The 288,358-nt window shown below is 42.7% G+C and overlaps 1 protein-coding gene across 4 annotated transcripts; it reads left to right on the forward strand.

Annotated features, from left to right (window-relative positions):
- The first annotated feature begins 95,285 nt into the window (after positions 1-95,285).
- XYLT1 (xylosyltransferase 1) lies at positions 95,286-236,885 on the forward strand. 4 transcript variants are annotated; one of them, XM_079320642.1, is made up of 12 exons: positions 95,324-95,833; positions 130,993-131,031; positions 161,138-161,663; positions 184,311-184,483; positions 185,065-185,267; positions 201,677-201,757; positions 213,638-213,854; positions 217,286-217,462; positions 219,337-219,596; positions 223,468-223,663; positions 227,958-228,291; positions 236,440-236,885. In XM_079320642.1, the coding sequence occupies exons 1-12, from the start codon at positions 95,612-95,614 to the stop codon at positions 236,760-236,762; spliced, it is 2,751 nt and encodes a 916-aa protein (XP_079176768.1). In that variant the 5' UTR covers positions 95,324-95,611; the 3' UTR covers positions 236,763-236,885. The 4 variants fall into 4 exon arrangements, with proteins under 4 accessions (XP_079176770.1, XP_079176768.1, XP_079176771.1 ...); XM_079320643.1 differs by having other exon boundaries at positions 95,488-95,833; positions 219,340-219,596; XM_079320644.1 differs by lacking the exon at positions 130,993-131,031 and having other exon boundaries at positions 95,286-95,833.
- The last annotated feature ends 51,473 nt before the right edge of the window (positions 236,886-288,358 follow it).

The raw sequence follows: 288,358 nt of genomic DNA on the forward strand, positions 1-288,358 counted from the left end.
CAAGTGTTTTGTAGTTACATGTCAGAGAATTGCTCCACTTGTCACAGAAATGCACACACCATTTCTCTTCTTCTGGACATGCCATTGCATGAAAATTAGAGAGGGAAGAAGATGAGATGAATATGTTGATCTGCAACTCTAAAGAGGAAAAAATAGTAGAATTCTGTCAATTTGTACTTCTCACTCTATTTCCTTCAGGAAGTAGCTAATCATATATGATAAAATAATTTCCTCAGTGTGGGGTTATTAACAATTTATGCAACGTCTTGGAAACTGAAGGAAAAGTAATTGCCTAACACTAACATTCATATTTTAAATGCATAGCTTCAGTTTTGCTTTTGGACCAGAGATTTTTAAGTCTGTCTTCAAATCCTAGAATGAGCAAGCAAAATTAATACTAAATCTTTAACCAAGGGACTCCCTTAGCTCTGCTCTTCCTCCAGAAAAGTTTGTGACAACCTCTATACAAAAGTCACAAAGACCATGAGAATGTGCAGGAGGTAGAAATGGAAATCAGATCCTGTCCTGAGACAGCAGAGATGGAGAGGGAGGGAAGGAGCTGCTGGAAGGAAATGTCCATATTGCACATTAATGCCTCTGCAAAAATCCCACCAGATAATTGTGAGCAATGCTGCAGGACTGGGAATCCTTATCAGAGATGAAGAGTGGTATAGATGGTTTTTGGATGGAAGAATTCCCAGTGTAATTTGTTAGCAGAATGACAATAATTGAAAGAAAAAGACCATACTGCTAGCATTTAATTATTTTAGCATTATTTAGAGCTGAGACCCAGGGCTTTCATCAGGCTGGATTGTTTTATTCTTTTTCTGCTGAGCATATCTTCTATTTAGCTTTCCACAGGGATTGTAGCATCACCAGCAGGCTGCATATCCCTGGTACAGCAGCACTGAGTTCCCACCTGCCCTGGGAGTGGCTGCTCTGAGTGCAGAGCTCTCTAATGAGCTTTGGAATAACAGAACTGGTTTGTTTCTTTGAAATGCAGCTCAGGCAGCCTGTGGCACAGAACCACTGACGTGGTCAGCAAGCTCCCAGGGCCACATGAAAACTCCTTTACACTCTTAAAGACTCAAGGGATGTGTCCTGCATATGCAGGAACAAAAAATGATGTGATTCTGGTTTTTATACATTTGGTATTTTCTTGGGGTCCTGGAAGAGGAGGTATTTCAGCATGGATTTGCAAAGGGACTTCTCACTTGTGTGAGAGCAGGAAGGTCAGCTGCAGGTCAGTCTAGGCTGTTATTATTCAGTGCTGCTCTTTCACACCTCCATTCCCACACAGAGCTGATTTTTGCTTGCAGCAGATCTTTGCATTCACAGAATTTGCTCTTAATGCAAAATGACCTGCTCTGGTCCTTGGAGACTGAGAGCCTGAGCAGGGTGTGGGGCAAGGAGTGATCAAAGAGACCTACAGGGAAGCAATGGGCAGAGAGAGGGACAGCTGGATCATTCTAAAAACAAGGCAATGCTGTCTTTGAGCTGTTGAGAGATGCACTTTAAAATCCCAGCACAGATGGAGACAGAAGCCCCTCTCATAAAGAGGAGAGGCAGGTCAGGTGGAGGACAGGCTGGGATGCCTCAGGTGCTGCTGCTGGGCAGGTGGAGCTGGTGGCACAAGGGGAAATTTGCTGGCTTGGCAGCCCAGTCATCTGTGCTCTGGTGGCAGAAAAGAGAAATGTGGGTGTAGCCAAGGAGGCTCCCTGTAGCAGCACTCCTTTGGAAGAGGAGGTTGTTCCCAAAAGGGTTTTATTTTCAAAGCATACACAGTTAGGAGGGAAAATGGATTAACTGTTAGATGGAGCAGCTGTTCCCTCCTCATGCCTTTACTGTTCTCTCTTGGGTACTGCCAAATATATGGTGGGCACCTAAGAAATCCCAGAGTTAGGTACATTTTAAAGTCACTGCAGGTGTTCCTACATGCCCTTTGGGCTGCTGTGGGCTGATTTTGGTGGCTCTTGTGTGGGACTGGGACTGAGCCCATGGCACCTGTCAAGGGCAGGGCAGCCTGTTGAAACAGAAATGGTGCAAGGAGATGAATGGAGCAGATAACAGGAAAGGAAGAGATGGAGGAGAAGCCAAAAGGAGGAATCACAATTTCTGTCAGTCTGTTCTCATGCTGTCCAGCACAGGGCACTGCTAAATGCTTTGATTTCTTGTGCTTGGTGCAGGCAGGGCACACAGGAGGCTGTCAGAGAAATGCTTCAGCTGTTGTTGCATAGTTTGTGACTCCCTCCTGCTGTAGGGAAAGTCTCCTAAATTGAGGTGCCCAGCTGGGTAATGTGTTTATCTTCAAAAATCATGTTTCCCATAGCTAATGAACTGTTCAGCTCTAAAAAATTATCATCACATTATTAGCTGAGCTGTGTTGTGAGAGCTCACCTTGTGGTATTTTTTTTTTTTTTTGACACTATCTTCAAAGGATATGTTTGGCAACAAACCAGGCTGATTAAAAACAGCAAACAGGCTGAAGCTCTTTTCCCTTTTCAGCAAGTAAATGACCAAGGCTTTTTATATAGCTTAAAAATAACTCTGTGGATGAAATTCTGTAGTACCTAATTCAGCCATATTCACCCAATAAATTTATTTATACTGTCTCTCTCTGTTTAAAGCTGGTCTTAATAAGCTGCCAAAGCCCATGTGCAGTGGTGGGTAATGTTAACTCATCACCTGGGTGAGTGGCCTGATGTCTATTAAATATTGGGGCTGTTTCTTCACATCACTTTCTGTTTTTCATCAAAGAAAGCCAAATATCTAATTGTAGAGATCATCAGCAACTGTGAGACTATTACAACATGAGACTAATATGTTTTTTGGCTTTGGGGTGTGCATGCTCTGTTGATAAAGTGTTGGCTGCTTTTGGAGTATTGTGGAAAGCAGAGAGGTGAAGCCACAGCAGGAGTCATTAATTAGAGATGAAGGTGTGAACATGCTGTAGTACACTCAGCTGAGTCTTTGGTGCACATTGATTTATACATCATTAAAACAAACTCCTCAGTTACTTGCAGGATTAGTGTGACACTGTATTTTTGTTAAAGCCAGGCACAGGGACAGAGAGCAGGTTCTGGGGTAACAATTAATTCTCCTTTTCCTGGTTTTGCTGGTCCATCTCTATTAACATCAGATTTCCTCACACATTGCTCTGTCTTTGGCATCATGTCTTTTTGTATTTTTCATCATCACATGGGTAATATGTGAAGGAGAAACTGGTCCTCCCATGACAGAGGAGATTAATTTCAGCAGCTGTTGTGGGAAAAATGCAGGACACAAAAGGAACTTAATGTGAAGGGGTTTAAACCTTGCTTTTGCTTGTAACTGACCTTGCAGTATTTGTATTTTTAGGTTATTGTTTGGGAACTTCATTTACTAACTGAGGAAAACATGTTTTTCCTGCAGGGGCCAAAGCCAAGCTCTAGGCTTTGTTCATGAAGGATCTTGGAATAATTACTGCTTAATAGCCAGAGTTAGTGCTCCTAAAGTGTAAATTGTTTTGGTATTGATCTAAGCTTACACTGTCAGCATTTTGTAGACACTGAACTTTAAGTGCTTAATTCAGCTGTATGCAACCAATATTTTTTTTAAATCTGCAAACGAAGGTGCAAATGCTTATTCTATTTTTCTGCAATAATAAAATCAATTAAACTGCTTTCCCCCAAACATAGATGACCTTTGTAAGCAACACATTTGAAATGGCAACACTTGAAAAGAAAATTACGACAGGACCTTGTGTTTATTAAGAGAAATGGAGGATTTGATAGCAGGTTAAGAGTGTAGCTGATTTCCAGGGTGGAATTCTGTGATTTTATCTGTTCCACCAGCCTTCCTGCAGTTCAGCTCATGGCTGTGTCTCTAAAGCTCACATTTACTGACAGCAATTGGTTGTTTAATCCTTATTAGCTTCTGCTCAGATGTTTCTGCTTTGCTCTTCACACGTGGCAGTTCAGCACTAGTTCCTTGAATTCAAAATCCAAAATCTCAATTATTGATGGAAGTTTGCTTTTCTCAGAGTGCAGGTGGTGACGAGTTCAGTGCCCATGGATGGGTGCATTTAATTCTGTTGCTCACCTGCAGCAGGTTTGCTGAGCCCTGAGTGTCACTGAAAATGCAAATCAGAGCTGAGGGTTCACAACCTCTCAATTGCTGTGAGTGACTGTGCTGGCTCTGCACATCGTTTATTCCTCATATCCAGAAGGGCTGATTCATGCTTTTCAAATCTTTTCTTAGACCTCATGAAGAAGGAAGTGAAACTGGTGAAGGACCAGTAAATGTAACTAAATATAAATGTGCTGTCAAACACAACTTTGGCTCTATCTTTGTTATCAGTCAAGTGTTCTCTGTAGCAACAGGTTTAGCTTTCTGAAGAATGTAATGGCAGCAGGTGTTTAGTTTTACTGATTTAAAAATCAGACATCCTCCAGTGAGTTCAGTAGAATAATTTTGGGCATGTTCATATCCATCTGACAAAGGCATACAGTTATTGACTTTGTTATTTGTCTTAATTTTTCAGAGAAACCTTCACATTTCATTAATTGGAAGAATTAGAAAATACTCTCCTTTTGAATAAGTGATTAAGAAAACATGCTTGCTTTAGAAAACCAGCTTTGAAAAACAAAATGAAACATTCAACACTGCAGTAAAATTACATCAATAAATAAAATTTTTGGTGGGGAGTTTTTGCAGTGTGGTTCTATTCACTTGGATTTCCAGATGAGGTGCTTTTAGTGATTGATTATGATCTTGCAAGACGTATTTCATTCTCAGACAAAGTTTGAGAAACAGTGTCTATTCCTGGGAATGATATTTTGTAAAATCTGTGCATTCACAGCTTTCTCTCTCCTCCCCCTGCATGGAGTTTCTAACAACCTAGAATTAAGGTGGGAGAGATGAGTAACACAGAATTGAAAATATCATCGTGGCTCTTGCATATGCAACAAGAGCTTTGGAAATGTAGCTGATAAGTTTTCTCCAGATTTGCATGTAAAAGCACTCAGCTTTGCCTCCCCACTTCCCAGTGTGGAATTAAATACATTTATCCCCATGGCAATCAGGTTCTACCTCTGCAAAAGGGATGAGAGGAGTCTGTTACTGTGTGATGTGTGGTCATTCAGCAGCTCCAACCCTTTCAGGGTTTATTTCTCTCTCTGACACGGTGATAATCCCATTTACAGCATTTAATGGGGGATCAGCACATCCCAGCACTGACCTGGGCACTGGCAATGCCCTGCTCCACCTTGCTGCTGAATTCCTGGGTGACCTTCAGCAGCTCTCCAGCCTTTCCTGGGGCTGCCAGAATCTCCCCATTACCAGGGGAATGATACTGAAATTTCTGTAATTGGATAGGAAATTCTTGCTGTAATGATGCTGTACATACCTTGCCATCTATGCTGAATTCTCCTCTTTTATTATAACCTTGCCATCTATGCTGAATTCTCCTCTTTTATTATAATGTTGCTCCCAAGGGAATATTAAGTGGCAGGGTGACATTTTCTGTAACACAAAGTTCTGGTCTAATTCCACTCCTGTAAAAGTTTATGAGCACTTTGACTTCACTGTCCTGTGAATCATTCATTGTGCTAAACTCTGTCTGCCAGCTGTTCCAGAGGAGGGTACAACACTTTTCTCTATTATTTCCTTGTCTTCTCATATTACAGAAGTGCTTTTAAATCTGAATTGGAAGAAACCAGTGGAATTCAGGGGATGATTTTTGTGTTTTCAAGTCATACATGGTTTAGGTGCTGAGTGTCTGAAAGACCATTTATTTTTTCCAAGTGATGACATAATGTTTGTCTCAAGATGATGTAAGTTCTGGCACACCTGGTTGGAAAGAAATGAAGCTGTTGACAAGATCCTACTTAAAATGGTTCTGTCAGTCCAGGGTGCTTTTCAAAATCCAGTGGTCCAAACTCAAGCCCATTTTTAATAATAAAAATAGATTGAAGAAGGGAATGTCATTTTTTATGTGCTTTTATGGCATCATTCACAATGGGATGCAGGCTGGGTTGAATTCTGCTCACGACTGCAATAGCAGTGTTTTAAATCAATAGCAATGGCATTGCTATGGTGCTCTGAGGATATAAAAAATATAATGTTCACACAGTGAAGTTATATCTTTTGGTCAACCAGAGAAGGCAGGTAAACTTTCAGGCAACTGTGGTAATTGTAAAATCATAATGTTTATAGTAAACCTTAATAATAAAAATATTCTATGTTTCTTAGCAATACAAAGTCAGAAAAGCTTTATACCAAACATAAAATAATTGCTAAACTAAAAATTGCACAGTGTTTGAATCACTGAAAAAGGCCCTAGCATTAGTAATGTATTGCTGATTTTCATGAAATACAGTTATTATAACAATAATTGTGGTTATAGGCTTAATTATAATCACTTGTACATGGACTCCAACTATGTTCATGCCAATATATTAGTCTAATCATTTAATTTTCTTTGCTAGAGAAGTCTTACCACGAAAAGCACAAAAATGTGTACAGTAATTTAATATTAAAGGATATCAAATGAACTTCAGAATAGTATTACAGCAGTTGGTTAAAAACATTTCTTCCAGCAAAGTCTGTGTCCTGTGATTTGGGACTAAAGTGCTGGTTAGTTCAGAGCACGTTGAGTTTCCCCAGATTTGTTCTTTTCTGCAGCTGAAAAGAGCTGCATGCTGTCTAGTTATGCCAGTTATTTTTAGCTGCTTGCATGCTGTTCTGCTCCTTGTGGAATATTCAGAACAGGAACTCCACTTTGCCTGTCTGTCATCTCTTAAAGACTTTCCACCAGTGAAGCTTTTTTCTGCCTTTGTACCCATTTTAAAAAGTCATCTCAGCAGCTGTGATGGGTTTTTGGGGAGGGAGGAGAGCAGGGAAAGGTGTGCTGAGCCCTGCCTGGGGCTGCTCAGGGATTAATAATGTGGGAGTTCAGAGGCAGGTGTGAGCTCTGGACACTGTTTTATAACCTCCTCCACTATTTCATTCTGCTTAGTGGTACAAAATAATAATGCTGTGAAATATCAGAGTGTGTGCAATAACGTCACTGCAGTTATTCAGGTGTTTTCATGCTCATTGCAGAAGAATTTAGTCAAGCTGCAAATTAAGAGAAAAACACTGGTTAAGAATGATTCAGGCCACTGGGCAAAATTCTGTGTCCCTCCCCAGCAGGACAGATCCCTTTGGAAATGTTTGACTTTAGACAAGCAGCCCCAAGGTGGAGCAGAAGGATTGAGGAGCTTCACTCAAATGTGCAGAACCTGCTGGAGATGAATAATCAATAATTTGCATGAGTGCAACCTGAGCACCAAGCTACAATGAAAAAAAGAATCAAAAATGTGGAAATCTCTCTTTCTGCAAGGCTGGCAGCATTTTTCCCAACCCTGCTTTGTCATTTGAGCTTTCCAGGAGAGCTCAGGCTGCTCAGGGCTCTGAGCCTGGCTCAAGCCACCAGGAGTTACTGTCTGCTCAGTTTGCTAGCTCAGTCTGCATCTTTATATAATTAAAAGTGGTTTTTAGTTTGGCCTCCAAGAGCTGAGCAAAAAAGGAAAATAAAGGATATATTTCTTGTTTCTTCCAGGAAGAAATTCCCAGGTGCTGTAGGATTTTAGATATAATTCCCTAACTGCATTAGTCATTTTTAAACATGTTGCTTTCACCATACTTCAGTTTATTTTGTGCTGTTCGTATCTTGCTTGGATACAGGCAGGGGACTGTCATACTTATTTCCATATTGCTCTCACTGCACTGAATTAAACCTTCCTGGTGTTTAGGTGACTTTCCCTTTGACATTTGATAAGAGGAAACCTAAGGTGTAAGGTGATTAATTTACTACTTTGTGCATTTTTATAGAAAGGAAATTCATAATCCCTTTTAGTTGGTTTTTTTTTTTTTTTTCCTTGACTCTGTCCATTCACTTAGAAATAACCTTGGAAAAGAAATCAGTGTTTGACTTTGCTGATGGTCCATAACTAGATCTGCACTTGTAGGAGCTGAGCTCCAACTTTGCACTAAACAAAGGGCACAAGGATTTTTGGCACCCTCAGCTCTATTGGAAATCTGAGCTGGTGCATTTGCAAGTTAAACTTTTTAAATGCTCTGTCACTGTTGTCAGCATTTCATTATTCAGTGATGAATTGGCCAAGTAGAAACATTAACTTTTCTCTGGGATGCAGATTTGCTGTTGCTATTTTTTCCTAGTTATTTTTGAGACATTTATTTTTATAAAAAATAAGCCTGAAGTGATGATGATGGAAAAACCCAGTTTCTTTCATTATTTTCTCATTTTCCCTGGATGAATTCTGCTCTGTAATGTTAATGTGAATGAAGCCATTCAAATTTTAATTCTCTAGCTTGGTTCAGCTTTTCAGGGGGACAGTTTTAACTTGACAATGTATTAATTCCTGGGGAAACCATCCAAAAAATATGCTTTGGCTGTCATTTCACCCACTCCCATCTTCCACTCTCCACTGGCAATCAGTTTTCCAATGCTACAGTGCTGTCACTGTGAACAGAAATACCATCATTTATCTAGCAGCCTTTCTTGCCTGCTGCTGTCTCAGTTGCATAATTAGACATAACTTCTTTCTTAACTTGCAAGTGCCTCCCCAAAAAGTAGATTAGAAAGAAATGGGGTGTGGGAAAGGGAGGAAATGGAAAGTATTTGACAGTGTTTGTCTGCAGTTTTTTTGTTTGGTTGGTTTTGGTTTTTTTGGTTTTTTTTTTTTTTTTTTTTTAGTTTAGTTTTTGTTTTAGTTTTTTTTTTTCCTAACAAATATAAGGAGGAGGTCCCTTGGGGTCATCAAATAGAACACTGGCTCTTTGTCTTAACTGAGAAAGTGCCTTCAAGTAAAATTAATAATATGATGGTTAATTTTACTGACAACAAAAATCTTCACTCAACTCTGGATTTACACACTTAAACATAATGCTCTCTGTAAATTAAATTAAGTTGGCATTGGCAGTGCAGTTCTCCAGTAGTAAATGGTAGCTTTAAGAATGCTGTAATAATTTCCATTAGTTTTCTCTGGTTTTGCTTTGCAATCAATAAGAATCAGTGAGGAATATGTTGTTGGAATGTAAAAAGCAAAAGTATAATTTCTTATTGATTAGTCTAACATAGCCAGACACAAAAGAAAACAGTCTTCAAATGCTAAAACAGGGAGGAGAGCAAGTTAAAGAGCACAATCTATTTATTGAATTCTACAAATCTGTGGCTTGTTTCGAAAAACATTTCCCATGAGTTTCCAGTGATTTCATTAATGAAATTCTTCCTTGATCTTCTCTGGACAGTGTTACCAAAAAGGCAGAATTCAGAATTTAGAGTGCATGGGAAAACCAGTTTGGGATGGGAGATCCCAGTCTAAACTCCAGATTGTCTCAGTAAGAGAAGAGTTAAAGGCTTGGTGACTTTGTGCAAGAAACTTCTGTACAAACTCTTCCAAAACCTTTTTCCATCAACATGTACCACCTAGGTCAATAACTCATTTGATTACTCTGTGTTGCATGCTCTGCGTTACAAAAAACCCATTTAAACTCAAGGAACTGCCTGGTCTCATCATTGTGTCTCTCCTGATTTCAGCCTTGAAGCATCACTTTGGGTCCTGGGATTTTTTCAATGCCAGGACAAAGCTGATGAGGTCTTTAAAAATGTGTACTTTGAGTATAAAGATACAAACCTGGGCAAATGTGGGGAGTTTCCTCTTCCCATTTAACAAACTTTAAAATCTCTCACTTCAGTTTTCTTTGCTGAGGGTTAAATTTTTTAATTTTGGGAATAGAGCAGTATAAAGAAGGCAGAATTGTTCCATCCTGGCTCCCCACTGCTCCTTGGTGCTGGCAAATTGTCATTTTTCACCCTCAGCCAGGGCAGTGCAGTGAGGACTAGCTTTGGGATCTTGTGTGTTTTATTTTAATACTTGTGTGTGTAAAACTCACCTGTAAAAACAGCAGACTTTAGTTGTCTGATCCAGGTTTGTGCCTGGCTTGTTTTTATTTGAGAGAGCAATCTCTGTGTGTATGGGGAGCAAAATTCAAAAGGAGTCTGAGTTCTTCTGCAGCAAACCTGAAATTCAATCTTACTAAAAGTCCTGTAGGTAGCTCAGGCTTTCTCAAACTGCTGTCACTCTGGTTTTAAGGACATCTGATGGCATTATAATTGGAAATTCTGTTCTGGAAATACATTTCATGTGGTAGTAAAGTGCTTTGATGAAGTAGTGTAAATAACAGAGTCAACACATTTGGGATAGTGCAACTCTGGAGATTTAATTTCATAGGAAAGAAATTCCTATTCAAAATGTGAATCTGAGGGGCCAGCACTTATGGTATGTGTAGAGCTTGATGTTGATAAAGTAAGATAAGGATTGTGGAATTTGATTTGGCTCCTCTTGGAGATATTCAGTGTTAAATTATCTGTGTTAAGATTGTGATCTGGTCTTGTTAGAGTGCAGTGTCTAGTTGTTTTTTTCCATTTCTTAGGGTAAAATATAGAAGCTAGAAAGAGTATTTAGAGTTTAAAGATGTTTGCCAGTGTATGTCTACAGAAATTGCTGAGAAGAAATGGTAAAAAAGCTTCTCAAACCAGCAGCTCTGGCCCCCCTCAGCCCTGCAGAAGACTCAAAGTTCAAACCTTATCAGTGTGATACAGCTTCTGCTCAGAGCTCTCATTTCAGGAGGTGCCTCTGGGAGAGTTGTGACTGAGATGTAGAATCTCTGTATTTTCTTCCTTTTTATAGAATAATTTGCCAAGTTTATTGGTTCTTCTCCAAGTATTGGCCCTGGTTTATGCATGGATTAAGGCTGTGCTGACTGACCTGCCCTGTATCTCCTCAGCTGTGACTGCAGAAATGTGGCCCTAAGGCACAAGTCCCACAAATGATCAGGGATGCCTTGTGTGTGAACTTTCAAATCCTCTCATAATTGGAATTTGTCCCTAATACTGAATGACACTGAAAACACCAGAATGTGTGAAAAAAAATCTTTGCCATTTCGAAATATCATCATCTGCTCTTTGCTGGAATATGATTTAATTCATCAAACTGCTTCATTAATCCAACAGGCTCATTCAGAGAGACATTTGATCACAAGCATTGAGTCATCATGTCATCCTAACTACTTCTGAAACCATCTGAAAATCTATTCCTGTCACAGAAGCAGTAACGAGACTGTAAATTTGAAATGAAATAGAAGGGAAGATAACAGAATCAATGATTTGTTAGTGATGATACTGAACAACTCCTTCACTCTTGATCCATTTTAAAAATCTGGAGTGGGCAGGGTGTCCAGAGCTGCCAAGGGGCCAGGGCAGAGCAGTGTGCAGGGACAATGGCACAGCCCTGCAGGGAGTGCAGCTCTTGGCACAGCTGCCTCTGCTGGAAACCCATCTGCATTTCTGCCTGCACAGCTTTGGCTCCTGCCAGAGGAGAGGGAGCAATTGCTCCTGGCTGCTGCTTTCAATGTGCTGTGCAGGCATTGGAGTGGCAAAGGCAAAGCTGGGAGGAGAGCAGCCCTCTGCTCCTTGCCCTGGCCAGGGCAGCTCTGTGCAGCCCAGCTCTGGATGAGCCCCATGCCTCTTGTGCATTGTTCTGGCACATTCTGCTCCTTCTCAGGGATGGCAGCAAACACATTTCTGAACCTCAGCCCAGTATCTGGGAAAATGGGCTGTTTAATGGGGTTTTTTTTGGGTGCAGTGACTCAGGTATGGTTGCAGATGTGGGTGAGTGGCAAATACCTGACCCAGCATTTCACCCCACCTGCCTCCTGCAATAAATGTTGTTCTTTGCAGGATGATATTGAGCTTTAGGCTGTTGCCTGAGCAGCACATTTCCTGCAGATGGGCAGCCAGGACCCATCACCTCTCTGCTCCTGGCCATTCACTGCTGAGCTGAAGTCAGGGTGTTCCCATCCTGCTGTGCCAAAGGGTGGCAGCAATTCCTGGCACAATATTCCCAGCAAATCCCTTATTTGGAGAAGGGGAAAATATCCTCAAAGATTTGCTTATGCTTCTCCAAGTTCCTGAGCTGGCTTTGGTAAATTAGATATGTGGAACTCATTGCTCTGCCTCAAAATTGAGATTACAATCACCTATTCCAAAAGGTCACTTCCAATTTCAGATGGCCTTAAGCTCCTTATGCCTTGGGCACGTGCTAATGCCACTGTTTAGCAGCCCTGTTTATATATTTTGGAAATTATTTCTGCCTAAATTTCCCCAAACAAATTTAGTTTGCTGTTTAAATGAGTCTCAGATACAGTCCCAGGGTTTGCTTTCAACAAGCAGTTGTCTGAACAAAACATAGTGCTCATAAATATTTGCTGAAAGCAAACAGCTGGGGCAAAATTCTGGGCTTTAAGTGGCTGAAATGGCTCTGAATATATTTGTTCTTTGCTTACTGTAATTATTCATCTCTTCATCTTAAAAGGAGAATGAAGCTAAAATTATATATCATGTTGCTAAAGAAGAAAAATGCTTTGTTAGAGAAACTGGGTGTGATGTGTCTTTAGTTCAGATCCCCTTTACTGCTTGTATTTATTTTTTCTATCTTTTAGCTAAAGTGTTTATCTATCTATCTATCTATCTATCTATCTATCTATCTATCTATCTATCTATCTATCTATCTATCTATCTTTGGATTTCTGTTTTTAAAAACATGGTGCCTTGCAAGTGCCACCAGTCCCCAACATAAATTCTCCTTAGTCATGCTGCTGTTTTTGTCTTGGCTGTTTGAAAGATGCCAGTGCAATCAGAAATACTAAATTGCTAGGATTATAACAAAAGTGAATAAATGCTTTGAGTATTTGTCCAACATAAAACTGTTAAGATATATTTTATTATTATTGCATAATATGTCTATATTTAGGCTTCCTGAAATGAGTACTTAAAGAATTTTTCTTTCCAATATGAAGCAGTCTGAGGAAAATAGCCTGGTAAGGTTAGATAATAGATCCTAGTTATAGAATTTAATCCAAATAGGCTTTATCAAAATAAAGTAAATGATGAAATATAAACTAAAAGAAAACAGTTTTGCTTGAGTGTTTGGAGCCTATACAAAAAGAAGAAAGCAGGAAAGATTAGTTTCACAAGATTGGTTTGAAACAAGACAAAGCAAGTTGAAATTTCTGGGTTACAAGCACACAGGGAGATCTTGGGACCCTGGAAAGCTGAAGATGCAACTTGTGTGTGTAATGCATGATTTATAATTAATGTGAAAATGGCTGGCATCCCCTTTACCTGCCCTTGTTATACAAGTAAGATAAAAATAAATTGCACATTCATTGTCAGGATAAACATTTCTTGGAGCTGTTTAAAGCTCCAATCTAAAAGTATATTGTCATGGGGCAGCCAACATTGCCAGGTTAAGTGGAAATAAATGGTGAGAGAGCAAACAAAACTCATGTAAGGGAACAAGAGCATTGCTTGGGATGGAAACACAGAACCATCCTCAGTAAGAGCAGCTCTTACCAGGACCAGGGAATTGTTCAGACAGCTTCAGCAGAGCTGCTGATTTCCAGAGGGAATAACCTTTGCCAAAACATCAGAGGAAGCCTTGAGTTGGTTTTGAAGGCAGGAAAAAAGTGCAGGGGCAGCTGAATCTCCAGCAAGTTCTGAGGCTCAGTGACAATCATCCTCTCTGCTAAAGAGACATTGGCACCCCTTGTCCTCTCTCATGTTCAGGAACCTCTGCCTGATGCAGATTTGTTTGGAATTGGAGTCTGTGGTGTGGGTCATTCCAGGCAGTGATTAATGCTCACCTGGTTTTTTTAAACCTTTTTCTTCTGAACTTTCAGCTTGAACATGAGTTTTCTCTGTGACCTTTTCTCAGCATCCTTGAGGGCTAGAAGCTGGTAAGGCAGGAACTGAGTTTCTCAGCTAATTACATCAGTCTTGGTAAAAAGTTTCAACAACTGCCCAAATATTGTAGGACTCCAGACAAAACTTAAATAGCTGAGATGACATGGGCTGGGAAAGGAATTGCAATGACAGAGATCAATATGGCAAAACTGGGAGCTGTGGCATGCTTGAGCTGTATTAGCCCCAACATTTGCAAATACATTTCCAAACTGTATTTTAGGTCAAAGAACATATAAAAGGAAGAAAATGAAACAAATGTGAAGTTTTGACATCAGTTAATAATTTCTGACAACAGATATGTCTCTCTCTGCAAATAGGAATATTCTTAGTTATCCACTGTGCTGCTGAATACTGACAAGTAGTACAGCAAATGTAATAACTAAACTGTCATTTTAAACGATAAGGATATGTTCTTGCATTTAAAACTTAATTTTTTAAATAATGATGTCAACTTGGAAAGCAGTTCTCAAAGTTCTGTTACCAAAACTCAAACATTCTTGCAGGCAGCAGTCATGGAACAGAGTTGCTTCTACAAAGAGGATAAGTTTGGGAACTCCTTTCCTTCTGGCAGGAAGGAAAAGTGTTTAATACTGGAGAACACATTTAACACATTTCCCTTTCATTAAACTGGAATAAATTCATTCTTTTATTGATGTGAAGCACCACATTTTATTTAGAGCAAGTCTTTTTATGCACGGGGAGCAGTTCACATTTGGAAAGTTTTGTTTTTGTGAAACTTTAATTGCTTCTTGCATGAAAAGTTTTACACAGGAAATAGAAAGATTTGAAGGAAACAGGTCTCTGGAAGGCTGAGCCAAGGGAAGGCAGGATGAATTTGGGAACAAGCTGCAGCTTCTGGGGCTGCCCTCACCATGTCCCTGCATCTTGCTGCTGGAAACTGCACTGCCTGAGAGACCTTGTGCTGTTAAAAACAGCTCCCCTGCACCTTTAATGATGAGTTCTTTGTGTCAGATCTATCAGCAAAATATTTCACTGGCCAGATTGTTTATCCTTACAAGATGTTTCTACAGGGAGGTTGCCTGTAGCAACACCAATAGCAAAAAACCTTCCAAGGAGTTTAACAGAAATATTCAAGGATTTCAGCAAAAGATTAGTATTTAAGCAGGAGATGTTTTTATGTGACAGAATATACTGAACTTGAAGCTAGCTTTTCTTTTGAATGAGAATTATGGCCTCGTAACAAAATTTGGAAAAAGAAATCCTCCTCAACCAAAAAACCAAAAAGAATTACAGACTGACATCTCCCTCAAGGTTCAACAGTGCTGCCCTGTGTGTGTCCCTAATTGTGTTCATAAAATGCTGAGCTGTTTTCCTGCTGGCATCCAGGAACAACTAGCTTGGGATTATCTCTAGAGATGACATTTCAGAAAAGGAAGAGCAGATTTTTCACAGCACAGAGAGGTTTGGCTTCTTCCTCCCACTGTGATGGGGGAAAAAAAAATCACTTTTTAGTTCCCACCTGTATCTCATCAAACTCAGGCATTTATTAGCATTATGCTAAATGTATAATGAAGAAGGGCTAGGCTTTAATTGAAGTTCTGCTGTCACCTATAACAAGGGAATTGTGGCTTAATTAGCTGGTTTGACGTGAGATATTCTGTATATGCACATGAAGGGGGCACAGGGAATGTTGTTGTAATGTTCCCATCAGAAAGCAATACTGTTTTAACAAAAAAAGTGTCTGAATTATCATTTTGAGTTTGGCATTGAATGTTTTGTCTGGCTATGGAAGTGATCAATAGACAAAAATCTGACTGACAAACTGATTTTTATATTGTTGACTGCTGCTCTCCTTCCTCAGCTGATGTTGTATTCCTTGAATGTTTCTAGGATACAAGGGAAAATAAAAAATGCATTGACTCCTCTGTTGTTTCCAATTGATAGAATTGATTTTTGAGCAGGATCTCCACTGGGAAGTGAGCCTTACTGTCTAAAATGTGAAATAATGCCATGCAGGTGTGTTTTACCTTCTGGTCAAGGTGGTGAGATGGAATACAGAAGGATCTGTATTCAACAAAATCACAGTAGTTGGAAAATTCATTATTTTGAGGAACCTCTGAGCAAGGCTGCCTTTCTCAGCCACACCTTGAATGTACATGAGGCACTGGGTGGATCCCCTAAATAATTTTTCCTGTTGAGAAGTCTTTTGCTGCTGGTGACATTAAGACAGGGCCCTGCTGAGTTATGGTGACAATTAAGAGGTTGCACACTGAAGCCTGATTTCATCAGAGTCCCCTTGGATCAAAAACACTTTTACATCTTTCAGCTTCTGTGTCCCAGAAGACTTTGATCATGGGGAAGGGATTTAGTGTGATAAATCTAGCAAAGAATGAAAAGTGCTGTAAGACTTCTGAACAGCAAGTAATGACTTTAGCCAGGATCTCGTGTAATTGCAAGGATTTATCCTGCCTACAGGATACAAAGGCCACAAAATCTTTTATTTTCCTGTTTAGAGCCCCTGTCACTTACTGTCTTAAGTCCTGATGTGATGATCTGCCCTTAAAATAGGAATTCTTATGAAAGTTAAGCTTTTTCTTTGCTTCACCAGGAGTAATTTCCTACAAGTGTGTAACCAAAGGGGTGACTGCTCTGATGAAGAGCCTGCAGCACAAAAGAGCTGTGATAATGTGGAATGTGTTTTTGGTGTTTTGAGTTGGGTTTGTTTCCCCCTGGCAATGGAAGATAGAAAATAAAGCCAATGGAGACTTCAGGATGTCTCATCCTTTGAAGATCTGAGGAACAAAAGTTTAAAATCTCTGCTGTTCTTTATAGTCCAACAACAGAAACATTGATCTTTAGAAGCAGCTTGAGGTAGGAACAGAAGTCATAGCAAAAGGGCTCAGCACTCTCCAGAGAAGGCAGTAAGCTTTCCTGGGCTGTGCAAATCTGCATTCTTTCAGCTCAGAAATGCTTTAGGAAGACACCACCTGACAAGTCCTGTTGAATGGGAGTGTTGTGCTCAACAACAAGTTCTGCTGTGATTTGTGTAAATCTTCCCCGTGGACAATTTTTGCCTCCAGAATTTCACTGTGTTCTGCCTTAGTCTCATCTCATTTTGCTTTAAAAAAGTCCAAGGCTGACCTCCTGCCAGGTGCTGCTATTCCAGTTATCAGTCTCACTTCCCATCCCTTATCCAAGACATTTCCCAGAGTCCTGCCACTCACAATGAAGAAAGAATCAAAAGACAAAGCATTTTCCTTCCCCACTTATCATCCAGGGGACTGTATGTGTCTGTTAAGTGAAAGTCAGTGTCTTAATTATAGCAGACAGTTGGAGCTGGAAGAACCCACAAGAATTTATTATACTAGACACAGCCTGAAGAAGTGGTATCAACAGACTCGTTAGTAACCATGGAAAGAAGCTCTTAATTAGGGAATGTGTGATCCTACCACAAGAGCAATTTGGGGCAAAAAATCAGATGAATGATATGGAGATGAGCTGCTAGTGATCAATTATATCAAAATTATTGTGCACATTGCACTGGCATTAATGGTAGTGGCATAGCAGAGTGGGATGCTGGTTGATTCACATTAGTGTCAAATCAGGCAGATAAAACCCTAGAAATTAAATGAGGAAGTCTAATTGCCTGTTCACAATCCAATAACATGCACTTTATTACCAAATTCCACCATTAACAGCCCAGAAAACCAATTGTGGCTGTCAGGAAAAGCTGGATGACAAATGCAAGGGGGGAAGCATCTGGCTGGGGGTTGGTGCCAGGGCTGGTGCTGGTGCAGGAGCACAGGGCTCAGCAGAGCAGCTGCTCATGCTACACACATCTGGAGACTCCAGAACAGCAGGGATGTGCAGGTTAAGCCATTTCTTGACAGAGATCTCCATGGAGATGTGGAACAGAAAGGAAGCAGTGAGGTGGAGATCCTGAGACTCAGATGCACACAGGCAGAGAGGGTGAATAACCTTGCCCAAGGAGAGATTTTTCTACTAACTTTCAAATATTTAGAGTTTGACTTTAAAAGTGGCTGCAGGTCCCTGCCCTCAGCTCAGCTCAGAGCTCCAGCACTGCCCAGACTGTCTGGGGGCTTTAGAGCAAGTGGGTGCACAGCCCATGATGTTTTCCCCTTCTCTAATCTTTGCAGCAGCAGGTTCTGTGCTGGTTTCCCTTTCATGCTGCTCAGTTCCAGAGCTCATACACTGTCAGTCTGTGCTGGATGAAGTGCCTCAATCAAGGTTGTGCTGTTTCTAACCAGCTCAGGCATCCCAGGGAGACTCAGTGCTTTCCTTCTGGGCAGTGTGAAGCCATTAGCAGGTTCATACCATTTTGCTCTTGTTTAATTACATCCCAAGGAGAGGATTGAGCAGGCAGGATGGCTGAAGGCAGAGGTGACCCAGTAAGGACTCCAGGCATGAAGGTTTCTTTTTAAGTATTTTAAATATTTCATGCAACATCCTTGTTCGTAGCAGGAGGGCCCTTGGTTTCACTCAATGCACACATTGCAATTTCTGTCCATGGCCACAGAAATATCCATTGCTGGGGCTATCATACAGAAACCATCAGATTTGGCTTTCTGAGGTCCAGCATTTCCCATGTGAGCTGATTAGGGCTGAGCAGCCACCAGTGGTTTGCAGTCACCTGGCTCCACACACCCCTGGGTGTGTGCTCATTAGAACACACACAGGAGAAATTAGGCAAATAGTGACAAAACAATATCCAGAAATTAGGGGTGCTTGGTATTTGTCCTGTTAAAGATAATGAGAGAAAGGTAGCAAATAAAATTGTAGTCACAGTTTTTAAAAAAATACAGAGATAATTTGAACTGTTCTATTTCTATTGTACACAGAAGCTTAGGTGACTAAAGGCTTTATAATGTAATTAACATTTTCTACTGATAAGATTCATACTGTTTTTCCTGTCTTATTTTCTTGTGTCCTTTATTTTCTCAGCTTGTTTTCGATCTACCTTTCCAGCAGAGAAAAATAACTGCTTGCTGCTAAATTAACACTCACAGATGGGCAATTTTTATAGGAATTCATTCTCCTGGTCTAATTAATGATGCCTAAATTTCCACTGGTGTCTCCAGTAATCCTTTGACAAAGGGTATCTTCAAAACCTCTGGAAGTTTTAACTTTTCAAGGAGAGAATGAAGTGGAGCTGGAACTGTTTAGGATGGGATTAAGGAGGAAGCAGAATTAATAACAAACGTGCTTTGGAATGGCTTTTTGATAAGGGAGTAATCCTATGTTAGCTTCTGTGGAAATTATTGTTTACTAGGCTGATTCAGATCTTCCTGGGACTGATCAGAATTTTTCTTTGATTTCAGTGCCTTTGGGTGCCTGGAGTTTGCTGTAAATGAAAGGAACCATGACACTTCAGCATCACTGTTAGCCACAAGAAGATGGAGAATGCACAGATCAGGACTCCATATCTGCATTATAAACAGGAATAAAAGGGGAGTCTGGCCAATAACTTCATAAAGAAAAAGCATAAAATGTTGCAGTACCTGTAAACAGAAATGAGAACCAAACAGGAATGCAAAACTGTTACAGATTTTTGGGTTTGTACATAGCCCATTCTTTGTGTTGTTGTTTCCTGCTGCCAAATCTTCCCCTCCTGATGGTTAAACTCTGCAAGCTGGAATATTTTTTTCAGTGCTCTGGGCTGATGTTTGGGGGACAAAGCACTGGATTAGAGCCTGTCTGCTGTGCTCTCAGGGATTCATTTTCTGGCTCAAAATACGAATAGACAACATCTCACCCTGAGTGCTGAACAGACAGGGGAGGAGAGTCTGGGAACTGAGAATGATAGAGAGAAATCTTATTTAGCAGGGCAATATCTCTGGATCCACATGTGGAAACAGGAGCAAAGAGCTCCACAGGGAGGTGAAGGTGGGGAAAATTGGGAAAAATACTGACTGAGAAAGGAAACTTGAGCAGGAAAATGAAGTGAACAAGAGAGAATGAACTGACCTGGGGGATGCACCAGGGCAGAGGTGGGACATCCTTCACTCTTCTCCTGATATCTCACACTGACAAGAGTTCAGGGCTGTGAAGAAGAGGAGGGTTCAGAAGCTCCCAGGGAGACTCAGGTGCACAACTCCCACTCATTTTAATTTACTGGAATTTTGGGAGTTGCTGTTGAGGGTTTTACAGGGTCCCCCACCACCTTAACAGCAATAACAGCTATTCCTTTACCCAAAGCCTGCTGAAAGCAAAGGTGTCCCTCACTAATTCCAAAATGTGCTTTACTGAGCTTAATAAATGTCAGTGTGCTGTGGCAAATGTCTCAAATGAAGCTGTCAGTCAGGACTCACAGCATCATCTGTATTTCACAGCTGGGAGAAACATCACCCAGAAACTCTGAAAGCACAGTTGGCTGAATTAACTTCTACTATATAATTATGGTAAACCTGTTGATCAATATTGTGTGCATTTTTAATACCTTGGTATTGAGGCTTCTGATCTCTCTGTATTAATGCTGATAATAATTCTGCTTCTCTCTGCAATCAAAGAGCTTAAGCTTGAGATTTCTTTCTTCTTGCCTCTTGCTCCCACAGTTAATTACTCCTTTAGCTTGGTAAAGCAAAAAGGGATTTTATATTTTATTATTTTACTAACTTTGAAAGAAAAGAAAGTCAAAATGTCCACACCAGGAGGTGGGCTGATGGAGAGTGGGCCCATGAGGGTCTATTAGTGCAGTCCCTAATAATAAACCTTCATAAATCCTTTAAATGTTGAAGGGTAAATAAACAGCATTTCACCAATAGGAACTTTCTATTCACCCATCTTAAAAAAGGATTAAGCAGGAATTCTGATTTATTGAGTCACAGATTTCAGTGCCTATAACAGTGCAGATCACATCTCCAGCTCACAACCTTGCCTGTCATTGCACCTCAATGTGAATTTTACTTTACACAGGATTTTAGCTGAAGCTCTGATTTGACCCTCTGTGTGTTTTCTGAAAACCTTTAGTTGCCACAGGGGTTATTTTTTACCAAGTGCTTTGCTCCTGGCAAAGTGTGCAAACCCACAGCTCTCCTCAGGAAAGGCAGCTTGCAATTCCCCCTCTCCTGCTCCCCATGGGATTCCATGGACTGCACAGTGCATCCCATTTGTCTAAATATCCTAACGAATGCAAATCCTAATAATCCAATCTGTGTCAGAATGTAGCCACAGACTCACAATCCTCTCTGGCTGCTGTTAGATTCCTTCCATTCAGACCCTCATTTGTAGTAAATCTTGTGTTTGGAAGCTGCTGTGGCTCATGCCATGGGTATGAGGACCTTGTTTAGCTGTTGCTGGTTGCACATTGCTGGCTTATGCTTAGGAGTTCTGGCAGGTTTTTTAATGGTAAGTAGGTTAATCCCTCTCCCTGGCTGAAAAACATGCAGTTAGATGCAAAAGTCCCCAAAGCAAGAAGACTTATTTAGAAAAAATTACAGAAGTGTAAATCAAGAAAGCAATATTGAACTTTAGAAGACAGCATACAATAATATGACACTTTATTCTGCTGCTGCCTGAGGTTTATATATACCACTGTCACTTTCTTGCTGTTCTCCACCACCAGTAATTTTCTTTCAATCTAATTTTTATTTCCCAAGGGTTTGCAAAGGTTAAAATTGCTAGAAAACCAATGACTATTCACTTGCCAAAGGACAATAGATTAAATTAACCACTCTTGCTAGCCAAGTCAGGTCTGAACTATTTATATGTAAATAGGTGCAGAACCCTGATGGCATCGTGCATGATTATTAGCAGCTCATTGCAGCTCCATACTGAAAACTGAATACACTGGAAAAACAATGTGTTTTCTTTAAATTCTGCCTGCAAGAAGAGCTTCTGAATCTCTATTTTCATAGAAGCTTGTTATTACTATGCATTAAAAACCTAATTATTCAAGGTCAAACTTGATGGGATCTTTTACTAACTTGTTTTATTTTAATTATCTTAATAATCATAACCACATAACCACAGTAGTGATTTCCAGCTGATGGGGTGGTTTTAACGAGGGTCACATTGCTGTGCTGCTGGAAATGGTGTTTAGTGACCACATTGCTGTGCTGGGATCAACCCTCTCACTGACCCTTTCCCACATCCAATTTGGTGGCCAGGTAATGCCATTCAATCCACTTCCTTGTAATTAATTAATTCTTCTTAATTCTGACAGAACTATGTCTTTGTGTACTAGCAAAAATTGTTGGGACATCATATTCTTAAGAGAAAAAAACAGTGTCTAGAACTCACCCATTTCCCAAATTAAAGAGATTTATAGAGGTTGGCATTTCTTTCCAAATGGCCAGCACTGCTGCTGTTTAATGAAGAATCTTTTCTGTACTTTGACATGATAAAATTCTCTTTTTTTCTGTGGCATAAAACTAAGTTTTCATGAGTAAAACTAACAAAAATTTGACATGTTATTCAAAATATAAGTTTGCTAGTTCTGTTGTAATGTGTATTTTAAAAGTATGTTCAAAGATGTGAATACACATTGGAAAAACAATTTTTGAAATATTCATAATCTGTTACACTGCATTTTTGATCAAACAGATCTATTTGCTTTAAAACTGAGTCATTTTAATGATTGGCATATTCAGCTATGAGAAAATTGTACCTATCAGAATGATCAGAAAAAGTACAAAATATTTAGAAAAACCCCTCATTATAATCCTACCAGCTTTGAAATGGAACCATTCCAGGACAATCCCAACATCAATAAAAATATCTCATTTAAAGCAGAAGCTGCAGCCATAAAATATTCATTTTTCTGTCATTAAAAGACAGTTAAAATGTGCATGTCTGGTGAAAACTCTTGAATTGTTTTGCTCATTTGAAATGAAGAGAGTTTGCTGGGAGCCCTATGGGCAAATCCATACAGAAATTGTTTAAACATCCCTTCAATATTGTTCAATTATGACTCAAACAAGCAAATGAAGCAGAGAAATAGCAGCACAAGCACATCTTTGTGTTCTGCACTGATCCTCTGTGTTATTTAACACAAAACATTTGCAGGTTTGTACAAATTATAAAGAGTATTGTGGGCAATTCAGGGTTTGCAGAATAGGTTTTCCTCAGTGTATCACAGACCTTGTTTTAACATCATCCTTTTCAGGGCACCTGAGGATATTCAGCACTGCCCAGGACCAGCCCCTGTCTCTTGACAAACAATTGTTCATTTCTGCAGTTGTGTAAAAAAAAAAAAACCAAAAAAAAGTTGCATTAATTAATGTTCCCATTGAACATCTGGACCTGTGAGCCCGAGTATTGACCTTTGAATTTGTGCTTAGCCTCATTCAGCTTCTGTTCTGATTTAAGATTGCTCTTCAGTACTTATCTGGGTTTAATTAGCTAATCCTGCAGATTACTAAATCCTTCCTAGAGGCCATTAAGCACCCAGCTCCTGCTTTCACTGCTCAGGGCAGCAGGTGTGGAGCTGAGGCTCTGGGCTGGCTTTAAACAGCTTTGAACACTTTTGGTGTTGGAATTTATTCTGCTTTCCTCTGAAAGAGGACAAGCTGTCTAGTGGCTTTAGGTGTGACCCACAATTTACTGAATGTAGCTGAGTAGTAGCAAATATGACAAAAGATTATTTCTGCAGGGTACTTTAGTAACAAATATGACAGTAGATTATTTCTGCAAAGTATTTTAGTAACAAAAGTGACAATAGATTATTTCTGCAAAGTACTTTAGTAACAAAAGTGGCAATAGATTATTTCTGCAGGATACTTAAGTAACAAAAATAGCAATAGATTATTTCTGCAGGATACTTTAGTAACAAATAGGACAGTAGATTATTTCTGCAGGGTACTTTAGTAACAAATATAACAATAGATTATTTCTGCAGGGTACTTGAGTAACAAATATGACAGTAGATTATTTCTGCAAAGTACTTTAGTAACAAAAATAGCAATAGATTATTTCTGCAGGATACTTTAGTAACAAAAATGACAATAGATTATTTCTGCAGGGTACTTTAGTAACAAATATAACAATTGATTATTTCTGCAGGGTACTTGAGTAACAAATATGGCAGTAGATTATTTCTGCAAAGTACTTTAGTAACAAAAGTGACAATAGATTATTTCTGCAGGATACTTTAGTAACAAAAATGACAATAGATTATTTCTGCAGGGTACTTGGTGTTGTGCAGTGAGCAGAGGATTTGCCTTCCAGCACCACACAGGTGTCAGGGCTCTCACTCCTAATTCCTAGAGGAGCATTAGTTAATTATCAGTCCCTGCTAATTCCATCTCCATGATGCTCTTAGACATCACAGCTTTGAGAGGACTGAGCCCCAGCTGCAGCCTCATAACACCACTAGAGCAAATATAATCCCACCTTTATTTCAATATTTCAATAGTGCTGGCTGCCTGCAGTAAATGACATCTCCATTAAAACACGTGTCAGTCTGTGCACTAATATTTGCAAAAGGCTGTGTGAACACAACAGGCATTGATTTCACATAAAGTGTCCCTCAGTTCAACATGCCCTGAGGTTAACACTGAGACACAGTGGATATGGCTATAAACCACCTTCCTTAATGTTTTCTGCTTCTATAAAATAGGTGTGTATTCTTTCTTAATTCTGTTTGGGCAAATAACTATCTGGCTCTCCTAAGAAATTTACTGTGTGAGGTGCTGCTATAATTTTTTCAGATAAAATTGATATTTCAGTTAATGTGGAAGTTATGGCTAAACAATTTGTTCTGGGAAAACAAAGAGCAAACCACTGCCCTGCTGTGGAAAATGAGCAGTAAATCTATAGAATTCAGGCATTTCTAACTCACTGATCACAGATGAGTTTAGATGCAATATCCTGGGATACAGGGAGACAGTAAACTGAAAATCCCCTTAAATTTCTTTAAGTAACAAAATGAATGATTGAAAAACACTTTTAAAAGCACTTGCTGGGCTCTGCATTTCTGTGAGTATTTCTTGTGTTATTTAACAGAAATCACTCTGCCCTGGATGTAGGTGACTGCTCTGTCAGGATTCTTGTTTTCCACATCACACACTCACAGACTGCAGAGCTTATTCCAGACTCTTTTGCCACCTCCTGCAAAAAACTTACCTTTAGCATCAGGAAATAATTTACTTAAGGGGAGAATAAGTTATTACCTACTTCTCTAAAAATCAGAACTGGTAGGAATAACACAGCCAGGAGCAGGGGCTGGAATATCTGCCTTAGATTAGAACTTGAAATGTTTGCAAAGAATAAGCTGAAGCTTGGCCACCTGCTTTTTAATTTCTACTTTAAATGGGAGTTTAATTTTAGTTATTGACAGTACATCAGATGGTGCTTCCTCTTCATGTGAATCTTTAACAACTTGTTCTGGAAAATGATGCAGTTTTCCTGTGGGTTTTTTTTTTTATTTTTCTTTTCTTTTTAAAAGCTGGGATGCAGTTGTTGTAACAGCCTCTGGCAGTTTGGAGCAGAATGCAGGGGGAGTTGCCTTTGCACATGTTCCTGCTGTGGGCAGGGTTTGTTTGCTGCTCAGCAGAGCAAATTGCTGAGTGTCCTTCTGGAGATATCAAACAGTTTAGCAGAGAAATCAGGAATTATCTTGCAGGGGCTGTTGTTTTTCACTATGTGTGAAGTCAAATAAATAGTTTTTGAAGGGTCACTGCCTGCTGTTCCCACAGAACCTGCAGGAAAATCCCTTCTGGCATTATTTCCACAGAAGTCTGCATTGTTTCCTCCTCAGATCAAGATGAAGGATTTTTCCAAGTGCTCACACATTTGCTGGTAATCTCTGTCCATAATAAGGTCTGAATCTGTGCTCTGGAATAAACCATCTGAGTTCTGCTGGGCTGTGAAAAGCCAGTGGGAGTGATGAGAGCTCCTCTGCTCTGCAGGGTTTGTGGGCATGACAGAAAAGCTGGGATATTGCTCTACAGCTGATGACTTTTAAAGCATTTGCTGGATTTATTTCAGAGGTGAGAGGCCTGTGGAAAGGGCACAAAATTATAATTAACAGAAGTTAAATAAAGTTGATGTACAGAGGGAAAACTATTGTGCAGCACAATGAGGAAGAGAATGATGAAGTTTTGTGGAACCTGATAATTAAACCCTTGCTGGGGGGGATTTAGAGAGCACCCACATCTTTGTACAGGGGATAAAATCCTATAATATTTATTGAAATGCTGCTGAAGTAACTAGAGGAAGTGCTATTTTCTTCTCTCCTTAAATAAGAAACAAACTTCTGCTCTGTGCTGCTTCTGCTCAACCTGAGAAAGGTATCAAAGAAGTGCCAATGACAGAGACTTTATTCTTCATTTCCAAGCAGGAATGTTTATTCTCAGAGACTTCCCACCCATTTGGATGAAGAGCAATCTCTCCAGATGGCCACACTCGTTTGTTCAAGGGCTGGAAAGCAAATTCCTGCTCTTGATTGTTCCAGCCACATTGTCATGTATTAATGAGACTAAAAGTAATGCCTGGTTCAAGTCCTTAATTGCCCTTAAGGGGTTTCTTGGAGCCCAGACCAAGGCCTGGCTTTGCTCTTCTGCCCCTCTCGTTTTTGGTTGCTCCCCCCCAAAAACAGATGGTGTTGTTTTCCTCCTGCTGAGTCCAATTTGGCCATTTTTGTTTATCATACAAACCTCTTGAGGCTTTTATTCAGAGTCTAGGGAACTTTAAGCCTGATCCTGCAGTCTTATTGCAGTTCATTTTGAAATTAATACATTTTGCTGTTTAATGTCATTTACCATTAAGCTTTAATTTTACTTTTTCCTGTTTTGTTCTGGTTGATACACCTTCCAAACAGGTTCTTCTGCTCTCAAAGCTCATTCAAAATCAGGTTATCTTTCTTTTCACCCAAAAAGAAATATTGACTTCATCATAAAACTATGGTATTTATGTATGAATGCCTTTATACCAGTTAATATGAAAATATATTGGCTTGCAAAAAGTATGTGCTTAACATTAAGCATATTGATTTATTTCTTTTTTTTTTTTACTGAGTTCTCCAAGTGGAGCATACTAGACTAGCTGCTGGCTCAGTGTGAAATATATACATGTGACATTCAACATTAGAGCTGGGTGAAATTCCTGCAGTAAAATGCTTATTCATTGCTCTGGGGAGCCTAAGAATCAGAAGGAAATCAAAGGATGGTGAAATATTTTACAACAAGAAATAGCAGGCCAAACTATTGTGCATTGTGCATGCAGAGGAGCAAATCCAATCCCTGCTACAATCTAACATCCTTTATTTATGAATTTATGAGACTCCATATGGAAAATAAGAGGGAGTTACAGATCAATAAGGAGGAATTGTGGGCACAAGAATTTAATGAAAAAGAAATCCTTTCAATTGTTCTTTTATTGCATTGTTAAATAAATATGAGCAGGAATAAATAAATAAACATTAAATAAAATAATAAATGTTAAATAAACATTGCAGGAAGAAATCCAATCCAAAATATTCTTGACTAAATGTTAATAATTCCTTTCCAGCAGGAATCTTGAGAAATTTGTATACAACAAAGTTGTTTCTATTGCAGAAATTAGGATGAGATCTGGGAATGAAAGTGTTGGTGTAGAAATATCTAGATGGAAAATAGAACAAGTGCAAGAAATCTGCAACTTGTGTGCACAGAGGAGGCTGAGAAAGTTCACAGACACTTGCACTTAAATTCATATTTAGAAATAGCTTTCTGCTTTTTTCTTCATGTGCTTGTCTGTCCAACTATAATTATCCATCCTCCTTTTTCTCCAATTACATGCTGTATAATGTTTAGCAGCTATTCCAAGGAGCAGCTTATTCCTGTGTGACAAGATTTAATTAAACTTCCACTGAAATAATTAGTGAGGGTATCTCAAAAGGCTTTTTAAAACCAATGCAGTACTGAGAACCAAATAGAGTTAACACTGTCATCAAAGATCAAAGTCACCAAAGAACATGACTGAAAATTAAACCCCCAGCAACACTGTAATCAAGAAGCACACTGAAGCAGTTGTGATTTTCTGCCTCTTGGGTCCTACCTACAAATTGATTTGACATGGAAGATTTCCCTCAGGAAGCTTAAAAATAGTAAATTTCCATTAATTACATAGCAAAGAATGTTTTTTCTCTAATTTATAATCCATTAGGAAGTTGGTTTGGTTTTTTATTTTTTTATTTTTTATTTTTTGTTGCCTCTTGCTCCCTTTATCAGGTTTTTCTGCTTTGCCAATGGAGTTTGGCTGGAGGCTGCTCTGGGTGCTTGTGCTTTCTTCTGGAGCTGAGCAAAGTGAATCTCAATGAGATTCCTGGGGCACAACAGAAATCCCAGGCACATTCCTGAGCATCTCAGGAGTCCTTCAAGCAGGTCACTCTTGTCCCTTTGTGGGGAGCAATTTGTGTAGGAACCAAATCCTCTTGAAAGTCACTCTGCAGAAGGAAATGCTCAAAAATCTTCTCATCTGGTTTGCATTGTGGGACTTTTTTTTTTTTCCCTCAAGCATTGACATTTTATAGCTCCTTCTTTTATTTTTAAGCACCATAATACACAGTGAGCTAGAGTTCTGTACACCACCTAAGCCATAAACTAAGATAAGATTTTAAGATAAGACTTTAATATAAGATTTTAAACCAAGATAAGATTTTAATATAAGATTTTAAACTAAGATAAGGTTTTAAACTGGGCTTTTATACATATGTGTCCTGGTTTGAAGGACAGGATCCTCTCTTTGAAATGGAGAATGTAAACCCCCTCCCTCCAAATTATTATGATTTTGAAATTAAGGGACTCTCAGGCAAAGATATGGAAATAGGAATAGCAATTCTTTACTAGGAAAATTTAAAAACATAAAAGTGCATCCATCCCCATCCCAATGCTGGGACCTCCTCCTCCTCCTTCCAGCATTTTGCTCAGTTTGTTGTTGTGCCACCAGCTGGGACAGCTGCTGAATTTCTGCAGTATTTATGGCAGGATTCCTCTGATTTACACTGCCCAATGCTCAGCAGTGCATCCCTGGGCAGAAACGGGATTAAAATATCCAGAGCTCAGAGAGAGAAGGGGTTTGGTGGGTTATGTGCTGTATGTCACAGGTTTCTCATCTCTTCTGAGCTGTGCTGTGCTTGGCTTGAACTGTGAACAGCTGAATAATTTATTCAGAAAGTTATGCTAACTCAGTATGGCACTGAAACACTGAAGATTAATAAATAATTAATAAAAACATTTGTTCTGCAGCCATGTCCTTGTATGAGTCACTCGAGTGCTACTGAGTATGCTGAGCACTCAAATGCAGATTTCTGTGCCTGCAGGATCAGGATTCCTTCAGTGTTTCTGTTCTGCAGAACAAAAAAAAATTCCTTTAAGCCCCCTTAAGAATCTCAACTAAATAATTAAAATCAGGAACAATGAGCTATGTTTTTGATATGTAGATATGTGAGTTTCTGTATCTGTAGGTATATAAATAAATGGAACTGAGGCCACTCTGAAAGCAGTAGGAGAAAGCTGGGACTAAGTACAGTCTAAGTAGAAGAGGTGGAAAATTACTGCAATCTAATAATGTTTTTCCCCAAAGCAAAAAACCTTCAGCTTAAAAATTGAAGTTGTAGTGACATGTTGTTAATATGTAGTGTTAAATGTTATAGTTATTTTCACACCCTGCTGAATGCTTTTGACAAGGACAAACATCTTTTACAATAAAGGACAGTAAGAGGAAGGTTTGGACCTCTTAAATTATCATTTATATCAGGGTATTCCAGTGATCACATTTTGAGGTGCTCTGTCTTCAATATATGTACAAGGTTAAATCAAACATGGGCTGTTGAGGGGAGGATTCAGCACAACAGGGACTGGCAGAGGAGACAAGAATTCCTCATTTTGTAAAGGTAAAAACCTGATCTTATTCAAAAGCCTTTCCTGCTGAGACTCTTCATCCACATTCAGAAATTTCATTGTATTCAAGCAAGGGAGGCTGTGGTGTGTTCTCCTTGAGAAATGAGATGTACTTTTAAAACAGACATTTTAAATACACTTCTGAACTGATCCTACTTAATATACCTTATGTCTATATGTCTATGGCACAATAATAAATTATTATTTGAAATATACGGTCAGGTATTTAGATATTTTTATTTCTGTTTATTTGATGGTCATCTGCAGCCTCATACTTGGGCAGAAAAATTAACAATATATTTTTTTTCCTAGGTTCTCTGCTGAAATGTTTAGGTATAGGTATATAACAGATATATATATATATATATATATATATATATTTATATATGTTGCAGCCTTGCACTGGAAACCCAAACCCACAGAGCAGAGCACATTACATGAAATAATTGGGAGATGGAGCTTTGTGAAAATGCCATTGGAAGCAATGTGCAATTGGCTGGTTGCCTTCTGTTTGCTTCTAACTTCTCCAATTGTTTAAATTCCACCTTTGTAACAACAGTGCCATTCACTTGACAATTTGTCTTTTCATTCCTGATAATGTGCGTGTTGGATACAAAAACAGCCATTGTACTTGTGATCATCAAACTTCAGTTGAATTCCAGACAAAGAATTTGGCAGATCTCCAGATAAAATATTACTGAGCAGCTCAGGCAGGCATTAGCACTTGTTGCTTACACACTTTGTGCTTTGAAATATCTATTGCTCCTGAAGTGTTCAAAAATAACAAGCTATTGTTATTTGTTATTGTTATTGTGCTTCCAGTGAAAACCTGGCCAGTGACTGAATTGATGGAGAAATTCTCACCTGTCTCATCCCAGGCTGTGGTCAGAGGAGAGAGCTCTGCTCACATAAATCAGTTTGTGGTTCCAGTCAAGCACCTGTCTGTGGCTTTAGTGGGATGAGTTGTGTATTTAAGTTAATTTAAGTTACTGAGTTGTGTATTTAAGTTAATTTAAGTTACTGAGTTGTGTGTTTAAGTTACTCAAGTGTTGGAGAGGATGGAATTCTGGTGCTTGGAATTTCAGTCCTTTGCTTTTTTGAGACACCCTTGGTTGCTCTGGCTTTGAATTGTGTCAAATGTAATTCCTGATTTATTATCTCCATTTGTTGCAGTTAATGAAATTATAACTATATTAATTTTGAACAAATAGAGTGCAGCAAAACTCTCTGGGTTAAGTTTAGCAAAGCTGTGCTGGGTACAGCAATCCTGACCATGAGCCCAGACTGCAGAAACAGTCCTAGAACTTCACTACTTGTTTTCCAAAAGCTCTGAAATATACAGATTTCTTAATCATTCTGAATGCAATTAGCTCTAAAAAATAAATGTACCTGATTTCTGATCATAAATCCATACTTAAATTACGGGATATTCCAAAGCTGCACATTGGAAGGGTTAGAGAGCTGTTTCTTTATCTTTAAGCCACATGCAAACTGTCTTTTTGATAAGCTCAATATGGCTTATCTCCCAATAGGAGTATACATTGTTTTTCCCTTTAAATGTATTCTAGGATTCAGATTACTTTCAGCTGTTCCCTTTCTCCCCTTCTCAGTCTCCAACTTTGTTTTTAGCATGCAGAGAAAATGGTTTGCTTCAAAATATGTATCTTTTCATAGCATAAATTCAAGGAGTGGATGGGAAAAGATGTATGTGCTTGGCTGGGCTAATGAGAAAATGACTCAGTCTGTGTGTCTAACATCTCATATCACACAAAGTGCTTGACAAAGAAAAATGGATTTTGCTTTAAATACTCAGAGCTGCCACAATTACTGATCATATTTTGTAGATTACAATGGGTTTAAAGCAGCAATAAACCACGAGCCTCAATGTCTGCTCTGTCAGAAATATAAATACCAAATAAATGTAATTATACCCATTATAAGTACCAAATGCAGCTCAGTAACAAATCCTTGATTTGCATTACACAGAAGGTATTTTGGTGACATTAACAACCTCAGTTGAAGGAGGAGAGCAGAAATGCAGAATTATAACCCCACATTACAGACCAGCACTGCCTTTTTTATGGGCATTCCATTTTAATGGGGTCACCATGAAGAGCAGGTTCCCATAAGATATTCTGGTTGCTCATGGTTCCTCTTGTTCCCCCCTCTCAGGAGAGGATGTGTCAGGTGAATTGAGTTCTCCTCTCTGTGGTCAGAAAATGGGGAGGTCAGGGAAAGACTGGAGGAGAATTTAGGATGGTGCTTGACTGAGAATTGGATTTTAACAACACTCAGCATCCAGCTCTCCATTTTCTCCACTGATGGGTCAAAAGCAACATAAAACAGATCCAGAGAGAGATGTCAGAGACCTGAGCTGGGCAGAGGGGCTGCAGAGCTCCTGGAAGGAAAATATCCAGCAATCAGAAAACTGCATTTTTCATACCTTCAACATCTGCTTGCAGCTGTTCCTTGCCCATCCCACGCTCAGCAGATCTGTGCAGAGAGCAGGATGTGACAGGCAGGGGACAAGGACCTGCCTGGGCTGTTCTGGGCACTCTGCACCTTGTGAATGAAATGTTATTGCACTCCTGGCTGCTGGGAGCTGCTGTACAAACAGCTGCACCTCTTTAAATACCATTTACTGAAATTAATCAGGTATAGCTGCTGCTTAAATCTTCTGACTGTAATCCCATGTCACAGGAGCACCATATTCAATCTGGCACAAGCTGCTCACAGCAGAGGCCCAGACCTAAATTAGCATCTAATCTAAATTAGCTTTAACCACTTGAAAGTCTGGCTCATCCAGGCTGGGTTAAAGTCCTTAGGGGTGAACTCTGAGCTTGCTGTGCTCTGCTTGTGCTGCAAACATCTCCATAGGGTTAAACCTGGTTCTTTGGTGCTGGTCATTGTCACTGAATGCCACAGTTCTGATGCAGCTTAGAGAGGCAGAAGTAGCAGGATTCCAGAAAACCAGGGTGAGAGTTGAAATTTCATCTGTCTTCATGTGTGCTTTCACCAGAATGAGCCCAGGCTCACTGATGACATCTGTTCAACTGCTGTAATTGGTGAATGGTTAGATTAATAATAAGGTGATAATTTCCATTTAGAAATGGGTGGTTCTGCTGTTACAACATAAAATATATAGGAGACATTTTGTTTGGAGAGCATTTTCTCCTTTACTGGTGGTTAAAGTCATATAGTGTAACAACTTAGACTTTGTGCACTAATGCTTAGATAAAAATACCAATTTTAGGAGCAAAAGAAATCAGTCAAATCAACCCCAGATCCATTTATAATTTCAGCAGGCCATCATTAGAAGAAGTGGGGCCAGAACAAATAAACCCATCATAAATAGAAGTATTCCTCTGAGTGAAATAATTGTAGTGAAGCCAAAAGGTCTACTTTTATAAGTAGTGATTACTTGTATAGTTATGGCTTTATGCTTCAGCTTGCAAAATTTTACATTGCTTATTACTTATAAAGAACATTTTACTGCTGAAAAAGTTGTTGGGCTGGTGATACTTAGCTCAAAATATGACTTGAAGTAGGGTATGTTGATAATTTAAATATCTATTCAGCTGTGAATCCTTGAGATGTCTCAGTGCATGAGCCACTGGCATTTTGCCATTTTTCATGGTCAATGGGCTGGTTTGCAAGGCCAGAGCCCTGCATCCCTTCCAGCACATGGAAATGTGTGTGTGCCCTGGGTTTGGAAATGAGCCTCAGCAGATGGACAAATGTTATCACTAGGCAACTGCACGGAGACAAAATAATCCTCCTACAAAACTGTCTGTGGAGCTTCATGCAATCAGGAGATTGTTTGTGTCTGGAAACATACAAAAAAAAAAAAAAAGCAAACCAATTTTTGGTTTGTTTGTTGTCCTGTAACAGTGATATTTTGGTGGTCTGTGTCCCTGCTTGGTGGCTGGTGACAGTGATGATTATGAGAAGGTGATTTCCACCCACCCTTACCTGGGGGGTAATCTCCCAAACCTTCCTGAACTGATGATATCCTTGTTCCCACAGGTCCTGGAGGGGCTGGCAGGAGTTTGTACTCAGGGTGGTGATTCCTCTCCTCCTGACCTGTGTGTGCTCTTGGCCCATGGCAGAGCTGCAGTTTCTCCTGATTCTGCTGGGGGTGAAGTGTTCAGAGAAACAGACACCAAATGTAGCAAGTGGCAGAAGGAAAATTTGGGGTTTTTGTCCAGGCTGCTCGTTGCTGCTCTGTTTTATAATGCAGTCACATCAGAGATCCTCCCCCTGCACTCTGCTGCTGCCTGGCATTGTGCAGCACAGCAAGGGCTGATCACTGCCCTGATGGCTCTGCTGCCTAGATGAGACTCACAGGGGCTGGAAAAAAGGGAATGCAATGATTTTCATCACACAGGTTAGTAATATCAGCCCAAGAAGAGTGGGGTTTAATAAGGTGCCATCAGGAGCTGGACTGTGCACCCAGACAGTCCCACAGATTTTTTTGTATCAGGTGTGAGCCTGGAGCAAGATAAAACTCCACCAGAGCCTGAGTGGGGCACAAAAACTCACATTGCCCAGGAGCTGGAGCCCTTCCCTGATTTATTTGTCCTTGATGGCACAAAAACTGCTCAGAGGCTTGCAGAGGAGAGGGATGTTACCATTATCTCTGAGCTCCCTATCACCATCACTGCTGCCATAGAAATGAGACTTTCACTTCTATGATGTTTATTTAAATCTCTTTTCACAGATACTATGTGTGAACGAGGTATTAAACATTATGATTTAAATTTGATAATATATATGTGTAAATAGACAAAGGAGAGGTCCTGATTTAAACCTGCTTTGATGAGGTCCTTAATCCACCTGATCACAGTAAAAGTGTGGTAGTGTTGTGAACCAGGCCCAAAGAATCAAGGTGGGAACAGAGAAAAAGAGAATTCTCTTGAAAAAGAGAATTTTCAAACCTCTGATAAGGAAAAAGGTAGTACTGCCTATAAATGCTCAGCAATTTGATGTTTAATTCTGCTTTTCTTTTATATACTCCTGTCTTATCACCCATCCAAGGGCTAAATGCTTTTAAGGAATTGTGATCTTTTATGTCCAACAACTATTTATATATTCATATGTTCATCTACTGCTGATTCTCACAGGTGTTATGAGCTCTAGGTCACAAAACTCAACTCCCAGAAATTTCAGCATGAATTGTGATTAATTTTGAATGATTTAACTCTTCAAAAACTGCTCAGGTGTGGTTTGTGGCTGATTGCAGTTCTCAGTCTTTACCCATGACTAAAATGCTTTTTTCTTGCTCCATTCCCAAGTGTTGTAGAAAACAATTGATTACTATCAGTTTTCTATCCTTTGCATTCAAGTGTAGATTTCTTAAGAATTCCTGATAAATTAGAATTGCTTTTTCTGAACATTTAGAAATTGATATTAATCTCAGGAAAATTTAGAAGTTGCCATGATCACTAGACATTGGAAGTTTTCCATCTCCTTTATCATACCTGCTCCTTGCCTGTCCCTGTGGCTCTGCTGGATTGTTAATCCCTTGGGAATATCTGGTGCCTGTTCCCTAAAATCCCTAAAATCATTGCTCCTGCATATTCTGCCATAGCAGCCTCTTCTTCTCTTCTTGGCTCTTTTTTTGTCCAATAATTTGAAAGCTAAATCTCTCTCTAGTGTGTTTAGAAGGGCAGCACTTTTTTAAACAGGTTGTCATTTGAACTAAAACTGTTCTCTTTTGTGCATGGCATTTCTGCACTTTTCTGGTTCCTCTAATGAGTCTCATTACAGATACTTTCATTTGCTGGATGTGACCTTATTCTCCATTTAAATGTTCTTCTTTCTGAAGGCAGAAATGTCCAAAGCCATCCTTAGTGCCTGCAAAAAATCCCTTATTTTTCTTTGTAAGTTTTTCAAAATCTCCCTCAAATTATTTTACCTGATAGAGATGTGCTCATGTCAAGATGCATTTAGAATTCACTCACCTAATTGAAAGAAATTGATGAAAAAAATGCGGGTTTTAAAAATGTTTTTATTTTTTTCCTTTTAGTTTTTGAGGCAGTGAATGACAGGTTTGGCTCTCATAACTTGTGGAGCTGGGCTTGCAGAGATTGCAGATATATTGGAAAACTTCTTTCATAACTGAGAAAGCAAAAATACCAGGTAATAGTCACTGATGTCTTTGTTTCATACATCTGATTTAAGAGCAAAAACTCATAGCAACAGTAGGAGAGACTTTTAATACACTGTAGGCAGGGTGAATATGTTATGTCAAAGGGATGACAAAGCTGTGCCAGCAGCAAAGTGCAAAATATGACATTTTTATTACTGCAGCACTGTGCACAGCATTACTGAATTTGGTAAATATGAGAAGTTTGGAAGAGAATTAGCTGGGATGAACTTTGGTTGGATTAAAGGACTTGAGGATATTTGTGCTTTTTCCATCTCAGAGTGGAAAGGGTTTCTGCAAAAGGGAGGCTGCAAGAGGAAATGCAGGAGTGATGGTGTAAGGGCCAGGGTAATTCTGCAGTTTTAACAATTGTACTTAGTTTCACATATGAAAATCTGCTCTCATGCTCTCTCTAAGACTGCAAATTGCAGAAGTAGCTCCTATAATGAAGCTGTTATTGGAGAAGTGCCATCTCCCTCAGTGCTCCAGAATGATCAGGCACTGGAAGGATGCAGCTGGGTCACTGAAATTAAATCCCCCCGTGCATGTGAGGGTGACAGCTTGCACAGACAGAAACTGCATCTCTCTGATCTGAATCCACTCCTCCCTGCCTCTCTGGGCTCTGGCCACTCAGATTATTTGGCAGCTGTTTGCCATAGTCATAAATTTGGAAATAATTCAGCAGGCTCTAGTAGGAAGCCAAGGTTTCTGACAATTGCCTGAGGCTCTGCAATCCTCTGGTGCCACAAATCATCCTGACCTTGTGGTGCCAGACAGGAGCAGTGCCCAGCCAGGACATGGGACCAGCTCTGCCAGAGCTCCCTCCTCCCACTGCCACCCAACTGGCTGGGGAACTGGGACTGCCATCAATTACAGAGATTAAATCTGCTGCTGAGACAGAAATTTTAAAAAATCATGAAAAGCAAGATGGAAAGAAAAAAAGAATCCAGGAAAAACAAACAAACAAAAAAAAGCATTTGTAAAAAGAGTTCTTGTTCAATAAATTCAAATCTGTCTCTGAATAATAGAAAAGCAGATTTTGAAAAGTCATGCTGGTGTGCAGGATGGCTGTGTAATTCTGGGACAGGTAATCATGATTAGGAGATGATTTGGAGCTCGTGGCTGCTGGTAAATCCTGATTTAAGGTTCTTTTCTGTGGCTTTGTTTGGGGCTGATGAGTGTTTTCACAACACCTGTTGCAAAATAATGGTGTTTCCATGATAGCTACTGTTCTAACTTGCTTTTTAAAGTCACATTTGAATGGGCATGTCTGCTTGTGTCTGTTCCTGAACCAACTGAGCTCTCAGGGATAAGTACCCATTGCAATTATGAGCATTTAAATGTTTTCTAAGTGTAAAATATTTACATATTCTGAAAGCATGAGGAATTGGTGTTTCCTTGATTTGACTTTCCTTGTCTGAAATGTTTCAACTCTAGTTTACACCCATTATTGTGGATTTATTTTTTTTTTCAGTATTTTTATGCAAATGCTAGAAACAATAAGACTTAAAGCCCAGAAAGGCAGGAACAGGATCAGTTTCCCTTGATGATAAATGCCTGCACTCCAGAGCCCGTGTTCTGCTGCTGAGCTGAGCCCACCTGCTTGTGTTAGCAAGGATGCCAGCATTGCTGACTCACAGTCTAACACATATTAATGAGCCTTTCTTCACAACTAAAATTGCAATTTTAATGAGATTTGTGTTTCTCAGGCCTTCAGCACTTTCCACAACCATCCTGAGCTTGAAAAGCTTTCAAGAGAATGTTAATATCAACATTATCAAGTAAAAAAAAAAAAAAAAAAAAAAGTTTTGTGGCACTGAGGATGCTGATAGGCAGATGAGTATTCTTCAGCTCAATTTTGGTATTTTCAAATGTGGGTTTAAAGGAATTATGACTCCTGCCATGATCACACCTGTCCATGTGGTAACACAGCTCCACAAGAGTGGATTCAGCTCACCAGGGTCCTGTCAGACCCACCACCCACACAACCCCCTGATGAGCCCCTGCTCTCCCCTGGGATCAGAACCTGGGCTCAGGTTTTTATTGAAGAAAAGGAACAAACCACCTCCTGAAAATGAGCAGAGGTGGATGTTCAGTGGTGTCTTGCAGGAATGTGGATCCTAATCTTCACATGTTGTTATTGAATGTAAATGAACAGTCTCTCTCTGAAATCCAGTGTAGAGCTCTGTGTTGGGCAATACATTTCTGGGTGATATAATAAACCTCCAGAGATTTGAGGCTTAGTTATTTTCTAAATTTTGAGTGGAAAGCTAAATGCTTGCTAGTCTGCTTGTATTTCAGGTAAAAGTCATTTTTTCACCTCCCACTCCTGTTTCCCAGGATTAATCTCTGTCTCTTATTGAATCCTGACTTATTTTCAAAGCTGTTCTGCTAGAAAACCAATATTTTTCTCACTATTTGCATTTGTAAAAACAATAAAGATCCTGAGATGCAGGTTAGCTAAATTTCTGAGCACATCAAAGGTATGGAATTGCAAAATTCACACAAAAACTTTATTACTAAAATTTCAATAAACTTGGTAGAAGGTACTTGTGCTCAAAATTACACTTGGCCACATATTGGGTTTGTTATATCAAAATTTAATTCAGATTGATCAAAGCCTTTGTAATTTCTTAGATAAAGTTGGTTTCAGCTGCAGGTTTACAAGAAAGCCTTTATTCAAAGCACTTTCAGGCATTGTTACTGCATTTTTTACAGCTGTTTGCTATAGCCCCTGTGCTTGGGTGCTTGATTGCTCCTGGAGTGAATATTGACTTTCTGCTGAGACAGACATGGCAAGCTGATGTGTTTTGTTTAATGTTTAAAAGCTGCTCAGGCAGCCTGAGGTTCACATCCACCTTGGGACAGGAGGGAGAGAACAGAAAAGCAAGATGGAAAGAAAAAAAGAATCCAGAAAAAAAAAAAAAAAAGCATTTGTAAAAAGAGTTCTTGTTCAATAAATTCAAATCTGTCTCTGAATAATAGAAAAGCAGATTTTGAAAATCTTCTAAATTGTTCCCTGAACTGAGGTCAAGGAAGAAAATAATGCCATTCACAGTAGAACAGGGATCAATAAGAAACCCAAATAGGGTGGTGTTTTTCAGACCCTCTTAGTTTAGAAACCTGAGTTTTTCTGTATAAATAAGAGAGAGATGTGCTTCCCACAGGCCATTCTGTCAGAGAGAAATGCCTGAAGTGATGCAGCTTCTCTAAATTACAGTGTTTTGTTTGATTCTGCACCTTAGCAAGGCAGCACACCCTTGAAAACTCGTGACACTTTGCTGTTAGTATCACATCCAAAAACATAATTTTTTTCCAGATGTGTTTTTTTCCCCCAGATGTGGTTAGAGCCCTCAGCAGCAGAAATTGCAGCAGCCAGCACAGTTGTATCCCCCTTGGTCTGATGGATAAAGTCCCTTAGTCCCAGTTAACCTGTGAGTGCAAAGGTGATTGTGATCAAGGTTTAGAAATGGGAAAATCATCTGGCTCATGTCAGTCACTGTGTTTTGAGAGTGTTTCTTTGGGCTCCTCCTGCCCTGGATTCAGCTCTTCCTGGAATTTGGAATTCTTCCCTTTCTTCCATTGAACACTGACCCAGGCTGTCCTTTCTTAATCCCAGGTGGGTTTGAGCCCCACGTTGGGCGCCAACTGCAGTAAACTGTAACTCTTCCTATCTCTCTCTAAGAAGGAGCCAGGCACTGCAGAGGACAAACAAAGGCTCAAAAGAGGCTCCTTGCTTTTCTTAATGTTCATAGTTTATTTTATGGTGGTCCCAGGGCAAAAGAGGAGGAGGATCTCAGATAATGGTCTTTTCTAGGAAAAGGTCAGGGAGGGGAATTTGGCTCTCTGCCAATAGGATAGGGACAGGAGGGAAGGGTTAAGGCATTCCTTATACCTCTGGTATTGGGCTACAACAGTCCTTCCACCATTTCTCCCCTTCTAAGAGATCCTTCCCTCTGTTCAGCCTTTCCCTGCATTTCATCTTCCCAGGGTGTCACTGTGAGCCACCTATTTGAAAATTTTCCATGCTGCCACTTCCACACAAGCCCTTCACAGTGTCAAATGCTTCAAAATATTTCTGCTGGGAAGAAATGTGGGACACTTGGCATCAAACCACTAAGCTTCCATAAAGCAGTGATGTTTCTTCGTGCCTCAATCTGTTTTTAATATTTTAATTGAAAGTTATTTGGAATTTAAAATATGTACTCATGTTTCAGCTTCATCCTGTTTTACAGAGTACCCACCAAACTATGATATCTGCCATGCCTGGAGGTCTCTCACTTGTTAAAAATTAAGAAGAACTTGCAAGTGTTTGAAAGCAAAAAATGAGTTGCTCAGTTTTTATATCTCCCTCCTCCAACTGGCCTAGCTTTAATTTCAGGTTATTAAAATTCAGTCATAGTAACACTAAATATGGTTAATTCCATGGGAATTTAGATTAAGTATTTAGAGATATGCAGACCAATTTAGATTAAATAATACTGCCATGTGCTAATAAATTTTTGTCTTCCAGGATTCTACACACAAAAGATATTGCATTAGAAAATTGAGGCAGTTGCTAGGGTTTCAAGCATATAAATTTGGAAGTATTCTAACTTTGATAGATGTCAAAAAATGAGCCTGAAATGCTTCTCTGTGTTCTATTCTCATCAAATTAATTCCATTTGAAAAGCTGCATCTGTAGAGTTTCATTAGCATTACTTCCAAACCCAGTTACCACCCTGCACTCCTGAGTGATGGAGTTATTGAATTCCTCACTGGATGAGGTTATCTGGAGCCCTGGGGATAAAATTCTGAGACAGTTTATTGCTCTGATAGAATTTGTGTGGATTTCTTACTATCACAAGACTGTTTCTGTGTTATTTATATGTATGTTTATGGCACCTCACATAAATTTATAAATCAGAACAGGATAGTACAGGTCATGTATGAAGGGATTTCAGCAGTCTACAGCTCTATGGTCCTTCTGTATAATTTTAGCAAATTGACTAATAAAATATTAAATTAGTTGTTTGGTGTTTCCATGATCTTCAAGGTGACTGAAACTTGGATACAGACTGCATTTTGCATAAACTTTCCTCTTCTTCATCACCTTAGACCGACTCTCCAATGTGTTAATTCTTCTCATTTATGATTTTTGATATAATAAAAACAGCTTACATAGCAGATAGAGACTTAATTGTACATTAAACTGCTTCTTTGCTGAGCTGAGAGAACTCACTATAGGGCAAATTTGAATTAAAGTAGTGCTGGCCATGCTCAGAATTCATTAGCTGTTTAAAAATCTTAATACTGTTAGCTAAACTGATGTGGCTCTGAATGCTGATAAGGCTGGAAGCACAAATGCTGCACATGCAGCAGTGCTGGGCTGTAGCAAGAATGGTTTAACCTGAGCTCTGTCTTTTGAATGTGCCTGATTTCAGTGGATTAATGCCTGCAAAGAGAAATGAAGATTTCCCATCAGTACAGAAAAATAAAGAGTTTTTTCTCATGGCAGATGTTGTGTGCTGCTCTGCAGCTGCCTTTGGAGTGCCCATAACCTGACACAGCCTCTCCCAGTAGCTGGAATTTGCTGGGAGCAATGCCCTGTGCCTGCTGGAAAACCACAGCAGCCCTTTAACACCTCCCAGAGCCAAACTTCTCTTCTGCTTCACTACTGCCATACATTACAGAGTGCTGAGCTCCATTTAGAAGCAGTAAAACAGTTTAATAACTTTTAAGTTGCTTTTTTTTTTTTTCTTAGCTAGACACATGGGCACCATCTAGTACCCCACAGCACCTTTCTTGATCTCTATTGCACTGCATGAGAGAGGCCAAGCTGTCACCAAAGGCACCTGGGCTGCTCCAGGGAGATGATGAATCAATAAGTTAAATTCAGTTGATGTGGTGTATTATTCTGAATGACTGAACTTGGCCATATGCTGCAGTGCAAGTGAACCTTTTATCTTTGTTTTCCTGGGTCTTAGGCTATAAAACTCCAGGCTCCATCCTTTTCTCAGGCTTACTGTGCATTTCTGATACCATTGAGCTCTAATATCTTGCTGTATGTCACTGTCATCTGGGCTGCAAGACTAATGCAAGGATTCCTCTTGGCTGTGTTGCCCATATATCCTTTGCACAAGGCAAAAATATTTACCAGACTAGAGAGAGAAGCAGCAGTGGCTGAGTAATGTGTGTGCAAAATGATCTATGAGTGCAGACCTCGATTGACTGGAAATGAAATACTGTGATAAAAATCCCATTTTTGAAATGTGTGCTGGTGCCAACGAATGCATTGCCTGCTCTGGGTTTTTATAGAAGTTGTACAGCTTAAGCATTATTTTTCATATACTAACTGGAAAATTTAGGAAGTGTACTAGTGGGTTTGGAAAAACAGTTATTGTAAGACTTGCCAAATTACCCAGACTTCAATGTATGCACTTTACAGTATTCTGTTTCTTGTGCCATTCTGGATTAGAAAAGATTTTAAACAAGGAAGGTGTCAAAGGATGGCAGATTTGAGGGAATGAAAGAAAATTAAAAAGTAAAACATTTACCTCAAGCTCATGATGTTTAATAAAAGATCTAGTTTTGAGACTCTTGCTCTTTAAGCTGGCAACAAAACAGCTCATGGTAAAAAATGGTGTTTAGCTCTTAGGTGTGCTTGTTGTTGTGCTGATGGATGTGTACAGTCTAAAAAGCATCACACCAGACTTGGAGACTGATACCCTCCCTTCACTTGGACTAAGAACAGGAGACTCTAAATGTTCTCTAAAAGCAATTTGAAGTACCCAAAGACCAGAGCAGGTACAAACAGAGGCATGGTATCAATTTGATTTCCATTTTCCCCTTGGGCTTTCATTTAATTCCTGCCAGAAGTTTGGTATTGCTTTAGGAATGATACATTATGAGGAAAAACTCATATCTATTTAATTTTCCTTAATTTTCCTTTAATTTTCCAGGTATGGCCTGCCCAGGAATGGCAGCTCTGCTCCCAAAAATGGGAGATTCACTGGCAGTGACCTTCCAGCCCTCAGATATCCCATAGATGTGCTCTCCTGAGGTGCTGTAATTTAACTGCAGGTGTCAGGATGTGTTCTGCTCCTGCCCATTGTCAGGTCAGAGAATCACCACAGCTCCCACATTTTGCTCTCAAAGGTTGTGCTTGCCCTGGCAGAGCCTGGCCCTTTCCAGAACAGTGGGAATCAAATCTTATCAGTAATTGTGACCAACAGGGCTACATGGGACACAGCTTGATATCCTATTGCAGATTAGAACTGCTGGGAAAACCTCTGAAGTGAAACAAGGAAGAAAAAAAAAATCTTTAAGGCTGAAGTCTTTTAGAATTCAGTCTGTAAATAGAGACTCTTCTGGGTAATGTGTTGTGGATTTCTGAAGGAATCATATGAGGACTTCACTGAAAAATCACTGAATTATGTTTTTTTGTTTGTTTGTTTTTCTTAAGAAGTGCATTATTAACAACAGAACATTTCTCCTGCCTTGAAAATCATGTTTTAAAGGCATTTCTTAATTATTGAGAATCTAGTTCATGACTCCTGAAGATCTGTTTGAACATCAGGGAAGCTAGGTACAAGTATAAACTGCTTCTGGTGCTTAGCTTGTAAAATCCTGCTGAAATGGATAAACTGGAGCATTCACAACCAGGGAAAGGTTTTAAATTCCACTTCCCTATGTTCATTTGTGAAATGAGTATTGGTTTTCCTAGAGTACAGTGAATATATTCAGTAGAGTTTTGAGGTTCTCTGCCATATGAACAGGTATCTCCAGAATGGAGAGAAAGGAGGTTCTCCTGTCTGCTCTGGATTTGGCTTTAGTTTGATTTGTTTGTTTATATGGCCCCAAACCAGAGTGTGAGATGAGGTTCTGCCACCAAGGTTATGCACATTAAACTCGACAGCAGGCAGCAGGAAAGGTTGATGGCAATGGTGTCCACTGCCAGTGTTCTTGCATTGCTGTGTTAAAATGCACTTGCTTCCTCACAGCCACTTCTATCTCAATAAAAACGTGCTGCTTTTCAAGCTGTAGAGGAGTTCTCCTGGCAGCTGGGTGCTGCTGTGATGCAGAGCTGCTCACTCACCCTGGAGCAGCCCCAGCCAGCCTGGCTCTCCCCTGGCTGCTGTAGCAGCTCCGAGCCAGAAGCAGGAGCTGTAAACTTTAAAATACGGCTTTTCAGCCAGAAAACCTTTTCTTGCAGCACTGAAAGCTTTTCCTGCATTTCAAGTGAGTGGGAGATTGTTTCCCCAGTCATAAGTTTGACTCTAAACACTACAGCAACCAAAATTAGGCCATGCATCATGCTGATGGTAGCTCTCAAAGAGTTCAGTAGAGGATCCCTTCAGACCACACAAAGCAAGGTTTTGGTCCCAGCCACTGAGAATAACCATCATGAATGTGCAGAGGATGAGAGGGACTGGGGAGGAGGAGCAGGGGTAGGGCAGGAGCTGCTGGCTGAGTTTCATCTGGTGATTTGTGTGCTTGGCTTTCTGCCCTCCCCTTGGCTTTTATCAGAGCTGCATTTGCTGCCTCATTGCCCCTCCTGAGGGAATTACAGCATGGCTGGGCTTGGGAGGGATCCTGAAAGATCCTGGAAGATCCTGGGAGCAAGGTGTAAATGTGAGAATGTCTGTGTGTGTGTTTTGGGCTCTCAGCCTGCTGGCTCCAGGGACTTGGGGACCTGCAGGGTGATGGGAGTGCAGCCCACAGCTCCAAGGAGAAATAAAATTCTTGCCAAAGCACTGAGGATGTGTGAATACTTGATAAGGGATCCCTGGAAATATTTCTTTACATAAATATCTGATAGGCAAGTCTGCAGATAGATATGAAGTTAAAATCCCAGCTTTGCTGGGAACACTGAATATTGATGTTTATTGTCAGCATGTGCATCACATCATCTCAATTTAAATACTGAGACACCTGACAAGGCATTACTCACCATGTATAACCTGCCAGAGCACGTCACTGCAAATCATTCATACTGTTGAAACATCTTTAATTAATGGTTAAGGTTAAAAAAACAAAAACAAAAAACAACAGATTTTTTTTCCTGCATGAGGAACAAAGTGATGTTTTATTAGTGTGTTTACCTAGTGAAGTTCCCTGACTAGTTTTATGTGTTTCTGTCCACATTTAAAGTTTTATAGTGTCTTCAAAGGTAGAGTTTTTTAGAATTTTCATAATTTGATTAAAAATTAGTGAAATTGTTGTTCTTAAATCCTTGGGAAAAATCTTTGGGAAAAGTCAATGAAATGCTCATAGATTTTAAGGACTAGTGCAGCCTGGCAAGGGGAATCTTTAAGTATTTTAGATTACAATGCCACTTACCCTAGATTAATAACCCTAGATTAATAACCTTAGATTTTTGGTCCACAGACAACTTTTCTGTTAAGGAGTTTAATTTTATATTAAATATCTGTGCAATATCTCTTGGTCCTGTTTACAAGCAGGCTGTTGGCTGCTGATGTGTTTCCAATAGCACAGGAGGGCAGGGGCAGAGCTGCTGTTATTTACTTGATTTTAATACAAATTCTCTTCCTTCCCCAGCTCAGAATTTTGTGCATATGAAGCTGAAGTCAATTTGCTATAAAAGGTTATCATACACTGGCTAATCTCTCCAGCATGTATAATTAGAATTTGGAAGGAATCTTGTGAAAGCACTAACAATCCTAGAGAAGATAATTAAAGCTGAAATATGAACATAGTAACATCCCCAGGAGGGGGTAAAAAAATCCATCACATTATTGCATTAAAATAAAGATTTTGAACCTTGACTCAGATGCCCTTTGTGCTCTCAATTGCTCAACCTCCATCTGAATCTGATTTTTAAAAAATTAACTAGTAGGAGATTCTCCTAGGTAACAACTAGTCAGTTGTGATTATTGTTGTTTTAGTTTTTTTTAAAAATGGAGAAACTTCTAATTTCCACTTGAGATGCAGGAACTGGGAGGCCAAAGTGTGATCTCCTTTTTTTTTTTTTTTGTGAACTCCTCATCACCTGCACATCCCCTGGCCCCTGTGGACATCCCCAGAAACAGCCAAATGTTACTTGCAGATCCTTCAGGGATCTGCAGCTAATCATTTTGCTTTGTCTCATTAGCCCAGCTGCAATGGAGCAGAGCTAATGCACTCACATCCCAGTTTAGGTACCAAGCAGCTTTAGCTGCTTATCTGCCATGGAAAGAACCACATTCACTTCTGAGATGAAAATTAAATGTGGAAATAATTCCCTTTTCCTTTTTGGAATATTACTGTGCTATTAAATAGGCTTAAGACCATTAAAGAGTAATGACATGAAGTTGCATGCATCATTATTTTAAAGGAGATTGAATGAAAATATACTGTCTATCAGTTCCAGCCCTTGCCTAATCCTCAGTTTAATAGAGATTTGTAAGGGCCATGATGCACAGCCATTTAGTAATGAAGTTTTCAGTTTCTAAAGCAGAAGGTTTAGTACCCACACTATGAATGAAGTAAGCACAAAAGACATCAAAGATCTTGTTTTCTCACTCTCAGTAACTTTAAAGTTTTTCTATTAGTGTGGTCGTATCTACAGAAATGAAATGCAAAATAACAGTAGAATATCAGACTCTTTGCTCTCAGTTAGGTAATGCAGCAGCTGATTTCTGCAGTTCCCTGTTCTCCTGAGCTGCTTTGGCCCCACTGCCCTGCTCTGAGCTCCTGCTGCCTTCCCTTGTACCAGTGGAGGAGGGTGAAGATCAGCTCTGCACTCCCAAATCCCAAATCCCAAATCCCAAGTCCCAAATCCCAAATCCCAAATCCCTAAATGGTGGCTTGGGGTGCTGAACCTGCATCTTCAAAATGCATCAGCTGAGCTTGGACTCTTAGCTGTGCTTCTGAAAATCTGTTTTATAAATATTGTCACTGCTGAGTGATGGCAAGATTAGAGCTTGGGTTACCCTCTCTAAGCTCAGAAGTTGTGTGTGTGTTTGTGGAAATCAAACAGCTCCATTATTCCACAAAAGGAAAAAATAACCCAAAGATCCTTCAATGCAAGACTCTGTTTTTATGTGAAGGAACCTGACCTACACTGTCACTCATCAATGCATTTGATGTAATATTCACATCTGAGTTTCTTTCTTTCATAAGAAGGGGTGAAATGGAAAAGGAGATATTGCCAAATAACTGGAACATGCATTCAGAATAAAATATTCATGCAAGAAGGAAATGAGGTCTGTGCTTAAAAAAAGTGATTGTATGCTGTGATAGCAATTATGTACATTCAAATATTGTTCTTTTCTTCAAATCTTGGTTATAAATCCAAAATATATAATTGATCATTCTATCAATAATGCATTTCTAATTTTAAGGTGTGAAATAAAATCCCCTTGCTTATTTTTACAGGCTGACCCTTTAAAAAAAGTCTTTTTTGGCATTGGGTCTTCTCATGAGACACAAATAAAAGATCAAGAGGCTGGAATCTGTGATAAACTGACAGGGAAGTTCCTGTTTGGAGAACGCAATGCGTTTGAAGTTTCTGCAGATCCCAACTTTCCTTTTACCACAAAGGAAAGAAAGTGACTGCAAGATGAAAGAGCCTCTTTGGCTGTGCAGACCCATGATGGAATGCAATTTAATCTTTCAGTCACCATTTCTGCTCTGAACAGGTTAAAACAGAAACCCATTACCTTTGATTGCTGCATGAATAACTTGGTGGGCTCAGACCAGCCCATTCTATGGAAAACATCCTTACAGGTGACTCCAAATGTACATTTTGTGAGCTGTCTCAGCTTGGCAGTGAGTCTAAGGCAGTAAGAAGGGAAGGTTGCCTTTATCAAGGGGCTGTTTCTGTCTCTGTTGTGTTGGTCTCTTTGATCTCATTACTCTCCTCTGATATCCTAATTTCCCAGGACCTGCTCTCCTACAGGCTCTGGTGCCACAGTGGCCACCAGGAGGAATTTCCATGGATGCTCATCTGTAAAAGCTGCAGCTTCAGTGAGTTGCCATAGTTTGAAAAGCCTTGTTCATGTTGTTCTTGAGGTAGATTGACAAGAGGTTTGGCTTGAGGAAAATCATTACAGTCAGTTATATTTACTAATCTTTCCAAGCTCTCAAACTTGCTAAAGTGGCCAGAGACCAGTACTCACAGCTGAAGTGCTCTCTAAGAATCTCTCTTCTGCTCAACTCATCTCTCAAACTGAATTTCAACAAATGCTTCTCTTGGAGGAAAAAGGAAAGTAGTCTTTAGCTGCAATTATTTGTGGAAGTGAACACAAGAAAGAATGAAGCTTCTGAGGAAAACAATTTTTCTTCTCTCTTACCTAGCAAGAGGAATCTTGCTGAGGTGAGCAACTATCAGGGGATCTGATCAATAAAGCTTTTGCCTACCATGAAAGCAGAGGACTAAACACAAACTGTTTATTGTGTGATTGTAGAAGGAAATGGGTGTTGAACTTCTCATTAAGGGCTGCTGGAAGAACAGAGCCCCATTGTGCCAGGGCACTACAGACAAATACAACAAACACACAGTGGCTTCTTTGAAATGTTTTTCCTCTCCCAGGGAGCTGAGAGGATGGAAATGTGCTTTGAGAGGTTAGTCCTCAAAAACCAAACATGCAGGCACATCATCAAACACCCACTGGGCCATTCATTGATTGCTAGTCGCTCACAGTTGACTCTTAATGACAAACAAACTTATTTTCATGGTATCCCTTCATTTGTGTTCATGCTGTTGGGCACCTGGGAGAGGGGATAATGTGGAAGGCACAGAGAGCTGCAGGTCCCCAGTGACATCCAGCCCCTGATCTGATTGTCACCAGGGCACCAACAGCTCCTCCACACCAAAGACAAGTTCATGTCTCACTTCAAGCCTAGCAGTGTTTGGCTGTGTTATGATAATGTGGTGACAGCAGGGAGAAGCCCAGGGGTTTTTTTCTTTCTTTTTTGTTTGCTTTAGTGGGCAAAATTTAATCTGGGAAGAATATTTGTTTTTGGGAGGGCTCGGTTTATAAATCTTTGTATTACATGACTTCACCCTGGGTTTGTGATGTCATTTTGCTGTGTGTTTTCACTCTTTTGTGTGTACTAAGACTGTTTTTATATTTTGGGGTGGTTATTTTGGAGAAACAGTATTCCTCCCTATATCCTGTGGTCTTTTTCTATTCTGTAATAGTAATTATTTTGTATTTCCTTCAGGCAATGAGCCATTCCACTCAAGGGAGATAATCTTTTTTTCTTGCCATGAATTATGAGTATGAAGAGGCAGAGTATGTGGTTTTAACCTCCATTGCTGTTGGTTTTCACCTTTCTCAATCTTCTTTTCACACTATCTTTTTTAACCTAGCTCCTGGTCTTTTTGTGGTATTGCCTTTGTTTTTGCTGCAAGATAATGGAAGCTTAGCTGTGTCAGATGCTTGCATACCTGTTCCTTTAATCCAAGTAAATTAATCTTTATGAGTTCAAAATCAAAATACCTGAAGCCAAGAAGATCAGAAGGGACATCTCACTTGGGCTAGATGAAAGTGGAAAAATCAGGCTAATTCTAATGTTTCACAGATGGAAAGGCACAAAATACTTGACAAGCTGAAAGCTCAGTGTGATTTCAGTTACACAAATGTCAAATAAGCAATTATACAGAAGTCAGATTTCTCCTGTAAATTTGCAAAACAGTGGAACATTGTGCATAATTGCATTAGATATTGTTTTAAGGAAGAAACTCATATTCCAGGCTTCATTAGCTTTCAGAGTCCTTGAAACAAATTTGTTGAACACATCCTAAAAAGTTGGAGACGAGATTATAATTGATTTTTATTCACAGCAAGAGATTTAGTGGAGAATTAATGCTGCACTTTCAGTTGTATTTCTTTAAATACCTGTTGCCTTTAATTTTGATCTCTCTATTCTCAAGACCCTCCAGTCATGGCTCTGGGTAGTTTTTGACCCAGTTAACAGTGACTCAGCCTTTGCTGCCCCTGGGTTCCAGCTCTGCCCCTTGCCAGAGGTCACAGCAGAGATGCTGGAGGCAAATCTCTGATTCTACAATTCACAGTCTGACATTTTAATTGAATGACAGTTTAAATATCCTAGGCCATGACCTGGAGTGTCTGAGGAAAGGGACAGTGATCTGAATGTGAAAGTAGCTTAAAATCAATTTAGTCACCTGGAATCCCATTTCTCCTGGGAGCTTTGGACCAAACACTGAGCTTGTTCTGTCCTTATCTGCACCAAATGTCCACTGTTTGTACACATAATTATTATTATCCAGAGTCAGAAAGTGGCCTTGGAGCTGTGTCTGCTCAGAGGGGTGAAAGAGATGACCCTTGGAAAAGACTCTAAAGATGAGTTGATCATCTGATGCCAGATTTCATGTAAGGTTATTATTCTGTGTCATGGAAAGCTGCTCAGGTGTGTGGTCTCAGTGTCTTGTAGAGTTTTTTGTACTGTTTGGAGAGGGGATGGTGGCTCTGTTTCCCAGTGTCCTTAATGAAATGTATTTCTATTAGACATGTAAATTCTACACTAGGAAGAGTCTTATTTCTAGATAGTGCTAAATGCAGATAGTGCTGCTCTGAATCAATGGGATTAATCAATTCTTTCTGTCTGTTATGTTCCCTAATTTCTGTCTTTCTGAATTGTTTTGTTTTGCTGACACACTGTGACAATTTAGATTTGTGGTTCTGGGTTACAAGTGGAGCTCCCTCTGTTCCCATCAGCTCTTCATCTTTTGAAAACTAAAAACCTTTGATACTGCTCTCTTTTTAAACCTATTTCTTAAAAAGAATAATACAATATAAATCAGTGGCCAAAACAACTTCTGAAATTTGGTTTAGAAGCAGAAATTCGATTCTAAATGTCAAAGTACTGATAGGAACACCAGTAGATCCAGAGCAGAAAAATTACTAATCCCATTTCAATGCAGAATTATGGTTTCATGGGAGACATTCCACAAATGTTGGATGATACTAAAGAAATTAATAGAAAAGAAAAAGAAGACTTGTATTTCTGCTTACCTTCACAGAGGTCTATCCCTGCTTTTCTAACAAAGTCATGACCAACCTGTGGAAGCTGTAATGGAGCTGGAATAACACAAATTGCTGATCCTTGGGGATTGATGTATTTAGTGCTCTGAAGCCTTGCCCTGCCTCCATTATAGGAGATTCAGTAACAGGATGTTTTCTAGTGCTCTGCAACACTCAGAATTTCTGTATTGTTGCAATACAGATTTTGTTGATCCATGCTGTGAGCACTGACCTGTTATTTTTCCTTCTCTGTCTCAATCACACAGTAAATAGGGGGAGCACAGTAATTTTCAGGAATGGATGTGATTCCAAGCAGCAAAAGCATGTTCTCTATTTGCTCTGTGATGAAAGCTGTAAAAGAATCCCTCCACAACAGGCTATTGATCCTTATAAAGTGCATCTGCACAAGTTTACTCATTATCATCCAAAGAAACAAATTCTTTCTTTCCTCTCAAGGTGAAGTATTCTGAATGACAAGCACAAGAGAAATAATACAGTAATTTGCTGATTTAAGGTGTGGGAAGTTGATTCACATTTTGCAGAAACAGCAGTGATTGTCAGTCTACCTATGAAGGATTTTTTGCCTTCAGATAGAAGGATGCTTTTGACATATTTTGCACTAGAGTTTATTAAATAGAAGAACAAAATGAACACCTAATTTGTGTTGTTGTAAGTCAGTGTTTGCATATACAGCTGTGATATTTGAAATGCCTCTTTATTCTAAAGACAAATTGACAGTTCCTGCTGGGGCCAGTGTCCTGTGCTGGTAACAAGTGCTGACAAAATTGCACCAAGCTGCTGCAGCTCCCCCTTTACTGCATTGCTTTGTGCAGAAATGTTAAATGTATTCTGCACAGACCACCTACAATCCATCTCTTTTGACTCCTTTATTGGTATTTCTGCCTTTCAGAGTTTGAACAACCCTATTGCCATTTGGAATTCTTCTGGTAACTCATTCTCCAGTGAGCTCTTGTAGGAGTTGTGTTTGTAGGGCTGCCCAAACTGGGGGGTTTGGGTTGCATCCTTCAACCTCCTGTTCTGCACAGGCAGTGAGAGGATGTGTCTGGAGCGAAAAGGGAGACTGAGAAGGAGCTCAAATTCTTTCTGTGTGGCAGCTCTCTTCCCATAGGAAGGGGTGAGGGTGCTTGTTTTGTGCAGTCACTAAGCCCAGCTTTTGGAAATGTCAGCTCCTGGCTCCTGCTTGTGGGAGCCCAGGGTGTCCCCCTGGCCTCCTTGGGGGTCTCAAAACCCCCCTAGTGAGGGTCTCAAAGACTCTGAGAGAGACCCTGGTGTCTCAGGTGCTGGATTCTAACCCCTGGGGAAAATTACCAACACAAAGAGAATGGAAACAAGCTGCCAAAATTAATGAAGTGTAAATTAGACTTTTAGAACGTAGATAAATAGGTTTTTTGGAATGTTTGTGATAAGGGACACGTGGCCAAGATGGAGAATTTGGGGGGTGGACACCTTTTCCTCCTTCTTCTCCCTGTCATCCATGCTGGGTGACACGTTGGCACTTTTAGATTGGATGGGGTCAGGGCTGGACCATTTAACAAGATTGTATTGTATTGGAAAATTGTTGTAAACGTGTAATTTAGTATATAAGATCAGCCCTGCCTTCACCAGGCAGATCCCACTATAGATGCCAGGCAAAAAGTCCCTGAGATAAATAATAAACAATCCCTGGAACAAGAGAAAACCATCTCCTGCAATCTCATTTTGGCTGCTTGAGAGAAAACCAGGGTTTGAACCACCTCATGTCCCTCTGGAGGATCTTGGGGCAAAGGAGAAACCCCAGAGTGGGGCACTGCAGACACCAGCCAGGGCAGCACAGCCCCTGGAATTTGCTTCCCTTCAATTCCCCAGCACTGTCAGCATCCCTGGCAGGCACAGCTCTGGCTGCACAAGTGGGGCTGTGTGTTTCTGTTTTGACAGGAGAAGTTTGCTGTGCCTCAGATGCTGCAGAGGCAGCAGCTCACTCACATCTTACAGCTGCCCTTAAGGAAAGGTATAAGTCAATATTATTTCAGGCAGAATAAAAGGCAGAGTGTGTTAATAGAATAATAATGACAGAAGCACTCAAAGACTGCCTTGCTGCCTGAGATGACTTGGTTGCAGCAAGGCAGGACGCAATCAAATCATTAACTCCTTGTTTCCAGAGGTGGTTTTGTGCCCATCTGTGGGTACCTGCCCTGCCCAGCCCCACAGCTGCTGGCCACATACAGATTTAAAATATGCAAATTCTGTTTCTTGCAACCTTTAAAATATATATATATAGATATTTATTTTTTTTTCACACATTTCTTCTCCATACTTGGAGCTTGGTGAATTTTGCTCTCTAATTATTTTTTTTGGGGAGGGTTATGTGAGAATAACAAGAGGAGAAAAACTCATGTTTGACAACTCCCAATTTTCTCTTCAATGTGCACAAAGGGCACTTCCTAAAAGCAGCAGCTTCCTCCACAAATGTAAATTAATTTGTTTTTTCAGTAAAACCAGGAGGAGTTTGCCTTGTTCTGGGGAGGGATTTATTCAAATGTACAAAACCAAATATAAGTTGCTGTTTGAGGTGTATTAGTGTGAGCAAGAGGGACAGCAGGAGTTTACCTGGAGCAGGATCCATGGACCTTGGGGGATTTTGGGCAGGAAAGATTTCAGAGAGCCAGACAGAGCAGCAGGATCATTTTTGGGGCTTACACAGAGAATCCTTGTTCCCATCTCTGAAACTGGGAATGTAGGCAGCCCCTGCCAGAGCCTGGGGAGTTCTGCATCCCTAAAGTGCCTGGGAAGGTGGGAGGTGGAGGAAATGCTCTCTGTGAAATAAAGTCAGCCTTGGCTTTCTGTTGAACAGCTCAGCAACACAAGTTCATGTTTTCTGGGTGCAAAAAAAAGCCTTTGACTAATTTGATCTGTGTGATGGGACAGGAAATAAGCCAGGGCTGGGGAAGTTTAAGGTTTTACAAGAAAGACTTGAAAAGGAAAGGGGGGAAAAGCAATATTTCTGGATTGCTCAGCTAAAGAATAGTCTTAGTGCAGTTGGATAATAGTTAGAGATGGAATTCCATACATGAAAAGAAATACAATTCTGGATGATGACCAAGCAATGTTCTTCAGAGTCTCATAAAAGCAAGGTAAAAATAGGATTGTTAGAAGAGAATTTGATCTCAAAAATATTGGAAAGTATTTTTCTAGCAGAACACCTAAAGGAAAGTGGAAAGAGAATCCACCCAGGGACTTGTTGTGTTGAGGCCTTTCTGCAAACAGATAGTAGAGTTATCACTTCTTTGCTAGAAGGATTTTATAAATTCCTTGGGGATAGTTCTCATTGGTATCTGAAGGAGGAAGTCAAGTTCAAGGCATTGAAATGTAATGCAAAAAGGCAAACTGTAAAATAGAGCCAGATAAACCAGAAATCCAAGAGATCCTCATACACTGTTTAGATTAATTCTAAATATGAAAGATTTATCTTTTAACATTCCCCTGGGCACTTTCAGCCATCCCTGCATCTGCTTACCAAGGCTGTGACATTTTCCAAATGCCCTCTGCTTTTAGTAATTTTAAACCCTGTTCCAAAGCATGTTATTGTTCTGTCTGAATATTAAGTTTTAAGCAAGGTAATGGATTACATTTTGAAGAGCTGCATGATTACTCTCATCTGTGCTAGTTAAACCTGGATTTTTACCTTGGCTGGATTAATTTCAAACTGACAAAACAGCTCTTGCTGGAGCTGGAGGAGAATCTGAGTCTTGCAAGCAATGCAAAGTCACCCCAGCTGGGAGTGTCAGCTCAGTGTCACTGCTGCAGGTGCTTTATATTCTTTATTTCACACTTACAATCAACCCAAAAGCTCACACCTTCACAGGGCAACACTGTGATGGGGTATTTCTGGTTGTGAGCATTTCTAGGAGTGTCAGCTTTCCAGCCAGGGCAAGAACCTGCTTTTATAAATGTGCAGAGCAGGACCCATCCCTCCTGCTGCAAACTGCTGCCCTGGGGTGGGTTACTTTGGAAAACCCAGCTAGGAGGCAAATTTCAAACAAAATTCTGCTATTTCCTGGCAACCAGCAGAGCTAAATTAAGCTGGCCAATTCCTGCTAAAATCACAGCAGGGAAAGCAGAACAAGCAAAGAATTCTATCTTGCAGTTAGATCCTGTGCTATTTTTGAGTCTGCTGCATCATTCTGAATGACACATTTGGATGCTCCCAGACCTGTGTGCCCTCTGCAAACACACCTGGCAGTAAATGCAGGTTGCACAGGTACCCTGAGGGATCTTGGCTCTGAGTCACTGTCACCACCCTTGTGCCCACTGCACCAGTCTGAGCAGGAAGAGAATGAAAGTTCTGATATCCAAATATATTTGCAATTTCTTTGCTTCACAGCAGAAGCCATTAGAGGAGAGGGATTCAGCAGCTGCTGCAGCTTGGTGTTTGTAGGAAAGCAGCTTTATTTCTTGGTTAGGAGTTAAAAACAGGTAAAAGTGTTTACTCAGGCCTTGTATTTAAAGCTCAGGTACAGCATGGCTCCTGCTCAAAGCAAGCCCTGTTCTGGGGATGACCAGCCCCTCTGGGCTGCTGGAGATGCTGGGTCCCAGTTCTGCAGTGTGCCGAACATTCAAACATTTAAACATTTAAACATTTAATGCCTCCTCCATTCTGGAATGCTCCAATGTGCAGCAAAGAGACTGAAATCACTGCTTGGGCAAAGGAGAAAAGTAATATCCCTGGAATTGCCAGGGTTTGAAAGAATGAGCAAAGTCATTGCCTCTTTCAGCATTCAAAGTGAGTTTTATTCCAATCTGCCGAGTGAGGTGCTGCATGTTTCCATGTTGAGCTCGCAGACACTCTGGGTGTGCTGCTGAAGATCCCAGCACAGCAAGGTGCTGCCCAGTGTTCCTGGGGGGAGCAGCTCAGGGTCTCCCCTGCCCATCACAGGCTTCCTGCAGCATCAAAAGCAGCTCAAGATGTCCAAGGTTTTGGATCAGAAGAGTCTCAGGTGTGATGTGCCAGCAGCTCACCAGTGTCTGGCCTCAGCTGCCTCCATTCACCCCCAGTGCTCACAAGAAATATGTAAAGCCAAATAAAGAGATGTAATAAATAGGACCTGGTTAATTTATTCACTCAATAAAACATCAATAGCCTGAAGTTAACTGAGCAAAACCAGGCTCACACTAAAATGCTAAATTAATACCTCCCTGCTGCCCAGAAACCATGCTCAAGTGCATTTTGTAGAAGTTGAGAAAAGTGGCATTAAGTGTAAATGTGTTTTAAAGATTATTAGAAAGGGCACTCCTTGTGAGTAATTCAGTTTTTTAGCATTATGTTTAGAATACTTTAAAATAAATTGTATTGGCAGCTCCTGAACAGAACTGCCTAGCCACAGCCATCTATAAAGATGTTAAAACCCAAGAGGTTTGATCCCTTTTTTCACCAGCTACCCAACAGTTGGAAGTTTTTCACCATCTGGTATTTATTACCTCCTTCTCTCCTCTGTGGACACCCTGGGGTGTCACAGAGCAGCTGGGGCTGGTTGTCACCTCCTTGCAGGAAGAATTACCCATTCTCTGGGTAGTTACTCTATTTTCTAGTGCTGTTTGCCAGGCAGGCTCCTGGCACTGTGTCCTTTATGGGATGGCTGCAGCCCCTTTTCAGCAATGCTCCTCACCCTGGGCTGGTTTCTGGGGGTAAAACCCACTGCCACAAATCCCAGCCTGCCTATGAAAGGGCTCTGCTCCTCCTGATGGCCTGAAAAATGAGGGAGTCTCAAAGAGTAGCTGAAAATAGGGAGGGGTAGAAGTTAAATAACTGGGCAGTAAAGTGAATTTTAAAACGTGGGTGTTGAATGGGCAATACAGCAGAGAGGGAGATGACACCCCATCCCTGAGCTAACCATGGTTCCTGTGCCTGCAGCTCCCTGGGCTGGCCTTTGCAAGCTGATAAATGGCTCTTTGCAGCCTTTTTTATTTTACTTTTTTTATTGCTTGCAGCATTTGTTTTAGCCACAGCAGGGAAAAGTCTCTCTGAAAGTAAAAAGCTGACACGTGTGAAGGAAACCCACAGCCCATAACATCATTTAGCAGGAAGGGTTTTTATGTTGTTTCCCAGTTTCCATCTCTGTGATGCATTTTCAGTGATGGATGATGCTGGGAGGGATCCTGGGCAGCTCCTGGTGCTCTGCCCTCACCTGCAGCAGTGCCTCACCTGGGCTGCTCCTTCCATCCTGACCCAGAGGCAGGGAAAGCAGGAAATCTGATGTTTTCCTCTGTCTAGTGATCCTCTTACAGGATATGGGTGTCAAACACGCTCCTGTGCTGTGAACCCTGGATTGCAATGCAATAATTCTTGTCTGGACTATTTCTCTAAGCTTTGTGCAAATTGCTAATGTCATTTTACTTATAAATTATAAATGTTTCTGCAATATGCCAGGTAATTTAATACTCCCTAGAAATTAAGCCATTAATCCAATCTCCATCAGACATTTTTGTGCTTTTTCCTGTAATAATGCACAAGAAAGGCTCTCTTAAAAACCATCAAAATACTACATTGTCCTTCTTCAAATCTCTCCTTGACTTTTGCCCCTAGAGCACTGCCAATAAAATATTCAGCAACAGCTTGGCAGCTACTCTTCTCTAACCACTGCTTATTGCATTAGTCACAATTATCTCTCTTTATATCCTCCTGCTGTTATTCCAACTCTTGTGGCCTTTTCCAGTAGTGCAAATACATATGCATGCCCTTGAATTCATGAACAGGATGAATAATCACTTTGGAGTCTTTGGAACAACCTACCTTCTTCAAGATAAGGATGTGAACAAGTGTTCAGTCACAGCTTTAAATTGTGAAGTCTTTGGAGCAGGAATTGGTTTCTGGTAGGTCTGTATAATGTGTTTTGTACTAGAGGACCATAACTGGACTTCTGTCCTACTGTGCATAAAATGCAAAGGTTTAGAGGTTTACAACTCTTTATAACATAGCTCAGTAAATATGAAGGTGGTACTTTTGAAAGCAGTAATTAATCACAGCAAAATAATTGGCAGCTAAGGCGAAGTGGAAACCTCTAAAGAAGTAACCAGGAATTAAAGCCAGCAATGTGGTGGTGTTTGGTAAAAATTACAAAGTGCACTGGGAGGGCAGGAGTTCCAGCAGGGAACTCCTCAGCTGCAGGAGCCCTGGGCAAGCCAGGCTCACCCAGCTGGGTGTCCTTGCCAAGGGGCAATTCCAGCTCATTCCCAGCCTGCTGGACAGGAGAGGGATGCTGCTGCTGCTGTTCTCTGCATTCTCACCTTCCCCCAGGGTTTCATGGATGGTTTTCCCATTTAATCATCCCTGATGCTGGCCCCTGCTTGCACACAGCTCTGGCAGTGTCTGTCTGCAGTGTGTAAGTGAATTCTTCACAGGAATTGCCTGTTGGGAGATGAGCAGGGACAAGTGACAAACTCACAGGCAGCTGCTCATTTGCTCCTGATGTTTGGTTTTGCTCCCTGCAGTTGCATTCCTGCCAGGAGCAATCACATCCTCATCCTCACCAGTCCTGGTGCCTGTGACCCACAGAGGGACCCCACAGAGCTGAGACTGGCTGAAGAGCTGCTACTGCCAAATCTGCTGGGGCTAAATCTGAGCTCACACAGTCAGTGGAAGACTCTCATTGGTTTTAGTGGACTTTGGGTTCTTGGCTATACAGTTACAAGGCAGTAAGTGCCTGGAGGGACAGGCTTTAAACACCACGGTGTGGCAAGTGCTGAGCTGCAGGTGTGTCTGTGGTCAGTGCTCAGCAGTGGGAGTGAGCACATTGCTTCACACCAGATGTGCTTGAGTCAGCCCTCACAACATTTTGGTGAGCAATTAAAAGCCCTCACATTAGTGGGAACCTGGATGCTTTCCTCCCAATGATGATTTACTGCATGAAAAAAAAAAAAATGAGGTGTAGGGATGTTTTGGATTGCAGCCCACAGGATGGAAGTGAATGATCACAGACTGGAGCCATCCTTCACTGTGCTGTCATCGTCTATTGGAAAGCTGGAGGATGTAAGCAGCAGCTGTCCAGGGAGACAAATCAGTTGAAAAAAATTATGTCTTACAGGTTTCCAGATAGTGACCCTGGGAAGATAATCAATTATAAAATCAATGTAATACATGGAACTTGGGATCTCATTCTGAGCATGCTGGGTTTTGAAAGATTCTGGCTGTGCTGGAAAATGAATGCTGCAGGAGTCTTCCTCCTGTCTTGATAAAAGATGATTTTATAAGCTGGAACAATCCTCATTCACACATGCCAGCACGTTCTCCTCCTCTCAGCACACTGCCTGCAGGATTTCAGTGCTCCCCTTGTACACTTCTTTTAACACATGGAATGTGTGCAGATGTTGTGATGCTGCATCAGATGGAACAGGTTTAGGGGCTGGCTCCAGGATCCCTGAGTGTTCCATGCAGAAATCTTGATTGCAGTAAAGTCAAGGCAAAGCTCCCACTGGCTTTGGAGTGGTTATTTGTTCTTCCTCCCTTCTGTTTTGGAGTTGCCTTTTTTCTTCCTACCTGGACTTTTAAATATGCTATTTGATTATTAAAGCAGTTTTTCTTACCCTTTAGAGTGTGTAACCACTGTGGCAGCACAGTGGCCTCTTCCCAGATGTGCCTATGAAGTATTTTCTGACCAGAGCATTGTACCTGCTGCAGGAGAATAAAATAAAGACAAATTGAGTGGCCCATAGCTAAAAACAAAGGTGGTGGCACAGCTGGGACGTGAACCATGGGGCTGCCTCTGCCTGAGCTGCTGCTTTGTCTTTCTCTTTTATTTTCAAAAATGCCAGACAGAGACAAGATTATAGGTGTAATTAAAAGTCCTGAGGATTCATGTCCCTCACTGTCTTGTCTACTTTTCTAAAAGCAAGGTCTCTACAAGAAAGTAGCTAATGGAAATTTGATGTCTGTTTTCAGGTGCCTGCCTAACAACACTTTAATGTTTAATTGTTTGATGTTTGGGAATACAATGTAACTGCACTACAAAAATCAATATTCTTAAATATTCCATTTGAGAACCCCAAAATGAATTTCTAATATCTATTAGGTTTCTCTGAATTATTTTCTACTGAGTTCATAAATGGCATTAAAAGATGCCATTGCTAGAAAACAAATGAATACTGTTTCTGGGAAGAGGATTTACAGCATACATGAATGCATACAGAAACGTAAGATGAATCTCATTAAACTTGAGATCCATATTGTGGCATGATCAGTGATGAAGTTTGAGGTGTGACTGGTGTTTTGAGCTGTGTTATTTTGGACACTCTCACTCCAGGCTCATGGGGCAGGTTTGATTCAATCTGAGCTACATCACTCCCCAAAATTAGGTGGTTATTGCTAGAGGAAGAAATTCCTTCTTCTTGCCCTAGAAGTCAGCAGTGTTTGCCAGCATGCATTTTTACAATATTGGTTTTATAGGAGCAGTTTCTCACTTTTACTCATTTGAGAATTGAATTAGTTTTTGCTGCTGCTTCACTGACTTCACAGAACATTTCCCCACAATCATTTAACATGCTATTAAATTCTAGAGCATGTTGTCAGTACATCTGATAATTTGATTTTGAATGATGTTTGTGTCATTGCTAAGAATTTTAGTCAGCAACAGCAACACTGGTAATATGTAGTGATGTTACATCTCCCAAACTTCTGAGCCTCCATTCACTTCCACTTGCTGCTTTTGCATTTTCATCACCTTCTTCAGTTTCCTTATTTAGAGAAATCTGTGCACAACTGGATTTCATAAAGCTGTTTTTAAACAGTTTGCAGCTCCCAATCTACAGAACATGAAGCACTCTGAGGATTGCACTTCTCTCTAAATGTCTTTATGTTTCATGTTGTTATATCAAAGCCAGAGGAGCTCTAATAAATTATTAACTGTGGCCAGCTGCTGATTCTCCAGCTCTGGGCCTTTTGCATGAGCAGCTCATTCCCTGGAAATGGATCCTTTCAGAGCCAGCTGGAAAATACCAAATATGAGAAATATTTGGTGTGACCAAATGTCATCTGACAGAGCAGTCAGCCTGGCTCAAGCAATTGATCATGTGGAAGGTGTGCTCCAAAGTGAAGGAAAATGAAAATAAAAATAAAAATATAATAATAATAATAACTATTATTATTATTATTATTATTACTATTATTATTATTACATTAAAAAAAGAAAAGAAAGAAAAAAGAGCAAAAGAAAAAAATTAGACTTTGTATTAGGTTGTAATTTTGACTCTTCTAGGGCTTTGGACTGGAGAGTTGTTTTTACTTTCAATTGGGATTTTATTTTTATTTGGGATTTTATGTCAAAAGCTTTTAGTACAAATTTTAACATTTAAGACTTTTTGTTTTTTGAGATCGATACGTTTTTATAATGAACAATATTTTTACTATATCTTTATTATTTCTAAAACTCTGTTTTAAAACTCTCCCAGAAACTTGCTTTTTAAAACTTATTTTTTATATTTATATTAATATTTTTAGATTATATATAAATAATATATAATTATGTATATATATTATATTATACAAATACTTAAAACTATATATTTTAACTCTCACTAAAACTTGTTGACCTCTCTCTAAAAAAAAACTCAAAAAAATCTCTGTTTTGGGGTTGGTTTGACCATTTTTTGGGAGAAGTGATGCACCCTGCTTAGTAGAAAAACTCTCAATTTTCAGTTTATTGTTTTTTGTGTGTTTTTGGTTTCTCCCTAAAAGTCTTGTCCTGGAGAATCCTCCAGTGTCTGGTGAATACTTTGCTTTGGGAACATTTAATCCAGCGTGGGCTCCAGCAGTAATTAGCAACAGGGATATTTATGGAGACACTCTAACCTGCTTTGTTCAGGAATATTTCACCCTGGTACAAATTTCACAGCCAATAAATCACTAATGAAAATGTCATTTCCCAGCTGCATTTTACCTGACGTGCTGTTAATCTTGCTGCACCCATTGGAGGCAGAATTACTGCCAGATTTGCAACACAGGGAGGAATTGATTTTTAATTAGTGACCCCAATAGTGTAGGTTAAAAATGATTTGATTTTAAAATGGTGATTTAATGGCCTTTCTCATATAATGGCATCAGTTTCGTTGCCTGCACTGATGTTTTTTAGGCTGCCATTCAAGCAGATGCTTTGAAGGACAACAAAACAAGAGTTGGGATCAAAGGAGGGATCCATTCAACTCCTGGATGACATTTCATAAAGGAAATTATTGCAAGACAGATCATCATCAATTATTTTGCCTGATTGATGAGTTTTATCCATTTTCCTAAAGTAATTTATATCATGGCCAGCATGTGGACAGACATTTTAATTTTAGGGAATGGCACAGCACAAAAAGAGTGTGGATTCCCTGAGACTGTCACTGCAGGTTAATCAGCCAAATGAAGAATGTTAATGAAATATTAGAGTAGGGTGATCACTGCTAAAAATGATGAGGAAAAAGGGTGTGAATCATGCCATAGGAGGGAGCTATAGACTCTCCTTTCCTGGAAGTCAGCTGCATTTTATTATCCTGCATATTGCTGAATGCAGATGCTTACAATAAAAAAAACCAAACCAAACCAAACCAAACCAAACTAAACCAAAACAAACTAAACCAAAACAAAACAAAACAAAAAAACAAAAACAAAAACAAAAAAAAACACAAACAAAAAACCCCACAAAATAACCTAATCATTGGTCAGTGTCAGTGAAGCTTGAGCTCATTAGACTCTGTCAAAATCTGGATTTGCAGAAATCAAGCCCTGTTCTGAGTCTGTAGGTGTGATAATTCCATATATTCCTCATGTGTCTCCTGCAGTGGATTTTCCTCCAGGGAGGATAACCAGGCTGTCTGTAGGTTAAATTTTGAGATCTCTGTCTTGGTTATTGGACACACAAGTGGAGTAAATATTTCTGAAATAAGCCTTTTTCTGTGACTGTGCTAAAATAGGAATTTAAAAGCTTGAGCTACTCAGAGTCCACCAAAATCAAAGCTGTTTTTTCTATTCACATTGCTAAGTTTTGGAGCAAAGCTCAATTCCTGAATTCAGAGCACTCCTTGTCTGTCATGACTAAGAACTGCATCATGCTGAGACCAAGGAGCTGTGAGATAATAAAACACCAAGGAGTTGTGAGATGACAAAACTCTCCTCTCCCAGACTGCAGCTCCTGTGTTTTTATAGGGGCTCATAACTGGCATTATTCACTGGAGACAGCTCCTGTCTCTGGGGGGCTTTGTCTGAATCAGCCCCCAAAAGGCACCCGGAGAGGAAAGGCAAACATCTCTGAGAGCAGAGCAGCCAGGAGGGTCACCATTGATTGATCAGCCATGATCACCATTGATTGATTGATTGATCAGCCATGATCACCATTGATTGATTGATCAACCATTATCACTATTGATTGATTGATCAACCATGATCACTATTGATTGATTGATCAGCCATTATCACCATTGATTGATTGATTGATTGATCAGCCATGATCACTATTGATTGATTGATCAGCCATGATCACCATTGATTGATTGATTGATTGATCATCCATGATCACTATTGATTGATTGATCAACCATTATCACTATTGATTGATTGATCAGCCATGATCACTATTAATTGATTGATCAGCCATTATCACTGTTGATTGATTGATCAACCATTATCACTATTGATTGACTGATCAACCAAGATCACTATTGATTGATTGATCAACCATTATCACTATTGATTGACTGATCAACCAAGATCACTATTGATTGATTGATCAACCATTATCACTATTGATTGATTGATCAACCAAGATCACTATTGATTGATTGATCAACCATGATCACTATTGATTGATTGATCAGCCATTATCACTATTGATTGACTGATCAACCAAGATCACTATTGATTGATTGATCAACCATTATCACTATTGATTGATTGATCAACCAAGATCACTATTGATTGATTGATCAACCATGATCACTATTGATTGATTGATCAGCCATTATCACTATTGATTGATTGATCAACCATGATCACTATTGATTGATTGATCAACCATTATCACTATTGATTGATTGATCAGCCATGATCACTATTGATTGATTGATCAACCAAGATCACTATTGATTCTCCCTGAGCTCTCAGGGGGAAAGCACCAAGTCAAACAAGCATCCTGCTCTGCACATCAAACCTCAGCACTAGGGCAGCATAGAAATGGTGCAGGGGCTCTTGGGGCTCCTTCCCTTGTGTTCTGCCCCCAAGTGCATCTGCAGAGTTGTGGAGTTTGAGAGCAGCACTGCTCTGGGGCTCTGTGCTCTCCAAGCCTGAGGGATGAGCCCCCAGCTGCTCACACAGCTTGGAGGGGCAGCCCTGCTCTACCTCTGCTTTTAGCCCACTATTTATTTATTTTTTAACTAAAGTTACTTATTCTGTGTTGGTGCATTTGCCACAGATTTGCTCCCCTGTGCTGGTGGGAGAGCTCCAAGCAGCCTGTCTGTGAATTCATGAGCCAACCCTGCAGGGCAGGGGCAGTTTGGAAGGATGAATCCCCAGCTCAGATTGTCAAAAAAAACCACTTTTGTCAAGTGGTTTGACAAAATGGCACGTGAGGTTCATTGCTGATAAATGTGCAGTGATGCACATGGGAGGAGAAACACACTTGGTGATGGTCTCTGAACGAGTTATTAACTCCAAGATCTCTCCTGAGTGGTTTTATAGGACTATCCATTATATTGTCAATACAGCAGCAAAGTAAAACTAAACAAACCAAAAACCCAGCTAGAACTGGAGTAATTACCAGGGAAAGACTGGAGAATAAACCAGAAAGTGTTGCTGCCTGTGCTGGGCACTCCACATCCTGACAGGGAGTTGTAAGGCTGAGATCTGCAGGAACACCTGTGGAAAAATGGATATTTTATTATAGAGGTAACAAAGCTGTTACTGACATGGAAAAATCTGCTTTGTTGTAAATCTCTTTCCAATAGTTCCCTTATGCCTTATTTTCAGTACAATTTAGTGTGGCTACCCATCAGACAATAGAATGATGACTTGCTATAGCTAAAACATGCATTAGAAAAAAAAAATGTTTTATCTGATGTAGTCTTAAAAGAGAAAGCATTCATTGCTAAAAAATGTGCTTCACCAATGCACAGTTCAGGAAAAGTCACCTGTGCCTGTGTCCTTCTCCTGATTAGGCTGAAATTGAGACTTCCAGAAGCATCTCCTGGGCCAGCCTGTCCTGTCCCTGCCCAGCCTGGCTCAGAGCAGCACCTCTGGCTGTCCCCAGTGCCACCAGCTGTGCTCCAGTCCCTGTGGGAATTCACTGCTGCATCCCCTGGCTCAGATTTTCCAAGCTGCATGGGGTGTTTAAAACAGGAGTAGAAGGGGGGAGGGATGAGTTGTAATCAGAATTCCTTTTTTTTCTTTTTTTTATCAGCCTCATCCTCACTGCTTGGCTGCTTCACTCTTTCATTCTCATGATCCATGGCTGCACTGCTGGAGGGTCTGTGTGGTTTTAGGGCCCTTTGAGGATGTAATTCAGACTGGTTTGTAAATATCTCTGTATCTTCCAGCCTCTGAGTGGGATTTTTCTGCTGATTGTACCTTTTCCCCATTCTTTGTGCATTCTGTTTGCTTACATTCTGTTTTTTTTCTTGGAGAGATTATTCACCTAGACCTGGAGCCCTTCATTTTTTCTGTCCATGACTTTGACAAAAGCTCTTGGGAAATTCACCATCCTGAATTCAAGAATTTCCAGCCTGTCAAGTACCCATGGACCCTGAACACATTGGCCCAGATGGTTCCCAAATTCTTTAATTCAGCAAAGTTTGTCCTTCAGGTTTGGTTTTGATTATCTTTCCATTTAATTTAAACAGAATCACCTTCTTCCCACTCAATACCAATTTACTGCTCAAAGTCACACCTGTCATTGCTTACAAGACTGAGTCTAGAATAGCAAAAGCTCTTGTTGGTTCAGTGTTTTAGCAACTTGGACTTCATTCCTCTCACATGGATAAAGAAACCCCACACCTTTCAGGGGGGAAAAAGAAAATAAGGGCCCAGAGTCAGTGGCTGGGGCTGCCAGGTACCTGCCCAGGTGTGGAGCAGCTTCCACCTGCTGGCAGGGGGTTGTTGGAGAGATTATGGCACAGACATTTTTTGAGTAGATGACAGTTGCTGTATCATCTTCATTATGCCTCCCAAATAACTGGAAGATAAAATATATTCCCTCTCCATGCATTTCCTAAAAATACCTGCTTGAAATCTGAAACTCCTTAACAAGTGAATCATTCACTTCTTACACCCAGCAATTCCCTCAAACAGTGGATTTTAAATAAACTGAAAAGAAGGTCTGGAACTTGCTTTTCACATCTCTTCCAACCCAAACCATTCTATGAATCCATGACTTCCCACCTCCTATCTAAATTATTACCTGCCTGGAAGTTGAAGTTCTTTTCTCTCAGCCTGTGCTCTCTTCTACACCCAGTCCCATCTTTGTCTAGGGGGCCAAATCCTTCAGCCCTGCTGCTTAAGTGTAATCTGATTTTCCCAGTTTTATGCTATGCTTTTCCCCAATTCTGATGCATAGAAATCTGTAGTTTACCTGTGGGCTAACCATTTGATCCTGCCTGGAACAGAATGGAGGAGCTGGCTGCAGTCATTCTCCTCCCTGGATCATGGTGATCTCAGCTGGGGTCAATTTGTCAGCAATACAAGCAGGGGAACTGCAGTGGGCCTGATCTGCATGAATGGAGCAGCAGAAAATGCACAGCCCTGTGATTTAAATTAATATTGATCCCACTAATAGGAATCAGAGGACCAAAATAAATTACATAAATGGAGTAATCAAGACGAAAAATTTCTACAGAGTAACCTTGTGTTAATGGAGCTGATTTTTCTGGTGTCAGGTAAAGACAGAGAGAAGGATAACACACCATTTGTTTGGAAAGTTAGTGGGCACTGCTGGCTGCTGCTCTGGCTGCCCAGGGCTGCTAAGACAGGAGATTATTTCTGAGGACCCAAGACAGACTTGAAAAAAAACTATTTTTTCTTGTGTTGCCTGACTCTCTGTGAAAATACCCCAAAGCCTGAGGCTGCCAGCAGGTTTTGTATGTGTGATTTGCAGCCCCATTTCCCTTCCTGGGGGAGTGTCCCCCTGGCAGGAGCTCAGGTGTGTGCAGGAGCTCAGGTGTGTGCAGGAGCTCAGGTGTGCTGGCAGGAGCTCAGGTGTGCCCTGCAGGAGCTCAGGTGTGCTCTGCAGGAGCTCAGGTGTGTGCAGGAGCTCAGGTGTGCCCTGCAGGAGCTCAGGTGTGTGCAGGAGCTCAGGTGTGCCCTGCAGGAGCTCAGGTGTGCCCTGCAGGAGCTCAGGTGTGTGCAGGAGCTCAGGTGTGCCCTGCAGGAGCTCAGGTGTGCCCTGCAGGAGCTCAGGTATGTGCAGGAGCTCAGGTGTGCCCTGCAGGAGCTCAGGTGTGCCCTGCAGGAGCTCAGGTGTGTGCAGGAGCTCAGGTGTGCCCTGCAGGAGCTCAGGTGTGCCCTGCAGGAGCTCAGGTGTGTGCAGGAGCTCAGGTGTGCCCTGCAGGAGCTCAGGTGTGTGCAGGAGCTCAGGTGTGCCCTGCAGGAGCTCAGGTGTGCCCTGCAGGAGCTCAGGTGTGTGCAGGAGCTCAGGTGTGCCCTGCAGGAGCTCAGGTGTGCTGGCAGGAGCTCAGGTGTGCCCTGCAGGAGCTCAGGTGTGCTGGCAGGAGCTCAGGTGTGCCCTGCAGGAGCTCAGGTGTGCCCTACAGGAGCTCAGGTGTGTGCAGGAGCTCAGGTGTGTGCAGGAGCTCAGGTGTGCCCTGCAGGAGCTCAGGTGTGTGCAGGAGCTCAGGTGTGTGCAGGAGCTCAGGTGTGCCCTGCAGGAGCTCAGGTGTGCTGGCAGGAGCTCAGGTGTGTGCAGGAGCTCAGGTGTGTTTGCTGTGGCAGGAGGAGTCCAGGAGATTTCTCTTGCTGAGGAATGGATATGCAGAGTGGGACTCAGGCATTGTCCTCTCTGGGGAAAAGCCAGGCAGAAACCCTCAGTCCCAGCTGAGCTCTGACACAGCCAGAAATCTTTTGGCATCTTTAATCTCAGGGTGTTCAAAAGGGCACTGGTGCCTGGTGGGTGCTTGTTTCAAACTTGTTCTGTGACTTCTCCACTCAGCACATCAGGAATTTGTTTCCCCTGCTTCCCAAGCTGTCAGCTGGGCTCAGGTGTTCATTTCAGGTATTCAATAACTGCACATCCCATGTGTGGCACTGGTGTTTCCCCAGGAGCAAATTTGGAATAATGCATTTCCCTCCTGACTGAAATGTTCCATCCCCTCCTCCCACTGCTTTTACCCCTGGCAGCAACTGTGGTGAGGAACCTTCAGAAAAAGATTTGAAACAAAGTTTGACATTCACTTAAGTTGCTTCTGGAGACTTTGAAACAGCTCAGGGAATTTGGATGTGTCATTTTCACTCTAGTTCTGTTCAATTTGTATTTTATAGACTTTATTTAAATGTCTCAGACTGCATCAAACATTGCTATTACTGGATGTGGAACTGTGCTGGATTGTTGTGTCAAACTTATTGCACACTGCTCCTTGTTTTTGAAATTTAACATTTTTTCATGACTTTTTTTGACATTATAACTTTAGTCATTCAAACTTGTGTTACATTAGCACTTTCTTGCATATTTAATACATTCCATTTCTATCTCTGCAGCACTTCCCAAAGTTTTCAGACAAAACCTTCAAAAATATAGTAAATATAAATCATCATTAAAAAGTTTCAAGGGGATTATTGCAGCTGTTTTCCCGTGGTGATGGTTTCCCTGAGTTTATTGAAAACCACATTTTGTGCCAAACTGGTTGTGATGATCCTGCAATTGAGGAAATATATGGCATTAAAACTTGGTGACATCTCCTTCATGTGCTAAAGACTGTGAGAGGGATTGATGGGACCAATAAATCCTTTCCTATAGGGAAGAATGCAGAAAAAGCAGCACAAAATATGGTCCACCTGGTATTTTATGGCCCTGCCTGAATGCTGTAATCATTTTAAAGAGATGCTGATTAGCAGCAGCAACAGGAGCTGAATTGGCAGCATCAGCAGCATCAATCCCAGCAGCAGCACTGGAGCTCCTTTATTATATTATATATTATATATTATATTATATATTATATTTATTTCGTGGCTTGGATGCAAATGATTCCCCCAGTCAGGTGCTGCTCAATCCATGTGAATATATGGAGCTGACAGATGGAGGGAACTTAGAGAAATAACTGAATGCCTCAAATGCCACTAAAACTCATTTATTTGGAAAGACATTTTACAATGCAACAGGAAAGATGCAGCCCCAGTTCCTCAGGAGAGGGAATGTGGCCAAACCAGTTTATCCTAACTGGGAGTTATTCCTGCTGGTTCAGTCCCTGTCATCAATTCTTTGTTTCATTTCCTTGTTAATAAAAGAAAAGTGGAAAATACTACTGGGCTCATTATCTTTTCTACACCCCCCCTTTTTTTTCTGATAATTTCCTGATATTTTAATTTCTTTCTTACTTATTTTGGTACATTTTCCTTTAAGGCATTGTAATTAATGGACTGTACTAATTTCCTTTGAGACAACATTCTTAATTGCTGTAATTCTCACTTATGTCTTTTAGGCATCCCTGCTGGCATTGATTCATTTCAATTTGCATCCCCAAATGCTGGAACTATAAATTCCCAATACATGTAGGAGCTGGTCTTTGTCCTCTGAATGTTAGACAGGATTTTCTTTGGGTTTTTTTTTGTTTGTTTGTTTGTTTGGTTGGTTTGGTTTGGTTTTTTTTGTTGTTGTTGTTGTTTTTTTTTTTTTTTTTTTTTGTTTGGTTTGGGGGTTTTTTTTGTTGTTTTTTGGGTTTCTTTGGGTTTGTTTTTTGGGGGTTTTTTTGTTTGTTTGTTTTGTTGTTTAATTTTGGTTTTGATTTTTTTTTGGTAGCAAAATGAAAAGGTGACTTATGGTGTAGCCTTATTTTAAAATCTGGCATGTGTGTGCCTTTATCCTGGTTGTGCTTTTGGGTAGTGGCAAAGTGCCAGGGGGATGAACACCTGCCAGTTTGGAATTACTCTGAGAATTACAACCTTTAGGGGGTTTTGATACCAAATTGTCCAAACAAATGAATTTTCCAGGGATAAAAGTGACAAGTTATGAACAGAACTCTGCCTCACTCAGACCTCCAGGTTTCCCATTTGACTTTTCCCTCTGGTACAGTTATTTCTTGCAGGAATTCAAAATGAGATGAAAATTACTTGGTCACACTTTAGAATGAGTGCATCAGCATTGCTCCAAATGCAGGGAAATATCCTCTGCAGAAAAATCCTATTTATAGATCAAAGAAATGCAACAAATAATCCACTGGTTTGTGAGTATCCCTACAAATGCATTCCCATGAAATGTGGCTCTGCAGTCAGAGCTTGAAGCAGTTGCAGTTTCTGTGTTGATGACAGAGAATTGCAATGGACAAATGGATTGCAGGAAAATGGGAAAGGAATTGTCTTCTCCCCCATTAAGATGATTAATCAATGAATTATGACAAGAATTAAAAGCCTAACACACTAAAATTATATTAATGCTGGTGATTTAAATTTTATAGATTTTATAGGTTTTTCTATAAAAAATAGAAATAGATTTTTTAACAAAATAGATTCCTATAGATTTTTTTTCTGCTTTTATAGATTACTCCTGTTTAAATTTGTGTCTGCTGCATGTAATTCCCAAAGAGGTGAATAATTCAGGGCACAGAACAGGCAGAAAGCAGAGAGATGCTGCCCTGAAGGGGTGGCCAGGCACATCCCTGGAATTGTCCAAGGAGTGACTCTTGTGGCATTTAGTGACATGCTGGGGTTTCATCACAGGCTGGGCTGATCTTGGGGGACTTTTCCAACCCTGATGATTCTCTGGTTCTGTGATTTGTGCTCATGTGCAGTTCCACTGGCAAATATTTGGTGCACCTTTTCCTTTTTTTCCACTTGTTTTTCAGTACTCTAATGTCTCTTTATTTAATGGAAAGTATTGGTGAACTACCATCATGTTCAGCAGAGAATCCCATTTCCCCCTGCCTCGTTTATTATTGTTATAAATTTTCCATTCACTGACAAAACTGAGTTCTGTTTCCCTTGGTTTTTCTTATGAAAATAGAGCAAAGGGGTTCCATGGCAGTGCCTTAAATGCCAATTAGAATGAAATGCACCATTGGCAGGGCAGCTCCCCAGCCTTGCAGTGCAGATGAGGCTGCAATGTGCTCTGAGAACAGGTTGTGCTGCTCTTACACCCCCTTTCCTCATCTTTCCTTGAATTCTGTGCCCCAGGTCAGTGTCAGCACCAAGCTGGGATGTGCTGAGAGGGGACCAGGCTCTCCCTGCAGATCTGGCTTTAAGTAACAAGAAATTGGCTCCTTCTCTTTGTGTCTGGGTTTACAACAGAGATGGATGACTTCAAATGAGAGTGAATTAAAATTCAGGATGTGTTGGGAGCTCGAACAAGCTGGGCTGGGCTCCAGGAGGCTTCACCAGGAGACAAAGGCAGAAGTGGTGGGAGCAGACAAGGAACAGAGAAGTGGTGGCTGGCAGGGAGCAGGAGGGAGTGATTCCCCTGGTGAATGGGAAGGGATGTGAGGGAGGTGCTGCTCTGTACAGAGCCAGCTTTTGCTTTATTTTGTTTTTAAGTTAACCAAACTAGGAGGAAAATGCTTTAAAAGCATTGCCCCTTCTCCCTTTCACTCCCTCCTGCAGCTGATGTTTCTTCTGTCTTTGCCATTTTCTAGTTTTTTCTAATTTCTACTGGTTCTGTGCAAAATGAAGGGAAATACTCCTTTTTCTGTTATTATGCAGGATTTTCACCAAGGCAAGCATATGCAAAAGGTACCCAGGCTGCTGTAAACTGCTCCTCCAGCAGTTTTTCTTGTCTGTGAATTCTCAGGATTAACTGTACTCTGCTCTCACACAGCATTAGTGCAAACAGTGACTCTGTTTGTGCCCTGCTGGGATGTGGAACTGACCAGAAGCCAGCCTAGCCCAGAGCTGGGTAAATTCTTGTCCTAAAGGAGCACAAAGGAATAAGCCAAATATTGGCACCTGCATCCTGGGCTGCATCTCTGGCAAGAGCAATCCAACCCTCCTCCTTCCCTGCATTTAGCATCTGCTTCATAAATTCTCCTTTCCTGGACTGCCTGACACAGGAGCACACTCATTTAAGGTCAGAGCTGGCTTTTTGATGGTTTCCATAATGGTGGCTGCCATTCTTTAGAATATATACTGTAAGAAATAGAAATAGAAATGGCCTTTGCAGCCTGCTGCTGTTTGTCCAAGTTCTCAGCTGTAAAAATAAACATGCTCCTGCTCCTGGATGGTGCTGATCAGGGTGGGATGGGGCTGCTGGAGACATTGTCACTTGAGTCCCAGCAAGCCCTGGCTTTCCTCAGAAAGAGCATAAAATATAAAATATAAAATTTGCACCAAAGGAACACTGTGGAGCTTTGCTGTGCTCTGGAAACCTGCTCTGCTTCTGCCTGGGAATTCTCTTCACATCAAGATGCACAAGTGGGAGAAGTTAAGTGGGGCTTCCCAGATCACACTCACCAAGTGAAAATGAGAGCCAGAAACTTCAGCAGTTCTGAGAGCAGCTGAAGAGTCTGAGAGTGGTGTGATGTGCTAAACACGGTAGAAATTCACCATGGAAAAAGTGAATCTTCAGTGCTGGCAAGGAGATCTCTCTGTTCTTGTGCTAAAGCACATGGAGATGCAGCAAGGTGTTTGTGTGCCTGACAAAATGCAGCTGCCTGTGGGGATGTTCCTGCCTTGGCCTCTGTGAGCAGCCTGCAATAAAACTGGGATTATATAAAGGATGCTATGGAATCAGTGTTTCCATGCAAAGTTATTTCTCTTTGGAAGATTGAGCTGTGCTGGCACAGCAAAGCTCTGGATACCTGTGCTTGTCCCTCTTGTCCCAGGGCAAACTCTGAGATGTGCTGCTGGTCCTTTCAGGCTGATAAAAATGCCTGAGTGACTCATGGATTCTTGGTTCAGTTGTTCAAAGAAAATTGTTACAGCAAAGTTGAGATGCAGAGACAGTTTAGCACCACGGTTAGACACAGCCTGCAGCATTTAAGATTTACCCATGATATGCAGAGTGGCTCAATCACACATCCCCAACCCTTGTTCTCCTAAGGAAATGTGTAGACAAATTTGTGGAAGCATCTTTGGGGGAAGAAGCAAAAAGAAATCGGCACATCTGGTCCAAAATTCAAAGTGGATTCAAACTAAAACATCTGGGCATTTTGGAAAGGTTAGTAACTTCTGTAAAAATGTAAATAAATCCCTGCACTCCTGATTTTTCCAGTTTGAAATTATCTTCCATGTAGCTCTTGGCAGAAATCTATTCAACCTCCAGTCTGGATCTCTTTGGTCTTCTCACATTCCTTCATCCTCACTTGTGTGACTGATTGCACATGTAGGTTTTTCTCAAAGTTTCTAGAGCAGACACCATGCAGAGGGCTCAGCTGTAAAATTCACAGTGGCTGAAAGGTGAACTTGGAAAAACACAAGCGTAAGGAGCACTTCACATCTTTCTGCTGGCTGCATTTTGTGCTGTACACTTCATACTCTTAGTACAGAAGATTGTATGAGGACAAAACTGTGGGGTTTTCCTATCACAGCTCTTTACCAAAACAACCCTCTTATTTCCTTCAAAGCTTCTGAGTGCAGCTTAACATAAATATTAAATAAGTTACCCTGGTAGTGTTCCAGTTAGAGATATTGCACCATCCCAGCCTCAGCTGTGACTTTTCCCCAGCTGGGCACAGAGTTTGGCTGAGATGATGCTGCAGGCAAACCCAGCTCTGCTCCCACAGCCCAGGGTGGTTTCAATGCTGCATCTTCAACCAAAAATACACTGCAGCTTGTAGGAGTGATAACAACAGCCCTTCTTTGTAGAGCACAGCCTCACCTAAGCTGGAGTGGGGGTTTGTGCTGCCCTGGGGTGACAGGGTGTGCCAGGGGATGTCACCCAGCCAGGAGGGGCTCTGTGCAAAGCTGAGACCTGCTGGCTGCTGTGCCAGCTCTTGGCAGGGACAAGAAGTGAGAGGAGGAGGAGGCAGAGCTGAGTTTCTGAGCAGCAGGGTGTGAGCTGGGCTGGCTCTGCTCTGATCTCACAGTCACTCCTGTCTAGCACCAGAGCCACTCTCCCCAGCTGACCCCCTCTCCAGGCTTCAGCCACCAGCAGCTCCAGATTTTGATTTACCACTGACCCACCACCACTCCAGCCCCTGACACCTCATTCCTCTCTGGAAATCTGGAAATCTTGACCAAAGGCTGTTTGCTTGTGTGCTTGCCTGTCAAACTCAGCCCAAAATCCTCTTGTAAAGACCAGCAGGTGTGAGCTCTGCACATTGCAAACCACCCAGAAAATATTCCTCCCTGCCTTCCTGATCTGTTGAAATTTTGGAAAGATTTCAGCCCGTGCTTCTGTTGCATGTTTTATTCATGCAACACACATTGTGTCAAAATCACATTGAAAACACTTAAAGGACAGAGAGAGGAGGGGAGGAAAAGCTTGATGAGGGCAGGAACAGATTTGCTGCATCTGCCCCTCATTGCCCTGTCACCAAGGGGTGCTTCTGCCTGCTTGCATTTCTGCCAAGGTGCTTGAGGAAATGTTCCTTGTTCCTTCCTTCCCTGTGAATTTTGCTGCCTTTATGGTTTCTCAGAACCAGGTGGCTGCCAAGGAAACACAACTCCCACCCCATTTAGGGGGTTCACTTTTTGACTGTAGTGTGGAGCCAATGGGAAGATCCCCTTTAGTGTTTGTCAAACTTCACAAGCTTTTTCCTAATGACTAAAAATAACTTTTTTGAGAACTAAAGCTTATTTCTGCCCTTCTTGCTTTGATGTCTTTATAAATGCTGTGAGACTGTCTCCCTGTCTGCTGTGGCTCTACATTTATAGCATGCTCACAGCAAAATCCTATTTCTGTTTGGAGTTGTAAGAACTCCCAAGCTGATCCTTAAACTGATCTGATTGCTCTGTAGTCCTTACTGCCTCAATTTGTCTGAAAAATATTGGTCTATTCTCTCCAGTTAACAAATATATTTGTTATCCTTCTTTCTGCCACCAAAGATTTCATTGGTGTAAGCAATGCAGAATACTTCAAATCTTCCACATGTGGATTGAAACAGGCATAATGGAATGTAAGTTTTTATATTATTTGAATTAACAGGTTTCTGCTTTTTTTTTTTTCTGGTTGCTAATTTTGCTCATTAATTTTGCTCATTTGTTTTGAGTGTTTTGTTCTAACAGACCTGCTACAGGCATCAGATCAATAATTGCTGAGAGCAAAGGCTGGAGGTGAGCTGTAGCTACAACAGATTTTCCAGATCAGAGATCATCCAGGGCATGCTGAAGGGCAGTGCTGGCCTCTCCTCTCAGCTTTTCCTGACATCCTTGGCTCAGGGGGGGTTCCCTGCTGCAAGGGTTAATGTCACATCTCTGTCTCTCCTGCAGAACCATTCCTGCCATCACTCTGGTGCCATCATAATGGAATGTATTTTCCTTTAGTGCTGTGAATTGTTATTGATAGGTGCATCTGGAAAATGTTGTTTATACTACAGAAATTATTGGCACTTTTCTGCTACCTAAATCTTCCTTGGTTACTTTCCTTGTGCTCTTTATACTTTGCTCTTAAACTCACACTTAGGGCTGGGAACAGGCAGAGTGAACTGAGATCTTTGGAATTACTGAGGACTTTTGTGCCAGCAAATTATTCAAAATAAAGCTTAAGGAGTACATCTGAGGAATGATTTGAAGTCATTTGAAAGAGTGGAGGATGCTGGTGAGAAATCAGGTGCTGTTGCAGATCAGACATTTTTCTCAAGCAAAGACAAATAACCAGGGTTGAGATCTGTTTTTATACAGAGTTTCCTGTCTCAAAAAGAGGGATGCACCTGAGGCTGTATTGCCATGGGCAGATCTTCCAGGGAAAGCATTTTTTGGGAGCTTTGGCCCCTCCAAATCATGCCCAGAGTCTGAGCTCTCCTCCAGTGCAAACCCTGCAGTGGCAAACACTGAGAGCACGTGCCACCTTTGCTGTGACACAAAACCCACTGGTTTCTAATAGAAATATAACTCATTAGTTTCTCCTTTTTCAGTTTTTCAATCAGAAATCCTGGGAGCAATGCTTGTGTTTGATTCCTGCAGGGTCTCTAGCTGAGTTCCACAGCCCAGGGTTGGCTGCAGCTCTTCCAGCACAAGAGCTCCCAGATTACCCAAGGTAGTTCACACCTTGTATTTAAATTTAACCTTCACCTCTCCCTCTTAAGGAATCATCTTTGCATTTATGTTTTCTTCCTCTGAGATATTCAAAGTTCAAGCCCTGTGCAGTATTTCAATATAATTTATATGTACAGTTCTCCCTTTGTTCTTGCTCACTTCAGCAAACAAAGAATTGCACATCATTGAAGTTCAGAGTCTGCAAAATGTATTCCCCAGGGTTGTTTATACACTATGCTTGTTTGTTTTTTTTCTCTCCTGATGCTCCTATCTGTCAGATGACAGCTGGGAAATTCAGGATGTGTCTATATGAAATGAGAAACTATTTTATGTTGTTTTAATAGACAAGGCAGCAGTTCTAGGAAGGAGGCACCACTTTTAGGCCTGAAAATAAGTGAATATTTATTTTGTTCTGCCCTGAAGTGAGGTTCCTGTGCAGGCAGCAGTGGCATCAGTCCCGGCAGCCCAGGTGGAGCCAGGCCAGTCCCCAGAGGTTTTGGGTAACAAGGAAAATATTTGTGACACTGAGTGTGAGCTGGAGGTGGCTCTGAGCCTCTCACTGAATCATTAACAGGGACATCAGTGCTATTGTATAAACAGCAAACCATAATAAAAATATTACACTGGATAGGCTTCCTAGACAGTAAATTCTGTGGGGGCAGAGAGTGACCCCCTGCTCTCTCACAGCCAGAGGATGATGTGCAGCAGGGAGCTCAGGTCCAGTCTGTCTCTGAGGCTGAGCAGAGCCTCCTCCACCCTCCTCACAGCCACTCAAACCTCACACGGGGATGTTTTCCTGCAAAGTAGGGACACAGCCTGGTGTCTTCTTTTCCCATTTACTTAAAGCACTAAACTGTCATTTTCTCAGAGCTCTAGGAGCAATTTCTCATCTCCATGTCCCCCTGCTTATAAAGATGTTACTTATGCAGAATCTCTCCTGCAGAATGTTTTCTGCCTCAGAGCACCCAGTACCCTTCAAGCCTTCCATCCCCCTTTTAACACACATCTTGTTTCCAGCCCAGCCCCTTGCTCTGCTTTCAGCCTTCCACTGACAACAGGTAATTTGCAGCTCATCCCCTCCCTGTGAAAGCAAAGCTGCTGATGAAAGGCTGTCCTTCCTCCCAGGGCAGCAGGGGAAGCTGCCAGGGGACAGAGAATGACACAGCCACACTTGTCACATCAGGGGGAGTCTGATCCTCCCCTTGGGGACCCGTCATCCCTTTACAGACCACCCCCAGACCCCAGAGCTCTCTCAGCAGCATTCCCTGGACTTAATGTGGAATTGTAAAACCCTGAACTGGAGGAAAGCAGCCATGGCCAGCTGCAAGCCATCAGCAGTTCCTGGGAGCTTCAAGTGCCACCACACCAGTGAATGGCACTGCTTGTAATTCATCCTGTCGACAAGTGGGTGTGTTAATCAAGGGGAAAATTTGTGCAATTGGCTGATCCTGATTCCAATTAATTTCCCATTAACAGATTTCCTAAATCACTAGCAGGATGGCTGGCTGCAGATGATGCCAATATCCCCTGGCACACAGGACCTTCCTGCCACTGTGGGAGGGAGAACTTGGATCCTGGTGCCTTCCTCAAAATAAGGATTTTTACCCCAATATTTTTATAGAGGGGCTGCTTGCTGGAAGATGTGTCTTGGTCAAGATTAATCCCTTTGTAAAGGGAAATTAGGTTTTGTGGCAGAGGCTGCATTCCCTAAGGAACACTGTGCTAACCCCCAGCCCTGCTGGAGCAGGACCCAGTGGATCAGCCCTGGAATCTAAACAGCAGCTTGAGGAAAGGGGGAAAAAAGAAAAACACAGCAAATAGTCTGGCTGGGGGGAAGGAAAAATAATTTTATTTTATAATTAAGCTACAAAGCAGGATGACAGACTTCATAAACTGAGTTCTGTTTCCCCAGACAAGCTAATTAATGTACATGGTTGGAATGATGTGTGTTTTAACAAGCAGCATGAAAAATTGTGTATTTCGAGTTAGGAAAGTCACAGTTGAAGCCTTTAACATGCACAGTCAGCTAGATACAAAACACCAACAAATCTATCTTAACAAGCTTTTAAAATGCATTTGGAGTAATGAGGAGAAAATATAGGAAGACTTATAAACACACATGAAAGTAATTTCAGCAGATATAGATTGCATAGCACAGTGAAAGCATTCCAGTTACTGAGCAGCAGTAAAATGTGTTGACTGTTTAATTTGTACACAGTTTTTTTTTTTAATAGCATTTTAAAAGTTGCCTTTTGGCAGAGAGAATGCATAAGGATGTCAGCTTGTTGTAAGGCAGATGGCTGAGAAGGGAGCTGAAGTTGTTGAAGGTTAGATCAGCTGTTGAGGATAATGCTCCTGGGGGTCTGGGTGTGCCTGGCTCCAGAATCTGTTTCAGTTATGGATCCCACCAGCAAAAGCATTCTTGGCTTAGCAGAGGATTTCAGATGTTCTGCTGGGGCTGGGCTGGTCTCATGCTGGACAGCCTGCTCTTCATTCCATAGAAAGGCCCTAATGAGAAATTGTCTTTTCACCAATGGCTGTAACCAAAGAGAGCAGGGGCCTCATTGAAATGACAGATTTCCTGCACCTTCTTTTTTTTATCCAGCAACCATGCAGGAGTCCTGCAGTCATTATGAGGCCAGGAAAGTTAATCATAGATATTTTTACAGTTGGTATTTTCCTTCATAATTCAGTTTAAAAGAACTGCACTTTGAATAGTAAGTATATAATGGTTCTTCACCTTGGCTCCATCTGAGAGGCTTTTCAGCCCTAAGGGCAGTAGTTTGCATGGTAATTACAAACTGTACAGAACTCCTTGAGCATGTTTGAAGTGCATGGAGCAGGGTGGGCAGTGGTTGCACCCCTGAATATCAGCAAAGGGAAAGGCAGTGGAAATGCTGAGCTGCAAGTCCCCGGAGAGAAGGAATCAGCCTTCAGTAAGGACTAAATGGCAACAGCAATGTGCAAGAGCAGACCCTCATTCAGAGCTGAGCATGCTGCAGGGCTCCTTTTGATGATCTGTCTGCTCCCCTGCCCGGGCAATGCCTGAGCAGAATATCTGATTGTGAGGCTCAGGCTGGAGCAGAGCTGAGCTCTGTAAATCCAGCAGCCTGGAAGTGCTCTGCTGTTCCTCTCTGGTTTATTTTCTCTAGGAATGCTCAGCCATGTGGGCTGATCTCACCTGAATACAGCCACAGGTGTTTGAGCTTGGCAGTTGTTAGTTCAGGGATCACAGATCCCATGCTCTCATTGTGTTGTTTCCTGACTGCTCATCACTGTTTGAATGCACAGCACCAGCTGCAGTGGTTTTTATGCTGCTTGGGTGGGGTTCATTGTGACCCCCAGATTCTGCAGGCACAAGCCAAGGAGTCCCAGGGAAGACTCCATCCACTTGTGCCATTGCTGATCTGAGGGCTGTGCCAAAGCTCTGCTACACTCAGGACTAGTGAGAAGCCTCAAAATAGCAGCCCAAAATTTCCCTCTGTGGCTTGGTGCAATGGCCTGTGAATCAGCAGCAGTCAGGGCTTGTTTCCATCTATTTTTCCCCTCTGTGAGATGAAAGATCAGGGCCCTGTGCTTGAGTTAGAGACTTTCACCAGCAGTTCCTTCTGCTATGGGTGGCCCAGCAGTGCTCCCTGAGCAGAGCAAGTCCCACTGCACCACCTGCTTGTCATGGGACAGGAGTGAACAGCCCTGGCTCTGCATCCATCTCTTACACACACAACACAGCCTTGCTGCACTCCAAAACGTGCAGGGGTGGATTGTGCACAGTTCACCTGCAGGGCTGGCATCACTCTCCCATTCCTCCCAAGGGTTTACCTGCTGCTGCAGCCATAAAAAAGGAAAATGGATCTAAAATAGTTTAGATTAAGCTGCAGCTTTATTTCTCTTACTTTCCATGGGTTTAATTTATCTCTACATTCAGAAACCTCCGTGCAAATTATCTTTGACTCTGTTTAACTCTGCTTAACTAATTGGTACTTGTATATGCAAGATTTGTGATCCCCTATACTAATATTATTGACCCCTGTTTGCCCCTTAGTGCTATCTCTTTTTTCCCAGGTGAATGCAATTAGAGTGTAATTAATTATCAAATAGCTTTGTTCCTGTTATTCTGAACATTCTAACAATTACTGAGATCCAAACAAAATCTTGAATACATAATACATTGTTTTGTGCTTTCCCTATAGAATCCATCGGAGATTCCCCGGACAGCAAACACAAGTAGTGGATACATAATATATTTGAAGACCTATAAAAGTTTCATCCTTGAGGGCCCAGCGGGAATAGGATGCTCGACTGTAACTTTTAATTGTAGAGCTGAGAAACGAAATACAGATAAGGGATAGTTATTGTAACTGGCAGCAGACCAAAGTAAATGTTGGATGCAGCTATCCGTATCCACGAATACATGAGTAACTTTATGCTCCTGCGTTGTGTAATTGGATTCTGTGGGACTGTGAATTTCAGTAAACTTACTAATGCGCGGCGTTGTCTGAGCACTGAGGAAAGCGAGCGCTTTCTCTGGGGCACAGGGGAGCAGCTTCAGATCCAAACTGCAGCGGCTCGGGGAATAAATCCCGATCCAAACTGCAGCGGCTCGGGGAATAAATCCCGATCCAAACTGCAGCGGCTCGGGGAATAAATCCCGATCCAAACTGCAGCGGCTCGGGGAATAAATCCCGATCCAAACTGCAGCAGCTCGGGGAATAAATCCCGATCCAAACTGCAGCGGCTCGGGGAGCGATTCCCGATCCAAACTGCAGCGGCTCGGGGAATAAATCCCGATCCAAACTGCAGCAGCTCGGGGAATAAATCCCGATCCAAACTGCAGCGGCTCGGGGAGTGACTCCCGATCCAAACTGCAGCGGCTCGGGGAATAAATCCCGATCCAAACTGCAGCGGCTCGGGGAATAAATCCCGATCCAAACTGCAGCAGCTCGGGGAATAAATCCCGATCCAAACTGCAGCAGCTCGGGGAGCGATTCCCGATCCAAACTGCAGCAGCCGGGGCTGCCGCGGGCTCGGGGCGCGCTCCTGACTCTGAGCAGCTCCCCGAGCCCTGTCCCGGTCCCGATCCTGATCCTGGTCACTGTTCCCGATCCCGATCCTAATCCTGGTCACTGCTCCCGATCTGGTCCCCGATCCCGAGCCCAGTCACTGTCCCCCATCCCGATCCTGATCCTGATCCTGATCCCGATCCGGTCCCCAGACACCGTTCCGGACCCCCGATTCCTGTTCCGATCCCGATCCCGGTCCCCGGTCACTGTTCCAGATACCCGATCCCGATCCCTGTTCCGGATCCCCGATCCCTGTTCCGATCCCAATCCCGGTCACTGTTCCGGACCCCCGACCCCAATCCCGATCCCTCTTCTAGATCCCCGATCCTGATCCCGATCCCGGTCATGGATCCCGGCCCCCGATCCCTGTTCCGATCCCAATCCCGATCCCTATTCCGGATCCCCGATCCCGATCCCGGTCATGGATCCCGATCCCAATCCCGATCCCTATTCCGGATCCCCGATCCCGATCCCGGTCATGGATCCCGATCCCGATCCCGATCCCCTGAGCCGGTGCTGCGGCGCCACCTGGCGGCGAGGGGGCGGATGCGCGGCCGCTCCCGCGGGCGCCCAGGTGAACCCAGGGGGCCCAGGTGAGCTCGGGGGGCTCAGGTGAGCCCAGGTGAGCCCAGGTGAGCTCAGGGGGCCCAGGTGAGCTCGGGGGGCCCAGGTGAGCTCGGGGGGCCCAGGTGAGCTCGGGGGACCCAGGTGAGCCCAGGGGGCCCAGGTGAGCTCGGGGGGCCCAGGTGAGCTCGGGGGGCCCAGGTGAGCCCAGGTGAGCTCGGGGGGCCCAGGTGAGCTCGGGGGGCTCAGGTGAGCCCAGGTGAGCTCAGGTGAGCTCAGAAATGCTCAGGTGAGCTCAGGGGGCCCAGGTGAGCTCAGGGGGCCCAGGTGAGCTCAGGGGGGCTCAGAAATGCTCAGAAATGCTCGCCCACCCTCGGCGGTCTCGTTGAGCGCAGGCGGCAGCGCTGCCCCGCCTGGGGCGGGATCCGTCTGTTGGTTCTCTCTTAATGTTCCTAGCAGCTGGGAATTGGGATTCAAGAGAGAGGAACGCCACGTGTTTTAATAATTTTCCGAGAGATTTTCCAAGAGCGGTGCTCTACTGCTGAGCTCAGCTTTCCATGGCAGGTTTTACTGGTTTGAGATGGAAAATAGCTGCTAAAAATGGAGAGGGAGGAAAAAGAAAACACCCCAAAGTCTAGTGAGGACAGGTTGGAATACAATGAGCTGAGCTTCTCCTGGCTGGAGAGCCCTGAAATGCTGAGGGCTGCAGGAGACTCTTGGAATGATATTGCAAAAAGCTTGAAAAATGTGTTCCATACTGTCCCCGAGTTTTAGGTGGCAGGGTGAAACAGCCAAATTTCATTGGTAGAACCCATCAGAGAGCTCCTCATGTAATTCTCCTTTTCATCATGGTAGTTTTATATCTGTTTTCTAACATAAGCACTTACCTGGAACATGCTGTGGGCATTCCAAAATATTGCTGTGCACCTGTGGGGGTGCCTGGCACAAATCAGGCCAGAGCATTTCGAGGATTCATCATTCTCACTCTTCTTGCCAGCTGATGCAGCTCAGGAATGCTGGACCATGAAGCCCAGATTTTAATATCCACAAACATCCCCCAGGGCAGAGAGGCTGATTCCAGGTCCATCAGTGTGAGTGTGGCTTTAATGATTCCAATCAGTTTCCTCTGTCAGGATGTGAATTGAGCAGAGTGAAGAGCCAGTCCGTTTTTAACTCCTCCTCCTGATTAACAAAAACAGTAGCATGTGAAGGTAAAGCTCCTTCCCCTAAATCAGGATTTGCTCCCTGGCTGCCATGTAAAAATAACTCCAGAACAATATCTGGAGACACTAGACCTCTCCTCTTTCAGTTGTATCACTTGGAAATTGCTCATTTGCTAAATGAAGGTTGTTCCTAATCTTAGCTTGGATTACACAGGCTGCTTTTCAGTGGGATTTACATGAGAAAGGAGAACATTCCCCACCCTCACTTTCATTTCTGCTTTTCAGATCTTTTCTTAGCTTCCTGCAATACTGAGAGTTGCTTTTCTCTTCCCTGAAGGAAGGCTGCTGACTTTGACAGCTGCTGGGGTATCCATAGTCTGTCACTCACAACAGCAAGTCACAAGAGCTGAAATTCTGCCTGCATCTCTCAAAATAGGTTAGGTAGTTAGCAGAAGCATTAACAGAGCCATTCCTTATACATTATGATTAATTGAGCATGGATTATGAATTACAGTTCACATTTGGTGCTCAGCATGCTGCTTAGGAACACTTGCCACATGTGGTACTCTCCATTTTCCAGAAGGAAAGGATCTTATAGAGGAGAAGGAGGTATTTTGATGTTACTCTGGCATAAATTGGAATAGCTTCACTGTTCAGTGATTTTAGTGTGGATTTCATCCAGCATTGCTCAAGGGATAATTTTACCCAATTTTTATTGCATTTCTTCCCTCAGATGTTTTGTTGTTTGTGGGTTGTGTGTTGTCTCTCCACTCCCATTTCAAGGGAGTTCCTAATACTCAGGTTTGTGACTTCACCTTTGTTCCTAGTCCAGGTGCTGTAGGGCAGGCCAACAATTTCTGCTTTTGGGGCAAAAATCAGATTGTAGGCTTTTCATCTGTTTGGGGTTTTTTTTTAACAAGGCAGAAAATGAGAGTTTTAAAACCAATGTTATTTTACTACATCATTAACATAATGATAGTGGGGATGAAAGTGCTGTACTGAGCCCAGAAGAAACATAAAAAATTTAACACACTACATTACATGTAAATCAGGACAGGTATTTATTCCCCAATTTTGAAAAATCAGGAAAACATAACTACATACTGTGACTGAAGAGGTTGTTCTGTTCATGTGTTCTGCTACCATTAGATTTATTTATAAATAAACCAGATAAATCCCTGGTTCTAATTAAAACAGCTACATGTGCAAATGTAAATGGATTTTTGCTTCTGCTTTGAAGGTGCTCATGCATGGGATGTTTTCCATAGGAAAACCACAGTGCAGGTAATCAATTGCAAAGCACAAATTCTGGCAGTGAAACATCCATTTTTTTAAAGTAACAGTGAAGAGCAAATTGAGAAGAAGATATAGTTTGTCTGCAGAAAACTCCCAATCAGAGAAAGTGATGCTGGTTTGGAATTGAGGATTTGTTGAAAAATTTGAGTTTATCCAATCTTAGAGACCTTATTTTTACAAGCCCTAATACTTCTGATTTTGAGAAAGATCTTGAAAACAAGATCGCTCTGCATGTAATAACCTGAATTTATTAAGAGGCAAATATGTGCCAGAAGAATACAGGATGTAAACCAGAAAATGTAGAATCACAGTGAAATCTGAATGAAATGATTCTGTCAGCAAAGAGTGCAGCATGAAGATTATGGCAACCTTCTTATTCAAGGAGGATATAAGGAAGGGATATAAGAGATATAAGAGCCTCTTAGAGACAGGCCTTGACAAGCCAAAAAATCTAATATTATTTATTATCTAAGGGCCAAAGATACCACAGCAGAAGAACTAGTACATATTACATCAAATCTAAATATTTGGGCACTAGTTATGGTTATTGTATACAGAGTATAAATATACATTAATAGAAGTTTTGAATGGGTGGAAATTTTCAGTTAATGTTCCCAGTTTCTACAATTGCTAACCCACCCCTATTGCTACTTAGTGCCATGTCTTAACTTGTCCTACCTCATAATTTAATTAATATTTGTTTCTGTAACACTAATTTTAATAGTGTAGCTTTAAGCATATGAACTAATCCAAATTTCTTTATAATTAAACTAGAACATATCATAGCAATCTGTCCAGAACAACCTTTTCCCTGCATTTATAAATTGAAAAAATATTAAAAAATCTCAGGGACCATTTTTGTAATCTCTCAGCTCACACAGACATGAATTAGTTATGCCTAAGACCTTTGAAGGGGAATTTTTTTTCCTCAACCTGCCTTGATTTGACCTTTAAACTGGAGCTGATGCAGATGATTCTCAGAGTCCAGGGTGAGATGCTCTGTTGGAGTTTTGATCCCTTTCCAGAGTCACCCAGCCTGTTCTGCTGCTCTCTGCTGTGCTAAACAACCCAGACTCATTTTTTTGTTTTTTTGGTGTGAATCTTGATTCTCTTTATTTTAACATTTTCAGCCTCTCAGCAGAACAGGTGTTCCTCCCATCCCTCCTTTGGGTTTGACACCTTGCAGTTCATTAACCCTCCCCTCTCTGGATTTGGTGCTGGATTTAGTGCTCTGACCATGGCTGAGACAGGATGGGGTCTGCACAGCTCATCCTTTAAAAGCTGACACACCAGGATTGCATTTTGGCCAGCAGGAAAGAGCAAGATGGCCATGCCCACAAAATTCCTGCAGTTTCAGGGCCTGCTGGGTTTGGCTGAGCTCATGTTGTGTCTTTGCTGCTGGTACATTTTCTTGCAGAGGGAGGATATACTACAGCACTTATCTTCTCTGTGCTTCTGCTGGCTCTTGGGGGAAATTTGGCCTTTTTAGTATGCAGTTCAAACACTGTCTGAAAAGGAGTCATGGCTTGGATAATAATTTTTCAAACAAATTTAATACACTGATTTCCTTGGGATGAAGATAAAGTACTGTTCCATCCAAGATGCACCTAAAGGGCAACTTGTTTGAGTTAAGTTTACTGAAACAGAAGTGACAGAATATCAATTTGTTTTCTAACTTCATGTCACAGTTGAGAATCAAATAAGCAATTACACAAGAGTAAATTGGATTTATTTCAGTATCAGATTTGCAGTTCACGTGTTGGTTCATTTGATTGAGATAAAATAGCCCTTCATTTTACAGTAAACGTGCTCAAGTAGTACATTTGTTATTATTATTTATATTTGTTATTATATGTTATTTGTTATATTTGTTTCTTGGCTCCTTCAAGAGCTTGTGGTTCCTCAGCCTAGGGTTGAAAACATTTCTGATACTCAACATGTGATTGAGTGATTTAACACCAGAAGCCTTCCCTGTAGCAAGGTGATGAAAAGTCCCAAATATCTCTCACTTTGCAATGAGGTGACTTCTAAACTGGTGCCAATTTATTCATGTTAACTTCTTCCATCATTTGCATTTACCAAAACATCAAAATTAAGTGTAAAAACAAGACCTCATCCATATGGATTTGCTTAGTTGAAGGCTTCAACCAAGTGTAAATATAGATCCAAGTTATATGGCCCAAAAAGGGTAAAATTTTACCTTTTGTTTTTGGAAACAAAGAGTTTCACAAAGAGCTCTTACTGTAATTTGTTACCAGTTATAATTTACACAAAAGTTGCTGCTCCCTAACAGTACCTAAAGCTCCTAGACACTCCAAGGGTTCCTGCAAGGAACTCTGTGTGCTCACTTCCAGCCTCCTGCTCAAAGGGATGGAATTGCTTCCTTCCCCTGCACTCACCCACCATACATTCTGCAAAATATGTCAAATCAGGCCCTTCCAATCCCATTTGCTCAATCAATTGCCATGGTGGAGAGGCAAAGATCATGTTGCTTTTGTTTCAGTTCATCTTTAACACAGAATTATTTTGGAACATTCCATTACAAATTGTTTCTGTATTTAAAAAAAAAGCAGTTTTTATCTGGAATTGTAACGCCTCTCTAGGCCAAACAGAATTTTGATGAAACATGTGAAGCTTTTTGCCAAATCCCTGGGCTGCTGAGAGTCATTCCATTCTAGGCAAATCAAATTTGTGCATTTATAATAAGTGTTAAAGAAAATCCAAACATGACAATTGAGGTTTTACAAGCCTGAAAATTATAGCCCAGCCGTGCTAAGTGATGCTCTGACAGCAATGAAGCTGAAATTTGGAGCCAAAAGCTGCATTTAGCTGTTTGCTGTCATGGCTGTGCTCACCACGAATTCTGGAGGAGAGCAGCAACCTCAGCCAGGGATCTACCTGCACCACAACTGCTGCCAGGCCAGGGTGAGCTGAATTAAAAACTGAATTAAAAGCTGAATTAGCCCCCAAATGAATGCCAGCCTTTCACAGACACAAAATTCAGCTCTCCCGTTTCTGCTCTTTGCAAACATTTCTTAATTTCTTATTGCAATTGTTTCTCTAGGTTCCTTCAGCTTATTCCAACAGCTTATTCACTAAACTGTTTTTGGAGCCCTCACAACTTCCCTAAATCATCTTAACAGTGCCTACAGTTTATTAATATATTTCTAAATATTTTCTTGTTGTAATTGAACTCGGAACAATTAATTGCTTTTCTCTTTGCAATAGTCTTATGTATGCTGAAAGCCATGAGCATTTCCACTAATATATATAATACATATTTTCAGTTATCTATTCTTCCCTTTACAAAATAGCACAGATAGGTTATGTCACAGAATTTACCATTTCCTGCAGGATTTACTCATTGACTTCTAGGAAGGGCTGGTAAAGAGTACAGCCCCTTCTCCTCCACAAGGTTTTTAATTATTCCTGTGACACTTGGTCAACAGGAATATTTTGCAGATTAGTCCAGAAGAGGAAGCAAATGGCAATGTGAGACAAAGGAGAGCAGAGCCAGAAGTGTTTCTCCGTGTTCAGGGAGCTCCTTTTCATTCCTTCAGAGTAAGACTAAGTGGTTTTTAGCCCTTTTGCACAATTACTTAGAAACTCAGGGAGAGGTTGCTCTTTTCACTCATTTCCACTTCCTTTCCAGTCCAGCTGTGTCAGAGGACAAGATCACCATTCTCAGATAATCTTTACTGCTCTGAAGGAGAACAGTTTGTGACAGTGCTCTGCCTAACAGGCTTCTGACAGAGGCAGCTGGGAAAGTTTAAAGTTTATGAATGGATAGTCTGAGCTATATCAGACAAATCTGCTTGAGGAACTGTAGGAGTCTTCCTGTAAATGTTTTCAGTAGAATTATCTCCACCAGGGAATGGTGGCAAGTACTAGCAAACCTTGGAGGACACATGAAAAATAAGCCAGGCATGTGATTCAAAAGCACTGAAGGCTCAGAACTTGTCACAATACTGTTTTTAGAGGAATGTCCAAAATCCAAGGGACTGAGAACAGGCAGCAGTGCTTTGCAAAGGAAGGGTTAGAAGTGTGAATTTAGAGCTGGTGCCCCTGCAGCCAGAGCCCAGGGCAGGTGTGGCACGAGCCACTGACTGCTCTGGGTCACTTGCACTGCTCTAAGTCAGCAGCCAGCAGGGTGAAATCCAAGGATGTGCTGCTCTAAGAGCAAAATCAGGCATCATTTCCATGTGCTGGGATTTATTTGCTGCTCAGGATTTACAGTCATCTCTGGCAATTGCTTCTTGCAGCCACAAAACCAAGTATATCCTATAGTGAAGCACAGCAATAACAAGATTTAAATGTCATTAGGGGCTGCTCCTACACATCTTGTATTAAAGCAGCTAAGTGTTTAACCCATGAATAGAACTCCTATTATCTTTGCTTTTGAAACCTCAGTATAGATCACTTAACCACTCTGCAAGAAATCCCGAGAGAGACCAACAACAGCAGGGAACAAAGTCAGGCAAGAAACAGCAGATTGTATCTGCTAGACCTTTTTAAATACATTTTTCATGTGAGTGCAGTCAACTTGAATATTGCTCCTAATACAGATTAACTTAAGACAGATTTTTGCAGAGCATGAGGCTCTGAGAATTTGGCCAGATAGTTTTTTCATTGAAAAGCTCTGCCAATTATATACATCACAAAGGAAAGAATAATGTATGAAATACATAATATGCCTTTTTCTTCACTACATGGGGCTTGAAAATAAATGATACAGATCCTCTTTGCATTTTTCATCTGTGCTCAGATAAATCTAAGTCTGAGGTAAGAATCTGTTTCAGTGGAGTTCATCTAGTGGAATGAGCTACCAAATGTGTTGGTTCAGTTTCCAGGCAAGAACGGGGCCATTTGAGAAGTTTGAGCTCATTTTTGGGCTCTCTGGGGCAGAAGATGTGAGAGGGAGAGTATGGAGGTGGCACAGAGAAATCCTTACAGGTTGAGCAGTCCTGCCACAGCCTCTGCAGCCTCTTGCACACAGAGGTGTAATACCAAGGTTTTATCAGTGCACCATTCCAGGTTTCACTTTTATTCCACAGGGAGTTAAATTATTTATGTGCAGCACAGCAACAGCTGAACCTGCTGTTAGAAGGTACCTTGTAAGACTTCTAAAATATTTAGTACTTGCTAAGAGAACAAAGCAAACAAGCAGGAGTAGCTAAAGTGTTGAGGATGCACTCACTTAGGAGTTGGACTCGTGCTCCTTGTGGGTTTCCTCCAGCTTAGAATATTCTGTGATTCTGTGAAGAACCAGATGTAGAACAGCACATGAAGATAGTGTTCTGTCTGCTCCTGCAAAACTGCTGCTGGTACCTGCTCCACAAGAATTCTCCTCTGGCTCCTCAGTCTCCATGTGGCTTCAAGAACCTTCCTTTTCGTCTTGCCAAGACAGGAATTTGTTCCTGAGAGGAGCATGTTTGCTAGACTCACATCTCACATCTTCTGGAGGGGTTTCCATTGTGATGGAAGAATGGGACAAATGTCTAGAATGGGACAAATTCTCAAAGATTATAAAGGAAGTGTCTCCCTAACTCATTTAGGAGGTGTTTACAATGTGTTACCACTCCTATGAATTCAAAAGCTATTAAAATGAGCTTTTAACATATCATGCAATGTATGGCAGGGTCACATTTGCCTTATTCTCCCAAAAACTGTATTTCTTTTGAGGCACATCAAATACCTTGTCTAAAAACTCCTTTTTTTGTAGCATCCAAATTACACCAAACAGGTTTTTGCACCTGCTTTTGCTAATGACTTTCTAAAAATGGAAAGATTGATAGTTATTGAGCTTGTTTGCTTGCTCAAATTAGTACAATTGTCTTTGCTCTGTAATATCCCACATAGCCCATGGTGTTGGCAGACAGTGTCAGAGGGAAGCTGAAACACTCTTTTGCCACCTCAGCTGTCAGAAACTGCATCAGCAAATCAGGCTACATATTCAGCTCCCCTCTTGCAGGGGAAAATGGCATAAATGCACTTCCTGCACTCCCTGTCCAAGGCTTTGGAGACTTTGTGCAGCAGCTCAGGCAAATGTCACTGTCACATGTTGGCACAGTCCCAGCTCCACCTGCCATGCTGTGCACAGGGGACACCAGAGCATCAGTGGTAGCAAATGATCTGTTCAGCTGCCAATACTGGGCTTGACATACCCTCATAAACAATGTTTCCTGACAGAAAAGCTGTATCAGATCAATACCACAAAATGCCTCTGTTCATGAAGAACTGTCACACTCTTTCATCAGATATTTTTTCAGAGCAAGCCTCCATACAGATGAATTTGTATCATATCAGGAGCTTGAGAATTAAACTTTGCTTTTAAAATACTGTGTTTTCCAGTGTTAGGAAAAATGAATGACTGTTGAAATCTCTTTAAAACCTTGTTTCATTTCTAGTTATTGTTCCTGCAGCAAGCTGTAGTGATATCTCAGGAGGAATTAGGTACAGAACATGTTTCAGGTGACTACTGGGATAAATCTCTGCATATACTTTGCACTGGTATGTCACCATAGTGAATGTAGTCTAAAACCTGTTAGGTGTTCTGAAAAACTCACTAATCATGTAAACACAACCTACAAAGTCATTCTTAGTGAAAAAATATCTTTTTTCCATGTCCTCTCCTTTGATTACCCTTTTTTTTGTGTACCACTTATCTTCTTCCATCAAGTGGACAGACAGAAAAAAAAGCAAAACCTAGAATGAAAGCCCAAGGAACCTTCTGCATCTAAACAAAGTTCTGTTTGCAACAGGCAGGGGTTGGTTCTAATTTAGATTATCCAAAGTAGGTCACCTTCACGAGTCTTCCAGACTTTCCAACTTAGCAACTCAGATGGATAATAAAACAGTTTTTAGTTAATGAGAGAACATCAGAAAAAAGAACTGCAGGAAGCTGTGAAGTGCAGTATCTCCTCACTGAAGACAGAATGCCACATGGCAAGAACAGATGGGTAATCCTTCCCTGATTATCCTTGACCACTGGCTGAAAGAAAAAGCTGTCACAGCACAGAGGGCTGGCTATAAAGTACATCCACAGCCATTTCCCCCCATTGATAGTAAAAGGTTTTATATGCTAAGAGATTATAAAGAAACAGGGATGCTTTAATGGGATGGTGAAGGGAATAATTCTTCCATTTCCCTTCACTTCCTGAAGTGGAGCATATGCCAAGGTCCTGAACTAAATTTCTCTCTCAGAAGGAAGGTGTAATGTACATTCCACAAGCATATTACATATTTCACACAAACTGAACATAGAACCCGCTTTTATTGTCTTTGAATCCTCACACAGTATGTTCAGTTCATCATTTATAGACAGTGCTACCAGAATGAAATGTTGGTGTCAAAAATTTGGCTTTTGCATATTCATTGACACCATAGTTTGCATTTGTGATGTGGCAAAATGAAACCAGAGTGGATTTTAAAAGGTTTGCTGGAATCTCAAGCCACCAGAATGGATTTCTTGCATGCAGTGGTCACATCTCTGCTTTAGTTCTGCCTTGCACACAAGGGAGAACCTGAATTTTATAACCCACTTGGTGAGTAACTGATGTAAAATGAGTGCCTGGCAAAGAATCTTGGTTATGTTTATGAAAAGAAAATATGGAAGAGTGAATATCCACAGTACAATATACCTGAGTGGTGAAGAACACACAAGTAAACCATCAAATGACTGAATTGCAGAACATGAAGTTAATGATGGTTCTGTGGTTCCAAAAAAGTCAAAATACTCTTCCTCAACCTTTTCAGTGTAGCAATGTACCAGCATTTCAAAACAAAAAGCAACATTTTGGGAACTTGTTGCAGAGCAAACAGTGATCTGTAGTCTGAGAGGTGAAATTTTCAAGGAGTAATTCCCTACCCTGCTTTGCTCTTTCAGATTTGATGCTTGCAGCAGTCAGACTGGCAGACTCCCAGGGAAAAGGTCTGTGTCCTCCAGGTGCACTAAAGGGATTGGGGGTCGTGTCTTGTGATGGAAGCAAAAGAAAAGAAAGATTTTGTCACTTCAGGGAAGAAGCCCAGACTTCAGGAGACAGTGCTATTGCTGCTGCAGGTTACTCATTAAATACTGCCCATGGTCTATTTCCACCTTTTTCATTCCTAAGGCACATTCCTTAGGTGTTGTGATTTTTTTGATATCATGGGAATATACACAAATTTGCTATTTGTTCTGTATTCTTCACAGATTTTAAGCCTGAGTATATTAGAGATCCCCATTCTTAAACAAATCAGTTCATTCACCTTTTTCCCCTTCATCTCATAACACATACCCTAAATCTAAATTCTGATGTGATAAGGACATGACTGTTTTTAAGAAAAATGCAAATCTTCACTCTGAAATAACTCAGTCTTCCACTGATTACAGAATGTGCTTCTGAAGTGCCTATGAGTCAGGCAGTGAGTTGGAGTTCAGATAAGCCTGCAGTGTTTGTTCACCAGATGGACCAGAAGCTCTGCAAAGCAGAGCAAAGGATATTGCTTATTAACACTGCTCTCAACTTCTCTTAGTTCTTTGTGCAAAGTCTGGTTACTTGATGCAATTTTAGACTGTATTTATACTGTTAGGAGGAGGAAACAATTTTTTTTTTTTATAACAGGATAGGTAAACCTAGCAAAGTAGATCAAACTAAAATGGAATTGAGGTTGGTTCTTTTTTTACATCATTTTAAGTAGGCAAGATTGATACCCTCCATCTCTCAAACACACCCACACTGAATTTTCATACCTGTGCAATGGCAAAAAATGTATTTAAATCAATTGTGTCTTGGGATTTGAGAGCAAATTAGCCAAGTCACAATTGTTACCCTTGCTTAAAACACTGCCTCTTTGACAGTTATGTGCTACCAGAATAAGACTTATATAAGAATCAAATCTGTTTTTTTCTCTTACCTACTTTGTGCTAGATACTAATTCTCACCTAACATGGAGAGCATGGGGAATTTTCAGTGGTAACTCTCTCAAGTGTCTTCTGTGTAACCTGATTAAATATTTTCTGATGCAACACAGCTCAATCAAGCTGCCATTATTCATAAACCTTATAGAAGAAAATGAATTTAACAGTTTTATGCAATTTCTGATTTTAGTTTGTTCTTTGGATTGGTACAGTTAATTTCTTCAGCTTCTGTGATATTTTTTTCATCTTCACATTCTCAAGATGCTCAGCCTTGCCCTTTTTTAGTTGGAATCAGCACAGGAAAAAAACAATGTTATTAGTTAAATGCTCTTCCTCCTGTTTAGCTGTTTCCTTTAGCACAGAAGGATGTTTTGAACAGTTAATGATCATTGGTTATAGCACAGTTTAAAAATGAATGCCATACCTAGTGCACTGTGCTTTCCAGATTCTACATGTCTCTAAATATGGGGAAAGGAGGATGTTGAAGGAGGAGAAGCCTGCTCCTCTCTGAGCTCTGCTTTTGCTGTCAATGTACAAGTGTCTCATGCTGAGGCTCCCACCCATACAGGGCTGACTTTACCCTGGAGACTCAGATCTTTATGGCCTATAAATTATTGTGGTTTGGATGCAGATCTTCTCTCCAGAAGAGCTTTCAGTAGGACATGTGTGAGGCTGAGCATGCACTGCTGTTCCTCACTGCCCTATCAGTCCCAGTAATTACATACAGAGATTAGGAACACCCAGAGACATTTTCCAGCATAAAAACTAGCCCATAAAATCTGGAGGAAATTTTCCAATAGATCATAAAAATGTTAAGAACCATGGATCACAAGTTCACCACAATTGCTGCTGTGCTCCTTTCACAGTGCTGCCCTGTGCTGAAGCATTGCCTGCCTTGGATGCTGCTGTTAGAGCTTTTAGCCATTTAGGGGATCCATGGGAATGAATCTCCCATTTCCCAGGGGGTATGCAGGATTGGAATCAGGTCCTGAGGCTCTTGAGAGCTCATTTGGCCTGTTCAGAGTCTGTTTCTTTTCTGGCACCATGAGCAGCTCCTGCCATCCACAAGCCCAAGGAAAGGCTGCAGGGAGCAACCACTTACTAGGACCACAGCTTCCTTTGGAAGAGAAAATCCCACATGGAAGACACTTTTATCTTGTATTTGTCAGCAAATTTGCTCAACTGTGTTTATAACGCCCTATTATTTGGTAGCTTGAAATAAGAAATACCCATCATCTTCCTGAGCTGTGCAGAACATTCAGGAACACTCTGAGTCTTTTCCATTTCTTTGTTCCAACAGCTCACTGACTTCACTGCACTGTGGGACCAGCAAATGTGATGTGCAACAGGTGTGGGGGCCTGACACTGCCAGAATTTGTTATCACGGGCTCTCTGCCATCAGAAATGGGACACGGTTCTCCTGCATGAATGGAAGGTCAGGCAGATGATGCTCTGCTGTCACACTAGAGGAGCCTTTCTGGGCTGACTTTCCTGGAAGTTATAATGATGTATTTTGACCTCTCTGTTCTAAGACACCTTGCAGCCAGCAATACTCAGCACTCTTGGAAACTGGCACATAGTTCAGATGCTTGTGAAACGTTGCAATGAAGGATAGCTCCTGGAAAAGTTTATTTGTAGCTTCACTGGATGATTAGGAGAATTCCCTTAAGAAAGGATGCTTCTGAATCTTACCTCATTTCATTTCCTTCAGATCAGAAACTAAAGTACTTCTAATGGAAACGGTCTGTGCAAATCCTACCTGGCTGTCATTTGAAAAAGCAGCGCATCTTACCAGGAGATAATACTTTTTACCTTTGGATTTGTTTAGTATAGTGGAATTAGGCTTAGCAAAAGAGGCACTTGGCAGGCAGATTCCAAAGACCTCCCCACTTCTGTGCTATCATCAGATAACGAGATCTTTCAGATTAGAAAGCCAATATCAGTGGGCAGAACAAGGCGGCGGAGCCGATCCGTTCTCTCGGAGCTCCAGTCGCTTCGTGCCGGTCCCTCCAACCTCACCGGGCAGCGCAGGTGTCGCACCCCGCTCTCACTCTGCATCCGCGGGGGCCAAACGCTGCCAGGGACCCTTTTGCTTCAGGAAAGAAATAAAAACTATCGCACCCAAAGCATCTGTGGGAGCCGCTCCGGGCGGCCCGGCCGTGAGGCCGCGCTCCCTCAGAAGATGGCAGCAGCTCCCGCCGCGCCGGCCGCCCCCTCCCCTCCCTCCCTCCCTCCCTCCATCCCTCCGCCCCGCCCCGGCCCCTTCCCCTCACGCAGCCCCCGCCACCGCCCGCTCCTCCTCCGCCCCCAGCCCATCCTCCTCCTCCTCCTTCCTCTTCCTCCGCCAACCCCACCCCTGGCCGCGGGCTGGCCCGGCCGCGGCAGCCGCACCGCCAGGGCTCCCCGCCGGCTTCCCCCGTCCCCACGCGCCGCCAACACCTCCTCCTTCCCCCTCCCTCCTTCCCCACCTCCGCCCTCCTCCTGCTGACGTCTGGCTCTGCCCGGCTGAAAACTCGCTGCCGCGGCGGATGCGGCGGCTCTCGGCAGCGCGGCGGCAGCAGCAGCAGCAGCAGCGAAGATGGTGGCGGCTCCGTGCGCCCGGCGGCTGGCGCGGCGCTCCCGCTCGGCGCTGGTGGCGGCGCTCACCGTGCTGCTCCTGCAGACCCTCCTCGTCTGGAATTTCACCTCCCTCGACGCCGGCGAGGAGCAGCGCGGCGGCCGCGAGAAGCGGGAGCGCGGCGGGGAGCAGCGGGGGCAGGCGCAGCGGCGCGGACCCGCCGCCCCGCACGGCAAGGCGATGGTAGGCGGGGAGCGGCAGCGGCGGTGTGGGTCTGTCTGTCTGGCGGTGTCTGTCTGTCTGGCGGTGTCTGTCTGTCTCGCTGGCGGTGTCTGTCTCGCCGCGGGCTCGTGTTCCCCGCTGGGCGCCGCGGTGCGGGGCCGCTCCTGTCCCCGCTCTGCCCGCTCCTGCCGCGGTGCAGAGCCACCAAACGCACCCGTGCCATCCCTTCCCCTTCTCCCTCCTCGTCCCGCTGCCTGCCGCGGGCATCGCAGCATCCCCGAACTTCGTGGCAGAGCCGCCTGCCCCACTCCGTCCTAGGCGTTTGTTCTAGCGCTACTTTGCTTTTTCCACCCAGAAAAGAGGCGCTGTTCTTTATTGCACAGCTCTGACAGGCCCAGGAGGTGACGGGCAGTGAAATGTAATGCAATCGTTTTATTAACCGCTGACAACTCGGGGCCACTGCAACTGTGCCCACACAGGATGAGACCTCGTCTGTTGCCTCATTCTATTGCAAACTCTCTGGTTTTCATTCAAACGGCTCGGGCCTGAAACCACAAGGGGTTGCAAATCTGGCTCTAGTGCCGGTTGAGTTTTCTATTTTTGAATTTTCTATTTTTGGATTTTCTATTAGGCATGTGAAAAAGCAAATTAACAGTGTTCTTGCAAACCTCAGCTATGTAGCACCAGTACGAGTATTCTCCAGCTCAAGAGAAGCTTCCTTTGGTTTTCGTTTTATCCTTTCAGCAGTAGGCTTGCGTTAAGTAAGCGATGCCTCTGAAAGTGAATGGCCAGTTTTGTCAGTTTCTGTATTTTTGTTTATATCCTTGAGAGAGAAGGCAAGAGCTTGGGCTCTCCTTGGAATTTGCAAGGATAATTACAAGTGGTTTGGCCCGGAGAGGCTGCAAAGAGCTGAGCTCCCATCACTAACGTTTGGGACAACTTGTACATCCCCATCCACTGTGTGCAGATCCTGCTCTGCTTTGTGAAAATTTAAACTCTAGTTTACTGAATTCGGTTCTACACACAAGCTTATTTTGGTATTTGCTGTGTTCAGAAATGTAGCTATTTTGGCTCCAATGGTTTTCCTCCAGCACCTTGCCTTCTCCCTCTTTTCTTGTCCTTCAAGTCCTTTCTGCTCTCGTCTCAGTCTTCTCCAGCCTTTTCCTGATCTCTGCACTGTGGGTTATCCAGGCTGGTGGATGCTGGTACCTGGGCAGGCTGCACCTGGAGCTTCAGCCCTGCTTCCCAGCTCCCAGACTTTCTAGGAAATGATCCTCTTCTGTGGGTTCTGGGCTATGCTGGAACGTGTTCTCCCAGCAATTGTCCTACAGATGTCCTGGCACAGCGTCCGGCGTGCACCCGGTTTGGGGTCGAGATCTCATTGTTTCCACGCTGGCCACATGCAGACACTGAATAGGAGTATTTGGATGCTGGCAGTTATGAATCACGCCTTTTGCATCCAGTTTTGATCAAAGACCTAAAGATGGAGCACTGGGGTTCTGAATAGAAACCGCGTTTTAAAACCCATGCCGAGTGCACCTTTTTTCCCCTCGTTAAGGGTCGGACTGGGCTGTGCCACGATGTGTGACATTGATGCTAAAAGCAAAGGCAGCAATGCTCAAAGCAAGTGGCGGTGTGCTTAACCACGCTGTGTCTAGAGGTGATTTGGAAAGGCTTCTTCAAGATGACTTTTTGGCACTTGTGGCTTTGCTTAGCCTGGGAAGTGGCCACCATCCTTAAAATTACTTTGTCAGAATACAAAACCTCACACTTACCTATCCATCCATCGACTGCAATGTGTGCTTGGTGGAAAAGTGGTAGAGAAATTGCCTTAAAAACTTCCCACCCATTTAAATTGGTAGGTAAAGACACCAGTCTTGACTATGTTACCAGTCTTGATTTTAGACTCGGTTCAGGAGGAAAAGCTGAGAAATGCAATTGTATGTCATCTGTATACAGGAAGATTTTTTTTCCCGTTGCTTTGTTTGTGCATTTCAATGCAATTGATGTAATATCCAAGCAGAGTTGGTATCCTTCTGAGTCCTGGTTTCCCACAGTTTGTGTGTGTCAGATTGTTCTGCTGCAGTTGGAGAAGCTGACTGAATACAGTGCTTCCATTATATCCACGTGTCCAAGGACTTTTCAAAGGTTTCTCAGTCTTGCATTTTAACCAAAAATAGTATTAATTTCAATGTGTCTTTGGTCTGTGAGTGCAGTGGTGAGCTTTAATACATTTTGAGGAGTAGATTTTTTGAAAGACTGCTAAATGTTCATCTGTGATGTATTACTTGATTGTGGTTTTTGTACTTTTTTTCACTTGCCCTGCTAACTACACTTATATGAGCCTTTATACTAAATAGTTATGCAAACCAGATTTTGGACACTTGGCAGGAGATAGTGCTTTTTAAACTTATGTCTGAAAGTTGCCAGATGAGGCTACTGTGCTTTTATTTATCTTGTTTTTAATTTGTCTCAGTCCTGTGTAAAAGACTGAAATGGGGGGGTCTACTTTACTTTACTGAGTTAGGCATAAGTAGTGTGAGGATTTGGTAATTTGTGTCTGTGGGAAAAGAAACATAATCCTTTGAACCAGGTATTTAAAAGATACTTAGTTTTTTATTAAATGCTGTCAGATAATAAGCACTATCATTTGGTAGATAAAATAACATTCTACTGTAGTAAAAGGTTTGCTACCTGTACGTAAGTGAATGGGAGTTGCCCACTTGGCAGGAAGAAACAAATTTGAAGTGAGTAATTTTGCAACTGAAAACACTGTTCTATATCTCCTGACCAGCTACATCTGGAGCTTTCATTAGTCACAAGCAGTTTCCTGTAGTTGTTCCATTTTTAATTAAACCAGCTTATAGATACTTCTAAAGAAACACCACCTGTATCTTTAGCCCTGATTTCAGGGTGTACTTGTACTGTTCTGGCAGCTGCACCCTTTGCACGAGCTCTATTCATGCAGCATAACTCGAGTGTAAAAGCACAGGAGAATTAAGCCCCCTTCTGAGAATGGGTTGATTTTTATAGAAGAGTTTTTGTCTTTCAGAAGTGTGCAACAGCTTTTTTTGAAAATACATGCTGCTCAGTCTTGGGTTTCCTTAATGCAGCCTGCTGGGGATGGTGGAAGGGGCTTGTTGTGTATTGGGAGCCCAAAGGGAGAAAATGGGATGCAAGTCCCTGCCTTGGGAATGCTGAGGATGAGAGGGATGTGGCAGCAGAGCAGCAGCTGCTGTGATGCTGCACTGAGAGCTGTTGTGCATCTCAGGGATGCATTGGTGCTGCTCCTGCCTTGGGACTGTGCTGAAATCTGTTTGTCCTTTGTGCCTTGGGCTTTCCCTGCTGCCTCTTTGGCCATGGAGCAGGAATGCCAGTGCACTCTTAGTGCCAGTTCTGTGAAATACTGCTCTTGCCTGCTGCTGAGGGATCAAAGCATTGCTTCAGTCTGAAATTCTCTCTGTTTTGTGGTGAGTTTCTTTCAGCATAAAGCTGTCAAAGGCACCAAACATATCGATAGCTCAGGATGGTGAGAACTGTAGAATGAAAAGAAAGTGTGTTTGGGGTCAGTGAGCAATTTTAATTCCAGGCAAAAGTTAAGCTAGGGAGGACAGTTCTGAGGATCACCAGTGCCTCTCCTTAATTTCACAGCTGTAGTGGGAAATGTGTTGTTTGTTTTCCTGGCAGTGTGGGGAGCGAGGCTGGGCCCTCCATAGGATGATCAGCTGAATGTGCTCAAGTTTGTGTCAATATGCTCAAGAATGTGCCTGTTTTTTCTTGATTTTTTTTCCTTCCTTGTCACCTCCTGGGGAATGCATGCTGAGCTCCACCAGGTTAAAGGTGCAAGAAGCAAAAAATAATTACAATGTTTGCCTAAATTCCATAATCCCTGTTGGTTGCTGAAGTTGGGAAGGACATCCAGGGGCTGCTCTGCTCCATGCTTTAAAAACTGTCATCAGTTGTAACTAAAAGCAAAGTAGCAACAACTCTGATGCTGGAAAACACCATGGGAATCATAGAGGAAAGAAAACCCAGAAGGTTTTACTCCACTTTCTCTAAGGTTCATCCATGAATTATTTCCCCCAGCCTTTTCTGAATGCTCCCCCAAACTAAGACCAGTGCAGAATTCACCTTGTGTGTCATATAAAAGCTTGTGATTCTCTCAGGTTTGAAAATGAGGGTTTTCTTTTGAAGTGCCTGTGCCCCTGGAATGTTTAGATTGTGCAGGTGGATTCCCAGCACTGTTTTGCCAAAAACAAACACACAGCCTGGATCAGCCCTGTTAAAAAGCATCCGTGTGGGAGGTAGAGCAGAGGAGAGTTTCTGGATGGAGCACAGCTCTCAGTGCAGCACAGCTTTGCATGGGGTGGTTTAAATAAGCTGTTAACCTCCATAAAACAAAGGAGTTTTCAAGAAAAAAAGGAACTGTTTCACCACTAATTTATTCTTTTTGCTTAAATCAGTGAATGTATAGCTTCCATGTATGTAGACACAATCAAATGGTAGCTGTTTAAATATATTCCACTCTCTCATTGATGTAGAACTGTGACCTCAGTAATTTAATCTGAACATTTCCCTGAAATGAGGGGAAACTGTTTTTCAGAAATATTTCCAGACATGGAAAGTGCAAAGAAGCTTAATGTGGGCTAATCATTTGTATGTTAAACTTCAGTCCAGAATGGATCAATCTCTGGAAACTTGAGTCTCACTTTACTACACCAGGCTCAATGAATCAGCTTAGTTGAGGTATCCTGTGTTGTGAATAAAATTAATAGCATTGAGCTATTATGTGGCCAAAAATGATGTATTTCTTAGAAAATGGGTCCATGGTACTGACTTGACTGTTAAGTACAGTTTTAATTATTATCAGGAGCTTAATCATGCTGCAATATGGCTTTAATAACAATCTAGAAGGAGAATGGAGACAATTCATCATTTAGTGATGGCAAAGGGGGGAGACAATACATCTGCAGCTGGAAGGTTCATAATCATTTTCCCAAAGTCTTAGCACTTAACAAGGCACAGGTGAATAAAACAAACAAACCTTTGCAGCAAGATTGCTAATGAATGCATCATTTAAGGGAGTATTAAACAGATCAGAGTGCAGTTGCCTTGTTCAGCATCTTCTCTGCAGGAACAATGTGTCACATGGAATGGGTCTGAAGCCTTTTCCCAGCCACCAGTGAATTTTTGGTTGTGTTGGTTTTTATTCCTTAGTGTGATGGGATTTTGCAGATGTTCCCTTTGAAATAGAAGCATTTGAATGTTTTAGCAAGAGAAGACCAGCTGTTGTACAGGGGATGTACAAATCTCATTTACTTCCTGTCAGCTATTGCAAAATGGGCACTTTTTGGTGTAAAAATCCCTCATTACCTGCCACATGCTTTGGCTCTATTCAGAAACATTTTTCAAAATATTTCTTCCTCTCAGCATTGGAAGTCCATGATCTGTGATATGGCATCTTATTAGTGCTTGCTAAGGGCCAGGAGTACAATGAAAGCATGTGGTGATCTTAATTTGCAGCAACAGTCAAATTATATAACCTCAAGGATTAATTTTAATCAAATGCTTCCTGTGTTTTCTTTATAGTGTTAAAATTAGACCTGGCACTTGGCTGTGACTCTTTAATTGGGATACAGTGTCCTGTATTTTTTCTTTTGGTGTGGGCTGAGGGGATGTCTGATTTGGGCAGAGGCAGAGCATCCCTGTGTGAGGCTCAGAGTAGCAGTTTCAAGTGTTTGAGTCTGATTTTTACACTTGGAACCTCAGTCCTTCATTTTTCTTTTTGTTTTAAGTAATGGTAGGCCTTTGTTCCACAGAGCACATGTTGGTATAACTCCATTAAAGTCAGTACAGACCAGCTGGGGATTCTGGACCACTAATGTAATTATTGTTATAATGATAACATCAAACAAGTAATCATTATTTTTACTCTCTCTTTTCATTTCAAAATGAGAAAATTATTTCCTCTTGGATCAGTGAAAGTAATTTACATTATGCACAATAATGGTCTACATGAAAATATAATTATTATTCATTTGTGTGGCACCATCTGGGTACTAGAAGCTTCACAGACATGTGAGGAGAGGTCCCTGTCTTGAGGAGTTTACAGGCTGAATAGCAAGTTAGAGCTGCCAGCAGATAACCAGAGTTATTGCAGTATTTGCAATATTACCATGTTCCCAAATTCCCAAACTTTACAACAAATACAGGAGTGAAACCTTTACTGAGTCTGAGTGTGCATGAGAATGAAGAGACCAGGCTTTTATAACTGTATGGGTATAAAAATTTAACAACATGCAGCATTACCTAAACATATTTATACATATGTAACCTGAAAGGGTCAGTACAGGACAATGAGATCATGTGACTTCTTATTTTTAGAGATGATTAGAGAATTTCTCCAAGGGACAAACTATTTATAACACGTCTATAATTTACTGCTTCCCTTTTTTTTTTTTTTTTTTTAATGATGAAATGAAGCCAATAAATGAATACCAGCTAATTAAAAAAGTTAGCTAAAAAGGATTTCACACTGGTGTGTGGTTGACTCTGTGGTCAGATCGTGAATGCCTCCCACATATATTTTGTTTTCAAGCTACTGTTCTGTTGCTGTTCTATTATTAGAGAGTAAGTGGGATGCTTATTTAAAACAATTCTCCAAAGCTGAATGACACTGCAAACTTCAGTTTAACTTGGATTTGGTTGGATGAGTCATGGACACTCATTTCTGCTTCATGCTGCAGCCTTTGCTTGCCCTTCAGATGTACTTTTTGCTTCTGTTGTTCTGGTGAAATCTCAGTATTTTTCTGCAGGTTGGTGCTATTCAGTGACTTTTTGTCGTGATCAGGTTTGGAATTCATGCTGTCTGAATTTCTGAAGCATCTCTCATTTTGTTCTTAAAGCTCAACCTGTTTCTAGTTATCTTTGTTCTTTATAATTGCATTCTTTCTGATTCAGGAGCACACAGGGTTCAGTTAAAATGTCTTATTCCAAAGAAGAAGCCTTTGAGGTTGTGACTGTATTGATTCAAGTGGAGCAATCTCTCTGAAACTACATCCAGCCTGTTGACCCTTGCTTGGGAGAGGCACAACAAACCTGAAAAATGGCATTTCCAAGGGAATTTTTTGGTTCTTTGGAATTGCAGCACTGCATGTCACAGAGGCAAATAGAGTCCTGTGTGAACTGGCCATGGATGTCAGTGTCTTTAGTTATTTCAGGAACCTTTTCCTCAGTGTGGAACTGTACCTGGAGCTGTAACTAAATAAATGAAAATGTAATCTGGACCACTCTGTGGAAATGAAGCATTACCAGAGATCTGCATTGGAGGCATCTTGAACAGACATGTAAATAAAAATTAATCTGTTATCAGGCTAATCCTGCCTCTAGAAAAAAAAATACTCTTACAAAAACTAGCAACTTGTCTGCAGATACCCACATTTGGCCAGCTGGGGATAAATCTAGACACCTAACTAGATTAACTTAGGTGTTTACAGGCTTGCTTGTGCTCTTAAAACTTGCTGTGGGTGCCTGACAGCTGCTTCAATATGTAAATAAGAATTCAGGTGGCTACCTTATGGCATCTGAGTTCAACAACTTGGCCCACAGAATGTAAAACCAAGGAAACAAGAGGAGGAGTGGATGTAGTAAACAAAGCTGTTAGTGTGTATGCACTAGGAGAATAATAATACTTTGCACAGCTCCTGTGCCTCAAACTGCTTATGTTTTGGCATTCACTGGAATTGAGTTTAGTCACTCAGTGGCAGAAATAGAAAGTTGGAGGTGCTGCCTGCTAGCAGAGTGCATGGAGCAGCTCCTCAGCTGTGAGCTGCCTTTTTGGCAGCCCTGCAACAAAAGACGTGAAAGCCTCCAGAGCAATATTTTGATAAGTCGTTGGTTCTTATTAAAATAATAATTATGACAATAATTATAGCTGCAGTTGGCTCTGACTGAGCTTCTAACTGAATAGAGGACAGGGGGAGGAGGTTTGTGGAATGTTCTTGTGAAGCCATCTGGGTCCTGCTCCTCCAGCTCTGCTCACAGATGAGGATATGGTTATTTAAAGTGGTTTGGGGTTTGTGCCCTTTGGTGCTGTCAGACTCTTCTCCCAGAATGTTGCCAATAGGTTATTCTGTAGTTCAGGTTCTTCAGGGGATTTTCACTGTCTGGCTGCACTGATGCAAATTTACAGGAATTCTCCTATTGAGGGCCTATGAATGAATAACTGTGGAAGGAAAAAAGGGGTCGTGCAGATCAAATGCTTCTTCAAGGTCTCTATTTTTGAACAACGGGGAGAGCTCAGCAACTGCAGGAGCATTTTGTTGCTTTTGAAGTGTCAGTGTAATTTTGCAGAGGGTGTTCAGCAGTCATGCACTGTGCTGATGCTGTTTGTGGAGTGGTGGCACCTGGAAGGGATAAGTGAAAGGAAGCCCTTGAATCTCATACTCAGGGATGTGTTTCCAGTTTATTTACCAGAACTTTGCTCTGAATTCTGCCACCCTCAGTGCTTCCAAGCCTTGGGTAGGCAATGAAGGAGGTGCTGTGTGTTTTGTTTGCTTGTCCATGTTTGTATGTTATTCTGAGTTCTAGCACAGCCTCACTCCCTGCTCATCCTTGAACAATTGCCTCCTGTTCCTGGGCTCGTCAGTGGTTGCAGAGGCTCCAGCTGGAATCACTGGGAGTTCTGGCAGTGACTTTGGCTCTGCTGGGACTCTGTTGGTTGGGAAGTGGGTTAAGGGAACTGGTGAGGAAAGTACTTCAAGCCTTTACTCCACACTTGGTAAATAATAACTCCATTATGAAACTGTTTCACTGTTGAATAAATTGGTGTGGGATGCTTTCCTTGCTTGCTATCACTGGTAAATTGCTTTTTTTCCTAACTTGCTTGTCCAGTTTGAAATACTGTTTCCTGTTGGCTTAAAATAAACATTTCTGCAGCATTTGCCTGTTTTATGTGGCTCACAGAGAGCAAAATGTATCCTCAAAGGTTTAAATCTGTTGCCAAGGTTAGGATGGTAGTTTCATAGCAACACAGAGATACCACAGGTGTGCAAATCTCTCTTCAGTCGAGAGTTGGTGGTTTGGTGGTTTGTGTTTTTCCCCTTCCTGTTTACTGGAGTAAAATGTGCTCAAGACTCAGTTTTGCAGCTCTCATGCAAACAGAAGCATGAATGCATACCTGTGTTCCATAGTGGCCAAATATTTGTGGTCACTTGTAAGCAAGGGTTGTTCAGGCCAGAATTTTGGGGACTGAATGTTGCTTAGAAATCTTTGATTTTTCAGCATGCAGTTTAAACAAATCTAGGATGTGGGAAGTCATCATTTCATCAAGTTCCTGCTCTTTTAGTAGCAGATTCCTTCAGAAAATCTTCTTGTTCAGGGTTGGTTCCAGCTTTGATCAATGTCCTGTGTAAGTGTGATATGTGAGAGATTTTTGTGCAGGACTGAACCTTTGTCAGCTAAATTTCACCTTTTTCAGTGTTCTCAGTTGTTTGCTATAGGATGAAGATGCAGATGGGTAAGAGCTCAAGTAAAATAGCACACCAAGAATAACCTGTGGTTGTTCAGAGCCATGGAGTGTCTCCATTCAGATGTGGATGTAAAATCAGTGAAGAATAGTCTTGGGAATATGATTTGTTAGGCTGGGTTTTTAATACAGCCTTTGTATTTTCATTGAAAGGTTCTTCTGTTGTCCTAAAGTGTTCCAGGATAGTAGAAAAGAAACATATTTGATAGCAATACTTCTTTTAGTGGGTGTTTATAAATATTGGTTCTATAAAACTAATATATAATGTTCTTTTCTGTTCTGTGTTCTGAATGGAATTACCTGTGATAGGAGAGATTGGTGGTGCTGGGCAGCTACAACTTGAGTTCCTGTGTATTTCTCTTGGCACTGGTGGAATTATTTAACAAATGCTCTCCATTTTTAGTGTTTTATGAGTGCAAAAACTTAAAATTCAGGATTTTTTTTTTTAAGGGTTCTTCATATTCTGCTGGCATTGTTTGGTCTCAGTGAAAGTTGTGGAATGTTAATTATTAATCCCATGCTGAATTACTAAGGATGCTCCTGTAGGAAGACTGTGCTCTGAGCTTTGCCTTATGGAAATAATATGTTGATGGCAGGTGTGTTGCATTGTGCTTTAGCTCTGATTATCTCAGCTTTTTAGAGGTCCTGTGCTCCAGTGTGTAACTGGTGGATTTCATGGGCCAGATCTGAAGGGAGGGGTGGGATTTCTGAATGGGGTTAAAATGCCAGCTTTGTCTTCAGGTGGATTACCTGTGTTAGAATTTAATTCAAATGTATTGATCCCCACCTAAAGAGATATCCAAATTACTCATGAGTGATGATCAGCCCAGGCATCTGCCACTGTGAGATTAAACTGCAAACATCTATGTTGAAGTTTGTTTATGCAGATATTTATGTTGCTGACTTGTGTTCAGATGCACTTGTGCAGTGTGTCAGTTCAGTGGCTGGTTCATGGTGTTTTTAACAGTTGGGCTCAATGATTTAACTGTCATTTCCAACCTAAGTGATGCTATGATTGCCTGAACCTCACTTGGATGAAAAATAAAACAAAGCCTCAGGGTCTGGCAGAAAGGTGCAGTGTGTGAGTGTGGATTCAGCTCCCAGCTTTACAGAGTGCTGCCTGTGTGGCCTCTGCTGGGGGAGGCAAACACAGGCTGCCTGTCTCAGTCAGTCTGCACAGGGATCAGACCTGCTCCACAGCAAACACAGGGACTGGAGCTGCCCTGAGGAGTGGTTTGCCTCACATCCATGTCTGTTTGTTGTTTGGGTTTTTTTAGTGATGGTGACTATCCTGGAACAGTCACCCAAAGGAGTTTGAAGCTTTAAAGGGCATTCATAACTTGGTAAGTGACTCACTGAGGAGTGCAGAAGAGAAGGTACATTTGGAGAAAAGCTTGGGATGGTTTATTTGCTGCAGTATCTGTTGGGGGTTGCTGTGACTAAGGAGATGCCATAAATGTGCTTTGCTGCCATCCCAACACCAGTGCAGAAAGTGCCTGTTTCCTGCAGCTGCTGAGTGCCAGTGCTGTGCCTGCACCACCCTGTGCAGGATTCCCAGAAGCAGTGCAGCTCTTTTCTCTGTTTCAGTTTCAATTCTTGGGTTTGTTTGAGCCACACCTGAACTGTCAGTTAACAGAGCAGTTGCCAGCCCTGGAGGTGCCCAGGTGGGTTGTCAGGCACCTTTCCTGCCCCAGGAGAGGAGAAGAAACCTTCTGCTTCAGCAGGTGACAGAGCCTGCCTTGGTGGGATGGGGGCTCCAGGTCTGGGCACTGATGTTGGTTCTGTTACAGTGCTGCAGGCTGGGGCTGTGCCTGGCTCACTTTGCAGCAGCTGCTTCTGTTTGGGAGCAGTTGGTGAATAGAACTCATTTTATCTTCTTTCTGCTACATCAGTAATCAGGATAATTTTTCTGTGAGCTGCACACATCTGTGGCCCAAAACCTGTGCTCAGCCTGGAGGAAATCAGTGAAAGGTGACATTTCCCTCAGCTCAGTGCCTGCTTGCCAGTAGCAGAAGCAGCTTATGCTGCTTCAGTTCTATTTATTTTATTTTTAAGCATTTAACACAGATATTTATGAAGTCATTTGGTTTGCACCTATCAGCATAAATAAGAGTATCTTCTGAACATACCTGCAAGCCTAATATTTCTTTTAGGATTACCAATCTCCTTAAATGGTTCGTCTGTGTGTGTATGAAGGGGGGAAAAAAAAACTACAAATCCCCAAACCTTTGGCCATTTCCAGCTGCTGACTGTGAGCATAAGTCCTTGAGAAGAAGCTTTTCTATTATCCCTTGTGCTCCAAAGTTTGCTGAATAAACAAAATGAACACAGATGTTTCCTTGCAGGTCATAAGAAGACACTACTCAAGGCATTGCTCAGCTGCAAATTCTGTGTGCAGAAACCTGTGGGCCAAACAATTCAGTCCTACCCAAGGAAACTTCCTGTGAAGTTGAAGAAGCTTGTTCACCAATACCTTTTGTGTTCATAGTGTATTAACCACTTCATGAATTACCCAGATGTGTATAAGTTAGGCAGAAGCTCATTTCTTGCCATGTGGAAATGCTGTGAGGATGCTGCAATGTGGAATATCCAAGGGCAGACAGGTAGTGGAGCCCAGGCTGTAGGTGAACTCCTGTTCTTGGTACATTTGTGTGTGATTCATCCACATAGCTCTGCAGGAGCTTTACCTGGTGCTAATGTTTCTGTTAGCTGGGCTTGGGGATGCTGTGCTTGATATTTCTGATTTCTAGCTTTTCAGGATCACTTATGTGTTAAAATAAAATGATAATGTCTGTTATGTTTTAATGTGTAGAATCCAGTATGTAACGAATTCTTAACTCCTCTGAAGCTGGTGGAAAAATTCCCAACTACAAAATCACAGAATCAACTAGGTTGGAAAAGACCTTTGAGATCAAGTCCAGCCTGTTATTTTGAAGGAGTTAAGATTTCACCTTAAGGCTTGTTTGCTCCAGTGTTTGTCCTTTGAGTTATACAGTCCTGGCACAGCTGTGAGAGCTGAAATATTTAGTAGTGATTGGTAGTGACTGACTGCAGTCAAAGTCACCTGGAGCTTTTCACCAAGCTGACATTTTGTTCTCTAAGCTCAGGTTGATGTTTCCTTTAACATTTCTTACTGGAAATCCAGTTTTGGTTCAGATCACCAGGGAGGCAGCTCAAGCTCTGCCCTAAGCAGAGACATTTGAATTGAATGGGACATTTGAATTGTGGTGGATGCTCCAACCTCCTGAGCTGCTGTTCAGGCTGCTTTTGCCAAGGCAAAGCATTCATGGATTTTCCTCCCTGCTTGTGAAATGCACTTGGCTCAAACATGGTATAAACAAATGCACTTGGGATAAATACTCCCCTATGCCCTGTTTGTTGTCAAATCATCCCCCCTTATTTAAATGTGTCTATGTACATATATGCATGTATTTCCCAGATGTGTTTATGTGCATATCTGTGTGGTGGAGAAGATTTCTTGCTCTGTGAAGCCAGAGATCAAAGGGTGAAAGGCAGGAGGGTGTCAGCCCATCCCAGCTGCTGTGGAAAAAGATTGATGTGGGACTTTGATGCTTCATGAAGCAGCTTTAGATTCCCAGTGAACATTGTTTTGTTGCATAGAGGAAGACAAGGACTCTAAATCTGTGGAGAGTGAATCTTGCAGGAAAAGAACTTCAGCAAATAACAAGATGAAATTTGTATTCATACACACCTCGGGTGTTTGCTGATACAGGCTGTGCACTGAGTTGTGCTGTTGTGACAAACCAGCTTTTTATTCTTAACAAAATTGTTGCTATTAGTCTCTTGCAGCACATCCAAAAGCTCTTGTCACATTTGATTTTAGGTTAAAGCTGTGTAAAGCCTTCAGGTGTTTTTTTTTAAAGGAACTTGAAATTTTCCTACTGTCTTAGTTGAGAAGTAGTGTCTGCCTGCTACTTTATTTTTTTCCTTTTTGAAACTTTTCTCTTTGGTATTTATAACAAAAACTGCCAATTAAGTTTTGTTTTGTGTTTACTCCATGACAAAGTATATAATTGGCACAAATTTTTCTCTTATAGCTGGAAGTGAAAGCACAATAAAGTCAAGATTTGGAAAGGGAAGTAGTCTGTCTTTATCTAAAACAAGTGTTGATAATCTGGTGACCTTTCTAACAGCATAACAGTGTGATATCTTGTATTTATTTGCAGTCTCCTTGGTTGTAGAGGTTTTAGTGGGATCCTGCCCATCTTTTGCCAATTTTTGCATTTTTCCCCCCAGTGTCATCAGAAGTTTGGAGCATAAGCAGTTCAGTTTCTGCAAAGGAAAAAGAGCTCTTGCTGCTCTGCTGGGAGTTATCAGCAGAATGGATGATAAAGAGGTGAGGAATCCTGAGTCTGCAGGGTAGCAATGAGCAATTCCATCCTGGAGCTGCTGACAGGATGCTGCCAGAGAAAGTGATGAGCAGCATCCTGCCCTGATTGGGAACTGCCTGAAAGATTATAAATAAATATTCAAAATGAATGACCCATTTTTTTATCGCTGCAATGCATTTGTTGAGGATTTCCTCTGAGGTTCTAAAACCTGCAATAAGGTTGGTAGTGCTTCTGTGTATCACCAAGATGATAGCTTTGTTTTAAAAGCTGTGTTAAAAATCTCTGTCAAATAAACAGCTGATCCTCCTTTCTTGGCTTGCTTTTCTTCCTCTGCTTTTTAAGAGATGTGCAGAAAAGTTTTCCCTCTGTGCAGGAGTTGCTTTCCAGACAGGAGATGTCCCCATGAAGAAAGGATGGAGTGTCCTGCTGGTCAGGAGTGGTTGGAGTGATTCTTACAGAACTTTGCAACCTCAGCTGAGGAAACAACCTCCAGAAGTGCCTGGGATGGGGGTGATGCCCCTAAAACCCCCCAGGAGTGATGCACAAAGTCACTCCTGAAACAACTCCTGTATTTCCTGCTGGCATCTTCTACCTTGAAAAAACTGAAAGGGCAGCAAAATGTAATTAATGTGTGATGACCTCTGAGCCTTCTCTCAGAATGTAAAACATGTTTGCAGGTAGGAAAGCATAATATTTTATGCTCCAAATTAAGTCCTGGAGTAAACTTGGAGAAATGCAAGATGGTGTAGCAAGTGAGGTGCTGACCATGTTAGTTTTTCTTTGTCATATGGTAGTTTTTCAGAAACTATCACTGGATTCATTATTTTTGCTCTATTTAAATCAGTTCTTGCTGCCACATTTCAATTGGTAATGCTGTCTTTAGAATTTTAAACCATATTTAAAATGTATCTTAGGGTAAGAATATATAATGAACCAATCACTATTCATGATAAAGCATCCAAAGGCAGATAAATTAATACTATGTGAAGAGTCTCTAGTTGTATAATTTCAAATTAGTTCATGGCCTGAATTATTTTTTGATTACTAAAGCATTGATAATTTAATACACCTTGAATTTTTGAGTTCTAGCAAGAATTTCAAATCAATGTTACAAGTTCAGGTCTCAGAGAAGTTGCCCAGCACCTCTGCAGTAACTTCACCTCAGTTAAATTAAATACAGGGTGATATTTGGTTCCTGTAGGGAAGTGAACTCCCTACTCAAGCCTGTGGGGATGGTTTTTGTTGTGCACAGGGGAAGAGCAGCTCCCCTCACTGCTTCTGCTCCTGACTTCAGAGGATGTTGCAATTTATTTATTATTTTTATAATATATTTTGTTTTCTATTTATATTTTTATAATATATTTTGTTATTCAGAGGATGTTGCTGGGAGTGGGAGAAGGCTCAGGCTGCTGGGACCCCCCGGCTCTGCAGGGCAATGCTGATAAAGGGAACAGAACTCAGGAGTTTATTTCTTCCTGACCTTTTTTTGTGGCCTTTGCTGGCCTCTGTGCCTCTTTTTTTTTTTTTTTTTTTTTTTTTTTTCTCTGGAGTGAATCTTTTGTCCCTTTGGATCTTGTAAGTTTTCTTTGAAGCAGGCAGGTTACTTTATTTTATGTTGAGCACAGAGAGGCCCCCACTCCCAGGGGGGTTCTTGAGGGGCTTTTGTGTAACATGTAAAGACAAAGCAAACAAACCCAGAGAGGAGAATGTGCTTCTGGTTTGAAGGCAGCAGCTTTTCTGCATAAATATCTGTTTGGCTTCAGGAAACTGCACTTTCTTACAAAAGAAATGTTTAGCTGCAGCTTTCCACACACTTCCAGATTTTCAGATTTTCTTTTCTTCTTCCCTGCATTTAAATGGTTCAGGAAAATGCCTTTTCCAACTGAATATTTTGCTATTTTAACAGAAGTAATTGGTCCTAAGACTTTTGTGGGGCTGACATCAGAATTAGGCTGCTTGTTTTCTATTCAGACCTCTTGGATTTGATGGCAAGGCTCTTAGAGCTTTATCATTATCTCCTGAAATTGTGCTTAGTGGTCTTTACCTTTACATTGCTCTACCAGTTTTTCTTCAGTGCTCTTACTCTGTTTGCACCCATCTTTGAAGAGCTGTTCTACATCACACTATTTACTGGTTTGGATTCATTTTGCACTTCTTGTCTCCCAGCAGGTTGATTTACACACATGGTTTGGTGCATGTTGTTTGCTGCTTTCAGCAATGTCATGTTGGCAGCAAAATGCCACAGTGTCCTAACTGTGGTAGTTAAACCAGTCCATGAACTGCAGGGGTGGTAAACCTTTCAAAAATTGAATTTTATATCAGTTTATTACTCTATAAGGAATAAATTGCTTCTTTGTGACCCTTTCTGCTAAGATGTTCTTCCTTTAATTTTCTGATTATTCATCAGCTTATCAAACTCTTCCTGCTGCCATTTTTCCTTTTGTTTTAAATACCTCATAAGTTCTGATCAATTTGCCAGATTTTCTTAGTTTGGAAGAGAACAAGTTTGAAACAGTTGCTACAATACAATACCCTAAGAAAATGTTGTGGTATTGAATACAAATTCAAATAAAAATTGGCTGGGAACATTAATTTTCTGCTAAATGCTGTTACATAAAATTCTCAGGGATCCCACATAAATGTTTAATTCCTACAAACAAAGCCCTGAGTAGACACTTTATCTGACTCATTCAAAGTTAAAAAAAGAATTAGTGCTCTCTTTGGAGTGAACCTGCAGGAGTTTGAAAAGTTGCACTGTTCATGTGATTGATTTTTATGTCAAGGATAAATTTTTCCTTCAGCATCCAAGTGCAAAGGTTCACACGCCTGCACGGAATAACTAATGAGTGTGTGTGATCTTCAGGAGGCAAAGGAGCAGAGTGTTTCCATACAAAAATGCCTCTTCTGTCTCTCTGGAGAGCAAGAGCTCTGGTGTGGACTCTGTCAGGGAAAAACTTGCATTGGGCTTTATTTCAAGATCCTGTCAGATGGTTTGTGTGATGGAGCTGCAGTTTCTCCCTCTCTGGGATCTCTGCATGCTGTGGCCTGATCTGCACTTGGGCAGTGCTTGAGATGTGACACTTCAGTAAAATCACAGTAATAAATATTGGCATCAGAATTCCACCTGTGTGCCCCTGCCCTGGCCCCCAAATCAGGATGCACTACTTACTTTCTAGGCTGGAAATGCTTTCAATATTCCTTACTTGCTTAAAATCTGTTTCACACAGTGCTGGTTAGTGTGACAGAAGCTTTCCATGCTTCTGCTTAGGTAACAGAAAGATGAACACTGAAATGTGAGTAAATGACAGGCAAGAGTTTTATTGGGTGTAGGGGAGCTGTTCTGTGCTAGGACATTGCTGTTTCACCTGCCTGGTGAGAAAAGGATGGGTTTCTCATCCAGTTTTGCACTGCAAATCTAATTCATGCATGGCTGAAAGTGTTGTGCAAAGGGATTCTAAATGTTACACAGAGGATTCCCTGAGGAAGTTTGATAAACACAGCAGCAATATAGGTTATTGCATGTTCATCATGTGTTTGTAGGTCTTTGTTTTTATAAAGGGAATTTAGGTGTGTCCTACAATGCAGATTTTGAAATTCTGGTGTTTTGGATAAGGTAGCAGAGGTGTTGTTAATGAAAACTGTTGGGTACAAGGACTGTGGGTTTCCTACTGCTTGAAATTATTGCTGGAAGGAGACAAGCAGAAAAGCCAAGAGCAGAGGATTATGTTGCAGAGCAGAGCTTAAGCTTTCAGGAGGAGAAAGATTCTATTTTTGCAGGAGTGCCTGTCAGAGATGCTGCCAGCCTGGAGCCTCACTGTCCTGCCAGCCCTGCAGACAGGTAGATGAGCTCCCATCTCTGCTTCCCCTAAAAATCTTTCCCAGCTTCCCACTTTTAAACTTATTCTCTTATCTCCTTCCCTTTCCCTGGCTGTTCCTCATCTCTGCCCACTCTTGGCTTTGCTCTTGTCCCACTCTTCCCCCTGTGGGTCCCAGCTGTGTGTGCTGTGTTTCCTCTCTGGGTTTTTGTGAGGAGCTCAGCCCAGCCTTGCTGGTGGCACCCAAAAACCATCCTCAGACAGTTTGTGTTTGCTCTCAGTGCAGAATGGTGTAGAATGGTGTGAAATGGCCCCAGGTGGCCCTGGAGTGGGGACTGGGAGCAGCACACACACAGAGCTGGGGGACAATGGGCAGGGACCCTCTAAAGGCTGCTCTGCCTGGCTGAGCTGGCTCTGGGGAACTTGCCCAACCTTTGTTGGCAATACAGTCAATTCTTGCACCAAGGAACTGCAGGAATTTCAGGGGTAGTAAAATCAACCTTAGGCTGTGCCTCAGCCAGAAACTTGAGGAATTCCACATCCAGATTGGACAGTCAGTGTAGAATATCTGACTTTTTATTTATTTATTAACAGAGCAGTTAATACTGGTAAATGCACTTTGCGTAAAATCTCAGTATAAGGTTTTGAAGAACTGGAGATCAGAAGTGACACTACTGCTCTGACACCCCCTAGCATTGTTATCTTGTTCTATCCCATCACTTACAATACTCTGGATATACAGAACCTTGTAATGACTTTACATGAGGGATAATGTGGGCTTTAGAGTAAATTCTTTATTTCCTAAAGTGAAAGCGTAGAAAACATTAAAAAAAATGTATCTAGGATTTTCATAGAAGTAAATTCAAATTTTCCAGCTTCTGTTTGAAATTAAGAATTATGGTGAATTTCAAAGCATCAGGTTTTCTTTGTGCTGGAAGATCCATTTTCTGACCTGTGTGCAACAATAGTTGTGCAGATACTTGAACTCTTAACAGCAGTGTCCGGAGTTTTTTTACTGTTTCAGTGTGTGGAAAGGTGTAAGACAATGACTTTGTTTTTACCAAATGGAAAGAATTTAATCAGGAAATGTCTCCAAATATGTCCAGTCAATACAGTTTTTCATGGATTTCTGCTCCCAGCTCTCTCCTGGCTCTATTTTACATATGTCATTGTGCTGGGCTGCAGACTTTGCAGCCAGTTGTTATTGCTGTACAGGTGTGTGCACAGCCAGGTGCTGCAGCAATGCTGCAAACATCAGCAGGGTTGCTCTGTGTGCTGGGTTTGGCTGAGGGCTGCTTTACATTCCTGTATGGCTGAAGCTGGCCAGCTCAGAGCATCATCCGTGCTGTGCATTCAGCACCTCACAGCTTGGCATAAATAATTGCTCACATAATCTCTGTGGTTTGTGCAGTGCTGAAAACAATTTGCTGCTGCCTATGGCATTAGGTATCTGCTTGTTGTGAGGGTGTGTCCTCTGTTGGCAGAAACTATTTATTTTATTTTTCAGGAGTTTTGAGTGTTCTGAAATCAAGTGACTTTTTGTTTTAAAGTCAGTGGTTCATAGAAACAATTGGGAGCATCTTGGCTGTTTTTATTGACAGGGATGAACCAACATCACATGTGAGAAGCAAATAGTGTATTTTATTTTATTTTTTTCTCTCACTCATCTGATTGAGAGTGAGAGAGTCTCCAATTGATTTTTCTGTTGAAATGTGATGCTAGGCAGTCAAGATACATCATTTAAAGTGAAGACTGCTCCCAAGCTGAGTTTTGGGATTTTTGGGGTACATAGGTGAAACCCACTTCATTATGGGTGCAGCTACCCACAATTTTCCAGAACTCCAGTAGAGTGCAGATCTCTGGCACCATCCAGAGGGCATTTGGAGCTTTTTAGTTAATCCCAGTTGAATATTTGTTAACACTTGTAATCTGTTAACACTTTGTTTGCCTTTCAGGATGCAGATCATTGTTGGCTCCTTTAGGAAACCTCAGCCATGTGTCCTTCAGTGGGACAGTTCCCTTCCTTGGGATCCCCAATGCTTCCTGCTTCCATCATGTTTCTCACATGCAATTTCCCATTTAGTAACCTGCCAACATTACCTGCAAGGAGTTTCACTGCTCCATTCTGCACACACAGAGCATTTAAACAGCAGCAGAGTCTGACATGCTGCATGTTTGCTCAGGAGATGCTGCTGTGCACAGGGTCTGGGTGCCTGGTTGATGTAGTTTGGTTTGGGATGAGTGGCAGTGTTGTATTGCTAACTTTTATCATCCTACAGTTTTGATTTAATGGGGAGTTATGATTATATTCATTTCAGGTGTCATCCCTTTAGGGTAAAGTCATATTAGGTGATTTTGGAAAAGAAGATAAATGCAGAGATTATCACAAAAGTGATTTTTGTCATTTCAGTTGCTCTGTTGCAAACTACAGATTGCAACTTGACAAGAAAATGGGGTTGCAGCCTTTTTTGAAATGCTGTCACACCTGTTTTTGTGATAAGTGTTTGAACTCTGAAAGGGTGAGAGCCCTCAGGCAAAGGAGGTTATCCCCATGATACTTTCCTGAGGTTGGGCTGTAGTATGAATTGGAAAATCTGAGAGCTTTTTTCCCATCAAATTATTTTAGATTGGATTAGGTTAGAGTAATTCACTTGATAGTAATGCAGGAAATCTGTAAGATGATCTGGTAAAAGGATTCCTGATTTTCTTTGACCTCAGTAGAAGTGTAGTGCCTTGTAAATGTGTGTATGAATATGCCACAAATGTGAGGAAATGCAAGTGTGCCCAGCCCATGGCTTGGGCTCTTCCACAGCAGATTTGGGGACAGGGCAAGGAGGAGCAGACCTGCTTTGTAGGATCTTCAGCTCCTCATGTTTTCAACTTGATCACCTAAACATTATTAACTCTATTATCTTAACTCTCCCCTCCTTTATTTAGAATCAGCTGACTGTGCCTGAAAGTGGAACTATGACTTTCATGCTTGAAGTGATGCAGTTATTGCAATAAGGGTTTTACTAAATTCACAGCTGGCTGTGGTTTGCATAGTGAGCATAAATTAAGTTCAGTGAGCTCTGCTGTGTTACCTCCCTAACATAAAATCTACGTCAGGCAGAAATGCTTAAATATACCCTGCAGAAATCCCAAACAAGTCCTCTCCTGCTAAACACTCTGTGTAGGTTGGTTTAAGTTATTAATAAGTTGCTTATCCTTCTTACTGATATGTGGGCAGGCTGCTGTTGTGATTTTGTAAGCTACACAATTCAAATTGCTCTTGGCCACAATTTTCAGTGACAGTGTATAGAATATATTAAGGACCATCTGTATGACCCTGAGCTGGTTCATGGTTAGAGTGTGCCCAGCCAAGTGGCACCACTGGCTACCAGCTGTTGGAAGATTTGAGTAAGAACATGGTGACTGATAGTCTGAGTGATCAAATTAGCTCTGTTATTTTTGTGTGGAGCAAAGTTAAGAACTTTTGCATTACATTTTGGGGTGTAGGAGGGCTTTGCTTCTTTGTAGCTAGAGATGTTTTTATCAGAATGCCATCACAGAGTGCACTTCAGACTTCTCATACTGATACTCACACCTGACAGTAAAAAAGCCTTGTAAATTAGGTTGACTGCCTAGCACCAGTTTTGTTTTGCACTTGTTTGTGTTTTTAAGCACTAGCCCAAGCAGGATGGGGTGAGCCTTGGTCTGCTGGCTGGGCTGGACCTGCTTTGGCCCCTCTGGGAGCAGAGCAGAGCAGGATGCCTCTCCTTCCCCAGGCTCCTGCAGGAGTGCACATTGCTCCCACTCCTGCCATCTGCATCTCTGGTCACCTTCCACTGCTCTTTGCAACTTGTTCTTGATGCAGAAGTTGCCCAAACCTTTGAGCTGTAGGTGCATCTATCCATCCATTATCTAGGTGGAATATAAGCAGTGTCTGAAATACTTAAATATACTGTGGTGCAAAATGTTAGATCTGGTGTGTCTGCTTCATATTGTGAGTTTCAATGGGCTTCACTCTGTGTGTCCATTACAAAGAACTTGGGAAATACTATTCAAAATGTTATGGTTGCACTAAAACTATTGATGAACTCCTAAAAATTGGAAAGCAAATACCTCCATTGTTTCATGGAGTGAAGAGAAAAAATTTGGGATTTTTTTTTTGTCCAAGGAAAAGGAAACCAAGGCCCTGTAACGTTCATAACTGCTTTTACAACCTTGTAATCATAATTGGTTTAATTGGCCACCTCCCTGCACTGATCCCAGGTGCTGAGTGTCCCCAGGTGTCACAGGCTGTGCCCTGGGCACTGCTGGAGCTCCAGGCTGTGAAATTGCTTCAGGGCACCTTGGAGAGGAAAACTTCTGCTGCACAGAGCAAACTGCTGCTGCTGGGGAACAGAGCCTGTGCCCCCTTTGGGATGCCAGCACAGCCTTCTCTGCCTTGCACTAACAGGACTGATTGTGCAGGAGGAAAGGATTTGCCTTCCAGACCTGCACTGCAATTGCCATTAGGGTTCATTTATTGCCTGATGCTTTTTCTTTTCCTTAGACACCATCAGCTGGCATACTTGGCTTTGAACTGGAAGGAATTAGTTGGTAGTAGATTATTGTATCACTTTACAGCAATCTCCCTGTTCAGGAACAGGCTGATTTATATGGCATTGTTTTCCTCCCTGGATGTACATGTGAAAGGAAAGAGCATTCTAATTGCTCTTAGATAACATGCAGTAAGAAAGTGGATTTTGGAGAAGTTAATGCAAAAAGCAAAGTTACTGAGTAGCTAAAGGGATTTCTAAAGCATTAAGCATTTTAAAAAATGCTCTTTTGACTCCTGAGTAGGTGACCAACTCATGTTACTGAATTTAGGGGTCTCTCTAAAATTTTGTTTTTTAATTTTTCATGAGAAATTTAGGCTTAAGTCTTTCTTGCAGCCTTAAGTTATTGAAGGCATAAAGGACTTGCCCTGGTAAATTCAGAGAAAGGTTTTCACAGTGGTTGTGATGCAAAATAGGAAGAAAAATGATCCAGTCCATCTGAAATTTTGGGGGAGCATTGATCAAGAAAACATTGCAGTTTGTCTCCAGGTGTGGAGATCTTTAATGGTCACTTAGTGCAGAGTAATTCTCTGAAATAGAGATTCCATCTCTAAGTATAAACAGAGTAAAGGATTAAAGCTCTTGATGGTCAGGAGGCATTTTGGTTGTATGGGGCAGTGCTGAGCACACCAGTGTCTGAATGCAGAGTCAGACTTCCTTTCTGCTGCAGTGAAGAGCTTATTAATTACATGTTCAAACCCTCCTTCATGGTATTTTTATCTCTCCATCAGTGCTTTATCTCTTCTCACTGGATCTTTCCCTGCTTCCAGGAAACCATGGCCAGGATTGATGTGAGCCCACCCTGGCCTCTGTCCTGTCCTGAGGGCTGCCTGCAGCTTTTAGCTCTTGATTGCAGTGCTCTGAGTCATCTCACTTCAGCATTGGAACTCTTTTTTTTGGACTTTGTGTATTACTCTTCCTCAAGCTAGCAATCAAAAATTCAGAGGCTAATTTCCTTGCTTCCTTTCTGTCTTTTCTAGCAGAAGTTGAGGATAAAGCCCATCCATTACTATTTAAAGATCCTGGTTATCACATCTTGAAGGAGGTCATGAAGTTTCTTAACCTTCAGTCCATTAAAACAAATTAAAACAGAGAAGGGCTGTGCATTAATTGAGTTTCTGCTTAGCTTACAATGGTGTTTCTTCCTTGCTGAGAAATCCCTGTCCTCAGCAGTAAGAGCTCAGCTTGAGGGGGACAGGCTTTCCTCTGGCCATTAAGGAATGAATTAATGAATTAATGAATGGATGGAGAGGATGTGTTTGGTTGCTTTCAAAGACATCTGGTTAAAAACCCAGTGATTGCAATTTTGATGATCCTTCCTTTACAAACCTACCCCTTATTCCCTTTCCAAAGCCAGATGTGGCGACTTCTCTTTTTTAATTGAAGTTAGAAACATTCCCAAAGTCAAATTCTGGTGTGATACAGATGTGGTGCATGATAGGGCAGGAGCAGTGTCAGCTTGTATTCAAGTAGACTTTTTCAGTTTATTTTCAGTTGAAATAATACAAAGAAATACTTTCTTTTAAAGGTTAACTAGCAGACTGTTTAAAAAAGAAATAAAGCCATTTCCTTAGAACCGAACACTGTTAATTATATTGACAGATTTTGCTGTGGACATCTTGTATTTTAAAACTGGTTGCCTCTCTAAAAAATATCTCTAGGAGGGAGATAATGTTGAAAATCTGCATTATTTTTCAAATGCAGGAATCTTGTTATTTATAGTTTGAGAGGTGTTTGAAATGCATTGACTTTAAGGAACTGTTGCTCTCGGAAACTACCAAAAGAATGAGAGGTGTGTTTCCTCTTAGATAAAACTGAATTTCCTATCTGCAGCCCAGCAGTCACCTGTCAGCTGCAGAATTGTTAGAATGAGAAATACCTTCTTCAGGTTTTTTTTTTTTTTGTCTGAAACACTTGTGCCTTGTATAATATTGCCATTAGCAATGTAATGTTCAGTAAATTATCTGCCTCTGACAGAGCTGCAGTGTTTATTTATGCTTTAGATCAGTGATGGTATCTTCAAGAAAAGAGATGTTGTACATGTAGCAATTTCTTGTAATTATATTTTTTTTTACTAAGCCTGGGTGATCAGTCTGCACTCTTCTCAGAAATTCTGGTTAGTTCTAGCAAGTAGAAAACTTTCCCTTATGCTTGGGTGAGAACTTGCCTCTGGTTTCCCACGTTGAAGGTGCCATGTCAGAAACTGAAGCATGTACTACTCAATTTTACTTACAAAAAATCAAATAAGCAAACAAACAGAACCCACCAACCAAACAATCATAAAGAAACAAACAATAAACCTCTCTTGGGCATTCAGGATGAACTGGCTTCACCCATTCTGCCTTTAGCTGCAGGTGAGTTTTGGTGCAGCTGAGGGCTCGAGATTTGGGGAACACCCTTGAAATGGGTAGGAATCACTCCTGCCCTGTCCCATTTTGGATTTCCAGCCCTGCAGCTGCCTGTCCCTGGAGTTTCCCTGGCAGATGCCAGCAGGGCTCTGTGCCAGCCTCCCATCCCAGCAGCTCTGCCATGGGAGCTCCTGCCTGGAACAATGCTGTGCTGGCTGCATCCCTCTGCCTCTTTCCCTCTGCTTCCTCCCACTCTCTGAAAGGAAATTGTAGTTTCACAAGGACCTACTTGGCTTTCTTTCCCTAAGGAAGAGAATTTGTTTTGTTCTCTTGACTGGGTCAGCAATTATATCATGAAAAGGATATGGCTGCAGTGATTCAGATGAATTAGCCAAAACATTTATCGAGGTGCTGAAGCCACAAAATCACACAATTGGTGATGAACAGTAACAGCAAGCTTGCTTTTCATCTCAATCCTTTTACAGGTTTTTGATTCAGAGAAGTAGAATAGAGAGTTAAATTTTTGAGCTTAGAAATAACTCTGTAACAAAAACCTCGAGTGACCAGTGTATTGGTAAAATATATATTTGCCCAAGTAAATGAGATACTATGGAGGAAAACCTTTCAGCCTGGGCTCTAGGTGCAACAATAAGGTACTTGTTTCTATTATTATTCAGGCTACATTCAGAGATGCTAAAAGTGTAGACAGATTTCAAATGATGATTTAATTGTTTACAAGTGAGTGTTTGCTGCTGCATACAAAAGAGATGAACTAATCCCCAAAGGCTTTTTGATATAACTTGAACAGATGATTTCCTGACATTGTTATATATCCTGGTTTAAGGCAATGAATAATTAGCTATTTAGGTTTAAAAAAAAATACCTTGAGAACTAAATGTCAGCTGAAAAGCTGTCAGTAAATTGGGAACAGCTTTGCATGTCAAGTTGATTATAGCAATGAATAAAAGGAATTACAGGAAAATGAACCATGCAGTGTGCAGTTTCTAACTTGAGTCTCCCCACAGTTTCTCCCATCCCATTCTCCAGATTCCTAGGGTGCTTGTGATGCTCTCAAGCTGTGCAGTTGCCTGTCACAACATCCTTTACTGTGGGCAAGTTTTTCTTGTTGCTCACTCCTCTTCCTCAGTGTGCAGCGACTTCAAAGTTTACATTCAAGGATTTCCCCCCTCCAGCCCCAAGTGCCATTAATAACATCTTTTGTCTGAGTTCCTGAGATCTGCAAAGCCATTTACTGCACAGCTTCAGTTGCAGGCAGCTCAGCCTCCCCTGCACATCCTTATCCCCCAGTCACAGATTATTTGATGTTTTCTGAAGTGGATTGGATGTGACAGAGCAGTTGCTAGGTCTGAGCTGTTAGTTTGGGAGATGATACTAAGTGAGTTGCAGTAAAGAATTGTGGAGCCTTTTGTGCACAGCCACAGCTAAAACCAACCCAGTGCTCCTGGTTTAAAAAAAAAAAATGGGTGGTGTGGACATACCAGCTAATTAGGGTCTTGCACATCTGCTTCATTTAAGCAGATGGGAGTGAATAATTGTTCTTTGACTTATTCAGCTTGAAAATAAAATTGTGCATCTGTATTAAAGCTATGAATTTAGAAGGGTGGAATCCTCTGACAGCCCTGTGTGGATGCAGCACTGTCTGCAGCTGAGGGAATGGAGATTTGGTAGGAATCAAAGGACTCATTCCTGCTCCTGCAGGAGCAATTGTCACCGTGGCATCTGCAGCCAGTGCAAAATGAAGCTGCTCTAGATGCAATTCTCTGGATGGCAAGTGCTGTTTCCCAGCACAGGGCTGTGTGACCTGTGGAAGTGGCAGAATTTGCCTGTGGGATCCCAAGCTGGGAGCAGCTCAGGAGAGAGGGAGCCTCTCCTGCAGGGCCAGATGTGCTGCTTGTGCAGAGGTGGCTGGTGGAAAACAGGTTCCAATGATTGACAGCAGTGATGCACAGAACAGGGGCTAGAGGCAAGGAAAAGAAGAAAAATCTGGAAATTAGGGATGGAGATGGGATGTTCCTCTCTGGCTGCCTCCCCAATTCTCAGTGAGCAGCAGCTGCCCTGTATTGCTGTAACCTTTCCTTCTGCCTGTGCCTGTTTCTTGTCACCAAACGTGTGCTGTGCAGCAGGGTTTGTTTAAGGATGGTGTGAAATGATGGGGACTGGGCACTGTTGCTGTGTCCCACAGCTGCTCCAGCTGGACAGAAGGATCCCTTGGGGCTGCAGGGATTCTCAGCAGTGTGCACAGGGTAGGGCTCAGACCTGAGCTCCTGCAGTGTGTTACTGTTTGTGAGGGGCTTAATAGCCTCACATGAATGGATTGGGAGCTAAATGAAGGATTGAGGGAGCTAATCTCTGTGAGAATCCTCTTTAATGAGTTAATGAGGTGTTCTTATGGGCTCCCTGCACACACAGATGCTAATGAGAGTTTTTCTAACTTACCGAGTGATGAAACTTGGATCTGCATCCAGGCTGATAATAAAAATGATGGATAGGTTCTGTTATTTGGGGAAAATATGTTTTAGTTCTGGCATGAAAACTGCAGAAGGGAGCCAAAACTGCTATTCTACCTGGATATTCTGTATCTTTTCCTGTAGCTCATTGATAAAACTCAGAGTCTAGTGCTAAACCCTCAGTAATTCCAAAGCTGAAAGTCAGCAGCTGTACTTTGAAAAAGTAAACTATTTCATCCCTTAAAGATCAGTGTTATCAAATTCTGTTGTTAAAACTTTCATTCAAAATTATTCAAAAAGTTTTTGGGTGGGATTTTCATTCAAAAAGTTTGGTTGGTTGGTTGGTTGGGATTTTTTTTGTCATGTCTGTTGTTTTGGGTTCAGAGTTTTTGTGTTTTCCTTTCTCCCCCCACCAAGATTGGAATGCAGTAAGTTCATGCAGAGGAATTGCATGGTCCTAAATGGATTTATCATTTAATCTATAACCCCACAATTTTTGCCTTGCCTTGCATCCATCAGACAGTTGAGCTTGAATGCAATCCTCAGATTTTGTTGGCATGCTCTTTAATCCTCATTTCAGGTCATTAATGAATTTGTTCAATATGACCTCCCTCAGCTCAATACAGTGGCATTTATCATCAGCATTTGTTTACAGTCCTGCAGCCAGTTCTCAATTCCAGTGCTGTGCTTGCCCCTTCCCAAGTCTTTTTGAATTAATTTTTCACTTAGGATTTCATGAGACACAGATGCTGAAAATCCAGAAAATATGACCTCCTCTGTGTTCCTTTTGTCCACTCTCTCTGTAACTCTATCAAAGAACAAACAAAGCAATTAAATTTGTCTGGCATGCTTTATTCTGTATGAAGCTATACAGGCTGCTTCTCATTCTGTCACACTCAAGATTTTTAGCTGGATTTTCTCAAAGCTGATTTTCCCCTGTCTTTTCCCTTTCTGGAAGGAGCCAGGGCTGTTTATTCTTTTGAAAGATGCTTCTGATGAGAATGGCAAGGCTCAGGGCATGGCCCCAGCTCTGTGCCCCTCTCTGGGTGGGTTCAGGGGTTCAGACCTGAAGCATGCACAGTGTCTGTCTGCAGTGCTAGAGCTGGTGAAAATGTGCTTTATTTCTGTTGTTGTTGTTATTGGTGTGATGCCAACACCTCTCAAGCTGGCCCCCCACCGTGTCTCTCTCTTTTCCAAGTGCTTGGATGTGGATTTCCAGCTGTTACCTGCAATAGTTCCATATAAATACCTGCAGCCCTTGTGCTGACTGGCTGAATTCTGCTCTCAGCATAGCAGTGCCCACCTCAGCTTTGAAACTGCCCTGCTCAGTTCTCTTCAGCTGCTCCTTTTATCTTTGCAACATGTTCCAGACTTCAATTTTCTTCTGGTAGCTTACTTGTCTGGAAACTTTGAGTTTGGTCTGGGTCTTCCTGCTGATTTTTTACACCATGTCCCATGTCAGATAATATAGTCAGATATAATAATAGGCAGATTGTTCTCATAACAGATGGTGACTGCAGTGTTGCCAGACAGGACATTTTTTTTCCCTATAAATGCAATGCTTATACTCTCAAGTGAATTACTGTCTCCTTCCATGTGCCTTTTTATGTAGCTGTTTAAGACACTTGGTTATTCTATAAATACAGACTCCTCCAACTCTATTAAAATGTTGCATAAGGATGTGTCTTTTTTTTTTTTTTTTTTTCCCATCAGTGAAACTACAAATAACTCACATCTCTGAGTGTAATTAGAGTTAGAACCATAGCCAGGCTGTAGCAGAGGTGCTCTCTTGCTGCTCCCACAGCAGCATCCTCTGGGGAATTGGCCATGGGCTGAGCTGGGGCAGGGGGACAGATCTTTGTCAGCAGCATCCTCTGCCATCTCTGTTATATTGATCCATTAGATTAGTGCTCCTTGGCTTCACACACTTGCATTTTGTGCTGAAATTTGCTGCCTGAAGCCAGCTGTGCTGTTGGTTAAAACAACTGAGCAGAGCAGCGTGGCTCCTGCCAGCTCTTAAATTATTAAGGAAAGCAGGACAGTTGACCCTTGCTGTGAGTTGCTCTGATGTATCATTCTTAAGCACAGATTTGCAAAGTGGTGTTGGAGCAGCTGTATTGAGGTGTCAGGGCTGAAAGATAAGTGTGCCTGGAGTTAATAAGTGAAAACATTAACTGTCTGCTGCTCATACCTGTGAGACAGCACGTCTGGCTGGGGAGCTGACATATTCAAAATGTCAAAGCAGCACTTGGACAGCATCATCTCAGTGGCCAGACATATTTTACAGACATCTGGGAAAGCTCCCTGCTGCTATCAGTGAGCTGCAGCCCCCGGCTATGCTCACAGCTCTGTGCTGAGCTGGCTGCAGAAGATACTTTTCAAGTGGTAAAAGACACTGAAGATAGGAATAATTCCAGCTTCATTTGTAACTGGGCCAGTAATAGACAGAAGATTCAGTGTATGGATTAAATGTTCAGTAGGATGGTATGGATTTATTTTGGGTAATGTTTTTATGGAGGTGTGAGGAAGTTCTGGGCTATTTCTGGGCACTGTTAGTGCAAGCTCAGGAATAGTAGGTGTTGCTGCAGTTTAGAGTCTGTAAATGACTACAGTCTTCTGTACAATTCCTGCAGGCAAGAGCACAGTTTTATCTTTGGTCTTAGTTTTACCTGAGCTGCTCTTCCACTGCTGGATAAGCCTGTGATTGTTCATTTGGGAGAAGACCCTCAGATTTTTGACTTTGAAGAAGCTATACTGATTTACTTTACTAGCCAAGAATTAGAACAGTTTGTACCAAAGCCATCAGCTATTTTTTTTTAAGACTGCAGTTGTTTCTGGTGGTGAAATATCCAGAGTTGGGATGGACAGGAGAGGAGAGGTGGTGGCTAGCCCTGTGTGTGGGGAAGTGTTTTGATTGTCTAGAGCCTGTATTGTGTACTTAGGGCTGTTGTCCAGGACAGTACTTTTATGGAATTGATCATAAAAGCCTACATCTTAAATTTTGGTGGGTGTCCTGGCTTAGATGCCCTCTCATCCTTTGCAGCTTGTCACCAAACTGTTGAGAAAATGATGTTCATTAAACCCATTACCCTATGTTTCGTTTATTTAGGATCAGTTCTGCAGTTTGGCTGCACAGACAGTCCATTTGCCCAGATGAAGGGCTGGCAGAAGGCACGGGTGCAGCGTGCTTCAGGTGCCCCAGTGGGGTTTGGCAGGCTGGTGGCAGTCTGTGCTTTGGAGCAGCCTCTGCACTCTCTGCTGCTCTCAGGAGCTGCAGCACCTCTGCCTGGGCTGCTCCAGCTCCCCTCCCTGTCACTGCCCTGCCCAGAGCACCCTGGAAATGCTCTCTCTGCAGGCAGATCCTGGAGGAGCCCACTCTGATGGAATCCAGGTCTGCAGGATCATTCTCTGGTCCTTTGGAGTTGCCCTGGCACTGCTGGCAAGTCCCAAATCAGCCAGCATGTGAGAGCTGGTGCTGCAGAGGCAGCTGCTAATGTGGCTTGTAGCTGAGGGTTGCAATTAAGGTTACTGAACACTTCCTGTAATTACAGGCTGGGTTTCATGGCAGGGACATGTCTGCAGGCACTGTGCCACCACCACCCTCAGGGTAAGGAGAGAGGCTCCCTGCCTTTGCTGCCCCTCACTAGTGGGCAGAAACCTGGGGAATGGCAGTCCAGGCCACTCCAAACCCTCTTGTTTTGTTTTACTTTGTGCTCCTGTGAATATACAAAAGTTTTGAGCCACATTCGAACGTAGCATAAAAACCACAGGCTGGCAAACCCCTGGGTCATGAAATGAGTCAGCAGAAGAGACAAGGACAGTGCCCTGGGACAGCTGAAAGCCTCAGCTGCAGATGGTGCAAACAGCTCTGCCCACACTGGGAGCTGCTGTGACCTGCCTTGCAGGCAGCAGAGCAACTGCAGAGGACCTGTGAAATGTCACTTTTAGGTGAATATTTTATATCTTTGTGAAATGTCACTTTTAGGTGAATATTTTATATCTTTGTCTGAACCTGTGGTTTCATGGGAAGTCATTGGTGGTGCTGGAATTGGTTACTGCTGCTTGCCCTCTTACCCTGTCCTGGCTGCTGGTTCTCCCTCCTGCTCCTGGCTTTGCTCCTCTCTGCTGCACCAGCACAGCTCCCCTTGCCTGGTGCCATGAGCTGAACTGATTCAGCTGTGAACTGACATAGAACAAATCAATAAAACTAAAAAGGAACTTTGCAAGGCAGATGCACTGTGTGCAGCTGCACAAAGCCTGCTGCAGTGCAAGTGCTGAGGCTCTGGGGGTGGCACTGCTGCCAGGGGCCATTGCCTTGTGCCAAGGTCCATGCTGCCTGCAGGGGTGGGGAGAAGTGACCAGGAAGGAGTCAAAATTGCTCATCATGTGTAAAAAAAAAAATAAAATCTTCTGAAGTTGCTGCCCCACTCAGCAAAGGTGAGCAGAGCTGTGTGGGAGCTGAAGGTGTGCAGTGCAGAAGGATGGGATGGGCAGTGAGCAGAGGGCTCAAATCTTGGAGCCAAGCCCTGGGCAGCCAGGCTGGGGGCACTGTGATCAGATTGAGGCAAAGATGTAAAACTGCTGGAAAAGCATCTCTTGTGGCATGTCTTGTGGTCAAGGTCCTAGACTTTGCAGGTTTCTCTCATATTTCCCATATGACTTTGGAATTCTTGGTTTATTCATCTCAATTCCTCCAGTCCTTCAGTTTTGTTTTGGGAAGGTTGTAAAGTATTTGCCAACATGTCTCTTTCATTTATGGGAGTGAGGCACTAACCCAGTATGAAAAGCACAGTGGCCAAGCCCCAGAGCAGAGTTGCTGTTCTCAGTGTCACCTTGCAATAATAAACATTCTTACCCTGATCAGTCTTTAAAGGGATCAATGTGTCAGGCTGTTTGTGCAGCACTGCCATGGTGTTTACACTCCAGTCCCACTGCAGATTTCATTTGGAACAAGCACTGGAGATTAATGATTCATAACACTTTAAAAAATGGCAGTCTGAAATTTGAGATGGGATGATTGCTGACATCCCTGGGGTTTAGGTGTCACAACTCTTGTGGCTCTGTGTCAGGCTGCTGAAACCTGCTAGAATTAAAGTGGAACATACACAGACCAACCAAAACTTTTCTTGGAATGATGCCAGTTATTCTGCTGTTTTATCTGTGTGATAATTTGTTCTCTTACCTTTCATTAGCAACTAATAATCAGTGAGGGCAGGCAGGTTGGACAAAGCACAGAGGTTGTACCTTTAATTAAAAAAACAAAGTGTGTACCCTCATCCCTCACATGTGGGTTATTCCTGTGCACATTGTCATCCATAACCATGCACAGGAGCTGGAGGAGAGCTCTGGGATTTACCAAAATCTGACATTTATTTGGCACTACAGATAGGCAGATGATTTTAAGAACATGCCTCTTCCTGCAGTAACAGTGAAAGTTTTTCTGACTTTGAGCTTGAATTTTAAAAGTATTTTTTGCTGTTGAAAATTTGGCTGTATTTATGTTCTCTCAGCTTCCTTATTGCCTTGCTTAAAGATGAGAGTTGGTGATATATTCTCTGCAGTTGTGTTTTGGGGACCCTCAGGTTGGCTCCAAGAGTGCAGTACCTGTGACTGCAGCAGTGGAGCAGGAAAGAACTCTGGCATTTGGGATTGGGGTGAGAGCAAACAGCTCTGTGCAGGCAGAGGTGCCACCCAGAGTGTTAAGGATTTTTTCCCCAAATTTGTCCTAATCTTGGAGACAGAGACAGCCCAGCCACATCTGTGTCCCACTCCCAGTGCAGGCTGAGGGGCAGCAGTGTTGCACTGGGAGAGCTGCAGCTGGGAGAAAGGTTTGGGTTTTCCCCATCTCCAGCAATTGTGCAAAAAGTGTGAGCTGGGAAAGGACTTAACCTGGATGGTTAAACTTTTGCCCATAAAAGCCAAGCTTCATTTATTGCTCAGATAATTTGAGTGTTGTGCTTTGTAGTGATGGGGTAAAACAGTCCCCCTTGCAATGCTGCACAATTGAATAGAACTTACCACAGCCAAATGAGGGGGAAATAAACAGGAAAAACTGCAGAGCACAGGCTGATGTGTGGTGACATAATGCCATTCAAAACCTGGTCTGTATTTACAGCTTTCATTGCTGCAGGAAGCTGTAGAAATCAGTAATTAACATAAGAAATCTTGGACTGAGTTTGTCTAGGTTTGAAGCCTTATCTGTTACAGGAATCCCCTGATATTTCCAGGATGTTTAATACATACAGTAGCTACTTCCTCTTATGGAAATATTGTAATTTGGAAGTGAGCAGGGCATGTTGAAAAAGCTTTTGTCTGTAGTCAAATTGGCACTGACTGAGAAAATGCAGATGATCTCCCAAAGGGGAGCCTGTGCAGCTGAGCTGCTCTTTGTTAGTGTTTAGCTTTTTATAAACACCCTTTGTATTGTGTCTGCCCCACACACCTGCTGGGGTTGTGATCCTGCTGCTGTGGTGTGAATGTGAGTGGGACAGTGGAGCACAATGCTGTGACCAAACTGCAGAATGGGTGAGTTTATCCCAGCTGAGTCTGTACAACAGGAGCTGTGTTGCCATCACTTCTTTTGGAGGAAGGCAGTCCAAGGACAGGAGTCCTCTCACATCATCTCTCACCTTCAGATGATTTTTTTTTTCCTCCTCTAGCTGAGCTGATGACATGAGATTTGGGTTTCCAGTCTTGGTGTCATTTGGCCAGTTGTCAGATGATATCTGCTGCATCATGTCATGATGGTGCTCTGGTGGTGGAGGTAACTTTCACCAGCCTGTTCTATTTTAGCAGTGTGACAAATAATGGGTTTTTTTTCACCTGTGCACACTGTGCTGCCTGACCCATGACTTGCTGAGTGGAGGAAAGGTGTGGCAAGGCTTTCAAGGCAAATTTCCTCCTTAACCTTTTTTTTTTTTTTTTCCTGGGTTGATGGCTTGTTTTTTCATTAGTATATTTATGGTGATTGTTAAAACAAAAGCTGCTTTATAAGCATAGCTAAAAGTAAAAGGAATATATAGTTTCTTGAAGAAACTTGGAGAAGCCCACTTTTTTATTTTCCATTCTTTTCTGTGATTTAGTTTAAGTGAGAATCACAATGGCTCAAAACTCAAAATTAGTCTCAGGAGCCCAATAATCTGATAGACAAGAATTTTCTGAACTGAAGGTGTCTAATTGAGACAAATGTGATGGATTGAGGAGAGAGCACCATTGACCTGGTTTTGCTCTATTAGACTTTCCAATTAAACAGGATGTGGGAAGGAAGACCTTGCAGAGTAATGCTTGGACCAGCAGGACTGAGGTTTTAAATGTTCCTTATACTTTAAAAGATGTGCTTTTAAAGATTTTGCTTGAGTGCTAATCCCACAACACTAATGATGGAGTTTCCTACAGGGATGTTATCTCTTGCTAACCTTTTAATTAACAGGCTAAATAGATGATTTTGTGCTTTTGTGTTCAGAAGTTCTTTAATGAGCTTTGAATCCTGTGGCCAAGCTAAGCTAAAGTTCAGATTTTGACACCAAGGAAGATGCCAGGCTGCAGAAAATGTGCAGTGCACTTGCATTATAATGTGCAGAGCTGGAGAGAAGCATTCATTAGGAAGAAACTTAATGGAAAAACAAAATAACCACAGCCAACTGCAGCTGTTGAGAAGAAAAAATTTCCCAGGGATGTGGCCAACCCTTGCACCATCAAGTCTTGATCAACTTTCTTAAAAGATCTTAATGCCTTGAAGTTGCAGGAGCACCAGTCAAATACCAGTCTGATCCAAAACCAGTCAGCTGTAATCTAAGAACTGTAAAAGAGCATCAAATCAAAGATGTCAGGGCCTGCACATGGTAAACTCCTGTTACTGCAACTGCTTTTGCTCATCCAAATACTGCAGAGATTCTGAAGGTGTTGTGTGATTTCCAAATGTCTGGAAAAGTGGTAAATCTTCAAAGAAAATAAAAAAATAATCCTGCCATCCTTGTTCAAGTGGGTGTGTTTGTCCCTGATATCACTAATTTAGACCAGTAACAGCTCAGAGCACCCTCTTTTCCACTATTGCAGAGTAATGGCTGTTTCTGTCTGCTCTCTTTGTAGATTGAACCTCCTAGTCCCTACACCAGCCTGGAGACTCAGGTTAGTACCACCCCACCCACTTCTTTCTCAAAGGAGGTTGAAGGAGAGGGCTGTGCTGGTGTTGCCCCCCTTATGGGGGGTGTCCTGGGCAGGGGCAGGTGTGGCAGCAGCTCCTGGTGTCCCTGGCTGGGCTGGGCAGGTGTGGCAGCAGCTCCTGGTGTCCCTGGCTGGGCTGGGCAGGTGTGGCAGCAGCTCCTGGTGTCCCTGGCTGGGCTGGGCAGGTGTGGCAGCAGCTCCTGGTGTCCCTGGCTGGGCTGGGCAGGTGTGGCAGCAGCTCCTGGTGTCCCTGGCTGGGCAGGGCAGGTGTGGCAGCAGCTCCTGGTGTCCCTGGCTGGGCAGGGCAGGTGTGGCAGCAGCTCCTGGTGTCCCTGGCTGAGCTGGGCAGGTGTGGCAGCAGCTCCTGGTGTCCCTGGCTGGGCAGGTGTGGCAGCAGCTCCTGGTGTCCCTGGCTGGGCTGGGCAGGTGTGGCAGCAGCTCCTGGTGTCTCTGGCTGGGCAGGTGTGGCTGCAGGTTCCTGACAGGCAGGTGAGGAAGGGCCTGGCACAGAGCTGGACACAGCAGAACTGACCTGTGTGTGCTGAAAGAGGACACAGTGCTCAGGCAGAGTGAGCACCTTTGGTGCTGTTCTCATTTCTTTGTTTATTCTGCTCCCCAGCCTCTGCCCTGTTCCTGCTGCTGATGTTACTCTCAAACACTTGTGCTGATGATTTTTTTTCTTTAGACATTACAATGAACAGTAATGAATCTGTGGAGCTGCCTGGCACCAGAAGGTCAAAGTGACAGGAGAGATTTTACAAAGTCACTGATGCTTTGATTTGTGTTTTCTAACAAGGCAGCATCATTGATTTCCATTCTTGCTGATCTCTGGGAGACAGCAAGGGCTGTGGAGCTTGCATACTGAAGATGAGTGTTTATTCAGAACACATTTCCAATGCCCCTGAGTGACTGCATAAATATTTCTACCTTTGTCTTCTGCTGCCTTTCTCTGGGGAAAGCTTTTGACTGTTTTGTTATTTGTTTCAACAAGCACAGTACATCTATTTTATGGACCTCACTTCAGAGCCAAGTCCTTGTGAGTCAAAACTGGCAAGGAAGGATCACACAGAGTTTGTTAAACACAGTGGCATTATAAAGTGCTGTCAAAACACAGTGTATGTAATAAAGAACTGATCTGTGCATAGTGTAGAACTGGATATACACAGTAATGATGAACACTTACTTTATTACTGACTTAAAATAGTGTAAGAACATGAGTTTGTGTTACTGAAGGTGCTAGGGGGAAATGCATATGTGAGTATGAGCAAGAGAACTTTGCATTTGGAGAAGTGACAAGATCATCCTCAGCTGCTGTTAATTCTGGCTGAGGAGGTGCCTTCAGCCCCAGCAGTCCTCCTCCTTATCCTGCATCCTCTCTGACCTGTTGGCATTCCCTCTCCTGGCCCATCACCTCCCTGCTAATGCTCTCAGCAGGACTGCCAGGCCCAAAGTTTCTGTATTTTCAAGGCACCTTAATATTGTTGGGGTCAGGGAAGGCACAGGTGCCCTGTTTAATGAATAATAAAGGTAGAAATCAAATGTACCCTCATTTCATATTTCTTTCAGTGTTACTGAAAGGCACATCTGTTTTCTGTAGAAATTTCTTCTGATTTCTTCTGATGTTGAAATAGATGAGGAGAGTCAAACCTTCTCACTTGTGTCCCAAAGTGTTTCAGCCTGGGGGCTGCTCTTGCAGGATGTCCAGAGTGGGGAGGGAGCAGAGTATTTGTTCTGGGAGAGGTAGAACAGCTGGAAAACTTCTCAGCTGAAGGTCAGGGGGCAGCTTTGCTCTCTGGGCATGTATTTCTCTTTACCTGAACTGTTCAAAAGCATTCAGATTAACAGTGGAAGTTTATGGTTTTTTATCCTGACTAAGAAATTAGCAGTTTTAGCTGCAAGTGTCTCTGTTTTCTCTGCTGTGAAAAAGCACTTTGAGTAGAATAATATCAGCAGTGCTAACATTTTACAGCCTTGAACAGAAGGTTAGCTCCTCTGATTAGTAAAGAATCCTCACATTTGCAGAAGTTTCCTGCATGCTTTATTCTCCTCCTTTTTCTTTGGGGCCAGATGGGAGCAGAGAATTGCACTGACCTCGATCACTTCACCCTCTGTGGGGTGTTCCCTGCACAGCATTTCTTGAAAACTGGGATGGATTTTACCTTGGGGCTGGTTTGAAATTCTGCTGACACGTGGGGTCTGTTTGTGTGTTGTTTCATTTTCTGTAATAGCCACAGCTGAACACAGCTGAAAAGGCTTTTGTGATGCTGCTTTTTTTTTTTCCACACACACTCCTGCAATTTTCCTCAGGTTATGCTGGGAGCAAACCTCAGTGGCAAAGTGATTATGTGTTATTATACAGCCAAGTGATTTAAAATGTTAATTCCATTCCTGGGATGGAGAGGCACAGCACAGAAAACAAAAATGCACCAAGAATTTCTTACAAACAATCAGATAATAATTGGATAAATATAGATGTGCCCAGCTGTGTTTTACATGCAGCACTTCCCAGATCTAGTCACAATAATTCTGTAGCCAGGGCAGCTTTGAAATGGCTGTACCCATTGCATGGGAATATTTGCACTGGGAATTGTGTCTGTTTCTGGAATTGCCTCTCCCTGGCTCCTGGAGCTGAGGAGTTATGCAGAAGATTCTTTTGCTCACCTGCCTGAGCTGCTGCCCAGATCACACAAAGCAAGATTGAAAAGAAAAAAGACACAAATGTTTGATTGTCTTGCCTTACAGCAGTTTATCACCACACTTGGTGAGCAGTGGGCATCTCTCACTCCCAAAGCTGCTAGCTGCACATTTATGCAAGAGATAAAATTTGTCTGAAAACACATTTCAGTGGGAAATTAAGGAAGGAAGCTAATAATCTTGGGTTACTTCAAATATTCCCTGTATTTCCTCTTCAGGAAAAAGAAACCAAAATTTTGACTTGCTGGTTTGGCCCTTGTTAGTCCTGGTGGGAAATGTGTGGTTCAAAATCCTTTCCCTGACTGAAAAATCCTGTGCTGGCCAGGCCAAAAGGTGATTTTACTGTGGAAATGGCACAGCTGTAAAACAGTTGTAAACTTGAAATAGTTTTCATCTTGCTGCTTATGCATAACGCAATTTATTACATGTGTTGTTCCATGACTCCACAGGAACCAGAAAGAATTATTATTTCTTTGTTCCTGTATCTTTTAGCATTGAATTGTGCTTTATCCTATGTAGTAAATGTTACCTACATTTCTAATTGCTCAACTGTCTTCTAAGGCTTATGTTTACATATGGCAAGCAAAATATTTTTAATAAACGCTGATAAATCATGCTATTAAAAGAGCAAGCACTGGGGGCCTATAAAATGACACTAAGTTAATTATTTACCAATTATCTAGATGCTAATTTGGTTGTGATCTTCAACAGTGTTTGGTTTTTCAGTAAGCAGGAAACCAGCAATGTTTGATCTTGCAGAGCACCTTTCTGGCAGCTCAGCTTTGAACTTGTGTTATCACAGTGCTTCTGGCTGAACACAGGGTCTTACAAAGGTCAAAGAGTTACCCTTGCTTAGTGGCTGCTTTGTTAATTCTTTTAAGGGCAAAAAAGCAAAATACAGTTGAAATAACAATGAGGCAGCAAGTCAGCCTGTTGGTAACCTTTCCTCAAGGTGTGCTGCCTGTTCCTTTGCCTGTGAAAACACAGGAATGTTCTGTAAATGAGGGTCATTGCCTTTTTATTTTAGGCATCAAACTGACATATTCTTCACATTCCCTTTTTTTCCCTTTTTGAGTAGTTTTGTGTTCTTTATAGCCCAGCCTTTCAAAACTGACACACATGAAACTGTTGATTTTTTATCTTGTCTTTAAATGCTGATGTGGAGCCCAAGTTTAGAGATGCACAGGTCCCTGCTGCAGGTTTCTGGTGTCACCCTGTGCAGGAGTCCCTTTCTGTCTCTCCTGGCCCTGTGGCCACTCTCCCTGTGCCACTTCTGGCCATGACCTGAAAACTCACCCTGTTGAAATGAGAGCATCATTTCAGATTGCATTTGCTCCAGAGTGCATTGGGAGGCTTTGGCACAGTGTCTGGTTTACACTGAGCTTGCCAGCAAAGGAAGTTAATCAAGAATTGTTGGTCCAAGGTGAATTCTTGCTCTGTTTTTAGCTTAAATGGCTTTCCACAGTGGACAGTCCTACATCTTGAGCTAATCCATCCAACTGCAGGATTAGGTTGTGTATTTTCAAAAGCATGATTTCCTTGAAAAAGCTCCTGAAACAGCTGTCTGAGCCTGTGTGCTCCATCCAACTCCAATCCAAATATTGGCATAATTCAAAAAATGCCATTCAGCATTTGCTGAGTGGGAGAGTGGGCATTGCAGTCAGTCAAGGACCGGGGTAATTTTCATTTTCCCTCTCCTGCCCCTCACTCCTGCCATCTCAGCTCTCATGAAAATGCAGAATTAGAAAGCTGGGGAAGGTCATCCTGGGAAATTCAGACTGCAGAGGGTGAGCAGGGCTTGCCTGTCCTTTATCACCTCATGATGCAAGCACATGTTTTTCCTCCTAGGTTTCATGTTCTTAATTAGAATTTAACCTCTTGTTTGATGGGTCCCATTTTCTGGATGTTTTTCAAGCTGGGTTGCCTTGTGCCTAATGTCTCTGTTCCCTCTGTGGCAGTTAATTTTGTTCCAGAAATATTTGTGAATATGCTGCCTGAAGTAGAACACTTTTAGGATGCCCTTATTTCCATTATTGTCTGCCTTTGTGATATTGTGTGTATCTGAATAACTTAAGTGTTTTGATGTCTGAAAAAAAATACAGTGGAAGCTGAATTCTGTCAGTATAATTTGCTTTTTCTATCCAGATTCAAAATTATAGGACTTAGGCTGAAATCAGACTTGTTTTTCTACTTATGAAACCGTTGGTTTTGCTGGATATTTTGAAATCTTGAATAACTGTATGTTTGCACAAGAGAAAGTAATTTGCAGAGCTGAGTAACAGCCCTTACTCAGTAAAAACAAGACTTGCAAGTCAGGCAGTGTCATCAATGTGAATCCTCACTTGCTTTGGGTTGGAGGTGCTGTTTTAGTGTTTCCCCAAGTCTGGGCCCTGATGCAAAAATATTTGCTTCTAATTTCAGTGAATTGCTGGCTTTTAAATTATTTATTGGCAGCAGTGCTGAAGGGCAGTGGGTTTCCAGGATGTGTGCATTTTCAGTCAACACGTGTGAGCTGCTGCATTTAAAATTCCTGTTCCAGCCTTCAGTGGGAAGGAAGGATGCATGAGCTGGTGACAGTCACAGGCATGCAAATGCTGGGCAAAGACACAGTGAAATTCCTGAAAATGCTGAGGGGTGTTTGCCAGGCTGCTTGAAGGCATCCAGCTGTCCCTGCCTGTGAATGGGATCCCAGAGCTGAGCAGGAAAAGCTTTTCTTGGCACTTGTGGGGTTTAGAGATTCGAGGTGGTTTTTTTCAAGACAAAGCCATGCCTTTTGGTATTTTCATAGGAGGTGAGCAGAAGATTCTCCTCAAGCCCAGTGCTGTGTTGTGCATGTCACACCAGAGAAGTGCTGGAGGTTCAGGGGTTCTCCTCCTGCAGGAGACAATTGTGACAATCACCAGGTAAACACAAATCCCAGAAGTTTTTTCTTTACCAGTCTTTGGAGCATAGTGCAATCCTGCAATCTCCTGGTCTTAAACATCCATGTAAGTCCCCTAGAGAAATTCCTTTAAAAAGGAGATGTTAGAGCAGGAATTTGATTTTCTCAGTCCCCCAGCTGTGATATTTTGTGATAAACCTCAGCCATGCAGTGGCAGGGATGAGATTTGTGCCCATCCTGGCAGTACCAGAAATGCCAGAAATTCACTGGGGGTCCCAGTTCAGGCTGGGCACTGGAGCCTGGTGAGTGGGAACTCTGCAAATGGAAATTCCAGGTACTGGGACCAATAGCCAAAGTCTTACACTGCAGGTTTAATTAAAGCATCTCAGAGAATTTGCATCCTCTAAACATTTTAACACTCAGCAGGAACTTTGAGTCAAAGCCAAAGGATAATAAGAATTAAACCACATTTTACCCATGTACATTACAAGGATTTATATTCTTTGCTGTCGCTTAATAATGTCATAGCTGGTGTTACATATGACCTTGTAAAATGCTGTGATCCCTTCAAACATTTATTTTTAAGTAAAAAACGATGAATTTTTTCCAGCTATCCCACTGTCATGTTTTTTTTTTTTCAAGTTTAAAATTGGTTTTGGAACATAGCCTAGAAAGAACAATTTCACTCCCCATCATTATTTTTAGGAAAATTTGCATAGCTTGCTTTTACAAAGGTATATAAAGACATAATGGTACTAGATGGAGAAGGGTAGCTGTGGAGTGCTTTGTTTCTCTTTGCCAAAATTTCATTTAACCATGAGATATCATCTCAGGGATTGAGAACAAACTTGTAATTTCAGAGAAAAATGTAAAAGCTGCTTCTCCATATAAACTTCTGTTATGTGTTACCAGAGATTAACAAAAGAAATGGGAAATAACAAATAGCTGAAAATAAGGAGTATCTTGTGTCCCTGTAACAAAATATCTGAGCAAGAAACTGAACAAAAAATAAATGTACTGTTGTTATCAGTCACTCTTTGGTCAGGTGGAGGAGAAACCTTCACTGCAAGTCTCCAGCCAGGCCACTAAGTTTCTTTATTTGGATTTTTAGTTCTTCTCTCCTGTTACTGGTGTTCAGCAGCCCTTTGTCAGGGTGGTGTTGCCTTTTCCTGCTTTTATTGATTTCTAGGCAATCCAGGCTGCTAAAATTACTTTTGAGGCTTGTCTTAAGTAAATAAGTTTAATGAAATGGAGGGAAATGCAAAAATGCAAGAATAAAAGGTGGCAGTTTGAGCTGACTGTGGAGATGTGAAGCCTCAGTTTGGAAAATCCTCTGTGAGCTTTGCAATTGTCACCAGGGTCACACACTGAGCACAGCAGGGCTGTGACTGTCCCTGTGTCCCATGTCCTGCACCCTGGGGTGGCACAGCAGTGTCCAGCTGTGTCCCTGTGTCCCTGAGGTGGCACAGCAGTGTCCTGCTGTGTGACAGGGCTGTGTCCCTGTGTCCCTGGGGTGGCACAGCAGTGTCCTGCTGTGTGACAGGAGTTGTCCCTGTGTCCCTGTGTCCCTGAGGTGGCACAGCAGTGTCCTGCTGTGTGACAGGGCTGTGTCCCTGTGTCCCTGGGGTGGCACAGCAGTGTCCAGCTGTGTCCCTGTGTCCCTGAGGTGGCACAGCAGTGTCCTGCTGTGTGACAGGGCTGTGTCCCTGTGTCCCTGGGGTGGCACAGCAGTGTCCAGCTGTGTCCCTGTGTCCCTGAGGTGGCACAGCAGTGTCCTGCTGTGTGACAGGGCTGTGTCCCTGTGTCCCTGTGTCCCTGGGGTGGCACAGCAGTGTCCTGCTGTGTGACAGGAGTTGTCCCTGTGTCCCTGGGGTGGCACAGCAGTGTCCTGCTGTGTGACAGGGCTGTGTCCCTGTGTCCCTGGGGTGGCACAGCAGTGTCCTGCTGTGTGACAGGGCTGTGTCCCTGTGTCCCTGTGTCCCTGGGGTGGCACAGCAGTGTCCAGCTGTGTCCCTGTGTCCCTGGGGTGGCACAGCAGTGTCCAGCTGTGTGACAGGGCTGTGTCCCTGTGTCCCTGGGGTGGCACAGCAGTGTCCTGCTGTGTCCCTGTGTCCCTGGGGTGGCACAGCAGTGTCCAGCTGTGTGACAGGGCTGTGTCCCTGTGTCCCTGGGGTGGCACAGCAGTGTCCAGCTGTGTGACAGGGCTGTGTCCCTGTCCCTGTGTCCCTGTGTCCCTGGGGTGGCACAGCAGTGTCCTGCTGTGTGACAGGGCTGTGTCCCTGTGTCCCTGGGGTGGCACAGCAGTGTCCAGCTGTGTCCCTGTGTCCCTGGGGTGGCACAGCAGTGTCCTGCTGTGTGACAGGGCTGTCCTGGCTCAGAGCACAAGGGGGGCTGCCAGGAGATGCCCCCAGTGCCCCAGCCCAGCCCATCTGTTTGTTCCTTGAGCAGCTGAGTGTTTCTCTGAAGTGCTGCTGTGCTTTCTCCACAAGGACCTTTAGCATAATTTTATTCTTAATTAACTCTGAGCCAGTTTTCCAAACTGTTCCCATGACACGTGGCTGGAGCAGGACTGCTGCATAATCAGTGCACCATATGTGGGGAGGTAGAAAATGTGTGTTTATCCTTTTGGTCTCTAATTCTTTTCTATTGCAGATTTTCTGTCCTGTAGCCCAAACTCTCAAATGCTTACCAAAAAATTGAAAAGATTTTGTCTTAGAAAACTTCCCCTGATTTTATGCTTTCATCTGCATCTGCTGCCATCAGCACCCTGTCCCTTAAGCACTTTGCTTTAGTGCAAGTATTTCAGGTGCCAAGTGCAGCCTCCCTGCTTTTTATTATTATTTGTTGCTGTTAAATATATTTACCTAATATGTAAAGCTAAAAATAGTTGTGCTTCTGAGGGAATGTGGAGTTCTTGCTGGTTTATAGACTTGGTGTAGTTGAGCTGTACCACTATCAAATTCATCTAAGGTATGCCCAGTTAGTGGGATCACTGAAAAGAAGTTAATATTGATGTTTCACCACAGAGGTACATGAATACAAAATTTCTTGGCATTAATTAAAAAATTTTTACAGGATCCCCTTGTTATTTAACAAAGCATTAAATACTTGTCCAGAGAGCACAGTGAGAACCTTCAGGCAGATTTTTAAACCCCTAAACAAGCTTAAGGCAAGTAATTTGGTGTTTTTGCATCACCTTTCACATATTATTCATAGGGTTTGTTTGTGTTCTTACTGCTCTGTGTAAAAGGCAAATGCTGGCCAAGAATAAGCATGATTATTTTTATTGCCACCATGGCAAAGCTGAGCTGTGTGATCTCTGCCCGTTGAGCCCAGCTGGTGCTGAGCTCTGAGCAGGACACAGGGATGCTCCAGCTGCTCCTCTGGAGGTGCTGCCTCTCAGAGAACACCAGATAATCTTGGGCAAAGCTTAATTCTGCCTGCATTTCTGGAAGTTTGTCTTGAACTTGCATCTGTCCTGAAGCAGCTGCTCCTCAGAGTCTCACTGGCAGAGTTTTAGCTCTTCACAATGACCTGAGGTGTCACTGGGTGCAGCTCTGCATTTTCCACTGGGGTCTTCCAAATCCTTGTGCTGATCTCAGTGGTTTCTAGTGAGGTGTTTGAGCAGTTCTGCCTTTGGAAGGGCCGTGGGTGACCCAGGGCTCTGCAGTGATGAGAGTCCCATGCTCTGTGCCAGACACAGCAACTGTGAGCAACTGCAGTGAAGGCTATAGCCGGCTAAATAATTTGTTGTGCACTGTTTCTCTGTTTATGATTCAGTTTTCAAGACCCTTTAAAGTGAAATTGGATACACTACAAAGTGTTGGTTTCATGTGTTTTATTTGCAGTTTAATCAGCGTGATCCAGCTGCCAGTGCAGGGGAAACCAGAGCTCGATTTTTAATTATCCCTGCTTTGCCTGAGTTAGGAATTCCCAGTAGTGCTGTCTGAGAAAAGATGCCAAAAACCACATTGTTCTTTAATTAGCTGTTGTAATTGTTTCAGTCTTATCTCCATGATTAGCAGCAGCATTAAATACAGCAGTAAGAATAGGCCTGCCCTCTTTGTGCTGCCCTAGTAAACACAATATCCTTATTCTGGTAAGGGACATAATATAAAATCTATTAGAAGCCAACTAGTGTTGATTGGAAAATGATAAAGAGCAGTTACCATCAAGTGCAGATTGCTTTGTAAAGTTGGTTCGTAGCCATTCTTCTGGGATGGCTTTACTGCCCAGTTTTGGGGAAAACACCAGAAAAACCATTTCTGCTGCAGAGAAGCCTTTGCAGATCCTGCAGAGGCTCTGATACAAGCTGGACAATGATCTGCTGCCGCTAAGCTCAGTGCCCATCCAGTTTTAAGGATCCTTTTTACCCCTGTGCAAAGCAGTTGCATTGTTAGAGATGGAAAATTGCAGAATATTCCCCAGAGAGACATTTTTAAAATCTGTTTCATGGTGATTTTTATTCTGAGGTTTAAAGCTCCTCTGCAGTGGTGCATCTGTTGAGGGGAGTTTTACTTTGCAAAGAACATTTCTGCACAAGCAGAATGTGTGTTAGATCTGTTTCAGAATGGATGGTGATGCATAGACATGTAAAAATACATTTAAAGTACTTCATGATTCCCATGCCTGCTTTGATGGTGTTGAACTACCTGCTAAAGTGCCAGTTATTACTTCTAAGTCCCTAAATACCTTTGTAAATTTGGCTTTAAGTATCAATGCATGTGGGAAAAGTAGGAATAATGCTCTTGGAAAATGCAGATTTAAGTTAGGTCATGCAGTCTAAAGTGAGCATTTGTGAGTGTAAAACGAGCACTTCTAGAGGAATGTAATTGCTGTGGTAATGGCTGTACTCACAGACTGTGGAAATGTGAATATTTTGGCTGGTGCTATGTTTTTGTAAAGTAATTGACAGAACCTTTTGTGCTGACATTGCAGCCCCACTGTGCTCCAGGGTCAGCAGCAGAGCTGGCAGCAGGCTCAGGTTTTGGGTTCAGAGTTCAGGTGTGGCACAGAGCTTCACCTGGGCACACACCCAGCAGTGCTCTTGTTTAAGTCCCATGAAGTAAAGTGATGCTACCCTCATTAGCAGAGTAGAGAAATAAGGTTTTGTGGCACTTAAACCCATATTTCCTGAGTCTAAACCCAGTGCTTGGGCCAAAACAAAAATAAAAATAAAATCATTCCAACTAAACTTGCAGAAAAACAAGTGTAAATTAGGGGTGAGCTGGTGAAAGAACAGAAATGAGTTTATGTTTGCATTGGATTACTCAGTGTGTACCAAAATTACTCTAGTTTGCAAGTGTAAAAAATTATCATTTTCATGTCAATGAAACTGAAAAAAACAGCAATTATTCAGTGCTTTGAGGTTATCTGAATTGTTCTCCATAATTTCTAAAAGGGTCAGATTAATACTGCTGATGCTTTGTTTGAATAGCACTGCAAGAGTTTATCCTGGTTTACAGTAGAAATCCAGTTCTGTTAAACACTAAAACATCAGGTATTTGTCCAGTGGGAAAACAGCTCAACTAAAATCTAAGTGTATTTATTAGATTATTCATTTGGAGATAAATTATTTAAACAACAAAAACTAGCAGGCAGCCCATCTGTCCAGCTGAACTTCACTTCTAATACAATCTACCAGCAGAATTCTGCTGTTGTTTCATTCCATGTGGAGAATTAAACCTGGTAATGAGCCAGAACACTGCTAGGACTTACACAATACAGGCAGCACTGGGATACTTCTTACTCTGTCAGAGATGCTGAACAGTCTAGGCTGGTTAAAGTATTGAAATCAGAAGAACTGAATCAATATAAGATGGGGAATTAAGTCTGGTTTCTCTGCTCTCCATCAGCCACAGGAGGATGCTGAGCCAGCCATTAATTAGGTGACCATTTGTATTGATGCTGAGGTGTAATCCCATAAAGATTTCTTTAAATCAGCACCAGTAATCTGGGCTAGTGTCAGTGCTTCCACACATGAAGCAGAGGGTTTCAGAACAGAGTTTTGGGATTGCAGTGGGTGTGTGACCTGCTGCTCCCCTTGGGTTTCTGCATGCAGTTCCTGGCCAGTGGCTGAGACCTTGTGCAATCAGGATGTCTGTGATCACACTGGATGGAACCACCTTGGCTATTTTACTGCTTCTGACAGTGTGTCCATACTGTTCTGCATTCCCAGAAGAGAAAATACAGGCTTGGCAGACTACATTGCAAATATAAAAAGTTCTCTGCACAAAAGACTTGTGGAGCTGTGTTAATTATTCAGTTGCCTTCCTCCACTGTCAGTCTCTGATTTCTCTAGAAGTAAAAATGGTTGCACAATTTCCTTAACTTCACATTTCAGGAAATGTCATGAAAACACCAAAACAAAGTGGGGAGAGTTTAGTGAGCTCAAATACCAGTGGTACCCCTGGGATGAGCTGGAAATGGGTGGAGAATGTGAAGGCAGGTACAGAGAACAGCAGCATCAGAGTTTTACATGAATCCAAGCCCTGAAATGTCAGATGGGGATGAGTGGAGAGCACCAGAGCACCATTGTGCAGTCAAGGGATCATGAGCTTTACAAATATTAACCTGTCAGACACAGACACATTCTGTGGCAGCATCAATGATCTCATTGTTATAAATGCACATTGATTCTGTACATTCACATTCTGCAGAGTACTTCCAGGAACTGAAGCCAAAGTTGCCCAAAAGGAGGGGAAGAGGCCAGCTGGCAGCTTTGCTGCTCAAAGGGGTTTGAGAAATTCCCCAGTTTTGGGGAAGCAGGAGGCAAATCCTGCCACATCCCTCTGTGGCAATAACTGCTCCCCAGCATTTATCTGTCCCCCTGAGACAACTTGGAAATTACCTTGCAGTGGTGGACAGGTACTACCTGTAGATTTTAAATACACATGTGAACAATTAATTCTAATCTCACCAGCAGTGCATATAAACAGCAGGATTGGAACATTGCACTTGTATAATCCTGTCTGGTGCTTCTGAACCTGAATTTAAATGAGTGACTCCCAAGCACAAATGCTGTTGTAGGGGTTCTCCTGGATGTGCCATCCTTGCAGCAGCTCCTGCAAATCCTCATTGTCCAATCTTGCATCTGGAAACAAGCCAAGTGCTGCCAAATGTTTTACAACTGTTGTTATTTAAGATTTTTAGTTAGCAGTAAAGGACACAAACCTCTCTGTTCTTTGCTTCTCGGGTTCCTGTGCAATTATGCCACTGATGTGCTCATTATAATTTGTCTCCACTAATCCTTGGGGACTCCAGAGCTGCTGCCCTTAGACTGGGAAGTTCAGGCTGTACCAGCTGTGTCAACCAGCAGAACTTCTCCTTGGAGATAAAACTGCATTAGAATTGGAGTAGATTTGTTTTGAACCTCACGTGTGCATGTCTTGCTGTGGAGCTCCTCTGGAGCTGGTTAGAAAGGTAATATTCTGTTTTTCACTTAAACAGTCATCACTTTTCTTCTGGTTTAGTTGTGGGCTGAGGGTGTGGAAGAGATGATTTCATCAGCCCCAGGGCCAGGTCCTGTCTCAGCCAGGGCACACCCCACCCCTTCCAGTACAGAATGCACAGGAGCCTTCCCTAATAAATGTCATTTGGCCCCACATCTGGGGGATTTGAGCTGCCAGAGTGATCTGTACTGGTTTTGTTCCACAAGATTACCCCAAAATGTTCTGAAGTGACCAAGGGCCTCTTCTGTGCTAAAAATAAATGTAAAAATTAGCAGTGAAGGTAATTTTTCAGTTGATTTGAAAAACTCAACTGTACCAAAGGAAATCTTCCTGGTCTCTGCTTTGCCACTAACACCAAAAGATGTTTCTTTTAATTCTGGACATGTTTGCATTGATCTGCTCTGTGTTAGTGCTTCAGCCACAGTGACATCCCAGATTTAAAAATCTCCAAATCCAGATTGCCCTCTTGCCCCTTTGCTGTCACACAGTGGTGGTCACAGGTTTGGCTCTGTCTTGGGTCTCAGTTTCAGATCTTTCTCTGCTCAAAAGATCAACTGCAAAGTATTTTGAAACCAGTGAGAAAGAAAGGGTGAGGTAAAATTGGCAGAATGGTTAACTGGAGGATACAGGAATTAATTCATGTTTTATGGCCTGCATGGCCTCAGTATGAAAGTTAAGTTCTTTAACTAGAGTTATAAACCTGTCGTTACTTGGCATATTATCCATTGGATGTATCACTTCATGATGTCTTTTCTGGCCTTCTACTAAGGGTGAAAGGCAAATACAGTAAATCCCAGAGCTTTAGAATGAAAAAAAAAAAAAAAAGTGATCTTCATTTGCCTGGTGGTCTTTATTTTGCATAAAATAAGGCTGGAAGAAAATATTCTTTTAATTATAATTTTATTGATGTCTTCCTGTTAATCATAGTGGGATTTAAAAAAAAAATTAAGTCTGTTCCTCATTTATCTTACTGTTTGAAAAAGCCATTAAATTAGTTTCAGGGAAATCTTGTAGGAGTCTTTATAGCTTGTGTGCAGCTGTAGGTTTGTGAGGATCTGGAAAGGCAGAGCCTGTGGAAATGGGAGGCACAGGCTGTGTCAGGCTCCTGCTGGCACCAAGGAAGGTTCATTTTTGGCCACTGCTCTGTTAAAGAGTCACAGTAGCAGGGAGATTCATTTAGGCAAAGATATTAACCAGCAGAAATAGCTGGAGCAATCTTCTCTCCTCCAGCTTTTCCCACATCCCTCCTACTTAAGAGAGAATTAGCAGTAATGTGCTGCATGTATCTCCTCTATGAATTTATAGGTAATTTCATAGCCTTGACCACCATCCTTTGTATATATTTATGTAAGTGAGGTAGAGTGTTTAAGGGGTGCATATCTCAAAGGCTATTAAAATTCAGTATATATTAGGACCTACTTGGGTCCTTGGTTTGGTTAATTCTTTTTCTGTATCAGGGAACTTGAAACAATCCCCTGTGTGGAGTTAAAAAGCATTCTTGCAACAGCTGGTTTGTTAAAAGCCCAGGAGATGCCAAAGGAAATATTGTCATTTGTTAGCTCCAAATGATCCCTTGTGCTCCTTCAAATGGCAGCAGAAGTTCAGAGCCATGTGGAAATACAATTGTGTGCCCTGTCCCAGTTATCTCCCAGTTGGTGTCATTCTCCTTGCATAGCAGATTACACATCTGAAATAATTCACATTTCCAAAGGAAAATCTGAACAAAGACAACTGGACAAGGGTCATGGTGGGAGATAGGAATTGAGAAGTTAACATGTTCCTGTCCTTGTGCTTTTTGTAACAGCTCCTAGGAGATTATCAGGTGAAGGTAATAATGTTAGTGAGGCATATAGATAATTCCTGGAAAATACCAAATTCTGATGCATCCTAACCATGTAGGGTCACAATTTTATAGAACTTGCAAATTAAAATATCTTACAAAGACATCTCAATGAGAGGCTTGAATGAACTGCATGTTATTTTTCTATTACAAAGTATTTTTCTCTAGTTGGGTTTAATTTAGTTTCCAGGATGTGTTCTAGGGGGACCTTGGTTTCTTGAGATAATGTAGAGTTTTCCAGCCTGCAGCTGCAAGGCCTTTAGGATGTTTGGCCTTTGGTTTAGCAGAATACCCAGACTATGTTAAATTATCAGACTTAAGGAATTATAAGTATGCATGCTAAAGGCAGTGAGAATATATAAAAGGCAAAAATCATCAGTAGTTTCTAAATTAATGGTGTCATCTGAGTGCAGCAGTTGCCTCTCCTATTATAACAACACACAGTTGCTAAAATCAGCTGTGGACCATATGGGTCCCTTCTAAGCTCTTTGGGATTTGCTAAAGTATTGCTTAATGATCATGTGCTCAAATATCTGACATCAGAATGTCTATTATTTGACCTATAAAATCAGTGAAACACCAACTGGCAGCTGCCAGAACTCTGTCAGAAAGACTTATCTAAATTTAATATTGGCACACATTCTCATATATAGACTTTGTGAGTTGGTTCTGAAGCCTCCCTTATGTAAAATAACTGTCAGCCCAAATGAGATTTTTGTTTAAATTTTTTAGAAAGGCAGTGTTGGTTAAAGGAGTCCTGTTTTGATGCTTATGTAGGATATTTTTCCACAGCCTTCTGAAGCAGTTCAGGAAGATGCTTTAATTTTTCAGTGGAAATTACTCACTGCTTGTGCTGGCACTGAAATGTCCAATATTTCAATGGGTCTGTGTGTTGTGGGGTGTTTGGGGTGGAAGGTGCACATTGCATTTTAGTGAGAGCTGGCCCCAGACTGCAGCAAGAACACAGAGATAAATCATCCCTCTTTTCTCCCTCTCAATCTGCTGAATCTGCAAGTTGGATTTGCTGCCTCCTGTTTTGCTTTAGGTGAGCTGTGGTTTTCCCATGGAAAATGCCAGTTTCCCTTACAGGTCTGGACAGCTCTCTCACCTGACTATCATCATTGATTTTTGAATTCTCACAGAACTCTGGGTCAGCCCTGCTTGCTTCTATTTGTTCTTCTTCATGATTGTGCTGTGTAACAGAATAATTTTTTTTTTACACTTTTTGCACCTCAGGCTCAGAGTGAGCTGTGTCTGTGTCCAGAGCAGTTCCCTGTGGTTGAGGAAATTCCTTCTGCTGCATCCACTGGGATTTTCTCTGTTTTTCTCCCAGAGCTGCTGCTGGGCTGTGCAGGCTGCACAGAACCAGCTCCAGCCAGCTCTGGTTTATTTGTTTCATTAGCTGCTTTATGCACATACTAGTTTTAGCGGGATGAGTGTCAACTACATGATAATTACAGCTATTCTCACTTAGAAATTAAAAAAAGAAAGAGCCCAAAAAGCCTGAGGCTTCCTCCAGAGCCCAGGCTTTGTCAGCAGCTGTGAGTCACCCTGGACTGAGTGAGTGTCAGATGAAGCAAACGCTGATTTTTCCTTTGTTCCCTTAACCTTTTCTGAGCAAACAGCAGGAGTTGCTTCGCTGTGCCTCAGCACCTAAAATTTCACTGGGCAGGAAAAGCTTCCAATCACAAACCTTGCAATTCTTAGCACTGGGAAGGTGCCACATCAGCAGCTTTATCTGTTGCCATTGCAAAACGTGGAATTTTTTTTTTACGTTTTTAACCACTGGTCTGAATATCCAGGTTCCTTTAACTGGATCAGCAAAGAGGATTCATGTCAAAAAAAGGCTTTTTCCTCCCACCCACTCCTTTGCTTACTTTGTTGCAAAACAGATCTTCATTAGAGATGATGCAAATTTATGAGGTTGCAGAGAAGACAAACAGGGTTTTTCCAGGCTTTTATATATAAAAAGCTGTTTGTTATGTGTGTTGATATTTGAAAAAAAAAATCAGGAAGTGTGTAATATGCAAATGATGTATAAGATGTAAATATAAAATAAGTATGCATAATAATGACATCTGCTGTTTCAGCATATGTAGCATATTTCATTTTCACAGTTTTATAAATATTTCCATTTTGTGTGCATCTTCATAAGGACTTTAATGGTACTTGAAAAGTAGGAGGAGGATCTCCAGTGTCAATAGGATCCTGTTTGAGGAGTGATAATTCAAGAGGGACTTGGGACTGTTGATGTTAGAGATGGCAAATGAAAGGGAGGCAGAAATTTGTGGAAACACTCCGTGTTCTCCATGCCCTGTCCCTGGATGAAGGTCATTGCCAGCAGGACAGGCACAGAGTTGCAGGGAGTCAAAAAATTTATTGACATGTCTGGAAAAGGAACAAGGAACCCATTTTTATTTGTTTTCTGTGATAACATAGACCAGATTTGAGATGGACAGAAAGTTTTTGTATTGGAGTAGCTTAATCCTGACTGTGAATTGCTTGGTTAACTATTCATTTTCCATACATGAAAATATTCCTGTTAAACAATACATGCACATGCATTTTTGAATCTCTTTCTTGTCTTTCCAAGACCACCATCATGTCTGGAGGGGGGAGTCTGGGTGATAAAACCATCTGAAAGGTGCAGCAATTTGGAATTCCCTGGGAGCCCTCAGCCCATCCTTGTTTCTGCTTTTCATGGTGCAGTCCTGAAGCACTTTGACAACAATGGAAATGCAGCAATGAATGTCCTGGGGAGTTACTGCTAAAAATGTCAAACCCCTGCTTTGTTATACCCAGATCTTTCCCAGTTTGACTAATAAGCCTTCAGCTCTAAACTGCTGAACTCATTATGAAAATGTCATTTTATCTGCAACTTGAGAAAGAATAGAGAAGAAGAAAGGAAACTGTTGTTCTCAATTTGTGTGTCACTCTGAGAAAGAAGAGGTAAGATGTTGGTCTCAGTGGTTTTTAGGGAGAGGCTTAAAGTTTTATTTGATGACTTTCATTGCTGACAAAGAACTGGAAAATACTGGTGGCTTTGCTGACCCCAGTATTTTATTTTTTATTTATATAATTTATTATATATTTATTTATTTATTATATATCAGGGCTCCTTATCCAGGCTAAATTGAGGAATTGAGAGCTCCTGATCCAGCAGAGCAAGGGGCAGAGATGGATGGGGTGCAGAAACCCTGGTCCTTGCCTGAAGCTGGGTCAGAGCTCCAAGGCTGAAAAGTTTTTGGGATATTTCATGTGCTTCCACCAGCAAGGCAGAGGAGGAGGAAGCCTGACTCATCTTGGCAGCACTTCACAAAACCTGCTGTCCTGACTTCAGGAGGAACCTGGCTGTTTGTGTGTTCCCTTATCTCATTAAAAACGAGTTTTTTGTTCCTGCTCTGACAGGTTTGCAGCTCTGCAAGGGCTGGAGCCAAGCAAGGGCAGCAATCCCACAAAGGTGAGCTATGGAGCACCAAAGCAGAAGCTGGAAGATAAGGTTAAAAGGAAACATCAAACACATTGTGTTTGCCAGGGATGGCATCTGGCAGGGCTGAAGGCTCAAGATGGGGTCATGAGTTTGCTCTGAAGGAGACTGAGGCTAAATAAGTGTCAAATACACTTAATCCAGAGTTCATGCCTTCAAACTGTCCATAATTCCTAGAGAATAATCTAAATATTCATCAAACTCATTATTTCTCATTGTTTATACCGTGTATGTCCTGAGTAATACATAAAACTTTTACTACTTATACATTTACACTTATATTTTACAAAGCTGCTTTGTTTTCCTGACTTCTTGCCCAATTTTTTGTGAATTGCTGAGGGTCTTGGAGGTCTGAGCCCTTTTATTAATTTATTTCATTTCTGGAGCTGTGTTCCTTCACACCCATCTGTGCTGATGTCAGTCTGCACTTGCTTGACACAAGTTGCTATTGAAGTCTGGATTTCTTCCCCTGTAATTCCTCTTTCTGTGCCATGACCTTACTCTTGCCTTTGAACATTTTGTCATTCAGTCTGCTTGATCATTTTTGTACTATCAAGAACTAAAATCTTTAACTGCTGGCAATTCCACTGATCTTCAGTCAGTTTTTTCTTAAATAAATAATATCAGCCCTACACTTGAGGCTGCACCATCACCTCCATGAGAGGTGGGTTGAATAGTTGAGTTATTTACCAACCCAGAACTGAGCCCTGAACATTCCATCTTGTTTTCAGGATTCCTGGCAAAATATAGCCCTTGAAAAAAATCTCTTTAGTTCTTAGAAGAAGTGTGGCATGGGTTTTTCTAAATCTGGAAAATTGTTTCAGCCTCGTTATTTCAGTGTTCCTTTTGCTTCATATTCTTTGTAATGAAAAGTGACAGTTATTTTACATACTGGAAAATCTTGCATGATTGGTCTCAGTTCAGTATCTGCAGGAGGAAATTAAGATTACACTGTTTGCACATTAATGAGGAACTTCCCATGGCTTTTTAATGACATTTTACTTTAAATACAAAGATGCTATTGTTTTAGAGCAAGATCACTACAGTTAATCCTAATGATCAGGATCAGATCATATTTGTATGAACGTGATCTGTAATTAAAAAACAGCTGCTTTGTAATAGCAATTAGAATATTCAGTGAGTAATTAAATGCTGCTTTTTAAAGACTTTTTCTTTGCACTTAAGGAATGCCAGGCTGACAGTCAAGAGGGCTGGTGTTAAACAATTTCCTACAAATACTTGTCAGTTATATTTTTCATATCAGATGGTATCAGCCTTTCAGTTTGCACCCTGGGCTCTGCCCTTTTCCTGTGCACTGAGCTGTGTATCTGCAGTTTTATCCTCAGTGCAGTGGGGAGGCAATTTCCTTGCTCAGACTATTTTTATCAGAGTTCATGCATTTTTTTTTCTGGTGTTGGATATTTTTTATTTCACCATTCTCCCCTGCTCTGTCCCTCCAAATGCCTGGAAGAGCAGTGGAAGTAAATTCACTTTGCTGCCCATGCAATATCCTGGTTTTTGTTCCTTGCTCAGCAGCTGCTGCATTGAAATACCTGGAGACAGTTTTCAATGTAGATGTGTTTAGAACTTCAGAAATTTCATTGCCAGCCAGTTCACAACATAAATGGAATTACATTGTACAAAAGGTTCTGTATGGGAGGTTGCATTAGAATGTGGGCACTGCATAGAGTAATTGGCATTTTGGGCAGTTGTAGATGTAGGTTTGCTCTGAGTTCAGGTGTGTTTTGTGTTTTTGTGCTGACTGCTCACCATCAGTGAAAAAGGAACTTTCTCTGTCCTTTGCCTCCTGGGTGGGCACCACCTGAATTTCACCTTATTTGTACTGAAGTGACAGCCTCATGTGTGGGAACAGTCTTGTTGGCTGTGGAGAACAGAGGAATTTGTATTTATAGATGTGTAACATTGCAATTGTCATTCACTCTCTCAGTGGACACTTGATAAGATAAACAGTTTTTCAACCACTGCTGCAATATGCTGTGTCAGTGGGGGCTCTTGGCCAACTAGCCTACATTTATTCAATTACTTATTTCAATCACATCTATAAAATTAGCACAAACCACTTGTTTACTGGAAGCAGCCCAGTTCATGCCTTTGGTCAAAGAGTTGAGGACGATAACAATCTTATTGCTCTTTCCAAGACATTCATTATCTTGGAGATTTCAACACAGAGAGAAAATGTTTCCTAACAAACTCCCAAGTCTCTTTTTGAAGTTCCTGGTTTTTCCAGGCTGCTTCAGGCAGATCTCACAAGGACCAGCAGTGTGGCACTGCTGGGTTTGCACCTTTCATGGCAGCGTGGTGTCACTGAGACACAGCAGCTCACCACAGAAAATGGCTCAGTGAAACTCTTTCCTCTTGGATGTGCAGAAAACAGCAGCCAAAGGGCCAAAGATGCAAAATGACAGAGCTTCACCTGCCCCATCGTACACTAAAAACACACAGTGTGTGTCTGCCCTGGATCCGAATCTGTTCACTTCAATTCTGTAATACCAACACTTCCCTCAGGCTGATTTCTGGCACTGCCCTCATCTCTGCAGTTTATGCATCCTACATGAGATTTTAGGTAGAGATTTTCATGCTACATGAGATTTTAGGTAGAGATTTTCGTCCTACATGAGATTTTAGGTAGAGATTTTCATGCTACATGAGATTTTAGGTGGAGATTTTCATGCTACATGAGATTTTAGGTGGAGATTTTCTTCCTACATGAGATTTTAGGTAGAGATTTTCATCCTACGTGAGATTTTAGGTAGAGATTTTCTTCCTTTCAAACCCTTGCAAATATCACTCTGCTGAAGCGTTATTATTATGTTGGTGAACATGCAGCATTATAATTGTCAGGTGTCACTTTGATATTTGGAATGGTTGGCACAGTAAAATGACTAATGAGAAATACATGTTTTGAAAGATATACATGGCATGATGTGTGAGCTATCATTGTGCTGCCTCTGCAAATGAAACTGTGTTCCAGCAATCAGAAAATTCTCAAAACAGTTTCTTTCTAAATTACAGTGTGGTGGAGTGTGTGCACCAAGCTTGCTGTAGGTTGTTAAATATGCTTGTGGAAGAGAACTCTCTAGTGTATAAAAGGTAAATCATGTCCTGCACACCAAGTTTGAGATATAAAACCAGAGATTGAATTTTCCCAGTGGTTCCATGAGAGAAAGCAGCTCTGAATATGTGACAGCATTGACACCTTGTCCCTGCAACTCAAACATGCTTTGCCTTCCACCCTATCACACTGCTTGCTTGATGAGTGCTGCAAAATCAAGGAAAAAATCCAAAGAACAGCTGTTTAGAAATCCCAAAGTACAATTATCCTTCCACTGTCCATTTAATCCCAACAATGCCACTGTTGAGTGTGGCCCCTGTTACATTCACTCACAGCATGTTTTGGACTAGTGCTGCTGTTAGAGAAGACAACTTGCCAAAATCTGTGATAAATCTGATAAAATTCACACAATATCTATTTGTAGATACAAATTTAAACTTTCCAGCTCACTTACATTATTTTTCTGGTTTAGAATAGTAAGGCATTAGGAAGACACAAGAATTTCTAGAGAGGCAGGACTCATTTTTCATCACTGTTGCTCTGCCTTCCATTATTTTTATGCTCTAACATAATGATGTTCATTAAAACAATGAGTATATGGTTTTTTCTGCATGGCACAGTCTGTGAGCAGTGTCTGAGCTCTCCTTGTGCTGGTTCTGTCAGCTGAGGGTGTGGATCTGCTGGGATCTGTGTGTGGAGGGAGCTCTTGTTTCTGACAGAACTGTAGGTCTGGAGCTCTGGAAATGTGAAATATGACCATTGTTAAGTGCAATGTGATTACAAATAAGTGTTTTGACAGCACTGTGCTCACAGCATGAGAGGAAAGCTGCTCTGAAGAAGTTGGCAGTGTTTGCTGAAATGCAGTCACTGTGTTTAGTACAGAAAAGGGGTTTTGTCTCCCAGGTGAGCATCTATCCAGGTAAGGGAGAGGGGCACTATCTTAGAAAACTTTTTATGTCTTTCTCTGAGGCATATATTCTTTATGATCTTTGCTGGAGCCAATAAAATGACAATTTTTGAACTTAAGGTACATAGATTTGGTGTCAGAAATTTTTATTTTGCTGTATCCTTTAACTTCATAACTCATTTTTCCTGCTGTTGTTAAAGCTGCTCATTTCTATAGCTCTGAATGAATTTGCAGGAGCTGGGGGTGCAGTCCCACACAGACCAGCCTTACTGAGGCCAGTCCAGCATGAATTTGGCAGAGCCCATAATAATCCTCTGGCTTCTGCAGTTTTTATTTTATGTACTTAACTGCTGTTCCTTCACTTTCTGTGAAGATACAAATCAGGACCTAGCAGATGCACAAATCCAGCAGAGGGGAAGTGCTGCTCACCTGCCCCTGTGGTAATCACCTGTGTGGAAATGTTAATATTTGTCTCACCCAGAACAAGAGGAAACATGGAGACTTTTCATTTCTGTGTGCTTGGTTCAAAGATTCCTTGTGGTGCTGGTGAAAAAAGATTTGAATTAATCTATTTCTTTTAGTGTTGCTCATATTAATAGGCTTTGCTCTTCGTGCTTGTTGTATTGTAATTCTGATTTAACAACATTTATCAGTAGAAGATCACTGCAGGGCCTTTAATGATTATAGTTGTTTGAGCTGATAGTCTGAGACTATTAAATAAGGTCCAATTACTTCCCATTTATTTGTGTTGTTTTTTCCCCTCCAAGTAACAAAATGTAATCCTGAAGTTCATTATTATTCTTTGTATTGTATTCATCTAAATAGATTTTCTACCTAATTAAGGATGAATACATCTGTGCTAAACTGTCTGTATTTTACAAGGATGTTTTCATTTGTGTGTGAGGGCGTCTTTGGTTTCCACCATCCATATTCTGATTATGTTTAATTTCTGTAGCTGCCAGAGATGTATTGTGTGTCTCAGCAATTCACCCTGGGCTGCTCAAGATTGTTTAGATTGGAGTTGGAATGGGCCTCCTGGTGAATTGAGTTGGAATCTAGTTAATAACAAGTCACCAGGAAGCAATTTCACATGTTTACTACTGCTCTGAAAGATGTAAAGTCTATACTGGCTGAATTCTGGATGAAAGAAATAGAGATGAAAGCTGAGGAATTTGGTTCAGATGAACCATGTTATTTTTTTTATGGGTTAGGTCACTGAGAGGAGAAGGTAAAAAAATAAAAATGAAAGTTTGGCTGGTAATGGATATTCAGTGTGGTTATTGTATCCATAGTTTAAACATGGAAATGATTGAGCTTTACCCCTGTTCTTACTTTGTGTTATTTATTTACATACCATCTCTTTGGGACACCTTTGTCAAATAATGAATCAGTGCAATTTGGTGAGAAATAAAAACACAGAACATTTCACATTTTCCTTGCAGCGTCAGAATAGGCATCAGGAAAAACAACCATGTAGATTTATCAGATCTTTACCCCACTGCTGAGCTCCCATCAAGAAGTTGTGTGGCATTAATTAATGACTGCTCCTGCTCTGCTCAGTTTTCAACTGAGGGTTCTGTTCAGGGATCACAAAGCACAGACATTATTATAAAAACTCACTTAAATACTTTCCCTTGAAAGAAGACTGGCTTCTTTGTAAGCTCCTTCATGTCCAACTCTTTGTTTTAAGATCCACCTTCTCTGGGGGAGAAGCTGTAGGAAAATAAACCTCCAGGGTTTTCCTGAGCTTTGCACTGTCAGTCCTTCATCTGTTTCCTGGATTTGTGGTGGGTTCTGTTCAAAGGTGTGGAAGAGGCTCAGTCACACTGGTTGATGCTCCAAGGAGTATTTTTGGAGCTGTATTTTTGGCTCATGCAGGGTGGGTTCACTGCCCACACACAGCAGAGTGGGAACTGTGAAAATCTGAATTGTGCATCCAAAGCCAAAAAATGTGAGTGTCCAAAACCTGCCCCAGCTCAGTGTGTCCCAGCCAGAGCTGCTGCTCCTGGGTGGATCACTGGGAGGGACCTTTGGCAGAAACAGGGTTTGTGCCTGAGTGTGGAGTCCTAATGAGTTCAGGGTCATTTGAAAGAGCAGAACGTGTGAAGTGGGGGCAGTTGCTGGTTATAAATCAAGTTCTGTCACAGATTGAATACACTTGACTGGTCTGTGCTATCAAGGTCCAAACTTTCCTGGGTTGTTTAAACTAGCAGAAAACAAAGTGGTCAGTTTTGGAAGCACCAGGGATGTGCTTTCACAGCTCCCTCTAGCAGCATTCCAGGTTTTTAATAACCAGATGAGCATCTGAAATTACTGTTGATACAGTGTGGTTTTTTGTACACTAACTGTGCTAAGCTGGAACAAATCTGTTTGGTCTCTTGAGGGATGCAATATTCTTTTCCTTCCTAATCTAAATCACTGTGAAAGTTAGTCACATGCTAGCAAAAACCAGAAAAACTCTTTTGAGGATAGCAGCCAAAGTTTTGAAGTTGTTTTCATTCGATTTCAAACCAGAACATCTTCCCTTAGTGTATGTATGTAAAAAGGGACAAAAGGAACTTGTATTAATGATGTTTTCACAATGTTGTTTCTAGTCTTTTGGATCACACTGCTGAAATTGGTATTAAGGAAAAATAAAAGTGGATGGCAACAGCTTTGGAAAGGAAGGGAAAAAATAATCCTCCAAAGAATCACTTACAGTGCAGATGTTCTCTGAGGGGTCCCCTGTGACTTTGTGGTGGTCCATCTGCTTCTCTGCATTTTGAATTGCCAAGTGTTGCAATAATTTTGCCTGTATCTGTTAGTGCTGAACCTGGAGGGCTCATGCTTTTTCCAGCATCAGAATCCCCCTTTTAACCCAGATTATTCCTTTGTCTCATTTTCCTTTTACAAAACAGAAAGAACTGTGTTTGAAGCAATTACATCTTTCATCTTTGCCAGCTTGCAAGTCAATAAACCTATTTTCACCTTTTGCATCTTCCTCTCTAATGAAAGGCATAAGGCAACATAATACATTGCTCACAAAATGTTTCTCCCAAGTCTTCAGCCACTGGCAATTAAGGTACAATGTACTTATTACAGCAAAACATATGGAAAAATCTAACTGCATTAACATCTGCTGCCTTTCCTCCATCTGCTGTCTTTGGCCTTGTGTTTGTTCATACCTGCCAAAAATACTCATTTTCCAAGGGTCTCATGGCACATCAACCACATCTTCAATTAAAGTTCCCCATTTCTTGTTTGTTTTGATGGCACACTGGGATGCCTGCTCTGCATCCATGTGGCTGCATGAGGGCTTCAAGCAGAGAGAAGTGGTGATTTTGGTTTGAAAGATGGGAGTGTGGTAGGACAGGAGAGAATGGGGTGACCCCAGGGTGAAGTTTGTAGTTCTGGATGCAAAAGGTTTTGATTTCAACCAAGAAGCAGCCCACAAATGCACAAAGATAAGAGCAGAAAAAAGAGATTTAATTGTAGAGATGCCATCCTCTGACTCCTGACAATTGCAAGGTGTCTTTATTGAAATAATTACCAAGCACTGCAAAATAATGTGTCACATCTGTGATTAATATTGAACAGAAACTCATTTTAATTATCTTCTCATAGTTCTGTTTAAATTCTTGGTGGCAGGACTGAGATGGTCCTCTGTCCAATACTTTGTGTTTAAAATAAGATCTGTGTGTTTTGTTGTTGCTCTGTGCATATTTCTGGTTTGTTTTGCTGTGTCTTTGAGGTACCACACTTTACCAGAGGAAGAATATGAGAATATGTTCTCAGTACAGAAAAACAGCAAATCCTTCCATGCTGGGGAGAAAATGAGTTGTCAGATAAACTGTAACTGTGAATATTTGCCATTCAGGGCTTGGCTGCACATGGTCCATCCATCTGTACAGTATTTATAGGACTTCATTGATAAAGATATCATACAGTGAATAACTTTTCCTAAGAAAGGAGCATTTCCTATTGTCAGGAGGAAGTGCTGCACAGTGCAGTGAGCACCTCTGGCAGATAAATGCAAGCTCCTGTTGTGTCCCTTTGTGAGCTGATTAGGGTTTTCTTTTCCATTCAAGCAAAGGCTCTGCAGAAGGAGCCTCTGGCAGCTCTGTGCAGGTGTGTGCCAGGTGAGCTGCAGCAGCCCCTGCCTGCACTGTGGGCTCTGCCCTTGCCCTTGGTGCCTCGGGTGGGATCCCTCAGCCACAGTCTGGGTCTCTAGCTGTGCTCAATCTGGGTCTCTGCTGATTTAAATGCACATTAGGTTCTCTCTCTGAAAGCAGTGCTGGCTTCTTGTCTATTGCAAAAATTGCCAGTGCTGCTGCCTAATCCAGGCTGTTGGCAGAGGAGCTCCTTCCAGGGCAGGGGACACTCTCAGCTGTGGCTGGTGTTCTGATCCTGCAGTGGGTCACCCCTGGGAAAGGGCTGCTGGAGGTTCCCATGCCCACTGTAGGAGTGAATTCTTTATCTTTAACCTCCTGCCTGTAGCACACAGAGCTGTACCTGAGAGTGCAGCAGAATTTGTCACCTGGGTAACCCCAAATGAATGTTTGTGCTTGAACATGCTGAGCTTGGCTGCAGATACAGGTGACAGATGTGCAAACACAGGCAAGCAGAATGTGGAGAGAGACAGTCTGCAGGTGTGTGAACTCACCTGGGTCTGGCTGAACTGCTGTGGGCTGTACTTGCCAAAGCCTCTGGGAATGTTAACAGGCTGCCATTAAAATCCATTTGTCATTACAGACAGCTGTGAAGTTCTCCCAGATTCTCTGTGTTTGTGCTAGGTGCAGCCAGCAGCAGCTGCTGCTGTTGGGTCTGTAGTAGGTGACAGCAGCAATTTATTCCCTGGTTTCCTCAGCAGATTGCAGAGTCTCTGCAGGAGCCCAGGCTTCCCCTCCTGAGATAGATGGGCCTTTGAATTCAATCAAATTCAGAGTACCCAAGCCCAGACCCTCAATCACTGCAGAAAAAGTGCCTAATACACCAAGGAACACACATTGTGTCTGACAAACTTAAATAAAACACACCAGAGGTGGAGGTTAGAGAATTAAAATCTGTGTGTTCAACAGGGAGCAGAATTTGGGCAAAATTCAAATTCTCACATAACATAAAATGGCTCTAAGCTTAAAGTGGTATTTTTGCATTAATATTATAATAGTATTTTTAGCATCAATGGCAATCATTGGCAGTGATCTCATGCAGACTCTTGGGTACAGACTGTTCTTTCCCAGTTCTGGAATATTTGCTTGTTATTCCTGAACTGCAGAGTGCATATGCTTAGAAGAGGCCCCAGAGTCATTAAACCTCCTCCTGCCAGGGCTCTTGCCATTGAGTACTCAGCATTTAACCTCTGCTTGTGTCTTCTGAGGTCCAGATAAAATTAGGACAGAACATTCTCTGAGGCCTGTGTTCTGATGGACATCCACAGTGTCACACTTCTCTTGGAAATACGGTGCTGCAGTCTCCAGAGGTTTCTCTACAGCATCTTCCAGTGCCTGAAGCAGCTACAAGAGAGCTGGAGAGGAACTTTTGAGGGTATGGAGTGGTTGGATGAGAGGAGATGGCTTTAAACTGACAGAGGTTAGGACTGTAGGAAAGGCACAAGTGAAATGGTCTTGGGTGGAATACTGAGTAATTAATAAGGTAGCCTCTCAAATGAGTTGATTTTGGATAGAGCCTCTTCTGGTCTATGCCTAGAGAGAATTGCTCCATTGCAAAATGGTGCTTTCAACAGCAATGTCAGGTGTTGGTTTGTTGGTTTTCATCTTTGGCTGTGGATACACAGCTGTGTTAACAGGCTTACACTTCTCCTTCCATTTTTTCAGTGATTTTCAAGCACAGAGATAAGGAGATGCTGCTAACAAATAGCTTGATAAAAGTTGAAAAAAATGATGATTCAGACAGTGAGCCTGCTGATGTATGTCCCATGGCACTGTCAGAACTGGGATTGCCTGGCTTCAAGATCATCTTTCTGGGAGATGTCTCTGTCTTGAATGTCTTAGACATCCATCACCAAATCTGCAATTAATCCAGCACTGTAAAAATAAAGTATTGCAGAGCAAGTAATACCCATCTTCCTGTAGCCAGCTAAAACCCTGATGTGCTGCTTTTTGCCTGCACCCCTGAAGTTCAGAAATGATCACACCTTGCTGCCAGCAGCTGCTGCTGCTCTAAGCTCAGTGCTGAGTTTCATTTCCTCTGCTCTGCAAATATGAACATCCTGCTCTCACGTGTGGAAATCATTGTACTGTAAAAATCACACTTGGCTTTGGTGAAAGCAGTCAAGAGGGAAATGCAGATCAAAGGTGGGTGGAGATTTTGGGGTTTGTGGCATTTAACACTTGCACCAACAGGTGTGAGGTTGTGTGAGGCTGGATTTGACTTTCCAGCTGGGTATTTGTTACATGTCCTTATGCTCCAGTGTGTATCTACAGCTCTTGCTTTCACACTTATTGTACAGACCCTGTTGTTGTCTGGTGTTGGGTTTTCTTTTTTTATCTCCTTTACATTCATATGTGTCTGACAGCTCAAGCTAGTTGCAAATAAGACTTTTTCATGGAGAGAGAATCACTTTATTGACTCATTGAAAAACTTTTAATGCATAAACCATTCAAACTTTTCCCATTGCCAGCTTCAGAGGTCAAACTGATACTGACTCCCTGCATGGCCTGGGATAAGTCATTATCTCACTCTCCTTCTCTGCAAACCCTGACTGGTAAATAGTTCCTCCCAGAAGAGGTGTGAGAAGCAATTACCTCATGCCGATAAAATGTTTTGAGTACAAAATGTGGTTGGTGGGTGCTAAAAGATGCTCCCATCAGTCATCAATAGTGACCCTGTCTTTTCCCAGTCTCTGGTCTTTGATTAGGTGTTCCACAAGTGGAAAGGAAACAGGACAGACTCAAAAAGTCTATCAGTATTTTTACTCTTGTCTTCAGATATTTTAATAACCATTCATTATTGATTTCATCTGCTACTGTTCACTTTTGCAAGCAGAGATATTTCCATGGGTCTAAAAATTGTGTCCCCCACAAGTTTCCACAGCTGGAGCAAAGGCAGCTCAACCTCACCCATTCCTGATGCAGACAAATAATTTACATGCTCTGTTCATTTTCCTTTATATGATACATTTTGAGTGTTGCAAAACTGTGGGTCATGTATTTATCTAAGAGCATCAAGAGGAGGAACATGATGGTTGAGAACTGATACCTGAACCTGACTCTGACCTTCCCAGGGAGGCTTCAAACATGTAGGAACTCAAAAAAAAAAAAAAAAAAAAAAAGAGCTAAAATTGGGAGGGATTTGTTTTGTAGCAAGGTTACTACTCTCAAGCTGTAATCAGGTGCTTTCTGCAGAGCAATGAGGTGATTCTGGGACACCAAAGTGTGATTGTTAATCACAAGGAGTAAAGAAAAGCATTAAAGGACCTGCATTTTCTCCCTTGAAACCTGTGTCTGTTTTCTCATGGATATTTAATGGTGTCAGGGTGAAGTGTCTGGTTAATCACTGCTCACAAACCTGTGTAAAACCTCCCTGCTCCATCTGAGACTTGGACTGTGGCCCAGTGAAGAAGAGATGCCAGTGCAGGTGACTTGGGCACCCCAGAGGCCTCTCAGGTTCTGTCTGCTGCAGAGCCCAACCCAGGGATGTTCTGCAGTGTGTTGGATTGTAATTGATCTGTGTTTTCATGTAATGCATGGGATGTGACTGTTTTAGTAAGATGAGTGTAATTTTTCTCCCCATTTATAGGATGGCTATTTTTCCCACCGACCGAAAGAGAAAACGCGAACAGACAGCAATAATGAAAATTCGGTGCCCAAGGACTTTGAAACTATTGATAACAGTAACTTTGCTCCCAGGACTCAGAGGCAAAAACACCAGTCTGAGCTGGTGAAAAAACCCCTTAGCAAACAAAAGGAGCACTTGAGAAAGAAGCTGGAAGAGGAGAGGATGAAGGAGAACTTGCTGCTGGGGAAGAACTCCAACGAGGTGGTGCAGTTCAGCGAGCCCCTGGGAAAAAACAGCAGCAACAGCAACCCCCTGAAGGAGACTGACAGGTTTCCCACGGAGCATCTTTTACAAAAACTGGAGATCAGCCCCCCTGAAGTGAAATACGAGCAGCCCCCCAAGTGTGAGGTGACAGGCAAGGAGGCAATCTCAGCCATGTCCCGCGCCAAGTCCCCGCAGTGCCGCCAGCAGATCGCCGACGTCTACTGCCAGCACAAGCTGGGGACACTGATGCCAGAGCAGGTGACACGCTTCTGTGCCCTGGAGGGTAAGTTGGGAATGGAGGAGGAGCACACTGTCTTGGGGGAAGCACTCTGTGCAGTTGGAATGGCCTTCTGTCCTGGTTTGGAGGACAGGTCTGCCAATAAAGGCAGGAGCTTCTCTTTGAAATGGAGAATGTAAACACCCTCCCTCCAAATTATTATTATAATTTTGAAATTAAGGGGCTCTCAGGCAAAGATAGGGGAATTAGGAATAACAGTTATTTACTGGGAAAATTAAAATAGAAATGCAGTATTACACAGAACAATCCCAAACCCTGCCAGAGTCAGAATCCAAGCTGACACCCTCAGTCAGTCAGGGTGGTGGCACAGTCCCATTCCATGGTGCTGCATCCTCCTGCAGGGGCAGATGTGGCTCAGCTGGAGCAGTGCTCCTGGAGAAGGGGCAGTTTCCTCTGAAGCTCCAGGGATGATGTGGAAGGGTCTGGTTTTCCTCTGGAATCCAGTGGAAAGAAGGTTTCTTGGTGTCCAAAATCTCAGTTTTTCTCTGGGTAGGAAAGGCTTGGCTCCTGCCCTGGCTGGAGCATCTCCCAGTGGGATGATGGAATTTTATCAGTCATGCCCTGGGACTCACTGGCCATGAACAGGAGATATCTCCTGGAGGGAGGATGGGCTGTGGGAAGATAAAGATGATTGCCCAGCTGGTTTAAAGATGGCCCATTAGCAGATAATGTGTGCCAGGAGATAAAGATCACTGCCACACCCAGTTTAAACAATGGCCCATTAACAGGAGATATCTCCCACAGAGGCAAGAATCACTGCCACACCCAGTTTTTAACAATGGCCCATTAACAGGAGATACCTCCTGGATGAAGGGTGGGTCATGGGAAAGGTAAAGATGATTGTCCAGCTGGTTTAAAGATGGCCCATTAGCAGATAATGTGTGCCAGGAGATGAAGATCACTGCCACACCCAGTTTGTAACAATGGCCCATTAACAGGAGATATCTCCCACAGAGGCAAGAATCACTGCCACACCCAGTTTTTAACAATGGCCCATTAACAGGAGATACCTCCTGGATGAAGGGTGGGTCATGGGAAAGGTAAAGATGATTGTCCAGCTGGTTTAAAGATGGCCCATTAGCAGATGTAAAAGTTATTTTCAAAATCACTGCTGGAGAGTCAGTTACCTCTGCTGGCCTAAGCCAAGCTTTGATTCTTTGCTTTGGTTTCTCCATGCCCTCAGATCATGAGTTATCTCTCAGCTTGCTGTCAGTTTGCATGTCCAAGCTGGTGCATCCTACCAGGATGAGTGGTCTGAGCACCCTCATTTCCCACCCCACTGCATCTCTGACTGTTTTATTTTGGCTTTTTACCATGACTCTTTGGGTGTTTTTTCTCTCTTATCACAGTAATACTCCAAATTGTTAATCTGGGTGGGCAGAGAGACAAAGAATTAATGGAGCAGACATGGTGTGCAGTGGGGAGAAGGCAAAAGGGACAGTAAAGGCAGCACAAGTTGAAGGGAGGATAAGAGAACAGCAGAGAGTTAAAAACTGAGCAAATAACATCAATAACATCAGTGAGTACCCCTGGCACCACTGGTGGGATAAATTTGTCTTTGCTGCTCTTTCCCTCTTCTTCCCCTTCTTCCCAAGGGCATCTGAGGGAGGTCAGCACCCTGCAGACACTCACTTTGTGGGATTAACAAGGTGTCTTAGTAATGGGATCAATGCTATAAATCTTGTGTAGGTAAATGTATCCCATGTACAAATATGCAAGTGATACCTTGGCCAGAGCTGGGAGGTAAATACAAATATGACTAGAAAAATGATGTGAAAATATCCAAATATAATTAATTTAGGAAAAACTCATGTGGTATGGATATATACAACATTAAAAATTAAGGTGCAAAAAGATTGTGTCTAAAATTTTTAGGTTTTCTGAGGTAGAATTTTGTTTAGTTTATTATTTTAAGTGGTGACACTTGTTTAAAAAGAATAATGGAGAGACATGTTAGCCTAGCCAGATGGATACATGTGGAAAATGTTGATTTTTCTTTGCCTCAAGGTTATTTCCTCCTGCCCATGCTGACAGCTGAAGTCACCTGCCAGATTTGCTTGGCAGAAAGTCTGGACACCCTGTGTTGCACAGGAGGTTCTCCAGAGCAGATTTGGGAGCTTTGCTGGGGCAGGGGCAATGCAGCAGCATATGGGATGGGACACAAGTTACTGATGCAGCAAACAGCAATGCACCAGCAGATTGGGTCACCAAACCTGCAGAGAGATCAGAGCTTGGAGTCATTCCCAAATGCTGGAATACAGAACTGTCAGGACAGACCCAGGGGAACCCCAAACCTCTGCTGCTGAAAGGCCTTGACTGTAAATGGTTTGGTAGATTCCTATAATTTTATAACCTGTTAAAGTTACATTGTCTGAGTGTCAGTGTGTTGTGGTCCCATCTCTCTCCTCCCACTGCAGAACATAAACACTGCTGTTCTTCACTCACAGAGTGATCCATCCCCCATGAAAGGTGACTTCATCAGCTCTGTTGGTCCTTGAGAGGAGTTGAGCTTGCTTGTAGATGTTTGTGAAGTTCTGGACATCAGCTGTTGGGTATGTAAGGCACCCCCTTGGCAGGATTGCTGGCACTTGATGTGTTAAGGAAGCAATCTGGTGTTTGTCAGCAGCAGTCAGACATCTGGGGGCTGAGTCTGTGTGTTCAGCATGTGAGTGTTCCCATCAGTTTGGTTTGAACAAAGGTTTCCTGTCTGTTTTCAGCAAAACTGTGAAATATAAATATTTATGCATTGGAGCAGCACATTCATCCATTATCCCAACATACAAACGTGTTCCCTGTGCTGTGGTTTCCATTGAGATGTCATCCAGCATTTAATCCCTTGGATCTTGTCTCAGCTGATCAAAACCATGACTCTGCTAAGTGTGGCTATCAGTCATGGCCAGGACTCCATCCAGCTGGATTGTCAGAAATGTTAAGTGATGCATTCACTTCAGTGCTTATCAACAGAACAGGATCACACAAGCTGTTTCTATTTAAAGTGTTTTATTGTTTGCAAAGACAGCAGGCAAAGGAAGTTGATTATAGGGATGTTCAGTGATGAAAGGAAGGGTTGTTAAAATCAAGAGTGTGATGTCCCCTACGTGATGTGCAGGTGTTATTGCCATGAGTCCCTCTGAGGGGTGGCACCTTCACCCCTGACCTGTCCTGCAGAGCAGGTGAGCTGGCATTTCCCTGCAAGCTGCTCCTGAAAACACAGCACAGGTGCTTTGGTGACAAAGGCTTTGGGTGCAGCCTCACCCAGTCACAGCTGAGAGCAGGGCAGGGGGAGCTTGCAAGGCTCCCTTCACTCAGAAGGGAATGTTTGGACTCATACAAGTGTGCTTTGGGGAAAATGCACTCAGCAAATGTAAGAGGGGAAGGGTAGGTATGAGGAAATGGCAAATCCAGTCCTGTCTGGGTTGAGAAGCTGCAGGGAGACATCCTTTGGGGAGTTCCTTTTTTCTCAGGGGGACATGGTGCAGAGAGAAGCATTGGGGACAGTGTGGCAGATGTTTCCCTGCTGGGGCCAGTCCTGTAGAGTCCAGACTGCAGACACTGATTCTCCTGGAGTGCCAGGCTCTCTTCTGCTCCCCAAAGCTGTCAGTGGATGTGGACAATTTCCTTTTTCCTTTGTCCATCATCAGGCATGGTCCTCCTCTTGTGCAGAGGTACTGAGGAGAAGCAGAAGTTTAAATGTGAATTCTTTCTGAAACACCCATCACTGTGTACTGAGATAAAATCCCCCTGAGCAAAGCACCAGACCTGCCCTGTGCCAGGTGACTCCCTGCAGAATCCACTCTTACTGTGGAGCCTGGAATGGCCACTGGGACCCTGCCCAGCAGCACTGGGGCTGCAATTACACAACTTCACATTTCAACATGATATTAAACTTGTGATTTCTGCTGCCTGTCCCCCTGAGATGCAGAGAAGCCTGGCTGCTGCCCCAGTGGCTGGCTCAGTCCCTGATTCCCTGGTTTTTATCTCCATTGGATCAGGGTATTTTGCACTCCCTGCCTTGCAGGGTTGCTGGGTGGACACAGGATCATCTCAGGTGTCAGCACATCCCAGGTGTGTCTGCACCAGCTTCCCTCAGCTGCCATATCCCCAGGGGAGACTCTGGCTGACCCTTGTCATTAATTACCCAACTGGCTTCATTCTTGACCCACATATGTGGCCTTGGATAGACCAAAGTGCACAGCAGAGTTTTTTGAGAAGTGTTTTCTAAGGTGGAGTTCTAGCAAATGAAAAATTCCTGGGAAAGCAGAGAGCCTCAAGTGATCCTAATTTATTTCCCGTGGGCATTTCTGCTGTCTTTTCTTAGTATTTAAATCAAACAGGTTTTCTCTACCTTCATCCCTGTGGGGTAAACCCAACTTACAATAAAATAGGAAAATAATCAAGCTTCCCTCATTCCAGATAATTTATCAGCACTGAAAGATTTTTTTTTCAGATCAGACTGCCTTCTCCCTGGTTGCTTATTGATAATGCTGCTCTGACACACTGAAGTAAGAGCTTCCAGCTTCTTAGAGGCTGCTGGGAAAAATGTTTCCATTTCATTTTAGAAAACACAACCTTTTGGTTTTGACACTGAGAGAAAAGGGCTCTGGATCTCTGCTTACTGAACAGCACACAGGTAATAGCAATCTGAATGTCCATAATGTTTTTATCTGATGATTTCAAAGCCCTCAGCAGAAAGGGTGTGATGCACAGAAGGGAAAGGAGGAGCCACAAAATGCCAAATGCTTGTGGGGGGAGCAGAGCTGTTCTTCAAGGCATGGAAATGAGAGCATCCTCTACAGAGTTTTGAAAGAATGGGAGCTGTAATGGAGCAAATGAGGATTTCATCTGCTCAATATGCACACAGTGACATATAAATGTGTGGTTTGTTTAGCTTTTAAGGGTTTGGCTGTGTATTTTTGGACTCACTGGGTTTGATCTACAGATCATTGAACCCCAGATTTGTCTTTTTCTGCTGGTTTCAGGATTCCAAATGACATTGGCTGCTGCTGCTTCCCTGTGTTAATCTGTTGGTGTGACAGAACCACTGTGGTGAGCTATCCACAGTTTAAGGAGCATGTAAGAGCCACTGCACATGCAGCCCAGACAGCATTTTAATTTGCTGCACCACAGATGACTCTGGTTGCAGTAAATTTACTGTGAGCAGACTAATTACAAAATAACCCTAATTGAGTAGTTATCAGCAAACAACATCCTGTGGAACAAAACTGCTTACAATTAATGGCATTTAGGCCATGCACTGGTATTCTGCAGAGCACTAAGATGTAATTACACCGTGCACAGAGATTGTGTTCTGCTCTGGAAACCATGTCCCAGCACTGCTTTCATTAGAAAGGGCCCTTTCAAGATTCAGTGCTTGCATTTCAGGCAAAATGAATTTATGAAATAAGTGATGTGTTTCTCCCCTTATGTGCATGAAGCAGAACCAACTCTAATAAAATCAGTGAAGCTGTGGCACTGTCAGGAGAAAATGAGGAGAAAAATGAGATCTCAGGAAGGGTGTACATTGCCAGTGACTCTCAGATTAACTTTTATTATGGCCACAGGTACAAGTTTGGAGAGTTAAGAGTGGGATGTAAGGAATGAAAGGATGCTCTGCTGTTCTGGCTGAAGATGGGCCCTACCTGCTTGCATGGGTGAGCAGGGCAGTCTCTCATTAAGGGGTGGAAATGCATTTCCCCAGGAGCCCCTGGCTCAGCCTGGATGTGCAGAGGTGAAAGAAAAGTACTTAAGTGATCATTAATGCTCCCCAGTGATCCTGAAATGTGTGGACAGAGTGTTGGTGGGGAAATAAATACAACTGTGGCTAAAGAGAATTGTTGGTACAAAGGTGTGAGCTGGGGAGAGGAATCAGGACCAAGAAACCCAACCCAAAACAAAAGCACCAAACCCAACCTCCCCCTGTACAGGGAAAAATTGAGCCCTACTCTTTTTCATACATAAAGTTTTTCATATAAAATGGTTGTTGGATCTCTGGAGTGGGCCCATTATGATGATTTTAGTAAACAGACCCTGAAGAGGAAACATGGTGTCTAATTATCTTAATTTTATTCAATGCTAAGCAAGCAGCTGTGTGCATTAGCACTGGACTGATCTTGAATTAAGCTTGTTATTCTTTCCTAATTTAAAATTCCAACCATATCAAAACTGTGTTAGGGTGTCAGTGTAACATACTGACTGTAAGCTGACAGCTTTTAGATTTGCTTTTTGTTTTGAGCCTAAAATGCCACCAAGGACAAAGGAGCACAGGATCAGCTGTGTCTTTCCAGCCCTTCTCCAAGAGCCATTACTTAGCAAATACTCAGTTTCACAGGAACCTGCAGCTGATGAACTGTTATTTTGGGAATGGGGAAGTGTTGTGTTCCAGAAATCCGTGCTAGCTGCAGCTCAAAGCTGCCACAGTTTAGTTTGAAGCCAGTGGCACTGAGAGTATTACTTTTAAAATAATTGAAGGGGGGAGAGTATTGACATTTAATTTCTTCCTCCTAAGATGAGGTGAAGAGTTTTCCTCTTTTGTGGCTTCTTGAAACAATGCCTTAAATATATACAGGGTTTTTTTTTTTTCTTTTAAGTATTAAAAATGTAATTAAAGGGAATGCACCCTGTTTCAGGAAGGTTTTGAAAGGCAACATTTCTTTGATGTATTTTGGGAGTCACTGAGTTTTATGAGATCACTGGTTTGTAATGGCTTCCCCTGGAAATGAGGAAGAGTTGTTTAAGAGATCCAACTCTGAATTAAAATGCAATCTAGGCAGGAAGCCAATCTTACAGGACATTATTGCCATTTTAAGATTCCAAACCATAATTTGTTTCTGTTGCAAATATTTCTTGTGCAGAAGGTAGTTTTAAAACATCCATCTTTTTTTCTCTGTGGGTAATCATGACTTCCTTAGAAAACCTGAATGACAAGAATCTGTAGCTGAGCAACCTTGAAAAAGGTTTTGAAATTGCTCATTGTGTATTTAGTCTTCCAAGTAAATGCTTGTCTTTGCTAGTTTGAGAACGTGCTAGAAGTGAATAGCTCTGATTTACTGCTCAGGCTGTTTTAATATCACAGTGCCTCACTGATTTATCACTTGGCTGTGTCACAGAAGTTTCTCCTGATTGTCACCTCTGCAGAGGAGCAGAGCACTCCCATCTCCCTGTCCTGCTGTCACCAGGCTCAGCTGAGGCTGAACTTTTACAGCTTTGCTCTAAAACAAGATATTGCTTTAAAATCCTGGCCCTGCTGAAAGGCCCATGGCAAAAATCCATCATTTTTCCTCTCTGGCTTTCTCACCAGCCCCCAGGGAGGCCAAAGAATTTTTCATTCCTTTTTTCCAGGGCTTGCTGCAAGCTGAATGATCTCTACCATTTCTTGTGATCAGTGCCCACCCCTTTGTCCTCACCCACAGATGTTGCTGTAAAAATGGTGGAAGATTTAAGCCAAAAAGCAAAATTACACTGCAGGAAAATCATGTGTAATAAATCAAACTCTATGATATCTGGAAAATAATTTGAATAGCAGTTGTATGTGCTTTCAAATTGTGAAATTCATAGGATTTCTTCTGAAGGCCTGAATTGCTTGTTGCCTTTAGAACAGCACCCTGTGCCTGGGATCATTATCCAAAAACTCCCTGAGCTCTGTCAGCCCTGGAGCCCTGGCCACCTCCTGCAGGTCCTGTCAGAGAGCACCACTAAAAAGAGCTGTCAGCCAAAAGGATCTTTTTTCTACAAATCTCTGGAAACCTCACCACTCAGCTGAGGCTCAGGGCACCCTTCCTTGGTGCAGGGAACAGAATGGTTTGTATAATTCTCTGTGCTGCCAGGTGATTGTGTCTCTCTTGTGGAGATTTCCTTGCCTGTACTCATGGAAGTGTGTCCCACTCTGGGGTTTCTCCTTTGCCCCAAGATCCCCCAGAGGGACATGAGGTGGTTCAAACCCTGGTTTTCTCTGAAGCAGCCAAAGAGAGATTGCAGGAGATGGTTTTCTCTTGTTCCAGGGATTGTTTATTATTTATCTCAGGGACTTTTTGCCTGGCATCCATGGTGGAATCTGCCTGGTGAAGGCAGGGCTTACCTTATATACTAAATTACATGTTTACAACAATTTTTCAATACAATCTTGTTAAATGGTGCAGCCCTGACCCCATCCAATCCAAGAGTGCCAATGTGTCACCCAGCATGGATGACAGGGAGAAGAAGGAGGAAAAGGTGTCCACCCCCCAAATTCTCCATCTTGGCCACATGTCCCTTATCACAAACATTCCAAAAAACCTATTTATCTACGTTTTAAAAGTCTAATTTACACTTCACTAATTTTGGTGGCCTGTTTCCATTCCCTCTGTGTTGGTAATTTCCCCCAGGGGTTAGAATTCAGTGCCTGAGACACCAGGATCTCTCTCAGAATCTTTGAGACCCTCACAGGGGGGCTTGAGACCCCCAAGGAGGCCAGGGGGACACCCTGGGCTCCCACAGAAGTGCTTTGTGGAAGTCTTGATTAATTGCTGTAAGTCATTAAGAGTGTAAGAGAGTTTTCTGGTGAGGATGCAGCTGTGTTGGTGGCTGGCTGTAAGCAGCAGCTCCATCAGTCTGGCTGCTCACTCACCTGTTTTTAGTTGCAGGTGAGGGTTTCCAGGCAGGCAGTGGATGTTGCAGTGGAGCATTGCAAACCCTGCTAGTCCCAGCTGGAATCTCTGTGTGTGTCACTGTGGGGCCCACACCACAGTGACCAAACACAAACATACATTTTCATGTTCTTCATCTGTTTCTGGGCTCTGGTTCATTCTGGGCAGTTTACTGAATAGCAGGGAGGAAGAGGAAAGTTCAAAAAGAGAATTTACTGCAATCTATGTTTTATTTGTGCTTTCTCTTTTGCCTGGCACTGAGGGTTAGGGGCTCTGGAAGAATTTCCCTGTGGCACCCTGGGCAGGTTTGAGGATCTGTCCCCAAGTCACTCTGTCTCAGACTCACTTTCTTGGGTCATTTATTCAAAAGCATTTGAGGAATAAACCCTCTTACAGAAGGAAAGCTGCCCAGGACAGCCCAGCCTGGCTCATTTCTCTTGCCAGAGAAACCAATGTCTGAGGAGAACTACCAGGAGAGAAATTGGAAAAGATTTCTACATGACACACTCTGGATTTGCCAAGCCAGGGCAGGGGGAGGCTGCATGCAGCTCATGTGCTTTTGTAAACAATCCTATAATTTTTGCCAGGAGGTGATCACAAACCCAAGTTCCCTGAAGTGTTGAAAGCAAAGTGGACTATTTTAACTGATAAAATAAAGTAGCTTTGCTGATCCCTCTTTAGTGATGTCCCACTTCAGTAAATTTATTCTGTAAATTTAATCAGTGAACCATAAAATGTCTATGCAATTCTATCCCCAAAATTTTAAGTTCACTGAGAAACAAACAAGACAATTTTGTTCTTATAGGAGCAAGCAAAGATAAAGAGGCAGGAATTCTTGTCTTACCAGCCTGTGGAAGTTTGCAGCCCAAAGCAAAGCCCATCCATCCAGCATTTGGGAATAATTTGTGGAATTCTGGTTCTGACAATGTTCTGCCTTGCAGCTCCCTGAGCAACAAATGAGAAAATCACTTCTGCCAGGCTCATGAGGGGTGTTATAAGGAAGCTTCAGACATCTCTGGCATTCTTAGCCTGGTCATCAAGAAAGGAAATCTTGATGAGAAATCCCACTGGATTCAGCTCCATCATTTACAGTTGAAAAGGCAATTAACACACGAGTTCACTCATTTTCATTTCTCTCAATCATTTCTGACCATTTGTAGACATAATCTGCCAAACATTTGTGTTGTCATGATATTTATTTTATATTTCTGCAGCCTGCAAACTTTCAGGAAATAAATCAGTGATGTTAGGGGGGCCCTAACATGCAAACTTGAAATCACTCAGAAAATTCTCCTGAAATCCCTCCCAGCAGAAGGATCACTTGAAGAAGAAAACAAAGATGCAATGTGGTTGCTCTAGAAGTTATTAAACACTCTCAGCTAAGGAGGGACAGCAAGAATTTGCTCCATTCCACCCTGTCTTGGGCCAGCCTTGTAAGCACTAATAGGAGAGAAATCCTCACTAATTCTGGGGAAATTTGGGTTTCATTCTTTGTGTCTCAGCTCATTGGGATGTCTCAGCTCATGTCAGGCACAGATCAGGTATTTACATGCAGAGGAAAAATGGGGGTGCTGATGTTACTGTTATTTTGGTATTTATGTGGATTTTAAATCCTGTTTATCAAGAGAGTTTGAAATAATTTTGTTTAAAAATAACAGGCTTTTTTTTTTCTGAGTTTGCTAAGAGAGTTTGCTGAACAAAAGTATCTTTTAGGAGGAAAATTTCTCTTTTCTCTCTGGTAGCTGTCAGCATGTCTGATGTTTTTGGACCAGACCAAATCTGTTCCCTTTTGTTTCAGGGTGTTTAGGAAGGAACTGTGGTTTTACTTATCATATATTTCAAAGCCAGCCTGGTGCCATATTAGTTTCCACAATAAATTTCCCAAGGTAAAGTGACAAACCAGTAATTTTTCATTATGAATCAGCTATCCATGAAAGATTGGATTCAGGTCAAAATTTATTACCCTATGGAACTGAAGCCAATATTTAACATAATGTCAGCTATCTTGAAATTAGAGAATTTTAATGGCTGTGCAATTTGATTCAATGATGAAGTTATTTCAGTTGGGAAGTGTAAGTCTGGGCAATTTGATATACAGAGCCTTGAGATGAAAATTGGATAAACATGGAAAATGGTGATTGATTGGTGGAAGGTTGCAATAATGTCTGCCTTGATGTACCTTTTATTGTTAAATTATTTATCTAATGCAATCTCCTACACTTTTAGTGGTCTTTAAGTTGGCATTAAATCAATGGTTAAGTCTTCACAGTCAGAAAGGTCTCATAATTCAAACTGATAAATATCTTCTAACACATCAGGAGGAATAATGACCCATCTTAATATCTGAAAGGAAGAAAGGAGTTATTCTCCTATTTTCTATGAATCCCTCTAGAAGAACTGAACCATGAAGAATTAAGATTAGAATGCAAAAAGAAATATCAAAAAGGAAAAACATAGTAGTAGTTTGTGTTTGTTTGGTGTAGGCAACTTTTCTACCCCCATCTCCCAGGTTTTATTTGTCAGAAGGCAGAGAAAGGATCAGCAAGCACAGCTGAAGATGATTTTTTCTTGTGCATGTACCAATTCAAACACCAGAAAGAAATAAGCATAGTCTATAGGCAAAAAAAAAATAAAAATCTTTATTCAGTTAGTAACTGAATCTAGTGAAGAGTGAATAGGAATGTGAGTTCCTTTCTGCCTTAAAGGCAGCAAAATTGTTGAAAGCTAATGCTGGAATTTTATTCAAACAGTAGGAGGCTTTTCATTTTTTGAGGTGGAAATAGAAATAATTATCCCATGGATAAATAGAATCTCCAAATGAGTTTTCATCTTGTAGAATTACAAATTTATTTCAGCTATACCTGAAACTATCCAGCTTCACCACCTTCAGTAGTTTGAAAGTTTGTCCAGAATTCAAGTAGAATGTGAAAACCTTGCATGATCCCTGAATAAAACATTTCAGAGCTGCTGGAATATTTTTCATCACTTGCATAAATCTTGCATAGAAATAATTGTGATTTGACAATTGTCCTTATCTGAGTTGAGAACTGAAAGTTATAATTGTTTGGCTAAATTGGTGGAGATTCATTTGGATGGACCAAACCAACCCTGCAGCTTCTCTGCAATGCCACATCTCCCTTTTGAACAGCATCAAAACAGAGGAAATCCTACATTTCTTCAGACTAACTGGACTAATCCAGACTGGAAATTGTGTGATACTACACAGGAGACATTTAGCATCCCTAAAACCTTCACAGGGCAGTTTCTGCAGCAGTTCAGCCTCCCTGCCTGGGTTTGTTTATTGCAGACTTATTTTTATTATCCATAATCATCCATAAAGAAATTCAGCTGTTATTTCAAATGCTCTGTGGGGAGCTCTCAGTGGTTATTAATTAATAATTCATCAGTAAAGCAGCAGAGGGCAGGTAAAGGTGCAGGTGGAAGTGTTGGCTGGGTCTCTGCTGCCTGTCTCATTCCTGGGACTCTGGGCTCTCCTCTTCATGCTCCAGGCACTTTCTGGAGAAAATACTGACTGCTGCTTGAATTTATCCACAATTCAAAGGAAACCAAAATGCCTGTTTAGCATTAAGAGGAATAAACTGACTCCTGACTTTTGTTCAGTGCCAGAAACTGTCAGGGACTGGTGAGGAGAGAACACAGAATCACTCAGCAATTTCTTATAAATGAAGAAAATATAGGGCAAAGTATAAAAAAGAGAAAAAAGGACATTAAAATCTACTTTGAAGTGCTGTTGTATATTGCTAAAGGGATTTATAGACAACAGTGCCAGTGAGGGTCAATGCTGTGAAAGTCAGTGCAGACCTGGGGTCAGTGGGGTGTCTGAATGAAGCACCAGAATGTTGTTGCTTTTTAAAAAAAAGGGATGAACTGCTGGGAGATTTCCTAATATCCACTGCTGGCCCAGAGCTCAGCTCTGTTTGACAATATTTTTTTTGTATTTATGCTTTCATGCTGATTGCCACTTTTGCAATGTGTTCCTATTTCTGTGTGGTAATTGGTAATCTGGAAAATTCACGTGGTGTGCAGGATTTCATATTAGGTCCTGCTGTCATGCTGACAGTGAATTAGCTTTTTGGACTCTGTCATATGTTCTCAGCAGGCACATATGTAATTAAAATGAGCCCACGTTGAGTTTCATATTAACACTCAAATCACCTTTGGCAAGAGGTCTCTGTGTTCTTTTGGGATTACACTCCAGGGCAATGTAATTACGGTGTCAAGTATAATTTTTACTTTTTAAATACTTCTTCATTTACAATAATATTAAACTTTTCCATACTGGTTCACTTTTGGATTTATAAAGTGATTTTGTTCTAATAGAAAAGCTGCCAGCACAGGCATTCTGCTTTAGATATTGTCTTTAAGAAAGTTGTGCTGTTGAACAGTAAGTGTTTGGTGTCAGGAGACATTGGATTAGTTTATATAAAAAGTCATTGCAGAAATTAAGTGTTTTTTCATAAAGATATCACTTTCTGAGGCAATAATGTCAGGGTGGTGCAGTGCCATAGAAGAAAGGGTGGGAAGGAATGTGTGGATAAACAGTTCACCTTGTAGCAGTCATGGCTTGAGAAATAATATGAAGAGATGTTTCATCATTCCTTTAATGTCAAAATAAAGATAGGGGGAATTAAATTATATTTGTAAGAAATTGCAGCTCAGGTTTTTTAAATTCTTTTAACCATCGTGGGGGATTGATAAGGAGCTCAAAGTTAATCTGCATTTTATAGATCAGGGATTGTTCAGAGCTGGAACCTGAGCAGAATTTGGCTCAGACATGCTAATTCTCTTTTGATTCTGATTTTACACTGTCCATTGATTCCAGAGGGGCTGCAGAGCAGGAGATGGACTGGGATTAATTCAGATGAACTGAATGAAGTTATGTTGCTCCTCCTCATTAATTACCCCCTGGCCTCAGCAAGGAATCCTTCTCCTGGCTCAGTTACAGATAGTCCTGGGGTGTTTTGGTTTTCAGGGTGAGGAGTTTTTGGTTTTCAGGGGCTCAGGGCTGTTTGAGAGCAGTGAGAGGAGCCTGGTGGGCTCTGGGTTTGTCCCTCTCTGTGCTCAGCTGCTGCCCCTGGGGTCCCTCCTGGCCCTTCCCCTCCAGACAGTCAAGAACAGAAACATTTCTGCACCAAACCTGCAAATAAAGGGTTTTTTTCCTGCTGGTTGGGAGGGCTGTGAGCACCTGCCTGGCCTGGGGTGCAATCCCCTGACAATATTTCTTGGGTTTCCTGGTCTCTCTCTTTTTTTTTTTTTTTTATTTTTTATTTTTTTTTAAATAAACATGTCATTTTACAATCTGTGAGATGCTCCTTGTGTTTCACACATTTTCATCTCCTAAATTAGGTTTGCTTAGCAGTTTTGCAGCCAGCTGATGATTTTCATGCCCTGCTGTCCCATAAAAGCCAAGTTGTGAATGAATTTGTTTGGGGAACTGAATTACATCTCAACACAATTTGCTTGAGTTTGTTTTTTTTTAATTTTTATTTTTCTCTTTTAATCCTCCCCTTGTGATAGGGATGATCAAATAGTTTGTGTATGAATGAGAGATGGCAGGAGGAAAACCCAAATATGGGAAACCACTACTGCTGGATCCCACCTAGACCTTCAGAGCAGTTTTTAGCACTTTACCTAATTGAAATGCAGAGCAGCTTGGCTGTGTGCCCTGTCTCACAGTGTGCTGCACCATTTGGCTGTTCCTGGAGTCCACACTAATGCACAGCTCCCCAAATTCAGTGGGGGATGAGCTGAGCCAGGCTCCTGCCCAGAGGAAATGAGAATTTAGTGCCTCTGACTGCTGATGTGAAATGAAGATTGCAGAATGGGAAGGGAGACTCTGAGGGGCAGAGTTAGGATAATTTTAGAACTAATCTAAACAAGTTACTGTTTAAGCAGCTCCTTGATATCCAAGGGTGTCATAGACTTGTTAAAATCTGAGAGAAATTTATAAGTCATTTATAAATTATGCTATTATTGGGAGAACACATTTTGCATACAAATTCTCCCCAGACACTTTTAACAGCAGCCAGTAACTTATTTAATCAATGAAGTGATGTTTTCTGCACATTGGATTTTTTTAACAACACTGTAATGTCTATTGAAATACAGAGGAATCACTTTTTGTTGCTTTTGTTGACCATTTTCTGATGCTGGCAGTTTGTTTTCCTCTAGTGCTGTGTCAATGGGATCCTTTTATTCTGTGCTGGAGCAATGAGTGCAAGTCCTTTATTTCAGCAGCAAGGCTGTGCTGTTCAGTTCTGTCCTTTGCCCATCACTTTAAGTGTGAATAGATCTCCTCATGAGTACCAGTCCAAACAATTTTCATCAGAACTTTTAGAAAATCAAGCTCAGTTAATTTGTAATTTGTTCCTTGCTGGCAAAACTTTGTATTCAGAGTAGTTTTCCCTTTTGTTTTGAAGGGGTGAGTGCTGGAAGTGCTGACCCTGGCAGGTGGTTCATGGGTGGGGAGGGGGCTCTGGGTGGGTTCAGGGGTGAGGAGGGGGCTCTGGGTGGGTTCAGGGTGGGGAGGGGGCTCTTGGTGGATTCAGGGTGGGGAGGGGGCTCTGGGCAGGGCAGGTGGTGGGTTCAGGGTGGGGAGGGGGCTCTGGGGGGATTCAGGGTGGGGAGGGGGCTCTGGGCAGGGCAGGTGGTGGGTTCAGGGTGAGGAGGGGGCTCTGGGGGGGTTCAGGGTGGGGAGGGGGCTCTGGGCAGGGCAGGTGGTGGGTTCAGGGTGGGGAGGGGGCTCTGGGTGGGTTCAGGGTGGGGAGGGGGCTCTGGGGGGGTTCAGGGTGGGGAGGGGGCTCTGGGCAGGGCAGGTGGTGGGTTCAGGGTGGGGAGGGGGCTCTTGGTGGGTTCAGGGTGGGGAGGGGGCTCTGGGCAGGGCAGGTGGTGGGTTCAGGGTGGGGAGGGGGCTCTTGGTGGGTTCAGGGTGGGGAGGGGGCTCTGGGCAGGGCAGGTGGTGGGTTCAGGGTGGGGAGGGGGCTCTTGGTGGGTTCAGAGTGGGGAGGGGGCTCTGGGCAGGGCAGGTGGTGGGTTCAGGGTGGGGAGGGGGCTCTGGGGGGATTCAGGGTGGGGAGGGGGCTCTGGGCAGGGCAGGTGGTGGGTTCAGGGTGGGGAGGGGGCTCTGGGGGGGTTCAGGGTGGGGAGGGGGCTCTGGGCAGGGCAGGTGCTCAGCTGTGCTGAGGGGGTTTCACTCCCACCCAACCCAACAAAACCTGGAATTCAAGATCCAATTTTCAAGGCCCCTAATTGGATTAGAGGGATTGTATTAAAGATATGCTGGCTATGAAATGTTTAGAGGATTAATGCCCAATGATTTTTTTTTTCCCTTCTTAAACCATCTTTGCTAATCCCTCTTGATCAGAAGCAGCTCTGGAAAGCATTTGACCAGCCCTGCCTCTCCCATCTCCAGGAGACCAAAATTCTCCATTTTTCTTAGTTCCAGAGTACTCATTGTCACTGGTCCTTGTTGGTTTTTGTTCTGAAAAAGTGAATATTCATGCCCTTGACATTTTCCATATTACTGAACAATTTTGGGGTGTAAGGGTGGCCTGTGCAAGAATTAACATCTTTATCTGCATAAAACATCCATCTATTCCCTGTGTTTTGACCTGTCCATATGTGCTAAAATCGAGCTCAAGTAATGCAGTGTCATTTTTTATTCAGATGTTATTGGAACTGAGCAAACCATACAATTACATTTTTGAAATCTGCTGAAGGAACCAGTGCTAATTGCTTACAGTGGAATCTATTTGCTGGTGGCAATGTCACAATATAATTATGTTGTGCTCCTCTGTCTGACAAGCAATATACTCAGGGAAGATTGTTCCTTTTTTTCTTCTCTGCTCAGTAAAATTATTGGCATTCCATAATGATCCTGTATGTAGTACACATGGCAGCAAGGAGTCCACAGGTGCTTTCTTCCAAAAAAACACCAAAAAAAGCACAAAAGCTGATCATGGGCAAATGAGAAACACTTTGGGTCATTTGACACGAAGGACATTTGGCATTAGTTGTGTGTAAAAAAATTAGTTATGCTAAAAAATGTATAATCTGAGTGCAGAAACTGCATTTGTTTCTGGGGGAGCTTGTTTTTAGGTGTGCTTTTTTTTACTTTAAATGCTTCTATTCCCACTGTTTCCCAGCTAAACTCGAGGCATACATGTATTTATGGTCCTGGCCTTACACCAGCTGATTGCAATGATTAACTGTTAATTTCTTAAGATTACTGGGGGGAAGAGACACTTTACATGGGACATGAAAGATGACAGCAGAGTAAAACAGAAAGTAAAACCATTGATCAGGCAGGTAACAAACCTGCTTTTATCTAGCTATTCATTTCTTGGTAGTCTCAGCACCACATAATATCTCCTGGAAGGTTATGTGGAGTAGGGATGTGTGTAATTTTTGTGTTTTCACTCCTTATTGATTATTCTTGCTGTGAGCATGAGAGGAAGAGCTGGTGTGAAGGTTCCTGTGTGCCAGTCTCCAAACACACTGCAGCAGACACTCCAATCAGTGCAGGCTGTTTCTAATGCTAATTTGCAGTGTGAACCTTGATATACTTCTGTTGCTATTTTGCTTAGTTTTTGTTGATATTGTATTTTGTTTGATGTCTGCATTGGTTGCTCCATGGTAACTGATTTGCTTTCAAGTTTCTGTTCTCTTAAACTTCCTGATGATTTGAGGCAGAGAAAGTCTGAGCTGAAGTAAGGGCATTTTCTACATTTTCTCCTTGTCCTGCACAAGAAATCCAGAGGATTTTCAGGAGGGAAGGGAGAAGAGCTGACTCCAAACCCATTGCTGGTTTTGGGGCTGTCACTGGTGCCCAGCTGGGATGTAATCCACCCACAGCCAGAAGTGGAATTCAGGCCATCTAAACCAGCAAGGATTGCTCAGGAAATGCAAATTGTGAATGGGGTTTTGTGACTGTTTCAGTCTGGTTTGTGTCATCTGTTTTCTTGGGAGTGGTGGGATGACTGCTCCTGTATGACAAATCCCTGTTCTCATCAGTCTGGGGCTGTTGAGAGCAGCATCCTTAGCAACAGCCAGTGCTGGGTAAGATAACTGAACACATTTCATTTCAATCCTTCCAATTCCTGCCTCCTGTGACCTCTCCCCTCCAAGGAGCACAGGAGCTGCATGGATCTGCTGCTGCTGTGAGCTTTCTGTGGCTGCACTCAGGGACAAAACTCTCATAAAAACCATAAAACACAGGAGTGCTGCTCCCTTATCCTGGTGCATTGCATGGAGCTGGAGCTGCTCCTGTTTGCACTCATGGGCTCCAGAGGGTTTGACTGAGCTGTGGATTTGTCCTGAAAGCCAAGCTGGAAAATACCTTTTATTTGAATTTCTTCTTAAGACTGACACAGGCACCTGTAAATAGTGGTTTTCCTCTTTTTTTTTTTGGTGGTTTCCAAGGGTGTTGCCTCTCAAATGTTAAGTCATAGAGTCAAAGAATTACTTAGTTGGAAGGGACCTTAAAGAAAAGCCAAGCTGGAAAATATCTTTTATTTGAGTTTCTTCTTAAGACTTTGTAACACAGGCACCTGTAAATAGTGGTTTTCCTCTTTTTTTTTTGTGGTTTCCAAGGGTGTTGCCTCTCAAATGTTAAGTCATAGAGTCAAATAATGATTTAGGTTGGAAGGGACCTCAAAGATCCTCCTGCCATGTGCAGGACTCCACTAGACCAGCCCTGGTCCAACCTGCCCTTGAGCCCTTCCAACCCCCCAAATTGTTCCAGGGGCTCAGCCCAGGGCTGGATTTTGGACTGAAGACAAACCAAGGTGTGAAGTGCAAGAGGAATCAGTGATCTGTGCAAGGAATGTTTGAGTCTGTTCTTGGGTTATATCTCTGAAGTCCAGTAATGTCACTGAATATAGTAAAAATAGCCTGATGCTCATTTAAAAGGCATTTTGTATTCACCCTAATAACACTAATCACTGTGTGCTAATTGGCTGTTAATTGATACGATAAATACTATTATTATGAGATTCATTCTAATTCATCATTAATTAATTTACTGTTGCTTTTGAGTGTTATTTATTCATAGCAGTAGGAATAGGGAGAAAATGCTTGACTAACACACTCCAGCAAAACTACAAGTAATTGAGATTTGTTTCCCAGGAATGCCACCATTTTCATAATTAGAATAGTCAGCTTGTTAGAGAGATGATTGGCCTGCCTAGATAAGTATTGCAGTAAATTAAGTTCAGTGTGTATTGCAAGTGCAATATAGTGGAATCTGATAATTAATTGGTCATTTGCAAATCATAAAAATGGTTTCAGTAATGACTTGATACTGACTGCAAGACAGAACAAATTTTTTGTTTGAAATATAATGGGCTGCTTCAAACCAAATGCTGTCTGCTAGAAATTTGGTGAATATGGGTGTGCTGCACACACACACATCCATGGGCCCTGGAGGTTGATTTTGAACAGTTCTGTGTTATCCCAGCTGCTTCTGCAGGTTTTGTGGTACCAAAAAAAATTTGCTGTATTTCTTAATTTACAATTAATTCTGCATTCTTCATGTGCAAAAGACATGTTCACCAAATTTTCTGGTGCATGGTGTTGTTCTGCACTTGTGTAATGGATGATTTCTGCCCCAGTGGGTTCCTGAGGGAGTCTGCATGCAGCACAGATGTTACACAGCTGCAACAGGAGGGTGGCAAAACTGGCATGGAAGTGTTTTCTTTTAAATTCCTAAACAAAGAAATACTTTTTGGGGTTTTTTTTTCCCTTGGGAAAAAAATAGAAAAGAAAATCATATTCTTATGATCCAGTTGTAAATATGAAATACTTTTATTTCTGTCCTCTGCCTTTCTACCTTTATTTTTTCATACAGAGAGCTGAATGTACATGTGTAATTGCAGTGAGTTTCCCTTTTTGCATCTGCAGGGATGCAGAGCTGCTTGTCATCTCACAAACCCACTGCAGAGAAGCTTGCAGTGTTCTGAGGAAGGAATTCCCATCTGTGGGGCAGATTCTGAGTTTGTGCTGTCACACAGCAAAGGGCTCTGGCTTGTTTTCAGTGGGGAGCAGCACAATCAGTGCTCTGGTACAAGGGATGGAGGTGTTTGTCCCTTCTGCTGAGGTTCCAGCTCTTCTGGGTCATTGCCTTGACCCAAAATGTGAGAAGCTGCTGTTCTGTCCCCTGTCCCCCTGTGGAACCAAGCCCTGAGGCAGCCTCACCTGTGCCAGGTGACCCTAGAGAAGAAGCTCCAGCCACTCTCTCCATGGCTCACATGTCCTAATTCTCACTAAACAGATCCTCAACTAAATATTCCTGCCAATTTCACCTTCCTTGCAAACCAGGCTGGTTCTTTATCACTGAAGCAATCTGCAAAATAGAGAGTGCTAAGCTAAAACCAGAGAAGGTGCAGGATAGAGCAAAGTAGCAGATAGTCTGACAGATGGAAAAAGTGTGAAACTGCAGCCAAGAGTAGGATTATATTAAAAAAGCCATAATAGTATGCAGGTGGTAAATGCCAGTGTAAAACCCTAAACCTAAAAGAGAAGGGAGGAACAAGCACATGAAGGAAAAAAGGTTAGAGAAGGAAAACAGCAGAGAACAAAATATGTCACTGCAGGAATTTATTAGAGAAAACTGATGCAGTGAGGTGGCATTTCAGGTGAAAATTTGAGAGGATTTTGTTCCAAGTAATTACTAGATAAATGATAGTGTAGGAATTGAAACCAAGTTAGATTAAAATAAAAGACCCACAATATGACTATTTTAAATTCCCCTCACCTTCTGCATATCATTGCAGAAAGCCAGTGACTTCAGAAGAGAGGTATCCAAAAATGTAATGAAAACCTCTAAAAATATTTGAGTCCTTTGGTGGGACATCATCAGCTTGAAATAAAAGCAGTTTAAAAAAAAAATGACTTGTTTTCCCAAAGAATGTACATGGTGAAGCTCATCAGCTGCACAGCAGAAACAGAAGAGCTGGGCATAGGCTAATGGCCATATAAACAAACTGAAAAATATGGAATAAATTCATTTTAAGCTTTCTTTCTAATATTTTAATATTCCTCTTAGTCTGGGATGTGCTTCTCCCATTGCAGAGGATCTCTAAAAAGAGTGTTTCAATTGTTCAAGGGCATTTCAGTACAACTAAGGGGATCAAATTGTTTGATCACCTCAAGACTGCTCTGCAAACATGCAGTTTCTTTGTTTTTTCCAAGTTTATACTACTGCCTTGAATAAGGAGGAGATGCCCAAAAGGGATTAGGCAAAGTCTTTGTTCTGTATCCAGCCTTTATTTTGTAATTATTACATTGGAGAAAAAAAGCAAGCATGTAATATTGTTTACTTTTATCAACATATGTTTCCACTTTCAAAAACCTGGGGGAAAGTGTCTTTCCCTCTCTCTTACTCTCACTTCACACTTGGCAAATGTCTTCTTTCATGTTCTTTATATCAAATCAGACATGAGCATGTTTTTTTAATAACTGTAAGAGATTTTTTGGAAAGGGCAGTGGGCACTCAGGCTGTCTGAGAGCTGAGCCCAGGAACAGCCCCCAATTTTCCTACAGCCTGGACAAGTGTCTGCACTGTCTGCAGGGGTCTTGAGGTGGTGGGAGCAGAAAGGGGCAGCACAAAAAGCACCAAGAGCAGGAGCTGGTGACAGCTGAGATCTTAGAATATGGAAAAATTTGGGCAGGAGGAAGTTTTTTGGCTTGGAGGTACTTTCCTACTTTGCTAATATTTAAAATTTCAGGTTCTTTCTAAATCGTTTTTGCTGAGAAAGGTCCTTACAAGGTCAGAGCACTGAAGAATGGTGTTGTTTCATTGAAGAATGAATGCCAGGGTTTGGATAAAATGATGTTTTTCTTACATTATGTTCTGGCTTTTGAATTGCAGAGTGGGCACACAAACCAAAACCAAAGCACTTTAAATTTCTTATTAGAAATGTCCCTCCAGCTCTTCAGTTTATCAGTGTCTGAACCTCACACTGTGGTGTTTGCTTTAAAAAAGGCAGACCAGAAATTAAAAATGAACAGGAATTTTAAATGGTGTTGGAAGAGCCCCACTCCTCCATGTAGAAGTGAAGATATGCAAGTTGCATTTAAATGTGAAGATATGCAAGGTGCATTTAAATGTGAAGATATGCAAGGTGCATTTAATGTGAAGATATGCAAGGTGCATTTAATGTGGAGATATGCAAGGTGCATTTAATGTGGAGATATGCAAGGTGCATTTAAATGTGAATATATGCAAGTTGCATTTAATGTGGAGATATGCAAGGTGCATTTAATGTGGAGATATGCAAGTTGCATTTAAATGTGAAGATATGCAAGGTGCATTTAATGTGGAGATATGCAAGTTGCATTAAATGTGAAGATATGCAAGGTGCATTTAATGTGGAGATATGCAAGGTGCATTAAATGTGAAGATATGCAAGGTGCATTTAATGTGAAGATATGCAAGGTGCATTAAATGTGAAGATATGCAAGGTGCATTTAATGTGGAGATATGCAAGGTGCATTTAATGTGAAGATATGCAAGGTGCATTAAATGTGAAGATATGCAAGGTGCATTTAATGTGGAGATATGCAAGTTGCATTTAATGTGGAGATATGCAAGGTGCATTTAAATGTCCAGGGCAGCTCTGCTGTTACCAATCCTGCTGTCAGTCAGCAATCCTCAGGATTCCTGCAGGAGCAGAGTTCACCAGCTCCTGTGCTGACCATGGGGATGAGCAGCTTTGGCTGAGCAGGGGGTTTCCTTCTGGGGGAACCTGTCATTATCTGAATACTTTGGACTCTAATTACAAGCTCAGAGGGGATTCCTTTGAAGGGTCAGGTGTCTGCACTGAGGTGGAGCTTGGCAGAGCTGAGGAACATCTGTGTGCTTGCCCATGGCTTGGGATGCAGGGCACAGAGGGGCAGGTGGGGCTGGCTCCCTCCAGGCTCAGCCTGCCCCAGAGCACCCCCAGCCCTGCCTGTGGCTGTGCCAGACCTGCTGTGCTTTGTTTTTGAACAGGAAAGGCCACCAGCAATGTTCAGTGGGACGAGGACTCGGTGGAGTTCCTGCCAGCCCAGCCAGTCAGGATTGCTTTTGTCTTGGTGGTTCATGGCAGAGCCTCCCGCCAGCTCCAGCGCCTCTTCAAGGCTATTTACCATAAAGACCATTTCTATTACATTCATGTTGACAAGGTAATATATCACTGGTTATAAATTGCCTGTCTCACCATCTGTCAGTCTGCCCATCCTGGGCATCTTCATCTTCCCTTTACCCCTGCTGCATAAAGTGCATGTCACTTTTTGTCTCTCCATCTGTTACATGTTTGGAGCCTCTTTTTTTTTTCCTTTAAATTTTCTTTCTTGTTATCTTCTTTATGTAACAGCCTCCATTTCTCCCTCTATGTCAGTGAGTATCTCTGCTTGTCTGTCTGTTGCACATTTAGTTTGCAGTAATTGATGAGTTGATGCAGACTGGATTGAGAGTGACCTGAGGTTCAAGTGACACACTGCAAAAGGGAGGTGGTAGCAGTCATATCCTTCACAAAGCCCCTTTGGGATCTATGGTGACAAATGGTGAATGAAGCTAATCACACTGGTCAGTGATTGCTGCAGCTGTAATTAAAAATATTAACCAGGGTTCTCTGTACATTTAGCAGAAGAAGGTTGTGTGCCACAGTAAGTGAGTCAAAAAGCAGGGTAGGGCTCTGGTGAATGCAGGGAGAGACAATTTTGGACAGAATAACTTGAATGTATCACTCTTCTCTCCTGCAAAGCGATCCAACTACTTGCACAGGCAGGTGCTGCAGTTTTCCAGCCAGTACCCAAACGTGAGGATCACCTCCTGGAGAATGGCCACCATCTGGGGAGGAGCAAGCCTGCTGAGCACCTACCTGCAGACCATGAGGGACCTGATGGAGATGACTGACTGGCCCTGGGATTTCTTCATTAACCTCAGTGCTGCTGACTACCCAATCAGGTACAGGGAGAATCTGGGGAGTGTGCATGTTTTGTTTGAAGGGAGTAAGTTTGGAGATGAGCAGTGATGGGTCTGTGCTGTGCAAGGAGCAGATTCTTTTGTTTTACAGCAGAGAGCTGCTGTTGGTGAGCTGGTGTTCAATCACTTGCTGTGCCCTGTGTGTCATTGCCTGGGGGGACTTTCACTGGCAGGCTGCTCCAGTTAATCTTTATTTCCAGCAGAAGGGGTACCTGCAGGAGAGGATGAGGAAAGTAGCCAGAAATGTTGGAACTCAGCAAACAAAACCCAGGCATGGAGAGATTCCTCCCTCCCAGGGCTCTGATTAAGTGTGATTTGATGTCTTAGCAAGTGTTGAAGGCATGAATTCAGGTTCTCCTCTCCCTTTTTTTAGTACTTTTTCTGTGGAGGATAATGGTTATAGAAGTGACAAATAAATTGCTAGGAGTCAATTATATCTTTATTCAGTTGGCACCAGGCTAAGAATTTCACACAGCATCACATGATAAGGCTTGTGATTTTAAGTAAAATTCTATTCTTTCTGGATTTACATCACCCAGGCCTCAGTAAGTTACTGCATTTAGTAAGTTTGCTACATTGTGCAAAAGTAGATAGTTGGTAAAAAACCCCAACACAAACAAAAAGAAAAAAAGCAGAAAAACCCAACAATAACAACAACAACATGCCACCCAAAAAATCCCCAAGTGTCCTGAAACTGTTTTTAGGTTTAGGTTGTAAGAGTTCTTAAGGAGAAGGAAACATGAAATTCTTCTTGTGGTTTCTGCTTCCCTCTATGCAAAAATGAATCAATGAAAGGGGAAGTGACTTTCTTGGGTGATTTCCTGATGGGGGATGACACAACATGGTTTTAATTCTCCTGGAAGAGAAATATGCTTCCACTGGTCAGGCTTCTCCAAGATCTCAAAGTTTGAATCCCTCCCTGAAGGTGCTCCTTGGACAGAAATTGCCACTGAAATGAAAAATGACAAAACCCCTGAGCTATGCCTTAGGAAGGATTTTGTGAGGTTTTATTGCCCATGTCTAAGCACTCTCAGTGAAATGTAACACATTCTGGGGAGAAAGGTCAGAGCACAGGAATTACTGAGACTGCCTTGATATTGGGGATTTGAATTAAGAAATCACAGGATTTCAACACTTTCAATCAAATATGTATATGTGAGGCCATTTCATTGTCATGGTGGAGATGCTATAAATTATTATTATTTAGAAAAGCATGACCTCCCTGCATAATCCAGAGAGAGCTGATTGTTTTCCCAGGAAATAGTAAATAGGGTGTTTCTTTTCTTTCTTTCAGACCCCATGCCATGATTTGTCAGATAATGGGCTGGGGGCACTTTACACTTCCCTCATATTGCAGTGGCTTTTGCTAGGTTTCCCTGCATAAGAACATATGAATTTTGTGGATTAATAGTTTTTATCCAGAGCTGCTTCATATTAAGCTTTCACTTTCCATCTGCCATTCCATCTGTAATACTGAAACCTTTACTACTTCTCTTCTGATAATAAAAGCTAATCCAGCCTTCTGAGTCAGAAAAACCATGCTCAGTATGTGGGGTTAATACAAAATGATGAAGCCTCAATCTGTCCAGGGAGCAGTCAGCAGAATTGCCAGGAGCCTTTCATCCTTCAGAAGAGATGTCCAGAAGCAGATGTTAGGCATCATAAAATATAAAGGCATGGGAAAAAAATATTAGAACTCATTTTGTGAGGAAAACAATTAAAAATGTGTAAAATAAAACATATGCCAGGCAGAAAAATCCAGATTTTTATTCCTCCTCATGCCTGAATGTTTTGTTTGTGGAGTGTGTGGGTCCAGCACTAGCCCAGAGGAGGTTCTAATCCATGTGCTTCTCCTCCTTGCTGCTGTACATTCCTCTGTCAAACAGTCTGGCCATAAAGGTGTTTCCCTTTAATCATCAGGCAATATGTTATTTATTGGCCTAAGTGAAAATTATGCATTATCCAACCTTGGCTTCATTCAGCTCTGTGGAAGATTCTCAGCAGGAAAAGGAGGGATGGAATCATTAAAGACAAACCTGCACAAGCAGCTCAGGGGTGGGAGGTTGTGTGACTGTCCCTCCTTTTGCTCTGGGCTCATCAATTAAAAAAACCCACATGCCTGCAGGGTTGGCAAGAAATCATTTCTCACAGTTCATTGCATTCATAAAGAAATGAAAGAGAAACAACACCTTCCTTCCTTTTCCTTATCTGTTTTAGTTGTAATGGAATTTTTTCATAATTTAAAGTATTTTCTTTTGAGAGACTGTTTCAAAACCTTATGGGAAAACTGTTGATGTCTTCAACCTCTTCCTTTATATGGGTTTCTACTTGTATTATTTATTGTCTCTGACAAACAGTGTGAAGTAGTCACCCTTATGTTCAGGGATTGAAATTTCACTCCCAACAAGGTGAACCATGGTAGAGCATCTATTCATGCTGAATGTTTAATGTGCATGGCAGGAGCCCTTGGATAATGTGGCAGGTGAAGTGTTGCACCACTTAAATTAAGAAGTTTAATGAGATCATTTAACAGTGAATGTCATGTCAGTGCTTACCTGGCCACAGAGCTTGTATAAAGAATAAACATAATGAAACATTTGAACTATTTATAATTTACAGTAAATCACTGAGCCTCAATCACCAGAGGGATCACCAAATCTAATTGCCAGCTAATGGTTGGTCTTTAATAAAGGTCAAGCAAAATTATTAGCAGAAGCTTGGGGAGTGCTTCAGAATAGTAAGAAAAATAAAATGTCTTATTGATGGAGCCAGGAATTCAGATACAACTACATGTTCAATTATGGGCAATCAGGTGTAACAAAGGAACTTAAATGAAACCCAGTGAAACTACTTGTGTTTTGCTGCTTGACATTATTTTAGGATAAAGTTGTGCAGCCCTACTTTCCATAAAAGCCTGTGCTGTGAAGAGTCAGTTAAATGAGACACATCCAGTATTGAAAGGAAAATGTGTCATATCCAAACAGCACCTGAGGAAACACACTGCAGGGACTGAATGGGGTAATCTGACTTTAAACAGGAGCCAGTGTGGAGATTATCTTTACCAAACAGAATAACACCCAGAAATTAAGAAAACTGAGCTAGCAACTATTGACTGACCTGCACTTGCTTCATTGTGTTTCCCTCTGTTGGTCAAGGTAACACTGGTTGATAAAAAACTGAAGTGATGATTTCTGAATGAGGTCCCTGACAATATTTGCCAAGAGTGGGAGTGCAGGGAAGAGGTCTTCAGGTTTTCATTCTGTGGTAGGTGAAAACAATTACAACCAACAGGCTTTAGAAAGAAGTTCAACCTTTGGGGAAAAAAAAAAAAAAGCTTCAGCACTTTTTCAAGTTATTTTTCATGTGCTTTAAAAGAGCTGGGAGATGTTTCCTTGTTTCTGCCAGGGCTGAGTTTCATCCCCTGCTAAGCATGGGTGACTACCATTGTATAGAAACTACATCAGGGATGGTTTCTGTTCTGTCAAACTCACCATGACCTGCCCTGATTTCACCTATGACCAAATGACACAACCTTTGGAGCAGGTGACAGGGAGAAAAAAAGAGTTTGCACCAGGCTGGAGCTACCCAGCTGCTCTTGCAAACATCTCAGCTTTTGCAATGTGCAGCCTTGAAATGCAATATTGGGAATACAGGAGAGTCTCCTGTAGAAGTGAAACAAAGCACTTGGCTTTCACACACAGCACTCCAGCTTTGGGAGGAATGTCTGAGAGCCTCTGTGCCCTCTTGGTGGCTGTGAACTCTGAAACCCCAAAGCCAGAGCTGTGTAATGGCAAATAAGACAAAGCCTTTGCTCAAAGGAAGTTCCACTTCCTCTCTGTCTCACTTCTCATCAATTTGACTTGTCTTAATTTATCAATTCCATGTCTCACTGGGATTCAGACTTCAGAGCTGTCCTCTGGAGATATCTCCTTCCTGGCACTACATAAATTGCTGCCCAACATGAAACCCTGGATAAAGGATAGTGACTTTGCAGGGCTGGATTGACCTTAGACCCCACAGGAACCTTGCAGTGCTGATCTGAAAAGCAAACCTTGCCTCTAGAATAATGTCCCAGGCACTAGGCAAACAGTGCAGTGGTTAAAGTCTTTAAAGTGCCCTGTGGAATGTTGTCCTGAGCTGAAGCACTGCTCAGTCCTCCTCCTGCACTGAGAGGGGAGAGCAGCACAGGGAACTTCTGCACCACAGCATCTGTTAAGGTGCCAGCCCTCAGGTTTTTATCTCTGGATTGTCACTGGCATTGTCTGGGGTTTTGTTTGCTCAGAATATCTTTATCTGGCAAGCCAGATGTCAATCCACTCTTAATGCTTCACAGGGAATCTTTTTTCCTGTCCAAAAGGAACTTTATCAGTGTTTTCCTTAAATCTGCATTCTCTGAGAATTTCAGATTTGCTGCTTTCTTTAATCCCTTAAATAACCTTTTCTCCTCTTCTTTCCTCACTTTGCCAGCACATTTGCTTGAGATGTATATAAATTTTGGAAGTTATCTTTTTGATTTGCTGTTCCACTTCTCTGTTTTACAGTAAAGTTTTCAATGGTTGGCAAAGCAGTGATTTTGTGCATGGTCACAAATGGGTGGGATAAAATGTGGAAATGATTGTGGCTCAAAAATTTTATTTATCTCTGATGTTAACATAATGTTTTCTTCAAGCTGGCAAACATTAGTGATGGGAGGCCCACCCTTTCTCTGTGCAGCCACAGAGGTTATTCCTTCTGCCCTCCCCTCCTGGATTTTAGGATATAAAGCAGCTTTTGCTTTGGGAAATTGGCATCTGCAGCTTGTAGGGGCTGCTCACAGGGAGATCCTCAAGCCAAGAGCCAAAGGGTTTTCATCTGTTTGCTGTTTGCTTTCTGGATGGAATTTATTTTTTACTTATTTATGACTGAGAAAAAAAGTCTGTCTCCTAAAAAAAAAAAGAGTTAAATGTGAGTCTGCACTGGATTCATCCATCGTGGTGGATGAAAAATCCCCACCAGCTGCCCCAGACTGGCAAACCCTTCCCATGGCATTCAGCTGCACTCCTGGGCAAGAGGCTCCAGTGGAGTTTGAGCTGCAGTGGGACATTAATTGTCAGGGAAATCCCAGGTGTGATTTTATTGTGTGCTGTCCCACAACTTTGCTCCAAGTGACTTTGGATTAATGTGAGTAACAGAAGCTGCAGAGAAACAGGTCCTTGTGGTTTTTACCTGGGGTTTCTGAGCAGAAACTTTAATGTCTCTTCAACTCAGTTTTGTCAGGTTTTTTTAGAAAGTTTAGTGAAATCATTATCAAATTCCAAAAGCTAGAAGTGCTTGAAAGAGGGAAACATTCCCATTATGACATTGCATTTTAAACGTGCTCTCCCTTCGTGGTCCCACTGAATTCTCTCAGGAAATTAAAAATCTGCTGAAATTGCCATTAAGACACTCCTTTGTTTAGATTTCAGGATGCCACTTACAATAAAACAGCTGCAAAATAATATCTGGTGGCAGTTCAAAGTGAAGATAACACAACACGTGCTGTTGTACCTTTCCCAGTCACTCTGAAAGGCCATTAAAGGCTGAGCCAAAATGTTCTTCTGATTCAGTCTTTAGTGAGGATATAGAAATAGGAAGGAGAAAGAGAGATGAATAAATTCTTTCCCTTGAAAATAGGGCTGAAAATATAAGGGTTGAATGGTATTTGATGTTGAAGCTTTTCCAGCTCTCACAGGTGCCCAAGTGCAGGGTCTGTGAGCCTGTGCAGTGCTGCAGGGCTTGGGTGGCTCTCAGGAGAGCAGGGCTCCTCTGTCTGGGGTTTTTCATCTTCAGGGATGAATGCAGAATGTGTCTCTTCTTATGAATCTTTTTGTATTTTTCTTTATAGTTCTGACTAGTGCTAACTGGTCAAAGCCTTGTATGTTGAGATGCTGTGGAAGCTTTGAGCTGGTAGTGCAGAAATCCCAGACCTACATTTTGCTGTGCAATCCCAGCTGGAATTAGGGACTGGCTGACTTTTCCAGTGTCACCTTATCACAGTGGAATACTCTTCTGCTCAGCCTGCACAGAGCATTTGCTCTGAATCTCTGTGTGTAAACAGCAGTGCTGAATGCCACTGGCTGTTTGTGATCCCCCATCTGTAGATCCAGCCTGATGGGAGGGGATGGGGCCCTAAATGGTTCATTGTAGCACATTCCAGCCTGCTGCATGCAGTTTAATTACACCCATCATTCAGCATTACTTGATGAAGCAGCTGTAGGCACAAGCATCCCTAAGCTTTCATCAGGATAATTGCACTCTGCCACATTAGGAGCTGGGCTGGGGCCAAGCAAAGGCAGAGTTGATCTTGGTTTAAAAGTTTGCTGCCCCAGAGCCACTTGTAGCAGCAACAATGCATTCTTGGGACAGCTGGAGACTAAAAGGACTCTAAATCCAAGCTGGCTTTTTGTGTCACCTCCTGACTTTTAACTTTGGCAGTGGCTCAGGTTGTTGTGTTATCCCATATGATGGGATGCTCTGTGCCAGACAGGTGCCAGGTGCCTTCATGTGATTTCCATCCAAAGGTTTGCAGGGACTGTGCTTGCTCTCTTGAGGGTCAGTGCCATTGCTAAAGCTTTGTGCAGCTGGGCACTTCTTTATTTAATTATATGAGACTGTTGGTTGCAGCTCACTGGGCACAGCAGCCTCACACCCTGCCCAGCAGCCCCAGTTACACCAGTTAAGGGATCTGTGCATTCCCATTGCAAACATCCTCTCTGCACATGTTTGTGCCTCCTATCCCAGCTCTGAATTCCTCACTGACTTACTCCAAAACACTCCCAACCAAGAGTAGGGCAAGTCATCAGGTGGCACAACTTGTCAAAGTAAGATCACTGCTCAACCCAAATAAAGGTAACAAAATGTGACCTTTTGTTTTTAAAACCAATTAAGTTTCTTTCCATCAGCTCTCAGTTCATTATCCCTTTCACCCCCCAGGCTCTGTTCTTCCATCTTTTCAGGCTTGGTGCAGAATTAATGTTAAATCCCATTAGCCTGACCCCATTTTCCCTGTTTTGCCTTCTGGTCCTTTGCACTGATGTACTTGGACAGGTGACTCAGGAATCAAAGGAGTGGCAGGCCCAGGAGGAGCTTCAGGAAGGGCATGGTTTACAAGAATCCACTTTATTTTTACAGGATTTTGTGGAAGTGTCTCAGCAGTGGGATGGGTGGAGAGCCCAGGGCTGCATCCCTGGCACAGAGAGCAGCACAGGGACCTTGTGCCAGTGGATCCCACCACTCCCCCCTTGCCACAGCTCCAGCTGGGAGATGGAGCTGCTCCCTGCATCAGTCCATATTCCCTCAGGTCTTTTCCCTAGAAAGTGTGAGATGAGGGAAAGTGTTTCTTCCCACAGCATCAGAATCACCTGCACTCAGGGCAATGTCTCACAGAGCCAGCCAGCTTTTGTCCAGGATTACACTGCAAATTAATCAGACCCAGAAGTGCTGAGCTTTGTGCCCTTCCAGAAGGGGTTTTCCTGCTCCCTGTCCCAGCAGGGGCTGCTCCCAAGCTTAGAGGGCACTTTCTGCTCCATCACTGAGTGACACTGGTGGCTGCTGTGGAGCAGGGGGAGTGTCTGGGAGCTTTGGGAGGATGCTGGGCTGCATTTGGGAGTGTGGCTGTGGCAGGGTCCTTCAGCAGGGACAGTGCAGGGAGGCTGTTCTGGGTCCTGCTTGAGCTGTCCTTGGGTTTTGGGAGTGTCCTGGGCAGGGTGGGATGGCTCTGGTCCTGCTGGGGAGGGTGGGGAGTCAGGGTGAGTCACCACCAGCACAGTCAGAGGGAGCAAGCTACATTTCAGAACTGAGAAATTACCAAAATTTATCATTAAAGCTGCATCCAGAAAAGCAGATTTCTGATGAGTCTGAAGCTGCAGCTGCTGCAGGAACACAGAGCTCACAGGGAGGGACCTTGAATCCAGCTGGATCTGCTGCACACATCCATCCCTGGCAGGGAGCTGCCCAGGTGACACTGGGGATGCTGGAGGGTCTCTGCCCCCCAGACTGGCAGCCCCCACCAGGCAGAGCTCTGGGATGGGAAACAGGGTGGAGAGAGTTTCTTTCTTCCCACTTTCTTGGAAGAAAGTGAGCATTTTTAATTATAATTGCTCAACAGCTATCGAACTGTTTTTCAACAGTTAGCAAGTCATTTTTCATATTGACTTGTACAAATAAAATTTCAGATGCAGGAATGTATGAATTGGATTAAGTGAATGGTTGCTTTAAATCTGTGCTCATATTTAATTTTAATTTCTTCTCTTTTTGCACAAAACTCTTGATAATTTAATTTTAGAGATGGTGAAAAAAACTGCTGAATATAAAACTATGCTGTGTAAAATATACACTGTATAAACAAACAAAAAGCTCCTATTCAGCCCAATATCTAGATTTTTTTTTTCTTTTTGTACAATGTCTCACTAATTTGAGTAATGAACTTGATCATTTCTGAAGCTCACTCCACTTGCTTATTTAATCAGTGATTATTGTTTTCATCAAAATGGGATGTATCGTGTAGGCAGATGAGGTTCTACATGAATATGCAGCAGCAGACAAACACTGGAAAAATACAAAGCGGTGAGCATCATTCTGTGCTAAATAAAATCCCAGTGCTTTTATAAAGCTAAAATTATATCATGTTTAGTTTTAATAATTAAATATCCTTGGGTATTAGCAGCTGGTTTGTCAAGTATTTCAGCACTCCCTTTCTTCAGATGGTATTAAGTGGACTCAGATGTTTTTGTGAGATAGGATAATCCTGCCTGTCTTAACTCTTTGTGGTGCTGCATCCTCCCAAGTGATTTTCTGGCATCCATGGGACCATGGCCCATGCAGAGCTTGTGGCTGTTGAATGTGGGAATCCTTTGTTATGATTTCCCAAAGGCTGTTCAGGAGCACAGAGCAGGGTTTGTGCTCTGGCTTAAAGCATGAACTGAGTGCACTGCACTGATTCTGGAGCATTGCAGATATGGAAACAGAACAGTCCTTTGCATAGGGCTTTATCAGGAGGAAAGAGGATAGAAAAAAGTATTTTTTTCTGTGGTTAAAGGACTTGCCAGAGGGAACTTGTTTCACTAGTGAAGGTACTAAAAGTATTTTGAGGAACAAAAGGTGGGTAATTTGTGAACTGCTTTCTTTAAAGTTTTACTTTGGGCAGAAAGTGCATTTACCAATTCTTCTGTCACTCCATAAGTTTTTCTACTGAGAGAAAACCCTTAATGTCATAAAAGTTTTAAAATAGATATATGCTGAAAAGAGAGATTTTGCTTTTTTCCTTACAGGATTAAAACTCAGTAAATAACCTCATTAAATTTAGGCATTCTGGCCATGAATCCTCTTCAGAGATGTGTCTCAGTGCAAACAGCAACGTGGCTGGGAGCTGTGAAACCTCTCCAGGTTCCTGCTCCCTGCCCATCAAAATGATCATTTACATCAACACTCAACTTCCTTACTGATGGAAATTGAAAATGTGGCAGGCCTTTGACAGGGTGACATTAAAACAGCATTTCTGTGCCAAATTGCCAGCAGAGAATGAGTGTTCATTAGCTCCACACTCTGCATTCACTCAGTCCTTAATTCTTAATAGAAAAAGGTTAAAAACATTCACATTTGGACTTGCTGATGTCATCCACTGAATTGGTGCATTTTTACCATGAAAACCACAATTAATTCCATTTATCCTGAGCACAGCTACCTTGGAAATTTGCTGACTGAGGTGTCAGTGACATCTCTTGTGAATGTGGTGGGAGAAGAGTTTTGCTTTACTTCAGAATATGCCTTTAACTATGTTTTCTAGCCCTTATCTAAATTAGACACACATCTCTGCCTTGACTCAAAAATATTTATTTGAAATAGGCATTTACAGGCCTTCCTAGCAAAGCCTATCTGTCAGGTACTCAAAAAAAAAAAAAAAAAAACAAAAAGGTGTTGATATGCTGATGATCCATAAACTTAAATAGAAAAATAAATAGAAAATTGTTTAACAAATCAGAGTGAAACGTTTCCTTCCTCTCTAGCAAAATATCTCTGAGCTGCATGAATCAATAGCAGGTTATTTAGGGAATAAGTCTTCCTGCACATAGCTGATTTTCTATGATTTTTTCATGTGTACCAGGTCTTACACATTTGGAAGGTGCTTCAGAAGCTTTTGTTATTGAAGTATTTTTCATTCAGTGCATTTGTTGTTGTTAAGCATACAAATAACCTAGACTTAGCAATTGCATACAATTAGATTTATGAAAGGCAAACTACCTTAATGTATTTCATACGTTATTTTTACTCTAAAATATAGCAACTTGCAACTTATAGTGGCTTTAAAATCAGACAAAAAGAGCTGCATATGGTGTGGTATTGCAGGGTAGAGTTTTTCTTATTTAATTTTTTACTGCAGCAGCAGGGATGCTGAGAAAATGTCATTGTTACAGCCAAATTAATTCCTAGGATCAATTTAAAGGTAAAAATAAACAGCAGTGAGTTGGATCTCAAAGCACTGGTGAGTTGGTGGGACAATCTGAGTTTTAACTGGATTTAACTGGATTTCCAGTTTTAACCCTGGAAAAGTCTCCTTAATAAATTTCCTTGTGCACCTAAGAGATTGAGGATGAGTTTAGGGACAGTTTTTTGACCTTGTGTGGAATCTTTGCACGTGGGCCCTGACCCATGAAGAAGTTTATGACAATACAGTGTGAAAGTTGCATCATTTTGGGAGAGCTCCAAGTGAGCTGCAGTTCAGCACTCACTGTTCAGGGTTTCACCAGATCAGAGACACATTGTGGGGTGTGTTTGATGAGGTCCTGGAGATTTTAAATGCTCCTGTTGAAATTGTGCTATAAAATAATTGGAAATTGAGTAATTTACTTTTTTTTTTTTTTTTTTTTCCCAGTGAATATTTAAAGAAAGTCAAAAGCGACATTGCAAAGTTTTAATGAGTGCATGTGGTGAGAATTTTATTATCATAAAAGCTGTAGGGTTTATCAGCTGATATGGGGCTGGAGTTTTTCATTAGCCAAGGGCCTTTCAGGGTTTCATGGGATATAGCTGGAAAACATTCCAAACAAATGAATATTCTATTTTAAAAGAATAATGAGACATTGAGGGTTTTATAGACTTCAAAGTTTGCTAAACCAATATCTCTAATTAGATGGAGAAACTCTCTATAGAGGCTTTGCATCAACAGCAGTACACACAGCAAATGTTTTAAGCATTTACATATCAAACACTGCTGGCAGCATTTTGGCAGCAGTCCAGAGCTGTAGATAGTTTTAATCACATTTGTTCATTAATCCTTGGTGGAATTCTCTTATATGGTCTCTTTAGGATTTTCATTTAAGCATGTGCTGCTGCTTCTCAGCAGTGGGCTTATTTATCTATTTTATAAATACCATCTGAAGCCTTGAAATTTATAGAACATAAGTTGTGGAGTGGCTCAGGAAGCAGACGATGCAGGATATTCTATTTTCTCCCAGCACATCTCCTTTGTACCCACTCTCACTGGGAACAGCTTTATTCAGCAGTGTGACATCCCAAAATGACTTCCACTCTTTTTTGACTGTGTGAGTTCTTTCCTTTTCCCCAGGAAACAGAGAATGGCTGGATGGGCAGCAGCAATTGAAGCACAGGCAGGACTAGCCCTGCCTGGCTGACAGTGCCAGAGCAGCACAGGGCAGTGCAGGGAGAGGGGCTGCACCCCTGGCACCAGTGCTCAGTGTCCCAGTGCAGGCTGGCCCTGGAACACACCTGAGCATCCCCACCTGGGGCTCAGCACTGCTCTCATCTCATTCCCAAGCACTGAGCTGACTTTCCTTCCATTGTCTTGTCCCTGACTTGAAAGACAAAACAAACCATTTAAGGCAGCAGTGTTGTAAAAGCAGAGGTGTTAGCTGTCACCCAGAGCCTTCCTCCTGCTGTTGGCCTCTGAAATTTTATCTGCTGCTCATTTTTATGGTTTGTTTTATGAATGGCTGCTGTTCCAGGAATCTGCTTTGCTGGGAAGGGCCTGCCATGCTCATCTTTGTTCTGTGATGGATAGCAAAGGCTCAATACAGCCTTCCCCTTTCTTTGCATTTTTAGAAAGCAGACTTGTTGAGTTTTTTTTCTTACTTCAGCCTGGGTCAGGCTCTGCTGAGCCTCCCCTTGCACCAAATTGCCTTTGGAGAGGCAGGAGCACCAGTAAGAGGGTCAGGCTGCCCATACAGAGCCCTGTATTCATCTCATGCTGTATTTGTGTGCTTGATCATCTTGCTCTAAGTGTCCCAGGAGGAGGTTTTGCTTTTTCCTGTTGAATCACTGTCTGTTGCATCCTTTTGTAAGGTTACATGCCCTGCTGGAGGGAGCAGAGCAGGTCAGGATCCCTTTGTGGAGTGGGAAGGTGCCCTGGGTGCTGTGCAGGTGTGTGAAGCAATTGGCAAAACCCCTTCTCTGTCTCTGTCCTGCCACAGGGGAGTGATGGCATGCCCTAACACTCTGCAATACTGGCTTAATAAATTCATAACTTACAGAAATCAGTCAGCTTATATATCATGGTAAGACTTTCTTGAAAAGAAAGCAGAATTTAAGGCATTCAGTTCTTCCACTTTCAGGCTCTTGTGTGCACACCTGCATGTTTAACCATGTTTAGCCATATTAACCATTAATGTCATGCTTAACTCTGAATAGGTGAGTTTGCCCCATAATTGCAGGTTTTGTCTCTGCAGTCTTTTCCTTCTCTGGCAACCTTGTGGAAGTTTCTTGGCAAAGAGCTGGGGCTGCTGTAGGTCTGGGTTCTGAGGGGCTGTGCCTTCACACAGACACAGGAGTCCTGGGAAAGGAAACTGTGGCCATGACTCAGGGGTACAGCTGGAAATACAAAGCTTTGGGCTCTGGGAGAGCTTGTAGCAGTTTGGACTTATTTCTGACTTTGCCTTCATCATCCCTGCTCAGAGGCTCTTCCTTGCTGCTTCAAACCACATTAAGCTCCTTGCCCTATTCTCCCAAACACTTTTGCCTTTGTGTTTCTTTTTTTGCCTTTAGTAATCCTTGCCTGCCTCTCCAGCACCCCAGACCAAGCAGGATTTGCTGTGTTTGCTGCTCACCATGGCCAGGGCTCATCTCCTCCCTGCACTAACTCCTCCTGTGAAGCAGCCAGCAGGCTTGTCATTAGATAGCCCTGAATTAATCAAGATGAATGATTAATAAACTCAGAGCAGATCTCATTCCTTCATCTGATTCCTGCACAGAATCAAACCACCTTGTTTCCATACCTGTATGCTGCCAAAAGCTTCTGAACTTTTGATCTTAGCCAAATTGTTTTGAACTTGTATAGGTTTTGACATATTAATAATCCCATTGAAGGGGCTGCTACATCCTTCAAGTTGCCCATGTATTAAAGTACCTTGCTGAATCAGAACATTTTTATTAGCCATCACTATCTTCCAAGAGTAACAATCTCTTGTTTTTCCTTTTCTCATATTCTCCAGAGAATTTCCTAATCTGTTTTCACAGATGCAGACTGAGGGCATCTCTGCTCTTTGGCTGGGTCAGTCACTAGGGTTGGAGGTTTGCCTGAAGCCAGAGGAGCAGCCCTGCCTGTGGCTGTGCAGGGGCTCCAGTGTGTTCAGGCAGTGCAAACACAGAGTTTCTCTCCCACTTTCTCATTTCAGTCCCCAGTGCAATTATTGCTGTGCTCAGCATGTGCTCACTGAGTGCTCACACCTGGGGCACCTCATGAGAGAGACTTTGCAGACTTTGCTTTGCTTTGGCAATGTCTTCTGAATTTCCTTCTGGATATAGGGCTCACCTTTTCTTCTCCCTTAGACCTGTGGCTCTAACCTTGACCTAACCCTGAGATTTTTTTAGATTTGAGCTTTGCATTTCTCCCTGTGTGCTGCACACCTGAAAATGCCCATTTTCTCTCAGTCTCTACCCTCACTCCATCCTCCTCCCTGCTAATGATCCAGGTCACCAGCTGACTAATCCCTTGCCCTCCAAGTGAGTTTTACAGCAAAAGGAAATAGAAATGGGAGCTGTGTGGATGAATCCATCAGGTCCAGCCTCAGGCACCAACTGCAGAAGGACTTTTTCCTCAATCTGTATTCATGCAGTGTTGCACACTGAGGAAACTGATATGTAATATGAGTGTATTTTTAATCAGTGGCATGAACTGCCCTCCCTCTCCCCATGACTTTATTTCCGTCTTAGGAAGGTTCTGTTGCACTTGTTATTTTCTCTTTCACCATGATAGTTAGTAGAAGATTTTGTGCCAAATTTATGCTCAGTGAATCCCTGAAATTTGTGGAGCTACAGCAGGATTTAATTTGGCAGTGTGGATTGGCTGTTGCTCCCAGTGATATCTTCAGCTGAAAATCTCAGCTTTTGATTTTCTTAGAGAAAAAACAAGCCCATGTCTCCAGTTTTTGTCCAGAGGAGTGCCAGAGGCACTGCTGGAGCAGCCTCTGTGCCAGAGGCATTTAGGAAATCTGCCCCTGAAGGCAAAGTTTTCTGAAAGGTGAAGAGGATTTTAACAAATGCATTAACATCTATGGCATGTTCAATACCTTTGATTTTCTTCTTGGTGTCTTCTGGTGGAATGAGTCAGAGGTGATGTGCAGCATCCTCATGCTTTGAATGAAAGCTTAATAAAAATTCAGTGTGCTGCCATGCTGAGCATGGAATTGGTTGACTGCATAAATCTAAATGTCAATTAACTAGAAAGTTTTACCAAATGGAACTATGATGTTTTAGTTCCATGTTGTCAACACATGAAAAGAAGCATATTAATTGAGAAGGAGTAAAACTCTGTATGAGCTCTGTAAAACAAAAAATTAAAAATATTCAAAGTAAGGCCAAGATACCACCAGTGTTTTCAAGAAGAGGGAAAATGTCAATTATTGATTACTTTGAGAGCTAAGCATCATTTGGACATTTATATGAATTACCTAAAAACTGAGAAGCAATGAGAATTTTGTATGGCAGCCCCAAGTTTGGTAGAGTACTGCAGAATAGCAAAATACAGGTTGGTGAGCAATCTAGAAGGGATGATGCTTTATTGAGTGGTGTGGATTGTTACTTTGGTTGATTTGATTTTTATCCTGTAAGGAAATTAAAGCTCAAGCACTTCCAAACCTGATTATATTTCTAAAGATCATCTTTGCAAGGCAGCTTTTGCCTAGAAACTCACCCGGAGATGTCAGCCATTGAAACCATTTCATGTGGAAGCATTGCTAAGTAAATTCACTAAATGCCTATTCATCCCAGGAAGATGGAGAGTCACTGGAGCAGCAAATGTGAAAATCTGCACAGCTTACTATACAGAAAGCAGTTTCTGAGTTTGCCAAATTGAGATGCAGAGTCTGACCCTGGGAGGTTTTGCAGCTCAGAGAGTGAAGGAGGAAGGGTCAGGCCCCCTGTCAGGAGGGTTGATGGACAGATATTCATTTGGTCTAGATAAAATTAATGAGGTTATGGAAATAGTTTACTTGGCTGTTAATATTTCCAGGTTGTTGCAGCCTGACCCCAGAAGTTAAACACATTTTGTCCAGTTAAACACATTCAGGTTTAACTTTTTCTGTGGCTTACAGTAATGAAATGTTTTCAAAACACTGTACTATTGGCAGCTCTTTCATCTTGAGTCCTTCTGCCACCAACTTCATTACAGACCATTGCTTAAATGGTATTGTGTCCATAAGGTTGTGGGTTTGAATGCAATTCAGGAGATTAAGATCTTTTTAATGTGATTTATTCCGTTTTCCTAAATATGCTGACCTAGATAAATAGAGAACATTTTTGCTCCATTGTTAAAGAAATAGCAGACCACAAAAGCTGTCAAGTGTAAATACATTCTTGGACACATCAGATGAAATTTTGAAAATGCTGGTGTCAGATTGCCTGTCATACTAATTGGAATTAACCTTCTAAATTCTTTTGTTCCTGTTGATTATGTTGCCTTCTTGACATCAAAATTCTCTTGCATTATGCATTCCAACCTTGGCCTGTTCTCTATTACACAATGAAAACAAATAAAATGCCAACAGATACTGAACCAAATTCCCAAGGAAACACCTAGCAAAGCGTGTGAAATGGAACTATCAGTGCAGTCATCTTGCAGCTGCATTTTCATAGTTTAAAAGTGTTGAGTGAGTTACTTCATACAGACTCTCTTACAGTGTTTAAAATACCTGTCCAGGGTTGATAAGAAATTTGTTAAGGTGTGATCAAGCTGTGCTTCCCTCCAGGTCAGCTTTCCTGGGCAGAGCGGGTCGGTGAAGTTTAGCAGCAGGATGGAAGTTTATTTTTTGGAACCACCTCTTTCAGAACCTGAGAATGGCCCCTAAATGAGAACAACACATTTATAACTTGCTCTAGACAGAGTGTTTTTCACAGCTGTGCACCCTTTGTTCTTCCTCCCTCAGGACCAACGATCAGCTGGTGGCGTTCCTGTCCCGGTACCGCGACATGAACTTCCTGAAGTCACACGGCAGGGACAATGCCAGGTGAGCTGCCCTTCCTTCCTCTGCCCCTGGGATTCCTGCCTGGTGATGCAGCCCAGCATCACTGCCTGAAGAAACCCCTAGCCCAGGAAAAGAGAAGTGAGCCAGGAGCAAACCCTTCTGTGAGGACAGTTGTTTCTTGGCGCAGTGACTCCTCCCCAGACTGAGAGATGCTTTTGTGGGGGGAGAGGCACTGAGCAGGCTGGTGCTGCATCCCCCCATGGACCTGGCTCAGATGGGTGTTTTGGGGGCAGGTGGCAATTGCCTCACACAGCAGCACTGCCCAGGTGGCCCCAGGGACACTGGTGAGCAAGGGCTGGCTTAGCTGAGCTCTGCAGCTCAGCCTGGCTTGGGCAGAGCCTGGAGCAGCTGCAGTGCCAGCAGGAGTGAGGATGGTGGCTGGAGTTTAGCACCATTACTAAAGTTTGGAGGTCCTTGGAGGTCCATCTTCTTCCACCCTGCACAGGTCTCAGGGAGTAGAGAATGTGCTGTTTCCCACCAGTCTTCAGTAATACTAAAGTTGCCATTGTGATATGAGGGAGCAGCAGTGACCAAACACCATCTTCCAAAGGCTCTAACAACCTCTGCAGATGGAAGGAGTTTCCCATCTGACTGCAGTGCTCCTGTTTTCCTATTTATTCATAGTTTTGCTGTTCCCTGCTTTGTTTTTTCTGGTTTTATACCACAACAGCAGTCCTGCTGCACTTCCAGCAACTCCATCTGCTGAGTCCCAGTGGCTTTGCATCTAAAAATGCTGTTTTATTCTGCTTGGGTCACCAGGTCTTCCCTTTATTCTGTAAAATGTCAAGTGTACCCAGAGAATGTGACACACTGAGTCGTGTGTTCAGCACAGCAGGCAGGCAGAATAACTCACAAGTCCCTCTCTTTCTCTCCCTCTTACTCTTGTCACCAGATTTATCAATTCTGTCATGTTCCTGTTTAAATTAAGTCCTCACGAGCATTCGTCTTGTGTGTGCACAAATTCTATAGCAGGTAGTGAAAAATAATCCTGTGAGGAGTAATATTTAAAGCCAAGTCAACAGTTTTCACAGGAGAGCCCCTGGTTTGGGAAATGCAGAGTGTCAGAGTGATTGGCAGGCTCAGCTCTGGCTGCAGTAGTGATGGACAGCAGAGTTAGTGTCAGAAATGAGAGAGCCAGGCAGGAGCAGTCAGCCTCCTGCCTCCTTTGCTCCTCTGGTGCTCCTGAGTCTTCTCAAATTCCCTGAGCTGGCTAAGGAAAATAACTAATGGATTATGATACACCAACATCAGGCTGGTTCAAACACGACAACTTCAGCTGCTTCAGAACAATTTAGAGCAATTAAACACACTAAGCTGATATTAATTTAATAATTAAATGAACTGATGTGCTTCTTGTCCTTCTGTCACAGGAACAGCAAACTCATTTATTAGTTCAATGGTTCTCTTTGTATAAACAACTAAATACCTTTTAACTCATTTCAACATGCCACCGTGTTTGGTTTCATTTTTTCCTGGATTTCCACCATAAATTCCCTGTGCATCAGGGAACATGATTTGGGACATGAGTGCAGATTTGCCACCCCTGTCTGCCATGGCTGCCTAATCCCTGAGTCCCAGAAGTGCTGCCACTGCTGACCACTGGATGAATGGATCCTTTCACATTTGCCTTGGCATGTCCCCAGAGTGGTTTCCCTCCTCCTGCAGCACACTCAAAGCCAGCAGCTGCAAATGCCTGAGTAATGCTGCTGCTGGGTAAAAATCCATTCCCTTGTTTCCAAAAGCTGGTCTAAAGGTAGTTTGTATTGTGTTGTTTGTATTGTGGGTGAATTTCCAGCTCCACAGCCACCTGTTGAGAGAGAAATAGCTGAAAAAGTGAAGTTTTCTAGCCTGATATTTCATATCCAGTATGTGACACACAATTCCCACCTGGCTCTCACTGAGTCCCCAGGTGTGTGGCTGTGCTCACACCAATCTTTATCCCTGTGGTCAGAATGGTGGAATCCTCTGGGCTGAAATGTCTCCTGCCAGCTCAGGTGAGCCAAGAGCAAAGCTGGGCTGTCACCTGTGCCCATGTCCCACAGCCAGTGTCCCCAGGAGCAGAAGGGTTTCTGTGCTGCTGCTTTACAAGATTCTCCCAACCTCCTGTGACCTTTGCCTGGGGAATTTTCACAGCTAAACTCAATGCTCATTGTAAGAGTAAGGGATGGGATTTTTTTTTTTTTTACCATTAATTTTTCCAGTTTTTAAATTTTGCTCTTTGCTTTGTCCTGTCACAGCCCAGGGGAAAAGGAAATACCCCATGAAGGGAATGGTATGGCCAAGAGCTTAGTAGGATCTGGAAGAGAAGCAACAGCCTCAAGGATTGGCAGCAAAAAGTTAAGAAAAAAAAAAAAAAAAAGACAGTTTTTAGAGCACAGGCCAGTGTCCATGTTATTGGGCAATAGAAGAAAACCCCCTTTGGATATTCTATCTCAAAACACGCTGAAACAGAATTTTTTGTTTAAAACAACTAATTGAAGCCATAATAAGGGAGATGAACTGGACTATACTGGCTGCTGCCCCATGTACAATAATGGTTTTGCTGGTCCAAGGTGTTTTTCTCAAAACATAAGAACTAATAATACAGAGCACAGCACCTAAAGCATAATTGAAAGCAATGTATAACCCTTGCTGATACTTTTAATTTTAATTTGTGGATGAATAATGGCACCTAATCAATAAGCTTTTCAGCTGTCTTAGTTTGCCTTGTAAACAACTGAAAACTCTTAATTTTAAGCAATCATAGTCTTTGGATCATACAACAGAGAAAGATTAGAAGTGCCATCTTAAACCTGAAATGCTTGTAGAGCTCAATTAGAGTGTACTTTGTATTCAAGCCATGCTCACAATCAGTGCATCTTCCACTGCCAAATAAGGAGAGAAACCAGGTTTCCTTTTAGGGTTAAGTTTTCTTTTAGTTATGCCAAAGTCATGAAAAAGTGCATTGCTCTGATTTCCTTTAGTGGCTTCAGCAGAGAGAATGGGAATGCTCCTTCACTCAGCTGGAGAGGCATTATTTGCTGACAGAGGAGGATCTATGGGATGGAATTGCACACAGTGCCTGGAGTTGTTACCTAGTGCTTAGTGGGCAACACATTTCCTCCTCTTTTCAGTTTTTAGACAATTAAAAGCAAGTGAATGCCCTGGTAGTTGTATAAGCTGTTGCAGTTTGGAATACACAGAAGATGTTTTCTTTTTGGCAGGAGCAGTCCTGTCAGATGTATTATAAAATATAAAGACAGTCAAATGTGACATCCTCAATGGCAGGCAGGAGAAGGGGGGTTTGCACAGAAACCTCTCCCCAGCAGTTATTTGGGAAGCTGTAAACATGCTGAGAAGGCTGGATGCTGTTAGACCTTTGAGGAATCTTGAGCTCAGAGGCAAAATACAAACAGCTAAAGAAAAGGCACTTAAAATTTTGGTATGTGTCTATATTCTTTTCTTCTGCTGATTTTTTTCTCCTCATTGCTGCTCACAGTTGTGTTGTTCCCTTTCTGGTTTCTGGGTCCCAGGTAATTTTAGAGGTTTTGGTGAACTGCACCAAGGAGCTGGAGATACCTTAGCTGCCAAAGGACTGGAGCATGTTCCCAAAACCCCCCCACTGCTGGCACACATCTGTTTCACCCCATTTCAGACATGCCTTTTTCCTCAGTGGCACACACTGTTTGTTGGTGTGCTGTGCATGGGGTTGATGGGGGTTTGGTGGCCAGTTAGGAAAATGGATCACACAGCAAACATTGCTGTTTGTTGCACTGATGAATTGCCCAGTAAGTACCCAAAGACTAGGAGGAAAAATTGATTAATTGTTGCTGCAGTTGGACCATGCTGTTGCTGATGTCCTAACAGCACTCACACTGCTGCTAATGTAACATATTTGTTCCTTTGGCACAAATTACCCTCAGCCTCATACTTTCTTTGCTAAATTTTTTAGAGCACTTGAATATTCTGGAGCACATGGACTAAGATCTATTTTTTGCTTGGAAGTAGTTCAGCCCAACAGTTGCATGAGAAGTGTAGTGACTGAAATAGCAACATGCATCTTCTCTGCACTTTAAAAATTTAGACATTACAGCTAACTTTCAAATGTTCTTAGTGCTTTATGCTAAGCATTAGGGGAGCCATAAAGCCTTTACAGCTTCAGCTTGACAATTTGCTTCCTTGTAGGGCTTTTATTTCTGCTCAGTTTTGGAAAACAGTGCTCTAAGCTGTCAGTGCAAAGAGAAACAAAACCAGCTATGTTGACATGGGGCTAAGCAGGGTGTTCTTTGTTTTTGGGGTGTACAGGCAGGATCACCTGGTTCAGGAAGGTGCTTTAAGTGAGAAGGTTTGGAGTGGCCATACTTCATGGGGCAAGGACAGAATTAGGGAGGAGGTGAAAATTGACTTACTGGTAAAATAATCAGGAATCTTTCTGCTATCTAAGAACATTGAGCAGCACACTCCCTTTGCAGCCATGTGAACAGCCCTGCCATCTGAGGTCCTGAGGCATTTTAGAAAATGGTTGTGACAGGAAACATCATTTTGAGCTTCAGTGGCCTGATTTGGTAACTTGAAAACCCTGATAGAAGGGACTCACACTTGCCTCAGCCACTAGAAAGAAAGTGAGGATTCCAGAAACCTTCTAGAGAAGACATTTATTGGAGACAAACAGATGGCAAAACATCAGTTTTCATATCACTGAGGTCTGTGCTGAGTTCATGCTACATCTCTGCATATGATCCTTTGCAATTCTCCCTATTTAATATAAAAAGAAACAGAATCATTTGAGTTCTGGTCTCCCTAATGGTGAGAAGAAGCCATTTCATTTTTGACCTTCTAAAAGCTGTTTCAGTATTGCTTAAAAGATACTGTGTAAGTGAAGAGTGGGGGAAAGAAACCCACAGGAAAGTCTTTGAAAGCCTCTCTTGAGCTTTATGCTTACAAGGAAATGCATGGAATTGCTGCTAGAGCAAGGCAATTCCTAGTGGAGTCATTACTGCAGAAAATAGACTTTGCAAGTTTCCTTCAACTAAAGAATTTTAGAGGTTTTTTTCATTTTGTTCCCTGACCTGCAACATTAAAATATTGAGAAACATTGAGGCTTTTTAAGACTTTCTCTGAAAAATAAACTTCTCCTTTGAAAGAGAGAAGGTGGAAAGAAAAGTTTTTCAAAACCAGTGAAAATTAATATGTAGGAAAAGGTGAAAAAGGAGAAAGAATCCTGAGAAATTTCTTCTGAATAGAATGCAAAGATGTGCTAGAGCATTAAATGGATATTATGGGAAGATTTCATATGCAAGAAGCAGAAACTAATTATATAGCATATGAGGTACCTATTGTAAGCTTGAAAAGTCTCATCATGTCCTTATAGGGACAGAATAATGACCAGATAAAATGTGTGTGTTCATCAGCTTTCAACAGCATCTCATGTGGAATACCCTCAGTGCCATGGCTGCTTGGCTTCCATAAAAACACCCTTGACTGAGAAGGGACACATTGAACATGATATTTCAAGGTGAATTTCTATCTTGAAAGAGAAATTCAAATTACTATTTTTGCTGCACTGTAAATGATCTGAATTTCTATTGCCCACTGTTGTCTGCCCCAGGTTTAATTGAAGACAGGAGTTTTTAACATACTTTGGAAACAACTGTGGTAACATGGACTGTCAAAAAATCCTTCCAGCTGACTTGCAGTTCATCTCCTGCCACAGAAAGTCCAGGAACAAACATCACAAACTGCATCTCCCAGTGCAGGGTGTGGCCCTGCACACCCACTGTGGGACGTGCAGATACAGGTGACAAACACAAATCATATTTCAAAGATTTCCCTCTGTTCTTTAGTAACTCCTGAGTGTTTGGCACACTGGCCAAAACTGCTAAAAGCTTTTCAATTTGTGTGCTTATTTATGGCTCTGGCTTTTGCTCCTGAAATAAGCACAATCAGGAAATAACCCAAATCTTCTAGAGCAAATTCAGTCAAGAGAGAAATTATTTGTGATATTTTTGATGCTTGTTTCTGCACTGGCATTAAAGCTTTGGGGGTTTGTTGAGATTCTAATGTGTTTAAATATCTGAGTAAGGGAATTAACAAAAGATAAGAATTCTGCTCTCATAACATTTTTGACCTAATAGCAATTGCATTTAGGATGCTATATCTAAAGCACATTGAAAATTGGTAGAATATAGTTACTGATGGGAATGGAGTGAGAGCAGGGTCAGCTGGACTCAGCAAACTCAGTGGAGGCCAAAATTTCCCCCCTGAGCAGGCAGGGAGAGATTCTGCTCTGCCCAGGTTTGGGATTCATTAATCTGCTAATTATAAAGATTTTTTCAGTGCCTGGTTTATGGAGATGTGTGGTAGAGATTGCTCACAAATTACTTCTTGCCACTGCTGCACTCAAGGTTGTCAAATTATTGTTCAGTGCTTTCCAGCTGGTCACCTGAACTGCAAATTGCTGTTTTGTGCTTCCCAACTGATTGACTCTGGTGTTTCCAGAGTGGCTGTGCAAACACTGCTGGCAAGTCACTCCCACATTTCTCATCTATAAAAATATTTACTTGACTTTTTGCACTGAAATGGACTTGCTTCCTCAAATTTTCATCTAAAGACAATTAAGAGGAACAGATAAAGTTAAAGCATGCAGAGCTTGTCCACATACACTCACAGAAATGTAGATATGATGTTAGTGGAGCTCCAGCTCTACAGATTTTTGCTTTGACATTGGATTTTGACTTGTGAGGAATTATTTTGCTAGAATTTTGTAACTTTGTCTTGGTTTGAAAAACAGATGTCTGCTAAGGAAGGCAGGAGCCTCCTTTGAAATGACAGATGTAAACACTCTCCTTCCAAATTATTGTAATTTTGAAATTAAGGGGCTTTTAGGTGAAGAGATGGGAATAGGAATGACAGTTCTTTACTAGTATGTGTAAATATAAAAACAAACAAACAAATAAACTACAACTTAATAGGAAAATTAAAATAAAATACGGTAGTACAAAAAAACCACTGCCAGAGTCAGAATCCAAGCTGGCACAGTCAGTCAGTCAGGGTGGTGGCACAGTCCCATTCCATGGTGCTGCATCCTCCTGCAGGGGCAGATGTGGCTCAGCTGGAGCAGTGCTCCTGGAGAAGGGGCAGTTTCCTCTGAAGCTCCAGGGATGATGTGGAAGGGTCTGGCTTTCCTCTGGAATCCAGTGGGAAGAAGGTGCCTTAGTGTCCAAAATCTCAGTTTTTCTCTGGGTAGGAAAGGCTTGGCTCCTGCCCTGGCTGGAGCATCTCCCAGTGGGATGATGGAATTTTATCAGCCATGCACTGGGACTCAGTGGCCATGAACAGGAGATATCTCCTGGAGGGAGGATGGGCTGTGGGAAGATAAAGATGATTGCCCAGCTGGTTTAAAGATGGCCCATTAGCAGATAATGTGTGCCAGGAGATAAAGATCACTGCCACACCCAGTTTAAACAATGGCCCATTAACAGGAGATATCTCCCACAGGGATAAGAATCACTGCCACACCCAGTTTTTAACAATGGCCCATTAACAGGTGATACCTCCTGGATGAAGGGTGGGTCATGGGAAAGGTAAAGATGATTGCCCAGCTGGTTTAAAGATGGTGATAGGATGTATATAGGATGTATATTTTGGTTACAGCCTGCATTGCAATCCAAAACAAACTTTTATTCATTGCTTTTATTCTTAAATCCTGAGTAATGATGATGAGGTCCCGGGCAGGTGCACCTGGTTAACAGTGAAATGTTAATGGGAAGTTTTCTAGGCAATAGGCCAGAAACAGGAAACATTTAGGAAGAAACCTTTTCACCTTAACAAAGAGATTCTTTTCTAGAAAAAACATTTTAGTGATAGAATTACTGGTAAATGGCATTTAGCAATCTGATAGCCTCCAATGCTTTAGGAAGTTTTGTTCATTCATAAATTTCAGGAAACAGAAAATAGCAAACTCTCTGACTTGTATGTAAGTAGAGCATTCAGGGACAGAGGTCTCTACAAGTTGCTGTGGTTTGCACTGGCCCTTGGAGAAAACTATCCAAAAGAAGGATATTTGATTGTGATGCTTTTACTGATATTAAGTAACTGTGGGACAGTATTAGCAGTTAGAACATGTCATGAGAGCTGAGCTGTGTTTATACTCATGCTGTAGGAGCATGTGCTACACAAGTTACAAATGTGTTTTACACTCCTAGAACCCTGTCTGAAATGCATTTATATGTATTTAAATAAGCTACAAAGTCAAAGGAATTCCCTGAGCTGGATTGCAGTGGGGAGCTGTCTGGACTGACATCTACACTCAGTGACAGACCATGTGCTGCAGGCAGTGGGTTTTTTTAGCAAAGTGTAGAAATAACTGTCTGGAGCTGCATCACACAGGGCATGGGGGCACCTTTCATGTGTGTCAGTGTCTGATGCTGAGCTCAGGTGCCAACATTCCTTCTCAATGTCCTCTGTTCCCTGCTTACTTCTGAGTGTAACCCTAAAATTCTAAAACTGGAGCCTCTTTGGGAACAATCAAAATTGTTAGGGGAAAGCATAAGATGCCTTAGATGGAGTTCCATGAAATAAGGCAAGATGGCATGTTTTTCTTAACCCTAGCCTTATTTTAATTCTGTTTTCTCCTGGTTGACTCTTTTCCTGTCATTGTTATTTTACTCCTGTTGTTATTTTTAGATCAGGAGAAAGGCCAGTTGTCTTCAGCTGATGGTAATCTCTGTTGTGTTTGGCCAGCAGACCCTGGTTCCCTTGGATGTCATTGTCCTGGCCAGTGCATTTGCAGCTGGCAGAGCTGTGCCAGTTTTACCTGATGTTCAGGGTGACAGGAGCACCTGAATTTTTCCACACTAAGATTAAGGAAATGCTATTAGTAAGCCTTTCTGGTTTTTCCTGCTTTTAGTTTGGGATTTATCTGCAAGCTATTTTGTGAGACCCAAGAGAGAAAGGCAAGGGGAAAAACCACACCTTTTTTGCATTTCATTGCTCTTTCTGAAGCTTGGCCTGGCTTTATAAAATTTACTGTTTTGGTGTTCCCTTGAGCATATCCAGAAACTAATGAAATACAGCATGAGACTAGAAACAGATCAGTTGGGTCATGCTTTTGCCCTCCATCCTCCTATCTTTTTTTTCAGAGGTGGCTGCAATCATTCTTGGATGGCTAGTCCAGAATCTTTATGAACTCTTTGTAGTGTTCAAGAGTTTTTCATTTCTTGAAAAGGCCTGTGTGGCATACAAATACCCCTTTCCCTTTCCCTCAGGCTGCATTCAAAATGCTTAGAGTAAGTTCTTGCCTGCCTGAGTGCCAAAATCTCTATTGCTGGAGTAGGTGGGAGCATCAGTCATGCTAGCAGAAAGCCTGGAGGGAAAAAAAGGAGTCTCATCCACCTTTTCCACTTTGGTTGCAGTTCAGCTCTCTGTGCCAGCAGCCCCTCCTGTTTAGCTTCCAGCAGATCTGAAATGCATTTGGTCCCCTTGGCTCCCAAGGAACATAAATGAACAGCAAGCAGTTGCCCAGTGGAGAGCTGTGTCTTCACAGCCTCTTGTATAAATTATTCCTTCCTAGGCCACAGAAATTATTTGCTTTGCTAATGCCTCATTCCACTGAGGTGTAGTGACTGTGTGTGAAGAGGCTCAGCAAGGGTGATCCTTCTGAAAAACACCTGCTCTCTGCTCAGCTGTTCCATCTCTGAAACCTGCTGTGATGTTTCTGGGAGGGTTTAAAGAAGCACAAACAAAAGGGTCATTTCTTTGGAGAGCTCTAAAGGCATTGCAGCTCTTCAGCTGGGCTGTGCTGCTTTGCTGGAGGGTGAGTGATTGGAAAGCACATTTAGTTTCTTCTACTAACCCACTTGTATAAGATTTGGGGGCTGAGGTTTAATGTGAAAACAGTTGTACTTCCAGGAATTGCCTTATTTCACTCCATATCCCAAGATTTGCTTTCCAAGCCATTAGCTCAAAAAAAACCCCATAGCACTGTGCACACATAGAAAAAAAGGAGCCTGCCAACAATTTTGGAAAACACGAGGCTGTGAGTCAGGATTTGCTGGGACCTTCTCATCTGGAGTGGGGTCATGTTCCTCTGCTGCCAAGCTCAGACAATGAGGCTGAAGCTGTTACAGTGCTGGGAGCTGTGTCATGTCATACAAACTGAGGCACCTTCTGTGTAGAGCAGCTTTGAAACAGCCAGGTGGGTTGTTTTCAAGTCAGAGAACCTTCTATTTGAAAGGGAGAGTAAAGGGTGATAAATTGGTAGAGATAGGAGTTGAAAGAAATTAATCCATGGAAAAGAACTTTATGTCCCTGTTTAAATATGGTCAATAAAGTTCTGTTATTTTCTTAAAATAATTAACTCTAATGAGCATTTAGTTTTGAAGAGAAATAAATAAATGACCAAACTTTCAGGCACATTAATATTTGATTTGGAGATAACTGCATAAATATTGAATTTGAAGATTACATTCCAGAGCACTGCATTAAAATTGCAAGACTTTTCTATTATCCTTCATAATGGAACATGAAATTAGAAACTTGTTCATGGAAAGAAAAATTTCTTGACTCTCATTTACACATTTTCAACCCTGTTGTGTTAACAGAGGAGCTCTCCTCATGCTGTGAAAGGAGGCAGAGCTATCAGTAGGACATAGAGCCTGAAGTCATTTACGGTCCTTTTGAAAATTAATATGCACCATTTCATAATTGCAGCTCAGTTCTTTGATTGGTGTGGAACAGAACTGGAACCAGGGAGTTGCCCTAGGGGGTTAATGCTCATGTTTCCAGATGCAGGACTCCAGAAAGCTCTGGTGCTTGCTGTTGCTTCCCTTTAATTCCTTTCCCTTTCCTTCAGCAGCCTGTGTTTGAGGACCAGCAAAATGTCATCTGGAGCTGCTGATGCTGAGCCAGGCTGGCCCAGCTGGGTGGCTCAGCAGGGGGAGGCTGTGCCCCTCTCCCTGCAGGTGCCACAGCTGCTGCCACCCTGCAGGTCCTGTCCCCACAGCTCTGGGGCTCTGGGTTGCTGCAGTGTGTGGTCAGGGAGCATCTGCACTGCTCAGCACATGTGGGATGTGTCCAGTGCTCACATCCAAGGGGCTGCATGCTCTCAGCCCCCACGGCTGCCCTGCTTCTCCTCCAGGGAAATCATTCCCCAACTTACAATAACAAACAGAAACCTGGAACAGGCAATCTCAAAACATGAGTGGGCATCCAGTCCAAAGTGTTTTCAAGCACAGATTGATTTCCCAGCTTTTCTTCTCTTGTATTGGTCTCAAATAATTCATTTCCATAACTTTGCAGTTCTGCAGTTGTTCCTCTTATTCATGGTCCAGCAATAACAAAACATTGTTCCTCAGAGACTTGAAAATGGAGCAAACTTGCTCATTCTACAACAAAGACCAATACAATGATATTTCTTCCTAATTGGCTATATCCCTGTAGAAAAATTAATGAAATAATACCATAGGAGAAAATTGGCTATTTTACCTTTATGTACATTCTCCTGTTTTTTAAAAACTGAATTTATTTACAGAAAGAAGATTGTGTTGAGTTCCTGTTCACGCTGCAGTTCCTTCACAGTGGTTTGTTCAGAGTTAATGAACATTATGGACTTTCCTGCCCTAGAGCTCTGTCACCTGTGCTGCCTTAGGGCAGCAGAAGGTGTAAATGATGTTTAAAAGCAATCTGTTGCTCTTTGCCTCTAACTGAACATATAACCCATCAATCATTTATTAAACATATCTGTATTATTACGAGTAGAACAGAAATATAACCAAGTGACCTTTTGATCCTTTTTTGCTTGAGAAAGTAACTTTTTATTTATAGAACTCCTGCTGAGAGCACAATACAAGTTAAGGTGTAGTGGCTGCTGTTGTGTCCCCCCAGGTTCATCAGGAAGCAGGGGCTGGACAGGCTGTTCCTGGAGTGTGACACACACATGTGGCGCCTGGGGGACCGCAAGATCCCCGAGGGGATCACCGTGGACGGGGGCTCAGACTGGTTCCTGCTCAACAGGAAGTTTGTGGAGTATGTCACCTTTTCCAATGATGATCTGGTCACAAAGATGAAGAGGTTTTACTCCTACACGCTGCTTCCTGCTGAGGTATGTGGGTGCAAAGAGTCCTTCTCTGTGATCAAACCTGCAATGTCTGTGCTGGTCCCAAAGATCTGACTGGAGTCACCTCTCTGTGATCAAACCTGCAATGTCTGTGCTGGTCCCAAAGATCTGACTGGAGTCACCTCTCTGTGATCAAACCTGCAATGTCTGTGCTGGTCCCAGAGATCTGACTGGAGTCACCTCTCTGTGTTCAAACCTGCAATGTCTGTGCTGGTCCCAAAGATCTGACTGGAGTCACCTCTCTGTGTTCAAACCTGCAATGTCTGTGCTGGTCCCAAAGATCTGACTGGAGTCACCTCTCTGTGTTCAAACCTGCAATGTCTGTGCTGGTCCCAGAGATCTGACTGGAGTCACCTCTCTGTGATCAAACCTGCAATGTCTGTGCTGGTCCCAGAGATCTGACTGGAGTCACCTCTCTGTGATCAAACCTGCAATGTTTGTGCTGGTCCCAGAGATCTGACTGGAGTCACCTCTCTGTGATCAAACCTGCAATGTCTGTGCTGGTCCCAGAGATCTGACTGGAGTCAGAGGGGCTTTCACCTGATGTCAGTGGGCTTTGGAGCATCCACAGTGGGAAATTAAAATTTTACTTCTATGGTGAGTAAGCCCTTTAAAGTTAGAACATCTTTTGCAGTTGTTTATTGCTTTGTTTGTTTGTGGGACTATTTTGCAAAGAGTGGCTTTGTTTTATATTTCTAAGCCTATTAATCTGTTACTGAACAACCAAAAATCCAGCTGCCCTTTGCTTGCAAATTGTTCCTGCACAAAGCTTTTGAAGGATATTAGAGATGGCGAATTGTCTTCATAAGTAGCTTTCCTTGCTATTATCCAGTGCTTTTCTTTAAAAATATAAACCCTGCAAACAAAGGTTTATTGTTCTGTTCAAAACTCAGCTAGGAGGCACAGTCACAAATCATTTGGATCACTCAGGAGTGGCTCTGGCTGCAGTGATGCAGAAGGGGAATGCACAGCAGTGTGGGTTTGCCTGTGTCAGGAATGTGTGCTGCCTGCAGGGAGCTGGCAGCCTGTGCTGCACCTGCCCCAGCAGGTACACTGCTCTCCTGCTAGCCAGGCTCTGCTCCACAGCCTGCAGCACTCAGCCAGCCCAGGGAAGAGCTCAGGGCTGCCTTTGAACCCATGACTGCCTTGGCTCCTGCACGTTTGGAGGGATGGATGACACCAATCTTGAAAATCTAGGCTCGTTAGCTTGTGGTGGAGCACAGCAATTGTTATCTTTTGATAGAGGTTTATTATTCCACACACGTTGCATAATCTTATTTTAATCCCGTTTCTGTTAAAAATCACCTTTTCTCTCTACTCTGATAACCTTTTCATCCATTATCTAGAGAAATTCCTGTATTGCTATAAAAGGACACAGGGCAATGGGTAATTGGGTAGGTTTTTTTTTTCCCCTCTCGCTTGAATGGGAATGGATGCCTTTATAGGTTTAACCAAACAGTTCAAGCATAAAATCCATATTCACTGGGCTGTCATTTAACATTAAAAAGGGTAGGGGGATTATTTGGGGGCCAGCCATGCTAATGTTATGCTGGTTATTTATAGATCTTACTATTGCTGATTTTAAAGAGAAGTCACTGCTCCAGAAATGGTCTCTTGCAGGGCTAAAATTGATGATATTCCATAGCTTATTTCTACAAGGTTTTCCTTGCAAGATACACAGCTGGTTTTGTAAAATGGCCCTGCCTTCACTGACTGTTAACCTGCTATATCAGTCCTCATTACACATGGTTTATGTAATTGCTGATATTATGATGGTATAATTAGGATTGCCCAGTAGGAATTCCACACTGCCATGAGTCAGCACATACAGACTTACAATTTCAGATGTAAATGCAGGAGGCAGAATGTCCTTTTGGTGCCTGGGGTGAATGGTGTGTTTCAGAACAAAGCCATTCAACTAGCAGTGCATTTCAGAGTAACTGGAGACAGACACCCACAGAAGAACTGTCTGAGAGTGTATTTTTATCAGAGTAACCACGGTGATGGTGTGGTTTTGACAATTGTTTTGAGATACAACTTGAAATATGCCATTAGCACATTGTTCAGAAAAATAATCCTAGATCTGTTAGACCAGGGACTAACTTACAGAAGGGAGATAAAGGGCATTTCTTAGAATTACTCATACAGCTGAAAAAAAGTGAAATTATTGCTAGCACTTGTGTCTTTCCTAGAATCCTTTAGGCTGCCAGTGCCCAAAACTGGTCTTTGTATTATTCTGTACCAGGATTTTGGAGCAGGACCTCAGCTGTATGCTTAAAGTTTGATTTGGTCTGTAAAGTGTTAAGATTTTTCCATGCTCTGTGGAATACAGGCATAGAGTGTGTTTCATATGTGGCAGAACAATAGAGCTTGTTAATTCTGTAATTTCAAAGGAAAACAGGTCACCTGCATTAGGTTTGGGCCCATGAGCTTAAGTGAAGGGGAGTCCTGGCTTGAAGGACAGGTGTCTGCCAATAAAAGCAGAAGCTCCTCTTTGAAATGGAGAATGTACACCCTCTTTCTCCAAATTATTATTATAATTTTGAAATTAAGGGGCTCTCAGGCAAAGAGATGGGAATTAGGAATAACAGTTCTTTACTGGGAAAATTAAAATAGAAATGCAGCATTACACAGAACAATCCCAACCCTGCCAGAGTCAGAATCCAAGCTGGCACAGTCAGTCAGTCAGGGTGGTGGCACAGTCCCATTCCATGGTGCTGCATCCTCCTGCAGGGGCAGATGTGGTTCAGCTGGAGCAGTGCTCCTGGAGAAGGTGCAGTTTCTTCTGAAGCTCCAGGGATGATGTGGAAGGGTCTGGTTTTCCTCTGGAATCCAGTGGAAAGAAGGTTTCTTGGTGTCCAAAATCTCAGTTTTTATCTGGGTAGGAAAGGCTTGGCTCCTGCCCTGGCTGGAGCATCTCCCAGTGGGATGATGGAATTTTATCAGCCATGCACTGGGACTCAGTGGCCATGAACAGGAGATATCTGCTGGAGGGAGGATGGGCTGTGGGAAGATAAAGATGATTGCCCAGATGGTTTAAAGATGGCCCATGAGCAGATAATGTGTGCCAGGAGATAAAGATCACTGCCACACCCAGTTTAAACAATGGCCCATTAACAGGAGATATCTCCCACAGGGATAAGAATCACTGCCACACCCAGTTTTTAACAATGGCCCATTAACAGGTGATACCTCCTGGATGAAGGGTGGGTCATGGGAAAGGTAAAGATGATTGTCCAGCTGGTTTAAAGCTGGCCCATTAGTAGATAATGTGTGACAGGAGATCAGGGTCACTGTCACACCCTGCTTCAGCAGATGGTGACCCAATTCACATTGCTGGCTACATCAACCCAACACAAGGAGAAAAAGGAAGTTTGAGGAGCTGAGTGTGGAGATGTGCTCTGTGTTTGTTGCAGTCCTTCTTCCACACTGTGCTGGAGAACAGCCCCTTCTGTGACTCCATGGTGGACAACAACCTGCGCATCACCAACTGGAACAGGAAGCTGGGCTGCAAGTGCCAGTACAAGCACATTGTGGACTGGTGTGGCTGCTCCCCCAATGACTTCAAACCAGCAGACTTCCACCGCTTCCAGGTAACTGAGCACACCTGCAGAGGGGCTCTTGCCCCTGTGCTGGGCTTGGGGAGCTGGCTGAATGTGGCTGCAGCAGGGAGAGGGGAGGAAAGCATTGACTCCCTCAGGCAGGTGGAGAAAGAGATATGAGGAAGCTCTCATCTTAATTTCAGGAGAATGAAAGATAAGTTCTCCTATATTTTGGCCCTGGAGACATACCACTGCGTGGTAAGGTCACAAAGCAACTCTTTGGACTCCTTGGCATTGGTAGTTTGCTGTGCTAGAAAGGAGGGAAGATTAACACATCTCTGACTGTACCACTATTGCTTGGTAACTCTTGTGAGTTTATTGCAAAAGGTTTTTTCCAATTTTCCAGCTTAGGTGCTTTCATCATTTTGTAAAACTCCTGGCTTTCAGTGTTAAGCAATCTTTCTCATCTTGTTAAAAAGCTTAGAAGTTGATTAGTGTGCGTGCTAGAGACTTACATAGCACAAGGCAAAATCCATTTTCATTATTATATTCATCAGCACAATCGTGTTAAAGTTTATCTCGTGGTTTTGGGAGCCTTAGTCATGATGTTTTGATCACCCAGGTTTGACAGGACTGTCTTAGAAGGTTTAATCAGCTCCTTTGTGATAGTTTCCTCCAGGCAGACGTGAGAGCAGACCTGTGCTGCAGGGTGCACTCAGTCTCCAGGCTGTGTCTGACCTGTGTATCTTCTGTTGAGAATGAACAGCCTCTTGTTTCAAGGTCACCAGATTTGCAATTCCATCCCTCCAGCTCCTCAGGGTTCCCTGCATAAAGCATGTTTGTGTGGGATGGGGAATGTGTTACCCCACAGCACAGGAATGATGCCTGCTCTGAAACAGAGATCTTTTCTTTGCTGTAATGTACTGCCTACCAGGCAAGCTTGAAGTCAGTGACACAGGCACTCACAAAAAGAGCAAATGAGACGTTATCTAAAAGAGGCTCTGCTGCCCTAAGCACCAATCCCAGGGAATTCTCCAGCACACAATAAATGGCAGGTCTTAAAAAACTCCTGCCAGACTGCAGAGCCTTACCTGCTCCAGGCTGTGAACCCACAATGGTATTTCAGAAAACAATCAGGTAAACTGAGCTGGAAAGGAAAGTTCAAAATTAGAGTAGATGTAAAGGCAGCTTCTGACACATTCTGGTGAGAGAGCCCCTCACAGGAGCACACAGCACCAGAAGGCTGGAGCCTGCTGTTCCCACAGAGGCACAAAGAGAGCCCAGATCACAAAGCTCGCAGCATGCACCATCTCAGAGCAAAACTGAGCACCCTCAAAAGAATTTTCCAACCATCTGGGGCAATCTTGAACTCCTTGGCACCTCAGGACCGATGCTCAAATATGAACAAGTAGCATATAAAGCAGTTATATACCCAAGATCATGTCAAGTGCAGAGAAAAAAATGTGGACAGGACCACTCAGAAGTGGAGAAGCCTGAACACAAATGGCACCTCTCCCAGAGACCTCTTACCACCTCCTAGCACCAAATCCATGCACAGAAAATGCTGTTCTGCCTGTTCTGGGCCCACAGTACACTGCTCCCTGCATAGCAGGTGTCAGTGCTGGGCTGTCTCCAGGCTGACGTGGGGCTTTGGAGAGCATCCCCAGCCCTGCTGCCCTGGGAGAGCTGCCTGAGCAGGGCAGCGAGGGCTGGCTCTGGGTCTGAGGGGATTTTCACCGAGTGAATGCAGTTTCACTGAGTTGTGCAGTTTTTAGCTGAATCTTAACATCATCCCCAACAATGAATGGTCCCAAAGGTGACCCTTTAAGTCATCTTTTCCCGTGGAGAGAAGCAGTTAATGTCCTGGGGCAAGGTGTCATGTCTGAGAATGGGAGCTGAGTGTGTTTTGCTGCCCTGTCCCACAGCAGACTGCCAGGCCCACCTTCTTCGCCCGCAAGTTCGAGGCAGTGGTGAACCAGGAGATCATCGGGCAGCTGGACTATCACCTGTACGGGAACTACCCGCCGGGCACGCCGGGGCTGCGCTCCTACTGGGAGAACGTCTGGGAGGAGCCCGACGGGCTGGGCGCGCTCAGCGACACCGCGCTCACCATGTTCCACTCCTTCAGCCGCCTGGGGCTGCGCCGAGCCCAGAGCACGGGGCAGGGCACGGGGGACAGCTGCAGGTCAGTGCCCTGGGGACACGGGCAATGGGGACATGGGCACTGCTGGGCGCGCTCAGCGACACCGCGCTCACCATGTTCCACTCCTTCAGCCGCCTGGGGCTGCGCCGAGCCCAGAGCACGGGGGACAGCTGCAGGTCAGTGCCATGGGGACACGGGCACTGCCATGGGGACACGGGCACTGCCATGGGGACATGGGCATTGGGGACACGGGCACTGCTGGGCACTGGGAACAGCAGCTGCTGGTCAGTGCTGCTCTGCTCACTGCTCTGCTCACTGCTCTGCTCACTGCTCTGCTCACTGCCCTGGGCACTGCTGGGTGTAGGAGCTGGTGGGGGACAGTGGTCAGGACAAACTCAGGCACTCTCTGTGTTCTGGTGTTGAAGTTTGCAGTTTATTACAGTGGGTAAAAAGGCTCAGCTGGGAGCTGCAGACACACCTCAAACAGGCCCAGAGGAGTGAGATAACAGGGGGTAAAGCAAGGGTGAGGGGTGCAGGGATGAGAGCAAGGGAGAGAGAGGGTGTGAGAGCAAGAGAGTGGTAAGAGAGGGAGGTAAGAGAAGTAAGAGAGTGATTTTCCCATTTACAATACAATAAATCTTCTTCTATGTTGAATATTCTAATATCAGCTAACCAATCTAATACAAGATACAAATCCTATAGCATTTACACACAGCCTATAAAAATCATTATATTACCATAATGTGTTATACTTTAAACCCTAAAAGCTACTCTTTGGAGCCCTTTTGCCAAGCTAGCAGGGTCTTCTCTGACCTTTGGACCATTGTTCTATCAAGAGGTGATTACTTTCAGCCACTCATCCTATTGTCTTCTAGTTAATTAGTAACTAAGGTTTGGTATCTCAAAGGTGGCTCTCATTTCAATCTCACTTATGGCTTCCATATTCTCAAAATCTTTTGCTAGGCAATCACATTTATAAGGTTTTCCTGATTCATCCTTCCCAACAGCTGGGCTTTGGGAGGCTCCTGCTGGGCTGTGCTGGCCAGAGCCTATGGCCAGGCAGCTGCAAGTGCACAGCACTTATTTCCAGGAGTATTTATGTCCATAATAAAGCTTTGGCTAGTCTGGGTTGACATTATGTGACCTGTTTGCTGCACTTTTAAGGAGCTCCTCTCCAGGCTGATGAAGACTGACAGGATCCAGTTGGGCAGTGCTACCCCCACTGCTGCATTCCCCTTGATTAATTTCAGCAAGTGGATTATAGCCCCAGCTCCTAAACCCTCCTTGTGATTGCAGCAGAGGTCGTGTTCACCTCTATTATGCTTACCAGAAGCAGAGGACAGGATTTCAGAATGAATCTGAGCACAGGCAGGTTAATGGTCCTTGCTTGTTTGTTCCCCTGGGAGCACACATGGAGTACACAGAGCTTGCTTGGCTCAGTTTGCCTCCTTGGTGCAGCTCTCTGTGCCAAATGTGCTGCAACTGGTAAAATCTATTGGCATCAATACATAAAATATATCTAGGTGTTTATCTATCTATAGATAGATAGATAGATTTATCTCAAATAAAAGTCCTTTTTCTTTAAAAGGAGATTCCCCTTATATTTTTGATTCCTTTTTTACCTATAAGCCTGACTAAGAAGAATTAAGTCTGAAAGGGATTTGAAGGAAGAATTCCTGAAGTTAGACTTGCACTTGTTTGCTGCCTGCAAACACATTTGCAGCTGTTTAGATTCAAAGCAGAGAGGGTTCATCTTTTAAAGTCTTACTTTACCATCCCTTAATTCCTTCTTCAGAATGTATTTCTGGAGCCTGCCCCTTTTCATCCAAATAGAAAGCACATAGAGCCTAAGTCAGCAAACACTGAAGATGCTCCATGTGCTCTGATGGATGGACATTGCCCCTCTTGTGTTCTCCAGAGGGAACCAAATGTGCCTTGACCTTCCTGAATTAGTCATGGAAGTGCTGAGCAATGTCCCATTTAGAAAGATGTGGCAATAAGAGCTCCAGATTCCTATTAGAGTTTTGTCAGTGAAGGTTACCAGTGCAAAGCAATAAAAGATCAATAACAATTAGATAGAAATAATCACTAATAGCATGCCTTCCTTATGAAATAAAGGCAGACCTAAGGAAGTCCTGGGTCATTTGTCCTGCAGAATGAAGCCAGAAAGAGGATGGGGACTATGTATAACCAGTACTGAAATAATTTGACAATTACTTTTGTTCTCACTCCTTTTGCCAGAGTTCTGATGCTGATTTATATCAATTATCACTTTTGTTTCTGAGGAACATTCCATTGCACAGGAGCTCAAGGTGCTTTTCAAGCTTGCTCAGATTATAGATAGGAGCAGGGTGCCTGCAGCTGTCTCCAGGATAAAGCACAGCTCCTTTCCAGCAGGCTGGAGTGCAGGGAGGAATTGCAAACAGTGATAGAGAGCAGAGGCTTTGTTTTCATATCTACCTGAGCCCCCCTCAGGACACTGTGAGGCAGCAGTTCAGATCAGAGACAGATAGATGAGCTTCAGGTTTATATTCCCATCTCTTTTGGTAGTGCACTGTCCTGGTGTTTGCACCTTTACCTTCCCTCCTCCCCTTCATTTTGCATGTCTGGTGCAGCAGTGGGAGGATGGGTTTGGGCTGGGCAATGTTCCCTTTGCCTGGGTCCCCTGGGAGTGAGCCCCTGCTGCCACCACAGCAGCCCAGATGTGTGTGAGAGCAGCTGCCTTGCCCAGTGCCCTGAGGAGAGCCAGCTGTGCCCCACAGGCTGCTCAGGTTCCACAGGAGATGGAGTGTCAGCATCTTCATGGGAGCAGCACTCATGTGTGATTGAGATTTAATTCACTTCTTCCACCTCTAGGCATTTTTACTCTCTGCTGCCAAGAGGCAATTTACTCAGGCTATTTCAAGGATATTGTAAATATTTGCTGCTGCACACATATAAAACAGGAGGTCTTGGTGCTCAGAACAGAAGTCAGATTGTTGCTGGCACTGGCTGTGTAGCTTTGCAGGGGTTTTGCTGCTCCATCAGTGCAGGCTCTGTTGGTGCCCTGTGTTCTTATGCTGGTTTCTCCAGCTCCAGAGAGTTCTGGGTGTTGCTGACCTCCTGCAATGGAAAGTCCTCCTTGGTGCTCATCCTCTAATTGTGATAACAAGCCTGAGGAGTCAGGCTTGGCTGACTTCCTGGGAAGGTGTGATGCTGGTTGGTTTCATTTATTCTGCAGTTAACATCAGGGCTGTAAAGTAGCAAAATATTTGATGTCTGAGCTATGAATAACACATTTAATTATTTATGCATCCATATGTAGCCAAGCATTGTTACAGATGTTTCTGAGGCCATAGCACACCATCAGCCATACATTTTAATTATCTGAGGCTGTGACTGCAATGTCTTTAAATCTCAACTGCAGCTGAATGCTTCCAGATCTCTCAATGGCTGCTTTTGCCCAGTTGTTTGACCCTTTTTTAAGGTGATGTTGTTTTTTTTTTTTTATTATGAGTCAAAAAATCACAGCAAAAGCAGTTTAAAGTCTTTAAAGACTGTGAAGTTTTTTTTATTAAAATAAGGAGACCTAAAATGGGGACTGGATCCTGGTGTCCACCACTGCAGTGCCACCCTGCAGAGCCCTGCCCTTGGGAAGGGCTTTGGGAATAGAAGGAGCTCCTGAAGAGCTTCAAGCTGTGCATATGGAATTAATGACTAACACATTTTTACATATAACATTCTTAGTAACATATTTTTACATTTTGGGGTGATTGGAGCAGCCTAAGAATATTTGATAATGAGTCATGACCACATTTGAAATCTCTTAATGTGATTTTTCTAATTGAAATGGAGGCTTCTTAAGCCGTTAGCTCCAAGTAAATGGAGATTTCATGTCTCTCTTGTGTAACTGATGAGATGTGCTGTTTTACAGGTACTACCCCATGGGCCACCCAGTTTCCATCCACCTTTACTTCCTTGCTGACCGTTTCCAGGGCTTCCTGATCAGGCACCATGCAACCAACCTGGCTGCCAGCAAACTGGAGACTTTGGAAACGTGGGTGATGCCCAAGAAAGTCTTCAAGATTGCAAGTCCACCCAGCGATTTTGGGAGGCTGCAGTTCTCAGAGGTGAGTGTTGGCAGCCAGCCAAGCACACCTCTGGCATCATGAGAGTGAGCACTAAATCAGCAGCCTTTGCAAACTGTATTCCCATGGAAATTTGGGGTGAGAGTGGTGTCCTAGCATAGTGTACATCCTCACCATAGGAGATGCTGCTGGCAGCTCAGATCTGTGGTCAACACTCATATTAATCTGAGTCCTCACCCCCTTCTGTTATATAAACAAATGGAAGGCTTTTGTTGTTGTCAAAGGGGCTCAATAATTTAAAAATAACTTAAAAGTTTTGCCACCCCGTTTGTTGCGAGTGCTGTGAAAGGCTCCTGGGGAAAATGCCATTTTTCTGCAGTTCCAGATGTAAATGGTGACATGTTTAAATGTGTCTCTCAAGAGTACACTGAAAAAAACTCATGAAATTAATGGCAGTCAGGTACTGCTATCACATGTGAGCAGAATATTGATGTTGTAACACAAAAGAGAAAATTATCACAGCAGGGGCTGAGATTTCCCACAAATCCTGTTATTTTTCTAGAAATTTGTCCCAGTGTCTGTCACAGAGTATAAAAAATCGACCTAAAATATATCAGGAAAGTTGACCACTAATAGGACCTGACATCTGTGTTCTGTTCTCAAGATACAATTGTCTGAGCAGTTAATTTCACGATTTTTCTTGTTAAGCTGCAAATTTCAATTAAGGTGTAAAATTGATTGAAGAAATGTGTTCCAGTCATTATGGCTAAGTCCATAAATTACCATCTTCTTGGGCAATTAAGGAATGCCTGGGTGGGATTCAGTGTTTTGGTGTGCATGGCAAATCCATGACACTAATGTGCCATTAGAGAGATGGATGGAAGGTGTGGCTCATTTGTCACTGTGTCTGAGGGTAAGCCTGCCACTTCATGCAGTGAGAAATGTTCATACCTGCTCCAGTTCTTGTGATTTGTAGGAGCATTTCTGCTGCTTGTTTGGCACTTTGAAGAATTTAATCCCTGGCAAGCTTTTTGAGCATGAGGAAGCATTTTCTTCTATTTGAAACTCAACAAGAAGAGTTTTGGTGGTTGCTTACTTGTTTTCATTATATTTTCCTCACCCAGCCTCTTTAATTGTCCTCTTCTTTCATAGGTGATTCATATTTTCAAAGACCACGAGTAATAGTAAAAAGTAAATAATTTAATTTTTTAATTGGTATTTTTTCTGCCTTCCCTCTGCCTTCAGGATCTGCCCCTGAGCCAAATAATTCTCTCAGTTACCATGCTATAAATCCAGCATTAACTTCTTCAGCTTCAGTGTGGCTGGAAAGCTCTGATCTGCTACTGCTTATTAAAATGCCACTGCTTTGTCAAGGTGGAAAACAAACTTAGCAGATCAGCTAAAATGGAAGCATCAGCATTCACAGAAAATAAAATTAAAATTCATGCTTATTGATACACAGAACTGCTTGTTCTTCAACAGCTTTCACCCCATGATCTGGCAGGAATTTAAAACTGAATTGGGGCTATTTTAGCTGGGAGTTTTCTCCTATGTCCCACTGGGGCCAGCAGAAGGAGCACACAGAAATCAGACACAGATGTCACCCCACAGCTGGGGGAGTTCATGACAACATTTTGATGGCTCCTGCAGGCTGAGGCAAATCAAATAAAATTACAGGAAACCCAAGAGAGACGATTTCCAAGTGTGGAGCTCCCACACCTCCTCATTTGGCTGGTGCACAATGCACACTCTGTGTGTCCTGCCAGCCTGGGCTCAGGCAGGGCATTGCTTTGCTGCACACAGCTAAAAGTCTCAGCTCACCATCCTGCAGTTGAACACTCAGTTTCTGGTCTTGTTAAGACTTGTGATTCATCACAGAGAATAAAATAAACTAGGTGGCAGGCAATTAGTGTGCATTGTGTGAGCCTAATGGTCCTGTTTGTGGTGAGCAATGAGACACGAGCCCATAATCACCAGATAATTTATCTTGGGAAAGTTTTATCTTGGGTTCAAACAGAGATAGAAACAGAAGTTTTGGGCCAATGAGAGATTTCCAGCTTTCCAAGCATGCCCTGTGCACAGTGAAACCCAAAATAAAGGTGATTAAAATAATGATGTGGAAAATGGCAGTTTCTGTGCCACATCCCTTCATAATTTATCAGATATTCATTACTTCTTGATTCTGTCCCATACTTGGTGTATTCTGTTTGAAAGTGAAAGCCTATTCACAATGTTTTATAGAGTTGTGAAACTTATCATGGGGCTGTAGTATCTCTTGCCCTGTAAAATCAGACATCTCAGTTCTGAGAATTCAGCTGTGTAAAGTTGAAGGGTTATGAACCTCTAACCAGTGCCATAAGTAAAATTCCCTATAAAATGCTGGGCTTCTAAAAACAGCTGCTGCTGCAAGCTGTGCATCATGGGGAAGTATTCCCCAGCTGGAAACCAGACACAAAGGGCAGATCCCATGAACAGAGTGCATTGGTAGCACTCAGGGGTCTGGGGGCTCCTGTCCTGCCTCCCCTCTCCCTCTGCCCTTTGCTGTTTGCTTTAGGGAACCCAGTGCCATGCACAAAGCTTAACAACCAGACAATTGTGTTATGATTTTCCCCCAAAAGCAGCCTCAGCTCTTCCACAGGGCAGTCTGACAAACCTGCATGCTTGTGAACACCTCCCAGCATCTTTTGTGCAGCCTGGAGTGGAGCAGTGTCACCTGGGGGTTGGAGCAGGGGGACTGTAACTTTCTGATTTATTTTCTCAGGGATGAGAAACTAAAGAGAGGGGAAAGAGTTGGATGTCAGGAGTGAATGTTTAATTTTTGAGGCAGAAGTAAGCTTTCTGCAGTGAGTATTTCAGTAAGTAATGTTGAGTGTGGTAGAAGGAGCTTCCTTACAGAATTTCCTTTGCCCAGGAGGGTGTAGGTTTGTTTCACATATTGTGACTTTATTATTTCCAGGTCCCTTGAGCTGTGGTGGGTGTGATGTGGCTGCCCCTCAGCCAAGGTTGGCAGAGGGGATGAGAAGGTCTGGTCAGGAAATGTTCTTTCTTAGCTGATTTCCATGCACACCCAGCCAGTGCTGTCAGGAGCACACACTGACAGCTCCTGGAGGCGTTGGATGCTGGGCTCTGATATCTGGGCTGTGCTGTCTGCTTTGATTAGCTGCTCTGCTGGCTGAAATTCCTCTGAAATACCAGAAATGCTGCCTTGATTGCAGAGTAGTGGAAGCCTCATTTTGTCTCATACTCTGCAGTGTCATAGCCCAGTAGGGAGAATTTGTGTGATGACAGATGGATTTAGGATGGTAGGGGTTTATTTTACTGACCTTGTAGCTTTTTGCTTGCAGTCCTCCTGTAATTTATCTGCCAACCACAGGGATTTATTTAGAAGAGACTGGAGACTGGACAGTTTCCAGTACAGGTAATAGGTGTCAGGTAATCATTATGTTTTGGGGATTTGGGGGGATTTAGGCATTATATTGGAATCATTTATTCTCGTGAAGTGAAAGGAAATCTAGAACTAAAATCTCCAAAGCAAATGAGCTGCAATTATTTCTTATGCTTTCAGGAAAGCAGGTTCTGACCATGCCCTTGTGAGATGAAGCTTAGGGACAAGGACAGTTGTGTGTGGGAAAAATCTGCAATATCCCCATTTATTTGGAAAGTGGGGATCCTGCCTGTGTGTGCATGGGTCCACAGGGGTCACCCACAGAGGCTTTCTATATTTTCTATAGGGAGCAAATCACTCTTTGATGATTTGCACTCATTGGAGAGTAGGGCAAAAGTGAAAAAATCAAAAGCAATGTCACTGTTATGACAGTAAGAGTTTACAAGAAATGAATTCTCACATGAAGCAGGAAGGGAGAGCAAGGAGACAGCATTTCATGGGTGGGTTGTAACAAAGGACTCCATGTGACTTGTCCTGAGAGCAGCAGCTGGGCAGGTCTCCACTGCAGGGACCATCCCTCAAGTGTGTCATGCATTTTCATGACTCAGGAGATGGTGGGTCACTTCTTTTTTCTGTGCATAGGTTGTGTCCAGCCACTAGGCTTGGTCCCTTGTTGACTGTTTTTGTGGAGGGAAGAGAGAGCTGCTATCACCTGTTCTGTCACTCTTATAATAAAAGAAATGTTATTTTTACTTTTATAAACAAAAAGGGAGCACAAAAGCAACTCTTCCTGCTTGCCTCACAGTTTGTGTACTCACTATGATCTTGGGTCATGTTGCTTTTATGTGGATGTATAATTAGGGAAATATGACTTGTGTCTCTTGAGATCCCTTGTTTGCCATCAGGTGCTTCCAGAGATGATGCCAGCAGCCCTGTGCTGTTCTCTTGCAGGTTGGCACCGAGTGGGACGCCAAGGAAAGGCTTTTCCGGAATTTTGGGGGGCTGCTGGGGCCCACAGATGAGCCAGTTGGGATGCAGAAATGGGGCAAGGGCCCCAATGTCACCGTGACTGTCATTTGGGTGGATCCCATCAATGTCATTGCAGCAACATATGATATTCTGATTGAATCCAGTGCTGAGTTTACTCACTACAAACCTCCCCTGAATTTGCCCCTACGACCTGGAGTCTGGACAATAAAAATTCTGCACCACTGGGTACAGGTGGCTGAAACCAAATTCCTCATTACTCCTCTCACCTTCTCAAATCAGCAGCCTATCAAACAAGGTAAGTTTTACTAATCTAGATATTTTGCCTGTAAATGCTGTTGAAAATGAAGTAGCACTGTATTGGAAAAGGATTAAAGAAAGGAATTTTATAGATGCTAAGTCAGAGGAAACTTTTGCACTGAGACAAGTGGAAGTGGCTGTATCCAGTCAGTAAAACACAGCCACTTTGAACAAAAGGCTGTCTATATCTTTAAATTATGCAGAGTTCAGAATCCAGAGAACTTCAGACTCTCAATAATCTAACAGTTATCATAAAAGCCATCATTTAGAAATTGAAAGAAAAATTGACCTTTCTGTGCTGCCTTTCATTCCTGTTTCCTCTTAGAGACTTACATGCGTTTAAACTGTTTTCCTGACAAAGCCTGTGTGTTTAACAATAAAAGCATTAATACACAAAATGCTGGATTAGACAAAATGACCCTAGGCCAGAACTCACCTGACATGTCAGGTCCAGGCATTCACTTCTGCCTGACACCTGCTCAGTGCTTGCCAAGCAGCTGTGTTACAGAAATATCTAAAAATACAGTCCTGGGGCCAGACCCACACTGGCAGGTTGTAGAAAGGAGCTGTTTTCTCCCTTGCCACAGCAGCCCTGAGCCATCTGAACACAGAGGCCATTCTGGGGCTGCCAGGCTCCCATGTGTGCCTGGCACAGCATCATCCAGATCCTTGGATCTGCAGCCAGTGCCCAGGACACTGTGCTGGGAGAAGAGGGAACATTTTACAGCCACACCTGGTTTTTTATTCACTAAAATCAAAACAAGCTTGTTGCTCTGAATATCTTTACCATTCTTCTTAAAGTGCTCAAGTGCTTCCATCTGCCCAGTATTAATATTCATAACTTTAGACATCTTAAATTTGCTAGATACATGAATGCTCCTATTAAGTTTTCAGAAGTTCTTCTTCCTGACAAGGCAGCAAATAAACTGAGTCAGGCATTTACCTTCCAGCACAACGTGCTGCTTCTGTAATGCAAACACCAGCAGACAACTGCTGGGAGCTAATGCAGCCCTTATCTCACTCAACAGGAGTTTGATTCCACACATTTCCAGCACAAGAGTGAACTTACTGATTTCTGCTGCTAACATTTGGTGGCATCATTTCTTAAGCAGGAACCAAACCACCTCCAGCCCACTGCTGTTAATAGCTAATAGGCAGTGATAAATTGTGAACAGACACCATGTGTAGCAGTGATACATTTGCAAAGTTTGAGGCAGCCTGCTTCTGAATGCAGCTGCTATCAGCTTGTCTGCTGGAAATTAATGAATTCCATGTTCTTTGGTAATTTAACATTTGAGGCATAAATTGAATGGAAAATGGGGCATGTAGCCAGCAACCTTGCTGCTTTTTCCTACAGTGGGAGAGCCCCATGGACAGGTAAGCATGTGTTAGACTTCAAAAATAAACCCACACTTTATGGTAAAAGCCAAACTCCCTTTGGTCCAGACTCTGAATCTGAAATAATTCCACTGAAATTGTGTTATTACTCTGTATTGCCCATTGATACACTGGGCTCACTTTTTTTTTTAAAGAAAGCCTGTTCATTCATATGGTAACTAGAATCTACTACAGGAATGAAATGTAAAACTTGGGAACAATATTGTCTGGGAAGAAAGTCTGAGGAGTGATTTGCTACTGATGCTGTGATGTGTAATCTGTAGATGGCTGAGGCTTGGAGGTAGAGAAGAAAGTTAATTACAGGGGCAAGTACTGACACTGCACTGTATTTAGAATTGTATTTGCAATGCAAATTCCTGTTTGTTTTTTTTAAATTTTCTGTCTTGGTGGCACTAGTGTGCTCTGTGCAGGCAGTTATCACTTAGCTTTGATTTCCAGCTTTCAGTTTGTCACCACTTTATTCTTTAAATACATTTTTCTCTGCCAAATAAAGGTATTTTGGGAGAATGACAGAAGGATTAAAACTTCTAAAAGAATGATTTCCTGTAAACAACAGAAAACCCACCAAAAATCTTCTAAAATGAAGGAATAGTATTATTTTCTTACCTTAACATTGAAAATAAAACTGGAATACATCAGACTTAACCAGGAGTTGTCAGTAGAAGAGGGCAATATGTTTTATTAGGAATTTCTTTAAATTTTTCCTTTTTCCAACCATCCTTCCTCACCACCACCAGCAGCTCCCACCCTGCCCTCCCCTCCCTGATAAAAAAACCAACTCCTAGCAGAAAGATTGCCCTGATACATTCCATAGCACTTTGCATTTCCTCAGTAATGCCCCCTCTGCCTCATCCATTCCAGATTTAGAAATTGGAATCCACAAAGTTACAGACCTAAAAATCTCTCCATGACCTTGTGTGCAATTTTTCTTTTTCACTTTTTAAAAAGGCATTTGCACAAAACTGGCAGCAGCCACTAACATCTTGTGTCCTGAGCACATGGTCATGACAAAAATCTCTGTATTTCCTGAATCATTGCTTATCTACACATCACTTCAGCCCAGAGCACAACAAGGAAAAGTTGTTTTGGTTTTCCAGGGAGTCACTGACTCTTCTTTTGAATAATCAAAGTAAAACACGTTCATTCCTGTATCATGACTCTCAGAATTCATAATTGCATTCAAAATATAAAAAAAAAAAATTCATGGGACAGCTGCCAGTAAAGATGTTCTGTTTAGCAGTTTATAAAAACAGCATATGCCACTCATTTATTAATTTTTCTATTTCCATTTATTTATTAATTTTGGCCTAAATTCTGTGCATGCAAGTAAAGCCTTAAAGGGAAGTCAAGGGTGGGTGCTTTCTTTGATGCTGTGTCCAGATGTGAGTAATGGATAGAATGAAAATTGTTTTTAAAACACAGATTCATTGACCTTTTCACAACCTGAATCCATGAGAGATCAGATCTTACATGGAATTACTGAGGGTACTGTTTGGGGTATTTCCACTGTAAATATGGCTCCCTAAGCTATTTCAGTGGAGAGTCTATAATCTAATGTTACTTATTCCTTTCTGCTCCTTTTCCCCCTCCAGTCATCCAAATCTGTATCTATTTTCTCTGTTTTGAGTTGTGTCAGTGGTCTGCTCTGCCTACAGCAGATACTCTGGCTCAGGAGTGCCTGCAAGTATTTGCCTGGAAAAGAAAAGAAAAGGAAATTAGGTTTATTTGTGATCAACCATTTGGAGAAAATGGATTCACTTTCTCCACCAGAGTCTCCTTCCCTCTGCCTCCTGCACAGACAGATTCCAGTTTATTCTTCTAAACAACAGTTTTGATGTTCTCAGCACATGGTTGAGTGTGTCAAAGCCAAGTACTCCATGGCTGTTGTAATGACACAGGAGGGCTGCCAAGGACCAGCAGGATGCTCTAGGAATAATTGTGCCAAACAAAGAGAGAATGGGATATGGGGAAGACAAAACAGGGAGCAGAACCATGTAAGATCACTGGCAGATCACACAGGAATGGGGGAAGTTTTAGGCAAGTGGAATTTGAGTACTTGGAGACTCAAGGCCAGATGTCCAGCTCCCTGTGAAGGGGTGCAGAGGCAGAAGAAAGAACAGGTGTAATTCAGAACACCTAGCCAGCAGCTCACAGACTACAGTCCAAGCTACCCTGCAGACTGCAAGTCCTAAGAAAGCAGCAAATTCAGTAGAGGTTGTCTCTGCATCCCCATCATCCCACTTTCTCCCCTTCCATGCTCTTTAAAAGGCCAAGTGTGATCAACTCCCAGGTTGCAGTCAGGGGAAGAGAAAAAGCCAAAGCAATTTCATTTTTAAATTTGAGTTTATATTCACAGCAAAGTTTCCCCAGCACTCTCCCAGCTGGAGTGCTGATAATGACTTGTCATCTGTTTAATGGATGGTACCTGTTCTATTAAAGCCAAATAGGTTATTGTGAGCCAGTAGCAGGTTCACTTCTGGGGCAGAAAAAGCCCCAAAACCTCAAGATGATGATAAACCCTGGACTGTAAATAAATGAATACATTAAAAACCTTGCCTCCTTCAAGCAAGGAGAGAAGTGAGAAAGTGCAACCTCCTTTTTTGCTTTTAGAGAGACCTTTCCCACTCTGTTCCCAGCTTGCTGGCATGGCCTGGACATGGGGCTGCTGATTTTTGCTGCTCCCATGGAACCTGAAATACCAGTGCCTGTTCCCTGTGCCCCCAAACTGCAGCCCCCCCTTTGAAAGGCTGACAGCATTAGCAGACCTGGGTGATGCACTCAGGAACCTCCATGGCCTTTTAACCTAATCCATATTTATGGATCATCTCAATTAGCAGATACTGGGAAACCTTTGTTTTGCCCTTGGTTGTTTGCAGTGCCTCAATCAATTCTAATTGCATCTATAGGATTATAAAGTGGGTGGCAACTTGTGTCAGAACTGCTGTGATTTCTTTAAATTAACCAGAGGTAATATGACATGTTCTTGATAAACACAGTAATAGCAGCAGGCAGGCACATGACTGCAGAAGAGCAGACATGCCCTGGAATCATCATTCTGAGAAAAACCCTGCAGACAGGGATTTGCTTTGAAATTTAGTTCAGATCCAGCTGACAAGGAGTCGATTAGCTCCACGATGAGCAAATGCAGCACTGTCTTGTTTGCTGCAAGAGAAAACAAACAAAATGTCAATAAAAAATTACCTCTTTGCCAGAGGGCTTTAACACAATTCAAATAAAGAAATAAAGCTGTATGTTCTGTGTTGCTTTAAAAAACCCCACAGGTCTAGCGCCTTAATGTGTACCAAGCTAACCACATTTTTCATTCCTTAGCCCACTCTCTGTCTAAACTAATTTGCTTTTTCTGCAAAATGATGAACAAACCCACACAAAAAGGCTGAAATCCCAGCCTGTGTGGCTGGTTATAGGCTGTGTGTTTAATCCAAAGAAGTTAGACCAAGAAGAGTCAGTTGAGCAATGTGTCCTCACCTGTGAGTGAAGAGCAAATAAAAATAGGGATCAAAAATAACCAAGTTCTTAAATGTTATGTTTTCAAGTCAGAGGAATATATTATGCATTGATACACATCCTCCTGAAGTCAAAGGGCCAGCAAAAAAAATCTGGCTTAATGTCTGCAATTCAGCTAATTTTGAGTTGTTTGTGCTAACCATATTTAAATGTCTAAACATTTAGAGGCAAGCCTTGCATTCTTCATTATTTTTTATGAGCTCTTCCTCGTGACACTTGACTGAAGTGTCAGTGCTTCAAGAGCACACCCAGTAGGTCCAGCCTTCTTTTTTACAGCTTATCAGGGCTTGGAAGCCTCAGTGTCTCTCTTGTACAGCTCAGTAAATGATGGAGTTATGATTCTCTGTCATTTTTCCTGTAATGCAAAGAGGAACAGCCCATCTGCCATTGCTCAGATGAGCAGCCTCCTCCCTTCTTTCTGCTATGAATTGTTTAACAAAGACTTGGAGGCTCCAGGAGAGGGTTCTGAGTGCAGTCCCCAGCATTTCCCATTGGGTACCTGTGGCTCTGCACTCAGGCTGCTGTTACTCAGCTTTTCCTTTCAAGGATGTGCTGACACCTGAGCTGGGGTTCTGTCCTGCTGTGGGGCAGGCAGCCTCCAGCAGTACCAGGTCAGGTTCTCTCTGTGTCTTGACTGGAGCAGCACCTTTCACTGTGGGCACTGGTAACCCTTAACACTCTGCTGCTGTGCCCAGCACAATCCTGCAGTTTCTGCAGGTTTCAGTCCTGATAATCCACCAAGTCCTGAGGCCGGGGACACGTACGAGGCTGAGCCAGAGAGAACAGCAAGTTCCATTTCATCCTGTTGCTTGTCTGAATAAAGATCTCTCTTGTTCCATGCACCAAACACATGCACAACAGGCTCTGATTCAACAAGCTCGCTGAATTGCCTGTTTCAATCACATGATCCTGCTAGTAATGCCAACTCTTATTTATTTGGGAATTTTTACTCAGAATGTTCCTATTTAATTAATATGTTGACAAACACTCTTCCATATTTAATTGCTTCCAAAGGAGGAAATTTAATCATGTGTACTTGTTCTATTTCTTACACTGGCAGAGCACATTCCCGACACATGTGCACAGATTGAACTCATTTTGACTACAGGTTATAGTGGGTATCTACCATTTAAAATAAAAAGAGGGTTTTAGATAAATGCATGAACAGTTAAATGATGTATAATGATGATGAGCGTGTGCTGAACCACTTTAATTGGGGATTTGAAGTAATGGACTTGCACAGTATTTGGCATTAAAGACTTTGCAAATGTAACAGCAAAGCTCCAATTAAACATCCCTTTTCCCCTCTAAATAAATACATGGATTTATTTCCAGCACCTGAGACACTGTCCTCTGCATGAAGAAAGGACTCAGTGTCAGGCTGCAGTGCAGGCAGCAGGGACATGTGGAAGGAATTGTAGCCATGAATATGTAATTCCTGGCCTCTGACGCTCAGGGAGCACCGTGGCTTTCCTTGCCTGGAGTAGCCTGAATGGGCCCATTTTCTCTTCTAGACAGTGTGTCTGTTGGCAGAGCTAAAGATATCCTCTGTGCTGCCAGAGGGTGCTGGGGAAGGCAGCTGGGAGCAGAAAGAAAGGGTTGGAAATTTCCTCCCAACAGGCACTTGGTGAACATTTTTGGAGGGTCCCATCCTGATTTTATAAGCAGCAGCTTGGTGCATTCAGACTCTCAGAAGTCAGCTGGCCTTTGTCAGGGGCAGCCTGGCCCACAGTGTCCAGTTTAGGTATCAGAAAGGATTGTCACAGCCTCATACTGATTTTTACTGCAATATTGTAAATTTGGGTTATTGTACTGTATTTTGCTGAGATAGGCAAGGAGAGCAGCCACAATGCAAAGTGTCATTAGGGAATGATTGTGATCTACTGTTCACCACAGGAGCTTGAAAATATAACTGTCATGAGAGAATACTTTCCCAGTGAGACTGGAGCACTTCCAGGAATCATGTTGGGGCTACATGTCTTTCATTGTGGTCTGGTATGTCCAAGACCATGGTGTTCTCCTTTTAGTAGCAAAAATTCCACCACCTGAATTTTGTAGGCAGATAGAGCTAACAATTGTGACTTTTGCACAGCAGGGCAAGGTTCGTCTGTTTAGGGGAAAAAGTATTATAATTTTGAAATGAAGGGTCTCTCAGGCAAAGAGATGGGAATTAGGAATAACAGTTCTTTGCTAGGAAATTTAAATAGAAATGCAGCATTGCAAAGAACAATCCCAAACCCTGCCAGAGTCAGAATCCAAGCTGACACCCTCAGTCAGTCAGGGTGGTGGCACAGTCCCATTCCATGGTGCTGCATCCTCCTGCAGGGGCAGACGTGGCTCAGCTGGAGCAGTGCTCCTGGAGAAGGTGCAGTTTCCTCTGAAGCTCCAGGGATGATGTGGAAGGGTCTGGATTTCCTCTGGAATCCAGTGGAAAGAAGGTGCCTTGGTGTCCAAAATCTCAGTTTTTCTCTGGGTAGGAAAGGCTTGGCTCCTGCCCTGGCTGGAGCATCTCCCAGTGGGATGATGGAATTTTATCAGCCATGCACTGGGACTCAGTGGCCATGAACAGGAGATATCTCCTGGAGGGAGGATGGGCTGTGGGAAGATAAAGATGATTGCCCAGCTGGTTTAAAGATGGCCCATTAGCAGATAATGTGTGCCAGGAGATGAAGATCACTGCCACACCCAGTTTAAACAATGACCCATTAACAGGAGATATCTCCCACAGGGATAAGAATCACTGCCACACCCAGTTTAAACAATGACCCATTAACAGGAGATATCTCCCACAGAGATAAGAATCACTGCCACACCCAGTTTAAACAATGACCCATTAACAGGAGATATCTCCCACAGAGATAAGAATCACTGCCACACCCAGTTTAAACAATGACCCATTAACAGGAGATATCTCCCACAGAGATAAGAATCACTGCCACACCCAGTTTAAACAATGACCCATTAACAGGAGATATCTCCCACAGGGATAAGAATCACTGCCACACCCAGTTTTTAACAATGGCCCATTAACAGGTGATACCTCCTGGATGAAGGGTGGGTCATAGGGAAGATAAAGATGATTGCCCAGCTGGTTTAAAGCTGGCCCATTAGCAGATAATGTGTGCCAGGAGATCAGGGCCACTGCCCCAGCTGGCTGCAGCAGATAGAGACAGAATCCACAGACACCCCTAAACCTCACTCTTTTTTTACTGTCCCCTTGCAGAGGACGCCATCAAGCTGCACAGCGGGCCCCCCAAGAACGCCTACATGGAGCAGAGCTTCCAGGGCCTGAACCCGGTGCTGAACATGCCGGTGAGCGCGGCGCGCGCCGAGCAGGCCCGGCGCAACGCGGCGCTGGCGGGGCCGCGCCTGGACGCCTGGGTGGACTCGCTGGTGGGCGGCGTGTGGTCGGCCGTGGACGTGTGCAGCGTGGGGCCCACGGGCTGCCCCGGCCTGCAGGGCTGTGCCCAGACCCCCTGGAGCTCCCTCAGCCCCGACCCCAAGGCCGAGCTGGGCCCCGTCAAACCCGACGGCCGCCTCAGGTAGCGCCCGCTTCCAAGGGAATTCCTCCAACCTCGCTCCTCTCTGAGTCCTGCACCAGGTTTCAGGAACCTAAGGGAAAGTTTTGGGGGGTTTTTTGGTTACTTATTGCAATAGAATTTGTTTTTAAAAAAACAAAGAAACAAAAAAAAAAAATGGAGTTCTGACAAGGCCTTTGGCGCTGCCCTCTCCATCCACAGCCTGTGCCGTTCCAGCTGCCACCATCCTGTGGCCTTAGGAATATTGGCACCAAGCCATGGAGAGGGCAGTGAAGGAGCAGCTGCTAAAGGGTTTTGTTCAAATAAATGTGTCTGTACCTCTGCTGTTTCATAGGCTTTTGTTATTTTGCTCCAACGAATAAATCACAGCAAGATTCCCCTGTGCTGACGCTTCCTGGGGAGGTTGGTTCCTGCAGGCTGGAGCCTGTGTGACCTCAGAGAATGTGAAGTAATTATGGTACAGCCTCACTCCGGTTTTTAATGACACAAAGTAATCCTGGACACAGCTGATAGACCTCTGTTATCCTAGTTAGAGAAAACGAGCAGAAGCAGAAACTTTCAGATTACTTTCAGAGGTTTTTTTTCAGAATAATTCCGTGATAAACTCTAAATGGAACCAGTGTTTTGCTATAGTAGTGTTTTATGTCTCATGCAGTCGGGTTCAGGGTCAGCGTACTAAAAGAATTTATTAAAGAACAAAGAAGTTTTTTAAATTCCAGCCCTTTCAAATCTGCAGGTATTTTTGGAAGCCACCAGTACCTGATTATTTTCACAGGCTGCCAGTGGAGCAGGTGTGTGAGTTGTGTGGGGTGGGTTGTGATGTGTCTGCTCACACCCTTTGCTCATGAGCTGAGCTGAGTTTTTTCTCAGGCAGTGGAGTTGTAAACCAGTAAAACAGTAAAACTGGGACCTAAATCTGCAACAGGTTTCTTCCCTAATTTGAGTAGTGGCTAGTAAGTCTTAACACTAATTCCCTGCCCTGGTCTCAGATCTCCATCTTGTCCTAGGGAAGGATCCTCCCAGGCTTTGCCAGGGCATCTGGAAGGCTCTGCAGGATGTGGATCACTGCCCAAAGCCAGGGGAAGGAGAACAATGCCATGTTTCTCTGTGCTTTTACTTTATTCTGTCAACAATCTACCCTTGCCTGTCTTCAGAATTCCTAGCAGGCTGCATCCTGTTTGAATTAGGCATGTTTTGCATCATTTCAACCTGCATTTTCTACAGTAGGGAAAAATTAATTTACATTCCAAGAACTTTTTAAAATACAGGTTTTATATACAAATTCATATCCAAATAATGCATTTTACATTAGCAAAAACATGCACTTTGTTGCTGTTGCTGTGTTAATCTCCAGTTAGCAACAGAACCAAAAAAGACCATTAAATGCCACTGGGTTAATTAGGAAAGAAGTCCTGTTGCTGTAATAAAGGAAGGTATCTGTTCACCCTTCTGTGTGCATGGATAACTTTCTGCTGGGGGTTAAGTGTCCACATCAGGAGGGAAACAGACCCTTAGATCATTCTGTAATCACATCTCACAGGAAGGCTGAATTCCCTTTTGAACAACACTTGCAGTAGGACTGTAACACCAGATCCCCATGGCTTGGAGTAACTCTGTCATATTGGTTTAAAGCTACTTCAGTTTGCTTTGGACTTGAAATTGTGGTGTCAGCTGTGCTGGCATTAAGGCAGAGCATCAAAATATTTATCAGGCACAAAAATGGATGCATAGAAGGAACAATTTAGGTATTTATTATTTATGTTTTAGTCAATGACTAATTAGTAGGTGCTGCTTTTGCAGCTTGGAGATTATGTTATTTTACTAACTGAACCTGCCTTTATTAAGAAAAGGCCTTCTTCCCCTCACACCTCCCTTTCTTTTTTTGTCTTGATTTTGTCAGTCACGAGTGGTAGCTTTAGGAAAGTTTGTAGCAATGAGAGCTGATTGGAATATTCCAATCAAGATCATGTTCCAGCTTTTCAACCAGCTCTGGAGGCAAGCATGTGTGAAACCAGGGTTGCCAACAGGTTTATGTAATAGAATCACAGTGTTATCACTTATTCAGTAGGGGTTTATAAAAGTGCTTGTTTTTAATGTAACATTCCTTTGTGAAATTCGTATTTTCTGGGGACCTGCAATCCTCACTGTGAAATCCAGGGCTTTAGTCACACTGATGTAATGGTGGCTGCCCAGTCCAAGCCCTGCAGGTTAAATGAAGAAGGTCATATTTAGGGCACAATGTAAAATTCATTAACAAGCCCAGGCATTGCTTGTTCTCAGCAAGGCTCCTGAGGTAGTCACAGAATCTTCAGGCTGTCTTGCACATAAGCACATGTGTAGGGGTGCACCCACGCACACACATGCAGATAACTTGGTTTTTAAATTTGATACTTGTTTTTATTCTTAAGCAGCAATGTTTTTAAGTGCTTTTTTGGTTAAGTTTTCATTAACTAGACCAAGCAGGAGGTGACAACAATCACGTCTTCTGCTGTTAGGAAAAAAGCTGCCACTTTTGTAATTTAAAATATAAGGTGCAAATTATTTTGTTTTAGTACAAAAAGGGGAAAGAAAACAGATGGTTGCTGATATATCCGTTTGCATTATATGCTAGGTTTAAAATATCTGAAAGAAGATTCATATGAGATGATTTTCTGAAACGCAAGAAGCATTTAAACAACAGATTTTGTAGCAAGCTGGCAATCCCAGTGCTGCTGTTAAAATATAGGGTGCAGAGCTGAAGGGGTTCATCCTGCAGGCTTTTCTTAGGCAAAACTTCCAAAGTTCTAGTGCTAAATGAGGATTTCAGAGTCAAGTCCAGCATAAATAAAGGGTATGACAGTATGCTAGGGGTAAATTCTGTCTGCTTGAAGTCACCAAAGGCTAAGCTGCCATGCTTGGAACATCTTCTGGGGGTAATGTCAAGTTTTGGACCTAAACAGCCACCACTACTATACCATGCAGACATAGATCCAAAAGATATATATGAAACTCTGTGTCTGAGTCACAAAGTCCAGTAGTTGTGAATAAAAACATATAAAGCCAGACTACATCAGGGATCAGAGCTGGCTCCAAGGTGATGCTGTTAAGCCCAACTTAGTCCTGCTTAGTGGATTCTTTGGTTTGAAATGGCAGCACTGGGAGCCTGGGATGGATATTGTCAATGGTCAGAAGAGAATAACTTCACAGATCTTACATTTGGTGAAAAGGAGAATTCAGAGCAGGGACCCACAGTTGGTACAAAACACAAGAGTTATAAATCTTCATCTGAATGTGCAGGTGTTCTTTTCCAGCCCCACTGGCCACTTCTTGCTGAACAGGATCCCAGCTAAAAGCCTGGTTTGATCAAAACCTTCCTTTCAATGGGAGGGGTTTATATTTCCTTATGCACATTTATCTTCTGTGTGTAATGCTTTGCTTGTCTAAATTCCCTGCCCATTCTGCATGACAGCCATGTAACACTGCTGTGATCAATCAGTATTACACAGAAAGGGAATCTGGCAAAATGCAGAACATCTACATACATGATTTAATAAATTATGTCCAAAGTCAGTCTCAGCATTATGCAAACCTGTTTATATGGTAATGTTAAACCCCAAGGCTAAATGAAATAGCTCAAATGACAGTTTATTTTCAGATTTGTCCAATTCTTTCTTTGATGACATTTGGACATTGAGTAGTAATATTTGCATTTTCATTTTCTGATATTCAAGGGGTTTTTTTTATAGAACTGAAATTATGTCTTCATTTTTTTGTGCTCTTGGCAAGCAGGGAATTTTAAGAATTCCTTCGTGATTGCAAGTGTTATACAAGAAAGTCCCTCTGTATCTCTGTTGTTAAGCCTTCATTATTGCTAAGCCTAGAGATACAGGAATGTGCATTCGTGTGTTACAAATTGCCTTTCCTGGGTACTGGCTGCAGTGCACAATGCCTGTACAGCTGTTTAATGGTGTATTAACAGTGATCCTGCAGCACCTTCAAAAGTACCAACTAATGTGCATTCACTTTCCCTCCATCTCCTGCAGCACTAATTGCCATCCTAATGAAGCCTCCATCACTCTTGCAGTGAGCACAGTAGTGAAGTCAGTGAATCAGAACAGGGATAGAGTAAACCTGACCAAAGGGAGAGGGAAAGGGTAAAGAAGATGCTGAAACTTTTCAAAGGTTTGACACACTTGTGTTGCAATAAACCTTGAACAAACTGGGCTCCTTCTGCATAGCAAGGCTGAAATTGATGCCCTGAGATCTCTGCTTTGATTTCCCAGATAAACAAGATGCAGATGTTTCTTGTGGCCCAGCTTTCTGTTGATTTCTCTGGTTCTCTTTCATCACGGCCATCAGAGAATTGCCAGCTTGCCTCTGGCCAGCACGCCCTCCTTGTTGTCTTCCCAGCTCCCAAAGCTTCAGGAGTTGGCCACATGAAACCTTGGCCAACTCCAGCACTTTCCATAGAGCAGGAAGTTTTATACTTGAGTGAACTGAATCCCCCAGGCTTCTTCAGAAACACAGCTGCAGATGAGGAAAGTTTGGTTTTCAGAGCAGTCTTCAGTCAGTTCACTACTTGCACACAGGAAGGAGTTGGTGAAAGCCAGCAGTTACTTTGTCCTGATTTTCAGGCATGGGAATATGATATTTGTAAAAGGAGACTTGGTTATTTGGTATTTCAGTAACAGAATAAGACAGACCTGGTTGGTCTGTCACCATGGTTGGTGACTTTTCTCACTGGCCTTTGCTTCGGTCCAGTTGTGAAAATATAATGATCCATATATGTCTTTATTTGTACCATTCAAGACCTCCAGTGTAGTCTTGAGGATTAGTGGGACTTAAGCCCCTATTAAATGACAATTGGAAACATCATGTAAAAAAGCCTTTCCAAACCAAACCCTTGGGCTTCTGCCAAGGCAGCTCCAGGGATGATGCCACAGAGAGGGTAGGGAGTGATGCAGCATTAGAGAGGACAGAGCACTGCCCTTCCAGAGGCCCAGGAGGAATTCCTGAGAGCAGGAATGCCAGCTGCTGAGCCCTGAGGGCAGCTGCTGCTGCAACCAGGCATAGAGGAGCCAAAAAAATGTGAATTAGGGTTAAGGACAGCAAGGAAGAATTTGTAGGACAGCAGATTTTCCTGCGGAATCTTCAAAGGCAAGCAAACACTCTAATTTGTAATTCCCTTTGAAGGTGTATTGTTGAAGAGACTGACCTTCAAAACCTTCACCACCATCATCACAGTGAGGGAAAGAATAATCAGGCTGAGAACATTTAAAATTGAGGCTCCACAGCCTTACAGGCTGTTAGCCCAGGCAGCATCAGGGTGTCTCAGTTAGGTGTGGCATTGGGAGCAGTTCCCCTCATGATGTGACACTGCAGGTTCCATGTTGATTCCCTTCCTCCTTACTAACAGTGGTGTGTTTTTCACTCTGCTCTTTGCTTCTGCCTTGGTTACCTTCTTTTGCTCATGGGTGCTACCACAGCTGCTACCTCACTGTGTCTGCAAACACGTTTACCTGAGAACAACAAAAAAGGGTACCAGAAGTCTCCTTGAACTGAATGTACAATCTATGCAAATTCTCTTTCTACTTTGTTAAAACCTAGAAGTATTACTTGTAACCTTGCCAAATAAACAGCAAGATACTGTACAGGTGCCTCTGATACCAGAGTGACAATTCTAGGCGCGGTTCATGGCGCTGCATTTGTGTATTGTAATGACTCGGCTTGTCTTTGCTTCTGTTGTAATTCACACCCTTGACTGAGACAATGGCACTCCTGCTAGGGGAGCACCTTCAGTTTGCTGGGAATATTCCAGAGGAGGATATCTGTGGCATTTGATTTTATTTTCCTGCTTAGATCCAAAAAAAGGCACAGACCTGCTGGCCAAAACTAGAGTGTTGTTTCAGCTGTTCTGTGGATGAATCCTGTCAGCTTTGGATCGTTCTGTGTCTGTTCCCATTGTGGCATCCAATGTGTTGCCCCTTCAAGAAAGCCTTACTTCCATCCTTTCTAAATGTGGCCTTAAACTGTGTTAGGAACTTTGGTGTTGTCTGTGTCTTGCTCACTTTGTTGTGGAATGAATAAAAGGCACCTTGAGATTTCTGTTGCAGCTCAGTTGTGTTGCTGTCAGCTTACACTTCACAAATACAATAGGAATTGCTTACAAATGCAGTCTTTAAGGGAAAAAAAATGACCTTCCCTTCAGGCAAAAGGAAGTTTCAGACATTCATATAAACCTTCGGAAATTATGAGCTCTGTCTCTTGAAGTCACTGTAGATAAGGAACTTGGTTTAATTGCATACAAAGTAAAAACTTAGTAACTTTTAATTTATCTTCAGATTACAACAGGACAGACTGGTCTCAGATGCACTAGACAAATTGTAGAATAATTTCATTCATTTTAACATGGTGTAGTAGCATTCCTCTCAGATTTGTACTGGTAGGAGGGAGAAGAAATGTCCTCTTACTGGTATGGTCTTAAAATCTGAAAAGCATCCCCACGTAGGGCCAGATTTTGGGTATTGGGAATCTCACAGTACATTTAGAACATGATTGTTTTGTCTGAGTCATAAATGCATTTCTGCAAATCTGGCTTTTGGAGCTTCATTCAAAGGTTGTCAAAGGCAGCAGAAGTGATTTCTGCTAAGGCTTGTGTGTGTTGGGTTTTTTAATACTTTCCTCTGTCGAGTTTCAGTGAGTAGCACCAATATTCTCAGCAGGCTGCAGTGCTTTGAAGAGTTCCAAATCCTGCCCTGTGTTGATATTCAGATTTGAATACAACCCAAAGGCAACTGAGAAGGGTTTGCATATGAAACAAGATTTCTGAAACTAAAATAATTAAGTCGATGTAATGAAATTATTTTTCTGACTTTGGCCTTTTGGTTCTTTTTTGGTTTAATTGGATTTTTCTATTGCCTAACATAGTCATAATAAGTTATTCCTATTCTGTCATTTTCAAAGACTGGTGGTAATATAGTTTTAAGAAATAACTATTTTGTTATAGATCATAATATGCATAAAATTGTACAGAAATATTTTGTAATCTATTGAATAAGAAAAAAAGAAAACCGTGTATATACAGGAAAGTTTAAAAAAAAAATAATTGGAAATTCAAATGGAACACACTGAAAGATGTAGATATTTTGCTATTTATTTAAAGGAGTATTTTATGAGATATTGAAATGTCTTAAATTGACCGGTAATCAAAGTCAGAATGCTTTTCTTGTAGTAGAATGTGATTTTCAGCAATTATTGCACTACCCGTTTTTGCACCCTTTTGTCTTTCATTTAGCAGAAACAATGTGCCTTAGCTGTATTCTTTGTCAATGGGAGTTTGGTTGTTTGTCTGACAAAGCAAATTTTTTTGCAGAAAAAGAAATGGATGTATGAAATACTGTATTATACCAAAAACACTGCAGTGTATATAATGCTTTCTGTCATACGGTGTTTTCAGATGCAGAGTTTTAAAATAAAAAAAAAAAAAAAGGCTGTCTTTAAGAGCATGTGCACTTTGTATTATTTTCAACCCCACCAATGTGTGTCTTATTTGAAAGAATTTTGTTGTTTGGTGATTTTTAGGAGAAGTGGGCCTGGTCAGTGATTCCTCAATTGCCATTATGGGGGAAGCATTCCCAAAATTTACATTTTGGGAATCTGTCACTGGTCAGAGCTCACTCACAGGCAGTGCTGCAGCCTCACCTGGGGGCAGGATTGAGAGGTGGGTGAACTTTGCAGGGCTCCCAGCACTGCCAGCACAGAGAAATCCCCAAATTCTTGTTTTCAAACCCAGATCTCTGCTTTTGGGCCAGAGCCTCCCTCCTTTCCAGCAAGGAATGGTAGGCAAAGGCTCAGAAGGGATCAGCAAGGAGCTCAAGTCTGTTTTCTGAAGACCATTAACCACGAGAAGTGCTGGGACAGTTTCTTCCCTGCATCCCAAAGGGTGCAGCAGCCAAGAGCAAGGGCTGTGCCCTGGGCTTACAGGGGGGTGCAGAAATACAAATTAATGCAAGGGCTGGCTGGTTCCAAGAGAGCAGAATCCGTGTCCTTTGCCTTAAGTGCAAGGATGAGCTCAGACAGACATTTCTTCCATAGTTCCCTGCTGGGTTATGGCCCCAAACCAGCCATTGCCTCATGTTCACCCAGTGTGAGCACTCCCATTTATTTCCACACCCTGCTCTCCACACAGAGCATTGTTTTCTCAGAGCTGCTTCCAGAGATGTGAAGGGGAGAATGTTAAATTCTCCTAAAAGTGGATGGTTGGTATCTTTAGTACCATCCTCATGATGTATTGCAGGTTTGTCTCCCTGCACAGCTTTTTGATGTGGGATGCTTGAAAAGAGCTCCTTGATGACCTTGCAGGAGTCTTTGACAGCACCAGGAGCTGCATGACTTTTCGTGCACCCCCAAGCTGTTCTGCAGGTTCTCTTGGCAGCCAAAACTGCATTTGATCTTGTGTTTTCTTTCCACCTGCTGTTCAGGAATTCCACTCTTTTGGCACTTAGGTGCAATGAGGTCTGTTTAAACAGAGGAGAGAACACAGCACTAATATTTTAATCTTGGCACAAAGAAAAAATTTTCTGTGGAGGAGAAAAAGGAAAAAAAAAAATCCTGTTTTCAGATTTGAAACCTGGTTTTATTTAGAGCTGGTATAAGAAGCATGCTGCTTTTGTGCTGGCTTCTTCCTAATCCAGCTGCTAATAGTCATGGCATATTAAAACAAAAAAATACTCAACCTTTGTTTTAATTATCCCCAAATGCATCCTTGGCCACTACTTAAAAGAAAAGGAGGGGTGAAAATCAGGCTGCCAGGTGCTCAAGTGTTTTGTTTGTAGATTTCAGTGAGAATCTGCTCTGTGAGGCACAGGAATCCCAGTTCACCACGGGTGGTGTGAGAGTGTCACACTGGCAGGAAGGGCTGTGCCTCTGCTGCCAACACCATCACCACATCCCTGCATCTGCCACGCCTAAGGTGTCTTATTTTCATTATTATTTATAGCCTAGAACATGATTACTTCACACAATGGCACAAGACATAGGGCAGAGCAGTTTGCCAATAACTGCACAGTAACCCAAGTGCAACAGGAATGAGATATTTAATTGCCTTAACAATGGGGATTATGAAATTTGGCATTTCCTCATCTGTTGATAAAGAATAAAAAATCAGAAGCTGTTAAATAATCTGAGGCTTCACAACAAGCAGCTGTAAATCACTGTCTATGAATGATTAAAAAACAGGAGATAGGTGAGGTTGTACTAAAGATAAAACCAGACATGGATGGTGTTTTTCATTCTTCCAGGAAAGATGATCTTGGCTATTCTGGTGCCACATCAGCTTTTTGGGGTGGGTTGCTGCTTGTCCTGACTGCAGGGCTCTCTGAATCCCACCCTGATGGGGAAGGGCTGGACCTGAAGGACTCAGAGGGACTCAGACACTGCAGGTCCTGGAGTAAATTGCCAAGCTCCACTTTGCTCTGACCAGCTCTCAAGCAAAGCAGAGTCATGCCAGGATCCTAAATTCATGGGCAAGGAGTTTCAGGTTAATTTATTAATACTATTAACTTGATCCAAAAGCATCCTGCATTTTGCAAGTCTTGAACTGCAACGTTTTCTGGAAGAGACCAGATTGGGCTGTTCAGCTGAAGCACGATGTCAATGCACAATTCACTGTGCACCATCCTGGGGAAGCATTTGGATCCAGGGCATGGCTGAATCTGGGAGCAAAGATTTCTGCTCCAGCAGCCTGACAAAAGATGCTGTGGCCCCTGCTGGGCTCTGCCAGGCTGCTGGAATGGAAGTGCAAAGCCATTCCAAAAGTGGCAGGATTATGACACGGTTTGGATGCCCAGATTTGGAGGTTGGAAGCAGACATTTGTGCCTAATCAGCCAAAGGGAGTTATAAGATGTAAAGAATTTCTTCCTTCTACCCTGAAACATCCATCATGATGCTCTGTGCTGGTTCCAGGCTGCCAGGGGTCTCTTCTCTGAACTGATACTCCACCAGAGCAGCTCTGCAGAGCTCAGCCCTGCCCAGCTGGGCAATCCCTGCCCCTCTCCAGGGCAGCACAGCCTCCACACAGAAACTTCCTAAAACACTTTCTGTCCGTGGTGCAGAGTGTCAGGAGTGACAGCTCACATCAATTAGGGACCATCCTTAAAACAGATTTGATTTCAGTAAGACAGAGGCCAAATGTAAAGCTTCAATATGAATATAATACTTTGATATGAAATACTCCTTATAAAAATCCATCTGTGGGTGCATACACACAGCAGTACCCCACACCACATGAGCTGTTTTAGACTATTTGTATTTCCACTACCCATAAATTATCCCTAATCTGGCTGCAATGGGGCAACCTCTTCCCAAGGTGTTTAGCAGTGCACAATGTTCAGCCTTTAAGTAGCAGTAGTATTTCACTTGTATAAATTTCAATTGTATAAATGAGTTAAAATAATATGCTCTTCTTAGTCTGCTTCTGTAATTGTTTTTTTTTTTCCTAACTAGGACTTGCATAATAATAAAAGAGATTTGACTAGAAACATAAAGTACATTTTAATGTGATCTCATTTATGAAAGTCTATCACTGGATACACATGGCAAGGAAATGAAAGTATTCTTATAACAGATTAATAGCTAAGATCAAATATTTCACTTCCTAATAGAGTCTGCCTATATGTGCTTTAAAATCTTTGCTAAATTTAAATTTAAAAGGGCTTTTCTGGTGCCTTGAAAGCAAGCCACTGCCTGCCACATCATCCCCCATTTTCCATTACTGCTCACTGATGGTTTGCATTCATTAGCAGAGGACAGCTCCAGCCCTGGCCTTCAGAGGAAGAAATTACTTTTTGCCTCAAGTAAAAAGGAAAAAATTCTGTGAGCTACTTGCCAGCAGCCTGGCCAGAGCAGGACCAGCCAAGCCATGGGGGGCAGGGGTCCCTGGGGGCACCTGCAGGGACCTTACACCCCAGGCAATGGGTGCAGTGTCTGAGCCCATTTAAAAACATGCTTTTCTTTCCAGAATTCCCTGTTTAGGAGCTTTTTTTTCAGATTTAGTCCTTCTCTCCATAGATCCAGTAAGTCCCTGCTGGATCAACACCTCACATTCCCCAGGTGAGCCAGCACTCAGCTTCTTGCTGACTCCAACTGCAACACAGCCCCTTTTCTTTCACAAGGATAGGTAAGTGCTGATTTAATTTGTCCATTCCTTTGATTAATTAACATCAGTTAAATTGGTATCAATATAACAATGCATTAAGAATTAGCACAAGTTGTATAATTCTTATTTAGAGTGCATCAGCCTGAGTGTGAGCAAGCACCACAGGACTGTAATGCTCTGAATCCACTGAGTAAAATGACACTGCCATTGTACCAGCTCACTCTCAATCCAGCCCCAAAAAGCAAAAAATTCTCTTTTTTGTTTTTTCCCCCACACTTGACTGGCTTTGAAGATTTCATAAAACACACCAAGAAATATCAACAGGAGACTAACACAGCAGTGACACTCCAGTTTATTTTTAGCCCAACTCTGCCTGGTGCATCTCAGCTCATGCCCAGTGTGCATCACACAGAACTAAAGGAATTTGAAAGTGGCACTGCCAGAAATGAACCCAGAATCCCCTCAAGCCCCCCTTTCTCATCTTAATTAAGGCAGATGTAGAGACTGTGCTGGGAAAGGGGCATCAGGACACCCCAAAGAGGAGATTTAAGGTGGTGAGAACCCTTCAACCACCTGTGTTTGCAGTGCTGCCTGCCCCATCCTGCTCTCTGGGCATGGAAAGTGGGAAGGGATGGTTGGCTGAACAAACTTAACAATGTGTTTACCCCAAAACCAGGGGCAGCAGCAGAGCTGAGCCAAGCCCTGCTCCCACTGCTGGGAGCTTTGCAGCCTGCCTGCCCTTCCCAAATTACCCAAATTGCTGTCAGGACCCTTGGCTTCTCTGCATCCCTGGGCTGAGTAATTGGAAAAAAAACCCCAAAAAACAAACAAAAAAAGAAATAACCTACAGGGCAAGATGAGAAACAGTGAGGCAGCAATCTGAGTCTGCATCCTCACTTTAATACTGGTGTGAGTGTCCCTGAGCCTGGGAAATGCATTTCACAAACTGGGTGTGGATGTTCTTGGTTTGGGCTGGCACTGCCCATTGGAACCAGCAGAGCTCCAGAGCCCCCAGTGCCCAGAGCCCCAGCACTGACCACATCTGGAACTGCAAATTGGTCACACAGATAAATAACTGCACAACAGGAGCTGGCTGAGGGCTGTGGCTCACATTACAGACACATTTTTAAGTCTTGAGAATTTCCTTTTCTCTGCTCCAGTCTGGACAAAAAGTGTCATTAGCCCCAAATAGTGCTGCTCACACAGGCAGCCTGGGTTTCTTTATTTGCCTAATGTTTTGGCTGGATTTCTGACCACCTTTAACTTCCTTTTCTCCCTCTGATTCTTTAATTATTTTAGATGGATTGAGCTGAACAAACACCAAAATCATTAACTATTTAAAATACATTGAAATTACACAAATTGTGAAAAGAAGAGCTGAGTCTGGCCCCTTCCCATGTCCATATTTCATTACACTGTAGTTTGTGTCTTTTGACAAGTTCATCCCTGTTTTGCAGCGTGGCTCTGCTGGTATCTCCCATGGAAAAGCACCAATTCCTGCCAAACAGCCCAGAAAAGCCTGGCAGGGTGACAGCCACAGGCATCCCACACCATGGACATGTGGGCACTGAGTCTGGATGGGGATGAACACGAGAGCAGGAGCAGCTGATGCTGCCAGGGGAAGGAGGGCAAGATTCATTCCCTGTGAGGGAGGAGGGTTTCATTTCCAAACAAGCTTAATATTCCTTTCCAAGTGATTCATTCCCTGCTTTGCAAGTGGTTCTCCTCCCACAGCCAGCAGCAGGACTAGCTCAGATGAGTTACACTGGGGGACGTTTAAAGGAATTTTTTCTGACGTGCTGGAAGAAACAGAGTGCCATGAAAATTCCTGTCCGTGCACAGAGCTGATGAAGGGCTCTGGACCAACTCTTGAAGGTTTTCTGGAGTATTTATAAAATAAGGAGGGATGGGGGAAATATGAGACACAGTTCTTTACAGGTTAATAAAATCACCTCAAGAGTATGGTCTGTAAGTCTGAGGTATTTTTGATTTTGGTTTGGTTTTCTCTAGTTCTTAATATTTTTTCTCTGGGAACTCAGTGGGAAAAGATGATACAGGGTGTATGAGCTCAGCTTTTGGTGGATGAGGGTTCAGACCCCCTCTCCTGCAGGTGCTGTTAAGCTGGATGAAATGAATGAAATTAAATTCTCTCTGTGACATTTCTGATCATGTTAGGACATGTAAGGTCACTTAGCTTAACCCCACTGAATATTTCAGCAACATGCAATTTCAAGAATCCCCTTTTCTTCTGGATTTCAGCAAAGTTGGGGCTGGAGTCACCTGGAGACCTGGGTTTAATATAAGCAGAACACCAGTCAATACTTTGGTGAGAAAACTCCCTCCTGAGACAGGTGTCATCAGGAGCTTGGGGGATTTGCTTACTATCTGACTTTTAAATTACTGTGAAAAAGCACAGCTGAGTGGCAGCTCTGTCATCTCCACACCTAACTGGGAAATCAGCTGCAGAACCAAATTGTCAGAAGGGAAAGAGCCTTTGCTGCCTGGGGACCCCAAGCTGTGCTCCTAAAGCCAGATCCCAGCCTGCTGACCCCATCCTGCACTGGATTTTCATTCATATTAAGGTAAACCTCATGTGAAGCTCTTTTGTGCTGTAACTTTCTTATTCTGTCTTTTTGGAGGTGTTTTGTCACCCATCCATCTCTGCATGGCAAGGGTGGTGAAATATTTCCACCCACACAGCACAGCACCTGTCCATGCACAAAAATCCCCAGGGAAGGCTCTTTTCTCCTCCCTCAGGTCTGATGCATCACCAGATCCTGCAGCTGCACTCTCTGGATGCTGTTATTCACTCTGAATTATCCCTGAGGCAGTAATCAATACCAGCAAAGTGATAAATATCAGCACCACTGCTGCCCCAGGGCTGGGGACACACACACACACACAGACATGGCAAGGAAAGGCTCTGGTGCCCCTGAAATAGTGACAGTCCTTTGGGTGATGCCTCTGTCACACGAGAAAAATCCTCAGAAGGTCTCTGTGACATGGGTACAATCAGACACAGCTCAGTGGATAAAGATGAAAGGCTCCAGGTCAATTGTTGGTCATGTCCACAGCTTCCTGCTGCTTCTTGCTCCTAATGATTCTCAGTGCTGCATTTATATGCTGACAAATACTCAGTTTAAAATCATTTGGCAGATGCAGGTGTCTGTAGCAGCTCCCTCATGTCTTCCATGTGCTCCAGCAGGGACCTGCCTCACTTCAGCTGGGCATAAATGGAATATCAGAGAGCTGGTGTGACTGGGAGAGGCTGGAAAGGATGTCTGGGCTCAGGCCATGCTGTTTCTCCAGGTTTGCCCCATCCTTTCTCCTCTTCTGGCTCCTCTTTTCAGCTCTTTGTGGGGTCAGCGCTGGTCACCCCAGACTGGAGCAGGGCTGGGCAGGGCTCTTGTGCTTTCCCTGGTGGTCAGTGCACTCAGCACATCTCTGCTTCTCAACAACACTGCAGGGACATTTCCACTCTTCAGGTAAAACACACAACATCTCAGCTTTTAACCTTGCTGCTGGGTTCTAAAGTAAATTCCTGTGGAATTGAGTTCAATGTCTGTTTAAAGGAAGGATAAAAGACAGCAAGAACAGAAAAAAGCCCAGACAAACATCATTTTAATTTCAATCTGACAAAAAAAAAAAAAAAAAATAATCCTGTTTGATCCCAATTGGGAGCTGTTGGCTGTTTATTTTCCTATTTTTTTTGTTTATCAGCCCCATGTTAACTCACAGAAATGTTTTATTATTCTCCACTTAACCATTAAACTGAATGTTTGGTCTGGTCTAGATCCTAACATGATCTAGATGGAAATCCATCCCTCAGTGCATAAATAAATAAAATAACAGTGGGATTCTCACACTGTGTCAGCTCACAGAAGGCAGTCCTCACTTTTTGACCAGCCTACATGGTTTGGAAGGGGGAAAAGCCCCCAGGGGTGTGAGGTGCCCATTGCTGTGGCCCCCTCTGTATTTCTGGAGCACAAATAGCTGTTTGCAAAATTTGCTGATTGTTGACATCAGACACAGCAGGGATGAATTTCGCTCTCATTTGTTTCCAAGTGCTGCAGCTTTGCTCCCTCAGTATCAGGGACATTCCCAAAGCTGAGACATGCCCTCAACATCTGACCAACAATGCACTGTCCATTGCTTCTCCCAAATATTCCCTATTCACAACCCAAAACCTGGGCCCTACTTCCTTAAACAGCACCATCTGTAATGCTCTGAACCTTTTATTTTCTTCCAGGGAATTGGAAATAAAGAGAAAGGGCAGGAGTGTAACCAGGTGCAGACCTCAGCCATGAGAGCCTGGACCTCCCTGCAGGGGCTCAGAATCAAGGTTTGTACAGCTCAGAAATTACAACCTGATTTACTGGTGCTGGGCACTTCTCTCTTCCTCATGAGGCACAAAGGATATATCCTTTACAAGGCAATAAATGTCTCATAAAGCAACAAAAAATGGGAGATTCAACAATATGTGCCCTTCCTGTGTGCCCTGCAGGTTTAGACTTCGATGCAAATATTAATGCATTTAATTTATTGCTTCAATTTTCTGCCATTTTTGGGGAACTCCCCACCATAGGAGGATTGATTTTCTTTACATAATGTTCTGTCCATCTGCTGTCCTTGTGGCAAGTGGCATCACTTTCGAGGATGCAGCAGAATGCAGCAATGCAATATATATTATATATATTATATTTATATATATATAATGCATAATATATAATATATAATACATTATATATTATATATTATATATTATATATTATATATTATATATTATATATACTATATTATATATTATATATAGTATATTATATATAGTATATTATATAAAGTATATTATATATTATATAATAGGATTTAAGCCACAGTTCCTGTACAGAAGGCATGAATGTAAAACCCTGAAATCAGGCTGTTAAAAAGCCCTTGGGCATTAGGTCTGGCCCCTGCCCAGGCTGTAACTAAAACCTTGGACTAAGGACATTGAGGGCACTCCCAGACATGCCCCTAGGTCTGGTTTGGGACTGGACCTTGCCCTCAGCTGTCCCTGTGGATTAACCCAACCCTCCCCTGGGCTTTGGGTGCTGCAGGGTCAGGGATGGATTGAAGGAAACCACAGGCACACCATCATACCTGTCCTGTTTTTACAGGATATTGTTGTACAGAACCACACAAGGCACCCATCTCCTTTATGATGCAGAGGACCTAAAAAATGCAATGGAAAAAGAAACAGCACAGCACTACTGTGGGAGGCTAAGCCAGTCCCCACAGCCTGTGCAAACTCTGCCAGCCCCAGAACACTGTGCAGAGAGCACTGCCACTGTATTTTCCTCCTTTTTTATACAATTCTGATCAAGTCCTACAATATGAGCAGCTGGTGCCTGTTGCACTGACCTGTGCACTGAGATTTTGAGTGCTAGGAATAACTGGGCTGTGTTAATGTCAATAAGGAATTTCAGAGTGTTTTCCTGGCATGATTCTGCTGCAGTAAGACCTTGATGGCTGTTTGTCCCTCCCTGCAGAGGAAAGCCACAGGTGGCAGTGGGGACCCTCAGTCACCACAGCCCTACCAGCACACACACAGAGCAAACACACAGCCCATGGTGTGTGAGCATCCTCCACACACCAGCCATCCCCAGGAAAAATCCTGCTGCTTTTGCTCTGCTCCTCCTGGATTTCCTGCCTGGAGAAGCCTGTGCCAATGCTCTTTAAACTCTAATTGTTACTGTGGTGAGCGTTGTGGCTGGCTGCAGGAACACCCCTTTGCCTCACCTCCATGGCCCTGCTTGTGATCTTCTGCTCTGATGGGACCTGAAAGAATTTTACCTCCGACACATTTACAGAAACCCCCCACCTGCAGTGACCAGGGAATTTCATGACACTGCCACTGGTGACAACCTTCTAGGCAACATGATGTGGAAAATACACAGAAATGCTCTCAAAGCATATTTTTTCCTGGCCTGTGGATACCTTCTTTTGTTAATAATTTTCTGGAGATAACTGGGACATCAAATTATTTTGGAGCTGTTCTCAAAGGTGCATAGATACTTCATTTTTGTGCTGACAGCTTTAATTATTCAGCAGCTGCAGCACGGGATGAAACACAATGACAACAAAAGGCTGCTAACAGCACAAGAAATGGCCAATTGTGAGGATGGTGTGTTACAATCAGCCCTGAAAAACAGTTTATACTCTCTGACCTGCAGCCAGTCAAACCCTCCTGCTGCTATAGCTGCTGTTTTGGGAAGAGTGCTGTTCTCTCAGCTGAGAGTCACTTGTGAGACAAAGGAAAACGCTGCCTTCCCTTCAATCTTCTCTGTGGTCCCAAGTCATTATATCTTATCAGTGGGCTGATTATTCATTTAAAATGCAAACCCATTAAAAAATGTAATTTTCTGCTGTACCTCACTTGACACACATTTCCCATTTATTCCTGGGGAGATGCAGCCACTCTTTAACATTGTGGAAACTCATATGGAGTAGAAAAAAGCTCAGCCTCAAGTGTGATGGGGGCAATGGGCACTGCTCAGAACTGAACTTCCCTTGTCCTGGTGGGCAGCTGCAAATATTGAACACACAATGCAGGAAAAGAAATGCCCCAGGGGATCCAAACCCCTCTGAAATGACCCCGAAGTTCACAAGTGTCCTCACACTGAGGAAGCACAGGAAAGCTGAAGCCTGAGTGAGAAAAAGCTACAAAGAGCTCCTAAAACTTTCAGAAATTGGGTGCAGCAGAAGCAGTGGCAGGACCTTTGTCCAGAGCCATGGGGATGAGATGGGATGAAGGAACACAGAGGAACAGCAAAGGACATCCTGACTGACAGAGCAGCCACTCCCTGGGCTGCTCAAAAACACCTTTTAAAGTGATTTTCAGTATGGGACCATAGAAGGCCAGGCTGGAAAATAATTCAGTCTAAGGAAAAGTGAAAAGAAGAACGTGCTGAGGAAGAGGAGCTTGCCAAAGGCCTTGGTTGAAATGTGCAGTTGGGTTCCTGTCTGGCAAAACTCAGAAACACTGTCTGGGAAATTCACTTAGTTAAGAAGAGAAGGAAGAGTAAGAGTAAGTAATTAAGGTTCACATTATCCTCTGAGCCTGGCATCTGCTTAAATTAGCTCATTTGATCTCCACTTTCTCCTTTAATCTGAGTAGTTCTGAAAGAGTTATTACAGGACACGGGTCTCTGTTCTGGTTTGCCTCTTTTTATCCCACTATTTATCCAATTAATTTATTTGTTCTGCATTTTAGATTCTTTTGTCTGCTTTTACCAACTTTCCCTCCATGCTTTGTCTCATCATTTTGCCCTTGCTCTCACTTCCTTCTGACATGGGCTTGGTTTTGAATCTGTTTAGTTTTTGTGTAATGGAATTTCCCAAGTTTTTCTGAAGGCTGGGAATGGTTCTATCATGGCCAGAGGGCAAAGCCAGCAGAGTTAGACCCCAGGGTTGCTGTTTGCCCTCCCTGGTCTCACCCCAGCTCACCCAGATTTCTGATTCCTCCTCCCAGCTCTGCAGATTCATGGGGACTCGATAATTTTAGAGCTTTCCAAGGAAATACACAGAACTAAACCCAATGTGCCCCCAAGCCAAGTTTCCCATCCATTCCTGCTGCCAGCAGAGAGTGTCTCAGGGCAGGTACCTGCTCACACTGCTTTCCACACAGGTAACACCTTCAACCCTTCTTGGATTATTTGAAAACCTGGAAATTCTCCCTCCCCAGGTGCCAGGGGCCACTGTGCAGAGGGAAAAGCAATGTAAGAACTCAGAATCTTGGGCTCTGCACTGAAAATCCTTCTCTTTCAGCAGCCCACTGCTGGAATAGTGCTCTCAAGGCTAGATACATTATCAAAGTTTAAATTAGGTCCATTGAATTTTATTAGCAAATTTCTACTTTGTTAGCAATTTCATGCTGCCTATTACCATTTGTTTTTAATTTATTGTTATCACTCGTCCCAAAAGGCTAATTCTGTTAGCACTTTCCACATTGTATTACAGAAAACAAACCAAGGGCTGTGATTCCTCCCCCTGCCCTTTTCCTATGTTTGTAGACAAAAATGTCTCTCCTGAGCACTCCCAGCAGCTCTGCCCAAGGGGCCAAGTCCTGGCCATGGCTGGTTGGAAGGAGCCACACAAAACATGCTCAGGTGTGGGAAAATGAGGCATGAGATGCTCCTTTATGGGCAGGAGCATCTTATCAAATCTGATCAAAAGTGATGTAATTCCTGTTAGGATTTAAAAGAAAAAAAGAAGGTAAATATTCCCAATATTCCCAAAGCCAATACTATAATACTTAAGTTTGATTCTTAAATTAAAATACAAATAGATCCATTTTAGTGAAATCATCAGTTAAATATCCATGGATGTCTGAATGATTCATTCACTACTAAATATTGCAAGACATTTCCTGTAAGAGACATTCATGCTCATGGATGCATTTACAAAATACATGGAATACAGAGTTTAAGATGGAACCATAATACTCCTGCTCATGAGCAGAGAATGTAGGTCAGATTTTGGGATATGTATCTTTGATCTCTGAGCTCATTTTTCATTTTTTTTCTCTTTTGCACTCTGGAATTCATTATGGGTGTGTGGAACAGTAACATCAGGAGATGGGAATTGCTGGCAGCCCCTGCAGGATCCCTGTGCTCTTGGGATGGGAACTGGCACCTCCCTGTGCCCCATCACCAGCTGAGCCCTGAGCTGGTAACTGGGCACACAGCACCAGGACAAGGGAGGAAATCCCTGTGTGTACTGCAGCATCCCACCAAAAAAGGCCCAAATGTTGGTCCTGCACAGCAGAGTCAGTTCTCACCTTGCTGGTGTGTTTTATTCAGAACTTTCAGGTTTCATCATGTTGTTTTCACTGTCACCTCTGGGACCACGGCTCCCATTTAATCCAGGGACTGTCAAGAGAAGGAGAGAGGGGTATATCTCCTGCACAGTGCCTGTGAAATTACCCTTATCCTTTGATATATTAAAATTGAAGTGCTATAAATTTCTGTTGTCATGGAGATATTTTCCATGCCACTTCATGATTGGCCATCAGAATTCACTTTCCTTTGGGTTTTCCAGCCTAATTAACTGTTATATTTTTGCTGGCAGAGAGGAAAAACCCACATGAGCAGCTTTTGGACTTTTTCCTCCCTCCCAGAATAAATTTCATTTTTTGTATTCTATTAAAGGCAAAATGCACAAGTGTGGCTTGCACTCCTGGTGCAGCAGGGCTCTGGCAGGAGTGGTTTGAGCATGGAGATGTGCTTTGGATCCTTTGGGATCTCCTTTACTCCAGGGCAGGGAGTGGGGATGGAGCAGGGCACAGCCACACAACCCTGGGCAGGGAACAAGCAGACTTCTCCAATTCTAACAAGGGTTTGTTCACTCCTGTCTTTGTTTTCTTCACCCTTGTGTTGCAGGGAACAAGCAGACTTCTCCAATTTTAAAAAGGTTTTGTTCACTCCTGTCTTTGTTTTCTTCACCCTTGTGTTGCAGGGAACAAGCAGACTTCTCCAATTTTAAAAAGGTTTTGTTCACTCCTGTCTTTGTTTTCTTCACCCTTGTGTTGCTGGTTTCTCCTAAGCTTATTTTGGAGTTGGAGGATGATGGATCAAGTCTGTCAGATTTGGAGAGCAGGGAGGAACAAACTCACTCATTTAAACTGATATGTCCACACCATTTCAGGCTTCCTGTACCCTTCCAAATCCTGCATGGTCAGGTGCTACTTCAAGACAATGCCTGGTGGCTGAGGTTCATCCTACCCACTGCCTAGTGATGTGCTTGATTATAAATTCAAAGTTAATTTATGTACAGTCTGTAGCATGGACAGGCCTGGGGATCAGCTTCCCCTATGCTTTTCAAATTAAAGTGTCTTTGATGTACTTCTCTTCCTGCCTTTGAACATTTAGAGTCCATTGGCAATGAACTGAATGATTTGGTACTAAACAGACACCCCTCTCTTTCCCCACAAGAGAATTAGCATCAGGTCTTAATTTACTAATGGACTATAGACATCCATTAATGTAGTAATTAATTCAGTGCTAAAGTGCCTGTAAGAGGGAACCACACTGAGTGCATGGGGGAAAAAATTAGAAGTGACAGTGAGCATCACAGGGTTTTGGTGGAAAAGTTAACTTAACAAAGAAATAATGGTGTGCTTTATTCCTTGTCTACAGCTCTGTGTCTAATTGCAGCATTTGACAGCAATGTTATGCTCAATTCTCAGTTTTTGGACAGGGGTCCAGGAGTTCAATGTGGAGGTGGTTGAGGCCAGGCCAGGCCATGTCAGCAGGGCAGGAGCAGGGAGGACATTGCCTGCACATCCCCCTGGTACATCCCAGTGCCTCTCAGCTCCCAAAAGCAGCTCCTGGGCTGGCTGCACCTGCCCTGGCTCCCTCTCCACCTGGGCTATGGCCTGGCAGTGTGAGCCCAGCTGCTCCAAAGCTCCCCTGGCCCCTGAGGCACTGCCCAGCACTCTGCTGTGCAGCTGATTTCATTGCTGCTTACTAACACAAGGATGCCTGATCCCTGTGGGAGCCCAGGGTGTCCCCCTGGCCTCCTTGGGGGTCTCAAACCACCCTAGTGAGGGTCTCAAAGACTCTGAGTGAGACCCTGGTATCACAGGTGCTGGATTCTAACTCCTGGGGGAAGTTGTCAGCACAAAGAGAATGGAAACAAGCTACCAAAGTTAGTGAAGTGTAAATTAGATTGTTAGAACGTAGATAAACAGACTTTTGGGAATGTTTATGATAAGGGACACGTGGCCAAGATGGAGAATTTGGGGGTGGACACCTTTTCCTCCTTCTTCTCCATGCCATCCATGTTGGGTGACACGTTGGCACTCTTGGATTGGATGGGGTCAGGGCTGGGCCATTTAATAAAATTGTACTGTACTGGGAAAATTTTGTAAACATGTAACACGAGGTACAAACTATATAAGATCAGCCCTGCATTCACCAGGCAGATTCCACCATGGGTGCCAGGCTGAGCAGACCCTGCTGGCCAGGCAAAAAGTCCCTGAGATAAGAAACAATAAACAATCCCTGGAACAAGAGAAAACCATCTCTGGCAATCTCTCTTTGGCTGCTTCAGGGAGAACCAGGGTTTGAACCACCTCATGTCCCTCTGGGGGATCTTGGGCCAAAGGAGAAACCCCAGACTGGGACAGCTCCTCACCTTCCAGATCCCCTCTGCTGATTGCAATTAGCTGCCTTCCTGAAAATAATTACTGCCAGTGGCAATTATTACAATTAAAGTGTTTACTAATGGTTTGCAATGCCCAGGCTAAGCTGGGCATCACATGCCAGGGCATGGATGAATTTAATTAGGCATTATTTAGAACTGCATCTTGGTTCATAAATTAAACACCTTTTCAGTTCATTTGTGAGGTATCCATTGCATTCCAATGAGAAAGACAAATGAGCAAGAGCAGTTTTCACTCAGAGCCATTCAAAGCTCTGTGAGCAATCAGATTTTTTTTAATGCTACATTACATATTTCAGGAACACACCAGCCAATTCACATCAGCACCCCAAATTAATGAGGCACAACAATTATGTGAGTTGAGAGTTGACATGAGCTTTCCAGTGGTGGAATTTCATTTGGATGAGGAAGCTGGGCTGCAGAGGATGCCACAATCCTGAAAAAATCCTGCAGCAGGCTATGATTGCTGCCTTTGTGCTGCTGTTTGTGTGGTTTCCATCATCACTTGCTCTCCAGCTCAGAACACAAGCATGCTCTTGTGCTGCACAAGATCAGCACTTCACTGATTGCTCTGCAGGCAGAGGGGATGTGCCAGGGTCTGATTGCATCAATAAAACAATGGTTTCATCACAGCTTTTCATGCTGCACTGTCAATATGGAGGGGTGATGTGGGTTCCTCTGTTACCTGTGGTGCCCATTAGTGACTGCCTGGGCAGGATTGTGGAATTACAGAGGAAGGGATGCAGCAGCTGCTGCTGGTTTGCAGTGTGCACAAAGATCAGCAGCTGTGTGTGCCCTGCTGAGCCTTGGGCTGAGCACCAAGCAGCTCTCTGGCTGTGTGGATGTCAGCAGCACTGCAAAGGTGCAGCAGCTGGGCAGTTTCTGATCACCCAGCACCAGATGAGTGGCCTGAGCACACCCTGAGCATGTCCTGGTTTGCTCTCAGCACAAATCCTTTATCAACAGCTTGGCCTTCAAGACCTTGTTTTCTTTTAAAAACAGGCAAAGGGGTTACAGTGTGGAGCCTTGGTCACTGTGTGCTTGGCTTGCTGAGCTCCAGAAACTCCATTTCAGCCTCACTCAGGGTCTGAGTCTCCCCTCAGCCAAGGGGTTTCAGAGGGGCCATGCCCTGTTCTCTCCTGCCCATGGCACAGCTCCCTCCTCCAGAGCAGCAATCCCAGTGCCAGGAGGTGCCTGTGCCTCCTGTCTGTGCCACCCAGCCACAGCAGACTGGCACCACTCTGCAACAAAAGCAGCTCAGCTCCCAGGAAGGAATTTCCCTTCCAAGTTGCTGTGATCCATGTGGGTTAGAAACCCATTTGTCAGCCAGGGCTGGTGCTGAGCATTCTGACACACCATGGATATTCATGGCAGGGTGAGAACCTGGTGCAAATTCATTTCCATCAGATGGGCTGCAGCAGGTTCTTCATGCCCCAGGTGGGAGTGTGTGGTACCCCTGAGCAGAGACATCAGCTCATGGCAGAAGAGCTGCTGCTCTCCTCACCCCTGGCTGCTGCTGCATCAGGCCCTCAGCTGTTTTTTAGGTGCTAAAATAAACATTAAAGGCATCAGAAACATTTTGAAAGTTGGTGTCTTGGCATTTTTCTCTAATTCCACCACTGACAAGAGGAATATGGTGGGGTTTTTTTTATTTTTTATTTTTTTTATTTTTCAAAGCACAGCTTCTTCAAATGGATAGAATGGATCAAAAGAGATCAGAGATGCCTATAAATACCATACTTAAATTTGCTGCAAACAGAAAGCAACTGTGTGTGTGCTGGAGCTGTGTTTACTCCTGATGCTACCAACAGCCCCAGCTGGGCTGGCACAGAGAGCAGCAGAAATCTCCCCTGAGGCTCTTGCCTCTGCAATTGCAACAGGCACTTCTGGCAGACTTTATTGAGTATCTAGTAAATAATTTTTAAGAGGTTATATGCAGGCTTGAGCCAGCTATGCTCAGCACTCTGGTTTTTCTCCCAACCAATTGTCCATAAAGTTGTAAGCTGATTTTTATCTTCCTAGCACACTTATCTGGTGTTAATGGGACAGGGGTAGAGGAAATTAAAAACCCAGAGAAGATGATGACAGGGTGATAGCAATAAAGGAGCCTCTTCCTGCTTTGTGAAGTTCATTCTGGGTTGGGAAAGGAGCAGCCTGGACAGAAATGAGACCCCTCCCTGCACACCTGGCTGGTGCAATATTCACACCAGGGAATATTGTCACAGTGCACTTGTGACCCACGAGCCCTGCAGCAGCTCCAGTCCTGGGGAGAAATGCCAGAAAATGCCTGTGAGCACAGCACTGTGTCCCAGAACCATCCAGCTGAGTCCAGCTGAGCCCTGGGTGGTGAAAGCACAATTCACAGCTGAGCTTCCAACACACACAGCCCAGAGCCAGCAGTGATGCTCTCACCTCACCCTGGGGCACTGATCACTCACCTGCAGCACTGGCACAGCTTCTTTCCTTTGCCCTTTCATTCCTGCTTTTAACACGGATCAAACACATTGATTTTAAATCCCAGAACTTGAAAGCCAAAACTCACCCAAAGAATGTCCTGAGCCACAGAGCTCCAGTGTCTGCCCTGAAACCACCCCAGGGGGAGCAGGGGGAGCAGGGACCCTCCTGACCCCTCTGCCCTGGGCTTGGGGACACCAGCAGCAAGGGGAGCAGGACACACCCAGGGCTCTGAGCCCTGCACAGCATCAACACAGCCCAGAGCCAAAAATCTGTGCATTTAAAAATCAACAAAACCTTTCCCCCCTGCTTCAAGGCCAAGGAAACCAGCCAGCCTTGCAGCAGAGAGCAGAACAGAGACAAAAAAGAAAAAAAAACAGAAAAGAGAGAGACCTCCTAATTAGAGCAAGATTCAATAAGCCCTAGGCTTGTTTTAAAATGAAAATGCTGCCACTTCTTCTCAGCAGTGACCTTACTTCTGCCTTGAGGATTGATACAAAGCACAGAGGCATTTGCAGCCACTGGTTTCAGTGGAATTGCCCAAGAAGTGAAGTTTGGAGGATAAAGTCTTCCTGGGTCAGGTTGGAATTGTCTCACAGAAATTTCAATTCATTTTCTTTAGCTGTCTATCAGCTTTGCATCCCTCACAATGCTCATTTCAGCCTTTGTGGCTCCCAAATATCTTATTAACATCCATTAAATCCCACAGCTCCCTATGGGGACAGAGGAAACGTCTCCCTTCCAGGTGCAGTGCTAAGCTGCAGCTGTGCCAGATTTATCAGGTTTTAATCAGATTTAAATCAGACATTTGTTTCTCTTCAGACCTGGTTGCTAGGTATGACAGCAGCAAATTTATACACACCTGACCCAGGTATAATTAGCTGAGAGTATGAGATATTATTCAATATATTATTAAGTGAATGAGATAATAATTTTCCTCTGGATTTGCATAACATAGCAGGATGAGGAGGAACTAATCTCTACATCCAGCTCTCACCTGCCAGCTCAATATTAATACAATTACTTCATATATTTTATTTCCTATCAATGATATAGTAATATATAATATTAATATATTAATATATGTATTAATATATGTATTAATATATTGATATATGTATATTAATACATATATTAATGCAATAAAAATACCCATAATATTTGCAATTACAAACCCTCAGGACTCACCATGAAGAACCATTCATCCACCATGGTGTGCCCAAGGGCTGGATCTGATAATTCCACCTTCTCCACAGCCCCACCCTGCCCAAATTCCAGAGTTTCCAAAGATCCACTCCCTGCCATGTGCCAGGCTGTGCTTTCATGGTCATGATGACAGAACTTTTGCAGCACTGCCCACATTCCCTAATTTCTGTGGAGCTCAGTAATGAAGTGTCACCCAACACTGGACACATGAGCTGTGTCACTGCCCTGAAGCAGCAGCAGCACATCCCAGGACATGGCCCAAAAGCCACCCCAGAACCTGCTTGTGGGACAGAAGGATAAATATTGAAACAAGGAAAAAAACCAAGCTCAAAATCTGTGACAATATTGCAGATGCAGCTCAGCAGACCAGAAGCTTGTCACTGGGTATTGCCTTTTTTCAGCTGTGAAACTCCCTTTGAAGGGGCAGTCAGAGGCCCCTTTTTTTATCCTCACTTTTCTATTATGTGTTATTCACATTTTCATGTGGTAGTTTCTATGAGAAATGCACACCTTCCAGCAACTAATAGAAAATTCAGATAATGAAGACTGCAGCTCCTGATAAAAAAATCTCCAGGAATGAATTAGCCCTAGATGGTTTTACTCTCTGCTTTTAAATCCATGCTTATAATAAAGGAAGAAAGCCAGCTGATTTGAAAAATCTAAACCCCACTACAAATTACAAGCCAGGAAATACTTTACCTAGAAGGTAAAAGTTGGACTATTACCACAGATAAAGAAGCCACATGTCTTTGTTTTACCTGCCCAGGCATGTTTTTGTAATAGAGCAGTCTGGTGTAATGACAATTCTTATTTCAACTGTCCATTTGTCACACTGGGTTTTCTTCCTGGTGTAACAGCACAGAAAAAGACCAGGACTGGGAATTTAATGTCTTTGTTCTTTGTTCCTGTCTGCAGTTCTCAGATTCTCGTGTTTCTTGATCCTACATGAATCCCAGCAAATGGATTTTTGCAGCCCATTTCTCCAGATGAAAAGCAGAAATCTCTGTTTCTGTCAGGAAAGCTGTTCTGGCACCCTTGGGGCAGACAAGGGACAGGATGGGCAGAGAGGGCAGGCAGGGAAAGCTCCTTGCTGTGAATTTTTGTGAGCACATCAGGGAAAGGTGCACCTCACCTGTACTGTGTGGGATGTCACCTCCCAGGGCAAAACCTTCTGAGCTGCTCATGGACATGTGTAGAGACAAAACACCTTCATCAGTGAAGAGCTCTCAGATGCCTGAAAACCAAGCTCAGGTCCAGATCAGACACAGGAAAGTCTGGAGGGTAAGGTTTGCTTTCTCCCATTTTATTACAGCTCTGTGCAGTGTCCCTGTCTGCTCACAGATTTGGGCAGCTGGGCTGAAGATGAAGAACAAGGTGAGGGCTGCAGGTGGTGAGGCCACAGGTATCCATTGTACCCCCCTAAAACTTGTCTTTCCACAGGGCTCTGTGCCTGTTTGCCCTCTCTTTCACCCACTGAAAAAGCTGGGCCAGTAAAATGCTCTCCACTAAATTTTATAGGAGGACCAATGATGGCACAAACACCTGGAAATCCAACCAAATCCATACCCCCCAAAGCAATCCCTACATTTCTGTAGTGCCTCTTGTTGCAGGATTTTTCCTGAATAAAACCCTTCCAGTCTCTCCTGGGGATCAGCAGAGCCCAGCTCCTGTTCCAGCCCCTCTGCCAGAGTTCATCCTCTGGGTTGTTCCTATGGAATTTTCCAAGGCATTGGAAACCAGTGGCTGTGCTGGGAGCACTGGGACCCAGACCTGCTTAGCTTGCTGAAGATTTTTTTCTCTATCTGCCAGTGAAGTTTCCCAGTGCTAAACTGAAATCAAGAAGCCAAAGCAAGCTCTGCCCATCTGTGTCTCTCATCACACTCTTCACAGAAACAGAGAAATCAGTGTTTTCCCTTCCAAACATCCTCAGGGGTCAGAGCCCTTCTCCATCAGACACCACCAGGCAGAACCCCTGCTCATTTCCCAGCTCTGAGACCAGCATTTGCATCTGAACTGCTTTCAACAGGGCATCAGAACCTGCCACTTCCCTTAAGGCTGCCTCAAGGAGACCCCAGAATATTTAGAAATTGAAGTTTTGTCATGAAGTGGCAACCCATGAAAGAACCACTGCAGGAAGCACCTTCCAAACCAGAGCAGTGAGCTCATCACTGGGCACAGATGAAGCTCCAAGTGCTCTGAAATGCCCTTTGAGTGATTTCCCCACAGGTCAGCAGGCTGCAGAGTGGCTGTGGAATGACAAGCAGCTCCCACCTGGCAGATGGGAGGAGCAGGCAGGAGAACACCCAGGCTGGCTGAGCTTTCTGCTCCTTTGGCAGCTCTCCAGGTGTGAAATGCAGAGTGCAGCTTTCCTCTCTGCTCTGCTTTAGTTAGCAGTGCCACTCTCAGCACCTTTCCTGGGAGGCCAATAAATAGTTAAATATCTGGGAGGGAGACACCTGCCCTTCAACAGCACACCTGGCAAGGTGGGCCAGTGCTTGATGCCACAGAGCTGTGAATGATGCAGAGAGCAAAGAACAAAACCATGTGAAACAGCACAGAGCTTGCTGCTCAGAGACCTGAGCAGTGAATTTATGGAAAATGGATGAATAAAGGCTCCATCCTGAATTAATAAAGGCTCAAGTGTCCCTCTCTCTGCTGCTGGCACTGACAGGGCTGCAGGAGAGGGGAGAAAAACCAAACACACATCCCTCTCTCTTCTGCACAGTTACCTTCCTGAATAAGTTGCCTTTCGAAATTTGCTTTCCTGTTAGAAGTTTCTCCACACCATGCAAGCCCTCAGGCCCATGAGCTGGTCAGCACAAACAGCACAGATAATTCCTTTAAGGCACTGTGCACTTTGAGGAGTTTACTAATATTGATAAATAAGGTTTTATTCTCTGTATTAAGAACAAGCAAACCTCCAAAGGTTTGGAGTTTTTTGGTTTTTTTAAGTTCAGGGATTTATCCAGACATCTGGACGCTTTTTTTGCAGTTTCTCCAGATTTTCTTGGCCAGTACATTTTGCTGGAAATCATGAGATTTCCAATGGATTTTTGGTTCTCATCCAATTGGAAATTCAGCAAGAGGCGTTTTTCCCTCACAGCCTTCCAGGATTTCTAGTTCATGTGCTGGCTGGGATCAGCATATATAGAGGGGCATAAAAAGAAAGCCTTGATTAAGAAAAGCTGAGGAAATATTAGTACTTCAAAGGTATCTTTCCTGCTTGGGGTGATGGTTCTAATTAGTTTCTAATGAAGCAGAGCTGATGGAGTCCTGCTTTGTGGGACTGTTCATGGCCATTCTCTGCACAGGAGGACACTGAGGAGGGAAGATCCAGCCTGTGCCAAGCCCATCTATGATCAGACAGTGTGTCTGATGGGGATGTGAATTACCCAGCTCTTAATTAGAGAGGGTTATTAGCCCAGTGGCTGAGCCTCTGTATCTGCAGCCTCCAGGTCTCTCTCAAGGACACCTGCTGGGGATGCTCTGCAGTTTTGTAGCTTTGGGAGGCAAGGACACTCTCCTGCCCTCAGCTCCATGGTGTTTCCTCTCGTCCCACAATGGAAAAGCAGCAAACTGGTGATGGGGGGGCAAGGCAGAGATCAGAAACACTCATGGGGCAAAAAAGGAGGAGGAGGTTGAGGAGATAATGGAGCTTTAATCCATCTTTCTCCAAAATCAGCCTAAATCTGGAAAGATGCAGTAAGAGATAAAGGACCAAATCCAAAGAGGGCAGAGGAGGGGAAAAAAAAAAACAAGGTCAAACTGCAGGAGCAAGTGAAGCACTGTGCCAAAGTGGGGAGAAGCTTTTTGGCTGTTTGGTGAGAAGCTTTGTCCTACAGAGACACCACTGGTGTCCCCTGCCCCATCAGCCACCCCACAGCCCTGCTGGAAACTCCTCTGGGCAGCACTTCCACTTCCAGGAAATCTGCTCTCAGTGCACTTTGCACAGACAGCATTCCAGGAAAACAGATGTCATGCACTTGGAGGGATTGTGCATTGGAGGGATTGTGCATTGGAGGGATTGTGCATTGGAGGGATTGTGTATTGGAAGGATTGTGCATTGGAGGGATTGTGCATTGGAGGGATTGTGCATTGGAGGGATTGTGCATTGGAGGGATTGTGCATTGGAGGGATTGTGTATTGGAAGGATTGTGCATTGGAAGGATTGTGCATTGGAGGGATTGTGCATTGGAGGGATTGTGCATTGGAGGGATTGTGCATTGGAAGGATTGTGCATTGGAGGGATTGTGCATTGGAGGGATTGTGCATTGGAGGGATTGTGTATTGGAGGGATTGTGCATTGGAGGGATTGTGTATTGGAGGGATTGTGCATTGGAAGGATTGTGCATTGGAGGGATTGTGTATTGGAGGGATTGTGTATTGGAGGGATTGTGCATTGGAGGGATTGTGCATTGGAGGGATTGTGCATTGGAGGGATTGTGCATTAGAAGGATTGTGCATTGGAGGGATTGTGTATTGGAGGGATTGTGCATTGGAAGGATTGTGCATTGGAAGGATTGTGCATTGGATTTAATTCCAGCAGTGTGTGGGGAGCCAGGAGTGAGTTTTGAGGCTCAGAAAGCAGCCAAGGACTGGTGGGCAGCTGAGGGACGTGGGGTGGCTCAGGGACACTCAGGCAGAGGCAGGTCACACACCCTGCCAGTGACACTCATCTCTAAAGGGAGGGATTTTCCTCACAGGGAGCAGAAGGCAGCCAGAACTTTTGTTAGTGCTCTGTACCAAAAGGTGATGGAGAGTTTGCCAAAGCTGTCTCCTACAGAACATAAAACCCCTCTGGAACTTTAACTGAGAACCATTCCCAACATGTTTAAGGCTTCCAAAGCCATCAAAGCTAAGAATTCATTAAGAGAGAAAATAAGGTTGTAATTAATTAACTTACTGAAATCATGAATCAAGGACTGTGCAGGAAAGGCTGTGCATCACTTTGCAAGTTATTCATTTAATCAAATAACTGGGACGAAATATTTGCATTAATAATTGCACCAGAAAGTGCTGATCACAATGTTCAATAAATCCAAATTGCTAATTCTACCAACTCGATTTCAAGTCTGTGACATCCATACAAAAAGTCCCACTGGTATAAAGGAAGTTTTGGGGCTGTGTCTTTGGAAATTTAAACAGAAGATTCCTCTGAGGCAGAAGGGAATTGTTGTGATCACTCCTGGGCACAGCTTGCAGCCAGGACAGGAGCCTGGCTCTCCTGATTTCATGTGCTCAGGGATGTTTCATCAGGATGTTCCCCATGTGGAAACACACCATCCAAACTCATCCTCACTCTCTGGAAACTGAAGGTTCCCCTGCTTTGCCTAAAACACCTTCATTTCATTTTGACTTTGTTATTTTCTGCTTTTGTATCTGATTATATCTGCTTTTCACTGATTTGGGACTTTCTGACTCAGTGGCTAAAGCAGCAGCAGGACAGTAGAACTGAGTCATGGGGCCTCTCAAACTGCCTCAAATCAGAATAATTTAATGCAGCCTTTTGATACCAATGCTGGTTATTAATATGCCAAAAGCTTCATTGCATCAACTTTCCCCTGAGCTGCAGACACACTTTACAAGCAATAAGGTTTTGTTTGGCAATACTGAGATGTAGTTTTTGCCCTTTTGTCTTTCCTGCTCTTTTTTTTTTCCCCCCATAGATCTATTTGCTAAAATAAATTGAAATTGGGTAAAAGAATATAAGGCACAATTTATACTAGATATATCTGCAATTACTAACTCTGAATTAAACATATTCCTTCATGAATAATGAAGCAGAAATAGGCCAGAAGAAAAATGAGATAAGATCTTCAATCCATGTATTTTTAATTGCTTCATTATCTAAAATTTGGTATGAATAGCAGTGGATACAGTTTGCTGTTAATGCACAAAAAGAAATGAGGATTTTCAACCAAATCACAAAAGGCTATCAAAAATTAATTTTGTGTGCTGTGATCATTGAAAATGTAAGTGATTTTGTGGCAGAGTGACATAAAAAAATACCATTTATATGCTAATAATGAACAAGTCATATTTTTTCATTTTGATGCAAAATAAATTTTATTTTCATTTTAATGAACTGTAATGAATTATAAGCTGTTTCTTTTTATCTTCAAGTAAAAGCTGGGGAAAAGATAATGGAAGGTTGACAAGAAGATTGCCCCAGAATGAAAATAGGATGGAGCAGAGCATGACCCTTTGCTAAACTCCTGACTTGGCAAAACCAAGGTGAGAACTGCCCATGGGGCAAAAGGGAGAAAATCACCCAGACTGGGTGGAAAATCCACTTTTATTTCACAGCAGAAGGGGATGCCACACTCACCACAGCAGCAGCAGGGACAAGCTCAGGGATTTCTTCTGCAGCCACAGATAAAAGGTGCAGTTGTTATCCTGGCAGTCCCTAACTCTGAATTAAACATGTTCCTTCATGAATAATGGAACCCAAAAAGGCCAGGGGTGCTAAGGAATCTGATCCAAAGCCTATCAAAGCCAATTAAATGCCTTGCATTGATGCTTACCTTATTAATAAATAACTATGGGATTTTTTTTTCTTTTTTTTTTTTTTTTTTAGCAATTCCTCGAAGCACCAGGCACAGCCAGGATCTTTATCACACAACACAAGAGACAGTCCTGTCCTAAGGGCATCCCAGTGCCAGGACAAGGCAAGAGATGGTGAGCAGGATAAGGGCAGGGAGGCCAAAGAAACCCTGGGATTGTTGTGCTCAGCAATTCTGAGCAGCAGCCTTGGCACAGCAGCTGCTCCAACACTTCTGAGCAGCTGAACTTACCAACACCAGCTGAAAACAAGATATTGCAAACATTAAACACCCAGCAAAACCCAGCTCAGCTTTTTCCAGTGAGCCAACCAGGATGAAAAACCAGTTGGGAGCTGTTTGTCTTGTGTTTGCTGCTCCTTGTGCTCCCCAAGGGTTCCTCCAAGCACCCCCCTCTCCTGGAAATGCCCACACATGATCAAATTCCAGCTTTGGCTTCCTTCTGGGACCTTCTGCACGTTATTAAAACAACCTGCTGTGTCCTGGGCTCCTGTGGCAGGTGGGGCTGCTCACCTGGGCTCGGAGGGATGCTCTCAGGCTGAACTGCAGGCTGCTAAGGAAGAAGGAAAAACTCTTGGCCAACAGTGCAAAGTCACCTGAAACAAAGGAATTCATGATCTTCAACCAGAAGATCATGGCAGCAGAGCAGGGGAGCAAACCCAGGCTGATCCAAGACAAATCCAGCAAAAATCAGGTGCAGGCATCCATGAGCTGTAAATAGGATTAAGGCTTTTTACAGATGGAGACAACTCAGCAGCCTGAGGCTTTCAGAGCCCAGCCCAAAGCTCATCCCAAAGCAGAAGAGACTGACAAGGGCAGTGCCTGAGCCTGGCTTAACCAGCTACAAAACCCCCTCTGCATTTCCATGGCTGCCCATTGCCAGCACTGCTCATGTTAGCAAACCTTGTCAGCAAACCTACAAATTAGCTGTGTTTTCCCTTCCTTTACTGCTTAATTTTTATTTTCCTTGAGCCAAATGTTAAAATTTCCAGTTGCTGAAGAAAGGAATAGCTTAAGATTCATCTGCAGACTTGGTTTTGTTTTTTTCCTGCTCATCCCTGGGATGAACAGAACACTCACATAGTGTTTGACAAGATCTCCAGCACAAAGCCTTTTTTGTACATCCTATCAGCTTATCCTAATTGTTTCCCAATTGTTATGTGAATTTATTTGAAAAGCAATAAAGAAAATAAAATTACAAGAAGAAAGTAGCTGTGCAGAAGACCCCCTAAATGAAGAGGAATGAACTGTGTTTTCATCTTCTGAAATGTGCACAAAAAGACTACGTAAGCAGGAACAGAAAAATAACAGATGTTTACAAGGAAAAAAACAAAACTGAAGAAAACACAGAGATGTGAATAAACACAGTTTGACTCAACCAATTAGAAACATTTGTTTGATCCAACAATGAAGTTTTGATAAGCATCAAAGTTTCTGTTTGAGTTGCTGTCTTGACATAGTTACTTAGAAAATTGCCCAGATTTTTAAGGATTTGTCCAAATCACATAAAATTGTACCATCATTTTCTTTGGTTGCTACTCTGCTCCATGGGGAATCTTGCCAACAAGAGACATGTAAGTCTTAATCGTGCTTGAACAAGGGAGATTTACAATTCAGCTCTCAATGAGACATAATGAGTCAGATAGAAGGTGATTTGCTCCTTCACATTGTTCAGGCAAATTATAGATTTTCTACAAAATCTCCACATTTTTTTTTCCAAATATAATTCTGTTATTGTAGGCTCTGTCTGTAAATTTCCCCCACTTTTTTATTATTCTATTCAGGTTTGTATACATTGAGAAACAGATCTTGGAAAGGAAGCAGATATCTGCCTGCTTGACACACTTTTGTGTTGGCATTTTCAAGAATGAATCTGAAGGTCCTGGTGTGGAATGAACCAGCTGAGCCCACCCCAGGGAACATGAAAGTAAAAAACATTTTGCATAAAACCTTTCTTGCTCAGTATATCCCACTCCCTAAAATCCTCTGCTTATCAATCTTGCAATGGTTGGGTGTGTCATGAGCAATACAAAGCCTAACAACAACATTTCCAAAATATTCTACTCCTTCCTCGAGCTCACAAAGTCAGTCAAGGAAGAGTACAAATGTTGAAAGGTGTTGGTGCAAAAGGCTGGAGTTGATTTTACACCATTTGTGTCTGCTGGCTTTCAGAGAACACTGATTTATGATTCACCAGGTAACTCCAAGAATGTCTGGGCACTTTGGAAACAGCCCTTTAAAAGGGAATGAAACTGGAGCCAGAGAGGATGCTGTGAATTAACTGGGTTATTAACTGCTGAATGACACACAGGGACACCCAGAAAATGTCCTTTATTATTTTTTAAACACACTGTGCCAGTGTGCAGAGCCTTTACCCCCCTAAAATTCCTGTTTTCTTCCAGATTTGACAGCACACTTCAGTCTGGCATGTGGTCACAAGGAGGCCACCACTGGCTATGGCCACTTAGGAGCTGCTGCTTTTCCTGCAGGAGGAAAATCCAGCTGCTGAGTGCCCCTGAGGGCAGCTGTGCCCATGGTCACCTGCAGGCTCAGCTTCCAGTGCTGTGCCTTTGAAACAAGCAGGATTTACAGGACTAAGGATTTCATAGCCAAAACTCAGACAAAACCTGTGTCAAGGAGCTCTGCTTCTGCACTTCTCATTTTTTCCCCTGCTTTAAAGTGTCTGACAGAAGAAAGCAGAGCAGCAGAACATGCAGGGACACTAATCAAGCCTGGAAAAGGATCATTTCTGAGAGGATGGACAGCAGGCAGAGCTCTCTGTGAGGCAGCCACACCATGGGCAAACAGCAGTGCTTCTGGACAACTCCCTGCTCATGATAAATTAGAGTGGTTGCATTGATGACTCAGGGAAAAGCAAAGCTGCAGAAAAGTTTAGCCACATCTTCAGGGAGAGGAGGGGAAAAACAACCCCAGCTGTTGAAAGCAGAGGAATTGAAATGTGTCTGCAAAAATAACAGAAGAATTCTCTGTACCTACAGCAACCATCCCCACCTGGCTCCATCTGGAGATCAGGCAGGTGAGAGCAGAGAGAAGAGGAACAAATGCTGAAGTGTCTGAGGGAGGATTTTACAGCTGGGGGATGTCAATGGATACCAATCATTTATTTTTTTTAAAAAAGGATGCTATCCTAGAGGAAATAAAGCAACAAAGGAAGCGAGCATGGCATGTATTTCAGATGCATCACTTTACACATAGCACAAATATATTTTTCATATTATTTTTAGGGGAAATAAGCCCTAGGTAGTCTCATAATATCCTGGTAGAGTGTCAAAAGGAACCTGAAGGTTTCAGTCAGATCTTGTTTGGAGGGTGCTGTAATGCATGTTATTTGGCAAAGAGATTTTCAGTGTTGCCAAGCCTCAGTCAGTTTATGGATTTAAGACCTCAGTCATTTAAGGCCCTGTTTACAAAGCAATGCATCATGTCACAGCATGGCACTGAAGTTGTAAATGGCTCCCAAATTTTGAAAAAACTTCAGGCTGCAGTGGAATACAGATCACTGTGAGACACAGCCACAGGCTTGGGGAGGAATGCTGCACTCTCCTGCACAAACAGCATGCCAGCTCCTGAGCTGGTATAAATCAAAGCAACCTTTTTTCAGATAAAGAGAACAATGGTGATTTATATCCACTGAATCATATTGAATATCTCTTGAGCTGCTCTGCCCTAAGAGCCTCAGGACCAGATCACCAGGCAGAGCAGGATGCTTAATTCAGAATTAAATATCCAAACCTTCCATGGAATTCAGCAACCTACAGGCACATTCACAACAAGCAATGAATACAGAGCACCTCATCCCTCTCCAGAGCAGCTTTGGAGAGCAGAGACCAGCAGGGCTCAGCTTAACTAACCCTGCCAGGAGGGCTGTGCTGGGCCAGCACTGCTCCCAGGGCTGAGCCAGTGCCCCTGGAGCTCTGCCTTGCAGTGATGGTGCTGCCAGCACCAGGCTCAGCCACACGTCCTGTGTGCACAAAGGACAGAAACCAACATTCAGCACCTGCTGGGAGAGGGGAGCAGCACTTGGGACACCTCAGCCCTCTCCAAGTGCAACCACACAAGGTTGTGTCTTTAACACAGCCCTAATTGTTACAGGGCCTGTGTTTAAAAAAAAAATAAATAAAAGCAAGCAAACCCACTCTACTCACAGCTCTTTCATTTACCTGTATCTGTCTGGCACATCAGAGTAATGTGAAGGTTCTGCAAAAAGAACCTGGGTACTGGAGGATGCCAAGCTGAGCATGAACAATATTTCCAGATATCTCCAGAAATATGTCCAGAAAACATGCATTGAAGAAGAACATGGCAGAAGACCAGCAGCAGCCACAGGAGGTGAATAATCTCCTTTACTCAGCCCTGGGCAGGCAGGGCTGCAGCACTGCTCATCCAGTTCTGGACAAGCAAGGACTGGAACAAGTCCAGAGGGGATTCCAAAATAATTCAGGGCTGGAAAGTCCAGAGCTGGAATCCCCCATGATTGGGGATTCCAAAATATTCCAGGGCTGGAATCACCCATGTGAGGAAAGGCTGGGACAGGTGGGTTGGCTCAGGCTGGGAAGAAAAGGCTCAGGGTGACAATGTTTCTTTAATACATGTAAATATCTGATGGAAGCAGTAAAAACACTAAGCCAGGCTCTTTCCAGTGACAGGATAAGAGACACTGCTTGGAATATTGGAGAACCCACTAAAGCCAAAGAAAAGGTTTGGAATTTTTTATTTTATGTTTGATTTCTCTGGCCAACACTGGGACATGTTTCCCAGGGGGGCTGTGGTGTCTCCATCCTTGCAGATCCTCAAAACCTGAACATGGCCCAGGCAACCCTGTGTCTGACCCTGCTCTGAGCAGGCAGTTCTCAGAGGTGACTTCCAACCTCAGGCACTCTGAGATTCTGTCACTGCTTCACTGCAAATGATAAATAACCCAGGGGCAAGGGAGAGAACAACCTTTGGTAGTGGGAATCCTGGAAATCACAGAGCTATGGGCAGGACACTGTGCCCAAAGGCAGCTCAGTCTGCACTCCCAGCCAGGCACAGCACAGTGGCAGCAGCCCAGATAAACCTCAAAAGCATCCAAGTGATTATTGCAGTAGTGGATGGAAACACAAAATAAGGGGGGATTTAACCAGCACCTGATGGGGTGCACAAATTGGGACATAATTGGAGGACAGAAGTACTAATGAGTTACTCAGCTTCTCAGTTACTTGCTGCAGAGTTTCATCACATATTTTTCATACTAACTGAGCATGAAAGTTCCTCTTCTGATGCAAAAAGAGAACAGATAAAACTCAGAAGTCTGCACAGCTTGCTGCCTCTTTCCTCTGCTGGAACATGATAATTATCTCAGGCCTGCCTAATCCTGTAGGATTTATCCCAGACAGAGTTAGGGCTCCCATTGTTCTACACAGTGCTGGGCTTTCCATCCACAGAGCTCAAAGTGCCTTGCTTTGAGTGGGGAAGGCAAGCAGACCTCTTTAAAAGACAAAAATCTCTCACCCAGCCATGCACATTTCATGATTTCATCTCTCTTTATACATGATTGCCAGAACTGGGACAAGTGCTTGGCAAGTCCTGGAAGAGGGAATTTCCTTGGCAGAAAAAAAGCCAAAACACCCCAAAAAGGAGCTTGGTTCTTCAGTGACTGCAGGAGGTGCTGCAGGAGCTCTCAACCTCTGCACTGCAAGCTCAGGGAGGACTCTCAGTCCTGTCCTGTGAGTTACAGCAATCTGTGGTAGGGTCTAACCCTACCTAACCCAAGGTAGGTTAGAACAAAGCTTCTTTTCCAGCTAGAGATGATTAAAAGCCTATTAGACACTGACAGCACATGTGCCTTGCTGCAGTCACCTATAGAGAAAGTCAGGCAGAGAGCAGGGATGTGGTGATATGAAGTAAAGTTATATATTTACTTAATCTTTGGAAATAGATGGTGAATATCACATAAAAAAAAAATAGACTTTTTAACCTTACTTCAGTAACTCAGGAGCAAAGGTTTTCTTTTAGGTGAGTCTCAACAAGTTATTTCATTCGATATCTCTGCACCTTGCTTCCCTTTTGACAGAAAAGCTATATCTGCTTTTTGTGGCTGAGTTTGCAGAAGGTCAAGGAAAGGTCTTAGATTTCTTCCCTCTGCCCATTAGGACCAGGAAATCATTATTTATATGCAGTGTCCTGCCCAAAGCCCCAGAACAGAGCCTCCCTGTCGATGAGTTTGAGGCTGGCCTTGGGTTAGCCCCTCTGAGCTTCCCCAGGAAGGGAGAGCTGCTACAGGCACTCATTAACTAGACAGCAACATCAAGAATGAATGCTTCAGTGTCAGTGACACAGAAAAAGAAAGGGGAGAAGCCTTCCTGCAGCCCTGAATGGCACCCTTGTTTGTCAGTGCCTTCTGGAGCAGTGCAGGGCTGACCCTGCTCTCTGTTCTTTCTGGTCCCTGGCCTTTCCAGTGACCAGAAGCCAGAAGAGCCTGTGTGAAGTTGGCATGAATGAGCAGCAAGCCAGAGCAGGTTTTCATATTTCCTGGGCTAAGGCTTTCCAGTTTATGCAGTAATAATGTGAGCACCTTAACTCTAATTCTCAAGAGAGGCACATGTGATCTATATTACACTATCAACCAATGTATTTATAGCACCAGATCAGCCTTCCTCATCCTAAATTTCTACCTTGCAGAGTTGATAATTACAGATTTACTCAGCTACCAACAGAAACTTGCAAGCTCTTCATTATATATCTTGCAAAGAACTTCATTACTGTGCAATTTGTGATGTGAAGAGTTTATTAAACCATCCTCCCCAACTATTTTAACAGTTTGACTCTGAGTGGAACTAAGAGAGGTGAATGGTCTGGAGCTCATTGGTACAGGGAGGCAGAGGATGGCCTCAGTTTGGGAGAGATGCCAGGAGTGGTTAAACCAGCTCCCTCCAAACTGAGGGCACAGCACAACACACCTCCAATTCACCATCCCCTCCAATAAAATGCAGAATTCACTTTCGTTGAGAACATTAAGAACATGTAAATGTAATTCCTTTACAGCCTTCTCTCACTAACAGTGGTATCTAAACTCTTTTTGAGAATAATTCATCTATTAAAGTGTCTGTCTTTGAAATGTAACACCTCATGTAGTGCTGAAGGGCTTGGAGCAGCTTGAAAACAGATCTCTGGAGGACAGAATTCTTGCAGGACAAAAAGGGATATTAAAGGCAAAGGGTTAAAGCCATAGGGGTTTTTCGTGCGGGCACAAAACTGCTGCAGCCAGAGCCAGGTGATCTTTGGGATTAATTTGTACCTCAAATTTCCCAGCACTGCCCCTCAATGGGAGTGCTCCTGTCCTGGTTTGGAGGACAGGTGTCTGCCAATAAAAGCAGAAGCTTCTCTTTGAAATGGAGAATGTAAACCCCCTCCCTCCAAATTATTATTATAATTTTGAAATGAAGGGGCTCTCAAACAAAGATAGGGGAATTAGGAATAACAGTTCTTTACTGGGAAAATTAAAATAGCAATGCAGTATTACACAGAACAATCCCAAACCCTGCCAGAGTCAGAATCCAAGCTGGCACAGTCAGTCAGTCAGGGTGGTGGCACAGTCCCATTCCATGGTGCTGCATCCTCCTGCAGGGGCAGATGTGGCTCAGCTGGAGCAGTGCTCCTGGAGAAGGTGCAGTTTCCTCTGAAGCTCCAGGGATGATGTGGAAAGGTCTGGCTTTCCTCTGGAATCCAGTGGAAAGAAGGTTTCTTGGTGTCCAAAATCTCAGTTTTTATCTGGGTAGGAAAGGCTTGGCTCCTGCCCTGGCTGGAGCATCTCCCAGTGGGATGATGGAATTTTATCAGCCATGCCCTGGGACTCAGTGGCCATGAACAGGAGATATCTCCTGGAGGGAGGATGGGCTGTGGGAAGATAAAGATGATTGCCCAGCTGGTTTAAAGATGGCCCATTAGCAGATAATGTGTGCCAGGAGATAAAGATCACTGCCACACCCAGTTTAAACAATGGCCCATTAACAGGAGATATCTCCCACAGGGATAAGAATCACTGCCACACCCAGTTTAAACAATGGCCCATTAACAGGTGATACCTCCTGGATGAAGGGTGGGTCATGGGAAAGGTAAAGATGATTGCCCAGCTGGTTTAAAGATGGCCCATTAGCAGATAATATGTGCCAGGAGATCAGGGTCAGCAGATGGGGACAGAATTCACATTTCTGGCCACACCAACACAGCTCCTCTCACCAGGTCCCTGCACTGCTGCCCACAACATGTCCTGGCAGTTCCTGAGTCCCCTCCCCAGCCATCACCAGGTATTTCAGTGCCCTGAGGAACCCAGCACCCTTCCCTTGGTCAGGCAGCAGCTGGGAGCTCTGCTCTGATGGCTGGGAAGCACCAAATATGGATTTAATTAGGGCTGCTACCCCTATTAGCATTTAGCTGGAGCTAAATTTCAATCATCATTAGAATCAGCATAATTGCCATATGTCAGAGAGCCATTTAAGCCATGTATCTTTACTATTTGTATTTCAATAATAAGCTGGAAATAGCAGCGTTTTCTCTCCAAGGCCCCTTTGAAAATTAGACTATTAAAAAGATCATACAGTGTAATATACAATATTTACTATTTCAGGTTTATCTTGCAGCTCTGCAGTTTACAGCCAGCTACTGACTGGTAACCTAATTTTGTAGATGTGTAAAATGCTGCAATAAAGAGGTTACTATGTATTTCAAACATTATTGGCTCCAAGATCTGGGAATTTCTCGGTGAGCTCACCAACACGTTTTATTGGCAGTATAAAACTGGCTGTGTTTGCATAGCCTTTAAAATGATGGATGCATCAGAGCTATCAAAAGGATAGAGATTACAGAGAATGAGTCAAAGATTTTAAATGAAATTCTGGGTTCCCCCACACCCCATCTGATACACAGAAAATCCCAAATGGAGCTGCAAGAGAAGTGACAACACTTGTAAAGAAGTTTTCCTTTTCTCCTTCCCAGAAACATGCATGAAAACTGGTAATGAAATTGAATCCTGACAGCACAGAGCCTAAGACACAGCAAAAAGGCCTCTGATATTTGGTATCTGATATTTGAAATATTTCACCATGGCAAGTCAATGCAAGGCAAGACCTTTACATTTGTAATACAAAATGTGGGGAAAGTCCTGCTTTACATTAAATGGAATTTATTGCTAAATTGTTAAACTGACAACTTCTGTAAAGCCCCCAGTAAAATCATGCTGGCATGGTGCTGTTCTCTTACTATTAATAGGAATTTCCAGCAGGCAAAATGAAAGTAAATAAATGAGAAGACAATTCTCAAAGACAACAGGCATTTGAAATGAAGGCTCTCTGTCAGCCAGAGAGCACATAAGAGAGAAACAAAAGTAAATATAAGTACAAATTCACATCCTGTATCTTTAATAAACACACTCCCTGGAAAATCAGGATCCTCAAGAAAGGTAAATGCCTTCCAGATCATTAATACATAATTTTTATCTATGTTTTATCTTTTTTATCAAATCAAAATTGATCACTTTCCACACATCCCTCTCATCCTAATGAGGACATGCTTTATTTATTTTGGAGGAAGAAATAGCCAAACTGAAAATGTTCCTGCCTGATGGATTAGATTGCCTTTGGTCCTTTGTGGCTGCTTCAACAATGAGTTTTTTAAGCCACTCTGGAGCCCTTCACAGGCTCCCTCTGGAAGAAGAGGTACCATGGCTCTCACAATGTCCATCAGCAGGAAAGCAAAAGTGGCCAGAGGAATATGCCCACAGCTCAAGTATGAATAAAAAAAAAATTATTTACATAAGCAAAATGCCAACAAAAACCGCATATTCAGTGTCAAAGCTGGAATTTTTTTTTAATTGCTCAAAACATATATTTTGCTTAAAAAAGTAGCAACAGACTCAAAATAACTCAATTATCTTGAAAATAGTAAGCACTCTCTTTCCTGGGAAACTCAGCTTTTCCACCCTTCAAGCCAGATTTGACTCAGGAGATTTGCTATTCCCATGGCTGGTATTCCCAGTGCTCCTCCAAAATTAGGAATAAGATTTGAAGCAATTCTTCACCTTCAGCTTCACCCCCTCTGTCCCAACATTCCTGGCCAGCACTTCCCACCAGCAGAGCTTTTTTTTCCCTTTTACCCAAATTTTCCATGTGGTTTTCACACACACACACCCAGCCCCACCCTCACCCAAAGGACTGAGCTGAGTTTCAATTATTTGCTGATTATTTGCCACACAGAATTAGTGACCATCAATCAAGCAGGAAGTTAATATCAGGTGGCACAGTATAAATACAAATATAGCAAAGCAGAAGAGAAACTTTTAAAAATAATGGATGTATGAGTAATTTAACTAATCACTACAGTCAGTCTAGAGGAGCACATTCTTCTCCTACATAAGCAAACAGAAAGTTTTGAAGTTATGAGCTGTGCTGGCAAATTAATATTAGAACACAAATGTCACTGGGGAAAATTCCCTAAATCCTTTCATTCTTCTTTTGCAATTACAGGACCATTTCATTTGTTTTAAAGGTTGGATCCATGTCAGGAGCTGACACTGAAGTTGTCTCCAGACCCAGAGCAGGTTGGAGCCATGGGACTTGCTGGGGGCTCCACACCCAAATTTTCCTCCTTCACCTTTGGCTTAGGTGCTCATCTTAATTTCTCTGCAATCCACATTAAAGCCACTGGAAAACCCAAACCAGCTGAATCTAAAGGCACACTGGGACAATACCCACAGCTCCAAGTGGCAGAATCACACCTTCATTAATTAATTCTTGCAAGGTTTCTAATGAGCAGAGATGGTTTGTATTCACAGGCAGCATTTGCTGCTGGTTTATAATATATGCAGTAATTATGCAGCTGATGGAGCCTTATGTAGCTGCTAGTTCTTTCCTCTCCATAAATTAACAGCAGGATTTGTGTAATGATGGGATAATGAAGGCCTGGGTCATTGGTATTCATCTGCAGGAGGGCTTGAGGGGCTGGGTCAAAGACAGAAATATTATTTGGCTAACACAGATAGAGACCATTGTTAAAGGATCCATAATCCTATTGCATTCAAGACCCACATTAATTCTCTCCATGGTGAGTAAAACAAATCCTGGGAGGGTTTTTTGTGGGTTTGGGGGTTTTTTTGTAAGTTTTCTGGGTGTTGTTTGGTTGGCTGGGTTTTTTAAAGGAATTTTTTTTTTTTTTCAGATGATGGAGGAAAACACAAAAACCTTTGTAAACCCTGGCTGGAGTGGGGCAGAGCTCTGCACACCCTGTTTTACACCTGAGCTGCCTCCACCTCTGTCCAATTGACAAGTTCAAAGGGACACCTGGTGTCAGGTTTGCCAGGTGTGAGTGGAACCTTTCCTTGCTGTGCTCATCTTCAGCTCCCACCAAAGCAGTAGAAGTCCCTCCTGTGCCTTATTATCCACACAGCTCTGCAGCTAAATGAGCCATGGCTGCAGAGGAGAGGGACCATGGAATCCCTCAAGGAGCTATGGAGGATGGCAATCCAAAAAAAACACCCCAGAACACCAGAGCAGATGATTGCCACTGTTTTACACACAGGCCAGAGAGGTTTAAATTCCTTTTATCCATTGTGTTTGCCAATGATATAGCTCAGAATAAATACTGGGATGGCAGAGACCTTTTCCTGATGTATCTGAGTTACAGAGCCCTTGGAGATCCCAGGGAGAGGAGGAATGCTGTGTCACTGGGCTTAGGAAATGTTTGAACAGTTCTTTTCAGTGGTTCTGAGAGGAACAGTGATACTGGCACTGACTTTACAACCCCAGTGCCTCAGGGGAGACCCTTTGTTCAATACTCCTAATCCTGGGATCCCCTGCCCTTTGATCTGCCCCTTCCCTGAGATTTACACTGTCTAAAACCACCAGTTCCTCTCATACCCCTGGCTTTGAGTGTGACACCTTTCTTTTGTTCTTTACTGATATGTGTTCAGACATTTACACCTAAATATAAAAATATAAATATAAATATAAATATAAATATAAATATAAATATAAATATAAATATCTGTCCTTCCTCTGCTGTGCTCACCTTCCTGCAGTTTCCTCACATTTCCAGCCCAGCCTCACCTCTGCTGCCATGACTTTTGCTGATTCACACCCTTCTTGCTCCCTCTGTTCCACAGCACTGGAATTATCCTTGAGGAGCTCCCCAGCTTTCTCTACCACTTCTGCTCACTCCCACCTCTTTGTGTTAACACTTCTACTCAACACTACACCAGCTCCAAGTTACAACAACAGAGCCATGCTAAACTTATCTGAATTTTGTAATCCTCGCTCCAAACCTGTGAAAAATTCCTCACTGACAGGAACCAGGAAAAGTCCCAGTCTCTGCAGCTGCTAAACTGCAAAATGACAATTAGATTTCTTTCACTGCCTGTCTTACTCTTCTTGGAGCCCTGTGGAATTCACAACATTTTTTCCACAAGAAAGTCACCAAAAAAACTTAGGGAATAATCTCAGTCACCAGGAGCTGTGGACAGCACCTGAGCAGGGCAAGGCAGCTGCTGGCACTGCACTGGCTCAGTGGAGAGGAAAACCTCCTTGCCATTATTAGCTTAATGAGAATATCCTGTTGGATTTTGTTTCCTCCTGGACAGTTTATAGAGAGTTGTTCACAATGGTCAAACCCCTGTGAAATGGTTTGTTGGACCCAGATGTTGTAGACAAGCAGCTCTCTAATGACTGCATGTTGCTAAAGAAATTGGTTTTTGTAAAATGGAGAGCTACTGGGGAAAGAAACAAGGAAACAGGGATTGAAAATGGCAGGACATTTAGCAGGACGTGTAAAATGTGAAACTGCAAAGCACTTGTGTCCATCTCTGCACAGCAATCTACATCCAAATGTCTTTTTCTTCTGTGCAGAAACTGCATCATAAATTTGGTCAAAGCAGGGAATTTTAGGGACAGTTCCTGCCACTGAACCAGCATTTCTCATACCTTGGTAACAGGTTCAGGACAGAAATAAAGAAGGCTTCCCATCCCTTCCATTCCCAGCCCTGCCTCCTGCAACCAGCACATCCACACGTGCTCTGAAAAGCTCTCAGCCCATTACAGCTCCCTGACTGCCAGAGAAGCCAGGCTGGATCAAATCTCTGGAGAGAGATTCCCAAACAAGCTTTAAAAGCTTCATATTTTGCTTTATATTTATTATTCCTTGAGCAAAGCTGTGAGAATGAGATGGTTTTTTCCCATGTTTTTTCTTTGCCAAGGCAGAAGGCTTTTCCCAGGCTGTTGGTCAGTTGATCAGATTAAAAGCTCAGAGCCTGGTAATATCCTCACTTAAATCTGCCATAATGTGCTGTTATCCACTATGAGGAGAGCAGCAGAGATAATGGTTTATAGTCTCCACTTTACATACAAATTCAGCTGTGCATCTGTCCAATGGTCTCTTAAGGTACTTCCAAAGAGCTCCAGTAAAATATGTTATTCTAATTGTTAATCATCCAAAAAACATCGTATTTGAAATGAGAAAAGCATTGAGAAGTGCTTTAAAATCCTCATTACAGTGGGAAATATCTATTTCTGACATGCTTTTGTTTCCAGGCAATCCTCCCATTGGCCAAACACCCCACTCACAATCACAGAGCTCATCCCTGAGCACAATTCCAGCATCACCCAGAGCCCTGCAGGTTTATACAGAAGGGAAGGTCTGCCCTAAGCAGAGCCTATTTCAGCCACATGAAATAACCAGCAGCAGGTTTTCCCTGCTCAGCCTCCCTCAGGACACAGGTGCTGGGAGGAGGGGGTGTGATTAGCAGTACCAGCACATCCCTGCAGCCCAAACCCTGGGCACAAAGGGGTTAGAAAGCAGTTAAGCCTTTAAGCCCCTCCATCTCCCTCTGAAGGTGTCCTGCTCTTCATTTCTAATTCATTAGAGAATAGGTCTGTGATAAGCAAAGTAAATTAGATTCAGTGACATTCTGCTAATTGAGTCATCTTCCCTTGCCTGGCTTGGCTGGGTTTTTAATTACCAGCTAATCTCATCAATATGGTGGATGACTGGCAGAGTGCAGATCACAACCACAGCAAGCAGAAATGGAAGTTCATGGCTCATTGGCTGGCCCAGGTCTCTTCTGCCATACACAGGAATAAATTGGGCAGATTTGCTGGGCATCTACTGACCTCAAAGTATGGGGAACAAGGAGGATAATGGAAGGTAAACAAACAAACAAAGCTGCTGGGAAGATCTGCAGCAGGTTCAGGGATGATGGAGAGGGAGGGAAAAGGGTTCTGCAAACCTGTGCTGCATCCTGATGAAGCCCTACTGCATGAGGGACTGGAAATGGCAGGAATTGTGTTTTAATATTTGCAGTTGTGTTAATTTTGCCCTGTTGCATCAAGCTCTGCTCTTCACAACACAGAAACTTTGCAGGATTTGCAAGTGTTTGGCACACACCTCCAGGAGCTGCATCTGGACAGAGGAACAATAATCAAACCAAAATCCCACCCTACAAATCTCTTGTGCAGTTACACTCACAGCTTCACTGCAGAGGTTATTTTCAAACTCAACACACCTGCCTGGGCTGGGCAGCATCATCCTGCTCAGCTCACTCACAGATTTGCAGCCCCACTGAAACATGACCCAGACAAGTTTTTGTTGGGTCTGACAGCAAAACTGATCCTGCTGAGAGATTTCCCTGGGTGGATCCCAGTGTGCAGGACCAGGCTTACATTTACCTACAGCTGCTCCTCCTTTAGGTTTATTTTTAGACTTAGCTCTGTGACACAAGATAACTTACAGCCTCAAATAAGAGCTTTAAACCAGGGATTTACATGGTACATTTATAAATTTAAATCAAACACTTGATTCATAAAGCAAAGAACAAGAATATTTCTCACACTGTAACTCTTCCCAAGCCTCACACCTGTGCTGCTGACAGCAGTGAAGTTTTACATCAACTTCAGAAGATGCAAGACCCTATATTTAATTTTTCTAAGGTATTTTTCATTTTTTTCTAATGTGTCTTTGAAGCAGTCAAAACCTGAAGCTCAAACTTATCTATTTTTATCTAGCAGTAGTAGATTCATTAGGGTAAGAGCCCAGAGCAGCCCTTCTTGAGCACAAATTCAGTCATTTTTGTCTCTCTAATGTAACTGTTAGTGGTTCAGCCTCTGGAAATAACCAAACAAATTGTTGTCCTGCATAAATACATTCTGACTGTATAAAGTATTTATAAATCATCCCTGTCATCCAGGAGCCTGCTCTCTTATAATATGCTGTTTCAGAGAACAGCACTGACAGTAAATGCTAAACAAGTCACAAAAAATGCATGTGGAAGGGCTGTAAACATCACTACAGTGAAACCATTAAATGTTGAAATTAAGGTCTCTATTTTAATCCCATAAAATAAAATAAAAAAAGGAGGAGAGGTTTTCTTTAATAGTATTCACTTATGTATAATTTAAAATACAGCTCTTAGAGAGTATGTTTAGGCACATGCATGCTTTCAGAGGAGTATTCCTGTAAGAAATAGAATTATTCCCTTTTTTCCTCACCATGAACAGCAGGGACAGCTTAGTGCCCAGACAGGGCTCAGCAAGAAGGGGCTTTGTCCTTAAACATCTCCCACAGCCCTTCCCAGCACCTGCCAGGTGAACTCACCCCACTTGCTATAGGGCAGAGCTCAAAATTCCTATTTATTTCTGCACATCCTTTTCTTCGAGCACCAGGCAGGTCTGCAGGCAGGGGGATTCCCAGGATGGGTCATTGCTGCTGCCCTGCCTGAGATGGGCTGATGATCATCATCCCTCAATGGCAAACCCAAGAGACACAGAGACTCCTCACAAGCTGAAAACAATGCAGGAGGAGCCAAAAATAAAAGAATTGATGGCTCAGGCTGGCTCTACCTGCCCACCAAAAAACAACCACCCAAAACCCCTCAAACCATGTGAATGCTGCTGGGCTGGGGCTGGTGCTCATGGCATGAATGAGGTTTTTGCCTTCAGCAGAAGGGAACATTCCAGGTGAGAAATCCCATTTGGCCATTCCTGAACAACCCATTTAAGGGTGTCCAGACCCCTCCTCAAAGTTTCCCCTCCTGCTAAGGGAAGGTGAGGTGCTCCAGGCACATCTGGAGTTGCCATTTGCTCCTCCTGCTCTCCTCTGAAAGCAAGTTGCCCTCAGCTACCTGCTGCAATAAATCTTCTCCCATTTTCTCCTTCCCTCATTCTTTCCTGTTTAAAGTTGTTTGCACCTTAGACTTAAACACATTATGCTCATTTCTCTAGGAGCCCTGACACCTTGTTAAATGACCATGAATCTATTTTAGTTGCACCTTAATTTATTAACTCTCCTGCCTGCCTCCAGTGTTGGTGCCTCCACTGTAGGATCACAGGAGCTTTGGGCTGATTATCCTCCTAACTCTATTTCATATGCAGAGCCACTCTTGCACTCTGCTCCATGTTATTATAATAAAGCAAGAAGCTCTCTCATTTTTTCATTTTCAGTTCACATTGGGATGCTACATACCTTATTAGTTTCTTCTGAGTTCTTATATTCTTTTTGTTATGTAATGCAGTCAGAGAGTGCAGATACATTCTGCCTCTAAAAGCTGCTTTGCTGAACTTAGGGATGGAGATAATCCTATTTTTATCAAGTGAACTACTGAATCTTCACTCCTGAGAGCTCTTTTCCCCATCACTGCCTGAAACTGGCCACATTCTGCACATTGAGATGTTTATTTCCACCACTGGTATTTTCAGATCAGTTTCCAGCTGCCCCTGGAGCTCCAGTGCTTTTGGTTCTTCATGGTTGGGAAGCCAAGGAGAGGCAAACACCAGCCCTGCTGGTCCTGCCCTTGCAGCCAGCCCTGCCACCACCCTCAATAAAAGGGCAGCTGCACTTTCTCCAAAGGGAACACTCAGTTTTTGGCAGCTCCACCTGCACCTTGCTTTCCTCTGCCTCCACTATTGCATGTATTGATCTGCTCTTCTTGGGAGAACTCACAAGAAGAAAATTATTTTCTTTTAAGTTCAAGTGCAGGAGTCTGCCTTGCTAAAGGGTTTATCTCTGCCCATAAGTTTTACCAACACAGTCTGAGTTGTGTAATTAAAGCCACACAACCCCCCACAGCGTGGAAAATCCTATAAAAATGCTTTATATGGAGATAACTGCATGAATTTAAAACAGCCTCCTATCAGTACAAATGCACCCCCATGAGAGCCTAACAAATATAGTTACTGTCCAAGAGCATTCATCAAGGGATTTTATAACACTTCAGTGATTTGTGTCACTCTATAGCACTGAATAGTGTCTAGTTCAAGCCTTCCAAACATAGGGAACAGATGAATCTTTAAAATCTCATGAGGTAGAAAAAAAAATCTATATTTTATGTCATATATTTATATTTTATGGTGAGTGCTAATTTAAGTGCCACACAGTTATTTCTCCTTGGATTTCTAGCTCCAGTTCAAACAGGCTTTAGTATTTTCATTACAATTCAGTGTGTTTATTTAGCATTAGAGCTGGCTGAACTATTCATTACTAATTTAGACTACTTATTTATTTTTATTTATTTATGGTAAGTGAATCTTCACAGAATAAATCCTAGTTCTCCTCCCACAATGTTCAGACTCCAACTGCATTCCCTGGAGAGAATTTGGGAGGATGATTATTCAGACCTCCAGTCTGCTCACATCTATCAATTCCCCATTTATTCTTTGTGGGGTGTGCCTGAGTGTTTGCAATGCCTCCCTGGAGCTCCTGCAAACACATTGCTGGAAATAAATGTATTTCCCATTCACTTGTGATAAAAAGTTTAAATAATTAAAACCCAAAGAGAAAGAAGATGCAATTCTCCCCCTCACACCCTGTCCAAGCACTCAGGTGAGCAGTGTGAGAGGAAATCACATTTTTGCTGTGTGAGAAGCTCCTGTCCACAGCAATCCTGGCTAATCCACCTGCCACTAAATTCCATCCTCATCTGCATGTGTGAGCTCAGTCTCACTTTTCCTTCAAAGATGGAAAGAGCAGAACATTTACAGGGATGTCAATCCCTGAGAACCCCCTGCCCTCGTGGTGTCTGCCTCCCAGAACCAGCAAGGGCACAAACAGCTGAACTCTGGTCCCCATTCCTGCAGGGAAAAAGAGCCCCACGAGCTGCAGCATCCCTGTCCCTGTCCCTGTCCCTGTCCCTGTCCCTGTCCCTGTCCCTGTCCCTGTCCCTGTCCCTGTCCCTGTCCCTGTCCCTGCTGATCCATCTCTGCTCTGATAAACAGCACTGCCCACAGCAGCCCTTGCTGCTCTGCTTCCTCTCAAGCCAGCAATTTGGGTTTTTTCAGCAGCAGTAGAGAGTTTTCACTTTTAATTTACCTCTTCCAGCACTAGCTAAATATTCCATTTCTCTCTCCTGCTATAACCAATAAAAGCCAAAGTGAACACACTTATTTCCAACAGCAGAAATTCAGCTCATCTTTTCATTCCTGCCACAGCAGAAGGGAAAGGTTGTTGAGACATGACTTCAGGGCTTTCTCAGCTCCAGGCTGTTCTGCTGAGACTTTCTCATTCCCTGGAGACATCCTTAAATTCCCTCTCAGAGACTCAGCCACTGACCTTTCAGTGAACTAACTCCCAGATTTAAAAACACCAAGGACTTCAATCTACTCAAACACAACAACATGTTATCATGGCAAAATCTTTTTCAGTTTTTCACCCTTGTCTCCTTTGGCTCACATTCCTTTAGCTGATCCCTGAAAACCAAAGAGCTCCATGGGAAGCTGAGTGTCACACCACAGGTCACTCAAGATCTTCCAAGAGATCATCCCAGGTTTGTTCCATACCCCAGTCCTATTCCAGTCCTTCATCACAATCTCCACCAGTCCTGCCAAAATTTCCAGATAGAGGCTTCAACCTCAGTCACTCTTCAGCTTTGCCGCAGCTCTCCACATCTTCCACATGCTGCAGTTAAAAGTTGAGATGTGCCAAGTTAGGATGGCATTCCCAAAACCAGACCAGCTCCTGCTCTACTGGGCAATATCCAAACATGTGAAGTGCATCAGGGATAGAACTCCAACAAA

Source organism: Erithacus rubecula (assembly GCF_903797595.1).
Source record: "Erithacus rubecula genome assembly, chromosome: 17".
Classification (NCBI taxonomy): Eukaryota; Metazoa; Chordata; class Aves; order Passeriformes; family Muscicapidae; genus Erithacus; species Erithacus rubecula.

What these genes read in the sequence shown, in the direction of transcription:
- XYLT1 (XM_079320642.1), top strand. Translation starts at nt 95,612, where the DNA reads ATGGTGGCGGCTCCGTGCGCCCGGCGGCTGGCGCGGCGCTCCCGCTCG. An exon ending in ACGCTTCTGTGCCCTGGAGG is followed by an intron (nt 161,664 to 184,310) that starts GTAAGTTGGGAA and finishes GTTTTTGAACAG; the next exon opens with GAAAGGCCACCAGCAATGTT. An exon ending in ATTACATTCATGTTGACAAG is followed by an intron (nt 184,484 to 185,064) that starts GTAATATATCAC and finishes TCTCCTGCAAAG; the next exon opens with CGATCCAACTACTTGCACAG.